Source organism: Anolis carolinensis, unplaced genomic scaffold (assembly GCF_035594765.1).
Source record: "Anolis carolinensis isolate JA03-04 unplaced genomic scaffold, rAnoCar3.1.pri scaffold_10, whole genome shotgun sequence".
Taxonomy (NCBI): Eukaryota; Metazoa; Chordata; class Lepidosauria; order Squamata; family Dactyloidae; genus Anolis; species Anolis carolinensis.
This window is the reverse complement of record NW_026943821.1, coordinates 2,066,634-2,274,133: the sequence shown is the minus strand read 5'-3', so window position 1 is coordinate 2,274,133 and position 207,500 is coordinate 2,066,634. Positions and strand designations below refer to the sequence as shown.

Here is a 207,500-nt window from a genome sequence, read left to right as displayed (position 1 = left end):
CACACACACACACACACACACACTGTATATGCATTGAAAGACACTAGGAAACTACAACTCCCAGGACCCTATAGTGTTAAGTCAGGGCATTGAAAGACCTTGGGAAACTACAACGCCCAGGACCCTATAGTATTCAGCTAGGGCACTGAAAGACCTTGGGAAACTACAGCTCCCAGGACCCTATAGCGTTAAGTCACGGAATTGAAAGACAATAGGAAATTACAACTCTCAGGAAACCTATAGCATTGAGCTAGGACATTGAAAGACTTTGTGAAATTACAACTCCCAGGACCCTATAGTGTTAAGTCAGGGCGTTGAAAGACCTTGTGAAACTACAACGCCCAGGACTCTATAGTGTTAAGTCAGGGCATTGAAAGACACTAGGAAACTACAACACTCAGGAACCCTATAGCATTGAGCTAGGACATTGAAAGACCTTGTGAAACTACAACTCCCAGGACCCTATAGTGTTAAGTCAGGGCATTGAAAGACACTAGGAAACTACAACTCTCAGGAACCCTATAGTATTCAGCCAGGGCATTGAAAGACCTTCTGAAACTACAACTCCCAGGACCCTATAGTGTTAAGTCAGGGCATTGAAAGACACTAGGAAACTACAACTCTCAGGAACCCTATAGCATTGAGCTAGAGTATTGAAAGACCTTGTGAAACTACAGCTCCCAGGACCCTATAGTGTTAAGTCGCAGCATTGAAGGACACTAGGAAACTACAACTCCCAGGACCCTATAGTGTTAAGTCAGGGCATTGAAAGAACTTGTGAAACTACAACGCCCAGGACCCTATAATGTTAAGTCAGGGCATTGAAAGACACTAGGAAACTACAACTCTCAGGAACCCTATAGCACTGAGCCAGGGCGTTGAAAGACTTTGGGAAACTACAACTCCCACAGCTTCTTAGCATTGAGCCATGGCAAAATGCATCCATTCTGCATTGTAGATCCATTCCCCTTTCCTTGCATTCATGCGCAAGCCCAAGGCAGGAAGATTGTGGGGAGAAACCGGGATGCCTTTCCACCGAAATGTTCATGTTTGGGGCTTTCTTCTGCCCTTGATTCCCCAAAGGCCTGGGCTTGGCAGTCGGGGAAGAGGAAGCCCAGGTCAAGCCCTGAGCCTGGAGGGAAAAGGTGCTTCTTGGGGGAAATAGGTGAGATGTGCCACCCTTCGCCAGCCTCTCCCCATTGTTTGGTGCCCCTCCACAGGAAACATGCGCCGCTGAAGGGAACATGCGCCTCTCTCGGAGGCGGATACGGAGCTGCTCATTAGCTGAGCCTTTCTTGGAAGAGCGAGAGGCGCAGGCCTCCGGTGCTGGGAAAAAGCAGCGCAGAGGGGCCATTAGAGTGAGCCAGTCAGCGGCCATGCGCCTCCATGCGCTTCCTGAGGCACATGCAGACACACACATGCGCCTCTCTGGCCGCAGGTCCAGTGATTGCGTGGGAACCGTGCCAGCTTCCTGGAGTTAACAAGACATCCGAAGCAGCAGGGCTTTAAATAAACTCCCTGCGCCAAAGCCAGGCGCATAAAAGATGCAAGGGAATGGGGCATTTTCTCCCCGAAAGCAATGGGAAGAACGATGCCATAGGGGCAGAACGCCAGCCATAAGCTCTCTGCCTATTATATGGTGCATTGTGTGCATTGAGCCACTTGTAAGTTTGGCCCTTTAAGGCGTCTGTAATTCCAACATAAGGCCAAGATCGAAAAATCAGCTGATGAACCAAAATGCAGACTGTGCAAGGAAGCTGACGAAACCATTGATCCTATCCTCAGCTGCTGTAAGAAAATCGCACAGACAGACTACAAACAGAGGCACAACTATGTGGCCCAAATGATTCATTGGAACTTCTGCCTCAAGTACCACCTCCCAGCAGCAAAGAACTGGTGGGATCACAAACCTGCAAAAGTCTTGGAAAATGAGCACGCAAAGATACTGTGGGACTTCCGAATCAAGACTGACAAAGTTCTGGAACACAACACACCAGACATCACAGTTGTGGAAAGGAAAAACGTTTGGATCATTGATGTCGCCATCCCAGGGGACAGTCGCATTGACGAAAAACAACAGGAAAAACTCAAAACCTCAAGATTGAACTTGAAAGACTTTGGCAGAAACTAGTACAGGTGGTCCCGGTGGTGATCGGCACACTGGGTGCCATGCCAAAAGATCTCAGCCGGCATTTGGATACAATCCATGATCTGCCAACTGCAAAAGGCCACCCTTCTGGGATCTGCGCGCATCATCCGAAAATACATCACACAGTCCTAGACACTTGGGAAGTGTTCGACTTGTGATTTTGTGATACGAAATCCATCATATCTATCTTGTTTGCTGTGTCATAATAAAATAATAACAAAAACAACAACAACTTTATTTTTGTCTCCCGCTCCCATCTCCCCGAGGGGACTCACATGGGGACCAAGCCCAACAAAATAAAATAAGATAAAAACAATATAAAACACATTGTAATCACAACAGATTAATACATCAGAAAATATAAAATACCACATCACAAGATAAAAACGTAGTCATCATTGGCACGTTGCCTTTTCTTCCATCCCTCCTTAGGTAACGTAACCTGTCTTTCTCGTTTGATAGGAAGACGCACGTGTCGGCCATCCTGGACGTGCGGGGCTTGCAGAACCAGGCGCAGCGGCAGGACATCCTGGCGGTGATGGATGGGCTGGACGCCCCGGACGGAGAGGAAGCCCCTTCGCAGGACCAGTCCTTCTTCTCGGAGATCCCCACCAGCGAGGTCTTCTGCGTCCGCGTCCAGCTGCACCGCATCTCCCACCTGGGCCTCTCCTGCCTCTCGCGGTTGCGCCCCAGGGCCAGGATGCGCCAGTTGCGCCGACAGCAGCAGCAGCTGCAGCAGCGGCAAAGGCGGAGGCCCAAGGAGGACGAGTCGCAAGTGTGAGGATCGGGAGATACGAGGATTCCCAGTCCCCAAAGACGCCTCTACTGGGAGGGTTGGCGCTGCAACTGGGAGGACAAAGACTCTCCAGTCATACACGCTCCAACTCTATTATTCCTTCCAAAAATGGGACACATCTTCACTGCTCTTTTTGGAGACACACCATTGTTTTGCAATATTTTTCTCACCATATGGAAAACTAGCCTATGCATTGGCCTTTGCTCCCCTATAAAGAAAATATGGTGCGTTATTTTGCAATATTTTTCTCACCATATGGAAAACTAGCATATTTTTCTGGCCATATGGAAAACTAGCCTATGCATTGGCCTTTGCTCCCCTATAAGGAAAATATGGTGCATCGTTTTGCAATATTTTTCTGGCCATATAGAAAACTAGCCTATGCATTGGCCTTTGCTCCCCTATAAAGAAAATATGGTGCGTCATTTTGCAATATTTTTCTCACCATATGGAAAACTAGCATATTTTTCTGGCCATATGGAAAACTAGCCTATGCATTGGCCTTTGCTCCCCTATAAAGAAGTAAGGTGCATCATTTTGCAATATTTTTCTCACCATATGGAAAACTAGCCTATGCATTGGCCATTGTTCCACTATAAAGAAAATATGGTGCATCATTTTGCAATATTTTTCTCACCATATAGAAAACTAGCCTATGCATTGGCCTTTGCTCCCCTATAAAGAAAATATGGTGCATCGTTTTGCAATATTTTTCTGGCCATATAGAAAACTAGCCTATGCATTGGCCATTGTTCCCCTATAAAGAAAATATGGTGCGTCATTTTGCAATATTTTTCTCACCATATGGAAAACTAGCATATTTTTCTGGCCATATGGAAAACTAGCCTATGCATTGGCCTTTGCTCCCCTATAAAGAAAATATGGTGCGTCATTTTGCAATATTTTTCTCACCATATAGAAAACTAGCCTATGCATTGGCCTTTGCTCCCCTATAAAGAAATAAGGTGCATCGTTTTGCAATATTTTTCATGGCTCAATGCAATGGAGCCCTGGGAGTTATAGTTTCACTAAGCGTCCCATCAACAGTTATGCAGAATGAAATGCCCATTTGACACCCCTTAATAACTGCATTGGAACCCTGAGAGCTGTAGTTTCACGAAGCATCCCATCAACAATAATGCAGAATGATTGTCGTTTAACGCCACTTAATAACTGCTGTGGATCAATGCATTGGAACCCTGGGAGTTATAGTTTCACTAAGTATCCATTAACAATAATGCTGGTTTGGCACCACTTAATAACTGCTGTGGCTCAATGCATTGGAACCCTGGGAGTTGTAGTTTCACTAAGCATCCATTAACAATAATGCAGACTGAAATTCTGGTTTGGCACCACTTAATAACTGGTGTGGATCAATGTATTGGAGTCCTGGGAATTGTAGTTTCACTAAGCATCCCAACAACAATAATGCAGAATTAAATGCCTGTTTGACGCCACTTAATAACTGCTTTGGAACCCTGGGAGTTGTAGTTTCACTAAGCATCCCATTAACAATAATGCAGAATGAAATGCCGATTTGATGCCACTTAATAACGGCTGTGGATCAATGCATTGGAACCCTGGGAGTTATAGTTTCACTACACACACATTAACAATAATGCAGAATGAAATGCCGGTTTGACACTACTTAATAAGTAGTGTCAAACCGGCATTTTTGACACGAAATAAATAAATAAAACTACTTAATAAGTGCCGTGGAGCCCTGGGAGTTGTAGTTTCACAATACTTTTTTTGGCCTTCTTCTTCTTCTTCTTCTTCTTCTTCTTCTTCTTCTTATTATTATTATTATTATTATTACGTTTATTTCTACCCCACTTTTTCTCTCCATAAGGAGACACAGAGCAGCTTACCTTAAAACCTTTCCATTATTATTTTAAAATCTACACATATATAATTAAAACCAGAATTGAATATCATTGGTAATTTTTTTAAAAATCCAGTTATAAACCGAATACGTATTCAAGCTAAAAACCACAGCAACCCTGACAATCTACAACTCCCAAACTACAGCTCCCAGGGTTCTCAGAGCATTGAGCCGTGGTGGTTGCAAGTGGTGTCAAACTGCATTCATTCCACAGTGTAAATGCAACCTTGGTGTCGTTCCAGATGTATTTTATTTTTATTTTCGCCCAGTGCCGGACACTGATGGACAGTCCTTTCTTTATAGCAAGCTTTCTTGGACTTTATATAATAATAAGCTTGTTATATTAGCCAGTCGTATTATATCAATACATGCAAGTGAATCCCCTCCAAACAAACCATACCGTGAAAGAGGGATTTATTTTCAATTTATTCTGCACCATTTCTTACTCCTTTTTTCTTGTGGAACAGGAAAGACAAAAAAAAAAAAATACTCAGAAAGCCAAGAAAATGCCTCTGTTTCTTTAAGAAATATATTTTGCATATCTTTTTTTTGGGGGGGGGGGGGGGAAGAAACCTATATCTGTAAATAAATAAGTAAATAAATAAATGTGTATTTAATCATGCTCTTTCCGGTGTTGATTGGGAGGAAGATGTGGATTCTAGTGAATGGTTGGGATTCATAGTTCCATGAAAGGATCTATAGTTCTATGTCGGGAGTTATAGTTCCATGTCGGGAGTTATAGTTCCATGTAGGGATATATAGTTCCATGTCGGGATTTATAGTTCCATGTAGGGATTCATAGTTCCATGTTGGGAGTTATAGTTCCATGTAGGGATATATAGTTCCATGAAGGGATCTATAGTTCCATGTCGGGATGTATAGTTCCACGTAAGGATTCATAGTTCTATGTAGGGCTATATAGTTCCATGTAGAGATATATAGTTCCATGTAGGGATTCATAGTTCCATGTAGGGATATATAGTTCCATGTCAGGATTTATAGTTCCATGTCGGGATGTATAGTTCCACGTAAGGATTCATAGTTCTATGTAGGGCTATATAGTTCCATGTAGAGATATATAGTTCCATGTAGGGATTCATAGTTCCATGTAGGGATATATAGTTCCATGTCAGGATTTATAGTTCCATGTCGGGATGTATAGTTCCACGTAAGGATTCATAGTTCTATGTAGGGCTATATAGTTCCATGTAGAGATATATAGTTCCATGTAGGGATTCATAGTTCCATGTAGGGATATATAGTTCCATGTCAGGATTTATAGTTCCATGTCGGGATGTATAGTTCCACGTAAGGATTCATAGTTCTATGTAGGGCTATATAGTTCCATGTAGAGATATATAGTTCCATGTAGGGATTCATAGTTCCATGTAGGGATATATAGTTCCATGTCAGGATTTATAGTTCCATGTCGGGATGTATAGTTCCACGTAAGGATTCATAGTTCTATGTAGGGCTATATAGTTCCATGTAGAGATATATAGTTCCATGTAGGGATTCATAGTTCCATGTAGGGATATATAGTTCCATGTCAGGATTTATAGTTCCATGTCGGGATGTATAGTTCCACGTAAGGATTCATAGTTCTATGTAGGGCTATATAGTTCCATGTAGAGATATATAGTTCCATGTAGGGATTCATAGTTCCATGTAGGGATATATAGTTCCATGTCAGGATTTATAGTTCCATGTCGGGATGTATAGTTCCACGTAAGGATTCATAGTTCTATGTAGGGCTATATAGTTCCATGTAGAGATATATAGTTCCATGTAGGGATTCATAGTTCCATGTAGGGATATATAGTTCCATGTCAGGATTTATAGTTCCATGTCGGGATGTATAGTTCCACGTAAGGATTCATAGTTCTATGTAGGGCTATATAGTTCCATGTAGAGATATATAGTTCCATGTAGGGATTCATAGTTCCATGAAGGGATCTATAGTTCCATGTAAGGATTCATAGTTCCATGTCGGGATTCATAGATCCATGTAGGGATGTCTAGTTCCATATCGGGATTCATAGATCCATGTAGAGATGTCTAGTTCCATATTGGGATTTTTAGTTCCATATTGGGATTTTAGTTCCATGTAGAGATGTATAGTTCCATGCAAGGGTTTAATAGTTCCATTGATAGTTCTCTCTCTGCCGGGGAGCTCTAGTGCCATAGCTCAGGGAATGACACCTCAACAAACTACAAATCCCAGGACTCTTTCCATTCCCTATAGGTTGCACCCCTTCAAGAGGACATATAGGGCATCCAGCCCATACCCTCTATGTCCTCTATCCAACTATAAGTAATCTGTTTCCTATATGTCCTCCTCTATACATCTTCCATCTCCCTATAAGTTTGTTAAGGAACTTTCCATGCAGTGTTTTGTTGTGCCAGCTGTCAGCTCTAGTTTGTAGTGCGGTTTTCTTGTACTGATTTTTTATCTGCTGTGTTTTGAGGAGTTTTTGATTTTTGACTTCAATCAAAGCAGGTTCTTCCCTTTGCTTTACATATTCTGCCAGGGCATGTTCTTCTTCTTTGACTGCTTGTTTTACTTGTAAGAGTCCTCTGCCCCCTGATCTTCTAGGCAGATATAGCTGGTCAACATCACTGCGAGGGTGCAGTGTGTGATGAATGGTCATGAGTTTTCTTGTTTTTCTGTCCAAATTGTCCAGTTCCACCTGTGCCCAGTTTATGATGCCAGCAGTATATCTTATGACAGGTATGGCCCTATAAGTTGATTCCCTACGTCCTACAAATCTCCTCCAAGGCATCATCGTACAGGGTTGGGAACAGTGTGTCTTAATGAGTTTCCCATTCCCGGCCCTTGTTTAATGGCTCTTCCTTCCTTTTTGGGTTCTGCTTGGAGATTGTGGCTTCCTCGCAGAAGGCTCGGCTGCAAGCCAAGCAGGGACGAGGGGCAAATAGGGCCGGGGTGGGGTCTCCTTCCCATTAAAGAAGCCCCAAATCTCTCCCCCTCCAACTGTCCCCGTTTGGCAGAACAAAACCCGTTACTCCTCTGCCTTCCCTTTGTCTTGGCCGTTACCAAAATGTCCCAGTTTCCCTGCCCTCTTCCTCTTTTCCTCCCTTCGTCCTGAGCTTGCTGTTACTATAGTGTAAAGGGGTGATTATTATTATTATTATTATTATTATTATTATTATTATTATTATGTCTAAGGCTCTTAATTATGAAGAGCTGCCACCAATTGTAATGGAGCTAATTATGACTGACACCAATTTGGAAAGATAGAACCACCAATTGAAATGATCTAGCCACCAAAATCTCAGGGAGATCTTTTACTTTTTATTCCTTTCTTCTTTTACTTATTCACTTAAGATGGTAGTGTATTTGGTTCAGATTATATATATGACAGAGGCTTCGATGCTGGAAAAACAAGAACAAGTTTATTCAGGCACAAAGCTTAGTAGTTACAATGATGTTTCTCACGAAGAGGTATTCTTATTAACAGTTACCATTCCAGAATAAGATGAATGAATTCTCTATAATATTACGTCTTTTACTTAAGGAAACTCTATTCCTCAGCCACTTTTATACCACAGTCACCCCTGTGATATGCTTTCACAGACTCTCTGTTCCTTACTAGGACACAGATTATATCAAATAAGTCACCAGACTTATTTTAAACTGATTCAAAATGACCAATTGTGTCTCCCTGATCCCCTTAACCTTGGATCAGTCTTCCCTGTGCCTCATCAGAGCACAGACTGCTCTCTTTTTTAAACACTGCTCTTCTTCAGCAAAAGGACAGTTGGCTCCGCCCACTTCTCCATGGCAACCAGCCTCTGGGTGCTGAGAGCAGCAACTGTAATACTTACCGTTCTAAAACACAAACACATAATTAAACATAATATTGGTAAACCAAATATTTGTACTCCATTACATATAGATAGACAGACAGATAGATAAAATATAATAGAAAGATAGAATTAATATAGATGAAACGTAGATAGCTATAGATGAAATAGATAAATAGGTAAGAGATTCATAGCAACCGATAGATAAAGAGATGAGAGGTAGATAGCTGTAGGTGAAATACAGAAATAGATGAGATTGATAGCTATAGGTGAAATAGAGAAATAGATGAGAGATCGATAGCTATAGGTGAAATAGAGAAATAGATGAGAAATCGATAGCTGTAGGTGAAATAGAGAAATTGATGAGAGATCGGTAGCTATAGGTGAAATACAGAAATACATGAGAGATCGATAGCTATAGGTGAAATAGATAGATGAGAGATCGATAACTATAGGTGAAATAAATAGATGAGAAATCGATAGCTATAGGTGAAATAGATTAATAGATGAGAGAGCAATAGCTATAGGTGAAATAGATAAATAGATGAGAGATTGGTAGCTATAGGTGAAATAGAGAAAAAGATGAGAGATCAATAGCTATAGGTGAAATAGATAAATAGATGAGAGATCGATAGCTATAGGTGAAATAGAGAAATAGATGAGAGCGATAGCTATAGTTGAAATAGATAAATAGATGAGAGAGTGATAGCTATAGGTGAAATAAATAAATAAGAGCTATAGGTGAAATAGAGAATTAGATAAGAGATCGATAGTTGTAGGTGAAATAGATAAATAAATGAGAGATCGATAGCTGTAGGTGAAATAAATAAATAGATGAGAGATCGATAGCTATAGGTGAAATAGAGAAGTAGATGAGAGATCGATAGCTATAGGTGAAATAGATAAATAGATGAGAGATAAATAGCTATAGGTGAAATAAATAGATAAAAGAGGAGGCATTACTTTTCATTCAACCCTCGTAGATAGCGATAGATCATGATAGATTGTTAGTTATAGATGATGATAGACAGACAGTGATAGATAATAGACAGACAGACAAAACACAGAGACAGATAGATATTTCCCTTCCCAAATATTCCAGTTCTGCCCATGCCTGGCACTGACCATATAATGCCGTCACATGTTGTAAAAAGGGGAAAAGGTGAGCGTTTGGAAGAGAGAGTGACCTCTCCGGCCTCTGTGTTGGCCTAGCCTTGCACTCTGCACATGCTCGCACGCAACAACCCCTTTGGGATCCGACTTTGTCACATCCCCTATCAATCTCCCATCCGTGCCGTGACCCTCCAGAAGTAAACACCGGCTTCCTCGGCCATTTGTCCTGTGAAATGTAAACGGGGCTGATGGCCGGAGAATTATGACCGAGGCTCGGACACCTCCCGGGACCTTTGGCTGGCCTTTGAGGAAAGGAAAGGAGCCCTTGTCCTCGCCATTGTGAGTGGCCTTTTCCAAGAAGAGCCTTCCCAGAGGAGAAAAAGTCTCTTCCCAAGGTGAAATGCTGGATGCTTGTGGTCAAGCAAGGCCAGTCTGGCCACAAAGATCTACGCAAATAAGGAAAAGCTCGGAGAGGTTGTAGTGGTTTGCTTTCGCCTGGGGAAACACCCGGAGGGCCAAAGTTTGCCCATGCCTGATCTACGTGCTGGAATTGATGCATTTTAGCTGCCGTGGCTTCATAATAATAACAGGGACTTTTAAAAGCACATAACTTATATAGTCGAGTATAAACCGACCCGAATACAAGCCGAGGCACCTAATTCTACCACAAAAAAACTGGGAAAACATTGACTCCAGTATAAGCCGAGGGTGGTAAATTTCAGAAATAAAAATAGATACCAATAAAATTACATTAATTGAAGCATCAGTAGGATAATAATAATAATAATAATAATAATAATAATAATAATAATAATAATAATAATAATAGGAGACAGAAGGCCTGATCCTTGCAGCCCAGGATCAAACCATCAGAACAAATGCAATTCAGGCCAAGATCGAAAAATCAGCTGATGACCCAAAATGCAGACTGTGCAAGGAAACCGACGAAACCATTGATCATATCCTCAGCTGCTGTAAGAAAATTGCACAGACAGACTACAAACAGAGGCACGACTATGTGGCCCAAATGATCCACTGGAACTTATGCCTCAAGTACCACCTGCCAGCAGCAAAGAACTGGTGGGATCACAAACTGCAAAAGTATTGGAAAATGAGCACGCAAAGAAACTGTGGGATTTCCAAATCCAGACTGACAAAGTTCTGGAACACAACACACCAGACATCACAGTTGTGGAAAAGAAAAAGGTTTGGATCACTGATGTTGCCATTCCAGGTGACAGTCGCATTGACGAAAAACAACAGGAAAAACTCAGCCGCTATCAGGACCTCAAGATTGAACTGCAAAGACTCTGGCAGAAACCAGTGCAGGTGGTCCCGGTGGTGATGGGCACACTGGGTGCCGTGCCAAAAGATCTCAGCTGGCATTTGGAAACAATAGACATTGACAAAATCACGATCTGCCAACTGCAAAAGGCCACCCGACTGGGATCTGCAGCAGCATCCGAAAATACATCACACAGTCCTAGACACTTGGGAAGTGTTCGACTTGTGATTTTGTGATATGAAATCCAGCATATCTATCTTGTTTGCTGTGTCATACAATATAATAATAATAATAATAATAATAATAATAATAATAATAATAATAATAATAACAACAACAACAATAATAATAAATTATAATAAACTGAACTGTTTGTTGGAAATGAAAGCTATGGACTTGTCAACATCAGAAGAGGAATTTTCCAGGGAGATTCATTGTCCCCTCTGCTTTTCATTATTGCCATGATCCCTCTGTCAACAATCTTACAACAAATTTTGGCTAGCAAACATCTAAGAAATCTCACAAAATTTCACATCTGATGTACATGGTTGACCTGAAGCTGTATAGGAAAATGGAAACTGAAATCCAGTCTCTGACTAACACTGTCCGAATTTTTAGCACTGATATCAGCATGGTGTTTGGTTTGGACAAATGTTCGACAGTGGCATTGAAGAAGGGAAAAATCATTGAAAGCGAGGGCATAAATATTCCTAATGGCCAAACAATAAAGTGTCACCAGCCAGAGGCCTATAAATATCTGGGCATATTACAGCTGGACAACATCAAGCATGAACATGAGAAAACTGTGGTCAGCAAAGAATACAAAGAAAGGGTCAGAAAAATTCTCAAAAACAAGCTTAATGGAGGCAACACCATCAAGGCCATAAACACCTGGGCCATACCTGTCATAAGATATACTGCTGGCATCATAAACTGGACACAGGTGGAACTGGACAATTTGGACAGAAAAACAAGGAAACTCATGACCATTCATCATTCCCTGCACCCTCGCAGTGATGTTGACCGGCTATATCTGCCTAGAAGATCAGGGGGCAGAGGACTCTTACAAGTCAAACAAGCAGTCAAAGAAGAAGAACATGCCCTGGCAGAATATGTCAAGCAAAGTGAAGAACCTGCTTTGATTGAAGTCAAAAATCAGAAACTTCTCAAAGCACAGCAGACAAAAATCAGTACAAGAAAACCGCACTACAAACTAGAGCTGACAGCTGGCACAACAAAACATTGCACCACTGGTACAAGCTAGTGCATAAATAAAAACATAAGACCCTTAAAAGACATATAGTTCATCCACATTAATGTGGTTGGACACCACTTGAGCTGCCGAGCTTTATGGGAGGTGCACTTTCAAGAGCTGGTGCCTCACCAAACTACAACTCCCAGCACTTTTTTGCATTGAGCCACGGCTATTAGAAGTGGTGCCAAACTGCATTAATTCGGCCGTGTAGAAGCTCATCGGGGCGGGTTGGGTTGGGCTTCCCTTCTCAGCACGGAGCCGTCATATTTCATCCCTTCTGAGCTGTTTTTGAAGGAAATGCACTTCTAACTTGGAGCAAAGTTTTTTTGTGTGTTTTCCGGCAACATTTCCTAGATAATAAACAACATCCCTCTGACCCTGCAGCCCTTGGCCTTTGGGGATGGGAAGGGAAAGGGGCCAAAACGGGGGGCTTTCCTCCCCATTGAACTTTGCCCTATGGAAAACATAGGGTCCCTTCCAGCCCAGGTATTGGGTGCAAATCTCTGGCTCCGTTCCTATGCTACGATCCGCAAATTCCTTCATAGATGTGTTGTCAAAGGCTTTCATGGCCGGGATCACAGGGTTGTTGTGTGTTTTCCGGGCTGTCTGGCCATGTTCCAGAAGCATTCTCTCCTGACGTTTTGCCCACATCTATGGCAGGCATCCTCAAAGGTTTTGAGGTATATACCGTATATACTCAAGTATAAGCTGACCCGAATATAAGCCGAGGCACCTAATTTTACCACAAAAAACCTGGGAAAACATTGACTCCAGTATAAGCCGAGAGAGGTAAATTTCAGCAATAAAAATAGATGCCAATAAAATTACATTAATTGATGTTTTTGAATATTTACATAAAGCTCAAATTTAAGATAAGACTGTCCAACTCTGATTATTCTCCTCTTCTTCAATGTAAATGTGCTTATGTATCCTTTTAATAATAATAGAGTAAAATAATACATGTAATAATAAATAGAGTAAAATAATAAATGCAATAATAATAATAATATCAGAGTGAAATAATAAATGAAATAATAATAATAATAATAATAATAATAATAATAATAATAATAATAGAGTAAAATACAGTAGAGTCTCACTTATCCAACATAAACAGGCCGGCAGAATGTCGGATAAGCGAATATGTTAGATAATAAGGATTAAGGAAAAGTCTATTAAACATCAAATTAGGTTATGATTTTACAAATTAAGAACCGAGACATCATGTTATACAACAAATTTGACAGAAAAAGTAGTTCAATACACAGTAATGCTATGTAGTAATTACTGTATTTACAAATTTAGCACCAAAATATCATGATATATTGAAAACATTGACTACAAAAGTTGCTTGGATAATCCAGAGGCTTGGATAAGCGAGGCTTGGATAAGTGAGACTCTACTGTAAATGTAATAGTAGCAACAATAGAGGAAAATAATAAATGTAATAATACCAACAATAATAGAGAAAAAATACATGTACCATATATTCTCAAGTATAAGCTGACCCAAATATAAGCCAACCAGGATAAGTAAGGGAGGGAGGGAGGGAGGAAGGAAAGAAGGAAGGAAAAAGGAAGGAAGAAAAAAGGAAGGAAGGAAGGAAGGAAGGAAGGAAGGAAGGAAGGAAGGAAGGAAGGAAGGAAGGAAGGAAGGAAGGAAGGAGAAAAGGTATAGAAGGAAGGAAGGAAGGAAGAAAGGAAGAAAGAAAGAAAGAAAGAAAGAAAGAAAGAAAGAAAGAAAGAAAGAAAGAAAGAAAGAAAGAAAGAAAGAAAGAAAGGGCAAAAAAGGAAGTGAAAGGATGGGAAGAGAAAGGTACTAAGGAAAGAAAGAAAAAGAAGGAGAGAGAAAAGGAAGGAAGGAAGGAAGGAAGGAAGGAAGGAAGGAAGGAAGGAAGGAAGGAAGGAAGGAAAAAAGGAAGGAAGGAAGGAAGGAAGGAAGGAAGGAAGGAAGGAAGGAAGGAAGGAAGGAAGGAAGGAAAAAAGGAAGGAAGGAAGGAAGGAAGGAAGGAAGGAAGGAAGGAAGGAAGGAAGGAAGGAGCGAGCAAGAAGGGAAGAAAAATGAAGGGGAAATGGATCAAAGAAAAGAGGGAAGAGAGAAACAAAGGAGAGAGAACAAGAAGGAAGAAAAGAAGGAAGGAAGGAAGGAAGGAAGGAAGGAAGGAAGGAAGGAAGGAAGGAAGGAAGGAAGGAAGGAAAAAAGGAAGGAAGGAAGGAAGGAAGGAAGGAAGGAAGGAAGGAAGGAAGGAAGGAAGGAAGGAAGGAAAAAAGGAAGGAAGGAAGGAAGGAAGGAAGGAAGGAAGGAAGGAAGGAAGGAAGGAAGGAAGGAAGGAAAAAAGGAAGGAAGGAAGGAAGGAAGGAAGGAAGGAAGGAAGGAAGGAAGGAAGGAAGGAAGGAAGGAAGGAAGGAAAAAAGGAAGGAAGGAAGGAAGGAAGGAAGGAAGGAAGGAAGGAAGGAAGGAAGGAAGGAAGGAAGGAGCGAGCAAGAAGGGAAGAAAAATGAAGGGGAAATGGATCAAAGAAAAGAGGGAAGAGAGAAACAAAGGAGAGAGAACAAGAAGGAAGAAAAGAAGGAAGGAAGGAAGGAAGGAAGGAAGGAAGGAAGGAAGGAAGGAGCGAGCAAGAAGGGAAGAAAAATGAAGGGGAAATGGATCAAAGAAAAGAGGGAAGAGAGAAACAAAGGAGAGAGAACAAGAAGGAAGAAAAGAAGGAAGGAAGGAAGGAAGGAAGGAAGGAAGGAAGGAAGGAAGGAAGGAAGGAAGGAAGGAGAAGGTTTATGGGGTAAACAAAGGAAGAAAGAGCCACAAAGAAAATGCCAAGCCAGGCAAAGTCAGGTTTATATGCGAGTTCTTCTTTTGCTTATGATCCCTCCAGGCCAGATCTGTCCACACCAGCCCTGCGAGGCGGTCCATCCTGCCAAAGGGTTATTCTGAGCCCTGTCCTTCCTCGTCCAGAAGTCACCAGGATGTGACATTTCCAAACAGGAGAGAGCAAGCGGCCGGCCGGCCTTGAGGACTGAAATAAAACCCTTCTTGGCCAAAGAGGGGAAAAGATGGACAGACAGGCGGATGGACAGCTAGGAAATGCCGCCCGCCTCACAGGGACGTCGTTTGGACCCCGTCATGGCAGCGGATGGGACAGAAGGGTGGGGTGGCCTTTGGGGTCACCCTCCTGTCTCCTGAGAGATTCCCACCAGTCAATTCAATGATATGGAAGCCACCCCATCATCTCAAAAGATGCTTCTGCCTCGAAGGAAGGGAGTTAATTCCTTCCCTTGATTGCAAAGCAGACTCTTAAGCATTGGATGCAAAGCTCCAAGAAGATTTTGAGGGGAGAAAGGAGTACCGTACATACTTGAATATAAGCCGACCCAAATATAAGCCAAGGCACCTCATTTTGCCACAAAAAAACTGGGGAAACATTGACTCCAGTATAAGCCGAGGTGAATTTCAGAAATAAAAATAGATACCAATAAAATGACATTAATTGAGGCATCAGTAGGTTAAATGTTTTTGAATATTTACTGTGCTGGTACGGCTGTACCAGAAGCTCCGACTTTATTTTCTTGCTGCTAATGTTTGCAGTCATAGCACAGGCTGCCTGTCAATCATTATTAAGTTTGGTTCCGACCCTTGTTCAGGGCTCTGGGAGGGAAGGAGCCATTTTTAAGTCAGTCTCACTTAAGGAAGCTAAGCTATAGGACGTAGACCAGCTCGTCCCGTAGAAAAGCTTCATATCTCATTAACATCCGGGGATATAGAACATCCGAGAAAACAGAAATGGAAATTCCAGGGGAAAAGGTCCCAAAAGCTCTGGCTGAGAGCTTACAGCCTCTCAGCCTCACAGCTCCGGAGGGAAACAGCCCTAAAGTTTCCAAAGAAATCTCGGAGAGAGAACAGCACCACAGATCCACGGAACCCCAGATGAAACATCTGCAAGCCTTGGTTGGTAGGTCCACTCGATACCCGGATGCATTTGGAATCAGTAGTGGGTCCCACATCAGCTAGGCCTATTTGATAGACAGCCTGGGAGAGGTTATAAGGGGTTTTTCCTCTTACAGAGAAAGTACAGTTATCCAAAGCCGATTGCCCGTCCCCTGGGGACAAGATTGAAAAGCCAACAGTTTATTAAGGAAACTTTGAAGTGTTATTTGACTCCTTGAAGATTTATTATTTGTTCATCAATAAAGACTTTGTTATTTCATTAAAAACTCAAAGGACTATCCTTTTCAGGGAAATCCTCAAGAACCTCTCTTTCAAGGCTCATTGGCTTCCCGCTGGGTATAAAGTATACGTCCTATACAAAGACAATAGTTACAAGCCCAGCACGTGACAGAACATTTACACAAAGCTCAAATTTAAGATCAAATCATTATTCTCATCTTCTTCAATGTAAATGTGCTTATGTATCCTTTTAATAATAATAATAGAGTAAAATAATACATGTAAGAATAATAATAATAAATACAGGAAAATAATGCAAGTAATAATAAATAGAGCAGTGACGGCCAACCTATGACACGTGTGTCAGCACTGACACGCCTGGCCATTTTTGCTGACACTCTGCCGCATGCAGATTGATTGGATGACTATGTCTTTTGTGGCCAAATTTGGTGTGATTTGGTCCAGTGGTTTTGTTGTTTACTCCATGGGAATTATGCACATTACACACACACACACACACACACACACACACACATATAAATATATAAAATAAATCTATTATTCTATTATTATTGTAGTATATTATCATATTATTACTATTATATTATTATTATATTATTCATTATTCATGACTACATTTAAACTACAATAGAGATAAATCAGTGTGGAAATTGCAAGAGGTACCATAGATTGTTGTACATGGAAATAATGGTACAGTAGAGTCTCACTTATCCAAGCCTCGCTTATCCAAGTTTCTGGATTATCCAAGCCATTTTTGTAGTCAGTGTTTTCAATATATCGTGATATTTTGGTGCTAAATTCGTAAATACAGTAATTACAACATAACATTACTGCGTATTGAACTGCTTTTTCTGTCAAATTTGTTGGAAAACATGATGTTTTGGTGCTTAATTTGTAAAATCATAACCTAATTTGATGTTTAATAGGCGTTTCCTTAATCCCTCCTTATTATCCAAGATATTCGCTTATCCAAGCGACTGCCGGCCTGTTTAGCTTGGATAAGTGACACTCTACTGTACACACATACATATCATTCTGTTATTCTATTATTATTGTAGTATATTATCATATTATTACTATTATATTATTATTATATTATTCATTATTCATGACTACATTGAAACTAGAATAGAGAGAAATCAGCGTGGAAATTGCAAGAGGTACCATCGATTGTTGTCCATGGAAATAATGGTAGTAAATAGTTTTTGATTTATTAAATACAGTTATATATTACAATTATATATTTTTGTTATTTAAACTATATATATTGTGAAATTATGTTTTTTCTCTCGAAGTGACACACCACCCAAGTCATGCTAGGTTTTTTTGGTGAATTTTGACACACCAAGCGCAAAAGGTTGCCCATCATTGAAATAGAGTAAAATAATGAATGCAATAATAATAATAATAAGATCGCCAATCAGAAATCTGCCACATACATAGGTGCATACCCACAAACATGCCCACATACAAACACTGACTTTTATTATATAGATAGATAGATAGAGAGATGGGGATGGTGGGTGTGTGTCCTCGGCTGAACCCGGAGCCCAAGGGATGCTGGGTTCTTCCTCCGGGCCGGCCTCTCACGCCATTGAAGGCTCCTGTCTCGAAATAGAGCCCAAGCCGGGTTCCTGTTTCCTTTTGTTTTGCTCCCGGTTCCCAGGCCAAGTGAAGAGGTTTGGGGCAGAGAAGAAGGAGGCTGGGGATAAAGCACGGAATAAAGCACCCTTGAGCCGGAGCAAGAGGGCGGAAAAGCTGGAATATTCCATGCAAAACCGGCCAGGATCCCAATGCCTTGGCTTCCAACAACGTCGCTCCATTTGTTGCAGCAACACATTCATTTTAAACTGTGGAACAAATTATTATTATTATTATTATTATTATTATTATTGACGCAACAACATCGTATGACACAGCAAACAAGATAGATATGCTGGATTTCGTATCACAAAATCACAAGTCGAACACTTCCCAAGTGTCTAGGACTGTGTGAAACTCCTCAAAGCACATCAGACAAAGAATCAGTACAAGAAAACTGCACTACAAACTAGAGCTGACAGCTGGCACAACAATTATTACTATTATATTATTATTGTATGACACAGCAAACAAGATAGATATGCTGGATTTCGTATCACAAAATCACAAGTCGAACACTTCCCAAGTGTTTAGGACTGTGTGAAACTCCTCAAAGCACATCAGACAAAGAATCAGTACAAGAAAACTGCACTACAAACTAGAGCTGACAGCTGGCACAACAATTATTACTATTATATTATTATTATTGTATGACACAGCAAACAAGATAGATATGCTGGATTTCGTATCACAAAATCACAAGTCAAACACTTCCCAAGTGTCTAGGACTGTTGTTGTTGTTGTTGTTATTATTATTATTATTATTATTATTATTATTGACACAACAACATTGTATGACACAGCAAACAAGATAGATATGCTGGATTTCGTATCACAAAATCACAAGTCGAACGCTTCCCAAGTGTCTAGGACTGTTGTTGTTGTTGTTATTATTATTATTATTATTGACACAACAACATTGTATGACACAGCAAACAAGATAGATATGCTGGATTTCGTATCACAAAATCACAAGTCGAACACTTCCCAAGTGTCTAGGACTGTGTGATGTATTTTTGGATGATGCGTGCAGATCCCAGTCGGGTGGCCTTTTGCAGTTGGCAGATCATGATTTTGTCAATGTCTATTGTTTCCAAATGCTGGCTGAGATCTTTTGGCACGGCACCCAGTGTGCCGATCACCACCGGGACCACCTGCACTGGTTTCTGCCAGAGTCTATTATTATTATTATTATTATTATTTGGAAGAAGGAGGCTCAACTGGATGGCCTTTGAGGTCTCTTCCAACCTCAGGATTACAGTAGAGTCCCACTTATCCAACACTCGCTTATCCAAGCCTCTGGATAATCCAAGCCATTTTTGTAGTCAGTGTTTTCAATATATCGTGATATCGTAAATACAATAATTACAACATAGCATTACTGCGTATTGAACTACTTTTTCTGTCAAATTTGTTGTATAACATGAAGTTTTGGTGCTTAATTTGAAAAATCATAACCTAATTTGATGTTTAATGTTTGATGCGTGCAGATCCCAGTAGGGTGGCCTTTTGCAGTTGGCAGATCGTGATTTTGTCAATGTCTATTGTTTCCAAATGCCGGCTGAGATCTTTTGGCACGGCACCCAATGTGCCCATCACCACCGGGACCACCTGCACTGGTTTCTGCCAGAGTCTTTGAAGTTCAATCTTGAGGTCCTGAGAGCGGCTGAGTTTTTCCTGTTGTTTTTCGTCAATGCGACTGTCACCTGGGATGGCGACATCAATTATTATTATTTATTCATTTCTATCCCGCTTTTCTCCCGTGGGTGGGATTTAAAGTGGCGTTCTGCATATAAAATTCATATAAATACACTGAACAGCAATACATAATCAATTAAAACATCATATCCCGATGCTGTTTGATGCCCCTTGGAAGTGCCATGGCTCAATGCAATGGAAATCCGGGAGTTGTGGTTTTTACTAAGGATGCATCTATGTTGTAAAATGAAAGAGATTTGGGGAAAGCACGGAATAAAGCACCATTGCTCTTAAGATGCCCTTAAGAGGGCCGAAAAGTCGGAATTTTCCATGCAAAATCAACTGGGATCCAGTGTCTTGGTTTCCAGCAACACATTTGTTCTCCACTGTGGAACGCATGCCCTTTGAATGGCCATGGCTCAAAACAATGCGATTCTGGGAGTTGTAGTTTTGCAAGGCTTTACATCTCTCGTTTGCATTCTTGAGTGCATCTACACTGTGGAATGGATTAAGTGTGACGCCCCTTTGAATGACTATTGCCCCAGAGTATGGGATTCTGGGAGCTGTATTTTTACGAGGCCTCAAGCTCTACATCTCTATCCCATTTGCATTCTTGAGTGCATCTGTACTGTCAAACGAATGCAGTTTGACAGTTCTTTGAATGGCTATGACCCTAGAGCAGGGGTCCCTAAACTAAGGCCCGGGGGCCGGATGCGGCCCTCCGAGGTCATTTACCTGGCCCCCGCCCTCAATTTTATAATATAACATATTGTATATACATATAATAATAATAATAATAATAATAATAATAATAATAATAATAATAATAATAATAAAACTTTATTTATACCCCGCCACCATCTCCCCAACGGGGACTCGGGGCGGCTTACATGGGGCCATGCCCAGAACAGTACAATATAGCAAAATATAAAACAACATATCATAATACAATTAAACAATACAATAAATAATCATGTACAATGCAACAACATATATATATATATATATATATATATATATATATATATATATATATAACAGGGCGGGCCGCATGAGACACTTAGTTAAAACTTGGGGTGAGAAAAGGATAAGAATACAATCACAAGAATACAATAATATCATTGATAATAATATTATAATGTAACACAATATACACTAATAATAATACCATATAATAATAATATTAATTATATATTCTATATTACATATAATATTACTAATAATATTACAGTATAGTGGTATAGTTCAATATAGTAATATATAATGCTAATATTGTGCTATGCTAATAATATAATATATTTTATGTACATATAATTTGTAAGCCACCCTGAGTCCCCTTTGGGGTGAGAAGGGTGTGATACAAATGTAGTAAATAAATGCAGTAAATAAATAAATAATAAATAAATACATTTTAGACTTAGGCTCGGCCAAAGTCTGAAATGACTTGAAGGCACACAGCAACAACAACAACAACCCTAATTAACTTGACTATCTCATTGGCCAGAAGCAGGGCCACACTTCCCATTGAAATCCTGATAAATGTATGTTGGTTAAAATTGTTTTTATTTTTAAATATTGTATTGTTCTTTCATTGTTCTTCTTGTTGTTGTTTTTGCACTACAAATAAGACATGTGCAGTATGCATCGGAATTTGTATGTTTTTTTTCCAAATGATAATCCGGCCCCTCAACAGTCTAAAGGATTGTGGACCGGCCCTCGGCTTAAAAAGTTTGAGGACCCCTGACGTAGAGTATGGGATTCCAAGGCTCCAGAGTATGTGATCTCGGGAGATGCAGTTTTGCAAGGTTTCATTCTCTACATCTCTCTCCGGTTTGCATTCTTGAGTGCACCTGCACTGTGGAACGAATGCCGTTTGACACCCCTTTGAACATCCATGGCTCGATGCAATCCTGGGAGTTGTAGTTTTGCAAGGCCTCCAGCTCGACATCTCTCCCCGTTTTGCATTCTTGAGTGCATCTGCAATGTGGAATGAATGCGGTTTGATGCCAACCGTAGACAGCTATGGCTCAATGCAATGGAATGCTGGGAGTTGTGGTTTTGCAAAGCCTTGAGTCGACATCTCTCCCCGTTTTGTATTCTCGAGTGCATCTGCAATGTGGAATGAATGCGGTTTGATGCCAACCTTAGACAGCTATGGCTCAATGCAATGGAATGCTGGGAGTTGTAGTTTTGCAAGGCCTTGAGCTCAACATCTCTCCCCGTTTTGCATTCTTGAGTGCATCTGCAATGTGGAATGAATGCGGTTTGATGCCAACCTTAGACAGCTATGGCTCAATGCAATGGAATGCTGGGAGTTGTAGTTTTGCAAAGCCTTGAACTCGACATCTCTTCCCGTTTCAAGTGCATCTGCAATGTTGAATGAATGCAGTTTGATTCCCATTTCCTGCCTGGCCGAAGGGGGTTGGACTAGATGCCCTTTGGGGATAATTTCCAACTCTAGTGAAGTATAGACTGCCTGCAAATCTTGCAAAAACCGGACTGAATGCATCCGACCAGGAACTCTTCCTTTGCCCTTGGGAATCTATGTATTTCCCGGCCAAAGCAAACAGCGTGGTTTCTTGACGCTGCAGCAAAGAGATGCAACGCAAACATTGCACAAGCCAAAGCCAATTCGAGACGCCAGAGATAATATTTTTCTTATGAGAGAACGATTAGATCCGGCCAAAGCGGAGCATTGTCTGCAGTAAATGGAGCTGGAATTGTCCGTAGAATATAAATAGTCCATCGAAGGGTGAATCAGGCCAAAGGGCCGGTCTGGATCCTGTGTCCAACCACACCGAGAGGTCAGAAGCAGGACAATATTTTTAAGAACATATAATCTATATATATAAAAGAGTGATGGCATCACGGCGACCAACAAAACAACAAAACTACAGGCCTCCCAACCTCGAAATTTGACGACACAACCCATCATCCACGGCTCTAGGTTGATACAACAAAAAGAAAAGAAAAATAAAGTCCTAATTAGAGAGAGAGGAATAATTGCTTTTATCCAATTGCTGCCAGTTAGAAGGCTAAGCTCCTCCAACTTGGTCTCCTAGCAACCCAATAAAAAATAATAAAAAATACTAAAAAATAATTAAAATTGCTAAAAAAATTAATACAATAAAATACTATAATAACAGAAAATAACTAAAAATAATACAAATATAATAAATAAAAAGATAACTTACAATAAAATTAATTAAAAAATACAAATAACGTCAAATAAAAATTACACAACAATTTTTAACCAATACCACCACCACTTTGCAACAGCAACGCGTGGCCGGGCACAGCTAGCTACATAAAAGGGAAAACAAAAGGCAAATTGGTGCGTTAGGCATCGCCGCTTGCTTGACTTCCCTCAAATTAGACAATTACCGTATATACTCGAGTCTAAGCCGACCCAAATATAAGCTGAGGCACCTAATTTTATCATAAAAACTGAGAAAACTTATTGACTCGAGTATAAGACGAGGGTGGGAAATGCAGCAGCTACGGGTCAAATTCAAAAATAAAAATAGATATTAATAAAATTGCATTATTTGAGGCACCAGTAGGTTAAATGTTTTTGAACCTATATACAGTAGAGTCTCACTTATCCAACGTAAACGGGCTGGCAGATGTTGGATAAGCGAATATGTTGGATAATAAGGAGAGATTAAGAAAAAGCCTATTAAACATCAAATTAGGTTATGATTTTACAAATTAAGCACCAAAACATCATGTTATACAACAAATTTGACAGAACAAGTAGTTCAATACACAGTAATGCTATGTAGTAATTACTGTATTTACGAATTTAGCACCAAAATATCACGATATATTGAAAACATTGACTACAAAAAAGCGTTGGATAATCCAGAACATTGGATAAGCGAGTGTTGGATAAGTGAGACTCTACTGTATTAAAAAAAATTGCATTATTTGAGGCCTCAGTAGGTTAAATGTTTTTGAATATTTATATAAAACTGTACAGTAGAGTCTCACTTATCCAACATAAACGGGCCAGCAGAATGTTGGATAAGCGAATATGTTGGATAATAAGGAGGGATCAAGGAAAAGTCTATTAAACCTAAAATTAGGTTATGATTTTACAAATTATGCTATTTCTTAGGGGAAAAAAACCTCTGTCTTTGCTTTCGTTTTTTATGAATGCTCCCATTAAAAAATGCACGAGGATGTGGGTGAACTACAATTCTCAAAAATCTTGGGTCAACCCTCCCAAAATTCCCCCAGTATTCACAGTTGGCCATGTTGGGTCTGTGTACCAAATGTGGTCCAGATCCATCATCTGCTGGGTTCAGAGTTCGCTGGATAAAGGTCCAGATTTGACGTTGGCTGAGTTCAGTGTTTTCTGAATACGGGTGAACTATAACTCCAAGAGAAAAAGGTTAATCGCCCCCAAAGTCCACCAGTATTTCCAGTTGGCCATGTTGAATTTATGTGCCAAGTTTGGTCCAGATCCGTCATTGGTGGGATTCAGAGGGCTCATGGAATACAGGTGAACTATATATCCCAATCCCTACAACTCCTATAAATCATGGTGAATTCTCTGCAAACCTCTCCAGTATGTTCAGTTGCTGATCAATTCCTCTGATTGCTGTGTGCCATTGGAAAGAATAGGAAAGGGTTAAGGGAGAGGTAGTGGGCGAGGTTATGCAAATGGCGAGAGAAAGGAACACTGGGATGTGCTCGCTGTAACCTGCAATGTCCTGGGAGAGCACTGGGACCAATAGCCTGTTTGTGGAAGCTAGAGGCTGTCTGTGTTAACAGACACCTGTGCCACATACACACATACAGATTTTAGCTTTTATTATGTCGATGTGCATGTTGTTGATATATTGATAGTTGCAGTGATTGGCAGGAAAGATATTCCAATCCAAGATATCATTTTGCAGTGCAATCAATCCTGTCGTAACAGCAACCTCTAGTGGCCAGATGCAGAATTGCAAGCCTTTTCTGAATGCAAGTTTGGGCAAAGACACAGAGAGATTTGCATAGAGAGACTGCATTTCCCAGAATCCCCCAGGCTCACCCTTTAGCAGAGAAGACCATGTCGAACTACAACTCCCATCGTTCCATAGAGATAGGTAGTCAAACTGCAGAGTTGGCATTCTAAGCATTTATCTCACTATTTTCTCCTTTTCCTAATTATTAAGACAAATATAATAATATTTAAACCAGTCTGGAGTCTAATTGAGAAGGAAAACAATTTATCCAAGCTAGGCTGACAAAGAGAAGAAAAAAGAGTTTTGGGTCCGCTTCCCCTTTAAGAGCAGAGACTCTACCAACACGATCCATGGAGGGGTGGAGAAAAAGCTTAAGCCGCTAGAGCGCATGCGCACAAGACTTTTTCAGGAGGCTCCTCCCCTTTTCAAGAATGGAACCGCCCACCCAACCCGGAAGTGGCTTCAGTTCATGGGCTCCACGTGGGAGAGAAGGCAGGATGGGAAGCCCGGAAGGTAAGCTTAAAGGGCAAGGACGACCAATCCCATCATCCCCAGACACTTGAGAGGATGATGGGACTTACAGTCGGCAAATCTTTTCTGGGTTTTTTTCTTACGCAAGGAAAATTCAGAAGTTTTTATTATTATTATTGTATCAGTTTCTTCCACAGGACTATCATGCCCATCATCCCCAGACACTTGAAAGGATGATGGGACTTACAGTCCGCAAATCTTTTCTGGTTTTTTTTTCTTAAGCAAGGAAAATTCAGAAGTTTTTATTATTATTATTATTATTGTATCAGTTTCTTCCTCAGGACTATCATCCCCATCATCCCCAGACACTTGAAAGGATGATGGGACTTATAGTCTGCAAATCTTTTCTGGGTTTTTTTCTTAAGCAAGGAAAATTCAGAAGTTTTTTATTATTATTATTGTATCAGTTTCTTCCTCTGAAATTGAGCTTGGTATTATTATTATTATTATTATTATTATTATTATTATTGGTATTCATTACAGTCTCCCATCCAAGGACTAGCCAAAGCTAGCCCTGCTTAGTTTTCAAAATTAGATGAGGTTTTATTATCCCTTTCTTATTTCTTTCCTTAGGATCTTCATAAAAGTAGAAATAATAATAATTAGAAATACAGTAGAGTCTCACTTATTCAAGACTCGCGTATCCAAGGTTCTGGATTATCCAAGGCATTTTTGTAGTCAATGTTTTCAATATATCATGATATTTTGGTGCTAAATTTGTAAATACAGTAATTACTACATAGCATTACTGCGTATTGAACTACTTTTTCTGTCAACATCATAATAAAAACAATTTAAACAGGCCATAATTAAAAAAAACATCATTAAAAACCCCAAATAATTAACATTCATCACATGCTAGTAAACAGTCCAATAGGACATGAATGGGCAACAAAAATAAAAGTGTCTATATCAGATTGGACGTACATGAAACAGAATTGAACCCAAACAGCACTAAAAATTCAGTTCAAATCCATCAAGACATATTCAGAGTTAAAAACCAGAACATTCCCTGACTAGGTTTTTAAGTGGCTTAAATGGACTTTTATTTTTAATACTGTTCTATTTCATTTTGTTTTAATGTTTGCATGTTTGTATATTTAAAATCGGAGGCCCTCGGTGGCGCAGCGGGTTAAACCGCTGAGCTGCTGAACTTGCTGATCGTAAGGTTGGCGGTTTGAATCCGGGGAACATCAGGAAGAACTTCCTCACTGTGAGGGCTGTTCAGCAGTGGAACTCTCTGCCACGGATGTGGTTGAGGATCCTTTTTTGGATGGCCATCTGTCGGGGGTGCTTTGAATATCATTTTCCTGCTTCTTGGCAGGGGTTTGGATTGGATGGCCCATGAGGTCTCTTCCAACTCTATGATTCTAAGTTTATTAAACTGCAAAAGCTTTGTTGTTGCAGGAGGGACATCTTACTACAGCACATTTTGCTCTAGTTTTTCAGTGAATCATCATCAAATCTCAACCTCTGCAACCTAGTTTGTGGCAGCCACAAAAATGAGTAGAACGACGACTTCCAAAGTTTATTTCTACAGTTTATTTCTCACCCCTTTCTCTTTTCGCTGCAGCGCTACCCCGTTTCAAGTGTCCGCCAGACTTTGTTGCCAGCTGCTTTGCTCCCGGACCCCCGTTCTCCCTTGAGATACTGGAAGACCCGTCCAAGGAACTCCTTCTGATCCGAGCCCCGGCCAACTTCAGCCCAGAAAGGTATGGGAAATGCGCATGAGTGTGCAAAAGGGCACATGCTTGTGAGGCTGCCTTGTGTAAGAGACAAAGCCAAGGCCATCCTAAGCAGCAAAACAAGCACTATTTGGGAAGCTCACACTTCCCTATGCTATCCAAAGTCATATACATGGCTAGAGCAGGCATGGGTAGACTTCGGCCCTCCAGGTGTTTTGGACTTCAACTCCCACAATTCCTAACATCTGACTTAACATCCCTCCCCAGCCAGTTTTAAGCATAAATGTTGAACTCATCTCTGCCCTGTGTATTTTATAGAAATACGTTTTAAATATGTATCTTTTCTAGAATTACATTTTAATAGGTGTGTTTATAGAATGTTTACAACATTTGTGTGTTTTGACTGTATTGTGACCTGCCTCGAGCCATGAAGAGAGGCGGATAAGAAATAAAACTATTATTATATTATTATTTTATTATGACACAGCAAACAAGATAGATATGCTGGATTTCATATCACAAAATCACAAGTCGAACACTTCCCAAGTGTCTAGGACTGTGTGATGCATTATTATTATTATTATTATTATTATTATTATTATTATTATTATTATTATTATGACACAGCAAACAAGATAGATATGCTGGATTTCGTATCACAAAATCCCAAGTCGAACACTTCCCAAGTGTCTAGGACTGTGTGATGTATTTTCGGATGATGCGCGCAGATCCCAGCAGGGTGGCCTTTTGCAGTTGGCAGATCGTAATTTTGTCAATATCTATTGTTTCCAAATGCCGGCTGAGATCTTTTGGCACGGCACCCATCACCACTGGGACCACCTGCACTGGTTTCTGCCAGAGTCTTTGAAGTTCAATCTTGAGGTCCTGATAGCGGCTGAGTTTTTCCTGTTGTTTTTCGTCAATGCGACTGTCACCTGGGATGGCAACATCAATGATCCAAACCTTTTTCCTTTCCACAACTGTGATGTCTGGTGTGTTGTGTTCCAGAACTTTGTCAGTCTGGATTCGGAAGTCCCACAGTATCTTTGCGTGCTCATTTTCCAATACTTTTGCAGGTTTGTGATCCCACCAGTTCTTTGCTGCTAGGAGGTGGTAATTGAGGCATATTATTATTATTATTATTATTATTATTACTATTACTATTTTAGTCAGCTACGTATTCACCACCAAGACACTGTACTTGGAAGGCCATCATACTCAGACGAGGAATAGCCTAAATGTTATATATTATTATTTATTATTTATTTCCATCATTTCTATCCCATATATATCCTGTCCTGTTGACACTGCTTCTTCTTCTTCCTTCTTCCCAGCTTTGAAGGGCAGGCGCTGCCTCTCTCGGGCAGCCACACGGTCAAGCTGCCCCAGTCCAATGGGGCCCAGAAGATCTTTGGCATTCAGGCCGCTCTGGGGCCACCGTCCAGCTCTGCCCGCTTGCTGGTCCCCTCGGGCCGCGGCCAGGACCGCCTCTCTTGCGCGCCGCCCTTCGGGGGGTCCTTGACCGTCGTGGAGCGGCATGGCGACCCCGGCACAAACACGATCTTCTTCCCGGCGGCCGGACAAGCAGCCCCGCAGGTCCCGGAAGGCCTCAAGCAGCGCTTCATGCCATTCGGGGGGCAGAGGAAGAGACCCGCCTTGGGGGATGCCGCAGGGGGGCCTCCGCGGAAGAAGCCGCAGAAGAAGGGCAAGCGCCGGTTGCATCTCACGGAGTACATGTGGGGACCCCAGGAAGAGGTAAACACAGACCCCAAAACACCTTGGGAGGAATAGAGCAAGCACTATTATCGACCTTCCCTTAGGCAAAGGAAGCGAGGAATAACGTTATTAGTCTTATTCTTACCATCGACCCATTCTTTGGCAAGAAGCAAGAACTATTATTATTATTATTATTATTATTATTTTATGACACAGCAAACAAGATAGACATGCTGGACTTCATATCACAAAATCACAAGTCGAACACTTCCCAAGTGTCTAGGACTGTGTGATGTATTTTCGGATGATGCATGCAGATCCCAGTAGGGTGGCCTTTTGCAGTTGGCAGATTGTGATTTTGTCAATGTCTATTGTTTCCAAATGCCGGCTGAGATCTTTTGGCACGGCACCCAGTGTGCCCATCACCACCAGGACCACCCGCACTGGTTTCTGCCAGAGTCTTTGAAGTCCAATCTTGAGGTCCTGATAGCGGCTGAGTTTTTCCTGTTGTTTTTCTTCAATGCGACTGTCACCTGAGATGGCGACATCTGCATTTTGGGTCATCAGCTGATTTTTCGATCTTGACCTTGATTGCCTTTGTTCTGATGTCTTGCTCCTGGGCTGCAAGGATCAGGCCTTCTGTCTCCTTCTTCAGGGTCCCATTCGTGAGCCAGAGCCAGGTCTTCTCCTTATTAGCTTTTCCTTCAATTTTGTCAAGGAACTTTCCATGCAATGTTTTGTTGTGCCAGCTGTCATAATAATAATAATAATAATAATAATAATAATAATTACTCTGTTAGGCAAGGAGCAATGAGTAATAAAATGATTATCATCATTGTTATTATCATCATAATTGACCCCCTCTTAAGCAAGAAGAGGCTAGTATTATTATTATCATCATTATTATTATTGACTTGCAGTTTCCCAAGTCGCTCTTGACACGAAAAAATCCTGTTTTAATTTTTGCATATTTTGCATATTTTAAAATGGTATGCTAATATTTTTATTTGTTAAGCCACTTTCGAGTCTCCTGCAAACAACAGTGGTGAGGGGAAACAAAAAGGCTTTAAACTGACAAAGAAAACCGGTGACATTATAGCCTCCAGTTTCCCAAAGAATATAGATTTCCTATTACAGTTGCAGTTTTTTTTTCATTTACCAAAGATAAACTAAACAGAACTTTTTCTGTCTCAAAACAAAAGGTGTCTGCAGTGGAAGCGAACGGAAAGGAGTCTCCGCAAGAGCTGAATAGCAGCGCCCTGGCTCCCTCGCAAGAAACTTCGCTCTCGGCAGACTATCCAAACCACAGAAGAAAGAAGAAGAAGAAGAAAGTGAAGGAGGAGGCGACGGAGACTTTCCTAACAGAGGCTGACTCCATAACCCATCACTCTCAATCTGAGACGCATTCGGACTCCCTAACCCAGCAGCCTGCGTTGGAATTGAGCCTTGAGACCTCTTTGGGAGGAAACGGCGACGTCGAGGAAGAGAAGAAGAAGAAAAAGAAGAAGAAGAAGGAAAAGGAAGCCGCTGTCGAGGAGGAACCAATGGACATAAAGGAAGAACCTGGGCTGGAAAGTTCATGGGAAGGCTTAGTAAAAGCCTCTGGACATAAGAAAAAGAAGAAAAAGAAGGAAAAGGTGGAGGAAGAGGTGCTGCCAAAGCAAGGAAACGGAAGCATTTTGGAGACGGGGTCTATCAAGGAGGAGCCGATAGAGTTGGCCACCGGTTCTGCAAACGAGGAGCCGTTGGAACCAAACGTTCCCATCCACAAGAAGAAGAAAAAGAAGAAGGCGAAAGAAGAAGAAGAAGAAGGGACAAAACAGTCGGAAAGAACCGTGTTAAAGGAAGAGACGCAAAGCTTGGAAGAGCCGGAGCACAACGTGGAAACGCCGAGCCAAAAGCACAAGAAGAAGAAGAAGAAGGAGCACAAGATGGAAGAGGCCTAAAGGGACTGCGTTTCCCAGAAATTATCTGGAGCATAACACGAGGGTTGAATGAAAAGTAATGCCTCCACCTTCGTGATGGCAGTCCTGGTCTGCGGCAGGGACTGGCTTGTTCAGGAGACTCTCTACATTTAGTTCCATTTGGCGGGAAGCCTTAGCATTGAACGGTTGTGTTGTTAAAGTGCAAAGTATGGAACCTTGCACAGACGGTCGGTCAATGAGACTTAGGAAATATCTGACTTGCGTGACGAACAAAGAGTTGGACATCCTGTTGCAACAACTGCCGAGTTTCACAAGCGAAAGGTTGGCCGATTGATTCAGGACGATTGTCGTATCACTCAGGGAAATTTCAAGCATCATCGGCATTTCGCAAGAATGTGTGGTCACATTAATGCTTTGCCTGGCAATCGGAAGATCCAACTCTTTGTCACGCAAGTCAGATGTTCCCACCACAACATCTTGAAACTTACTCACCCAACGACACACAAGACTCACACGAACACAATCACCATAAACAGCTTGCATTCTCTGAGGAATCTCCTTTTGGGTGACAACTTCTGCTGTCAAGAATTCAGTGACAACTTCTGCTGTCAAGAAATATTAATCCAACCATTATCTTCAATCCATTTGTGTTTTAGAATGCAGAACACACTCTGTATTATTTTTAGTCCACATAAAAGGTTTCCATTGTTTTTTGCTGTTTCTGCCACTTGGATTTCTGTAAAATTAAAGCTAATTGTGTAAAAGATGGAACTTGGGATTCGCAAAGACGGGACCCATCATAATCCCATAGCAATCCTCATCCATCCTTTTCCTATCCGCAACCTCTTTAGCAGAATCGGGAACTTGGAAAAGTTGGAAAAGGAGGAGGCCTTGCACCTCGTTGCTTATAAAAACACAATAATCAAACTCCCGCTGCTGTTTGGTGTTTTATTTTTGGGGGGACAAGTGCTGTATTGGTTGCCGGTGAACAAATAAGGTTTCTCGTTTTCATAAATGTCCCAGGGTTTGGATGCAAAATGTTTACTCTTTGCTTCCCTGTTCGCGGGAGGCTTCTGTTCTTTTGGGATGCTTGTAGAAAGGTTCGTGGAGAGCATCGAAGAGCCTCTTGGCCTGCGAGGAAGGGGGGCAAATAGGGACACAAGGTTTAATGACTGCGCAAACATACCTTACCTCTTACAACTCCAAGGTTCTACTTTTTGGAGAAAGGACTTGAGAGAGAGATCCTTAAGGGTGCGTCTACACTGTGGTTTTTAATCCAGTTTTGACACCACTTTATAACTTCCCTGGTTTAATGCTATAGCACAGTGATTCCCAAAGTGGGTGCTACCACCCCCTGGTGGGTGCTGCAGTGATCCAGGGGGGCGGTGATGACACCTATTAGGACACGGGGGTGGGGCCAGGGGAGGGGCGGGGCCTCTTCCCAAGTGCCGGAGACAGAGCTGAGCTCCTGAGGCGCCTGTTAGGACACAGGGGGCGGAGCTAGAAGAGTGGGCGGGGCTTCTTCCCAAGAGCCCGAGACAGGGCTGAGCCTCTATACCTCTCCTGAGGTGCTTGTTGGGACACAGAGGGCGGAGCTAGGGAAGGGGGCGGGGCCTCCTTCCAAGAGCCCGAGACAGGGCTGAGCCTCTATACTTTCCTGAGAGGCCTTTTAAGACTAAAGGCGGTGCTGGGGTGGGGGCGGGGCCTCTTCCCAAGAGCCCGAGACAGGGCTGAGCCTCTATATTTCTCCTGAGAGGCCTTTTAAGACTAAAGGGCGGGGCTAGGGGCGGGGCCTCTTCTCAAGAGCACGAGACAGGGCTGAGCCTCTATATTTCTCCTGAGAGGCCTTTTAGGACTAAAGGGTGCGCTGGGGTGGGGGCGGGGCCTCTTCCCAAGAGCCTGAGATAGGGCTGAGCCTCTATACTTCTCCTGAGAGGCCTTTTAGGACTAAAGGTTGGGGCTATGGGTGGGGGCGGAGCCTCTTCCCAAGAGCGTGAGACAGGGCTGAGCCTCTATACCTCTCCTGAGAGGCCTTTTAGGACTAAAGGGCGGGGCTAGGGGCGGGGCCTCTTCCCAAGAGTGTGAGACAGGGCTGAGCCTCTATATTTCTCCTGAGAGGCCTTTTAGGACTAAAGGGAGGGGCTGGCGTGGGGGCGGGGCCTCTTCCCAAGAGCATGAGACAGGGCTGAGCCTCTATATTTCTCCTGAGAGGCCTTTTAAGACTAAAGGGCGGGGCTAGGGGTGGGGGCGGGGCTGAGCCTCTATATACCTCCCCTGAGGCGCTTGCTAGAACACGGGGGCGGGATATAGAGGTTCAGCCCCGCCCCCTCCTCTAGCCCCGCCCCCTGTGTCCAGGACAGGGATAGAAGCTCAGCCCTGCCTCAGAGCTTGTAACTCCGCCCACCCCAGTCCCGGCCGCCCATTTGTGGCCCCACCCACCTCCCTTCGCAGCCCTGCATCTTGGACTAGGGGAGAGGCTCAGCCCCGCCCTCTTGAGCAGGAGCCACACCCACCCCTCTAAGCCACACCCCCTTTCCAGGGGGTGCTGAGTATTATTTTTTCTGGAAAGGGGGCGGCAGGCCAAATAAGTTTGGGAACCACTGCTCTAAATCTAAATTTTGGCTTACCTTTTGTGGCCCGATCCCTGGGCAGAGAGACAGGTCCTCCTTCGAGGCTTGCACAAGGTTGGCCAGAGACTGCAAAGCAAAAGGGCAAAGTCTTATATTAAACAGGTAGGGCAAAGTGTCTTTGGGATTGTCGCAAGGTTAGGGTCCTTCGAAGGGGCTTTCAACCCCGAACAAAGAGAAGCAAAGACTCACTTTGAAGTTGGAGAGCAGGCTCAGCGTGTCCGTCTTGTTCACGGACTTCACGCTGGTCAAGCAGTCGGTCATCTGGAACGAAAGACACAAAAGTCATTGCAGGACGCCTGACCTTTAACAATGTGAATGTTAAGACATCAAATTCCTTACAAAATAATAATGAAACAGTCTTTACTCTCGACAGGTAGTCCTTGTCCACTTTCTCCTTCAAGAGGTCGGCCGGCTTTTGCTCGTAGGCCTTGTACGTCTCCAAGTAGCGGCCCGCTTCCTCGGGGCTAAAGAAGCCAAGTAGTAGTAGTTGTTGTTACCTGTTATTTGTGTTATTCTTACGTGTTTTCACATTGGTTATGGCTTACAGAGAGGCGAGTAATAAAACTATTATTATTATTATCCCCCCTCTTAGGCAAGGAGGGGCGAGTCATAAAACTACTACTACTACTACTACTACTACTACTACTACTACTACTATTATCATCATCATCATCACTCTTAGGCAAGGAGGGCAATATTCTGTATTATTATTGACACAAAGACATAGTATGACACAGCAAACGAGAGATATATATATATACAGTAGAGTCTCACTTATCCAACACTCGCTTATGCAACGTTCTGGATTATCCAACGCATTTTGTAGTCAATGTTTTCAATTCATCGTGATATTTTGGTGCTAAATTCGTAAATACAGTAATTACAACATAACATTACTGCCTATTGAACTACTTTTTCTGTCAAATTTGTTGTATAACATAATGTTTTGGTGCTTAATTTGCAAAATCATAACCTAATTTGATGTTTAATAGGCTTTTCCTTAATCCCTCCTTATTATCCAAGATATTCGCTTATCCAAGGTTTAGCTTGGATAAGTGAGACTCTACTGTACTTTCAAAGTAAGGACTGCACAACTGAATGGGAAATAATAATAATAATAATCGTAATAATAACATCTTTATTTTTATAAGGTAAAGGTAAAGGTTTCCCCCTGACGTTAAGTCCAGTTGTGACCGACTCTGGGGGTTGGTGCTCATCTCCATTTCTAAGCCAAAGAGCCGGCGTTGTCCGTAGACACCTCCAAGGTCATGTGGCCAATGGCATGACTGCATGGAGCGCCGTTAACTTCCCGCCGGAGTGGTACCTATTGATCTACTCTCATTTGCATTTTTTCGAACTGCTAGGTTGGCAGGAGCTGGGGCTAACAGCGGCCGCTCATTCCACTCCCGGGATTTGAACCTGGGACCTTTCGGTCTGCAATTTCAGCAGCTCAGCGCTTTAACACACTGCGACACCACCAGGGGCTAATAAAAAATATAAAAACTTTATTTTTATACCCCGCCTCTATCTCCCCAAAGGGGACTCAGGGTGGCTTACATGGGGCCAAGGCAGAATAAAAACAATAGCAATATAAAACACAAGAATAGACAAAAGACAAATAACACTTCCAAGCCAAGAACAGAACATTTTTCAAAGTCGGCGACCTGCCCTGTCCGTGGGAGTGTTTGGCGCTCACCTCCAGGCCAGGACCAAGGTGCAGCTGGAAAGGATGCAGATCTTGGCCAGATCTTTGAGAGCCCGGTGTGGATCTTTCTTTAAAAAGGAAACAAAGAAGAACTCGTTCTGCAGATCGTTGGGGAAGCAAAGGGTGGGGAGAAGCACCCAGGGAAGGAAGGAACGGAACGGAACGGAAAAAGGAAGACAAAAGAACCCCCAAATATTCTGCAAAACTTGTTGTTTTTTTTCATCTCACCACGTCGACCTGAAGCAGAAGCACCTGCAGCGCATAGGTCTTTCCCAGGTTGCGGAGCCGATCGTGGATGTAATTGGGGTTCAGGTTGTGGTATCGGAGGCTGCAGCAGGAAAGAGGAAAAGGAACATACACAGGGATGATGTTGTGACTCAGCCACAGCATAGCCAGAGTGAGGATGAAGAAGGGGATTCTGGGTTTCAGATACAAGAGCTAGATGATGGGATGCAGGATGAATTTCAGGAGGATGGCATGGGAATAATACAGGCTGATTCAGAGGCTCGAGAAATGCAGCTTGAGCAGAATGAACTGCTGACCCCACAGGCCATATATAACAGCCAAAATGATATTCCCATGGGAATTAATGTGCAAGAGATGTCTCAAGCCCCGGTGTCTTCAGTCCCGGTTCAGGTGCAAGATAACGAGGACCTTGAATTATCTAGGGCGGACTGGTTGTTATGGAAGGGAGTTCAGCCTCGTAGGAGTGTGAGATTGGCGGGGAAGAGAGAGGCCTCCTCAGGAAAGAGGAATGCATTTCTGGGTTGCTTTTAAAAGTGTGTGTTTGGAAATAGATTTTTGTCAAAGTAAATTCTCACTTCATCTGTGTGGATGTTTCTGCTTCATGTTTAAGAGAAGATTTCTCTTCCTGGATCTTTGAAACCTTTGGGCCTTTGTTCTTTGGGATCTATCGTTTACTGTTTTGGCTAATGGACTTGTGGATTATTATGGCTTATGGACTATTGGATTTCTATTGACTTTTTTACTGCCTGCTTTGATTTATATCTGCTTTTGCTCAATAAAACTACAAAAGACAATCTCCCGTGTGTGAGTGGGTGTCTATAGCAAGGTGAACTACTCTGAGGTGCCACAGATGATGCGTTCCCCTTCCTTCTCAAAGAAAAACACGGTTGGCATTTCAACCACTGCAAAGTACAAATACTGTAGTTGAAGGCTTTCATGACCAGAATCACTGGGTTGCTGTGAATTTTCTGGGCTATATGGCTATGTTCCTGCATCTGTGGCTAATGGCATCTTCAGAGTTTCTGTTGGAAGTGAGGCATGTGGAGTGTACAATGTTCCCTCACTACTTCGTGTTTCACTTTTTGCAGATGAGCTGTTTCATGGTTTTTTAATAAACACTAAAATAATAGTACAAGTCATAAAATCTATATATAAAAAATGTTCTGACCATTTCTAACTTAAAGTAAACAGCGAAACTACACAGCCAAAAACCATGAAATTTGGCCACAAAAGACATGGTCATCCCTGCTGTGTTTAGACATAAAAAACAAGAAAAATAAAGTCCTAATTAGAGGGAGAGGAATAATTTTTCCCATTGCTTCCAGTTGGAAGGCTAAGCTCCGCCCACTTTGTCTCCTAGCAACCCACTCAGCCATTTAATGGCGCCCAGGGCCGCTTCAATCAGGCCTCTTCCACACTGCCTATAAAATACAGATTATCCGATTTGAACTGGATTATATGGCAGTGTAGACTCAAGGCCCTTCCACACAGCTATATTACCCATTTATAATCTTATATTATCTGCTTTGAACTGCATTATCTTTGAACTGGAGCATCTCCCTAACCCTCACCTTAGGAAAAGGGCGCAGGTGCTTTGGCCCAGCAAATAATCAGGGACGATGTCTCCAAACTCCCAAGGCACGTTGCGGATGAATTTCAGGACCGGGTTCCCTCGCTGGAAGAGGAAGAAGGAATTAGTTTGCATTAAATTACTTAATGATAATAATAATAATATGGATGACATACCAGAGAAATGTCCAATTGCAATATATTCATGCTTTTTTGCAACATGTTACAGATTAGGTTTAATGACAAATACGGATGTCTAAGTTTCTTGTGCTTTTCCTCCCTGAATATTGTCAGTCTTATTGAATTAGTTTGCATAGAATATTTGATAAGGATAGTAACCCTAACTGGAGCCCCCCCAGTGGCGCAGTGGGTTAAAGTCTTGTGACTTGAAGGTTGGGTTGCTGACCTGAAGGTTGGGTTGCTGGCCAGGTTTGAATCCAACCCAGGGAGAGTGCGGATGAGCTCCCTCTCCCAGCTCCAGCTCCATGCGGGGAAATGAGAGAAGCCTCCCACAAGGATGGTAAAAACAAGACCGGAATATGGACAAACTGTTTACTTTTTTTACAACAGCGGCGAGGATAGTCTTCGCCAAGTTGGATATGAAAGTTGGATATGATTCCTGACACAAAAGACTGGATTATTAAAATAAGTAGTTGGTGGCTGCATCTTCCCAAAGTGGAGTCAAATGTTAATAATCCCCTTTACATCTGGTGGCCGCATTATAAACATCTTTACATTTGGTGGCAGCATTATAAAGATTTTACTAATTGGTGGCAGCGTAAATAAACATCTTTACATTGGTGGCAGCGGTTATAAATATATTTAAATAGAAATCCTCCTCCACAGTCATGGATAAATAAGATGTATGTTTTGATAATATTATAATGTAATACAATATTATACTCATAATAATAATCTATATATATAAAAGAGTGATGGATTCCTGGCGACCGCCAAAACAACAAAACTAAACACCCCACAACCTCGAAAATTGACAACACAACCCATCATCCATGCCTCTAGGTTGATACAACAAAATGAAAAGAAAAATAAAGTCCTAATTAGAGGGAGAGGAATAATTGTTTTTATCCAATTGCTGCCAGTTAGAAGGCTAAGCTCCGCCCACTTGGTCTCCTAGCAACCCACTCACCCAGGGGACAGGCAGAGTTAGGCCTCACTTAGGCCTCTTCCACACTGCCTATAAAATACAGATTATCAGATTTTAACTGGATTAGATGGCAGTGTAGACTCAAGGCTCTTCCACGCAGCTGTATAACCCATTTATAATGGACTTAATGTAATAATAATAATAATAATAATAATAATAATAATAATAAAACTTTATTTATACCCCGCCACCATCTCCCCGTGGGGACTCGGGGCGGCTCACAATGTTACAAAAGTAACAGCGCAAATACATAAAGTTAAAACACACCCTACCCATTACCTTAACTACCACCAATTCCTCAATACTTTATTTCCCATACCACCATACTTCACAGCAACGCGTGGCCGGGCACAGCTAGTACAATATAATAATATTAATTATATATTACATGTAATATTACTAATAATATTACATTATAATGATATAGTACAATATAGTAATGTAATGCTTATATTGTGCTATGCTAATAATATATTGTATGTACATTTGATTTGTAAGCCGCTCTGAGTCCTCTTTGGGGTGAGAAGGGCGGGATATAAATGTAGTGAAAAAAAAACCCTTGGATGTGCTCAAAGGCCAACAGAATTGTAAAAAGCCTCTCACCTGACGCGGACTGACAATGATGCTGCTCTGCTTTGTCCCCGGTTTCAGCACTGGGTTCGAGGAACTGGTCTCTCCTATACCTTTGGCAATAATATTTCTTTTCTCGCAAGGAGGAGGCTTTGCAGAAGTGGTGGATTTTGCAGCTGGGATGCCGGCGGTCCCTTGCTTTGCTTGTGGGGCTGAAGAGGATCCCGTTTGTTGCCCCACAATGTAGTCCGCATAGGATTTCCCACCAGGCACGTTAGTGGCTTCAGGAACCACTGAGTCTTTGGATACGGAAGACGGTTTGAAGAGCGGCTTCACCTGGAAACAGAAGAAAGAAAGACGCATCACGTCAGGCTCCGTCAGAAAGACTTTTCATCCCAGGCATGGGCCGACTTTGGCCCTCCAGGTGTTTTGGACTTCAACTCCCACAATATATACCGTATATACTCAAGTATAAGCTGAGTTTTTCAGTCCTTTTTTAGGACTGAATAAGCCCGTCTCGGCTTATACTCAGGTGACAATCCTGGTTGGCATATATTTTGGTCGGCTTATACTCAAGTACATATGATACATTTTTCATTTTTTTCCCTATTATTATTGGTATTATTACATTTGTTATTTTACTCTATAAATTATTATTATTACATTTATTATTATTTTATTATTATTGTTACTATTACATTTATTTTACTCTATTATTATTAATAATAATACATTTATTATTTCACTCTGATCTTGTCATTACATTCATTATTTTACTCTATTATTATTAAAAGGATACGTAAGCACACTGACATTGAAAAAGACGAGAATAACGATTTAATCATAGTTGGACAGTCTTAAATTACAGTGTAATGTAAACATTCAAAAACATTTAACCTACGTACGGATGCCCCAATTAATGTACAGTAGAGTCTCACTTATCCAAGCCTCGCTTATCCAAGCTTCTGGGTTATCCAAGCCATTTTTGTAGTCAATGTTTTCAATGCATTGTGATATTTTGGTGCTAAATTCGTAAATACAGTAATTACTACGTAGCATTACTGCCTATTGAACTACTTTTTCTGTCAAATTTGTTGTATAACATGATGCTTTGGTGCTTAATTTGTAAAATCATAACCTAATTTGATGTTTTATAGGCTTTTCCTTAATCCCTCCTTATTATCCAACATATTCACTTATCCAACGTTCTGCCGGCCCGTTTACGTTGGATAAGTGAGACTCTACTGTATTGGTATCATTACATTTGTTATTTTACTCTATAAATTATTATTATTATTACATGTATTATTTTACTCTATTATTATTGTTACTATTACATTTATTTTACTCTATTTTTATTACAGTAGAGTCTCACTTATGCAACATTCGCTTATCCAACGTTCTGGATTATCCAACGCAGTCTGCCTTTTAGTAGTCAATGTTTTGTAGTCAGTCTTTACAATACATTGTGATTTTGGTGCTAAATTAATAATTACAGTAATTACTACATAACATTACTGTGTATTGAACTGCTTTTTCTGTCAAATTTGTTGTAAGACACAATGTTTTGGTGTTTAATTTGTAAAATCATAACGTAATTTGATGTTTAATAGGCTTTTCCTTAATCCCTTCTTATTATCCAACGTATTTGCTTATCCAACGTTCTGCCAACCCATTTATGTTGGATAAGTGAGACTCTACTGTATTATTAATAATACATTTATTAATTCACTCTGATCTTGTTATTACATTCATTATTTTACTCTATTATTATTAAAAGGATATGTAAGCACACTGACATTGAAAAAGACGAGAATAATGATTTAATCAGAGTTGGACAGTCTTAAATTACAGCGTAATGTAAACATTCAAAAACATTTAACCTACGTACGGATGCCCCAATTAATGTAATTTTATTGGTATGTATTTTTATTTCTGAAATTTACCACTCTCGGCTTATACTGGAGTCAATGTTTTCCCAGTTTTTTTGTGGTAAAATTAGGTGCCTCGGCTTATATTTGGGTCAGCTTATACTTGAGTATATACAGTATATGCTTTGTATCTATACATGGTTTTACTGTATGTATGGGTGTGTACGTTTTGTATGTTTCACATGTTCTGATATGGTCAAAATTGACTAATCAATAAAGAGTTGTTGTTGTTGTACAGTATATGTATATATGTATAGTGTGTGTGTGTGTATATATATATATATATATAGTGTATATAGTATATAGTGTGTACATATATTGTGTGCACATACATATAATGTGTATATAGTGTGTTTATATATAGCGTGTGTATATATATAGTAAGTGTACATAAGGGGCCTACGGTGGCACAGTGTATTAAAGCGCTGAGCTGCTGAACTTGTGAACCAAAAGGTCGCAGGTTCGAATCCGGGGAACGGGGTGAGCTCCCGCTGTTAGCCCCAGCTTCTGCCAACCTAGCAGTTCAAAAACATGCAAATGTGAGTAGATCAATAGGTACTGCTCTGGCGGGACGGTAAGGGTGCTCCATGCAGTCATGCCAGTGGCCGCATGACCTTGGAGGTGTCTACGGACAACGCCGGCTCTTCGGCTTAGAAATGGAGATGAGCACCAACCCCCAGAGTTGGTCACGACTGGTCTTAACATCAGGGGAAACCTTTACCTTACTAAGTGTACTTAGTGTGTATATATAGTATGTGTGTGTGTGTGTGTGTGTGTGTGTGTGTATATATATATATATATATTGTGTGTCTGTATAGTACATGTATATATGGTGTGTGTGTATATATAGTGTGTGTGTGTGTATGCACACACACTAATATGTACATATATATTTACTGGTGTTTACATATTTTAATAGATTTTTACTGAATTCAATACCTTAACTGAACACCCGGAGGGAGGGCCACAGTTGGCCCATGCCTGTTTCATCCCAGCCTCTTACCGGTGCCGCTTCCTCGTCCTGTGTCTTCACCGTGAACTTCTTCCTCCCTTCTTTCGGGGCTTTCTCTCCTGCTTGAGGTTCCATTACTTTGATTCCTAGAAAGAAAGGGATCCGGGCAGCAGAATTAATGCAGTTTGACATCACTTTAACTGCCATGGTCCAATGCCACAGGATCCTGGGGGCTATAGCTTGTGTTGTAGTGCTATAGTTCTATATATTTTATTATTCTTTCCTCTCTACGCTTAAACGGATGCAAATATATGTATGTATGTGTAGTGTATGTATCATTACATATCTATTAAAATACATAAATCATATATAGGTGTATGTGTATATATATTGGTACGTGTATGTGTATATATTTGTATAGTGTGTCAAAAGTGTGTATATATATTTGTATAGTGTGTGTGTATATATAATGTGAGTATATATATGTGTATATAGTGTGTATATAGTGTAGTATAAAGATATAGTATGTGCATATAGTGTGTGTGTGTATATGTGTGTGTATAGTGTATGAAGTGTGTATATAGTGTGTATATATAAATATATAGTGTGTGCATATAGTGTATGTATATAATGTGTATGTATATATAGTGTGTATAGTGTGTGCATACACATAATGTATGTGTAGTGTGTATATATAATGTATGCATATATAGTGTGTGTACAGTGTGCATTTATAGCATATATATTTATGTATTTTAATTGATTTTTGATTATTTTGATGGTGTTAACTGTGTATTTTCAACGACTCCTTTGACTCACTCTATTTTAATGTTTTAAATTGTACATTATTATTTTGGCACTATGAGTAGCTTTTGAGTCCCTTTTGAGAGAGGATATAAATGTACGATAAATATAAATACGTGGATACACATACATACATAGGTCTATATATGTTATATGTGTGTGTGTGTATATATATATATAATAACAAATATATATCTTATATATGATTATATATGTATTATGTATTTATTGTGTGTTTGTATATATACATATACTGTATATATATATTATGTACACTATAATATACACATATATATTGCTGTATTTTAGATTTCCCCTGGCAAGAGGCGGGAGGCTGAATCACCATAGCAACAGAGCTCTTCCACCCATCCATCAACTCATTTCTATGTCCGATCAGCCAATAGCGAGGACTCACCTGGTTCTGGCGCATGCGCATTAGTTTCTCCGTCAGGAAATCAAGTTTTTGCCCCTTAGTAGGCCTTTTTGATGTCCAGGAAGCATTGTTTTTGCGCCGTTTGGAAAGCAGCCTCTCGGGATCCCTTTAAGAGGCCCAAAAACAGGGGGAAGAAGGCTTCGGGCTGCCCTTCATGGCACCTGCGACGCTTCGAAGTGAAAGCACCCCGATGTCGCCTTCGGAGGGCGGAGTGGACGCTCTGGGCATTCGCACTCTATCATCCTCGCGGAGTCTATGATTACAACCCGGCTAGAGTAGGCCTGTTCCTCCTCCTCTCTATGGTAGAAGCAGCCGGATCCTTCGTCCCAGAGATACGCAAACCGGCTTGTGAGGGAATAAAACCATCGGGAGGCATTTTCCTCTTTGAATTTTCAAGTAGATGGAAATTTCTAATTACAGAAAAGGCCACCGAGATCTACTTCTTGTTTGTGCTAGAGTGTCGCCGCTGGGGAAAAACCGAAAAGTGAAAACCAAGTAATAAAATTATTATTATTATTATTATTATTATTATTATTATTATTATTATTACTATATTAACATCAACTCTCTCTTGGGCAAGGAGAAAACCAAGTAATAAAATTATTATTATTAATATTATTACTATTATAATAATTATTATTATTACTGTATTAACATCAACACTCTCTTGGGCAAGGAGAAAACCAAGTAATAAAATTATTATTATTATTACTGTATTAACATCAACTCTCTTGGGCAAGGAGAAAACCAAGTAATAAAATTATTATTGTTATTATTATTACTATATTAACATCAACTCTCTTGGGCAAGGAGAAAACCAAGTAATAAAATTATTAATATTATTACTATTATAATTATTATTATTATTACTGTATTAACATCAACACTCTCTTGGGCAAGGAGAAAACCAAGTAATAAAATTATTATTGTTATTATTATTACTATATTAACATCAACTCTCTTGGGCAAGGAGAAAACCAAGTAATAAAATTATTATTATTATTACTATTATTATTATTATTATTATTATTATTATTATTATTATTAGTATTACTGTATTAACATCAACTCTCTCTTGGGCAAGGAGAAAACCAAGTAATAAAATTAGAGTTGAAAAAAAACCTCCTTGGCTTATACTTGTGTGAGGGTCCTGGTGGGCTTATATTCAGGTTAGCTTATACTCAAGTATATATGGTATATTTATTATTTTTCTCTATTATTATTGGTATTGTTACATTTATTATTTTACTCTATTAATTATTATTATTACATTTATTATTTTACTCTATTTTTATTATTATTAATACATTTATTATTTTACTCTATGTATTACATTTATCATTATTATTATTACATTTATTATTTTGCTCTATTATTATTAAAAGGTTACATAAGCATATTTACATTGAAGATTGAAGATGAAAATAATGATTTAATCAGAGCTGAACAGTCATATCTTAAATTATAGTTTGATGTAAAGATTAATTTAAACTACTGAGGCTGCAATTAATGTAATTTTATTGGTATCTCGGCTTATACTGGAGTCAATGTTTTCCCAGTTTTTTTGTGGTAAAATTAGGTGCCTTGGCTTATATTCGGGTCGGCTTATACTCAAGTATATACGGTACTTTGTATGCTGCCTTTCTCCCTGAATGTGACTTACAGTAGAGTCTGACTTATCCAACGTTCTGGATTATCCAACACATTTTTGTAGTCAATGTTTTCAATACATCCTGATATTTTGGTGCTAAATTCGTAAATACAGTAATTACTACATAGCATTACTGCGTATTGAACTACTTTTTCTGTCAAATTTGTTGTATAACATGATGTTTTGGTGCTTAATTTGTAAAATCATAACCTAATTTGATGTTTAATAGGCTTTTCCTTAATCTCTCCTTATTATCCAACATATTTGCTTATCCAACATTCTGCCGGCCCGTTTATGTTGGATAAGTGAGACTCTACTGTATTTATTTTTTGCATCCTAAAGTGTGAGGCCAGTCGCTTGTGAGGCTCATTCCCATGAAGTTATAGTCCATGAAAAGACTTTATTGAATGCAAAACACGGAGGAAAAAGACAACAAAATTGCCCAGCCCTTGATCCCACCGACAATGAAGACAACAAAAAATGCACAATAAAACAAACATGGAAGAAGACCGGCACCTTTTGATGCCAGGCATCTGGAGCCATTGAGCCCTTTGCGTTCCTCCCAACCGAGGGAGCATCTACACTATCGACTTAATGCGGTTTGACACTGGAGTTGTAGCTCAGCACTCTTTGGCAAAGGAGGCTCAAGACCTTGGGGAAACTACAAGTCACAAGATCCCGTATCGGCCCAAGTGGCATCGAACCGCATTAACTAGAAGGCGAACCCCCCAAAGTCCAGCATGCTATCGAAGTCATGATCCAGCCCCTCGCAGTCCAGGGATTCGTAGTGCGCCTCGGCCACAGCGTCACAAGCAGAAGGGTGGTAGCCAAGCTCCTTGAAGTCTGGCAGGTGGGACTCAGCCGGGTGGCCGGCGCCGGCCGAAGTGACCATGTAGCCCATGGAAGGGCCGGCCGCTGCGCCCCCCACCAGGATGCAGGCCGCCTTGACCCCTGGCCGGGAGCAGGGCCCGTGGCGCAAGCAGTGCGGGGAGCAGGGAACGGAGCCCGACCCTGCGCAAGGAAGGAATGAAAGAAGAGCATGGCCATGAGAGACCCACACGCGGGGAGACACCTTCCTTGGGGAGGAAGAGTAGGATGAGAAGATAAAGAAGAGGAAGTGAAGGAAGAGAGATCAGGCAGGCCCCTATCCTCCTCTCCTTCCGAGGAGCTTAAAAACCTGGCTCTTCCAAAAGGCCTTTGACACTTAATTTGTTGTTGAACTGATCTATCTGCCCATTTTATAATGGCCCCATTCTTGAGGTGTTGCCAATGTTATATTGCACTTTATTGTCCATTTCAACTGTGAAATTACCTTCCCCATTTCGGCACATTCTGCACTGGGTTCTATGAATTAGTCTCCTGTTTTAATATTGTATGTTTCATGTCGATTTTAATGATGGTTTTTACTGATATTGATGTTTTTATTGATATAATTGTTTTATTGCTGTGTTATTGATATTTGATTGTTTTATCGGGCTAGGCCCCATGTTTTTTTACCTATGTCAACTTGATAAAGACACAGGGTCTATTCCCATCCCAATTTGCACTTCCAAGAATTTGAAGCACTTTATCAGTCACCTCGTGTTTACAATATTTATATGGTGCACCTTACCCAGTCTACTTTTACAACCTCTCCATTTTAATCCATGTTTTTATTAGCTCTTGTCATTTGTTTTTACTGGCTAATGTTTAAATTTTTATAATTGTGCATGTTTTTTTGTCTATTGTTGTGTTTTATATTGCTATTGTTTTTATTCGAGCTTGGCCCCATGTAAGCCATCCTGAGTCCCCTTTGGAGAGATAGAGGCGGGGTATAAAAATAAAGTTATTATTATTATTATTATTATTATTATTATTATTATTATTATTATTATTATTATTATTATGTAAGCCACCCTGAGTCCCTTTGGGGAGATGGGGCGGGGTATAAAAATAAAGTTATTATTATTATTATTATTATTATTATTATTATTATTATTATTATTAAGGAAGAGGTGGGATTTTAAATGGCCTTTGCTTCCTCTGTTTATTTCAATAGTTTTTCAAGAAACAACCCTAATGCATTTTAAAATCTTTTTTTAAATTACTGTTTTTAATTTCAAAGGTTGTGTTTGATTGCATTCCCTATAATGGGAAAAGGTGGAACAGGACAACCTCCTCTATCTCCATTCTCCTTCTCTTTCTCCCCTTCCTTCCTTCTTTCCTTCCTTCCTCACTTTATCTTCTTTCTCTTTCTCCTCCTCCTACATTCTCCCTCTTGCTCACTTTCTCCTCTTTCATTTCCTTTCTCCTTCTTCTTTTCCCCTTTCCTTCTTCTTCTCTTTCTCCTCCCCCTTCTCTTGATTCTTTCTCATCCACATCTTTCTCCTCCTCCTACATTCTCCCTCTTGTTCTTTCTACTCTTTCATTTCCTTTCTCCTTCCTCTTTTCCCCTTCTCCTCTTTCTCCTCCTCTTGATTCTTTCTCATTCACATCTTTCTCCTCCTCTCAGTCTTTCCCCCTTTCTTCTCCTTCTCTTCCTCCTCCTCCATCTCTTCCTCTTCATTCTTGTTCTTCACATCTTTCTTCTCTTTTAATCCTTTCCCCTTCTCTTTCTTGTTCTCTTCTTCCTCCTCTTCTGTTCTTTCTTTCTCCTTTATTCTCCCACTCTCTCCTTCTCTTACTTCTTCTTCCCGCAATGGCTTGGATCTCAGTATCCACTGCCGCTTTAAATTGCCTGTATTTTTCAATTTTATTCTTATTCATCATATTTAACCTTCTTGGTGTTAAATACCACTTCCAAATTAGTTTATAATAATTTTCTTTTATTCTAATTGACATGTTTTTTAATTGTCTTGTTTTCCATATCTCCTCCCACTCTTTTTCCGTTATCTTTGTTCCTACTTCCCCCTCCCATGATTCTCTTAATGTTAATCTTTACTTTTTTTCTATCCTCTGTTCTTTCTTTCTCCTTTATCCTCCCACTCGCTCTCCTTCTCTTACTTCTTCTCCCCGCAATGGATTGGATCTCACTATCCACTGCCGTTTAAATTGCTCGACAACCTCCTCCCTCTTCTCCCATTCCCCAGCCATAGAGTCCATCATGATGCTCATGGCCCCATCCATGCGCTCCTCACCTTCTCTGCTGGGAGACCCCCCATTGCTGCATCCGCTCTCCCCGAGGCTCCCTTCTTTCCGGCAGCTTTTCCTTCCTGGGGAGTCGATGTGGAGTTTGCAACGAGAAGGAGAGCCGAAAGAGAAACCCTGGGGAAAAAAGAAGCCAAAGAAGGGGAGCATCAGCATTTCCCTCCCGCCTTGCACCCGAGCATGTGCAGAGTGCGCCTCCACCGCATTGGGGATGTCTGCGTGCTTGGGCTCTTTACCCCATTGATCCCAGATTTGGCCTTTTTTTCTCCTGTTTTCTCAGCTTCAGATCCTTACCTCTTTGACTTTCCTCAGTATGTTGAGCCACTGTCTGCAGAAAAAGAGAGAGAATGTCTATTAAGAACGTGATTGATGGATATTATTCAGGACTCCTCCCTACCTAATGTGACCTTAAATGATTCTAATGCACTTTATCTATTTACGAATTGGTTACCCATAATGTGCACCTTGCTTATCCACTATTGCAACCTCATTGTTTTTAATTTGATGTTTTAATCTGTGTTGTGTTTTTAACCTATTGTGTATATTTTTTATTGGTTTTTGTTTTTGTCCTTTGATGTTTTATATTTTATCATTGCTTGTATTTTGATTTTGCTGTAAGCTGGCCCGAGTCCCCTTTGGGGGAGATGGAGGTGGGATATAAATAAACTTATTATTATTATTATTATTTATTAAGAACTATCTTGGGTCCCCGGCGTTGCCCGGGTTATTTGAAAAAATTTTAAATGTACAAAATGCATAAGGTTGTGGGTGAACTACAACTCACATCATGCCAGGTTAACCCCAAAACCCCCACCAGTGTTTAAAGTTTGTGATGTTGGGCAAGTTTGCTCTGGATGCATCATCGGTGGGGTTGACTGTGCTCTCTGTATTGAAAAGATTGACTACAAAAAATGTTGACTACTAAAAGGCAAACTGTGTTGGATAATGCAGAATGTTGGATAAGCGAAGGTTGGATAAGGGAGACTCTACTGTGTGTGTGTATAAACCATATATACTCGAGTATAAACCGACCTGAATATAAGCCGAGGCACCTAATTTTACCACAAAAGAACTGGGAAAACATTGACTCCAGTATAAGCCGAGGGTGGTAAATTTCAGAAATAAAAACAGATACCAATAAAATTACATTAATTGAGGCATCAGTAGGTTAAATGTTTTTGGATATTTATCAAAAATATTTATCAAGCTCAAATTTAAGATAAGACTGTCCAGCTCTGATCAAATGATTATTCTCATGTTTTTCAATGTAAATGTGCTTATGTATCCTTTTAATAAAAATAGAGTAAAATAATACATGTAATAATAATAATAATAATAATAATAATAATAGAGTAAAATAATAAATGCAATAATAATAATAAGATCAGAGTGAAATAATAAATGTAATAGTAGCAACAATAATAGAGAAAAATTATAAATGTAGTAATACCAATAATTTATATATATATATATATCTTATAATAATAAATATTATTATTATAATTAATGGAGCCCCCAGATGGCGTAGTGGACTACGTGACTTGAAGGTTGGGTTGCTGACCTGAAGGCTGCCAGGTTTGAATCCCATCCGGGGAGAGCGTGGATGAGCTCCCTCTATCAGCTCCAGCTCCATGCGGGGACATGAGAGAAGCCTCCCACAAGAATGGTAAAATATCAAAAAAAAATCTGGGTGTCCCCTGGGCAACATCCTTGCAGACGGCCAATTCTCTCACTCCAGAAGCAACTCAAGTTGCTCCTGACACAAAAAAACCCCCAATAATAATAGAGAAAAATAATAAATGTACCATATATTCTTGAGTATAAGCTGACCCAAATATAAGCCAACCATAAACTCACCTGAGTATAAGCCGAGGGGGGCTTTTCAGTCTTTCAAAAAGGGCTGAAAAACTAGGCTTATACTCGAGTGTGTATATATATATATATATATATATATATATATATATATATACACCGTGTTTTCCCGAAACTAAGACAGTGTCTTATATTATTTTTTGCTCCCAAAGATGTGCTAGGTCTTATTTTCAGGGGATGTCTTATTTTTCCATGAAGAAGAATTCACATTTAGTGTTGAACAACAAAATGAACATTTATTAAATACTGTACAGTAGTTGTCATCACAAACCAACATAACCAAACCAGACAAACTGTGACTTCTGTCAAGAATTTCTTGTTACTAACATTATTTCCATGTACAACTGGTATGTACATTTACCAATCCTGCATGCTCTGGTGTTTTGTTTGGCGAGCGCTGGGCATGATTCCAAACAAAAACTTTGCTAGGTCTTACTTTCGGGGGAGGCCTTATATTTAGCAATCCAGCAAAACCTCTGCTAGGTCTTATTTTTTGGGGATGTCTTATTTTCGGGGAAACAGGGTAGGTCTTATTTTTTGGGGATGTCTTATTTTCGGGGAAACAGGGTAGTATCCTAGATTGGGAAGGGACCCCTAAAGGCCATCCAATCGAGCCCTGTTGATAGAATCCTAGAGTTGGAAGAGACCTTTGGGGCCATCCAGTCCAACCCCATTCTGCCAAGAAGCAGGAAAATTGCTGTTCTTTACTGTGAGTCATTTGCAAGTCAGACATTTGTAGCTTGGAGATTGTTTTTGTGTGTGTATGATATAGGATGACAGGTCTGGCAGGGCCCCCCGAAGGCCATCCAGCCCACCCCTCTGCTCACGTGCACTGCTGCCGGTCGGGGGCCAGGAGGAGCAGGACCTTCCCCCGGCGGAGGCGCAGGCCCAGGCAGCTGTCCCTCTGGGCGCCCAGCGGGAGGGGCGGCAGGTCCCGGATCTGGCCGCCCTCCAGGATGTCCTGGCAGCCGCTGCCCAAGGCGATGCCCATCTCGGCCGGGGAGTGCGCGTCCGGACACACCAGCAGGCTCCCGTCCACCGAGAGCAGCAGGAACTTCTCCTTCCACTGCTTAAAGAGGAAGCCGCCTGCAAGGGACACAACGGCAGCAAGTGACCGGCACAGACTGGCACCCACTGTAGTTATTTACCGTATATACTCGAAGATAAGCCGAGTTTTTCAACCCTTATTTTTGAGCTGAAAAAGCCTCCCTCGGCTTATAATCGGGTCAAGGTCAAGGCCAGCAATGGAGCCTGCAGGCTATTGCTTGCAATATGTGATCTATTTCTCTGTTCTCCTCCCTTATCCGTGTGTTTTCTTTTGCAAAGTCTGCAGGTATTGCTTGCAATATGTGATTTATTTCTCTCTTCTCCTCCCTTATCCGTGTGTTTTCTTTTGCAAAGCCTGCAGGTATTGCTTGCAATATGTGATTTATTTCTCTCTTCTCCTCCCTTATCCGTGTGTTTACTTTTGCAAAGCCTGCAGGCTATTGCTTGCAATATGTGAGCTATTTCTCTCTTCTCCTCCCTTATCCGTGTGTTTTCTTTTGCAAAGCCTGCAGGCTGTTGCTTGCAATATGTGATTTATTTCTCTCTTCTCCTCCCTTATCAGTGTGTTTACTTTTGCAAAGCCTGCAGGCTATTGCTTGCAATATGTGATCTATTTCTCTCTTCTCCTCCCTTATCCGTGTGTTTTCTTTTGCAAAGCCTGCAGGCTATTGCTTGCAATATGTGATTTATTTCTCTCTTCTCCTCCCTTATCAGTGTGTTTTCTTTTGCAAAGCCTGCAGGCTATTGCTTGCAATATGTGATCTATTTCTCTGTTCTCCTCCCTTATCAGTGTGTTTTCTTTTGCAAAGCCTCCCTCGCTCTTAATCAAGGGAATGTTTTGAAAAGAGAAACACTCTTGCAAGTCAGGAAGAAGAAAAATATATATTCATTAATCTTATGAAAGCATTTTCCCCTGAAATATTTGATAACCTCTCCTATAGATATATAGGCATTAACCCCTTGCAAGCTTTTGCCATCTCTATATTTCCCCTCATATGTTTGCAAGTCTTTGCAAATCCTTTATACCTATAGATCCATGTACCTGTGTATCTGTAGCCATACATATACATTATTTTTATATATGAATTTACCCTCATATGTTTGCAGGTCTCTGCGAATATCTATATAAAGAGAGATGTCTGGATAGATATGAATATATTCTTACCTACCTATATAAAAGGCTTGCAAATATTACAGGGGGGAAATGCACACACACACACACACACAGGGGATTTGCAAATGTTTCCGGGGGAAATGCATATGTGAAATTAGTATCTATAATTATAGATCTATATCTAGCTCTGTATTGTTTATATAAGCATTGAATGTTTGCCTGTTACTATGTTGGATGCCGGCCTAAGTCCCCATGGGGAGATAGAGTGGGATCCAAATGAAGTTTTATTATTATTATTATTATTAGGTTATTGTTGATACCATATTGTTTTTGTTGCCCCTACTTTTCCACTTATAAAGCGAGTTCATTGAAATACGGTAAATATTCAAAAACATTTAACCTACTGATGCCTCAATTAGTGAAATTTTATTGGCATCTATTTTTAACCCAATTTGATGTGTAATAGTCTTTTCCTTAATCCCTCCTTATTATCCAACATATTTGCTTATCCAACGTTCTGCCGGCCCGTTTATGTTGGATAAGTGAGACTCTACTGTAATAATAATACTCTCCTTTCGGAAGAGCCTTAAGACCTGGCTCTTCCAAAAAGCCTTTGAGGGTTAATTATTATAGGGTCGATTTTCCTGCCCATCTAATAATAGTTTGCCTGGCCGCGATTATTTCGCACTTTATTGATTTTTAAATCACAAAACTACCTCTACCACGCTGAAGTTTTTCCCCTTGGCCCAGCTCCGTGTTTTTAGCCCTGTTTTTTAACCATTTTATGCCGTGCGCTGACTTTTATAACTGCTTATTGATGTTATGTTTTTATTGTTGTGACATTTTTTTATTGCCGATTTTGTTTTATTGTTTTATTGCTGTTATTGTATTGTTGTCGGGCATTGGCCCATGTAAGCCGCTCTGAGTCCCTTCGGGGAGATGGGGCGGGATATAAAAATAAAGTTGTTGTTGTTGTTATTATTATTATTATTATTATCAACACAACGACGTTGTATGGCACAGCAAACAAGATAGACATGCTGGATTTCGTTTCGCAAAACCACAAGTCGAACACTTCCCAAGTGTCTAGGACTGTGTGATGTATTTTCTGATGATGTGTGCAGATCCCAGTAGGGTGGCCTTTTGCAGTTGGCAGATGGTGATTTTGTCAATGTCTATTGTTTCCAAATGCCGGCTGAGATCTTTTGGCACAGCACCCAGTGTGCCGATCACCACCGGGACCACCTGTACTGGTTTCTGCCAGAGTCTTTGAAGTTCAATCTTGAGGTCCTGAGAGCGGCTGAGTTTTTCCTGTTGTTTTTCATCTATGTGACTGTCACCTGGGATGGCAACATCAATGATCCAAACCTTGTTCTTTTCCACAACTGTGATGTCTGGTGTGTTGTGTTCCAGAACTTTGTCAGTCTGGATTCGGAAGTCCCACAGTATCTTTGCATGTTCATTTTCCAATACTTTTGCAGGTTTGTGATCCCACCAGTTCTTTGCTGCTGGGAGGTGGGACTTGAGGCATAAGTTCCAATGGATCATTTGGGCCACGTAGTTGTGCCTCTGTTTGTAGTTATTATTATTATTATAACATTGAGGCTGGGTGGCCATCTGTCAGGGGTGCTTTGCTTGTGCTTTTGGTGCACAAAGGCAGAAGGGGGTTGGACTAAATGGCCCAAGGGGTCTCTTCCAACTCTCTTTGTTATTATTATTATTATTATATTGAGGCTGTATTTGTTCCTGTTCTTTTTTTTACTTCAAAATAAGAGATGTGCAATGTGCTTAGGAATTTGTTTATACATTTTTTTCAACTATAGTCCGGCCCTCCAACGGTCTGAGGGCCCATGAACTGGCCCCCGGTTTAAAAAGTTTGGGGACCCCCGGTCTACGTTATCAAAAGCCATTGAGAGGTCCAGGAGAACCAACATGATCTCTTATCCGCCATGGATGGGATGCTACTACTTGGAAATACCCTTAGTAATAGTCTTCCTGCCCATCTGTTCCCGGAACGGGCCCAGCGTCACGTCACGCGGAGCAACAAAGAGATTACATTCCTGATTAAATTCTCTCTTTGCGGCCCCGGGATTAGGATGCAATCAAATGCGGGGCCGTTGTAATCCTGCCTTGGCATCAGGACCAGAATATATGCATAATTATATTTTTAAAAACCCGGACATTTTTCTATTTTGCAAGAGGCCAGAAGAGAAGATTAGAGAAAGCAAAACCACGATGGGATGAAATTACAAATTGGACTTGTGTTCCATAGGGATGCTTCTGTGCCTCTAATACACTCCATGCATTGAAAATGAGAATGGAAACAGGGCCACTGAGCATGCACAGAGCGCCTTTGGCTTCGTACAGTATTGAGAAATGGCAAACTAATGCTACACTCTGCATTGCAAACAATTTAAAACAGGTGTGTCTGTGCCCGGCCACGCGTTGCTGTGGGAAAGTCTGGTGGTCTGGGAAATAAAGTATTGAGGAATTGGTGGTAGTTAAGGTAAAGAGTAAAGGTTTTCCCCTGACATTAAGTCCATTATAAATGGGTTATATAGCTGTGTGGAAGGGTCTTGAGTCTACATTGCCATATAATCCAGTTAAAATCTGATAATCTGTATTTTATAGGCAGTGTGGAAGAGGCCTAAGTGAGGCCTAACTGCCTGTCCCCTGGGCTGAGTGGGTTGCTAGGAGACCAAGTGGGCAGAGCTTAGCCTTCTAACTGGCAGCAACTGGATAAAAACAATTCTTCCTCCCCCTCTAATTAGGACTTTATTTTTCTTTTCTTTTTGTTGTATGAACGTAGAGGCATGGATGAGGGGTTGGGCTGCCAAGTTTAGTGTTTCTGGGATGTGTAGTTTTGTTGTTTTGTCCTAGGCCGAAATTTCATTACCCTTTTATATATACAGTAGAGTCTCACTTATCCAACATAAACGGGCCGGCAGAACGTTGGATAAGTGAATATGTTGGATAATAAGGAGAGATTAAGAAAAAGCATATTAAACATCAAAATAGGTTATGATTTTACAAATTAAGCACCAAAACATCATGTTATACAACAAATTTATCAGAAAAAGTAGTTCATTACACATTAATGTTATGTAGTAATTGCTGTATTTATGAATTTAGCACCAAAATATCACAATGCATTGAAAACATTGACTACAAAAATGTGTTGGATAATCCAGAACGTTGGATAAGTGAGACTCTACTGTGTATATATATATATATATATCTACCGTATATACTCTAGTAGGACATTGCGCAACACATTTTGCTCTAGTATTTCAATAAATACTGTATATACTCGTGTATAAGCTGACCCGAAGATAAGACGAGGCACCTAATTTTACCACAAAAAAACCTGGGAAAACATTGACTCCAGTATAAGCCGAGGGAGGTAAATTTCAGAAATAAAAATAGATACCAATAAAATTACATTAATTGAGGCATCAGTAGGTTAAATGTTTTTGAATATTTACATCAAGCTCAAATTTAAGATAAGACTGTCCAACTCTGATCAAATCATGATTCTCATCTTCTTCAATGTAAATGTGCTTGTGTATCCTTTTAATAATAATAGAGTAAAATAATACATGTAATAATAATAATAATAATTATTATTATTATTATAAATACAGGAAAATAATACAAGTAATAATAAATAGAGTAAAATAATAAATGCAATAATAATAAGATCAGAGTGAAATAATAAATGTATTAATAATAAAAAACAAAAAACAGTAAAATAAATTTAATAGTAGCAACAATAATAGAGAAAAATAATAAATGTAATAATACCAATAATAATAGAGAAAAATAATAAATGTACCATATATTCTCGAGTATAAGCTGACCCAAATATAAGCCAACCAGGACCCTCACCCGAGTATAAGCCGAGGGGGGCTTTTTCAGTCTTAAAAAAGGGCTGAAAAACTAGGCTTATACTCGAATATATACAATATATATGTATGTATGTATGTATGATGGAATTACAACACCCATTGGCATGTACAGTGGTTGGAAATGATGGGCACCATAGTCTCGTAATATTTTTCAGTGTTATGGAACTACAATATTATGCAATGTTTTGCAACATTATGGGGATAACAATATTTGTTGTCCCTTTATTTTGCAATAAAAGCAAGGAATACATAGTTTTTAAAATTTTATTCAGTGTCAAAAGCATTGCATAATAAATAAGTTTAAAAGTGATTTAAAAAAAGAATCACAAACAGCTAAATAGTTTTGGACCAAAAGCGGGCAACAGCAATCGCATTGTCCGTAGGAATAGATAGTAAACAACAACAACAACTGCTCTGAGTCTGCTTGTGGACAGAAAAAGCGGGGTATAATAGAGAACAAGGCAAGCTTTTTGGGATTGTATTGCAAATGTTCTAAAAGTTGGACTACATATCCCAAAACTCACAGGAACTTTTCCCGACTACATATCCCAAAATCCCAATAATTTTCCCGACTGCAAATAGCAACTTTCCTTTTTCCTAGAGTGTTGTATTTTCACCGTCGAATGAATGAATGCAGCTTTACACTATAATATAATATACTAATATTATTATATTATTATATTATTATTATATTATTATTATTAATAATAATAATAATAATAATAATTGTATCCCACCACAATCTCCCCCGGAGATGGACTCGAGGCGGCTCACAGAAATATCAAATACAAAAAAATAACAGTATACAATACATCAATAAACAATAACATGCACCAATTGTAATATTTGCACATTAACCAAAAAGAATAAAAACACATTTATTAACAGTGACGTTGAAATAGTAGATTAGCAAAGTGCACATTATAATATACTAATATAATATATAATATATAACACAATATAATATACTAATATACAGTAGAGTCTCACTTATCCAACATTCGCTTATCCAACGTTCTGGATTATCCAATGCATTTTTGTAGTCAATGTTTTCAATACATCATGATATTTTGGTACTAAATTCGTAAATACAGTAATAATGCCATGTAGTAATTACAATTACATGTAGTAATTGCATATTGAACTACTTTTACTGTCAAATTTGTTGTATAACATGTTGTTTTGGTGCTTAATTTGTAAAATCATAACCTAAGGCTTCTCCTTAATCTCTCCTTATTATCCAACATATTCGCTTATCCAACGTTCTGCCGGTCCGTTTATGTTGGATAAGTGAGACTCTACTGTATTACAATTGGTGCATGTTATTGTTTATTGATGTATTGTATATTGTTATTGTTTTTACGAATTTACAAATTTAGCACCAAAATATCACGATGTATAGAAAACATTGACTACAAAAATGCGTTGAATAATCCAGAACGTTGGATAAGTGAGACTCTACTGTATTTGCACATTTACCAAAAAGAATTAAAAAAACACTTATTAAAAACATAGAATTTAAAAACAGTGAGGTTGTAATAGTAGATTAGCAAAGTGCACATTATAATATAATATACTAATATATTTTTTAATACAATATACTAATATATAACATAACTAGCTGTGCCCGGCCACGCGTTGCTGTGGCAAAGTGGTGGTGGTATTGGTTAAAAATTGTTGTGTAATTTTTATTTGACGTTATTTGTATTTTTTAAATTAATTTTATTGTAAGTTATCTTTTTATTTATTATATTTTATTATTTTCTTGTATTATTTTTAGTTATTTTCTGTTATTATAGTATTTTATTGTATTAATTTTTTTAGTGTTTTTAATTATTTTTTCAGTGTTTTTTATTATTTTTTATTGGGTTGCTAGGAGACCAAGTTGGAGGAGCTTAGCCTTCTAACTGGCAGCAATTGGATAAAAGCCATTATTCATCTCTCTCTCTTAATTAGGACTTTATTTTTCTTTTCTTTTTGTTGTATCAACCTGGAGCCGTGGATGATGGGTTGTGTCGTCAAATTTCGAGGTTCGGAGGCTTGTAGTTTTGTTGTTTTGTGGGTCGCCGTGATGCCATCACTCTTTTATATATATAGATTAGAATATAAGCTTCCAAGCTCAAGGCTCTGGGATTTGTAGTTTCCCCAAGGCCCTTAGCTTCCTCTTAGCCAAACTACAACTCCCGGGGCCGAATAGCATGAAGGCATTATATGCAGAAGAACATCCAGATTTTGCAAACACATAAATAAACAACCCCAAAATGGGATTTTTTTTAAAAAATAAGGCCGACTCACCATACTTCCGGAGGTAGCCTTGATGGATTCCGGCGGAACTCATGCTGCCGGGAGCCTTCCATGAGACGGAGATGCAAAAAAGCAGGAAGGCAATGAGAGCGAAGGGCCGGCAATGCAATGCAAGGCAATGGCTTGGACCGCTAATCCCTGAGCATCCCTGCTTTGGCAGCTGCATCCCTCTGGGCCAATCAGGGCCCTCGCTCTGGCCCAAGCCACGCCCCCTTTCCCTCTTTTGAAACTCTCCCTACATTTCCATCTATCTTGGTCCTGTGCACGTTGGCCGTAATAATAATAAAAATGATCAAAATGCACACACACACACACTTATCTCACTTATCCAAGCCTCGCTTATCCAAGGTTCTGGATTATCCAATACAGTCTGCCTTTTAGTAGTCAATGTTTTCAATACATTGTAATGTTTTGGTGCTAAATTTGTAAATACAGTAATTACTACGTAGCATTACTGCATATTGAACTACAGTAGAGTCTCGCTTATCCAAGGTTCTGGATTATCCAACGCAGTTTGCCTTTTAGTAGTCAATGTTTTCAATACATTGTAATGTTTTGGTGCTAAATGTGTAAATACAGTAATTACTACGTAGCATTACTGCATATTGAACTACAGTAGAGTCTTGCTTATCCAAGGTTCTGGATTATCCAACGCAGTTTGCCTTTTAGTAGTCAATGTTTTCAATACATTGTGATGTTTTGGTGCTAAATGTGTAAATACAGTAATTACTATGTAGCATTATTGCATATTGAACTACAGTAGAGTCTCACTTATCCAAGGTTCTGGATTATCCAACGCAATTTGCCTTTTAGTAGTCAATGTTTTTGTATTCAATGTTTTCAATACATTGTGATGTTTTGGTGCTAAATTTGTAAATACAGTAATTACTACGTAGCATTATTGCATATTGAACTACAGTAGAGTCTCGCTTATCCAAGGTTCTGGATTATCCAATGCAGTTTGCCTTTTAGTAGTCAATGTTTTTGTAGTCAATGTTTTCAATACATTGTGATGTTTTGGTGCTAAATGTGTAAATTCAGTAATTACTACGTAGCATTACTGCGTATTGAACTACAGTAGAGTCTCGCTTATCCAAGGTTCTGGATTATCCAATGCAGTTTGCCTTTTAGTAGTCAATGTTTTTGTAGTCAATGTTTTCAATACATTGTGATGTTTTGGTGCTAAATTTGTAAATTCAGTAATTACTACGTAGCATTACTGCATATTGAACTACAGTAGAGTCTCACTTATCCAAGGTTCTGGATTATCCAATGCAGTTTGCCTTTTAGTAGTCAATGTTTTTGTATTCAATGTTTTCAATACATTGTGATGTTTTGGTGCTAAATGTGTAAATACAGTAATTACTATGTAGCATTATTGCATATTGAACTACAGTAGAGTCTCGCTTATCTAAGGTTCTGGATTATCCAACGCAATTTGCCTTTTAGTAGTCAATGTTTTTGTAGTCAATGTTTTCAATACATTGTAATGTTTTGGTGCTAAATTTGTAAATAGCATTACTGTGTATTGAACTACAGTAGAGTCTCACTTATCCAAGCCTCGCTTATCCAGCGTTCTGGATTATCCAGCACTGTTTGCCTTTTAGTAGTCAATGTTTTTGTAGTCAATGTTTTCAATACATTGTAATGTTTTGGTGCTAAATTTGTAAATTTGTAAATAGCATTACTGTGTATTGAACTACAGTAGAGTCTTACTTATCCAAGCCTCGCTTATCCAAAGTTTTGGATTATCCAACGCAGTTTGCCTTTTTTAGTAGTCAATGTTTTTGTAGTCAATGTTTTCAATACATTGTAATGTTTTGGTGCTAAATTTGTAAATAGCATTACTGTGTATTGAACTACAGTAGAGTCTCACTTATCCAAGCCTCGCTTATCCAGCGTTCTGGATTATCCAGCACTGTTTGCCTTTTAGTAGTCAATGTTTTTGTAGTCAATGTTTTCAATACATTGTAATGTTTTGGTGCTAAATTTGTAAATTTGTAAATAGCATTACTGTGTATTGAACTACAGTAGAGTCTTACTTATCCAAGCCTCGCTTATCCAAAGTTTTGGATTATCCAACGCAGTTTGCCTTTTTTAGTAGTCAATGTTTTTGTAGTCAATGTTTTCAATACATTGTAATGTTTTGGTGCTAAATTTGTAAATAGCATTACTGTGTATTGAACTACAGTAGAGTCTCACTTATCCAAGCCTCGCTTATCCAAGGTTCTGGATTATCCAATGCAGTTTGCATCTTAGTAGTCAATATTTGTGTAGTCAATGTTTTCAATACATTGTAATGTTTTGGTGCTAAATTTGTAAATAGCATTACTGTGTATTGAACTACAGTAGAGTCTCACTTATCCAAGCCTCGCTTATCCAGCGTTCTGGATTATCCAGCGCTGTTTGCCTTTTAGTAGTCAATGTTTTTGTAGTCAATGTTTTCAATACATTGTAATGTTTTGGTGCTAAATTTGTAAATTTGTAAATAGCATTACTGTGTATTGAACTACAGTAGAGTCTCACTTATCCAAGCCTCGCTTATCCAAGGTTCTGGATTATCCAATGCAGTTTCCATCTTAGTAGTCAATATTTGTGTAGTCAATGTTTTCAATACATTGTGATGTTTTGGTACTAAATTCGTAAATACAGTAATTACTGCATAGCATTACTGCGTATTGAACTACAGTAGAGTCTCACTTATCCAAGTTAAACGGGCCGGCAGAACGTTGGATAAGCGAATATGTTGGATAATAAGTAGAGATTAAGGAAAAGCTTATTAAACATCAAATTAGGTTATGATTTTACAAATTAAGCACCAAAACATCATGTTATACAACAAATTTCACAGAAAAAGTAGTTCAATACGCAGTCATGCTATGCAGTAATTACTGTATTTACAAATTTATCACCAAAATGTCACGATATATTGAAAACATTGACTACAAAAATGCGTTGGATAATCCAGAACGTTGGATAAGTGAGACTCTACTGTATATATTTTAATAATTTTTTCCTTCCTGGAATAATAATATTAATACAGTAGAGTCTCACTTATCCAAAACTCGCTTATCCAACATTCTGGATTATCCAACGCATTTTTGTAGTCAGTGTTTTCAATACATCATGATATTTTAGTTCTAAATTCGTAAATATAGCAATTGCAACATTACTGCATATTGAACTACTTTTCTGCCAAATTTGTTGTATACCATGTTTTGGTGCTTAATTTGTAAAATCATAACCTGATTTGATGTTTAATAGGCTTCTCCTTATTATCCAACATATGCGCTTATCCAGTATTCTGTCGGCCTGTTTATGTTGGATAAGTGAGACTCTACTGTACATTTATTATTATTATTATTATTATTATTTGACATCTTCTTTAGATCATTTACTTTGCAATTGTTTTGTACATTACCTAGTATATGTTTTTATTATTATTTTCCTTCCCAGAATAATAATATTATCTTTTATTATTATTTTTCTTTATATTAGAGTAATTTTTTATATATTTTTTACATTTATGATTATTTTACATTTTATTCTGATTTTTAAAAAATATATTTTTCCTTCCTGGAAATAAATTAAGAATTAAAATAATAATACAAGATTATAGAATTAAAACCAAATGTTTTTCCTCATCATATTGTCTTTTATTATTCTTTTGCTTTATATTAGAGTAATTGTTTTATATTTTTTATATTTATTATTATTTTACATTTTATTTAGATTTTTAAAAAATATATTTTTCCTTCCTGGAAATAAATTAAGAATTAAAATAATAATACAAGATTATAGAATTAAAACCAAATGTTTTTCCTCACCATATTATCTTTTATTATTCTTTTGCTTTATATTAGAGTAGTATATATATATATATATATATAACATTTATTATTATTTTACATTTTATTTAGGTTTTAAAAAAATTCCATCCTGGAAATAAATTAATAATCAAAATAATAATACGAGATTATAGAATCAAATCAAAACCAAATGTTTTTCCTCACCATATTATCTTTTATTATTCTTTTGCTTTATATTGGAGTAGTTTTTATATATATATATTTTACATTTATTATTATTTTACATTTTATTTAGGTTTAAAAAAAATCCATCCTGGAAATAAATTAATAATCAAAATAATAATACAAGATTATAGAATCAAATCAAAACCAAATGTTTTTCCTCACCATATTCCTCACCATGTAAAATATTATCTTTTATTATTCTTTTGCTTTATATTGGAGTAGTTTTTATATACAGTAGAGTCTCACTTATCCAACATAAACGGGCCGGCAGAACGTTGGATAAGCGAATATGTTGGATAATAAGGAGAGATTAAGGAGAAGCCTATTAAACATCAAATTAGGTTATGATTTTACAAATTAACCACCAAAACATCATGTTATGCAACAAATCTTGCCAAAAAAGTAGTTCAATATGCAGTAATGCTACATAGTAATTACTGTATTTATGAATTTCGCACCAAAATATCATGATATATTGAAAACATTGACTACAAAAATGCGTTGGATAATCCAGAACGTTGGATAAGCGAGTGTTGGATAAGTGAGACTCTACTGTATATATATTTTACATTTATTATTATTTTACATTTTATTTAGGTTTAAAAAAAATCCATCCTGGAAATAAATTAATAATCAAAATAATAATACAAGATTATAGAATCAAATGAAAACCAAATGTTTTTCCTCACCATATTATCTTTTATTATTCTTTTGCTTTATATTGGAGTAGTTTTTATATATATATATTTTACATTTATTATTATTTTACATTTTATTTAGGTTAAAAAAAAATCCATCCTGGAAATAAATTAATAATCAAAATAATAATACAAGATTATAGAATCAAATGAAAACCAAATGTTTTTCCTCACCATATTATCTTTTATTATTCTTTTGCTTTATATTGGAGTAGTTTTTATATATATATATTTTACATTTATTATTATTTTACATTTTATTTAGGTTTTAAAAAAAATCCATCCTGGAAATAAATTAATAATCAAAATAATAATACGAGATTATAGAATCAAATCAAAACCAAATGTTTTTTCTCACCATTTTTCCCATTAGTTCCCCATTTCACATTTATGTAACAGAAAAGCATTAATAAAAATTATTTTTAAAAAAATGTTTTAAAAAGCAATGATTGAGAGCTCTTCTCCTTTTCCCTTGTGCTTGTTCCACGTGAGGCCACGCCCTTCTCGAGGCCCCGCCCCCTCGCCGCCGCCGGCCCCGCCCACGCACATGGCCGGCGTTGTAGCCACGCCCCCTCACGCGGCGAGGGAGCCGCTCGCCCCGCCCCGGCGCCCGGATTCCGGATTCCTATTGGCTGCGGCGGGCGTCGCACTCTTTCTTGGGCAGAGGGGGCGGGGCTTGCACTTGCTGCTGCTTTTCTTTGTGTCCGGCAGAAGCCAAGGACTCAGTAAGTCAATCAGGGGGGATTTTCCTCTATCTTGGGGGGCTTATGCATTAACATAATGGGATTTGAGGTCTCTCCGCCCACCCACCTCCCCAGGCTTTGTTGTGGTTCCTCATTGAGGACTAGAAGCATCGCCTGGGTTTTTAAAACTTAACACAATGCATAAACGAAGGGAAAAATACATATTTTCTAGATTTGCAAATCAAGGGATGACATCCTCACCTTCCATTATTAGCACTGCTCTTGATTCTGTTTGTAATAATTTTATTTTAATGTTTTTAACATTTATATATATTTGTGTGTGTGTGTGTGTGTATATATATTACAGTTAATTTATATATATATTAATATTTTTAATATTGAAATGTTTTATATTTTAAAATTTTATATATTTGTGTATATACAATAGAGTCTCACTTATCCAACACTCGCTTATCCAACGTTCTGGATTATCCAACGCATTTTTATAGTCAATGTTTTCAATATATCGTGATATTTTGGTGCTAAATTCATAAATACAGTAATTACTACATAGCATTACTGCGCATTGAACTACTTTTTCTGCCAAATTTGATGTCTAACATGATGTTTTGGTGCTTCATTTGTAAAATCATAACCTAATTTGATGTTTAATAGGCTTTTCCTTAATGCCTCCTTATTATCCAACATATTCGCTTATCCAACATTCTGCCGGCCCGTTTATGTTGGATAAGTGAGACTCTACTGTATATATATATATATTACAGTTAATATATAATATTTATGATTTATATTTTTTAAATTTATATATTTGTATAAATATTTATATATTACAGTTCATAATAATAATAATTGATTTGTTTGACCAGTCATATGACCATTTCAAAATATATTACAGAAAATGTTATGTATTTTATACTTATATTTTTATATTTTAATATTTATGTATATTATATTTTATATTTTCATATATTTTATATTTTGTAGGTTTCTGTCAAATTTGTTGTATAACATGACATTCTGCTGGCCCGTTTATGTTGGATAAGTGAGACTCTACTGTATATATATATATATTACAGTTAATTTATATATATAATATTTATATATTAATATTTTTAATATTTATATATTTTATATTTTTAATATTTATATTATATATATATATATATAACAGTTAATTTATATACATAATATTTATATATTAATATTTTTAATATTTATATTTTTAAAAAATTATATATTTATATATTACAGTTAATTTTATATATTTATATTTACACACATATATATACAGTAAAGTCTTGTTTATCCAACATAAATGGGCTGGCAGAATGTTGGATAAGCGAATATGTTGGATAATAAGGAGGCATTAAGGAAAAGCCTATTAAACATCAAATTAGGTTATGATTTTACAAATGAAGCACCAAAACATCATGTTATACAACAAATTTGACAGAAAAAGTAGTTCAATACGCAGTAATGTTATGTTGTAATTACGGTATTTACTAATTTAGCACCAAAATATCATGATGTATTGAAAACATTGACTACAAAAATGTGTTGGATAATCCAGAACGTTGGATAAGTGAGACTCTACTGTATATATAATTACAGTATATATATGTATGAGCAAAATCTGGTATTATATGAGTATATAAAATAACATGTGATGTATAAAACATATATAAGATTTAATAATACATATACATGCAAATGGGGTATTATTCTTTTTTGTGTGACAGGAGTGACTTGAGAAACTGCAAGTCGCTTCTGTTGTGAGAGAATTGGCTGTCTTCAAGGATGTTACCCTAATATATAATATTTTATATTATATTTAATATAAAATATTTTATATTTTATATATTATACTAGCTGTGCCCGGCCACGCGTTGCTGTGGCTTATGGGAATGCTATGTTGGCCAGGTGGAATAGCAGTGAATAGCCTTACAGCATCTAAGCCTGGCTGTTTTCTTCTTAAGGGAATCCTTGTTTGGTGAGCTGAATACAATGGAATGAGCTTGGAAGGCTAGCGGAATGCTTTTTTGGGCTGCTAGAATTGCAATGAATAGCTTCGCTGCTTCAAAGCCTGGCCGCCTTCTACCAAGGTTAATCCTTTGTTGGTCTGGTTGAATTGAACTGAATAGACTTGCAGCTTCAATGCCTGGCTGCCCTATACCTAGGGGAATCCTTATTTGGCCAGCTTGAATTGCACTGAATAGTCTTGCAGTTTAAAAGCCTGGCTGCCTCCTCCCTGGAGGAATCCTTTGTTGGGAGGTGTTAGCTGGCCCTGATTGTTTCCTGTTTTCCCTGTTTTCAGAGTGTTGCTCTTTATTTACTGTCCTGGTTTTAGAGATTATATTGTTCTGTATTATTATACAACCCGGGGGGTATATATGGTAATAACAATGCAGTAGAGTCTCACTTATCCAACACTCGCTTATCCAACGTTCTGGATTATCCAACGCATTTTTTCTAGTCAATGTTTTCAATACATCGTGATATTTTGGTGCTAAATTGGTAAATACAGTAATTACAAAATAACATTACAGTAGAGTCTCGCTTATCCAACGTTCTGGATTATCCAACGCATATTTGTAGTCAATGTTTTCAATATAACGTGATATTTTGGTGCTAAATTCATAAATACAGTAATTACAAAATAACATTACTTCGTATTGAACTACTTTTTCTGTCAAATGTGTTGTTAAACATGATGTTTTGGTGCTTAATTTGTAAAATAATAACCCAATTGGTGTTTAATAGGCTTTTTCTTAATCTTTCCTTATTATGGAACGTATTCGCTTATCCAACGTTCTGCCGGCCCGTTTATGTTGGATAAGTGAGACTCTACTGTACTTCGTATTGAACTTCTTTTTCTGTCAAATGTGTTGTTAAACATGATGTTTTGGTGCTTAATTTGTAAAATAATAACCTAATTTGATTTGTAATAGGCTTTTCCTTAATCCCTCCTTATTATCCAACATATTTGCTTATCCAACATTCTGCTGGCCTGTTTATGTTGGATAAGTGAGACTACTGTATATCGTTTTCTGTGTCATACTATGTCTTTGTGTCAATAATAATAATAATAATAATTGCCTAGAGTAGAGAACCTATTTTGCAACCAGAGTTAGTGATTCTATTTGTATTATGGTCACAATGCACAGTTAAATGCATGCTTAATATTAAACCTGCGCATAGGATATTATAGACACATGCACTTGACTGTGGCTTAAGGGAAATGAAGTCGGGCGATCATGGAGGTCTAAGTCACTCTTTTACTGATTATTTCATTGATGGTCCTCAGTTACCGTATATACTCGAGTATAAGCCGACCCGAATATAAGCCGAGGACCTAATTTTACCACAAAAAACTGGGAAAACATTAACTCCAGTATAAGCCGAGGGCGGTAAATTTCAGAAATAAAAATAGATACCAATAAAATTACATCAATTGAGGCATCAGTAGGTTAAATGTTTTTTAATATGTAAATAAAGCTGAAATTTAAGATAAGATTGTCCAACTCTGATTAAATCATTATTCTCATCTTCTTCAATGTCAATGTGCTTATGTATCCTTTTAATAATAATAGAGTAAAAGAATACATGTAATAATAATAATAATAATAATAATAATAATAAATACAGGAACATGATACAAGTAATACTAAATAGAGTAAAATAATAAATGCAAAATAATAATAAGATCAGAGTGAAATAATAAATGTATTAATAATAATAAAAGAGAAAATGTAATAAATACACTGGCAAGGGAGTAAAAAAGACCGATTGGTCAGCATTTGAAGAACATATGAAGATGACGGACAATCCTTAAGAGAAAAAATCAAATCAAAAATTTTATAAACAAAAGGGAGAGAACTGAAAATAAACAGACTTGAAGAACAATGGACAGAAATAAGAGATGAACGGAAGCTCAATACCTTTTTTCCTTCTCTCTCCTTTTTCTTTTTCCCTTTTTTCCTCTTTTTCAAACTTTTCTATAAATAATGTTCCCACTCTTTCGTTGTACAAATATTTAGAAAAAAAATTAAAAAGTATTTTTAAAAGAAAATGTAATAAATAAATGTAATAGTAGCAACAATAATATAGAAAAAATAATAAATGTAATAATACTAATAATAATAGAGAAAAATAATAAATACCATATATTCTCGAGTATAAGCTGACCCAAATATAAGCCAACCAGGACCATCAGCGAAGTATAAGCCGAGGGGGCTTTTTCAGTCTTAAAAAAAGGCTTGAAAAACTAGGCTTATACTCGAGTATATACAGTAATTTGGCTGAAATCCATGCACCGCATCTCTCCGAATAGGAGCCTTCCTGAGATCCTTCATCAGATCTGCACTGCTGAGTTCACACAGTTTGGCACCACTTTAGTGATGGGATCCTGGCAGATGTAGTTTTGCAAGGTCTTTTGCAGGGCTCTGTTGCCATTAAAGTGGGGCCCAAAGTGCATTAATTCTGCAGTGCAGATGCAACCCCCGCTCGGTCTTGTTTTTTGAGCCATAGGAAAACCAGTTGCATCAGAATATGTGCAACTGGGACATAATAACAAGAAAGTTTGTTAAACCGGACAAGCCGCTTTTGCTCCAGACGGGGATGGAAAGCGGCCGCAGGTCTCATCGCCACCCACAAATAGTCAGGATTTAATTTTTTTTAATGCATATTCATGTACGCAGATGACACCCAACTCACTCCTTCCCACCGGTCACTAAGAGATTACTGCATGAGGTTGTGTTTGAAGTTGGCCCGGAAGCTTCAGGTAGTCCAACGGGCAGCAGCCAGACTTACGAGGGTTGAATGAAAAGTAATGCCTCCACCTTCGTTACTTGGGTTTGGATGGGAATATTTTAATAAGTCAAATGCAGAAATAATCCTTAGAATGTGTTCTCTAGCGACCACTATTCAATTTTCCAAATAATCACCAGACAATTGGATACATTTCTGCCAACGATGAACAAGTTTTCTGAAGCCGTCACGGAAGAAGTCGACACTCTGTTTCACATGCTTTAAAATTTTGTATATTGTTTTGTGTGTATTATCACTTAACGTTAATCTTATGTTTCTTAACTGTTTTTATGTTTTGCTGTTATTGTTGGTTTTTGTCGGCATTGAATTTTGCCAGATTTGTAGGCCGCTTTGAGTCCCTTCGGGTAAGAAAGGCGGGATAGTAATGAAGCAAATAAACCAAATAAATATTAATATTTCTATTATTTTCATTATCATTATTTCTATTATTATTTTTGTTATATTTCTATTATTTCTATTATCATTATTTCTATTATTATTTTTGTTATATTTCTATTATTATTTCTATTATCATTATCATTATTTAAATGATTATTTCTATTATTATTTCTATTTCTATTATTATTACAATTTCTATTATTAGTGTTTCTGTTCTTATTTCTATTATTATCATTATTTCTATTATTATTTTTGTTACATTTCTATTATTTCTATTATCATTATTTCTATTTCTATTATTATTTCTATTATTATTACAATTTCTATTATTAGTGTTTCTGTTCTTATTTCTATTATCATTATCATTATCATTATTTCTGTTATTATTTTTGTTATATTTCCATTATCATTTCTATTATCATTATCATTATTTCTATTATTATTTCTATTATTACAATTTCTATTGTTAGTGTTTCTATTATTATTACTATTTCTATTATTGTTTCTATTATTATTTCTATTGTTATTGTTATTTATATTATTATTATTATTATTATTATTATTATTATTATTTCTTTTATTATTCTTCAGAATTCTCCATTGGAAGTCTGAGGACCATTTTGCCCAGTTCTTCTTCCTAAACTTGGAATATATTCAGTCTGGGAATGGTTGACTCCATTGTGTTAACACTGGACCAGAGGCCCTATTATTCTTCATTGTCAATACATTTAATTATTTAAAATCTGGCTTAAATTACTGCTGCTCGTAATAGGATAACTCATGTGTTTTACATTTCAGTGTTATTTTCTTCTGTTGTGGGTTTTGTCCCAGTCTACGCTGCAAACTAGTTTCCCAAAAATGGAAGTATTGCATAAAACATTAAGTAATATTTCAACATTGCACTGTGGTTTGAGCATTGAGACTATGGCTCCATCTATACTGAGTTTGAAATGAAGCATGGACTCATATAATGCGGTTATACTTTTTTTATATGGTAGTATATGGGGCATTTGAATCCCTGCTTGGAAACCCATTGATCAATTCAGAAATGACCTCAAGGCATATAACAACAATAACAAGGTTTTTGATCATGGAGTTTTTGAAGCTGGATGGCCATCTGTTGGGAGGGTTTTGTTTGTGTCTCCCTTTATGGGGGAAATGGGGCTGGACTGGATGGCCTTTGGGGATCCCTTTCAAGCTCTAGGATACTATGATTCTATCATATCTTCCAATATTAAAATTATAATGTGTAATACAATATTATACTAATAGTAATACAATGTAATATTAATTATATATTATATATATTACATGTAATATTATTAGTAATATTACAGTATAGTGGTTTAGCACAATATACTGTATATACTCAAGTATAAGCCGACCCAAATACAAGTCGAGGCACCTAATTTTACCACAAATAAACTGGGAAAACATTGACTCCAGTATAAGCCGAGGGTGGTAAATTTCAGAAATAAAAATACAGTAGAGTCTCACTTATCCAAGCCTCGCTTATCCAAGCTTCTGGATTATCCAACGCACTTTTGTAGTCAATGTTTTCAATATATCGTGATATTTTGGTGCTAAATTCGTAAATACAGTAATTACAGCATAACATTACTGCGTATTGAACTACGTTTTCTGTCAAATGTGTTGTATAACATGATGTTTTGGTGCTTCATTTGTAAAATCATAACCAAATTTGATGTTTAATAGGCTTTTCCTTAATCCCTCCTTATTATCCAAGATATTCGCTTATCCAAGGTTCTGCTGGCCCGTTTAGCTTGGATAAGTGAGACTCTACTGTACTTGAGTATATACAATAGTAATTTAATGCTAATATTGTGCTATGCTAATAATATATTGTATGTACATATTTATTTCCAGCTCTTGGAGGTCCCTTCCACTTCTAGGGTCTTACGATATATGTCATCTGCCTTTCTATCTAATCTGTGGCTGAATGGCCATCTGTTTGGAGGGATTGTATGATGTCTTCCTGAACGGCATAACGGGGTTGGACTGGATGGCCTTTGGGGATCCCTTCCAGCTCTAGGATACTAGGATTCTATCATATCTTCCAATATTGATAATAATAATATAATGTAATATCCAATATTATACTAATAATAATACAATATAATAATATTAATTACATATTATATATTGCATGTAATATTACTAATATCACCATATAGTAATTTAATGCTAATATTGTGCTATGCTAATAATATATTGTATGTACATATTTATTTCCAGCCCTTGGAGGTCCCTTCCACTTCTAGGGTCTTAAGTTATATATATCATCTGCCTTTCTATCTAATCTGCGGCTGCATGACCATCTGTTGGGAGGGATCGGATGGTGTCTTCCTGCCCAGCAGAATGGGGTTGGACTGGATGGCCTTTGGGGTCTCCCCCAGTTCTAGGATTAGTAATTTTGGGTTTCTGATTTTGGTGATGGATAGACCCACCACCATACCTTCTAGCTAAAGGTTTTGTGGGATCCCTGTGACCCCATCAAGGGCGCATGGGCTTCCATAGGCTTAACCAGAGGTCATGCGCTCCGGCGCAAATCCCCTTCTGTGGCTGGGAATAGCCTGGCATTCGAGCGCACCGTTGTTCCCTACGTGAGACTTCCCTTTTGGCCTCTGTCATTGAATGCCGGCCAGGAAAGGCGGTGCCATGCGCACCATGCTCACGGATATGCAACATCAACCTCCGCTGCCATGCGCTTCCCAATCCGGTTCTTCTTCCAAATCTAGTTTCCCCAGAGGCGCATCCACACTGCAAAATGAGTGCAGTTTGGCCTCAATTGAACCGCCCTTGGCTCAAGGCTATGGGAGTTGTAGGTTTATGTGTGTGCCTCCCTCATCAAACTACAGCTCCTGCGATTCACCTGTATTGTAAATAATATGCTTCACATTCTCAATGTGCTTTAAACATGCTGCTACAGAATCTTGGGAGTTGTAGTTTTGCTAAGGGAGCATGTACACTGCTGAATTACATGCAGTTTCTGTTGCGGAAGGCATCTTGAGAGTTGTAGTTTTACTAAGCACACATCTACTCTGCCGAATTCTGTGCTGTTTGTGCTACGGAAGGAATCCTGAGAATTGTGGTTTTCCTAAGCACACATCTACACTGATGAATAATGTGCAGTTTGTGTTGCAGAAGGAATTCTGACAGTTGTAGTTTACTAAGTGCACACCTTGCACTGCTAAATTATATGTAGTTTGCATTATGGAAGGAATCCTGGGAGTTGTTGGTTTTACTAAGTACACATCTACAATGCTGAATTATATGCAGTTTGTGTTGCTGAAGGAGTTGCAGTTTACTAAGTGCACGTCTACACTGCGAATTATATACAGTTTGTGTTATGGAAGGAATCTTGAGAGTTGTAGTTTACTAAGTGCACGTCTACACTGCGAATTATATACAGTTTGTGTTATGGAAGGAATCCTGAGAGTTGTAGTTTACTAAGTGCACGTCTACACTGCGAATTATATACAGTTTGTGTTATGGAAGGAATCCTGGGAGTTGTAGTTTACTAAGCGCACGTCTACACTGCGAATTATATACAGTTTGTGTTATGGAAGGAATCCTGGGAGTTTTAGTTTTACTAAGCATACGCCTGCACTGCTTAATTATATGCTGTTTGTGCTAAAGAAGGAATCCTGGGAGTTGTAGTTTACTAAGCGCACGTCTACATTGCCGAATTATATGCAGATTGTATTATGGAAGGAATACTGGGAGTTGTAGTTGTTTACTAGGGTCACATCTATGTGGTCAAATTATATGCAGTTTATGTTACGGAAGGAAACCTGGGAGTTATAGTTTTACCAAAGGTTCATCTGCACTGTCATAATATTTGCAGCTTGGCCCCACTTTGATTGCTCAGAGCGATGGGATCCTGGGAGTTGTAGTTTTATGAGACATTAGCCCTCCTTATCAAAGCAATCAAAGTGTTTTGATGTTTTTAAAACATGTTTTTAAGATGTTTTAAAGATGTTTTTAAGGTGTTTTAAAGATGTTTTTAAATTGTTAGATTTTAGCCTGTTCTTGTAAGTTGCCCCGAGCCCTAGGGGAGTGGCGGCATATAAGTCTGAAATATAATAATAATAATAATAATAATAATAATAATAATAATAATAATATATTATTATTATTATTATTATTATTATTATTATTATTATTATTATTATTATTATGATTATTATTATTATTATTATTATTATTATTATAGGGTCTCAGTCCTAGACACTTGGCAAGTGTTCGACTTGTGATTTTGTGATACGGAATCCAGCATATCTATCTTGTTTGCTGTGCCATAATAAAATATTATTATTATTATATTATTATTATTATTATAGTGTCTCAGTCCTAGACACTTGGCAAGTGTTTTACTTGTGATACGAAATGTAGCATATCTATCTTGTTTGCTGTGCCATAATAAAATAATAATTATAATAATTATTATATTATTATTATATTATTATTATTATAGTGTCTCAGTCCTAGACACTTGGCAAGTGTTCGACTTGTGATTTTATGATATGAAGTCCAGCATATCTATCTTATTTGCTGTGCCATAATAAAATAATAATAATAATAATAATAATAATAATATAATTATATTATTATTATAATAGTGTCTCAGTCCTAGACACTTGGCCAGTCTTTGACTTGTGATTTTGTGATACAAAATCCAGCATATCTTATTTGCTGTGCCATAATAAAATATTATTATTATTATTATTATTATTATTATTATTATTATTATTATTATAGTGTCTCAGTCCTAGACACTTGGCAAGTGTTCGACTTGTGATTTTGTGATACGAAATCCAGCATATCTATCTTGTTTGCTGTGTAATAATAATAATAATAATAATAATAATAATAATAAAGACCTTGGCAAACTACGACTCCTAGGATCCCATAGCAGTGAACCATGTAATTTGCTAGTGTGGATGCAACCTTAGAGAAACTATAAGTCCCAGGATTCTGTAGCAAAGTGGAGCCGAAGGTATATGAGTCTTACAGTGTACATGCGAACGTAGTGTTTGGCTCATGTGTCTGGGTGCATGATCCCGATATAGCCCTTTGCCGCCTCATTGTTCTGAAGCCAGGGAGGTGTGTTCATGCGCAGGCGCATGGGCGGTCTTGAGCCGTGGATAAAGATGAATGGGTCCCCCCTTGTGTCTGTGCGTGGATGGCGCTCCACGTGACTTTGATGCTCCTTAACACCCTCCATATTTAGATGCGGCTGCCTTTGTGAGTGAACGGCCCATGTGCCGGCGCACGCATTGCATTGAGAAGTGGGTGTGCACCATCTCTGGCTCTCTGGCTCTCCTCCTCCTCCCTTTTCCCCACATGCAAACATTCCTGCTTGCCCTTCCCAAACCTCTTATGCTTCCCTTTGCAGTGGGAGGGTCGTTTCTTCTTCCCCGCTGAGCGCATGGAGGCGCATTGGTGAGCCAGAAGGGTTTTCAGAAGGAAACAGAGTTCCTTTCCTTCCCAAAAAGAAGGTATGTGTGGTCGTTGAGATCTCTTTAGTGATTTCTTGCCATTGCATTTAAGTGGCACATGAATCCGGTGCGCATACCTTATACTGTGTTAGTGGCTTTTCATTATTTTTGAGCTGCTTTTAATATTTTTATGTTGTGGCTTTTTAAAATGGCTTTGTTTTGAATTGATGTCGCAACGCTGTCCGCTTTGTGTCTCGATCAAGATGCCAAAGTGGGCTCTGCATAAACAGGATAAAATTTGATTATTTTAACAGATTTTTAAACGAGTTTATGTCTCGACCAAGAGATAAAACTGGGCTATAAGTACAGTAGAGTCTCACTTATCCAACATAAATTTTATCAATTTTATCTTGTAAATCGCCTAGAGCATCTTGGTTGGAGGGCGATTAATAAGTAATTAAATGATGATGATGATGATGATAAACGGGCCGGCAGAATGTTGGATAAGTGAATATGTTGGATAATAAGGAGATATTAAGGAGAAGCCTATTAAACACCAAATTAGGTTATGATTTTACAAATTAAGCACCAAAACATCATGTTTAACAACAAATTTGACAGAAAAAGTAGTTCAATATGAAGTAATGTTATGTTGTAATTACTGTATTTACGAATTTAGCACCAAAATATCATGATGTATTGAAAACATTGACTACAAAAATGCGTTGGATAATCGCGAATGTTGGATAAGTGAGACTATTGTAAATGTCATGATATTGATGTGATTATTTTAACAGTTTTTGGTTGAATCCTTGTTGACTTGTTTGATTTTATTTTCATTCTTGCATGTCGTGGGCTTAAAACTGCACTTTTCTTTTAGCGTTATGAGTCAAGAGATAAAAGCAAGATCTTAATCATATCAATAATGATAATACAGCAGAGTCTCACTTATCCAACATAAACGAGCCGGCAGAACGTTGGATAAGCGAATATGTTGGATAATAAGGAGGCATTAAGGAAACGCCTATTAAACACCAAATTAGGTTATGATTTTACAAATGTAGCACCAAAACATCATGTTTTGCAACAAATTTGACAGAAAAAGTAGTTCAATGAGCAGTAATGCTACTTAGTAATTACTATATTTACACATTTAGTATCAAAACATCACAATGTATTGAAAACATTGATTACAAAAACATTGACTACTAAAAGGCAGACTGCGTTGGATAATACAGAACGCTGGATAAGCAAGACTACTGTATTCCTGTCTGCAGGAGATCAGGCTAGATGACCTTTGGAGTCATTCCTAACTCTGTAACTTTCTGGGAATTGCCCTATAAGGTGGGCCAGGGTAAACTACAACTGCCAGATCCCTATGGCCAAACTACAACTCCAAGGGTCCTAGAGTCAAACTACAACTCCCGGACCCATATGGCCAAACTACAGATCCCAGGGTCCTGGAGCCAGACTACGATTCCTAGAATCTTATAACCAAACTAGGACTCCCAGGGTCCTATAGCCAAACTACAACTCCCAGCATTTATAGCCAAATTACAGCTCCCAGGGTCCTATAGCCAAACTACAACTCCCAGCATTTATAGCCAAATTACAGCTCCCAGGGTCCTATAGCCAAACTACAACTCCCAGCATTTATAGCCAAATTACAGCTCCCAGGGTCCTATAGCCAAACTACAACTCCCAGCATTTATAGCCAAATTATGGCTCCCAGGGTCCTATAGCCAAACTACAACTCCCAACATTTATGGCCAAATTGCTGCTCCCAGGGTCCTGTAGTCCTAGGGTCCTATAGCCAAATTATGGATCCCAGGTCCCTATAGCCAAACTACGGATTCCAAGGTCCTGTAGCCAGACTATGACTCCTAGGATCGTATAGACCAACTACAACTCCCAGGCATTTATAGCCAAACTACAGTTCCCAGGGTCCTATAGTCTCAGGGTCCTATAGCCAAACTACAGATCCCAAGGTCCTGTAGCCAAACTACAACTCTTAGGCATTTATAGCCAAATTACTGCTGCTAGGGTCCTATAGCCAAACTACAACTCTCAGGATTCTATAGTCAAACTGAAACTCCCGGACCCCTATGGCCAAACTACAGATCCCAGGATCCTGGAGCCAGACTATGACTCCTAGTCTCTTATAGCCAAACTACGACTCCCAGGGTCCTATAGCCAAACTACAACTCCTAGCATTTATAGCCACATTACGGCTCCCAGGGTCCTGTAGCCCTAGGGTCCTATAGCCAAAGTATGGATCCCAGGTCCCTATAGCCAAACTACGGATCCCAGGGTCCGGTAGCCAAACTATAACTCCCAGGCATTTATAGCCAAACTACATGTTTTTGTCTATTGCTGTTTTATACTGCTACTGTTTTTATTCGGACTTGGCCCCATGTAAGCCGCCCTGAGTCCCCTTTGGGGAGATAGAGGCGGGGTATAAAAATAAAGTTATTATTATTATTATTATTACAGCTCCCAGGGTCCTGTAGTCTCAGGGTCCTATAGCCAAACAACGACTCCCAGGGTGCTATAGCCAAACTACGGATCCCAAGGTCCTGTAGCCAAACTACGACTCTTAGGCATTTATAGGCAAATTACTACTCCCAGGTCCCTATAGCCAGACTACAACTCCCAGGGTACTATAGTCAAACTACAACTCCCATACTATGGTATTCCCCATATACCATATATATGTGTATATATGTATATATATGCATATATATGTGTGTGCATATATATGTATACACATACACACACACACATATATATATATACACAGTAGAGTCTCACTTATCCAACATAAAGGGGCTGGCAGAACAATGGATAAGCGAACATGTTGGATAATAAGGAGGGATTAAGGAAAAGCCTATTAAACATCAAATTAGGTAATGATTTTACAAATTAAGCACCAAAACATCATGTTAGACAACACATTTGAAAGAAAAAGTAGTTCAATACGCAGTAATGCTATGTAGTAATTAGTGTATTTACTAATTTAGCACCAAAATACCATGATGTATTAAAAACATTGACTACAAAAAGGCGTTGGATAATCCAGAACGTTGGATAAGTGAGACTCTACTGTATATATATATATATATACACATATATAATGTGAGAGCTGGATCATAAGGATGGCTGAGCGAAGGAACTCTGGTGTTGGAGGAAAATGGGGCGAGTGAACGAATAAACAACAACACAACTCCCAGATCCGTATGGCCAAACTACAAGTCCCAGGGTTCTGTAGCCAAACTACAACTTCCAGGTCCATATAGCCAAACTACGACTCCAAGGATTCTGTAGCCAAAGTGTGACTCTCAGGGTTCAATAGCTAAGCTACAACTCCCAGATCCCCATAGACAAACTACCATTCTCAGGGTCCTTATAGCTAAACTACAACTCCCAGGTCTCATAAGCAAAGAACAGCTCCTCTGGCCTTGAGCGGTGAAAGTGGAGCCAAGTGCGCATAATCCACGCTTGTGCCAGGCCTGTGTGCCTCTGTGCGCTCGGTACGTGTGCCGCCGGCGCCGGGAAGCATGCCGGCCCATGTGCCGGGAACAGGCCGTACCATTACGTAAGAGAGGGATCGGACGGAGGAGCCAAACACGCGCACACACGGTTTTGCACACTTCTCCCTCCTGGCGCCGCTTCAGACGGAGGAGGCGTGGTGTCAACAAAAGCACATGGCCCCCGCAGATGACTCTTTCCTCGCTTCCTTGCTTAATACCAGGGGTCCCCAAACTAAGGCCCGGGGGCCGGATGCGGCCCTCCAAGGTCATTTACCTGGCCCTCATTTATAATATAATAATAATAATAATAATAATAATAATAATAATAATAATAATAAGTTTTATTAGTTTTAATAAGTTTTATTATTATTATTATTTAAAAATAATAGAATAATAAGTTTTATTATTATTATTATTATTTAAAAATAATAGAAGATCAGGGGGCAGAGGACTCTTGCAAGTAAAACAAGCAGTCAAAGAAGAAGCACATGCCCTGGCAGAATATGTAAAACAAAGTGAAGAACCTGCTTTGATTGAAGTCAAAAATCAGAAACTCCTCAAAGCACAGCAGACAAAAAACCAGTACAAGAAAACCGCACTACAAACTAGAGCTGACAGCTGGCACCACAAAACATTGCATGGAAAGTTCCTTGACAAAATTGAAGGAAAAGCTGACGAGGAGAAGACCTGGCTCTGGCTCACAAATGGGACCCTGAAGAAGGAGACAGAAGGCCTGATCCTTGCAGCCCAGGAACAAGCCATCAGGACAAAGGCAATTAAGGCCAAGATTGAAAAATCAGCTGATGACCCAAAATGCAGACTGTGCAAGGAAGCTGATGAAACCATTGATCATCTCCTCAGCTGCTGTAAGAAAATTGCACAGACAGACTACAAACAGAGGCACAACTGTGTGGCCCAAATGATCCATTGGAACTTATGCCTCAAGTACCACCTCCCAGCAGCAAAGAACTGGTGGGATCACAAACCAGCAAAGGTCGTGGAAAATGAACACGCAAAGATACTGTGGGACTTCCGAATCCAGACTGACAAAGTTCTGGAACACAACACACCAGACATCACAGTTGTGGAAAAGAACAAGGTTTGGATCATTGATGTCGCCATCCCAGGTGACAGTCGCATTGACGAAAAACAACAGGAAAAACTCAGCCGCTCTCAGGACCTCAAGATTGAACTTCAAAGACTCTGGCAGAAACCAGTGCAGGTGGTCCCGGTGGTGATGGGCACATTGGGTGCCGTGCCAAAAGATCTCAGCCGGCATTTGGAAACAATAGACATTGACAAAATCACGATCTGCCAACTGCAAAAGGCCACCCGACTGGGATCTGCACGCATCATCCGAAAATACATCACACACTCCTAGACACTTGGGAAGTGTTCGACTTGTGGTTTTGTGAAACGAAATCCAGCATGTCTATCTTGTTTGCTGTGTCATACAACATCGTTGTGTCAATAATAATAATAATAAAACTTTATTTATACCCCGCCACCATCTCCCCAACGGGGACTCGGGGCGGCTAACATGGGGCCATGCCCAGAGCAATACAATATAACAAAATATAAAACAACATAACATAGCACCATTAAAAATACAATAAATGCATCAACATCCAGAAATAAAAAAAAACAGTAAAACAAGGGCAGGCCACGTGAACACAAAGATAAAACCTGGGGTGAGAGGGACATAGGGGTACTCCACTGCGGGCAGGGACATATGGAAGTGGGGTAATCTAGAGCAGGGGTCCCCAAACTAAGGCCCGGGGGCCGGATGCGGCCCTCCAGGGTCATTTACCTGGCCCCCGCCTTCATTTATAATATAATATTTTTATATCAGTTTTAATAGTATAATATATTGTATATACATATGATATTGATAATAATATCATTTTAAACAATATAATACTAATAATATTACCATATAATAATATTAATTATGTTATATGTTACACATAATATTACAGTATACTGGTATAATTCAATATAGTAATATATAATGCTAATATAATAATAATAATAATAATAATAATAATAATAATAATTTTATTCTTATACCTCACCCCATCTCCCCGAAGAGACTCGGGGCGGCTTATATATTGTGCTATGCGAATAATATAATATATCATATGTACATACAGCTGCTCTGAGTTCCCTTCGTGGTGAGAAGGGCGGGATATAAATGTAGTAAATAAATGTAGTAAATGAATAAATTAATTTAGGACTTAGGCTCGCCCAAAGTCTGAAATGACTTGAAGACACACAACAACAACAACAACAACGACAATCCTAATTAACTTGACTATCTCATTGGCCAGAAGCAGGCCCACACTTCCTATTGAAATCCTGATAGGTTTATGTTGGTTAAAATTATTTTCACTTTTAAATATTGTATTGGTCTTTCATTGTTATTGTTGTTGTTTTGCAATACAAATAAGACATGTGCAGTGTGCATAGGAATTTGTTCATAGTTTTTTAAAAATATAGTCCGGCCCTCCAACGGACCGAGGGACCATGAACTGGCCCCCTGTTTAAAAAGTTTGGGGACCCCTGATCTAGAGGATGGATGTTCGGGGTGGGAGTAACACAGAAATAACAGAAGTTACTCACCAAAGGCACAGCGGAAGAGCCATGTTTTCAAGTCTTTCCTAAAAGCTAACAGCGTGGGAGCTTGCCTAATTTCAGTAGGCAGTGAGTTCCACAATCGGGGGGCCACAGCAGAAAAGGCCCTCTCCCTTGTATAAGATTTTTATAATATAATATATTGTATATACATATGATATTGATAATAATATTATCATTTTATACAATATAATATTAATAATAATACCATATAATAATATTAATTATTATATTAATAATAATAAAGCACTGAGCTGGAGACCGAAAGGTCCCAGGTTCAAACCCCGGGAGCGGCGGGAACGGCCGCTATTAGCTCCAGCTCCTGCCAACCTAGCAGTTCGAAAACATGCCAATGTGAGTAGATCAATAGGTACCGCTCCGGCAGGAAGGTAAGGGCGCTCCATGCAGTCATGCCAGTGGCCACATGACCTTGGAGGTGTCTACGGACAACGCCGGCTCTTCGGCTTAGAAATGGAGATGAGCACCAACCCACAGAGTGTGAGTAGATCAATAGGTACTGCTCCGGCAGGAAGGTAAGGGCGCTCCATACAGTCATGCCAATGGCCACATGACCTTGGAGGTGTCTACGGACAACGCCGGCTCTTCGGCTTAGAAATGGAGATGAGCACCAACCCACAGAGTGTGAGTAGATCAATAGGTACTGCTCCGGCAGGAAGGTAACGGCGCTCCATACAGTCATGCCAATGGCCACATGACCTTGGAGGTGTCTACGGACAACGCCGGCTCTTCGGCTTAGAAACGGAGATGAGCACCAACCGCCAGAGTCAGACATGACTGGACTTAATGTCAGGGGAAACCTTTACCTGTTTAATATTAATTGTATGTTATATATTACATATAATATTACAGTATAGTGGTATAGTTCAATATAGTAATACATAATGCTAATATTGTGCTTTGCTAATAATATAATATATTGTATGTACATACAGCTGCTCTGAGTTCCCTTGAGGGTGAGAAGGGTGAGATATAAATGTAGTAAATAAATGTAATAAATGAATAAATAAATAATTTTGGACTTAGGCTCGCCCAAAGTCTGAAATGACTTGAAGGCACACAACAACAACAACAACAATCCTAATTAACCTGACTATCTCATTAGCCAGAAGCAGGCCCACACTTCCTATTGAAATCCTGATAGGTTTATGTTGGTTAAAATTATTTTCATTTTTAAATATTGTATTGGTCTTTCATTGTTATTGTTGTTGTTTTGCACTACAAATAAGATAAATATTTTCAAATGATAATTTGGCCCCTCAACAGTCTGAAGGATGGTGAACCGGCCCTCTACTTTAAAAGTTTGAGGACCCCTGCTTAATACAGTAAATACAGTAAATATAATGCATCCCTTCCCAAAATCCCAACATGGGAAGGGACCTGCAAAGGCCATCCATTCCAACCCACATCTCCTTCCAATGTGTTTTTTCTTAAAACTGAGGTTTGCTTTTTTTTTTGTACCCATTTTAATTATTGTTTTTAGCTGTGTTGCATTTTTAAATGACCGTAAGCAGCCTCAAATCCCATGCTGGGGGAAAGGCAAATATAAAGGAAATAAATATGCCCAGGGCTTGTTTTGCACCCGTAAGGGGTTAGTCTAGATGAGCTCTGAGAGCCCCTGACAGCGCTAATCTGCTGGTGATTGACAACCGAGTGCCAGTTTTTCTTGGTTTGTGCGGAGTGCAAGGTTGCTTTGGAAAAGGGGTACCCTTTTGGCCAAACACAGGGTTGGTCTAGGTGACCTTTGGGGGTCCCCCTTAACTGGGTAGTTCTTCCCGTCCTTGGGAGTGGAAGGATAGATTTAAACTGATTTGTGAGTGTTGTTGTGTTACTTTCAAAAACAAAACACTTGATGGTCAATAGCAGGACACACGGAGTGGTCTAGATAACTTTGGGGTTCCCCTCCATTGGGAAATTTTTCCCATCCTTGGGAGTGGAAGGATAGATTTAAACTTATTTGTGAGTGTTGTTGTGCTACATACGAAAACAAAACACTTAATGGTCAATAGCAGGACACATGGGGTGGTCTAGATGACCTTTGGGGTTCCTTCTCAATTGGGAAATTTTTCCCAGCGTTAGGAGTGGAAGGATAGATTTAAACTGATTTGTGAGTGTTGTTGTGCTACATACGAAAACAAAACACTTAATGGTCAATAGCAGAACACATGGGGTGGTCTAGATGACCTTTGGGGCTCCCCTCAATTGGGAAATTTTTCCCATTCTTGGGAGTGGAAGGATAGTTTTTGTGAGCATTGTAGTGAGCAATGTCGTGCTGCTCTGGAAAACCAAAGCAGCCCTTGGCCAAACCCAGGGCACACGGGGTGGTCTAGATGACCTTTGGGGTTCCCTTTAATCGGGAAATTTTCCCCATTCTTGGGAGTGGAAAGGATGGTTGTTGTGAGCATTGTCGAGAGTATTGTTGTGCTGCTTTGGAAAGCAAAAACAGCCCTTGGCCAAACCCAGGGCACACGGGGTGGTCTAGATGACCTTTGGGGTTCCCCTTAATTGGGAGTTTTTTGCCATTCTTGGGAGTGGAAGGATAGTTTTTTTGAGCATTGTCGTGAGCATTGTCGTGTTGCTTTGGAAAACAAAAGCAGCCCTTGGCCAAACCCAGGGCACACGGGGTGGTCTAGATGACCTTTGGGGTTCCCCTTAATTGGGAGTTTTTTGCCATTCTTGGGAGTGGAAGGATAGTTTTTTTGAGCATTGTCGTGAGCATTGTCGTGTTGCTTTGGAAAACAAAAGCAGCCCTTGGCCAAACCCAGGGCACACGGGGTGGTCTAGATGACCTTTGGGGTTCCCCTTAATTGGGGATTTTTTTTCCCATCCTTGGGAGTGGAAGGAGAGTTTTTGTGAGCATTGTCGTGAGCATTGTCATGCTGCTCTGGAAAACCAAAGCAGCCCTTGACCAAACCCAGGGCACACGGGGTGGTCTAGATGACCTTTGGGATTCCCCGTCAATTGGGAAATCTTTCCCATTCTTGGGAGTGGAAGGAGAGTTTTTATGAGCCTTGTCGTGAGCATTGTCGTGCTGCTCTGGAAAACCAAAGCAGCCCTTGACCGAACCCAGGACACACGGGGTGGTCTAGATGACCTTTGGGGTTCCCCTCAACTGGCCAATTCTGCCCATCTTTGCGTATTGTGAGCCTTTTTTTCCCTATCCCTCCCCATGTTGTGCATTATGTAACAGTCCTTGTTGCCAAGCCAGCCAGGGAGGCGCATGCCTCTTAATCTCCCCGATCTGCCTTTCCCCGTCCCTTCCGCAAGTCCCAAAGAAGCACATGGAGGCGGCACATGGGGAGCCATGTGTCACAGGCAAGGAGGCTGCTCCCACTCGCCCGGCGCATGCACGCTGCAAAGGAGGGGAAAGGCTTCCATGCGCCATGCGCCGAGGAGGAGAAAGGGGATTGTGGCATGTGCTGCAGCTCCCCAAAGCCTTCAAAGGCCCATCCATTCACAAAAATGCGGCCGCTCTGCACATGTGAGCAATGCGTGCATGCAAAGCCTCCTCGCCCTTTGCTTTCATCTAATGCACCAATGCACTGCTTTAATCAAAGCCTTTTGCATCAATCCTGGGGCATAGCCGCACTGTAAAACTAATGCTAATGCAGCTTCACCGTGCTTTCGTTGTAATGGCTCGATGCTGGGAGTTGTAGTTCCATGAGGACTTTCAAAGATCCCATGGCATTGAAACTGCATTCATTCATTGTAGATGCACCCTTAGTAAAAACTACAACTCTCAGGATCCCATCGCATTGAAAACTGCATTCATTCTACAGTGTAAATGTGCCCTTGGGAAAACTACAAGTCTTTGGGTCCCATCACATTGAAACTACTTTAATTCCACATTGTAGATGCACCCTTAGTAAAAACTACAACTCTCAGGATCCCATCGCATTGAAAACTGCATTCATTCTACAGTGTAAATGTGCCCTTGGGAAAACTACAAGTCTTTGGGTCCCATCACATTGAAACTACTTTAATTCCACATTGTAGATGCGCCCTTAGTAAAAACTACAACTCTCAGGATCCCATCGCATTGAAAACTGCATTCATTCTACAGTGTAAATGTGCCCTTGGGAAAACTACAAGTCTTTGGGTCCCATCACATTGAAACTACTTTAATTCCACATTGTATATGTGCCCTTAGTAAAAACTACAACTCCCAGGATCCCATCGCATTGAAAACTGCATTCATTCTACAGTGTAAATGTGCCCTTAGGAAAACTACAAGTCTTTGGGTCCCATCACATTGAAACTACTTTAATTCCACATTGCAGATGCGCCCTTAGTAAAAACTACAACTCTCAGGATCCCATCGCATTGAAAACTGCATTCATTCTACAGTGTAAATGTGCCCTTAGGAAAACTACAAGTCTTTGGGTCCCATCACATTGAAACTACTTTAATTCCACATTGTATATGTGCCCTTAGTAAAAACTACAACTCCCAGGATCCCACACAGTGAAACTGCATTTGTTCTACAGTGTAGATGTGTCCTTAGTAAAAACTACACCTCCCAGGATCCCATCGCATTGGAATTGCATTCGTTCTAGAGTGTAGATGCATTCTTAGGAAAACTACAACTCTCAGGATCCCATTGCATTGAAACTAAATTCATTCTACAGTGTAAATGTGCCCTTAGGAAAACTACAAGTCTTCAATACGCAGTAATGTTATGTTGTAATTACCGTATTTCCGAATTTAGCACCAAAATATCACGATATACAGTAGAGTCTCACTTATCCAAGCCTCGCTTATCCAACGTTCTGGATTATCCAATGCATTTTTGTAGTCAGTTTTTTTAATACATTGTGATATTTTGGTGCTAAATTCATAAATACAGTAATTACTACATAGCATTACTGCGTATTGAACTACTTTTTCTGCCAAATTTGTTGTATAATCTGATGTTTTGGTGCTTACTTTGTAAAATCATAACCTAATTTGATGTTTAATAGGCTTTTCCTTAATCCCTCCTTATTATCCAACATATTCGCTTATCGAACGTTCTGCTGGCCCGTTTATGTTGGATAAGTGAGATTCTACTGTATTACAATTGGTGCATGTTATTGTTTATTGATGTATTGTATATTGTTATTGTTTTGTATTTGATATTTCTGTGAGTCGCCCCGAGTCCCCTCCGGGAGAGATGGTGGCGGGATACAAATAAACATTATTATTATTATTATTATTACAGTAGAGTCTCATCCAACATAAACGAGCCGGCAGAACGTTGGATAAGCGAATATATTGGATAATGAGAGATTAAGGAGAAGCCTATTAAACACCAAATTAGGTTATCACGATGTATTGAAAACATTGACTGCAAAAATGGCTTGGATAATCCAGAGGCTTGGTTAAGCGAGGCTTGGATAAGTGAGATTCTACTGTACTAAAATTAGTGCTCATCTCATAGAAGAAATTATTATATAGAAGAAATATTATTATATAATATACTAGCTGTGCCCGGCCACACGTTGCTGTGGCAAAGTGGTGGTGGTATTGGTTAAAAATTGTTGTGTAATTTTTATTTGACGTTATTTGTATTTTTAAATTAATTTTATTGTAAGTTATCTTTTTATTTATTATATTTTATTGTTTTCTTGTATTATTTTTAGTTATTTTCTGTTATTACAGTATTTTATTGTATTAATTTTTTTAGCATTTTAATTATTTTTTAGTGTTTTTATTTATTTTGATTGGGTTGCTAGGAAACCAAGTTGGAGGAGCTTAGCCTTCTAACTGGCAGCAATTGGATAAAAGCCATTATTCCTCTCTCTCTAATTAGGACTTTATTTTTCTTTTCTTTTTGTTGTATCAACCTAGAGCCGTGGATGATGGGTTGTGTCGTCAAATTTCGAGGTTGGGGGGCCTCTAGTTTTGTTTTGGGGGGCCTCTAGTTTGTCTACACTGCCATATAATCCAGTGCAAATTAGATAATCTGTGGAAGAGGTCTAAGTGAGGCCTAAGTCTGCCTGTCCCCTGGGCTGAGTGGGTTGCTAGGAGACCAAGTGGGCAGAGATTAGCCCTCTAAACTGGCAGCAATTGGATAAAAACAATTATTCCTTTCCCTTTAATTAGGACTTTAGTTTTCTTTTCTTTTTGTTGTATCAACCTAGAGCCGTGGATGATGGGTTGTGTCGTCAAATTTCGAGGTTGGGGGGCCTCTAGTTTTGTTGTTTTGTAGGTCGCCGGGATTCCATCACTCTTTTATACATATATATAAATTATAAATTATAAATTAGAAGATATATAAGATACATATATAAATGGTAAATTATTATATTATTACTAAAATGATATTTGATGACATCTTAGTATAGAAGAAATATGATAGACTCTACTGTACTTAAAAAGGATTGGAACACAAACAAAAACAATAACAAGGTGTTGATGTTTCTTGTTTTCTAGAGGAGGCGGGAAGCGTTGTGCAGCCATGCCTGCAGAGCTGGGCCCTCCGTCCCCGGGGCCTCCATCCAAACCAGCCAAGGAGAGAAGCAACCATGCGGCCGCCGCCGTGGGGCCCGCAAAGGCATCCGGACGGGGCCCCGAAGGACCCGGGGCCCCGTTCATTGCAAAGACGGCGGCAAGAGCGGGTGGACGCCCCGCGAGTGAAGCAGAGAAGGACTCCGGCTTCTCAGGTAGAAGAGAATGATTTACTATTGCCATTGCATGCTGTCCCCAAGACACATTATTATCCTACCGTGTTTCCCCGAAAATAAGACAGTGTCTTATATTAATTTTTGCTCCCAGAGATGCATTAGGTCTTATTTTCAGGGGATGTCTTATTTTTCCATGAAGAAGAATTCACATTTATTGTTGAACAAAACAAAATGAACATTTATTCTATACTGTACAGTAGTTGTCATCACAAACCAACATAACCAGACAAACTGAATCCTGTCAAGAATTTCTTGTTACTACCATTATTTCCATATACTACTAGTATGTACATATACTAATCCTGCTAGCTATGGTGTTTTGTTTGGTGGGCGCTGGGCATGCTTCCAAACAAAAACTTTGCTTGGTGTTGCTTTCAGGGGAGGCCTTATATTTAGCAATTCAGCAAAACCTCTACTAGGTCGGGCCGGGCTGTGGCGCAGCTGTTGAGCAGCTGCCTTAAATCACTCTGACCATGAGGTCATGAGTTCGAGGCCAGCCTGTGGCGGGGTGAGCACCCGTCAATTAAAAATAAAAAATAGCCCCTGCTCGTTGCTGACCTAGCAACCCGAAAGATAGTTGCATCTATCAAGTAGGAGATAAGGTACCACTTATAAAGTGGGGAGGCAAGATTAACTAATTTACGACCTGGAATGAGGAAGTGCCGTCAGTGTGGATGATGAAGCAGCTGCTCCCCCCTGTGGCCAGAATCGAACATCCCCTCAGGAGAAGGTTAATTTGCCTCTGCGTCTGTCTCTCAGTCTCTGTTTGATGTGTTTATGGGCATTGAATGTTTGCCCTATGTGTGTTATAATGTGATCCGCCCTGAGTCCCCTTCGGGGTGAGAAAGAAGGGCGGAATATAAATACTGTAAATAAAATAAATAAATAGGTCTTATTTTTTGGGGATGTCTTATTTTAGGGGAAACAGGGTATATACTCGAAGATAAGCCAAGTTTTTCAGTCCTTATTTATGAGCTGAAAAAGCCTTTCCTGGCTTGGAGGCCGTTGCTTGCAATATATGATATATTTATCTCTCATCTTACCCTCCCTTATCAGTGTTTTCTTTTCCAAAGCCTCCCTTGCTCTTAACCAAGAGAATGTTTTGAAAAGGGAAAGAAGCCCTTGCAAGTCAGGAAGAAGAATATATACTGTATATACTCGAAGATAAGCCGAGTTTTTCAGCCCTTATTTATGAGCTGAAAAAGCCTCCCCCGGCTTATAATCGGGTCAAGGTCAAGCCGGCAGCGGAGCTGGGAGACCGTTGCTTGCAATATATGATATATTTATCTCTCATCTTACCCTCCCTTATCAGTGTGTTTGTTTTTCCAAAGCCTCCTTCACTCTTAACCAAGGGAACGTTTTGAAAAGGGAAAGAAGCCCTTGCAAGTCAGGAAGAAGAATATATATATATATACCCATTAATCTTATAAAAGCATTTTCACCTGAAATATTTGTTAATCTCTGCTACAGATATATAGGCATTTTCCCCTGCAAGCCTTTGCAATCCCTGTGTACCTTTATATTTATATCTATCTATCTATATAAAGGTAAAGGTTTCGCCTGACGTTAAGTCCTGTCATGTCCAACTCTGGGGGTTGGTGCTCATCTCCATTTCTAAGCCGAAGAGCCGACGTTGTCCATAGACACCTCCAAGGTCATGTGGCCACTGGCATGACTGCACGGAGCGCCATTACCTTCCCGCCGGAGCGGTACCTATTGATCTACTCACATTGGCATGTTTTCCAACTGCTAGGTTAGCAGAAGCTGGAGCTAACAGCGGGCGCTCACTCTGCTTCCGGGATTTGAACCTGGGACCTTTTGGTCTGCAAGTTCAGCAGCTCAGTGCTTTAACACACTTCGTCACCGGGGCTCTTCATCTATCTATATACATTAATTTTATATATGAATCTCTCCCTCATATGTTTGCAAGTCTTTGCAAATCCTATAAACATATAGATATCTAGAGATTTCAATGTACCTGTATATCTGTATCTATGTGTATACATTATTTTATATATGAATGTTTGCCTCATATGTTTGCAAATCCTATACAGATATAATTATCTATATAGGAAGAGATGTCTAGGTAGATATATATGAATATAGATATGTAGGGCTTGCAAATATTGCAGGGGAAATGCACACACACACACACATAGAGATTTCTAGATAGATATAAACATAAATATATAGGGCTTGCAAATACTGCTGGAGGGAAATGCACATATTTAGAGACAGGATTAGCAAACATTTCAGGGGAAATGCATATGTGAAATTAGTATATATAATTATAGATCTATATCTTGCTCTGCATTGTTTATGTAGGCATTGAATGTTTGAAGCTATGTTGGAAGCTGGCCTGAGTCCCCATGGGGAGATAGGCACAGGGTACAAATGAAGTTGTTGTTATTATTGTTGTTGTTATTATTATTAAGTTATTGTTAATACCATATTATTTTTTGACCCTACTTTTCCACTTACAGAGCTAGTTTACTGTTTTTCTTTGAAATACGGTAAATGTTGAAATACAGTAAATACAGTATATATTGGCCCCGAAACTATAACTCCCCTTCTCTCCATTGCCTCCCATGCGCAGACGTGAGCTCCGAGTACCTGAGTGCTGTGGACCCGACCGATACGGAGGATCCGTCGCTGTCATCTTCAGAGTCTCCGAAGGCACTGGCGAAGGGACCCCTCCCCGGAATGGCCCCCGTTTACATTGTCAAAAACGTGATCCTCAAACAGGTAGCCTTTGTCTTGTCCTTTGCCCGTCCACCCGACCCCACAAGGCCTGGGGCATGACCCTTCCTCGCCAAGGCCTGATTAAGTCTTCTAAACCAGGCTAAGCAGGTAGGGAGTAAACCCCACGGGAGCCAATGGCTCTACTCGAGTGTTGCCAGTTTCCCTCTTAAGTCAAACTTTGGCAGGTAGGCTGTTAGGCATTGTCACATCCCTAGGCAGGGCGAACACTGGGAACCAACACAGAGGCCAATATACAATGTAATATCTTTATTAAAGCAATAAAAGTTTCAAACAAATATAAGCAGAGTAGATAGTCAATCAGTTGACCTTTTAAATTAGATCAGTAATAGTCCAAAGAAAGAAAGTTATATGTTCAATACTAGAGTTCAAAGTCCTAAATCCAACAACCGAAACACATTCAAACCTAATGGAAGTTTGAGTGGGGAAAAGAGCAAAGTTCCTTAGGAAAGTACTTGAAATAATAGTCCAGAAACAGTATTCAAGGCAAGGCAAGGCAATTCGTAGTGGATCTGTAACGCAGTCCAAACTTGGCAAGGGACGAGACGCTATGCCCGGTCTACTCGAAGCACAGGATCAAGAGACAATGTGTTCTTCCGTTAGAAGTCCAGTTGACACCGCAACAAAGATTCTCTGCACAGAACTTTTATTGAAGTCCAAAAGCTTCCCCCAAGCAGGTGCGTGTCTCCCCAAAAGTTCCCAAGAGAACGAGCTTCTAACAACGAGACGCCAGATGCCTGCTTCCTTAAATCTTCCCAGGAGAACTGACTTAGCCACAATCTCCTCGCTCCGCTAATCTCACACTTCTCCTTAAACTTTGTCTTTGAGAGCGATCTGTTTGGAAAGTAGCCCTTCTATCAAATTCTAAACTCTCTGGCGATCCGGGAAGAGCCGGCAACATTTCAAGGGCATTCTTAATTGGCTCTGCAATGTCAACAGGAGACATCTGGAAAGGGATAGAATCTTGCTGCGGTGGGAAAAAATCCTAAATCCTCTTCATTGTGATCCGCAATGGCCAAAGGTACCTGAGACATCACAGGCATGGTGGGAGCAGAGCCGGCCCTAGGTAATTTTCAAGAGTAGGCGAACAGAATTTTGCAACCCCCCTCCCGAATTTTTTGTGCCCCCAAACCAATCACTCAAAATAATAATAATAATAATAATAATAATAATAATAATAATAATAATAATAAGTGCACAGACAAATATTAGTAATATATTATGATCACAACAACAATATACTATTATTATTAATACATTCATAATATATTACAGTAGAGTCTCACTTATCCAACATAAACGGGCCGGCAGAACGTTGGATAAGCGAATATGTTGGATAATAAGGAGGGATTAAGGAAAAGCCTATCAAATTAGGTTATGATTTTACAAATTAAGAATCAAAACATCATGTTATACAACAAATTTGACAGAAAAAGTAGTTCAATACACAGTAATGCTATGTAATAATTACTGTATTTACGAATTTAGCATCAAAATATTACGAAATATTGAAAACATTGATTACAAAAATGCCTTGGATAATCCAAAACGTTGGATAAGCGAAGCTTGGATAAGCAAGACTACTGTACATTTGACATTCACATAAGTGTATACAACAATAATAAAGTACAGTTAACTGTTGAAATACACAGCAGTATCTTACAAAATATAATGTTTCAAGAAACTGCAATCTTAGAGACTTAAATGCGGCCTGGAGTCAACATAGAGTAGTCTACGATATTTGAACAATTTCTCAGGACTCCAACTGATTTTTGTAAACAACACAGTATGTGTATAAGTGCATCATGCACATTCAACCTTTACAAAATAATACATGCTGATATAATATGAAACTAAAGGAATCAATTATAAATTCAATTGGTTTAAACCTGGTGTGGAGTCAAACCAACTCAGAGCCTCTATAGTATTAGAGCAATTCTTCAGGACTCCACAGGTTTTGAAACACTTGATATAGAAGATAAACCTTGAGATAAAGATCTTATAGATATTTGAGATCCTGTGTTGAAGACGCCAAGGATATAAGATATCTCTTGGGATTGCAGTCTATAGGAAGTAGATTCAGTTTGTCAGGAGTAAGCTCCCAAGCCAGGGGAACAGATTTTGTGTGGATGCCGTTTCTGAGTAGCTGGCTGTAGGTCGAAACGAGCCGTTTATAGCTCCTCAGTCCCCTCAAAGCAGAAGATTACAGATATAGGCGAGCTTCATGTATTGCTCACCCAAAGAGCAAAAAACAATGTGGGTTGCTGTGACTCTTCCGTGGTGTCTGGCCATGTTCGAGAAGCATTCTCTCCTGATTTTTCACCCACATCTATGGCAGGCATCCTCAGAGGTTGAGAGGTCTGTTGTAAACTAGGCAAGTGGGGTATATATACCTGTGGAATACTATCCAGGGTGGGAGAGAGAACTCTTATCTGTTGGAGGCAAGTGTGAATGCTGCAGTTGGCCACCTTGATTAGCATTGAATGGCCTTGCAGCTTCAAGGCCTGGGGGAATCCTTTGTTGGGATGTGTTAGGTGGCCCTGATTGTTTCCTGTCTGGATTACTCTTTTTTCTGAGTGTTTTTCTTTATTTACTGTCCTGATTTTAGAGTTTTTTTTTTAATACTGGTAGCCAGATTGTGTTCATTTTCATGGTTTCCTCCTTTCTATAGAAATTGTCCACATGTTTGTGGATTTCAGTGGCTCCTAACTCAAGACTCCTAACTCGGAGTCAAGACTCCTAACTCGGAGCTTCCAAGACAGGCAACTTGACACATGAAATCCAGCGTTGATCTCCCCTCTGATCATTGACTCCATTTCCTTAAGAATACTCACTCTTGCCCCATAACATCACCCTTTCTCACACCTGGATTCCCCGTGATTATCTTTCAGTCTCTGGGAACACCGGATTTGTCTCTGTTTTGCACGATCCCTTCTGTGCTGCAAATGCTGGGTCATCTGTCACCCTCCTGTCTCCTCCAAATTCCTTTCAGAGTCAATCCCTGGCCGATTCTCATGAGAATCACTACCTGTTTCCCCGACAACAGATCTACCCAAAACATTCCCATTGTCTCGAAAAACACTCTTGCTTTCCCCACAGAAACACTAGGCTCAAACACAAACTCCCCGTCCTCATCCTCAGAGGCTTCACAGGCCTCAACAGTCATTTGGGTTGGAGGGGATTTTAGTCGAAGTATCTTTGCCCACCTAAATGAGAAAGCACCGAGTTCTGCTTTGCCATAATCTGGCAGCTTTGTTTCCATTTCGGGGTTTATTCTCTGCCAGGTTCATTTGGGTTGGAAGGAGTATCCACGCTTGTTCCAAATGGGAAGGCGCTGAGTTCAAGTGTTCTGCCGTTGTTGCCTCGCTGATTGTAAACTCTTCCTCTTTTCTCGCTGCAGCAACTGGGCTCCTCCTCTCCCGGCACCCCGTTTCTGGCTTGGAGCGGCCAGCACTCGATGGACGCTTCCGTGGGCTCGGCCGCCCACATCCTGCTCATCCAGCCCCCGGTGTCGTCCTCCTTGAAGCCCCTTTTGTCCGGCCCGAAGCCCCCGTCGTCCAAGGAGGCCTACCTGCCCATCCTCAGCGCCTTCCCCAAGATCGCCCCACACCCGGGGCCGGACGGGGCCCGGAAGAGCAAGCGCTTCTGCCTGGAGGAGGCCCACAACGCCGTCAGCTCCTCCACCGGCTCGGACAGCAAAGCCGAAGGGCGGATGATCTCCCGGGCGTCCAAGAAGTTGGGCTCGAGCAGCGCCGGGAAGCAGCGCCGCTTCCACAACACGGTGGAGATCTTGCGCAAGTCGGGGCTGCTGGGCATCACGCTCCGAACCAAGGAGCTGATCCGGCAGAACAACGCCACGCAGCGGGAGCTGGCCGAGCTGCGGGAGCAAGCACAGCTCCTCTGCGAGGCCGTCCGGAGCAACGAGGCCCGGGCCTGGACGCGGCTGCAGGAGGCCATGGACCAGTCGGCCACGTATTGGGCCAGAAGAGGCAACCACAGCAACGCCGCCGACGCAAAACAAAGCAAAACGGCCGAAGCGCAGAGCTGCAATCCTGATCTGAACACAGCCTCGGCGGCACCGCCGGAGTCACCCATGAACCTGACCCTCGTGCCGGACACTTCGGTGCCCCTGCCTTGACCTCTGCCCTTGCTTCCTCTCTGAACGAGGGGAACGTCATGTCACCGACTCCTCGGGATTAAGAGAATGGTCTCAAAGATCACCCTTTGCCTCTCTCTCTTTATGGGTCAGACTTTGACCGCTGGGTGCTGTCTTAGCCGCTGTTAAAGGATCGCCTCCAAACGAGAGGAGTCGCCGATTCTTCGATGATTAAGACGAGAGCGTCAAGGCGTCGCGTCTTGGGTTTCTGTGATTATTGCGTCAGGAAAGACCACCCCTTGCTCCCCTTGACTGCTGGGGGCCAGATGACCGCCATTGAAGAACAGACTCCAAACGAGAGGAGTCATTGATTCCTTGATGATTACGATAAGAGAGAATAATTTCCATGGTCATTGCAGCGGCCCTTTATGGGGAAGACTTTGACCGCTGGGTGGCAGATGACCGCGATTAAAGGAGAATCTCCAAACGAAAGGACTCACCGATTCCTCAGTGATTAAGACAAGAGCGTCAAGGCATCGATTCTCAGCTTCTGAGGTCATTGCAGCAGGAAAGTTCACCCCTTGCCCCTCTTTGTGAGTGAGACTTTGACCGCTGGGTGCCGTCTCAAGCCGAAAATGACCGTTATTAAAAGATAGCCTCCAAACAAAAGGACTCACCGATTCCTAAGAGTGTCCAGGCACCGATTCTCGGTTCCTGTGGCCATTGCGTCAGGAAAAACCACTCCTTGGATCTCTTTATGGGCAAGACTTTGACCGCTGGGAGCCATCTGAAGCTGCGAGTGACCACCATTCGCTGGTCACTGATGTCCTTCCTCTCTTGGGTCACCAAGATGGTCAAACCGCCTTTTTCTTTGGTGGCCCTGGGTTTCTGTGGTCATTTGGGCAGCAAAAACCATCTCCTTGTCCTCCTTTATACTTGGATGACCACCGTTCAGTGGTCAGCGAACCCCAGCATTTGGGAAATTGAGTTTTATTATGTGACTGAGAATTTGGATAAGATTATCAAGCCATTCTTGGCGTCTGTAGCCGTTGCGGTGGAGATGACCACCCTTGTGTCCCTTTCTATGGGCAGAACTTTGACCAGTAGGTGTAATACCAGCTGCGGATGACCGCAATTGAAAGATACCGTATATACTCGAACATAAGCCGAGTTTTTCAGCCCTCTTTATGAGCTGAAAAAGCCTCCCCTGGCTTATAATCGGGTCAAGGTCAAGCCAGCAGAGCCTGGAGTCCGTTGCTTGCAATATATGATATATTTATCTCTCGTCTTACCCTCCCTTATCAGTGTTTTCTTTTCCAAAGCCTCCCTCGCTCTTAACCAAGGAAATTTTTTGAAAAGGGAAAGAAGCCCTTGCAAGTCAGGAAGAATATATATATATATATATATATATATATATATATATATATATCCATATCCATTAATCTTATAGAAGCATTTCCCCCTGAAATATTTGTTAATCTCTGCTAAGGATATATAGGCATTTCCCCCTGCAAGCCTTTGCAATCCCTATGTACATTTATATTTATATCTATCTATCTATATACATTTAATTTTATATATGAACTTCCCCCTCATATGTTTGCAAGTTTTTGCAAATACTATGTACATATAGATAGCTAGAGATTTCCATGTACCTGTATATCTGTATCTATGTGTATACATTATTTTATATATGAATTTTCACCTCACGTTTGCTAGTCTTTTCAAATCCTATACAGATTAAATATAGAGAGGTCTAGGTAGATATCTATGAATATAGATATGTAGGGCTTGTAAATATTGCAGGGGAAATGCACACACACACACGTACACACACATAGAGATTTCTAGATAGGTATAAACATAAATATATAGGGCTTGCAAATATTGCAGGAGGGAAATGCACACACATATATATATATAGAGAGAGAGGGGGGGATTTGCAAACATTTCAGGGGGAAATTCATATGTGAAATTAGTATATATAATTATAGATCTATATCTAGCTCTGCATTGTTTATGTAGGCATTGAATGTTTGCCTGTTACTATTTTGGAAGCCGGCCTGAGTCCCCATAGGGAGATAGGGCAGGGTACAAATGAAGTTATTATTATTATTATTATTATTATTATTATTATTATTATTATTATTATTATTATTATTATTGTATGACACAGCAAACAAGATAGATATGCTGGATTTCGTTTCACAAAATCACAAGTCGAACACTTCCCAAATGTCTAGGACTGTGTGATGGATTATTAAGTTATTATTAATACCATATTGTTTTTGTTGACCCTACTTTTCCACTTACAGAGCAAGATTACTGTTTTTCTTTGAAATACGGTAAATATTGAAAAACCTTTAACTTACTGATGCCTCAATATAATTTCATTGGGATCTATTTTCATTTTGAAATTGACCTGTAGCTGCTGCATTTCCCACCCTTGGCTTATACTCAAGTCAATAAGTTTCCCCAATTTTTTGTGGTAAAATTAGGTGCCTCGGCTTATATTAGGGTCGGCTTATACTCGGGTATATACGGTATTTCCTAAAGAAGAAGAGCAGCAGGTGTAACGATTCCTTGGTGGAAACATCTTGGACCTTAGAAGTTTGACCTGGGTAGGATTTTTCGGTTGCAGAAAGGAGATCGTTGGCGTGCGGGAAATGCCTGAAAATGGATGAATTAAACTCTTGTTTGTATCCATTTCTATTTCTTTATATAAAAAATAAATACTTTTTTTTTTCAAAATCCACATTTAAAGTTTTGCATTTGAATCAAATGCTGGAAGTACAGCAAGAGATTATTGGTATCATTGGGACTTGAAAATATGGAGGGCATCTTGGGGGGCATCTGCACCTGTAGAATTGATGTGGTTTGATACCACTTTAGCAACGGAGACCTGGGAGTTGTAGTTTGGTGTTGTAGTTTTATATATATATAAAAGATCCATCCAGCTGTATCGTGATAGGATTTTTAACCTTCTTGGCTGGTGCCACACCAAACTACAACTCCCAGGTCTCCGTTGCTAAAGTGGTATCAAACCACATCAATTCTACAGGTGCAGATGCCCCCCAAGATGCCCTCCATATTTTCAAGTCCCAATGATATATATACATACATACATACACACACACACACACACACACATACATACATGCTGTATATAATAGATCAGGGGTCCCCAAACTTTTTAAACAGGGGGCCAGTTCACAATCCTTCGGACCGTTGGAGGGCCAGACTATAGTTGGCCACTGAGCAATTAATAATAATAATAATAATAATAATAATAATAATAATAATAATAATAATAAATAACAACAGCAATAATAATAAAAAGAGGGTTGGAAGAGACCCTTTGGGCCATTGAGTCCAATCCCCTTCCGCCTTTGTGTACCGAAAGCACAAGCAAAGCACCCCTGACAGATGGCCACCCAGCCTCAATGTTAATAATAATAATAATAATAATAATAATAATAATAGTAATAATAGTAATTAATAAAGAGGGTTGGAAGAGACACCTTGGGTCATTAAGTCCAACCCTCGTCTACCTCTGCACCAAAAGCACAAGCAAAGCACCCCTGATGGATGGCCACCCAGCCTCAATGTTAATAATAATAATAATAATAATAATAATAATAATAATAATAATAGTAATTAATAAAGAGGGTTGGAAGAGACACCTTGGGTCATTAAGTCCAACCCTCGTCTACCTCTGCACCAAAAGCACAAGCAAAGCACCCCTGACAGATGGCCACCCAGCCTCAATGTTAATAATAATAATAACAATAGTAATAGCAATAATAATTTAAAAAGGGTTGGAAGAGACCCTTTGGGCCATTGAGTCCAATCCCCTTCTGCCTTTGTGTACCGAAAACACAAGCAAAGCACCCCTGACAGATGGCCACCCAGCCTCAATGTTAATAATAATAATTAATAAAGAGGGTTGGAAGAGACACCTTGGGCCATTAAGTCCAACCCTCGTCTGCCTCTGTGCACCAAAGGCACAAGCAAAGCACCCCTGACAGATGGTCACCCAGCCTTAATGTTAATAATAATAATAAAGGTTGGAAGAGAAGAAGAGACCTCTTGGGTCATTTAGCCCAACCCCCTTCTGCCCTTGTGCTGTGGGGGCCGGATGAATGGCTTCGATGGGCCGCATCCGGCCCCCGGGCCTTAGTTTGGGGACCCCTGTAATAGATTTTTATTGAGAGAAAAAAATATTTTGTATACATAAAAGTAGGGGAACAATATAGGTACAGAAAAGTAGGAAAGAAAGAGAAGAGAGAGAAAAGGAGAAAAATTGGGGAAACCTTCCCAATGAAACCGGAATATTATCTTCTCGGCATGTTTGATTCGGAGTTATTTGCAGATCAAAATACAGTAGAGTCTCACTTATCCAACATAAACGGGCTGGCAGAACGTTGGATAAGCGAATATGTTGGATAATAAGGAGAGATTAAGGAAAAGCCTATCGAAGATCAAATTAGGTTATGATTTTACAAATTAAGCAGCAAAACATCATGTTATACAACAAATTTGACAGAAAAAGTAGTTCAATATGCAGTGATGCTACGTAGTAATTACTGTATTTACGATTTTAGCACCAAAATATCACAATGTATTGAAAACATTGACTACAAACATTGAGCAACAGCAAATATATAAATCAAACCAAGCAGTTGATAGGTTTTTCAAAGTTGCAATAAAAGAGTCAATAGGAATCCAAAGAGTTCATAAGTCATGAAAATCCATTAGTCCATAAATCATAGCAATCTAATAATCCATAAGGCAAGGCAGTAGTCAGTAGATCCCAAAAACAAGGCCCAAAGGTACAAAGATCCAGAAAAACTCCTCCTAAGCATGAAACAAGAACATCCACACAGATGAAGCGAGGATTTGCTTTGACAACGAGCTGTCTGCAAACACACACTTTTAAAAGCACCCAAGAAAGGCATTTCTTTTCCCAGAACTGGCCTCTTTCCCGCTAGCCTCTCACTCCTACGGACCTGAGAACCTCTCCATAACAGACGGTCCACCCTAGATAAATCAAGGTCTTCGTTACGTTGCACCTGAACCGGTACTTGAGAGCTCTCTTAGTCATGAAGGACTTGAGACCTCTTTTGATCATTAATTCCCATGGGAATGTCATCCTGGCTGTTATCTATGGCTTCTGGGGTCAACAGTTCATTCTGCTCAAACTGCAATTCTCCAGCCTCTGATTCAGCCTGCATTCCCATGCCATCATCTTCTGGCTCTTGTATCTGAAACCCAGAATCCCCTTCTTCATCCTGACTCTGGCTATACTGTGGCTGAGTCCCAACAGTAGGTCTTTCATATATAAGAACAATGCAAACCAACTCTGCGTAGGTTTGGAAATCAAAGGATCTGTATTCGGGGCGTGTTCCAGAGATAATCTCTCCACGCCTGTCTTACACATCCGTGGTGCAGTGCATTGGCACACGGAGTTTCATTCTTGGCAAGGAGAGCACAGGAAAGGTGGAAATGTCTCCCCAAAGTGGGACTTCTTCTCTGGACCTCGCCTTCTGCCTCTTTGGAGGTGCCATCACCCTTTGGATGCTCCTGAACATCTCCTGGGGCCTCTGGTTCAAGGTCCGGACCCACGTTCTCTCCGAGTTTCAGAAAGGAGTGGATTTCTCCCATTACGGCACCTGGGCAGGTGAGTGCAAGCACGCTCCATAGACTCCCCAAGGACGCCTCTATTCTGCACTCTATCGTGTATCTGGCACTGATGAGGAACTGGAAAATATAGATTTTTAGACATATATTGTATGCACATTAGAAGCAGTGAAATGTAGAAAAATCAGACTTTCTCTGTGTTAGATTCTGTGTAAATGTACAAGCTGGCAGGACAGAGAGAAGTGGGGCCTGTTATCCATTAGAGGGAGAGCAGACTTCTTGACAAGGCAAAAGTAGGCCCCTGATGATGATAATGATGATGATGATGATGATGATGATGATGATGATAATAATAATAATAATAATAATAATAATAATAATAATAATTTTATTTTTATACCCCGCCACCATCTCCCAAGAGGGACTCAGGGCGGCTTACAGATATAAAACAAGCATACAATGGTATCAAATACAAAAAACACACAAATAAAATTAAAAAGACATAAAATAAAATCACAATCGTTGTAAGACACATGTTAAAACACAGCAATGAAATCATAAAATGAACTGGGCAAAGTGCACTGAGTGAAACTTGTAAACATGAAGGAAGTTAAGGTGCTATAAGATCATGGGGAGAACCATGCAATAATAATGATGATGATGATGATGATGCAATACGATGGCTACCAAAAACTTGAATTTAATCTACCAGTGTACAGGAGAAAGTAGGATGGGAAAGTCTTCTCAAAAGGATGATGGCAGTAATAAAATAAATCACTGCAAGGTGAAAAAGAAACCTCATGTGTCCCCAAAGAGCTTATAATCTAACTATGTGGACATGAGCATAAATGACACAACAGCAATAATAATTTACGTATTTATTGCTTACTGGATAATCCTAGTATTTTATAGTTTTTGTTTTTACATAAAAATGTGTGTGTGTATGTGTGAGTGTGATGAATTAAAAAGATGTATAAAGCTATTCACTGCACAATTATACAGAAGTATGTAATTTTAGAATTTCAGGTTGATGCTACACTCTTGATGAATGTACTGCCGAGCCATAGTTATCTGTAACTTGCTACAGGCTTTTAGAGGGCTTAGATAGAAAAATGCTGCATATACGTGCATATTTATGCCCATGTATGTAAGCATGTGAAGTGACGTACTAATGACAAGATGTATGTAGAAGCATGTTCTTTGTCTGAAAATGTATAAAAGGCAATGTCAACACCTTGATCGGGGCTCTGGTTTGCCTTTGGAAAAGACTCCACTTCCAGAGTCTTCAGCTGAATATAATAAACCGGACATTTTGGCCTCTCAAAGGATTGCTCTTGGTGTTATTTCTCATGTCATCTATATCAGCACCACTTTGCCTGCCGAGACTCAAAGCTAGAGGGTCCGAATCATAGAATCATAGAATCATAGAATAGTAGAGTTGGAAGAGACCACATGGGCCATCTAGTCCAACCCCCTGCTAAGAAGCAGGAAATCGCCTTCAAAGCACCCCCGACAGATGGCCATCCAGCCTCTGCTTCAAAGCCTCCAAGGAAGGAGCCTCCACCACGGCCCCGGGGAGAGAGTTCCACTGGTGAACAGCCCTTCTCACAGTGAGGAAGTTCTTCCTGATGTTCAGGTGGAATCTCCTTTCCTGTTGTTTGAAGCCATTGTTCCGTGGCTTCTACCTGTTCTCTTTTGTCCTGAGCTGATTTCAGTGGCTGCAAGCTGAATTCAAAATGCAAAAGTAGTTTGCATTCAGTAAGTTCAGCAAGAAGGAAATGAAATGAGAGAGCAAACTTCTGCCTTTCCCAGTAGCTTCAGGCAAAAACAAACTGCCCAGTAGGTTCAGACGAAAGCAACCTCTCTTAGCTTATCTGTTCTTCCTCATTAATATTTTTGGCAATCTTGACTACACTCTGATGTTTCTTGGCTACATGTTTCAATCTGTGAAATGTTGGATTTCATTTATGAAATGACATGGGTCCCATTTACACTGCAATTTAATACAGTTTATTTGGCAGTGTAGATGGGCCCATAGTTTCAGATAGTGATACTTCAATCATTCTGATTCTAGTCCGTACTGTCATAACCTTTTCTCATCCAACTTCCACACTGCTCTGTGAATTTTAAAGCAGACAAACAAATGGATTCTAAGCTTTATATTAATTTTTTACAACATACATACTCTGTATACTATTTCCACTTGAATGTATGTTTTACAAAACTTCACATAACATGCACATTTTATTTTCTTTAATACGTATGGCCATGATCCTATCTCATAGAATCATAGAATCATAGAATAGTAGAGTTGGAAGAGACCACATGGGCCATCCAGTCCAACCCCCTGCTAAGAAGCAGGAAATCGCATTCAAAGCACCCCCGACAGATGTAGTTTGGTGAGGCACCTACACTCTTGTGCAGAAGGAGCTAAAGTCCTTGCCAAACTACAACTCCCAGGATTTCCCTACCATGCATTTTAACTGCCATGGCTCAGTGTTCTAGAATCCTGGAAGATGTAGTTTGGTGATGCACTCGCACTCTTGTGCAGAAGGAGCTAAAGTCCTTGCCAAACTACAACTCCCAGGATTTCCCTACCATGCATTTTAACTGCCATGGCTCAGTGTTCTAGAATCCTGGAAGATGTAGTTTGGTGAGGCACTCGCACTCTTGTGCAGAAGGAGCTAAAGTCCTTGCCAAACTACAACTCCCAGGATTTCCCTACCATGCATTTTAACTGCCATGGCTCAGTGTTCTAGAATCCTGGAAGATGTAGTTTGGTGAGGCACTCGCACTCTTGTGCAGAAGGAGCTAAAGTCCTTGCCAAACTACAACTCCCAGGATTTCCCTACCATGCATTTTAACTGCCATGGCTCAATGTTCTAGAATCCTGGAAGATGTAGTTTGGTGAGGCACTCGCACTCTTGTGCAGAAGGAGCTAAAGTCCTTGCCAAACTACAACTCCCAGGATTTCCCTACCATGCATTTTAACTGCCATGGCTCAGTGTTCTAGAATCCTGGAAGATGTAGTTTGGTGAGGCACTCGCACTCTTGTGCAGAAGGAGCTAAAGTCCTTGCCAAACTACAACTCCCAGGATTTCCCTACCATGCATTTTAACTGCCATGGCTCAATGTTCTAGAATCCTGGAAGATGTAGTTTGGTGAGGCACCTGCACTCTTGTGCAGAAGGAGCTAAAGTCCTTGCCAAACTACAACTCCCAGGATTTCCCTACCATGCATTTCAACTGCCATGGCTCAGTGTTCTAGAATCCTGGAAGATGTAGTTTGGTGAGGCATTCGCACTCTTGTGCAGAAGGAGCTAAAGTCCTTGCCAAACTACAACTCCCAGGATTTCCCTACCATGCATTTCAACTGCCATGGCTCAATGTTCTAGAATCCTGGAAGATGTAGTTTGGTGAGGCATTCGCACTCTTGTGCAGAAGGAGCTAAAGTCCTTGCCAAACTACAACTCCCAGGATTTCCCTACCATGCATTTCAACTGCCATGGCTCAGTGTTCTAGAATCCTGGAAGATGTAGTTTGGTGAGGCACTCGCACTCTTGTGCAGAAGGAGCTAAAGTCCTTGCCAAACTACAACTCCCAGGATTTCCCTACCATGCATTTTAACTGCCATGGCTCAATGTTCTAGAATCCTGGAAGATGTAGTTTGGTGAGGCACCTGCACTCTTGTGCAGAAGGAGCTAAAGTCCTTGCCAAACTACAACTCCCAGGATTTCCCTACCATGCATTTCAACTGCCATGGCTCAGTGTTCTAGAATCCTGGAAGATGTAGTTTGGTGAGGCACTCGCACTCTTGTGCAGAAGGAGCTAAAGTCCTTGCCAAACTACAACTCCCAGGATTTCCCTACCATGCATTTTAACTGCCATGGCTCAATGTTCTAGAATCCTGGAAGATGTAGTTTGGTGAGGCACCTGCACTCTTGTGCAGAAGGAGCTAAAGTCCTTGCCAAACTACAACTCCCAGGATTTCCCTACCATGCATTTCAACTGCCATGGCTCAGTGTTCTAGAATCCTGGAAGATGTAGTTTGGTGAGGCACTCGCACTCTTGTGCAGAAGGAGCTAAAGTCCTTGCCAAACTACAACTCCCAGGATTTCCCTACCATGCATTTTAACTGCCATGGCTCAATGTTCTAGAATCCTGGAAGATGTAGTTTGGTGAGGCACTCGCACTCTTGTGCAGAAGGAGCTAAAGTCCTTGCCAAACTACAACTCCCAGGATTTCCCTACCATGCATTTTAACTGCCATGGCTCAGTGTTCTAGAATCCTGGAAGATGTAGTTTGGTGAGGCACTCGCACTCTTGTGCAGAAGGAGCTAAAGTCCTTGCCAAACTACAACTCCCAGGATTTCCCTACCATGCATTTTAACTGCCATGGCTCAGTGTTCTAGAATCCTGGAAGATGTAGTTTGGTGAGGCACTCGCACTCTTGTGCAGAAGGAGCTAAAGTCCTTGCCAAACTACAACTCCCAGGATTTCCCTACCATGCATTTCAACTGCCATGGCTCAGTGTTCTAGAATCCTGGAAGATGTAGTTTGGTGAGGCACTCGCACTCTTGTGCAGAAGGAGCTAAAGTCCTTGCCAAACTACAACTCCCAGGATTTCCCTACCATGCATTTCAACTGCCATGGCTCAGTGTTCTAGAATCCTGGAAGATGTAGTTTGGTGAGGCACTCGCACTCTTGTGCAGAAGGAGCTAAAGTCCTTGCCAAACTACAACTCCCAGGATTTCCCTACCATGCATTTCAACTGCCATGGCTCAGTGTTCTAGAATCCTGGAAGATGTAGTTTGGTGAGGCACTCGCACTCTTGTGCAGAAGGAGCTAAAGTCCTTGCCAAACTACAACTCCCAGGATTTCCCTACCATGCATTTTAACTGCCATGGCTCAGTGTTCTAGAATCCTGGAAGATGTAGTTTGGTGAGGCACTCGCACTCTTGTGCAGAAGGAGCTAAAGTCCTTGCCAAACTACAACTCCCAGGATTTCCCTACCATGCATTTCAACTGCCATGGCTCAATGTTCTAGAATCCTGGAAGATGTAGTTTGGTGAGGCATTCGCACTCTTGTGCAGAAGGAGCTAAAGTCCTTGCCAAACTACAACTCCCAGGATTTCCCTACCATGCATTTCAACTGCCATGGCTCAATGTTCTAGAATCCTGGAAGATGTAGTTTGGTGAGGCATTCGCACTCTTGTGCAGAAGGAGCTAAAGTCCTTGCCAAACTACAACTCCCAGGATTTCCCTACCATGCATTTTAACTGCCATGGCTCAGTGTTCTAGAATCCTGGAAGATGTAGTTTGGTGAGGCACCTGCACTCTTGTGCAGAAGGAGCTAAAGTCCTTGCCAAACTACAACTCCCAGGATTTCCCTACCATGCATTTTAACTGCCATGGCTCAGTGTTCTAGAATCCTGGAAGATGTAGTTTGGTGAGGCACTCGCACTCTTGTGCAGAAGGAGCTAAAGTCCTTGCCAAACTACAACTCCCAGGATTTCCCTACCATGCATTTTAACTGCCATGGCTCAGTGTTCTAGAATCCTGGAAGATGTAGTTTGGTGAGGCATTCGCACTCTTGTGCAGAAGGAGCTAAAGTCCTTGCCAAACTACAACTCCCAGGATTTCCCTACCATGCATTTTAACTGCCATGGCTCAGTGTTCTAGAATCCTGGAAGATGTAGTTCGGTGAGGCACTCGCACTCTTGTGCAGAAGGAGCTAAAGTCCTTGCCAAACTACAACTCCCAGGATTTCCCTACCATGCATTTCAACTGCCATGGCTCAGTGTTCTAGAATCCTGGAAGATGTAGTTTGGTGAGGCATTCGCACTCTTGTGCAGAAGGAGCTAAAGTCCTTGCCAAACTACAACTCCCAGGATTTCCCTACCATGCATTTTAACTGCCATGGCTCAGTGTTCTAGAATCCTGGAAGATGTAGTTTGGTGAGGCATTCGCACTCTTGTGCAGAAGGAGCTAAAGTCCTTGCCAAACTACAACTCCCAGGATTTCCCTACCATGCATTTTAACTGCCATGGCTCAGTGTTCTAGAATCCTGGAAGATGTAGTTTGGTGAGGCATTCGCACTCTTGTGCAGAAGGAGCTAAAGTCCTTGCCAAACTACAACTCCCAGGATTTCCCTACCATGCATTTTAACTGCCATGGCTCAGTGTTCTAGAATCCTGGAAGATGTAGTTCGGTGAGGCACTCGCACTCTTGTGCAGAAGGAGCTAAAGTCCTTGCCAAACTACAACTCCCAGGATTTCCCTACCATGCATTTTAACTGCCATGGCTCAGTGTTCTAGAATCCTGGAAGATGTAGTTCGGTGAGGCATTCGCACTCTTGTGCAGAAGGAGCTAAAGTCCTTGCCAAACTACAACTCCCAGGATTTCCCTACCATGCATTTTAACTGCCATGGCTCAGTGTTCTAGAATCCTGGAAGATGTAGTTTGGTGAGGCATTCGCACTCTTGTGCAGAAGGAGCTAAAGTCCTTGCCAAACTACAACTCCCAGGATTTCCCTACCATGCATTTTAACTGCCATGGCTCAGTGTTCTAGAATCCTGGAAGATGTAGTTTGGTGAGGCACTTGCACTCTTGTGCAGGAGGAGCTAAAGTCCTTGCCAAACTACAACTCCCAGGATTTCCCTACCATGCATTTCAACTGCCATGGCTCAGTGTTCTAGAATCCTGGAAGATGTAGTTTGGTGAGGCACTTGCACTCTTGTGCAGGAGGAGCTAAAGTCCTTGCCAAACTACAACTCCCAGGATTTCCCTACCATGCATTTTAACTGCCATGGCTCAGTGTTCTAGAATCCTGGAAGATGTAGTTTGGTGAGGCACTTGCACTCTTGTGCAGGAGGAGCTAAAGTCCTTGCCAAACTACAACTCCCAGGATTTCCCTACCATGCATTTCAACTGCCATGGCTCAGTGTTCTAGAATCCTGGAAGATGTAGTTTGGTGAGGCACTTGCACTCTTGTGCAGGAGGAGCTAAAGTCCTTGCCAAACTACAACTCCCAGGATTTCCCTACCATGCATTTTAACTGCCATGGCTCAGTGTTCTAGAATCCTGGAAGATGTAGTTTGGTGAGGCACTTGCACTCTTGTGCAGGAGGAGCTAAAGTCCTTGCCAAACTACAACTCCCAGGATTTCCCTACCATGCATTTTAACTGCCATGGCTCAGTGTTCTAGAATCCTGGAAGATGTAGTTTGGTGAGGCATTCGCACTCTTGTGCAGAAGGAGCTAAAGTCCTTGCCAAACTACAACTCCCGGGATTTCCCTACCATGCATTTTAACTGCCATGGCTCAGTGTTCTAGAATCCTGGAAGATGTAGTTTGGTGATGCACTTGCACTCTTGTGCAGAAGGAGCTAAAGTCCTTGCCAAACTACAACTCCCGGGATTTCCCTACCATGCATTTTAACTGCCATGGCTCAGTGTTCTAGAATCCTGGAAGATGTAGTTTGGTGAGGCATTCGCACTCTTGTGCAGAAGGAGCTAAAGTCCTTGCCAAACTACAACTCCCAGGATTTCCCTACCATGCATTTCAACTGCCATGGCTCAGTGTTCTAGAATCCTGGAAGATGTAGTTTGGTGAGGCACTCGCACTCTTGTGCAGAAGGAGCTAAAGTCCTTGCCAAACTACAACTCCCAGGATTTCCCTACCATGCATTTCAACTGCCATGGCTCAGTGTTCTAGAATCCTGGAAGATGTAGTTTGGTGAGGCACTTGCACTCTTGTGCAGAAGGAGCTAAAGTCCTTGCCAAACTACAACTCCCAGGATTTCCCTACCATGCATTTTAACTGCCATGGCTCAGTGTTCTAGAATCCTGGAAGATGTAGTTTGGTGATGCACTTGCACTCTTGTGCAGAAGGAGCTAAAGTCCTTGCCAAACTACAACTCCCAGGATTTCCCTACCATGCATTTCAACTGCCATGGCTCAGTGTTCTAGAATCCTGGAAGATGTAGTTTGGTGAGGCATTCGCACTCTTGTGCAGAAGGAGCTAAAGTCCTTGCCAAACTACAACTCCCAGGATTTCCCTACCATGCATTTCAACTGCCATGGCTCAGTGTTCTAGAATCCTGGAAGATGTAGTTTGGTGAGGCATTCGCACTCTTGTGCAGAAGGAGCTAAAGTCCTTGCCAAACTACAACTCCCAGGATTTCCCTACCATGCATTTCAACTGCCATGGCTCAGTGTTCTAGAATCCTGGAAGATGTAGTTTGGTGAGGCATTCGCACTCTTGTGCAGAAGGAGCTAAAGTCCTTGCCAAACTACAACTCCCAGGATTTCCCTACCATGCATTTCAACTGCCATGGCTCAGTGTTCTAGAATCCTGGAAGATGTAGTTTGGTGAGGCATTCGCACTCTTGTGCAGAAGGAGCTAAAGTCCTTGCCAAACTACAACTCCCAGGATTTCCCTACCATGCATTTCAACTGCCATGGCTCAGTGTTCTAGAATCCTGGAAGATGTAGTTTGGTGAGGCACTTGCACTCTTGTGCAGAAGGAGCTAAAGTCCTTGCCAAACTACAACTCCCAGGATTTCCCTACCATGCATTTCAACTGCCATGGCTCAGTGTTCTAGAATCCTGGAAGATGTAGTTTGGTGAGGCATTCGCACTCTTGTGCAGAAGGAGCTAAAGTCCTTGCCAAACTACAACTCCCAGGATTTCCCTACCATGCATTTCAACTGCCATGGCTCAGTGTTCTAGAATCCTGGAAGATGTAGTTTGGTGATGCACTCGCACTCTTGTGCAGAAGGAGCTAAAGTCCTTGCCAAACTACAACTCCCAGGATTTCCCTACCATGCATTTCAACTGCCATGGCTCAGTGTTCTAGAATCCTGGAAGATGTAGTTTGGTGAGGCACTTGCACTCTTGTGCAGAAGGAGCTAAAGTCCTTGCCAAACTACAACTCCCAGGATTTCCCTACCATGCATTTTAACTGCCATGGCTCAGTGTTCTAGAATCCTGGAAGATGTAGTTTGGTGAGGCACTCGCACTCTTGTGCAGAAGGAGCTAAAGTCCTTGCCAAACTACAACTCCCAGGATTTCCCTACCATGCATTTCAACTGCCATGGCTCAGTGTTCTAGAATCCTGGAAGATGTAGTTTGGTGAGGCACTCGCACTCTTGTGCAGGAGGAGCTAAAGTCCTTGCCAAACTACAACTCCCAGGATTTCCCTACCATGCATTTCAACTGCCATGGCTCAGTGTTCTAGAATCCTGGAAGATGTAGTTTGGTGAGGCATTCGCACTCTTGTGCAGAAGGAGCTAAAGTCCTTGCCAAACTACAACTCCCAGGATTTCCCTACCATGCATTTTAACTGCCATGGCTCAGTGTTCTAGAATCCTGGAAGATGTAGTTTGGTGAGGCACTCGCACTCTTGTGCAGGAGGAGCTAAAGTCCTTGCCAAACTACAACTCCCAGGATTTCCCTACCATGCATTTTAACTGCCATGGCTCAGTGTTCTAGAATCCTGGAAGATGTAGTTTGGTGAGGCATTCGCACTCTTGTGCAGAAGGAGCTAAAGTCCTTGCCAAACTACAACTCCCAGGATTTCCCTACCATGCATTTCAACTGCCATGGCTCAGTGTTCTAGAATCCTGGAAGATGTAGTTTGGTGAGGCACTCGCACTCTTGTGCAGGAGGAGCTAAAGTCCTTGCCAAACTACAACTCCCAGGATTTCCCTACCATGCATTTTAACTGCCATGGCTCAGTGTTCTAGAATCCTGGAAGATGTAGTTTGGTGAGGCATTCGCACTCTTGTGCAGAAGGAGCTAAAGTCCTTGCCAAACTACAACTCCCAGGATTTCCCTACCATGCATTTCAACTGCCATGGCTCAGTGTTCTAGAATCCTGGAAGATGTAGTTTGGTGAGGCACTTGCACTCTTGTGCAGAAGGAGCTAAAGTCCTTGCCAAACTACAACTCCCAGGATTTCCCTACCATGCATTTCAACTGCCATGGCTCAGTGTTCTAGAATCCTGGAAGATGTAGTTTGGTGAGGCATTCGCACTCTTGTGCAGAAGGAGCTAAAGTCCTTGCCAAACTACAACTCCCAGGATTTCCCTACCATGCATTTCAACTGCCATGGCTCAGTGTTCTAGAATCCTGGAAGATGTAGTTTGGTGATGCACTCGCACTCTTGTGCAGAAGGAGCTAAAGTCCTTGCCAAACTACAACTCCCAGGATTTCCCTACCATGCATTTCAACTGCCATGGCTCAGTGTTCTAGAATCCTGGAAGATGTAGTTTGGTGAGGCACTTGCACTCTTGTGCAGAAGGAGCTAAAGTCCTTGCCAAACTACAACTCCCAGGATTTCCCTACCATGCATTTTAACTGCCATGGCTCAGTGTTCTAGAATCCTGGAAGATGTAGTTTGGTGAGGCACTCGCACTCTTGTGCAGAAGGAGCTAAAGTCCTTGCCAAACTACAACTCCCAGGATTTCCCTACCATGCATTTTAACTGCCATGGCTCAGTGTTCTAGAATCCTGGAAGATGTAGTTTGGTGATGCACTTGCACTCTTGTGCAGAAGGAGCTAAAGTCCTTGCCAAACTACAACTCCCAGGATTTCCCTACCATGCATTTCAACTGCCATGGCTCAGTGTTCTAGAATCCTGGAAGATGTAGTTTGGTGAGGCACTCGCACTCTTGTGCAGGAGGAGCTAAAGTCCTTGCCAAACTACAACTCCCAGGATTTCCCTACCATGCATTTCAACTGCCATGGCTCAGTGTTCTAGAATCCTGGAAGATGTAGTTTGGTGAGGCATTCGCACTCTTGTGCAGAAGGAGCTAAAGTCCTTGCCAAACTACAACTCCCAGGATTTCCCTACCATGCATTTTAACTGCCATGGCTCAGTGTTCTAGAATCCTGGAAGATGTAGTTTGGTGATGCACTTGCACTCTTGTGCAGAAGGAGCTAAAGTCCTTGCCAAACTACAACTCCCAGGATTTCCCTACCATGCATTTCAACTGCCATGGCTCAGTGTTCTAGAATCCTGGAAGATGTAGTTTGGTGAGGCACTCGCACTCTTGTGCAGAAGGAGCTAAAGTCCTTGCCAAACTACAACTCCCAGGATTTCCCTACCATGCATTTCAACTGCCATGGCTCAGTGTTCTAGAATCCTGGAAGATGTAGTTTGGTGAGGCATTCGCACTCTTGTGCAGAAGGAGCTAAAGTCCTTGCCAAACTACAACTCCCAGGATTTCCCTACCATGCATTTCAACTGCCATGGCTCAGTGTTCTAGAATCCTGGAAGATGTAGTTTGGTGAGGCATTCGCACTCTTGTGCAGAAGGAGCTAAAGTCCTTGCCAAACTACAACTCCCGGGATTTCCCTACCATGCATTTCAACTGCCATGGCTCAGTGTTCTAGAATCCTGGAAGATGTAGTTTGGTGAGGCACTCGCACTCTTGTGCAGGAGGAGCTAAAGTCCTTGCCAAACTACAACTCCCAGGATTTCCCTACCATGCATTTTAACTGCCATGGCTCAGTGTTCTAGAATCCTGGAAGATGTAGTTTGGTGAGGCACTCGCACTCTTGTGCAGAAGGAGCTAAAGTCCTTGCCAAACTACAACTCCCAGGATTTCCCTACCATGCATTTTAACTGCCATGGCTCAGTGTTCTAGAATCCTGGAAGATGTAGTTTGGTGAGGCACTCGCACTCTTGTGCAGAAGGAGCTAAAGTCCTTGCCAAACTACAACTCCCAGGATTTCCCTACCATGCATTTCAACTGCCATGGCTCAGTGTTCTAGAATCCTGGAAGATGTAGTTTGGTGAGGCATTCGCACTCTTGTGCAGAAGGAGCTAAAGTCCTTGCCAAACTACAACTCCCAGGATTTCCCTACCATGCATTTCAACTGCCATGGCTCAGTGTTCTAGAATCCTGGAAGATGTAGTTTGGTGAGGCACTCGCACTCTTGTGCAGGAGGAGCTAAAGTCCTTGCCAAACTACAACTCCCAGGATTTCCCTACCATGCATTTTAACTGCCATGGCTCAGTGTTCTAGAATCCTGGAAGATGTAGTTTGGTGAGGCACTCGCACTCTTGTGCAGAAGGAGCTAAAGTCCTTGCCAAACTACAACTCCCAGGATTTCCCTACCATGCATTTTAACTGCCATGGCTCAGTGTTCTAGAATCCTGGAAGATGTAGTTTGGTGAGGCACTCGCACTCTTGTGCAGAAGGAGCTAAAGTCCTTGCCAAACTACAACTCCCAGGATTTCCCTACCATGCATTTCAACTGCCATGGCTCAGTGTTCTAGAATCCTGGAAGATGTAGTTTGGTGAGGCATTCGCACTCTTGTGCAGAAGGAGCTAAAGTCCTTGCCAAACTACAACTCCCAGGATTTCCCTACCATGCATTTCAACTGCCATGGCTCAGTGTTCTAGAATCCTGGAAGATGTAGTTTGGTGAGGCACTCGCACTCTTGTGCAGAAGGAGCTAAAGTCCTTGCCAAACTACAACTCCCAGGATTTCCCTACCATGCATTTCAACTGCCATGGCTCAGTGTTCTAGAATCCTGGAAGATGTAGTTTGGTGATGCACTTGCACTCTTGTGCAGAAGGAGCTAAAGTCCTTGCCAAACTACAACTCCCAGGATTCCATTGCATGTAATGAGGTGTCTGATTCTGCATTTTAACTCAATGCTATGCAATCTGGTGAGTTGTAGTTTGGTGACATGCCAGTACTGATTGGCTGAGGCAGCTAAGGTCCTTGCCAAACTACAACTCCCATGACAGTTTATTTGTTCTACAATGCGAACGCACCAAGATAAGGCAAACTGCAACTCCCAGGATTCCATGGTTCTTCAATAGTATTGAACCATGGCAGTGAAACTGCATTCATTCTTTGTTCCATGCATTTAATATGTGCATTTTATTGAACACCGTTTTAATATGTGCTTTTTAATGCAATATATTTCATTACGACAATGATATATTTTAACGATTTTATGCCCCATCTCGAGACATAAGGAGGTGGAATGTGTGTGTGTGTGTGTATGTATGTATATATATATATATATATATATACACACACACACACACACATACACACACATTCCACAATTATTTCTATATTACTGTATATACTCGAGTATAAGCCTAGTTTTTCAGCCCTTTTTTAAAGACTGAAAAAGCCTTTAATACTTTATTGGTATTATTACACTTATCATTTTTCTCTATTATTGTTGCTACTATTACATTTATTTTACTCTATTTTATTATAATTATTACCTTTATTATTTCACTCTGATCTTATTATTATTATTACATTTATTATTTTACTCTATTTATTATTACATGTATTATTTTCCTGTATTGATTATTATTATTATTATTATTATTATTATTATTATTATTATTATTATTATTATTATTACATGTATTATTTTACTCTAAAAGGATACATAAGCACATTGACATTGAAGAAGATGAGACTAATGATTTGGTCAGAGTTGGACAATCTTACCTTAAATTTGAGCTTGATGTAAATATTCAAAAACATTTAACCTACTGATGCCTCAATTAATGTAATTTTATTGGTATCTGTTTTTATTTCTGAAATTTACCACCCTCGGTTTATACTGGAGTCAATGTTTTCCCAGCTTTTTTGGTGGTAAAATTAGGTGCCTCGGCTTATATTGCGGTCGGCTTATACTTGAGTATATACAGTAATGTAATTTTATTGGTATCTATTTTTATTTCTGAAATTTACCACCCTCGGCTTATACTGGAGTCAATGTTTTCCCAGAATTTTTGGTGGTAAAATTAGGTGCCTCGGCTTATATTCGGGTCGGCTTATACTCGAGTATATACAGTAATGTAATTTTATTGGTATCTATTTTTATTTCTGAAATATACCACCCTCCGCTTATACTGGAGTCAATGTTTTCCCAGAATTTTTGGTGGTAAAATTAGGTGCCTCGGCTTATATTCGGGTCGGCTTATACTCAAGTATATACAGTAATGTAATTTTATTGGTATCTATTTTTATTTCTGAAATTTACCACCCTCGGTTTATACTGGAGTCAATGTTTTCCCAGCTTTTTTGGTGGTAAAATTAGGTGCCTCGGCTTATATTGCGGTCGGCTTATACTTGAGTATATACAGTAATGTAATTTTATTGGTATCTATTTTTATTTCTGAAATTTACCACCCTCGGCTTATACTGGAGTCAATGTTTTCCCAGAATTTTTGGTGGTAAAATTAGGTGCCTCGGCTTATATTCGGGTCGGCTTATACTCGAGTATATACAGTAATGTAATTTTATTGGTATCTATTTTTATTTCTGAAATTTACCACCCTCCGCTTATACTGGAGTCAATGTTTTCCCAGAATTTTTGGTGGTAAAATTAGGTGCCTCGGCTTATATTTGGGTCGGCTTATACTCCAGTATATACGGTACCTTGGCACAACTACTGCACTTTATCCATGTTCCTCACCCTTGTTGATTTTAATCTTTAAATGAGACCTACCTGCCTTCCCTTATATTTAATTATTATTTCTATATTATATATTATTATTAGTAGTAGTATGAAACAATGTAAATGCACCCCAAATAAGAAATATCGTAGCTCCTGAAATGTCAGGAATAGAACCCGAGGTTGCAAGTTTCGGCTGCATCTGCTCTGTGGAATGAATGCAGTTTGATCCCACTTCGGGTGCCATGGTTCCATGCCATTGAATCCTGGGAGTTGCAGTTTTACAAAGTCTCCCCTCACTAAACCTCTCATTGTTCCAGAGCACAAAGACATTGCCATCCAAATGGTGTCAAGGGTTTTGCACAATCTCCTGAAATCTTTGTGCAACCCGTTGAGTGGGTGTGCATGGCGCATCATGCAAAACCTGAAATTTCAGCCACTTTCCGTTCTCTTGTCAAGTTTGGCATCTTCCCCCAAAGCCTAATTTCTTCATGCGGAAACAACAAGTCCTAACAGTTCCAGTCTGGTGAAGAACTAATTAAAACTTTTCAAGTACAGTAGAGTCTTACTTGTCCAAGACTCACTTATCCAAGGTTCTGGATTATCCAACGCATTTTTGTAGTCAATGTTTTCAATATATCTGTGATATTTTGGTGCTAAATTCGTAAATACAATAATTACAACATAACATTACTGCGCATTGAACTACTTTTTCTGTCAAATTTGTTGTATAACATGAGGTTTTGGTGCTTAATTTGTAAAACCATAACCTAATTTGATGTTTAATAGGCTTTTCCTTAATCCCTCCTTATTGTCCAAGATATTCGCTTATCCAACATTCTGCCAGCCCGTTTATGTTGGATATGTGATACTCTAGGTAAAGGTAAAGGTTTCTCCTTGACGTTAAGTCCTGTCATGTCTGACTCTGTGGGTTGGTGCTCATCTCCATTTCTAAGCCGAAGAGCCGGCGTTGTCCATAGACACCTCCAAGGTCATGTGACCACTGGCATGACTGCATCAGCTTTTCCTTCAATTTTGTCAAGGAACTTTCCATGCAAGGTTTTGTTGTGCCAGCTGTCAGCTCTAGTTTGTAGTGCGGTTTTCTTGTACTGGTTTTTTGTCTGATGTGCTTTGAGGAGTTTCTGATTTTTGACTTCAATCAAAGCAGGTTCTTCACTTTGCTTTCCATATTCTGCCAGGGCATGTTCTTCTTCTTTGACTGCTTGTTTTACTTGTAAGAGTCCTCTGCCCCCTGATCTTCTAGGCAGATATAGCCGGTCAACATCACTGTCAGGGTGCAGTGAATGATGAATGGTCATGAGTTTTCTTGTTTTTCTGTCCAAATTGTCCAGTTCCGCCTGTGTCCAATTTATAATACCAGCAGTATATCTTATGACAGGTATGGCCCAGGTGTTTATGGCCTTGATGGTGTTGCCTCCATTGAGCTTGCTTTTGAGAATTTTTCTGACCCTTTGTGTGTATTCTTTGCTGACCACAGTTTTCACATGTTCATGCTTGATGTTGTCCAGCTGTAATATGCCCAGGTGTTTATAGGCCTCTGGCTGGTGACACTTTATTGTTTGGCCATTGGGCATATTTATGCCCTCACTTTCAATGATTTTTCCCTTCTTCAATGCCACTGTCGAACATTTGTCCAAACCAAACTCCATGCTGATATCAGTGCTAAAAATTCGGACAGTGTTGGTCAGAGACTGGATTTCAGTTTCCGTTTTCCCATACAGCTTCAGGTCATCCATGTACATCAGATGTGCAATTTTGTGAGAATTCTTAGATGTTTGATATCCGAGATTTGTTTTTTGTAAGATTGTTGACAGAGGGATCATGGCAATAATGAAAAGCAGAGGGGACAATGAGTCTCCTTGGAAAATTCCTCTCCTGATGTTGACAAGTCCATAGCTTTCATTTCCAACAAACAGTTCAGTTTTCCAGTGCTCCATCATGTTTTCAATGAAGGTGCCAACGTTTTTACAAATCCCGATGGCGTCCAGGCACTTGATGATCCAGCTGTGTGGGAGTGAGTCAAAGGCCTTTTTATAGTCAATCCATGTCATGTGAAGATTAGCTTTATTATTATTATTATTATTATTATTATTATTATTATTATTATTATTGCAATTCTTTCTAAGTCTTTGCAGACGATGTCCTTAATGATCTTCCTTAACGATACACCCGTTGTTTCCTATTTTTACAAGGGACAAAACTTAGTGGAATATCTGAATATTAAAATAAAGATTTATAAGCATAACCCTTTTCTTGTTTTTTAAAGTGGTCACCGGTGCAACATCCGGCATTGGAAAAGCTTATGCCCATGAGGTGAGTAGCTGCTTCAGAAAGGGAAAAAGTGGGATACAAATAACACAATAGCAACAACACTATGCACCATATTTTTTGTTCCTGGGCTATAAATGTCATTTCCTAATTGATTCTAATGTAAAAACATGGGAAAAGAGGAGGAGGCCCTTGAAAAACTGTAACTCCCAGGACTCCATTTCATTGAGCACTTACAATCATGGGGTTTGATTTACACTGCTGCTACATGTTAAATTTGTACTCTGTGTTTGGTTTATGTTCTTTTTTTTATAATGGTGTGTTTTTATCTAGGTATTTTTGGTATGTAATTTATGTTTTGTACCCTACCTCTTGCTGTCAGAAGAGGTGGGTAATAAAACATTTATTATTATTATTATTGTTGTTGTTGTTGACACAACGACATAGTCTGACACAACAAACAAGATAGATATGCTGGATTTCGTATCACAAAATCACAAGTCGAACACTTCCCAAGTGTCTAGGACTGTGTGATGTATTATTATTATTATTATTATTATTATTATTATTATTATTATTATTATTACTATTATTATTATATGACACAGCAAACAAGATAGATATGCTGGATTTCATATCACAAAATCACAAGTCGAACACTTCCCAAGTGTCTAGGACTGTGGAATGTATTATTATTATTATTATTATTATTATTATTATTATTATTATTACACAGCAAACAAGATAGACATGCTGGATTTCATATCACAAAATCACAAGTCGAACACTTCCCAAGTGTCTAGGACTGTGTGATGTATTATTATTATTATTATTATTATTATTATTATTATTATTATTATTTGACACAGCAAACAAGATAGACATGCTGGATTTCATATCACAAAATCACAAGTCGAACACTTCCCAAGTGTCTAGGACTGTGTGATGTATTATTATTATTATTATTATTATTATTATTATTATTATTATTATTATTATTATTATTATGACACAGAAAACAAGATAGACATGCTGGATTTCATATCACAAAATCACAAGTCGAACACTTCCCAAGTGTCTAGGACTGTGTGATGTATTATTATTATTATTATTATTATTATTATTATTATTATTTGACACAGCAAACAAGATAGACATGCTGGATTTCATATCACAAAATCACAAGTCGAACACTTCCCAAGTGTCTAGGACTGTGTGATGTATTATTATTATTATTATTATTATTATTATTATTATTATTATTATTATTATTATTTGACACAGCAAACAAGATAGACATGCTGGATTTCATATCACAAAATCACAAGTCGAACACTTCCCAAGTGTCTAGGACTGTGTGATTTATTATTATTATTATTATTATTATTATTATTATTATTATTATTATTATTATTATTATTATGACACAGCAAACAAGATAGACATGCTGGATTTCATATCACAAAATCACAAGTCGAACACTTCCCAAGTGTCTAGGACTGTGTGATGTATTATTATTATTATTATTATTATTATTATTATTATTATTATTATTATTATTATTGTTATTGTTATTATTATTCTGTTGTCGAAGCTTTCATGGCCGAGATCACAAGTGCATTCGAATAAATAGTTCCGGTTAGTTATTAGTTGCCACAACTACTGCATTTGATCACACTCCACTCTTATTGATTGAACTCTGTAATGAGATCCTTAATTCCCTCTTGTAGAGTCTGCTGTATTTTATCTTACACTTTGTATATTATGTTCAGACTCTAATGTTCTAATGTTTTAATGTTTTAATGCTGGATTTCGTATCACAAAATCACAAGTCGAACACTTCCCAAGTGTCTAGGACTGTGTGATGTATTTTCGGATGATGTGCACAGATCCCATTATTATTATTATTATTATTATTATTATTATTATTATTATTATTATTATTATTATTATTATTATTATTGAGTGATTATCTGTCAGGGGTGCTTTGATTATGTTTTGGTGCACAAAAGCAAAAGGAGTTTGGACTAGATGGCCCAAGGGGTCTCTTCCAACCCTCTTTATTATTTTTTATGATGATGATGATGATTATTATTATTATTAACATTGAGGCTGTATTTGTTCCCTTTTTGGTTTTTTGGGTTTTTTTTACTTCATAATAAGATATGTGCAGTGTGCATAGGAAACCAATGCGTTGTCTTCATCATGGAAAGAAGTGACAAGTGGAGTGCCACAAGCAGGGCTCCGTCCTGGGCCCGGTTCTGTTCAGGATCTTTATTAACGACTTAGACGAAGGGTCAGAAGGCACGATCATCGAGTTTGCAGACGACACCAAACTGGGAGGGAGAGCTAACACTCCAGAAGACAGGAGCAGAATTCAAAACGATCTTGACAGACTAGAGAGATGATTGGCCAAAACTCACAAAATGAAGTTCAACAGGGACAAATGCAAGATACTCCACTTTGGCAGAAAAAATGGAAATCAAAGATACAGAATGGGGGACGATGCCTGGCTTGACAGCAGTGTGTGCGAAAAAGACCTTGGAGTCCTCGTGGGGAGGAAGGGGAACATGAGCCAGGAATGTGATGCGGCGGCAAAAAAAGCCAACGGGATTCTGTCCTGCATCAAGAGGGGAATAGCGTCTAGATCCAGGGAAGTCCTGCTCCCCCTTATTCTATTCTGCCTTGGTCAGACCACTTTACCTGGAATCACACTGTGTCCAATTTTGGGCACCGCAGATGAAGGGAGATGTTGACAAGCTGGAAAGCGTCCAGAGGAGGGCGACTAACATGATCAAGGGTCTGGAGAACAAGCCCTATGAGGAGCGGCTTAAAGAGCTGGGCATGTTTAGCCTGCAGAAGAGAAGGCTGAGAGGAGACATGAGAGCCATGGACAAATACGTGAAGGGAAGTCATAGGGAGGAGGGAGCAAGATTGTTTTTTAGACTAGGACACGGAACAATGGCTTCAAACTACAGGAAAGGAAGGAGATTCCACCTGAACATCAGGAAGAACTTCCTCACTGTGAGAAGGGCTGTTCGGCAGTGGAACTCTCTCCCCGGGGCCGTGGTGGAGGCTCCTTCCTTGGAGGCTTTGAAGCAGAGGCTGGATGGCCATCTGTCGGGGGTGCTTTGAATGCGATTTCCTGCTTCTTAGCAGGGGGTTGGACTGGATGGCCCATGTGGTCTCTTCCAACTCTACTATTCTATGATTCTATGAATTTGTTCATAGTTAAAAAAAACAACACTATAGTTCGGCCCTCCAACGGTCTGAGGGACCGTGAATTGGCCCCCTGTTTAAAAAGTTTGGGGACCCCTGGTATAGATACACCGGTGACTTTTCCAACTCTGTTTTTCCCTTTCCAGCTTGCCAAGAAAGGTCTCGATATAGTCCTGGTCAGTCGCTCCATGGAAAAGCTGAAGCAAGCGGCTGCTGAAATTGGTGAGACAAGGACCGATGTATTGACTTACCGTATTTACTCGATTGTAATGCACCTCTTTTGGCTTAATTGGCCAAAAAGGAGATGCGCATTACATTCAATTGCACGCCAAAAGGTGTCTGTATCCCCCATCAATGCTTTAGTATTTTATAGATATTAATTACCGTATATACTTGAGTATAAGCTGACCCGAATATAAGCCGAGGCACCTAATTTTATCACAAAAACTGGGAAAACATTGACTCCAGTATAAGCCAAGATACCAATAAAATTGCATTAATTGAGGCCTCAGTAGTTTAAATGTTTTTGAATTTTTACATCAAACTAATTTAAGATATGACTGTTCAACTCATTATTTTCATCTTTTTCAAAGTAAATGTGCTTATGTATCCTTTTCATAATAATAGAGTGAAATAATGAATGTAATAATAATAATAAGAATAAATGCAGTAAAATAATACATGTACTAATAGAGTGAAATAATAAATGTAATAATAATAATAAATGCAGTAAAATAATAAATGTAATAATAAGAGTAAAATAATAGATGTATTAATAATAATAAAAAATAGAGTAAAATAAATGTAAAAGTAACAACAATAATAGAGTAAAATAATAAATGTAGTAATAATAATTGAGTTAAATAATAAATGTAACAATACCAATAATAATAGAGAAAAATAATAAATGTACCATATATACTTGAGTATAAGCCAACCCGAATATAAGCCCACCAGGACCCTCACCCGAGTATAAGCCGAGGAGGTTTTTTTTCAGTCCTACAAAAGGGCTATGAAACTCCTTATGGAGAGAAAAGTGGGATATAAATAAACATAATACCATATATACTCGTGTATAAGCTGAGTTTTTTTAGCCCTTTTTTAAGATTGAAAAAGCCCCCCTTCAGCTTATACTCGGGTGAGGGTCTTGGTTGGCTTATATTTGGGTCAGCTTATACTCGAGTATATACGGTACATTTATTATTTTTCTCTACTATTATTGGTATTATTACATTTATTATTCTACTCTATGATTATCATTACATTTATTATTTTACTTGATTATTACTGTTACTATTACATTAATTTTACTCTATTTTATTATTGTTGATACATTTATTGTTTCACTGATATTATTGTTATTATTGCATGTAATATTTTGTTCTATTTATTATTACATTTATTATTTTACCTTATTTATAGTTATTCTTACATGTATTATTTTACTCTATTATTATTAAAAGGCTACATAAGCACATTGACATTGAAGAAGATGAGAGTCATGATTTAATCAGAGTTGGACAGTCTTGTCTTAAATTACAGGTTTATGTAAATATTCAAAGACATTCAATCCACTGATGCCTCAATTAATTTAATTTGATTGGTATCTGTTTTATGAATGGTAATGTAAATATCTGATATACAGGATGCATTTTCATTCACCGGACCAAATTTGGCGCAAATACTTGGTATTCCCAAATCCGAATACTGGTGAAGTTGGTGGGGAGAGTTTGATTTTGTCATTTGAGAGTTGTAGTTGCTGGGATTTATAGTTCACTTGTCATCAAAGGGCATTCTGAACTCCATCAACAATGGAATTGAACCAATTTGACACACAGAATTCCCCAGATTAACAGGAAATACGGGAATGGTTTGGTTGACCTTATGTTTGGGAGTTGCAGTTCACCTACATCCAGAAAGCACAGTGGATTTCAAACAATGATGAATCGGGACCAAACTTGGCATGAATACTCCATATGCCCAAATGTAAACACTGGTGGAATTTGGGGAAAATAGATCTTGACATTTGAGTTGTAGTTGCTGGGATATATAGTTCACCTACAATCAAAGAACCTCTTGAACCCCACCAACAATCAAATTGGGCAAAACTTCCCACACAGAAAAGGAATCAACTATAAAAATCAATTGGCTTAATTCCTTTAGTTCCACATTATATCATCCTATATTGTTTTGTAAAGGTTGAATGTGCATGATGCACTAATATACACGCTGTGTTGTTAACAAACAAACAAACAAATTTTGGAGTCCTGAAAAATTGTTCCAATACTGTAGACTACTTTAAGTCTGTTTGACTCCAGTCCACATTTAAGCCTCGAAGATTGCAGTTTCTTTAAACATTATCTATATATATAAACTAGCTGTGCCCGGCCACGCGTTGCTGTGGCGAAATATGGTGGTATGGGAAATAAAGTACTGAAGAATTGGTGGTAGTTAAGGTAAAGGGTCCCCTGGGCTGAGTGGGTTGCTAGGAGACCAAGTGAGTGGAGCTTAGCCTTCTAACTGGCAGCAATTGGATAAAAACAATTATTCCTCTCCCTCTAATTAGGACTTTATTTTTCTTTGCTTTTTGTTGTATCAACCTAGAGGCATGGATAAGGGGTTGTGCTGTCAATTTTCAAGGTTGTGGGGTGTTTACTTTTGTTGTTTTGTCCGCTGCCATGATGCCATCACTCTTTTATATATATAGAAGAGTGATGGCATCACGGCGACCCACAAAACAACAAAACTACAGGCCCCCCAACCTCGAAATTTGACAACACAACCCAACATCCACTCTTCTAGGTTGATACAACAAAAAGAAAAGAAAAATAAAGTCCTAATTAGAGAGAGAGGAATAATGGCTTTTATCCAATTGCTGCCAGTTAGAAGGCTAAGCTCCTCCAACTTGGTCTCCTAGCAACCCAATAAAAAAAAAAACACTAAAAAATTGATACAATAAAAATACTATAATCACAGAAAATAACTAAAAATAATACAAGAAAATAATAAAATATAGTAAATAAAAATATAACTTACAATAAAATTAATAAAAAAAAATGCAAATAACGTCAAATAAAAATTACACAACAATTTTTAACCAATACCACCACCACTTTGCCACAGCAACGCGTGGCCGGGCACAGCTAGTGATTTTATAAGATACTTCTGCGTATTACAACAGTTGACTGTACTTTATCGTAGTAAACACTTTCGTGAATGTTAAATGTATATGATGCTCTAATATACATTTATTTATTTATTTACAGTATTTATATTGTGTTTATAACATATGTTTTGAACCTTTATTGTGTTTGGATATTTCTTGACATGGTTTAGAATAGACATCTGTGTTTATTTATTAGTACAGTAGAGTCTCACTTATCCAACACTCGCTTATGCAACGTTCTGGATTATCCAGCGCATTTTTGTAGTCAATGTTTTCAATACATCGTGATATTTTGGTGCTAAATTCGTAAATACAGTAATTACTACATAGCATTACTGCGTATTGAACTACTTTTTCTGTCAAATTTGTTGTCTAATATGATGTTTTGGTGCTTAATTTGTAAAATCATAACCTAATTTGATGTTTAATAGGCTTTTCCTTAATGCCTCCTTATTATGCAACATATTCGCTTATCCAACATTCTGCTGGCTCGTTTATGTTGGATAAGTGAGACTCTGCTTTTGATACCTGGGGTACTTTTCACTGCTCCTTTCAACACTTTTGGCTGCTTGTTTAATGGGGAAACTGAGGCACGTCCATCTCTTTTTACTTTTCTCCAGAGGAACTCTACGGCCGGAACACCAAAGTCATCCAGGCGGATTTCACCGGAGGCTCCGAAATCTACAAATCCATCCAGGAAGCTTTGCATGGCTTGGAAATAGGCGTTTTGGGTAAATTATACCTCCATCTTTTTCCGTTTGAGAGCCTGGATTCCCATTTATTGACTTCCAACTAGAAGGGATCCAATGAACACTTCTTGAATGGCGAGTCAAGGACAAAGTTGGCATCAGTAGCAGAATACCGTATATACTCGAGTATAAGTCGACCAGAATATAAGCTGAGGGACCTAATTTTACCAAAAAAAAACCCCTGGGAAAACATTGACTCCAGTATAAGTCGAGAGTGGTAAATTTTAGAAATAAAAACAGATACCAATAAAATTACATTAATTGAGGCATCGGTAGGTTAAATGTTTTTGAATATTTACATCAAGCTCATATTTAAGATAAGACTGTCCAACTCTGATGAAATCATTATTCTCATCTTCTTCAATGTCAATGTGCTTATGTATCCTTTTGATAATAATAGAGTAAAATAATACATGTAATAATAATAATAAATAATACAGGAAAATAATACATGTAATAATAAATAGAGTAAAATAATAAATGTAATAATAAGAAGAAGATCAGAGTGAAATAATAAATGTACTGATAATAATAAAGATAATGTAACAGTAGCAACGATTACAGAGAAAAATAAAACATGTAATACAGTAGAGTCTCACTAATCCAAGCTAAACGGGCCGGCAGAAGCTTGGATAAGCGAATATCTTGGATTATAAGGACTGATCAAGGAAAAGCCTATTAAACATTAAATTAGGTTATGATTTTACAAATTAAGCACCAAAACATAATGTTATACAACAAATTTGACAGAAAAAGTAGTTCAATACGCAGTAATGTTATGTTGTAATTACTGTATTTATGAATTTAGCACCAAAATATCACGATATATTGGAAACATTGACTACAAAAATGGCTTCGATTATCCAGAGGCTTGGATAAGCGAGGCTTGGATTAGTGAGACTCTACTGTAATACCAATAATAATAGAGAAAAATGATAAATGTACTACAGTAGAGTCTCACTTATCCAACGTTCTGGATTATCCAACACATTTTTGTAGTCAATGTTTTCAATACATCGTGATATTTTGGTGCTAAATTCGTAAAACAGTACTTACTACGTAGCATTATTTCGTATTGAACTACTTTTTCTGCCAAATTTGTTGTAGAACATGATGTTTTGGTGCTTAATTTGTAAAATCATAACCTAATTTGATGTTTAACAGGCTTCTTCTTAATCTCTCCTTATTATCCAACATATTTGCTTATCCAGTGTTCTACCGGCCCGTTTAGTTTGGATAAGTGAGACTCTACTGTACTATATATTCTTGAGTATAAGCTGACCCAAATATAAGCCATCCAGGACCCTCACCCGAGTATAAGCCGAGGGGGGCTTTTTCAGTCTTAAAAAAGGGCTGAAAAACTAGGCTTATACTCGAGTATATTATACAGTATATCGGCCAAATGTGCATCTACATCAGTGGTTCTCAACCTGAAGTGCCCAGATGTTTTTGGTCTTCAACTCTCAGAACTCCTAACAGCTGGTAAATCGGCTGAGATTTCTGGGAGATGTAGGCCAAAAACATCTGGGGACTCCAGGTTGAGAACCACTGATCTATATTGTAGAGTGAGTGCAGTTCGGCACTGCTTGAACTGCCATGGCTGATTTTATTGATTTTATTGATTTTGCTTTTAGGCATTGAATTTTGCCAATTATTGTAAGCCGCCTTGAGTCCCCTCGGGTGAGAAAGACGGGATAAAAATGTTGTAAATAAATACATCAATGGATCCATGCTATGCGATCCTGGGATTTAAACGTACAGTAGAGTCTCACTTATCCAACATAAACGGGAGGGCTGAACATTGGATAAGCGAATATGTTGGAGAACAAGGAGAGATAAAAGAGAAGCCTATTAAACATCACATTAGGTTATGATTTTACAAATTAAACACCAAAACATCATGTTACACAACAAATTTGACAGAAAAAGTAGTTCAATGTGCGGTGATGCTATGTTGTAATGACTGTATTTACGAATTTAGCACCAAAATATCATAGAAAACATTGACTACAGAAATGCCTTGGATAATCCAGAACGTTGGATAAGCAAATGTTGGATAAGTGAGACTCTACTGTAGTTCAGTGAGGCACTTGCCGTTTTGGCCAGAGAAGGATAAGGACCTTGTGGAACTACAACTCCCAGGATCCCATAGCATGGAGCCAAGGTGTTGTGGAATTTTGTTTGGACACGGGTGAAGAAAGCAGACTGACAGCAGAAGTTGTCTTCAAGATAGTTTACTTTTGGCCAAGAGCAGGTGACAATGTTAGCTAATGCCCAGAAAACGCAATGCCACACCTTGCCTGTAGTGGCTTTCCAATTTATACCATTTTACAGAGCATGCGCAGAAAGCTAACTGACAATGGAATTTGCTGACTATTACAATCCTTTTGGACATGCGTAGTTGCCTTGTAACTTATATAACTCATTACTCATCACATCAGGTGAAGTGTCCATAGTTTGCTCCACGTATGCACTATCCTCAGGTGACATGTTCATAGTTCATCCCATGTAACTCATCCGGGCAGCCAAATCATTACTGCAGTTTGCATGACCTTATATTGTGAGCAAAGAGCAAATGTCAGGCAGAACATGTCCTGTCAACACTTTCATGGAAAAACAAGATTTTTGAGTAAGGGTCATCTAGGTAAGGGATTATTAGGGTCTTTAAATAAAATATTCAAGAGCTGCTACATGCACCAAAATATCACGATGTATAGAAAACATTGACTACAGAAATGCCTTGGATAATCCAGAACGTTGGATAAGCAAATGTTGGATAAGTGAGACTCTACTGTAGTTCAGTGAGGCACTTGCCGTCTTGGCCAGAGAAGGATAAGGACCTTGTGGAACTACAACTCCCAGGATCCCATAGCATGGAGCCAAGGTAGTTAAAGCAGCATCAAACCACATTAGTTCTACAGTGTATTTCCATCGAAAAACTCTCCGGGTTCTTTGCCAATGTGAGTGCATGTCTTTTGTTCCTTCCACAGTGAACAACGTTGGCATAAGCCAGACGGTGCCATTAGAGTTCCTGCGGACCCCCGATATCGAGAAGGTAACTCCCATCTTTTCCGTAAAGTGTTATTACGATGCCCGGCAGCTGGGATGAACTGGATGGGGCCTAAACCAGACAAGACAGAGGTCCTCCTGGTCAGTCGCGAGGCCAATCGGGGTCTAATGTGGCAACCACTGCTCAACGGGGTCCCACTCCCCCGTGTTAAAGTTCCTGTATCAATCGTAATAGCCTGCAATTAATATCAGAATTACTGTATATACTCGAGTATAAAGCCTAGTTTTTCATCCCTTTTTTTAAGACTGAAAAAGCCCCCCTCAGCTTATAGTCGGGTGAGGGTCCTGTTTGGCTTATATTTGGGTCAGCTTATACACGAGAATATATGGTACATTTATTATTTTTCTTTATTATTATTGGTATTATTACATTTATTATTTTACTCTATTTATAATAATTATTAGATTTATTATTTTACTCTATTATCATTATTACACTTATTATTTTACTCTATTAATATTGTTACTATTACATTTATTTTACACTATTTTTATTATTATTATTAATACATTTATTATTTCACTCCGATACAATTATTGTTACATTTATTATTCTAAACTATTTATTTTTACATTTATTATTTTACTGTATTTATTAGTATTATTACATGTATTATTTTACTCTATTAATATTGTTACTATTACATTTATTTTACACTATTTTTATTATTATTATTAATACATTTATTATTTCACTCCGATACAATTATTGTTACATTTATTATACTAAACTATTTATTTTTACATTTATTATTTTACTGTATTTATTAGTATTATTACATTTATTATTTTACTCTATTATTATTAAAAGGATCCATAAGCACATTTACATTGAAGAAGATGAGAATAATGATTTGATCAGAGTTGGACAGTCTTATCTTAAATTTGAGCTTTATGTAAATATTCAAAAACATTTAACCTACCGATGCCTCAATTAATGTAATTTTATTGGTATCTATTTTTATTTCTGAAATTTACCACCTCGGCTTATACTGGAGTCAATGTTTTCCCAGTTTTTTTGTGGTAAAATTAGGTGCCTCGGCTTATATTCGGGTTGGCTTATACTCGAGTATATCTATATATATAAAAGAGTGATGGCATCATGGCGACCCACAAAACAACAAAACTACAGGCCCCCCAACCTCGAAATTTGACAACACAACCCATCATCCACGGCTCTAGGTTGATACAACAAAAAGAAAAGAAAAATAAAGTCCTAATTAAGAGAGAGAGGAATAATTGCTTTTATCCAATTGCTGCCAGTTAGAAGGCTAAGCTCCTCCAACTTGGTCTCCTAGCAACCCAATAAAAAATAATAAAAAACACTAAAAAATTAATACAATAAAATACTATAATAACAGAAAATAACTAAAAATAATACAATAAAATAATAAAATATAATAAATAAAAATATAACTTACAATAAAATTAATAAAAAAATGCAAATAACGTCTAATAAAAATTACACAACAATTTTTAACCAATACCACCGCCACTTTGCCACAGCAACGCGTGGCCGGGCACAGCTAGTATGGTATATAGCTTTCCCTATAATCTCTTTCTGTTTATGGAATCAAAGGCAGCAGAGAGATCAACAAAATACACTTTTCCATAGTAAATATCTTTATGATATGGTTTAGCCTTTCTGTAAAGATGCCGGCAATGCGTTGTGTCCCTCCAATACCATCCTGTCTTCCATGCTCTTTAACATCTACATGAAACCGCTGGGAGAGGTCATCCGGAGTTTTGGAGTTGGGTGTCCCCTCTATGCAGATGACGCACAACTCTACGACTCCTTTCCACCGAACTCCAAGGAGGCCTCTCGGGTGCTGGACGAGTGCCTGGCCGCTGTGTCCATCTGGATGAGGAGGAACAAGCTGAAGATCAATCCCGACAAGACAGAGGTCCTCCTGGTCGATCGTTCGTAATCCTGACCGGGGTGTAGGGTGGCAACCTGTGCTGGGCGGGGTCCCACTCCCCCTGAAGCCACAGGTCCGCAGTCTGGGAGTCTCTTGGATTCATCGCTTACGCTCGAGGCTCAGGCGTCATCGGCGGTGTCTGGGAGGGCCTTCGCACACCTGAGACTCGTGCGCCAACTGCGACCGTACCTCACGAAGGCTGATCTGGCCGGGGTGGTCCATGCCTTGGTCACCTCCAGACGGGACTACTGTAATGCGCTCTACGTGGGGCTGCCCTTGAAAACGGCTCGGAAGTTCCAACTGGTCCAACGAGCGGCAGCCAGGATGTTAACTGGGGCCCCTTCCAGAGAGAGGTCAACCCTCCTGCTCAAGGAGCTCCACTTGAGTCTACACTGCCATATAATCCAGTTCAAATCAGATAATCTGTATCTTATAGGTAGTGTGGAAGAGGCCTGAGGCCTAACTGTGTCTGTTCCCTGGGCTGAGTAGGTTGCTAGGAGACCAAGTGGGCAGAGCTTAGCCTTCTAAATGGCAGCAATTGGATAAAAACAATTATTCCTTTCCCTCTAATTAGGATTTTATTTTTCTTTTCTTTTTGTTGTATGAACCTTGAGGCGTGGATGATGGGTTGTGTTGTCAAATTTTGAGGTTGGGGGGCCTGTAGTTTTCTTGTTTTGTCGGTCGCCAGGATTCCATCACTCTTTTATATATATAAAAAAGTGGGGCTGCCCTTGAAAACGGCTCGGAAGTTCCAACTGGTCCAACGAGCAGCAGCCAGGATGTTAACTGGGGCCCCTTCCAGAGAGAGGTCAACCCTCCTGTTCAAGGAGTTTACACTGCCATATAATCCAGTTCAAATCAGATAATCTGTATCTTATAGGTAGTGTGGAAGAGGCCTGAGGCCTAACTGTGTCTGTTCCCTGGGCTGAGTAGGTTGCTAGGAGACCAAGTGGGCAGAGCTTAGCCTTCTAAATGGCAGCAATTGGATAAAAACAATTATTCCTTTCCCTCTAATTAGGATTTTATTTTTCTTTTCTTTTTGTTGTATGAACCTTGAGGCGTGGATGATGGGTTGTGTTGTCAAATTTTGAGGTTGGGGGGCCTGTAGTTTTCTTGTTTTGTCGGTCGCCAGGATTCCATCACTCTTTTATATATATAAAAAAGTGGGGCTGCCCTTGAAAACGGCTCGGAAGTTCCAACTGGTCCAACGAGCAGCAGCCAGGATGTTAACTGGGGCCCCTTCCAGAGAGAGGTCAACCCTCCTGTTCAAGGAGTTTACACTGCCATATAATCCAGTTCAAATCAGATAATCTGTATCTTATAGGTAGTGTGGAAGAGGCCTGAGGCCTAACTGTGTCTGTTCCCTGGGCTGAGTAGGTTGCTAGGAGACCAAGTGGGCAGAGCTTAGCCTTCTAAATGGCAGCAATTGGATAAAAACAATTATTCCTTTCCCTCTAATTAGGATTTTATTTTTCTTTTCTTTTTGTTGTATGAACCTTGAGGCGTGGATGATGGGTTGTGTTGTCAAATCTTGAGGTTGGGGGGCCTGTAGTTTTCTTGTTTTGTCGGTCGCCAGGATTCCATCACTCTTTTATATATATAAAAAAGTGGGGCTGCCCTTGACAACGGCTCGGAAGTTCCAACTGGTCCATCGAGCGGCAGCCAGGATGTTAACTGGGGCCCCTTCCAGAGAGAGGTCAACCCTCCTGCTCAAGGAGCTCCACGGGCTGCCATTTACTTTCCGAGCCCAATTCAAGGTGCAGGTGCTCACCTACAAAGCCCTGAGCGGTTTGGGACCATCCTCCCTCCGTGACCGCATCTCCGTCTACGAACCCACGCGTTCACTTCGGTCATCTGGAGAGGCCCTGCTCGTGATCCCGCCTGCGTCGCAAGCGCGGTTGGTGGGGACACGAGACGGGGCCTTCTCCGTGGTGGCCCCCCGACTCTGGAACACCCTCCCCAAGGATCTCAGACAGGCCCCGACATTGGCAGTCTTCAGAAAGAACTTGAAGACCTGGCTGTTCCAATGTGCCTTCCCAGATTAATAGGAAATCTCCAACACCAAGTCCCATAAGCACTTTATTAGAACTAGATCGTATATCGCACTCTGCACTTGCCCTAGAAGCCTTAGATATCACCTGTCACATCAGCACTTTTCATCTTGTACCCATTACTCTGGCCCGGCCCAGTTTTATTGTGTTTTAGCGTATTGTTTATTGCTTGTTGTTTATACTGTTTTAATTGTTTTTCATTTGCCTTTTGTTTTGTATTGTTATATTGTGTGTTGAGGCCTTGGCCTTTGTAAGCCGCATCGAGTCCTTCGGGAGATGCTAGCGGGGTACAAATAAAGTTTAATAATAATAATAATAATAATAATAATAATAATAAAAAAACTTTATTTATACCCCGCCACCATCTCCCCAACGGGGACTCGGGGCGGCTTACATGGGGCCATGCCCAAGACAATACAATAAACCATAACATAATACAATTAAATAATACATTACATAAAATAAACAGTACAACATAAGATCAAAACAGCAATATAACACGAGCGGGCCGCATGAATACTACATTTAAAAACTAGATTAAAAATTAAAACTCTGGGTGAGAAAGGGATCAGAATAAAACCTCGATAATAATAATAATAATAATAATAATAATAATAATAATAATAATAATAATAATAATAATAATAATAATACTGGGATCTGCACGCATCATCCGAAAATACATCACACAGTCCTAGACACTTGGGAAGTGTTCGACTTGTGATTTTGTGAAACGAAATCCAGCATATCTATCTTGTTTGCTGTGTCATACAACGTCGTTGTGTCAATAATAATAATAATAATAGTGTTGGGCTGGAAGACCTAAAAGGCTGGAGAGGACATACTTGGTCATCCCTGCTGTGTTTAGACATCAAAAAAAAAAAAAACAAGAAAAATAAAGTCCTAATTAGAGGGAGAGGAATAATGATCATAATGACACAGGAGACATGGTGGACTTATGTCTTCCTGCATGGCAGAATGGAGCCAGACTGGATTGCCTGCTGGGGTCCCTTCCAACTCTATCATTCCTAATTTGAAATGCTTGTAATCGGAAGTGTAGCTGGGATTAAGCTTTGGATTGTCACAATAGGGTTGGGCTCGATGTTCTTTGGGGGACCCTCACTGTTCTAAGATGCTATGGCCTTGTTGGATGGGCATAGGGAAGGACTAAGTTGTTCACTTCTAGCTATTTATCCCAGTTCACCTAGTTCAATGATGGGCAACCTTTTGCGCTTGGTGTGTCAAAATTCGCCAAAAAACCTAGCATGACTTGGGTAGTGTGACACTTCGAGAAAAAAACCCCCATAATTTCACAATATATATAGTTTAAATAACAAAAATATATAATTGTAATATATAACTGTATTCAATAAATCAAAAACTATTTACTGCCATTATTTTCATGAACAACAATCTATGGCACCTCGTGCAGTTTCCACGCTGATTTCTCTCTATTGTAGTTTCAACGTAGTCATGAATAATATAATAATAATATAATAGTAATAATAGTAGCAAACCCTATTTTCCCTCCTTTTCCTTTTAGTACATTAACGACTTGGTGAATTGCAACATCCTTTCAACCTTGAAGGTAGGTTGAATGCAACCAGGTTTCCATCTGGCATATAGAACCTATAAAATGCTTTGTGGGACATACTTTGTTGGATGTGGATTAACCAAAACCACAGACGATAGAGAACTTTATTTATTTATTTATTTATTATTTACAGTATTTATATTCCGCCCTTCTTTCTCAGGGCGGATCACATTATATACATATAGGGCAAACATTTGATGCCCATATACACATAGAACCGAGACAGAGACAGACACAGAGGCAATTTAACCTTCTCCTGAGGGGATGTTCGATTCTGGCCACAAGGGGGAGCAGCTGCTTCATCATCCACTCTGACGGCACTTCCTCATTCCAACATTGTAAATTAGTTAAACTTGCCTCCCCACTTTTATAAATGGTACCTTGTTTCCTACTTGATAGATGCAACTATCTTTCGGGTTGCTAGTTCAGCAACGAGCAGGGGCTATATTTTATTTTTAATTGACAGGTGCTCACCCCAACACAGGCTGGCCTCGAACTCATGACCTCATGCTCAGAGTGATTTATTGCAGCAGCTGTTTACCAGCCTGCGCCACAGCCCGGCCCCAAAGAGTAATTGAAATGACTCTTTCTTTGCAGATGACGGAAGCCATCCTTCCTCAAATGGTCACCAGGTAGGAGACAAAGAGGGCCCTCTGTCTCAAGGGGGCAGTTTGTAGTAGATGGTGTAGGACTGCTCTTCGGTGATCCTTTGTTATCTGAGTATGATGGTCCTCCAAGTGTAGTATTTTGGCAGTAGGTGCAAAGGTGACTGTAGAGTCCTATTTTTGGCCCACATGTTCTTCTACAGTGAGGGTATCTGTTTCCAGACAAAAGGTGGTCCCAGTCAGGGTTGGCATAGGGAGGACTTGAGAGAGGGAACTATGAATCATGTTACCTACCACCTGATAGAGGTGAGGAATGCTGGGTGTCGCGGTCCAACCAAGTCAACATGGAAACGTGATTATGAAGCGGCACCATGGGACAGTGGGTGTGTTGACTTCTGGGTTCGAAAGGATGTCACATGAAGAAGGCAGGGTTGTTTTCTGCCTTTTGGAGAGTCCAGAGGTGGACTTGGGTGGCTTTAGGGGAAACAAGGCGTCTGTCTCCCCACCATGTTTCACGTTGTAGGAAGAAGGGAATCGTCATCAACGTCTCCTCCGGATCCGCCTGGAGACCCGTACCCTTTGCCGCGATGTACAGCTCCAGCAAGGTGAGACCAACACCAAGCTGGGCGGTTCAGCTTCTGCCCTGCAAATCGATTACTTTGCTTGAGAGGTCCCATTGATATCGAGCTCTTTTAGATAGGGATTTCCTTCTAAAAGGGAATCCCCTGCTCCTCTCTCTGCCGTCAGTCTGAGGATCCTGGCAAGAGGGGGGAGCCACTATAGATCAATCAAAGTTTAGCCAAAGAATTTCTCATCAGGACGTTGAAGAAAGAAGACCGAGTTGTTTTATTCAGTTCAGCTGAAAGGGATGACAGTCTGCGATCGCTCGTTAAGAAGTCATCACATGCATTACAGATCAATAACTTTTAGAAATCCCTATCTAAAAGAGCTCGATATTGTAACACTCCTAAGCGGCTCGAACACTGGGAACCAACACAGCAGCCAATAACAATATAATATCTTTATTAAAGCAATGAAAGTTCCAAATGGAAATAAGCAGTTATATAGAAGTAGCAATTGACCTTCCAGAAAAGATCAATTTTAGTCCAATAATATAAAGTCTTATGTCCGATATTAGAGTTCAAAATCCAATAACCAAAACACACTCAAACTCCGCCTGAGTTTTGAGTGGGGAAATAAGCAGAGCAAGAAGAGTCCTTTAGAAGTACTGATCCAACAGGGTTTCAAGGCAAGGCAAGTTGTAAGTTCAGGAGCTGAAACGCAGTCCCATCAAGGCAAGAAGGTAAACCAACACCCAGTCTACTCCAGAGTAAGCGCACCGTCAGGCCGCTTGGAAATCAGGAACGAGAGACGACGCTACTTCTTAGTCCAAAGTTAAGTTGCCATCGCACAGAAGATTCTCTGCGCACAACTTTTATTGAAGTTCATAGCTCCCCCGAACCAGGTGTTAAACTCCCCAAAACTTCCCAAGAGAACTGGACCTCCAAAACATCATGCCAGGTGCCCGCCTCCCTAATTCTTCCCAAGAGAACTGGGTTCAGCCACAATCGCCTCGCTCTGCTAATCTGACACTTCTCCTTACAGATTGCCTTAGAGAGCAGTCTGTTTTCAAAAAAGCCCTTCTATCGAACGGTAACTCCTCCGGAGAGCCGGAAAAAGCCGGCTCCTTCTCAAGGCCGTCTTTAATTGGCTCTGGCACGAAAATGTCAACAGAAGGCATCTGGAAAGGAACAGAATCCTGCTCACTTGGGAAAAAACCCAAATCCTCTTCATTTTGGACAGCAATGGCTGTGGGGTCAGGGGCCAAAGGTGCCTGAGACATCACAGATATCACCATTCCCATGTTTCCCAGCACGGCTGTGAAATTGAATGCAGGTTTGCTGCCCCAACAGCACAGTTATGCAAGCTATTTTGGGGAGGGAGATGCCATTTCAAAGATCCAAGGGGATTGTTCAACATTAGACAACATTTCCTTGCTTCCCCTTTCAGGCCTTCATAGATTTCTTCTCCCGAGCGTTAAACGTGGAATACAGGTCCAAAGGCATCATTGTACAGGTACGTTGCAACTGAAATGCCCTTTCAACTGCTTTTCCCCCTCTAAACTCTCTCCTCCTTTTTCTTCTCCGTCCTTCACTTTCTTCTTGTTATTTTCTCCCTCCTCCTTCTCGTGATACGCTTTCTTCCTCCTTCTCTGTCTTCTTTTCCTCTTCTCTTTTTTCTAGCACTATTACTATTACTATTCTTCCTCTGCCTCCTCCTTCTCTTCCCCTTTCTTCTTCTTCTTGTTCCTCATCTTCTACCTTTTTCTCTCCTCTTCCTTCATCTCCCTTTTCTTCTTCCCTTTTCACTTACTCTTTCTTATATGCTCTTTCTTCTCCTCTCCACTCTTCCCTTCCTTCCGCTTCTTCCTACTCTTCTTTATCTTCTACTTCCTTTCCCTTCTCCTCTTCATCATTTTCTTCTCGTCATTCTCTTCTTCCTTCTTCTCTCCTCTTCTTTCATCTTTTTCTTCTTCCTTCTCCTCCTCCCTTCTTCTTCTTCTTCTCTTCTCCTCTTCCTTTGTCTTCTTTTTCTTCTCTTCATTCTCTTCTTTTTCTTCTCTTCATTCTCTTCTTCCTTCTTCTCTCCTCTTCTTTCATCTTTTTCTTCTTCCGTCTCCTCCTCCCTCCTCCTCCTCCTCCTCCTCCTCCTCCTCCTCCTCCTCCTCCTCCTCCTTCTTCTCTGCATTCTCTTCTTCATTCTTCTCTCCTCTTTCATCTTTTTCTTCTTTCGTCTCCTCCTCCCTTCTTCTTCTTCTTCTTCTCTTCTCCTCTTCCTTTGTCTTCTTTTTCTTCTCTTCATTTTCTTCTTTTTCTTCCCTTCATTCTCTTCTTCCTTCTTCTCTCATCTTCTTTCATCTTTTTCTTCTTCCTCCTCCTTCTCTTTCCTTCTTCTTGTCTCCTCTTCCTTCATCTTCTTTTTCTTTTCATTGTTCTCCCTTCTTCTGTCCTCATCCTTCCTCTCTACTCTTTCTTTATCTTCTTTCTCTTCCTCCTCCTTCCTTCTCCTCTATTCTTATAACTTCACATTTTTTTTCATCATCATTCTCCTCCAGTTATATCTTCTTCTCTCTCCTCCTTTTCCTTCTCTCAAGCTGCAAGCTCTGTCTCTGCCGAGCCTTTGCCTTCTTCCTCCCTTCATCCTTGGGATCTATCTTTGGAAACTTGACCTCTTTTTCTTCCCATTTTGAGAGAGCGAACTGTTAATGTGGGATTTGTGTATAGATAGTGTTTAAATGCAATTTGTGTCTTGGTTTGTATTGCATACTAATTGCATCATCCAGAGTGTACTATAGTCTGGAAAGAGTTAATTGCTAAGAAGCTGTGTTGACCTTGATGTGTGGCTGGAACTGGGGAGTGTCCAGACACAAGTGTGTATGCTTTACTGATTGCATCAGTTCTGTTCTGTTCTGCTGTCTGCTGAGAAGTCAAGTCCTGTGTCCATAGTCTGCAAGTCTGTTTGTCTTGTACAGTAAAACTATATATACGAGGGCTATCCAGAAAATCTGTTACGTTTTGGAATTAAAAATTAACTAAGTATAGGATAAAATATTTATTATATGCAGTTAAAAGCCATACTTCAGTAGTACCTTTAAACACAGTCCTCATTCAAAATTAGGCCCTTTTCAGAATTATTAATGAGTTTACAAACTTCCTACCCTCTGCATTTTCCCGCCGTGTAATGAAAGTCAGCCAGCTGAAGAATGACTGCAGGAGGGAGGAGCAAGCAAAACACCCGCTCTCTCTTCTTTCGCAAGATCTCAAGAATCAAAACATTGAGCCTTTCCTGTCAGCTCACACAAAAGGCGTGAGTTTACCTCTCCTTCCTATGAGAAGCAGCCAGAGTCAGCCAGGGCTTCGGGGCTGCTTTTCAACGGAGGCTACGCCGCTCTCCTCCAGGCTGCTTTCCGAAGCCCTGGCTGACTCTGGCTGCTTCTCATTGGAAGGAGAGGTAAACTCACGCCTTTTCTTTGAGCTGACAGGAAAGGAAAGGCTCAATGTTTTGATTCTTGAGATCTTGCGAAAGAAGAGAGAGCGGGTGTTTTGCTTGCTCCTCCCTCCTGCAGTCATTCTTCAGCTGGCTGACTTTCATTACGCGGCGGGAAAATGCAGAGGGTAGGAAGTTTGTAAACTCATTAATAATTCTGAAAAGGGCCTAATTTTGAATGAGGACTGTGTTTAAAGGTACAGTAGAGTCTCACTTATCCAACGTAAACGGGCCGGCAGAATGTTGGATAAGCGAATATGTTGGATAATAAGGAGAGATTAAGGAAAAGCCTATTAAACATTAAATTAGGTTCTGATTTTACAAATTAAACACCAAAACATCATGTTATACAACAAATTTGGCAGAAAAAATAGTTCAATACACAGTAATGCTATGTAGTAATTACTGTATTTACGAATTTAGCACCAAAATATCATGGTATATTGAAAACGTTGACTACAAAAATGCGTTGGATAATCCAGAACGTTGGATAAGCGAGTGTTGGATAAGTGAGACTCTACTGTACTACTGAAGTATGGCTTTTAACTGCATATAATAAATATTTTATCCTATACTTAGTTAATTTTTAATTCCAAAACGTAACAGATTTTCTGGATAGCCCTCGTATATAGTTTTACCATCGTCTCTGATGTCTCTTTGTTCTAAATTACTCTGACACGAATGTCCCTTTGTCCTTCCCTTGGGCCTTCCTTTCTCTCTGCAGTGTGTCCTCCCAATGTTTGTCGACACCAACATGACCAGACTCTTAAGCTCCCAGCTCGTAAAGATGTCTCCTGAGGTCTTTGTCCACAAAGCCTTGAACACGGTGGGATTCACCAACAGAACCTCCGGGTGCCTCAACCACAGCTTGCAGGTGAGTTGGGGGCAAGAGGCGTCCCTCCCCTCAAAAAAGAGATTTCATTCCTGGCCTTGAAAGTGTCCCAAAGAGTTGAGATTTCAGGTCGGTTTTCGGCAAGGTTGCTCCCGAACACCAATAATTTCTCCCCAAAAACTCTGCTTAGGGTCCTATTATAGGAAAAGAGCTCCCCCATCTCCAATGATAGGAAAAGTGGGCACAAAGTAGGTTTGAGGTATGTTTTTGGCTGGGTGGGATTTCGGTTCTTGCAAAGTCGAACTAAAATCAATATACGAGAAAAGGACCGTATCATCTACGTACAGAAATAGAGTAGAGTATCACTTATTCAACCTTCACTTTCTGTATTATCCAACGCAGTCTACCTTTTAGTAGTCAGTGTTTTTGTCGTCAATTTTTTCAATATATTGAGATGTTTTGGTGCTAAATTCGTAAATACAGTAATTACTACCTAATGTTACCTTGTATTGAACTGCTTTTTTTGCTGTAAAACACAATGTTTTGGTGCTTAATTTGTAAAATCATAACGTAATTTGACATTTAATAGGCTTTTCCTTAATCCCTCCAACATTTCCACTTATCCAACGTTCTGCCGGCCCGTTTATGTTGGATAAGCGAGACTCTACTGTAGTGTCAATCAGTGTCTGCCAGTGACATTGTCCTGTTTCCAGAAGCGATATTGCTTAACTTTCTTCTCTCTTTGGTTTTTGATTTAGCATTCCGTGTGGGATTTGTTCTTCCCAGAATCACTGCTGGACACATCATATGGATACTCGATATATCGGTCTGCACTAAAGTACCTTTTTAAATAATGTAAATTCACCTTCTTCGTGATTCTTGCGGAAAGAAGCTGGACCAGGACCAGGACCGTACAGAGCAATTGGGTTGCCATGTTTCAAGCCTATGTAATTAAAATGATGGTTGCATCATGATTTAATAAAATCCCCATTATGAATTATCGGTGGAAATGTATCATTTGCTGTTATGTGGTTGTTTTCCCTCCTTTTAAATGTCCAAATTCTGCTTCTGTTCTTCCTGGTTCGTTTTTGGAAATTCTTGACACCGGCCGCAACATTTTAGTCCCACCTTTGAACAGATTTCTTTTTTCTTTTCTTTTTAAAAATATTTTATTTATGATTTTAAGTATACATAAAAGGTAGAGGAACAATTAAGGGGGGATAGAAAGGAGGAAGAAATAGAGAAAAGAGAAAAACAAAAACAAAAATCCCCCGAAAAATTTGATTAAATAAGCATATATCATATAAGTTCGATTTTTTTTTCTTTATCAAATATTTTCTCAGTTTATTCCAATCTGTCTTTTGTCTTGGTGATGTATTCTGTAGGTATGTCCAAAAAATCATTTTGAATCTTATATCGGATTGATATCGGATTGTTCTCGCTTTTTGAGACGCATTCTGATACGTTGTCTCATGGCACAACCGGCAATGTATTTTGAACCATTGTTGGCCCATTCTCTAATTGTCTCTTAATGTTTCGTTAATTTTTTTCCCAATTTTTTTTATATATATTTGTAAAAATATTTTTTAAAATTTTTTTTTGTTTCTGCAACCTACCTTGAATGGGAGCTTAGCACAGCCTAACATGGCTGCCACTCCCCAGCCAATCAGAAGCTTCCACAATGGAATTTCTAGTTTTCAAAGTATCTTTGCGCAACTTGCAAGGGCATTGCAAATTTGATCAGGATAGCTCAAGAAATGAGGGCAGGAGAGCCCTGCAAAAGTCCCCCCTCACCCCCCACCCCGAGTTCCTTTTTTTTGTGATTGCGCATGCGCATCCGCCATTTTAGAAACATTTAGAATCATTACAAATTTTCAGAAATATCTGAAATTTTTGGGTGAAAAAATCGGAAGTACTTTCTATATCAAAGCACCAGCGTCCCCTACTTTAGAAACGAGAAATGAAACATTTTTTTCATCGATCGGACATGCCTAGTATTCTGTGATATTGTTTGTGTTAATAAGTCCATGTTTTTGATACCTATTAGTTTCAGCATCCATTTTTCTATTGTGGGGATGTCTTGTGTTTTCCATAGTTTTGCTATACATATCCTAGCTGCCGTAACCATGTATATGAAGAGCTTTTCCATATTTAAATCGATCTGGAAGTCTGTAATTCCTAAGAGGTAGTACTCCGGTTTTAAATCAAATTTTATTTGAAGTATATTTTCTATTTCTTTGTGGATTTCCTGCTAGATTTTTAAAATCTTTTTACACCCTACCACATATGTATGAAGTCTCCTATGTGTTTACTACACTTCCAACATTTCCTATCTCCGTTACTTTTGTTAAATTTCGCTAGTCTTTCTGGTGTAATGTACCATCTGTAAAAGATCTTATACCAGTTTTCTTTCAGTTCAGTTGAGTATGTAAATTTTAGTTTCCTCTTCCATATCTTTTCCCAGTCTGTTAGGTTTATTGCAAAATACAATTGCAAAATGGATCAGAACCAAGAGGTGCCTTTCCCCTTTCTCTTTACAAACCTGCTTCTTCCTTTCCTTCTTTCTTTATTTGTGAGTTATAGATGGACCGATGCATCAAGGGATCAATGAAAAGAGCACTTCAGTTGAGTCCCTGAAATTAAAAAAATCACAGTAGTTGTGGTCTCCAATGGGCAAGGCAGCGCTTTATCACACTATCCAATTTATACGACAATAATGTAATTCGTAAAATAGGATCAGAAGGTGAGGAAAGAGGCCTGAATATGGAGGGAGCAACACCAGCAATTTAAGCTATGTAGACGACATCGTACTATTTGTAGAAGATAGCAAAGACTTGGAACAATGTCCTTTCTAGGCATTTTCAAGGTCCTCTAGTAGATTTACACTGACCATAGAGTTGTGTTGGAATAGCCTATGGTCAATGATGGTACAGTAGAGTCTCACTTATCCAACACTCGCTTATCCAATGTTCTGGATTATCCAACACATTTTTGTAGTCAATGGTTTCAATATATCTTGATATTTTGGTGCTAAATTAATAAATACAGTAATTACTAGGCATGTCCGATCGATGAAAAAATGTTTCAATTCTCGTTTCTAAAGTAGGGGGCGCTGGCGCTTCGATATAGAAAGTATTTCCGATTTTTTTCACCCAAAAATTTCGGATATTTCCGAAAATTCGTAATGATTCTAAATGTTTCTACAATGGCGGACGCGCATGCGCAATCGCTACACACTGGGCTTGTATGGCTTGTATGACGTTAGCCCCCACCTTTGCGTCCATCGTGGAAGTTTCTGATTGGCCGGGGAGAGGCAGCCATGTTAGGCTGCGCTAAGCTCCCATTCAAGGTAGGTTGCAGAAACAATTTTTTAAAAATATTTTTAAAAATCTATTTTAAAAAAAAATTATGGAAAAAAAAATAACGAAACATTAAGAGACAATTAGAGAATGATCCAACAATGGTTGCGAATTACATTGCTGGTTGCGCTGTGATACAATGTCTTGGAATGCGTATCAATGCGAGAACAATCCGAAATAATTCCGATATACAATTCAAAACGATTTTTTGGACATGTTTAGTAATTACTACATAGCATTACTGCGTATTGAACTACTATCTAACATGATGTTTTGGTGCTTAATCTGTAAAATCATAACCTAATTTGATGTTTAATAGGCTTTTCCTTAATCTCTCCTTATTATCCAACATATTCACTTATCCAACATTCTGCCGGCCTGTTTATGTTGGATAAGTGAGACTCTACTGTATTAGTATTATTAGATACACAACAAGATTAGTACACAGCAAACAAAATCCCTTTGCTGGCTGTTGTAGTGTATTACACGTTGGACACTTCCCAAATGTCTAGGACTGTGTAATGTATTGCCGAATAATGTGTGCAGATCCGTGCAGGGTGACCTTTTGCAGCTGGCAGGTGGTAATTGTTGGGGGTTAATTAACTCCGAAACACCCTGATTTATTGGTGAGTCTGGACTCTCACCAACTCCTCTCCAGTCAGACCGCTTAAGCATCCAGCGAAAGCACGACAAATGACACCACAGTCGTAATTCTGCTGATCCCAGCGGTTCAAAGGCTGTATTATATACATCTACTAGCTGTGCCCAGCCACGCGTTGCTGTGGCAAAGTGGTGGTGGTATTGGTTAAAAGTTGTGGAATTTTTATTTGATGTTATTTGTATTTTTTTAATTAATTTTATTGTAACTTATCTTTTTTATTTATTATATTTTATTATTTTGTTGTATTATTTTTAGTTATTTTGTTATAGTATTTTATTGTATTAATTTTTAGTGTTTTTAATTATTTTTATTGTATTATTTGTATTTATTTTATTTTTTATTCTTTTATTAACACTGGGCTGAGTGGGTTGCTAGGAGACCAAGTGGGCGGAGCTTAGCCTTCTAAGTGGCAGCAATTGGATAAAAACAATTATTGCTCTTCCTCAAAGTAGGACTTTATTTTTCTTTTCTTTTTGTTGTATCAACCTAGAGGCATGGATGATGGGTTGTGTTGTCAAATTTCGAGGTTGGGGGGCCTGTAGTTTTGTTGTTTTGTGGGTCGCCGTGATGCCATCACTCATTTATATATATAGATATACAATTATAAAGTCCATTGCTCTTAGGGCTCATGCTTTTCCAGCAAGGATAAAGCATGTCCGCTCTCTTTGCCGAGCGTCTGCGAACAACTCAAGCCGGCGAAACCGGAAGGCTTGACCTATTGGCTCTGCAGGCTATCAATCAAGCTGACTTGTGATTAACCCCTGTGCTGCTGGAAAGTTTGCCGGAATACACAGTTGCAAAAAACCAACAGCAAACACTTGATCTAACATTTCCCTCTAACAATAAAATACACAAACAGTAATTTTGTCAGCGCCAATTGTGTTTAAGTGCTGGCCAAGGTCTTTAGGCACTGCACCCAGTGTGCAATCCCCGCTGGGACCACCTTGCCTGGCTTGTGTCAGAGTCTTTGCAGTTCGATCTTTAAATCCTCATACCGTGTCAGCTTTTCCAGTTGCTTCTCGTCAGTCCTGCTGTCGCCTGGGATTGCAACATCGACGATCCATACTTTGTTTTTTTCCCACAATTGTGAGGTCAGGAGTATTGTGCTCCAAAACTCTTATTTCTACCCATGGTATTTCTCCCACTTTTTGCCATTTCCCACTCCCCTAAAAGAAGCCCACTTTTGGTGTCGATTCCATCTTTGCATGGGGAGAATTAAGGCCCTAAATCTTCCATCCGTGAAGGCGGTGAGTCACCTATGGGGTGAGAAGGGCGGGATATAAATATTGTAATAAATAAATAAAAATAATTTTATTTATTAATTTATTATAATAAATAATAACGATATATTACTACAGTAGAGTCTCACTTATCCAACACTCGCTTATCCAACGTTCCGGATTATCCAACGCATTTTTGCAGTCAATGTTTTCAATACATCCTGATATTTTGGTGCTAAATTCATAAATACAGTAATTACTACATAGCATTACTGCGTATTGAACTACTTTTTCTGTCAAATGTGTTCTTCAACATAATGTTTTGGTGCTTCATTTGTAAAATCATAACCTAATTTGATTTGTAATAGGCTTTTCCTTAATCCCTCCTTATTATCCAACATATTCGCTTATCCAACGTTCTGCAGGCCCGTTTATGTTGGATAAGTGAGACTCTAATGTATATTAAAATTAAATGTTAAGATGTTATATTACAGTAATAATACTATAACATAGTATAATAATATTAATAATATTATTTATTTATTATTTATTTTCAATATTTATACTTACTTAGGCGATCCCTCGTAGTTCGAGGACGATTGTCTTCCATCTTGGGTGTGTGTTCCTAGGTGACTGAAGATACTTATTTTTGATCTGCATATTCTCCCGCAGTGAGGACATCTGTTTCCAGATGGAAGGCGTTCCCGGTCAGGGTTGGCTTAACGGGCCGTCCTCTTGGCACGTTTCTCCCTTAAGCCCTCCGTTCGTGCCTCTTCGAACTCCGCAGCACTGCTGGTCACAGCTGACCTCCAGTTAGAGCGCTCAAGGGCCAGGGCTTCCCAGTTCTCAGTGTCTATGCCACATTTTTTAAGGCTGGCTTTAAGCCCATCTTAAATCTCTTTTCCTGCCCACCAACATTACGTTTCCCGTTCTTGAGTTCGGAGTAGAGCAACTGCTTTGGGAGACGGTGATCGGGCATTCGGACAACGTGGCCTTCAGTCCAGCGGAGTTGATGGCGTAGGAGCATCGCTTCAATGCTGGTGGTCTTTGCTTCTTCCAACACGCTGGCATTTGTCCGCCTGTCTTCCCAAGAGATTGGCAGGATTTTCCTGAGGCAACACTGATGGAAAGTCTCCAGGAGTTTGGTGTGACGTCTGTATGTTGGGTTATCTAAGCAATCATGCATGCATTTTCAATGCGGGATGGTTTATGTAGTTAGTTATGTCTGTTGCTTAGTAACCTGAGCCAAGCTGCATTCCAGAGTTGATGATACCATTTAAGGGTTTTGCATATGAAATGGGAAATGGGTGTATCCTTTCTGGGGACACACAGGAAGTGATGTACAGATGCCTCTTCCTGTCTCTTCCTTTTTGCTCCTGACCATGCCATGCTGATGTTCCTGTCTGTTAAGAGATATGTAGTTTCCTGAACTGTTTTTCTTTGGAACTAAGATGTTTTTTGCCTGTATGACCATCATCATACAAGATTGTGAGTAAACATATTTTTGCTATTTTATTTGATGTCTCTGATGCTTATTTTATGCGCATGACTTTTTAAAGGGAAAGGGAGGCTGGATATTTTGTCTTATTGTTTAATTTCTTTTTACCTCTGCTCACATAAACCCCTAGTCTTTTGCGTTTTTACTGCTCTGCATGAATGTTTAACCATATTGGAATCATAATCTTAACAGGTTATGAAAAATATATTCCTATTACTGTAGACCGTCCATGTTTCGCAGGCGTAGAGCAGCGTTGGGAGGACAATGGCTTTGTAAACAAGCACCTTGGTCTCTCTACGGATGTCCCGGTCATCAAACACTCTCTGCTTCATTCGGAAAAATGCTGCACTTGCAGAGCTCAGGCGGTGTTATATTTCAGTGTCAAACACTCTCTGCTTCATTCTGAAAAATGCTGCACTCGGCAGAGCTCAGGCAGTGTTGTATTTCAGTGTCAAACACTCTCTGCTTAATTTGGAAAAATGCTGCACTCGCAGAGCTCAGGCGGTGTTGTATTTCAGTGTCAAACACTCTGCTTCATTTGGAAAAATGCTGCACTCGCAGAGCTCAGGCGGTGTTGTATTTCAGTGTCAAACACTCTGCTTCATTCTAAAAAATGCTGCACTCGCAGAGCTCAGGCAGTGTTGTATTTCAGTGTCAAACACTCTCTGCTTCATTTGGAAAAATGCTGCACTCGCAGAGCTCAGGCGGTGTTGTATTTCAGTGTCAAACACTCTCTGCTTCATTCGGAAGAATGCTGCACTCGCAGAGCTCAGGCGGTGTTATATTTCAGTGTCAAACACTCTCTGCTTCATTCTGAAAAATGCTGCACTCGCAGAGCTCAGGCGGTGTTGTATTTCAGTGTTGATGTTGACTTTTGTGGAGAGGTGGCTGCCAAGGTAGCGGAAATGGTCAACGTTTTCTAATGTGACACCATTAATCTGCATTTCTGGCCTTGCAGAGGGATTGCCAGGTGACTTTTGCTGAACGAGCACTTTGGTTTTCTCAATGTTCAATGAGAGGCCGAGCTTCTCGTCTGCTTCTGCGAAAGTGTTTCAAGTGGCTTGTAGTTCTTCTTCTGAGTGCGCACAGACTATGTTGTCATCGGCATATTGGAGTTCTATAACAGATGTTGTGGTGACCTTGGTTTTGGCTTTCAGTCTGCTGAGGTTAAATAGCTTGCCATCTGTCCAATAGATGATTTCCACTCCAGTGGGAAGCTTCCCATCAACAAGGTGAAGTATCATAGCGATGAAGATGGAGAATAAGGTCGGGGCAATAATAACACATCCCTGCTTGACTCCTGATTCCACCTTAAATGGGTCACTTTGGGAGCCATTGCTGTCCAAGACCATTGCCATCATGTCATTGTGGAGGAGCTCCTTAGTTTATATAGTTAACATATAGATATAGAGATAGAATATATATATATATACACACACACACACACACACATATATATATGGTATATTCAATTACCACTACCCCATACTTAGATTGGACACCCCCCCCCCCACGGTGCAATGAGTTAAACCCTTGTGCCGGCAGGACTGCTGACCAAGAGATTGGCAGTTCGAATCTGGGGAAAGTGCGAAAGAGCTCCCCTGGGCAACATCCCTGCAGATGGCCAATTCTCTCTCATCAAAAGCGACTTGCAGTTTCTCAAGTTGCTCCTGACATGATATGCACATACAATTACTACTACTCCATACTTACAATTTACCTTAATTTCTATAGTAACCATATACATAAATATACATACAATTATCCCCATTATTGCAGTAGGAGCATGCCTTTGATCCCTTTCTTTACAGAATGTATCTCTATTTGACCACAATTTTCTCCGATAGTAATACAGTAGAGTCTCACTTATCCAAGCCTCGCTTATCCAAGCCTCTGGATAATCCACGTAGTCAATGTTTTCAATATATCGTGATATTTTGGTGCTAAATTCGTAAATACAGTAATTAAAACATAACATTACTGCGTATTGAACTGCTTTTTCTGTCAAATTTGTTGTATAACATGAGGTTTTGGTGCTTAATTTGTAAAATCATAACCTAATTTGATGTTTAATAGGCTTTTCCTTAATCCCTCCTTATTATCCAAGATATTCGCTTATCCAAGCTTCTACCAGCCCGTTTAGCTTGGATAAGTGAGACTCTACTGTATTTCAAATTTACATTTATACTCCAAAATAAGAGCATATTCTGTAGATCTCCAAGACAATTAATACAATTTTCTTTTAAGTCATCTGCGTAGGTGAATTTTAGTCTATAGTTCGTTCCATGCCTTTTCCCCTTCCTCAATTCTTATTGGCTTCCCTATATTCTCTGCCCATTTGACCATGCAATCTTTTATTAATTCTGTCTCTGTCAAATACTCTAATAATGTTTTGTATAATTTTGTTATAAGTTTAATTTCCGATTGCATTACTTTCTCCCAGAATGAGTCTTTATCTTCAAAGCCAACCTTCTTACCTATGTTAAAATATTCCTTCAATTGGATATATTGGAACCACCCAATATTCTTGATATTATGTCTTCTTGATATTTTTAATTTGTAAACTCCATTTTTCTTTATTAAGATGTCTTTATATTTTGGACACTTTTCACCTCCTTTGACAAGCCTCCATGGGGGAAATCCATAGCAGAGTTTTTACAATTAATTTTCCTTGTATTTTTCCCAATGCCAGTTCTTGAGCATTGACTCAACCCGCATGGAGCAAAAGTTTGGGTACACTGAAGGCAAAGGTGTCACCGGACAACTTGGGAGTGTTTTGGCACTTGGAAGCGTATGTGACATGGAGCCGCATAGCTTTAGCAATAGAAAGATATGTATTTGGGGCATGCTCCAGAATTAATTTCTCCACGCCTGTCTTGCACATCCGTGGTGCAGTGCATTGGCACACGGAGTTTCATTCCTGGCAAGCAGAGCACAGGAAAGGTGGAAATGTCTCCCCAAAATGGGATTTCTTCTCTGGACCTCGCCTTCTGCCTCCTTGGAGGCGCCATGGCCCTTTGGATGCTCCTGAACATCTCCTGGGGCCTCTGGTTCAAGGTCCGGACCCACGTTCTCTCCGAGTTTCGGAAAGGAGTGGATTTCTCCCATTACGGCACCTGGGCAGGTGAGTGCAAGCATGCGCCATAGACTCCCCAAAGTGCCTCTCTTCTGCACTCTATCATGTCCCTGGCACCACTTTGCCTGCCGAGACTCAATGCTAAGGGGGTCCAAAGAGTTGTAGTTTGGTGAGGTACCGGCACTTTTTTAAATATGGGAGGCTCAAGACCTTGCCAAGCTACAACTCCCAGGATTTCCATAGCATGTCATGAGACACCTCGTTCTGCGTTTTTAGCTCAATGCTATGCCATCCTGAGAGTTGTAGCTCGGTGATGCACTCACACTCTAATAATAATAATACAGTAGAGTCTCACTTATCCAAGCTAAACGGGCCAGCAGAAGCTTGGATAAGCGAATATCTTGGATAATAAGGAGGGATTAAGGAAAAGCCTATTACACATCAAATTAGGTTATGATTTTACAAATTACGCACCAAAACCTCATGTTATACAACAAATTTGACAGAAAAAGCAGTTCAATACGCAGTAATGTTATGTTTTAATAACTGTATTTACGAATTTAGCACCAAAATATCACTATATATTGAAAACATTGACTACAAAAATGGCTTGGATTATCCAGAAGCTTGGATAAGCGAGGCTTGGATAAGTGAGACTCTTCTGTATTATTATTATTATTATTATTATTATTATTATTATTATTGTGCGGTTTTCTGGCATTGTATATTTTTGCTGCTTCTGTGACTGTTCATGCCCTGGCAGAATATGACAAGCAAAGTGAAGAACCTGCTTTGATTGAAGTAAAAAATCAGAAGCTCCTCAAAGCACAGCAGACAAAAAATCAGTACAAGAAAACCGCCCCACAAACTAGAGCTGACAGCTGGCACAACAAAACACTGCATGGAAAGTTCCTTGACAAAATTGAAGGAAAAGCTGATGAGGAGAAGACCTGGCTCTGGCTCACGAATGGGACCCTGAAGAAGGAGACAGAAGGCCTGATCCTTGCAGCCCAGGAGCAAGACATCAGAACAAAGGCAATTCAGGCCAAGATCGAAAAATCAGCTGATGACCCAGAATGCAGACTGTGCAAGGAAACCGACGAAACCATGGATCATATCCTCAGCTGCTGTAAGAAAATGGCACAGACAGACTACAAACAGAGGCACAACTATGTGGCCCAAATGATTCATTGGAACTTATGCCTCAAGTACCACCTCCCAGCAGCAAAGAACTGGTGGGATCACAAACCTGCAAAAGTCTTGGAAAATGAGCACGCAAAGATACTGTGGGACTTCCGAATCCAGACTGACAAAGTTCTGGAAAACAACACACCAGACATCACAGTTGTGGAAAAGAACAAGGTTTGGATCATTGATGTCGCCATCCCAGGTGACAGTCGCATTGACGAAAAACAACAGGAAAAACTCAGCTGCTATCAGGACCTCAAGATTGAACTTCAAAGACTCTGGCAGAAACCAGTGCAGGTGGTCCCGGTGGTGATGGGCACATTGGGTGCCATGCCAAAATATCTCAGCTGGCATTTGGAAACAATAGACATTGACAAAATCACAATCTGCCAACTGCAAAAGGCCATCCTGCTGGGATCTGCGTGCATCATCCGAAAATACATCACACAGTCCTAGACACTTGGGAAGTGTTCGACTTGTGATTTTGTGATATGAAGTCCAGCATATCTATCTTGTTAGCTGTGTCATAATAAAATAATAATAATAATGGCAATAATGAATTTATTTCATTATTGCCATGATCCCTCTGTCAACAATCTTACAAAAAACAAATCTCGGCTATCAAACATCTAAGAAATCTCACAAAATTTCGCATCTGATGTACATGGATGACTTGAAGCTGTATGGGAAAACGGAAACTGAAATCCAGCCTCAATCAATCATAACCCTTTTCTTGTTTTTTGCAGTGGTCACGGGTGCTACAACCGGCATTGGAAAATCTTACGCCCATGAGGTGAGCAGCTGCTTTGAGTGCCTTTTTAAAGAGAGAAAAAAGTGGGATACAAACAACAACAACAACAACATATAATCATAATAATGCTAACACTATGCAACACAATTTTTATTCCTGGTTTATAAATGTCATTTTGAAATGTTTTTTTTTAATTATTATTGAAAGACATATTTTGGTTGACTATGTCTTTAGTGGCCAAATTTGGTGTGATTTGGTTCAGTGGTTTTGTTGTTTACTCCATAGTAAAATGAACATTACATTTTTATATACGTAGATTTATTTTAATTCATTCAAATATACATACATTTGCAAGTGTTTGTTGCTTACAGTGCAATACTTTTCATCTATTAGTCTTTCATAATCATCTCTCACATAATATATTTGTAATAAGTGTTCTATTTGAATAATACATATAAAGATATTATAGGCTCCAAATTAATATCCATTTCCTCCTTGCCTTCAGCCTATTAGCTTCCTCTATGTACATTTTTACTGTAGCCCCAGTGGCGAAGTGTATTATAGCACTGAGCTGCTAAACTTGCAGACCGAAAGGTCCCAGGTTCAAATCCAGTAGCAGAGTGAGCGCCCACTGTTAGCTCCAGCTTCTGCCAACCTAGCAGTCTGAAAACATGAAAATGTGAGTAGATCAATAGATACTCCGGTGGGAAGGTAACGGTGCTCCATGCAGTCATGCCGGCCACATGACCTTGGAGGTGTCTATGGACAACGACGGCTCTTTGGCTTAGAAATGGAGATGAGCACCAACCCCCAGAGTCAGATATGACTGGACTTAATGTCAGGGGAAACCTTTACCTTTACCTTATGTACATTTTACAGTTAATTTTACATTGAGATATTGACTCATTGGTTGCCATTCGTTAACAAAGTTCTCTAAAAGTTCTCCTCTTAAGTGTATAGTTATTTTATCGGGGCCTCTTCCTAATTGCAGGAGACAGGGCTGAGCACTTGAGGCGCTTGTTAGGACACAGGGGGCGGAGCTAGAGGAGTGGGCGTGGCTTCTTCCCAAGAGCCCGAGACAGGGCTGAGCATCTATACCTCTCCTGAGGCTCTTGTTGGGACACAGAGGGCGGAGCTAGGAAAGGGGGCGGGACTTCCTTCCAAGAGCCCGAGATAGGGCTGAGCCTCTATATCTCTCCTGAGAGGCCTTTTAGGACTAAAGGGCGGGGCTAGGGGTGGGGGCGGGGCCTCCTTCCAAGAGCCTGAGACAGGGCTGAGCCTCTATATTTCTCCTGAGAGTCCTTTTAGGACTAAAGGGCGGGGCTAGGGAAGGGGGCGGGGCCTCTTCCCAAGAGCCCAAGACAGGGCTGAGCCTCTATACCTCCCTAAGAGGCCTTTTAGGACTAAAGGGCGGGGCCAGGGGTGGGGGCGGGGCCTCTTCGCAAGAGCCCGAGACAGGACTGAGCCTCTATATTTCTCCTGAGAGGCCTTTTAGGACTAAAGGGCGGGACTAGGGGTGAGGTCGGGGCCTCTTCCCAAGAGCCCGAGACAGGGCTGAGCCTCTATATTTCTCCTGAGAGTCTTTTAGCTCTATTGAGCCAAATGTTTCCATCCATTTCATTGCCATTTTTAACAGCCATGGTTCAGTGCTATGAAATCCTGAGAGTTTGGTCAGGCACAAGCAGAGAAGGCCCTTGAAAAACTGCAACTCCCAGGACTCCATTGCATTGAGCACTGGCAGTTAAAGTGATGTCAAACTGTACTATTTCCGCCCATGACTTTTCCAACTCTGCCTCTGCCTTTCCAGCTTGCCAAGAAAGGTCTCGATATCGTCCTGATCAGCCGTTCCATGGAAAAATTGAAGCAAGTGGCTGCTGAAATTGGTGAGACAAGGACCAATGTATCAACTTAATTGTTGATATTGGCTCTGCGTATCATTTTAATGCCTTAATATTCTCCCAATATTACATTTGCAAAAGCAGGCAGACAGAGAAGACGTCTTACACAGTATATTCTGTACGTTTTTTAGTCAGCCGCATAAAGTCATTGCTCTAGTCGACAGTGTAGATGCATTTGAGAACTGGGATACTTTTTGTTGCACTTGGGTTTGCTCCTTTTGGTGCTTTTGGCTACTTGTTTAATGGGGAAACTGAGGCACGTCCATCTCTTTTTCGTTTTCTGCAGAGGAACTCTACGGCAGGAACACTAGAGTCATCCAGGCGGATTTCACCGGAGGCTCCGAAATCTACAAATCCATTGAGGAAGCTCTGCATGGCTTGGAGATAGGCGTTTTGGGTAAATTATACCTCTATCCTTTCCATTTGAGAGCCTGGATTCCCATTTATTGTGATGCCCCTGGCTGCGTGAGCACTGGAAACCAATACACTGAGGCCAATAAACAATCTAATATCTTTATTAAGGAATTAAGGAATTAAAATGAAACCAAGTAGAAAGTATAGTCCATCAATAGACCTTTCAGGAAAGGTCAAATATAGTCCAGTAATATATTGTCCAATATATAATATTAGAGTTTAAAGTTGTAATCCAAAAAACCGAAACGCACTCAAACTTCCAAGCAGTTTGAGTGGGGAAAACGTCCAAGTCTTTCACTAGAGTTCAGAACAAGTCCAAGGGCAAGAAACTGGAAACAAGGCTGGATACACGGCATGACAAAACAAGACTGGATTCACGGCAAGACAAGTCAAGGAACACGGCTTGGCAAGGCAGAAAAGGCTGGAAGGCAGTGGGCTTAAACGCAGTCCACACTTGGCTGGAAGCGAAGTTAATCCTCCAAATTCACACATTGACTCCGCGAGGACTAGCCAGTGCGGGGAACTTTTAAAGAACTTCAAATCTCTCTACAAAGCAGGTGTCCAGTGCTCCTTTTCCCAAGGGAAAGGAACTGAAACAACATCTTCGTCCAGATGCGATCTTCCCTGAGAACTCTCAGGGGAAACGAGCTAATTAGCACTCTCTCTGGCCGCTAATTGGGCGCTTTTTCGTGTTTGTGCTTTCTCTGAGCGGCTAGCTTCCCAAAACTCCCTTCTCACAAAGGGGGGAGAGGTGCTGGGAATAGGCGCCTGTTCAAGGTCCTTTTTAATGAGCTCCGAGTTAGAATTGTCAACAACAGGCATCTGGAAAGGAACAGCCTCTTGCTGAAATGGCAGAAATCCCATTTCCTCATCACTTTGGTCCATAATGGCGCCAGGGTCACGACCCAGAGGCCCATGGGACATCACATTTATTGACTCCCAACTAGAAGGGATCCTTTGAAACACTTCTTGAATGGCGAGTCAAGGTTGGCGTCAATAGCAGAATATTGGCCAAATGTGCATCTACATTGTAGAATGAATGCGGTTTGGAACTGCTTGAACTGCCATGGCTCCATGCTATGTGATCCTAGGATTCGTAGTTTGGTGAGGCAGCCACCTTCTTGGCCAGAGAAGGCTAAGGATCTTGTGGAACTACAATTCCCAGGATCCCATAGCACGGAGTCATGGTAGTTAAAGGAGTGTCAAACGGCATTTGTTTTACAGTGAATTTCCATCGAAAACCTCTCCGGGTTCTTTGCAACGTGAGTGCATATCTTTTGTTCTTTCCGCAGTGAACAATGTTGGCATGAGCTACCCAAAACCGTCAGAGTTCCTGCAGTTCCCCAACCTCAAGAAGGTGACTTACATCTTTTCCATAAAGTGTTATTATCTAGGCCCCAAATTTCTGCACCATATAGCATCTGTTCCAACTCTTTGATACCAAAGACTTTTAGAGGAGGTTTAATTAGCTGACCGTCTTGACGAACATGCTTGGCCTAAAGACCATTTATACCTGCCAAAAACAATAGCCTTGGTTTTGGAGTAATTTATTGACAGACTAGCTGTGCCCGGCCACGCGTTGCTGTGGCGAAGTATGGTGGTATGAGAAATAAAGTATTGAGGAATTGGTAGTAGTTAAGGTAAAGGATAAAGGGTAAAGGTGTGGAGTCCAGATAATCCATTTAAAGCAGATAATATAAGATTATATGGGTTATATAGCTGTGTGGAAGGGCCTTGAGTCTACACTGCCATCTAATCCAGTTAAAATCTGATAATCTGTATTTTATAGGCAGTGTGGAAGAGGCCTAAGTGAGGCCTAACTCTGCCTGTCCCCTGGGTGAGTGGGTTGCTAGGAAACCAAGTGGGCGGAGCTTAGCCTTCTACCTGGCAACAATTGGATAAAAACAATTATTCCTCTCCCTCTAATTAGGACTTTATTTTTCTTTTCTTTCTAGAGGCGTGGATGATGGGTTGTGTTGTCAATTTTCGAGGTTGTGGGGTGTTTAGTTTTGTTGTTTTGGCGGTCGCCAGGATTCCATCACTCTTTTATATATATAGATATTGCTCTTGGCAGTAGGTATTGAAAGCCTTCAGAAGGTTTTTAAGACCTAGCCGAGAGAGGGAGAAGAGCGCTATATCATCTGCGTACATCAAGATGAGAACCTTTCTGTTACTGTGGAAGGAGAGTCAATTTTAGCTAAATAAGGCACTAAATCATTCATATAGATGTTAAAAAGAGTGGGGGGCAGTAACCACCTCTGTTTTACTCCCAGTGTTGTTGGAAAAGCTTCCGTCAGATAACTATTTCCGCCAATTGACACTAATGTCTGTGTTATAGTTCCGGCATTAATCTTAATAGTCTGCAATCAATATCAGAATTACATAGCGTTCCCTATAATCTCTTTCTGCAATGAAATCAAAGGCAGCAGAAAGAGCAACAAAATATACTTTTCCATAGTAAATATCTTTATGATATGATTTAGCTTTTCCGTAAAGATGCTGGCAATACGTTGTGTCCCTCCAATACCATAGTGTTGGACTGGAAGACCTAGAAGGCACCTGAAGAGGACATACAGTAGAGTCTCACTTATCCAACATAAACGGGCCGGCCGAACGTTGGATAAGCGAATAAGTTGGATAATAAGGAGAGATTAAGAAAAAGCCTATTAAACATCAAAATAGGTTATGATTTTACAAATTAAGCACCAAAACATCATGTTATACAATAAATTTGACAGAAAAAGTACTTCATTACACATTAATGCTATGTAGTAATTACTGTCTTTACGAATTTAGCACCAAAATATCACAATGCATTGAAAACTTTGACTACAAAAATGCGTTGGGTAATCCAGAACGTTGGATAAGCAAGTGTTGGATAAGTGAGACTCTACTGTAATAACAAACCAGACTTAATGAAATTCACTAATGGGAGGATTAGAAATTATAACTGTTGGTGATGATAGTTTTTCAGCCCTTTTTTTTAGGACTAAAAAATAATAAAAATAATAATAATCCAGAACGTTGGATAATCCAGAACTTTGGATAAGTGAGACTCTACTGTACTTGGATAAACATAACCTGTAGCAAACTCTATTCCCCCCCCCTTTTCCTTTTAGTTCATGAACGACTTGGTGAATTGCAACATCCTTTCGACCTTGAAGGTAGGCTGAATGCTTATAGGGCCCATAAAATGCTTTGTGGGATGTGTACTTTTTTGGACGTGGATTAACCAAAACTGCAGACAATAGAGAACTTAATTGAAATGACTCTTTCTTCGCAGATGACGGAAATCATCCTTCCTCAAATGGTCGGCAGGTAGGAGACAAAGAGGGCCCTCCATCTCAAGGGGGGAAGCTGTAGGTGTTGCAGTTGGAGGACTACAACACCTATTAGTCCTCTCCACCGAAGCCAGAAGTTGTTGGGTAGATAATACACTGCTAGATAGGACTGCATTGATTGTAATTCCACTGCGCATTACTGTTTGGAAAATACAGTTCTAATAGACATGTGGTCACACACATCCACTGAAAGGTAAGCAAGTGGTGATGTGGAAATCGAGACAGGAAAAGAAGCTGAAATGACCATGTGATGGGCATGTCAAAAGCTACATCCTTCACTGTTGTTACTATTTGATAACGAGAAGCTGTGGGTATAAAAGGGAGCAGCCGGCATGTGCATCTTTCTTTTGTCATGATCTCTTGCCATGTCCTTGCCTTGCCGTGTGTCTCTTGCTATGATTATCTTGCTATGCTTCTTGCTGGATTGTTGCTGTATTGGTCGTAAGTATATCACTGTATATACTGGTAACAAATCAGGAGATCCCGATGTGTATGTGGTAGGCTGGTGCAGAAAAGTTGTATCCCGTCATAAGAAATTTGTTAGCTTTGTATTTACGACGAGATAATTGACACGCGGGCATGGCCTGCGCCAAAAACATTGGGATTAAAACTTGCCCAATACATTTTTTTTTAAATTTTTTTATTTATGCTTTTAAGAATACATAAAACATATGAGCACAATGAAATAAATTTAGACACAGATTAAATTGAAGAAACTGAGAAAAAAAGAGAGAAGAAAACAAAAACAAAAGAAAAAAGAAAAAAAAACCAATAGCATATCCCAAACAACATTAAATTATCCTTCCAGATCCTCTGCACCTCAAAGCGTTTTCTTCATTTCTGCACATTTTTCAGCCAAATTTTTGAACATATTTTGAGGCCTAGGATAATTTCCTACCATATTTTACAAGTGTACAATATTTTCTTTATGCATATATTCTTTCAATTTGGACCAATTTGTCTCTTGCCTTGAGGCACTGTCCTGTGATATTATTTGTGTTAGTAAGTCCATATTTTTAATATCTAATAATCTTAGAAGCCATTGTTCTTTAGAAGGGATTTCTTGTGTCTTCCATAGTTTTGCTAGACATATCCTGGCTGATGTCCCCAAGTATGTGAAAAGCTTACCCAATACATTTTCATTTGTATTTTGTAAATCTCAGAAGGCTCTCTACCTAAATTCTTTGTGGAAGGGACATTATGCTATAGCACAATAGTTTTTCAATGAATATCTCATCATTGAGTCTCGACCAACTCAACATCATTTGTGTCACACAAACAAAGTTTCCAGAGTAGGGCAACTACTTTCAAAGGATGGACTACACCATTGAACAGGAAATAACACTTTCAAACTAGGAACACATTTTCTTTAGTATTAAAAATATGTTGTTTATAAAAACTTTAGAAATTTCCCAAAAATCCATGGATATGTGAAATGTTCTGAAACTTGATGGGCAAAGAGTAGTAAATCTGTTCTACCATTGTAGCGGGTTTTGCCCCAATAGCTGTAAAAATGAGGGAGAAAAGAGCCCCAGAAGCCCCCTCCCTTACTGCTCAATTACTATAATGAAAAGGTAACGAAATTTTGTTGCTCTCATTATAGTAACGAAATCTTCACTAACGATACTTTAGAAACACTTTAGAAACACAATGCCAGTACACTCGAGTTTTGCAATGACTTTTGAAAGATCTTTTATATTGATCGCACATGCAATCCATCAAGCAACGAGTCAAGATTAAAGCCTCCGCTGAGAGTTTGGATGAAAATCAAAGTGTTTTCTTAAAAACAGTGAGCGGCAACAAAGTCGGAGGCTGTGCAGTAAATTTCTGCAGACTATTGATAAAAGACTCTGTTTGGTTTGACTGAATAGCTTGCCCTGAGACAATCAGTCCAGTGCAGAGCATAGGGAGGATGTGAGAGAGGAATTATAAATCACGTACCTACTAGGTATGTCCAAAAAATAGTTTTGAATCTTATATCGGATTGATATCAGATTGCTCTCGCTTTTTGAGACGCATTCCGATACGTTGTCTCACGGCGCAACCGGCAATGTATTTTGAACCATCGTTGGCCCATTCTCTAATTGTCTCTTACGAATTTTTGGAAATATCCGAAATTTTTGGGTGAAGAATTCAGCAATACTTTCTATATCGAAGCGCCAGCACCCCCTACTTTAGAAATGAGAATTGAAACATTTTTTTTCATCGATCAGACATGCCTAGTACCTACCCTGTTTTTTCCAATACAGGTGAGGAAATGCTCCAACCAGTTCAATAGGGAAACATAATTATGCAGCAGCACTATGGGGCAGTGTCTGTGCTGGGCTCTGGGTTCAAAAGGATGTCACATTAAGGAGAAGGCAGGCTTGTCTTCTGCCTTTTGGAGAGTCCAGAGGTGGACTTACGTGGCTTTAGGGGAAACAGGGCCTCTGACTCTCCGCCATGTTTCATATTGTAGGAAGAAGGGGATCATCATCAACATCTGCTCTGGATCTGCCTGGAGACCCATGCCCTTCGCCTCGATGTACAGCGCCAGCAAGGTGAGATGAATACTGGGTGGTTCAGCTGGGTGGTTCAGCTTCTGCCCTGCAAATCGATTACTCTGCTTGAGAGACCCCATTCCCATTTCTAATTTTCCCAGCACACAACAGGGCTGGCCCTAGGTAATTTTCAAGTGTAGGTGAACAGAATTTTGGCACCCCCCCCCCAACCAATAACTGAAAAATAAAAGTGTTGGATAAGCGAAAATGTTGGATAATAAGGAGGGATTAAGGAAAAGCCTATTAAACGTCAAATTACATTATGATTTTACAAATTAAGCACCAAAACATCATGTTTTACAACAAATTGACAGAAAAAGCAGTTCAATATAGTTATGTAGGAATTACTATATTTGCAAATTTAGCACCAAACATTGAACTGGGATATAGAGCAGTGTGGACTCAGATAACCCAGTTGAAAGCAGATATTGTGGGTTATTCTGCCTTGATATTCTGGATTATATGGCTGTGTGGAAGAGCCCTGAGGGTCCTTCCACACAGCCATATAACCCAGAATATCAAGGCAGATAATCCACAATAGCTGCTTTGAACTGGATTATATGGCAATGTTATTATTGTTATTATTATTATTATTATTATTATTATTATTATTATTATTATTATTCACTTCATTTCTATCCCGCTCTTCTCACCCCGCATAGGACTCAGAGCGGCGTACAACATACATTTAGGCAAAAATTCAATGCCACATTATACAAAGCAAATAAAACATAACAAAATCAATAGAACCAATCAACATATAAATACAATTTAAAACCATTAACATTAAGATATTAAAACATAAAAATATAAATACAGTATCTAGGTACACCCCCCCCCCCCCCCCATGATCTTAAGGTCTTCTTTGGCTCTTATGGCCCTAATATCATCACCTTTGTGCATCTCTAATTACAGTGAATGTCTCCCATCTCTATTGCTGGTCATTAAATGTCATTAAGTTGCATATAAGCCAGTGGTTCTCAATCTGTGGGTCACCAGATGCTTTGGCCCTCAACTCCCAGAAATCGCACCTCAGATTAGTTCACCTTGCTATTGACACCAAGTCACACACAGAAGCTAGTCTTTTGTAGTTTTATTGAGCAAAAGCAAATATATAAATCAAAGCAGGCAGATATAAAGTTCCCAAAGTTGCGGTAAAAGCGTCAGTGAAGTCCAATAGTTCATAAGCAAAACAAGAGGCAGTAAATCCAATAATCCATAGGCAGAAACAAGAGTCTAATAGTCCATAGGCAAAACAAGAGTCCAATAAATCCACAAGAACAAAGGCCCAAAAGTTACAAAGATCCAGGAACAGGAGAATCTCTAAGGCAGGGAAGCATGGACATCCACACAGATTAAGCGAGGATTTGCTTTGACAAAAATCTGTCTCAAAACACACAGTTTTAAAAGCAACCCAGGAATGCTTTTCTCTTTCCTTCAGAGGCCTCTCGCTTCCCAGCCAATCTCAAACTACGACGAGGCTGAGACATTCCTTTCCATTGCAAGCGATCTGCTCTAGATAGTGATGGCGCTCCTTCAAGGCCGCCTTCCTCATTATTTCACACCTGAACTTCGGCCAGAGACAACTCCGGCTCATTAATTCCCATTGGAATGTCATCCTGGTTGTTATCTATGACTGGCTGGGTCAAAAGTTCATCTTAATAATAATAATAATAATAATAATAATAATTATTATTATTATTATTATTATTATTATTATTATTATTATTTACGGCTACAGCATGAGGATTTTGGAGGAATGGATTTTAATCATATGTTTTATATCTTTATTGTTTTAATTGTTTTATTGGATTTTCATTGCTGTTTTAAATATGTGTAGGCATCGAATTGTTGCCAATTTTGTACGCCGCCCTGAGTCCCTTCGGGTGAGAAGGGCGGGATATAAATGTTGGAAATAAATAAGTAAATACAATTTTTATACCCCGCCACCATCTCCCCAGAGGGACTCGGGGCGGCTTACAGATATAAAACAAGCATACAATGGTATCAAATACAAAAAACACACAAATAAAATTAAAAGGCATAAAATAAAATCACAATCATTGTAAGACACATGTTAAAACACAGTGATGAAATCATAAAATGAACTGGGCAAAGTGCACTGAGTGAAACTTGTAAACATGAAGGAAGTGACCCTAATGAGAACCTATCACAGGGCTTTCCTGACAAGATTTGTTTGCCTTTGCCCTTGACAGACTAAGAGATTGTGACTAGCTTCCATGGCCAAGTGGGGACTTGAACCCTGGTCTCTAAAATCATAGGCCATTGCTCAAACTATTGCACAGTGCTGGCATAAGATGGAAAAGGCAAGGTGAGTGATAGGATCCCAATGGGTGGAACAGCAGGCCAACTTGGATAAGGGATCCACCACACCATAGTTATTCTCCTTCCCCAATAAGCTATGGCACTAAGTTTGATTGAGTGGGTTGTAAATCATGCTGCTCAAAGTAAATAAGGCAAATTAGCAGCTCCACCCAGGCTGCCATACTACATAATCGTATCACTTAGTGTGCTGCAGTAGGTGGAGCTGAACCATCATGAGATCAAAGAATGATAAACAGAGTAGGAGCGGTACACACAGAAAAGGAGATACTTAATACAGAAAACAAACCTTTCTAGAAGTGCCTTTTATTCACAATCCAAGAAACTCACAACACACTGTAAAGCTCTCACTGGCCATACAGTTTCTACTAAACATGGAGGATGTGCACTACCCACAGCAGGGTGAGCAACACAAATCCTGCTAGCTTTCTCGTGGATCCTAATCAACTGCCACTACATCAAATATGTGCAAATGCATATAAGCAAAAAAAAAAAAAAAAATACACTCTTGGGCATATGATTCCCCTATAAAGATATGTTTCCCTGGTTAACTAAAATTGTGCATTCGGCTTTAAAAATTTTAAGTGGCTGACTCGTAAAAAAACATTTTCACAATGCTGTCACCCATAACATAAGCCTCTATCCCCACTGAATCTACTCACCATGACTTACAGCAGAGGTCCCCAAACTTTTTAAGCCGAGGGCCGGTCCACAATCCTTCAGACTGTTGAGGGGCCAGATTATCATTTGAAAAAAAAAATACAAACAAATTCCGATGCACACTGCACATGTCTTATTTGTAGTGCAAAAACAACAACAACAACAAGAACAACAACAATGAAAGAACAATACAATATTTAAAAATAAAAACAATTTTAACCAACATACATTTATCAGGATTTCAATGGGAAGTGTGGTCCTGCTTCTGGCCAATGAGATAGTCATGTTAATTAGGGTTGTTGTTGTTGTTGTTGTTGTTGTTGTGTGCCTTCAAGTCATTTCAGACTTTGGGCGAGCCTAAGTCTAAAATTTATTTATTTATTTATTATTTACTGCATTTATTTACTACATTTGTATCACATCCTTGTCACCCCAAAGGGGACTCAGAGTGGCTTACAAATTATATATACATACAATATATTATATTATTAGCATAGCACAATATTAGCATTATATATTATTATATTGAACTATACCACTATGCCGTAATATTATTAGTAATATTATATGCAATGTAGAATATATAATTAATATTATTATATGGTATTATTATTAGTGTTATATTGTATTACATTATAATATTACTAGCTGTGCCCGGCCACGCGTTGCTGTGGCAAAGTGGTGGTGGTATCGGTTAAAACTTGTTGTGGAATTTTTATTTGACGTTATTTGTATTTTTTTAAATTAATTTTATTGTCACTTATCTTTTTTATTTATTATATTTTATTATTTTGTTGTATTATTTTTAGTCATTTTTATAGTATTTTATTGTATTAATTATTTTAGTGTTTTTTATAATTTTTTATGGTATTATTTGTATTTATTTTTTATCATTATTTTATTAACACTGGGCTGAGTGGGTTGCTAGGAGACCAAGTGGGTGGAGCTTAGCCTTGTAACTGGCAGCAATTGGATAAAAACTATTATTCCTCTCCCTCTAATTAAGATTTTATTTTTATTTTCTTTTTGTTGTATCAACCTAGAGGCATGGATGAGGGGTTGTGATGTCAATTTTCGAGGTTGGGGGGTGTCTACTTTTGTTGTTTTGTCCGCTGCCGTGATGCCATCACTCTTTTATATATATAGATTATCAATATTATATGTATATACAATATATTATATTATAAAACTGAGGGCGGGGGCCAGGTAAATGACCTCGGAGGGCCGCATCCGGCCCCCGGGCCTTAGTTTGGGGACCCCTGACTTACAGTATATAAGGCAATATTACTGTATTTACTTGGCTTGGCCACACTAACAGGAAAATCATATATAGCATATATATCTTCCTCAAGCTGCATTTCTCCAGCCTCTGAATCAGCCTGTATCATTTCCATCCCCATGCCACCATCCTGAAATTCATCCTGCATCCCATCATCTGGCTCTTGTTTCTGAAACCCAGAATCCCCTTCTTCATCTTCACTCTGGCTCTGCAGGCTATGCTGTTGCTGAGTCCCAACAAGTGTGGACTCAGATAACCAAGTTCAAAGCAGATATTCTGGGTTACATAGCTGTGTGGAAGAGTCCTTAAGGCCAGCGTCTGGCCTGACTTGCCTTGCGGTTGAACCGCCCCTGCCTGTGAAATTGAATGGGGTTTCACTGCCCCAATGACACCGTTGTGAAAGCCATTTCAAAGGGCCAAAGGGACCATTCAACGTCACACGACGTTTGCCTTTCTTCCCTTTCAGGCCTGCATGGATGTCTTCTCACAAGCATTAAACGTGGAATACAGGTCCAAAGGCATCATTGTACAAGTACGTTGCAACTGCAATGCCCTTTCAACTCCCGCTTTTCCCCCTCTACACACTCTCCTCCTCTTTCTCCTCCTCTTCCTTCTCCATCCTTTTCCATCCTTCTCTTTCTTCTTGTTATTTCCTCCCTCCTCCTTCTCGTGATATACAGTAGAGTCTCACTTATCCAACATAAACGGGCCGGCAAAACGTTGGACAAGCGAATATGTTGGATAATGAGGAGAGATTAAGAAGAAGCCTATTAAACATCAAATTAGGTTATGATTTTACAAATTAAGCACCAAAACATCATGTTATACAACAAATTTGACAGAAAAAGTAGTTCAATATGCAGTAATGCTATGTAGAAATTACTGTATTTACGAATTTAGCACCAAAATATCACGATATATTGGAAACATTGACTACAAAAATGCGTTGGATAATCCAGAACGTTGGATAAGCGAGTGTTGGATAAGTGAGACTCTACTGTACTTTCTTCCTCCTTCTTTGTCTTCTTTTTCCTCTTCTCATTTTTCTACCACTATTACTTCCTCCCCTCTTCTTCCTCTGCCTCTTCCTCCTCATTCTTCTTTTTCTTGTTCCTCATCTTCTTCCTTTGTCTCCCTTTTCTCTTCCTCTGTCTTCTCATTCTCCTCCTCTCTTCTCTTCCCTTCTTTCTTTCCTCTTCTTCTTCCTCCTCTTTATTTACTTCTACATCCTTTCCCTTCTCTTCCTTCTTCCCTTCTCCTCTTCCTTCTTAACTTTCTTCTTTTTCTTCCTTCAACTTCTTTATCTTCTTCTTCTTTCTTTCCCTTCTCCTCCTTCCTCCTTCTCTTCTTCATGTTCTTTACCTTCCTTCTCCTCCGTCTTCTCCTCATCATTCTCTTCTTCCTTCTTCTTTCCCCTTCCTTCTTCTTCTTTTTCTTCCTCCTCCTCCTCCCTTCTTCTCCACTGCCTTTGTCTTCTTTCTCTTGTCTTCATTCTCTACTTCTCTTCCTTCATCTTCTTCTTCTTCCTCCTCCTCCCTTATTTCCTCTTCTTCACTCATCTTTTTCTTTGTCTTCCTTCTCTTCCATTTTTTTCTTCTTCTCTCTCTTCCTCCTCTTCCTTCATCTTCTTTATCTTCTTCTTCCTTCTTCTCTCCTCTTCTTCCTCAATGTTCTTTACCTTCCTTCTCCGTCTTCTCCTACTCTTCATTCTCTTCTTCGTTCTTCTTTCCTCTTCCTCCTCCTTCTTTTTCTTCCTCCTCCTCCTCCCTTCTTCTCCACTGCCTTTGTCTTCTTTCTCTTGTCTTCATTCTCTACTTCTCTTCCTTCATCTTCTTCTTCTTCCTCCTCCCCCCTTATTTCCTCTTCTTCATTCATCTTTTTCTTTGTCTTCCTTCTCTTCCGTTTTTATCTTCTTCTCTCTCTTCCTCCTCTTCCTTCATCTTCTTTATCTTCTTCTTCCTTCTTCTCTCCTCTTCTTCCTCAATGTTCTTTACCTTCCTTCTCCGTCTTCTCCTACTCTTCATTCTCTTCTTCGTTCTTCTTTCCTCTTCCTCCTCCTTCTTTTGCTTCCTCCTCCTCCTCCCTTCTTCTCCACTGCCTTTGTCTTCTTTTTCTTGTCTTCATTCTCTTCTCCTCTTCCTTCTTCTTCTTCTTCCTCCTCCCTTCTTTCCTCTTCTTCATTCATCTTTTTCTTTGTCTTCCTTCTCTTCTGTTTTCTTCTTCTTCTCTCTCTTCCTCCTCTTCCTTCATCTTCTTTATCTTCTTCTTCCTTCTTCTCTCCTCTTCTTCCTCAATGTTCTTTACCTTCCTTCTCCGTCTTCTCCTACTCTTCATTCTCTTCTTCGTTCTTCTTTCCTCTTCCTCCTCCTTCTTTTTCTTCTTCCTCCTCCTTCCTTCTTTCCTCTTCTTCCTTCATCTTTTTCTTTGTCGTCCTTCTCTTCTGTTTTTATCTTCTTCTCTCTCTTCCTCCTCTTCCTTCATCTTCTTCTTCCTTCTTCTCTCCTCTTCTTCCTCAATGTTCTTTACCTTCCTTCTCCGTCTTCTCCTACTCTTCATTCTCTTCTTCGTTCTTCTTTCCTCTTCCTCCTCCTTCTTTTTCTTCTTCCTCCTCCTTCCTTCTTTCCTCTTCTTCCTTCATCTTTTTCTTTGTCTTCCTTCTCTTCAGTTTTTTATCTCCTCCTCCTCCTCCTCCTCTTCCTCTCAAGCTCCAAGCTTTGTCTCTACCAAGCCTTTGCCTTCTCCCTCCCTCTATCCTTGGGTCCATCTTTGGAAACTTGATCTCTTTTTCTTCCCATTTCGAAAGAGCGAACATACCTTTGTCATTCTCTTGACCTGCTTTTCACTCTGCAGGATGTCCTGCCAATGTTTATCGACACCAACATGGCCAGGCACTTGAACTCCTGGGTCGCAAAGATGTCTCCCGAGGTCTTTGCTCACAAAGCCTTGAACACCGTGGGCTTCACTAACAGAACCTCTGGGAGCCTCAGCCACAGCATCCAGGTGAGTTACGGACAAAAACCCACCCCACTTTCCCGGCCAATGAAACCCCTTGGAAGTGTCCCAAAGAGCTGAGATTGCAGGTTGGTTTTGTTGCACTTTGTCCTTGAGACACCTTTTCACCCAGCACCACGTCATAATAACTACTAGACATGTCCAAAAAATTGTTTTGAATCGTATATCGGATTTATTTCGGATTGTTCTCGCTTTTTGATACGCATTCCGAGACATTGTCTCACGGCGCAACCAGCAATGTAATTCGAACCATTGTTGGACCATTCTCTAATTGTCTCTTAATGTTTCGTTAATCCCCCCCCCCCCCAAAATTAATATATTTTAAAAAATATGTTTTTTAAAAATTTGTTTCTGCAACCTACCTTGAATGGAAGCTTAGCGCAGCCTAACATGGCTGCCGTTCCCCGGCCAATCAGAAGCTTCCACGATGGACGCAAAGGGTTTTGTTGCTGGTTCTTTCTCTTAGCAAGGGAATTTCTAGTTTTCAAGGTATCTTTGCACTCCTTGCCAGGGCATTGCTTGGTCCATTTCTAATTGAAGGCATTGGGTTGAGGCTTGTGGGATCACATAGCCAGAGACACCATTGATTTCCAGTGTCCTTCTTGCTTAAAAATATATCAAGAGCATTTCTAGTTTTCAAAGTCTGCAAATGTCCACGATTTTCACGGATTTCCGGCCACAAAAACAAAGATACACAAGTAGAAGAGGGACGTTCACAGTGATAAGAACCCAATTGAACAGGAAATAAGACTTTCAAACCAGGAACAGGTTTCTTCAAATATTAAAAAATAGTGTATTATAAAAAGTTATGAAAATTCGCCAAAAATCATAGGAGACAGGAAACGTTCTGCAATTTCTTGAGTTAAGAGTGTTGAATGTGTTCTCCCACTGTACCAAATTTGATGAGGATAGCTCAAGAAATGAGGGTGGGAGAGCCCTGTAAAAGTCCCCCCCGGTTCCTTTTTTTGGGCAATTGCGCATGCGCGTCTGCCAGTTTAGAAACATTTAGAATCATTATGAATTTTTGGGTGAAGAATTCGGAAACACTTTCTATATCGAAGCGCCAGCACCCCCTTCTTTAGAAACGAGAATTGAAACATTTTTTTCATTGATCGGACATGCCTAGTAAATATCTTGAGTTGATGTAGGAGCCCTGGTCTGGATCTGGACAGGATGGCTGTGTCATCTGCATAAAGCAGCATGGGGACTCTCCTCATGCCCAAACTGGGAAGGTGTCCTTGAGGATCCATCACGATTTCTTCTAGGTCATTTAAGAATATGTTAAACAGGGTCGGGGCTAAGATACAACCCTGTACAGGCATGTCCAGGAGCATGAAAACAGGAACTTTTTCCAAGGCACATCCTTCCAGGAACATAGGCAAATACGGAAAACTTGAATCATGAACTTGAGAGCTGAGACAGGAACCCAAGCCTTATGGCAACGTTGTCTCCTCTGAGAGACACCAAGTAAACACCACATAATTTAAGCCCAAGCCCAACCAAGATGCCATGAGGTCGTGACGAACACACCTGGGCTTCAAGGACTTCTCACAGAGTCGCTCAGAACACCTCATTCATCTATCTATCACTCCTTCCATCCGGAGACCTAATCTGACTTCTCGGGAAAACTCCTCATTGGCTGAAGGTAGTTTCCCAAGAGAAATTGACCTTTCACCGGTTTCCCTTTCCCCGTTGCTAAGGAATGAACGTTGGAATCCAAAACATCCTTGGCCTCATCTTCTGCTGCCTGCAATTCCTTCTGATCTAAGGCCTGCAATTCTCCCTGATCACACACAGGCTCCTCATATTGAAACCCATCATCCCCCTCATCCTCTGAGAAATCCTCAGCCACTTGCTGAGCCACAACAGGTTTTCTGTCAAATCGCTCCAGAACATTTCTCCCCAAAAACCCTGCTTTCAGTCCTACGGAAAGAGCTCCCCCATGTCCAAAAATGGGAAAATTGAGTACCATATATACTCGAATATAAGCCAAGTTTCAATAGAGTTACAAGCTGGGTCGATCCAGGGAACGCCGTGGATGTAGCCTACCTGGATTTCAGTAAGGCCTTCGACAAAGTCCCCCACGACCTTCTGGCAAACAAACTAGTAAAATGTGGGCTAGACAAAACTACAGTTAGGTGGATCTGTAATTTATTTATTTATTTACAGTATTTATATTCTGCCCTTCTCACCCCGAAGGGGACTCAGGGCAGATTATATATGGCAAACATTCAATGCCAACAGACAAACAACATACATTAGACAGCCTCAGAGGCATTTGTAACATTTTTCCAGCTTCACGATTCCGGCCACAGGGGGAGCTGTTGCTTCACCGTCCAGAAGTGGCTGTACTTCCTCATTCCTTTCCTCGTGTTTTGCTGGCAGTTTTATGGTGTTGTAAATTAGCCTCCCGCATAAAGCGTCCCTAAATTTCCCTAATTGACAGGTGCAACAGTCTTTCGGGGCTGCATAGGTCAACAGCAAGCCAGGGCTATTAATGGTCGGAGGCTTAACCCGACCCGGGCTTCGAACTCATGACCTCTCGGTCAGTAGTGATTTATAGCAGCTGGTTATTAGCCAGCTGCGCCACAGCCCGGCCCCAATTGGCTAAGCGAACGAACCCAAAGGGTGCTCACATCGATACCAGGCAAGATTCTGGAAAAGATCATTAAGGAAGTGGTCTGCAAACACTTAGAAACAAATGCGGTCATTGCTAATAGTCAACACGGATTTACCAAAAACAAGTCATGCCAGACTAATCTGATCTCTTTTTTCGATAGAGTTACGAGTTGGGTCGATACAGGGAATGCTGTGGATGTAGCGTACCTGGATTTCAGTAAGGCCTTCGACAAAGTCCCCCACGACCTTCTGGCAAACAAACTAGTAAAATGTGGGCTAGACAAAACTACGGTTAGGTGGATCTGTAATTGGCTAAGCGAACGAACCCAAAGGGTGATTCTCACCAATGCGTCGTCTTCATCATGGAAAGAAGTGACAAGTGGAGTGCCACAAGCAGGGCTCCGTCCTGGGCCCGGTTCTGTTCAACATCTTTATTAATGACTTAGACGAAGGGTTAGAAGGCACGATCATCAAGTTTGCAGACGACACCAAACTGGGAGGGAGAGCCAACACTCCAGAAGACAGGAGCAGAATTCAAAACGATCTTGACAGACTAGAGAGATGATTGGCCGAAACTAACAAAATGAAGTTCAACAGGGACAAATGCAAGAGACTTCACTTCGGCAGAAAAAATGGAAATCAAAGATACAGAATGGGGGACGATGCCTGGCTTGACAGCAGTGTGTGCGAAAAAGACCTTGGAGTCCTCGTGGGGAGGAAGGGGAACATGAGCCAGGAATGTGATGCGGCAGCAAAAAAAGCCAATGGGATTCTGTCCTGCATCAATAGGGGAATAGCGTCTAGATCCAGGGAAGTCCTGCTCCCCCTTATTCTATTCTGCCTTGGTCAGACCACACCTGGAATCAGACTGTGTCCAATTTTGGGCATCGCAGTTGAAGGGAGATGTTGACAAGCTGGAAAGCGTCCAGAGGAGGGCGACTAAAATGATTAAGGGTCTGGAGAACAAGCCCTATGAGGAGCGGCTTAAAGAGCTGGGCATGTTTAGCCTACAGAAGAGAAGGCTGAGAGGAGACATGATAGCCATGTACAAATACGTGAAGGGAAGTCATAGGGAGGAGGGAGGGAGCTTGTTTTTTAGACTAGGACACGGAACAATGGCTTCAAACTCCAGGAAAGGAGATTCCACCTGAACATCAGGAAGAACTTCCTCACTGTGAGAAGGGCTGTTCAGCAGTGGAACTCTCTGCCGCGGACTGTGGTGGAGGCTCCTTCTTTGGAGGCTTTGAAGCAGAGGCTGGATGGCCATCTGTCGGGGGTGCTTTGAATGCGATTTCCTGCTTCTTGGCAGAATGGGGTTGGACTGGATGGCCCATGAGGTCTCTTCCAACTCTACTATTCTATGATTCTAAGTTTTTCAGCTCCTTGGCTTATACTCGCGTGAAGGTCTTCTGCCCTGATGAGGCACCAGAGTCCTTGGCCTTGCCTTTGCCCCTACTGCCTCCTCTTCCGCTCCACTCACTGGAGGCCTCGCAGTGAGTTGAGGCCTCCAGTGAGTGGAGGAGGCAGAGGATGCAGCAGAGGTCAAATCTATTATTATTATAAACATTAATATTATTAAGGCTGGATGGCCATCTGTTGGGGTGCTTCGATTATGCTTTCTCTGCATGAAGCTAGAATGAAAGGGGTTGGACTAGATGGCCTTTGGAGGTCGTTTCCAACTCTATGATTCTATGAAAGGAGTCTTAGTCGACCACAATATGAACTTGAGCCAACAGTGTGATACTTCTGCTGAAAAGGGGTATAAAAATAAAGTTGTTATTATTATTATTATTATTGTTATTATTATAAAAGGTGAGTATATATCAGGGGTCCCCAAACTAAGGCCCGGGGCTGGATGCGGCCCTCCGAGGTCATTTACCTAGCCCCTGCCCTCAGTTTTATAATATAATATATTATATATACATATAATATTGATAATAATATTATAATGTAATGCAATATAACACTAATAATAATACCATATAATAATATTAATGATATATTCTATATTACATATAATATTACTAATAATATTACAGTATAGTGGTATCTCCTGCCAACCTAGTAGTTCGAAAACATGCAAATGTGAGTAGATCAATAGGTACTGCTCCGGCGGGAAGGTAACAGTGCTCCATGCAGTCATGCCGGCCACATGACCTTGGAGGTGTCTATGGACAACGCCGGCTCTTCGGCTTAGAAATGGAGATGAGCACCAACCCCCAGAGTCAGACATGACTGGACTTAACGTCAGGGGAAACCTTTACCTTTACTATAGTGGTATAGTTCAATATAGTAATATATAATGCTAATATTGTGCTATGCTAATAATATAATATATTGTATGTACATATAATTTGTAAGCCACTCTGAGTCCCCTTTGAGGTGAGAAGGGTGTGATACAAATGTAGTAAATAAATATAGTAAATAAATAAATAAATAAATAAATTTTAGACTTAGGCTCACCCAAAGTCTGAAATGACTTGAAGGCACATAACAACAACAACAACAACAACAACAACAACCCTAATTAACTTGACTATCTCATTGGCCAGAAGCAGGACCACACTTCCCATTGAAATCCTGAAAAATGTATGTTGGTTAAATTTTTTTATTTTTAAATATTGTATTGTTCTTTCATTGTTGTTGTTGTTGTTTTTGCACTACAAATAAGACATATGCAGTGTGCATCGGAATTTGTTTGTATTTTTTTCAAATGATAATCTGGCCCCTCAACAGTCTGAAGGATTGTGGACCAGCCCTCGGCTTAAAAAGTTTGAGGACCCCTGGTATATATGGTACAAAGTAGGTTTGGGGTGCATTTTTGGCCGGGTGGGATTTCAGTCATTGCAAAGTCAAACTAAAATTAATATACGATAGAAGGACCGTGTCGTCTACGTACAGAAATAGTCTAAAACAGTATAGATGTGCCTTAAGCCACTCTACTGGTGACATTGCCTCTGACAAACTTTTCCAAAAGTAATCTCACTTAACTTTCTTCTCTCTTTGGCTTTTGATTCAGCATTCCATGATGGATTGGATCTTCCCAACATCATTGCTGTACACATCCTATGGACAGTTGATACATCGGCTTCTAATGAAGTTCTTTTCTAAATAATGTAATTTCACCTTCCTGGTGATTCTTGTGGAAAGGAGCTGGACGTGACCAGGACCATACAGAACAATTAGGTCACCACGTTCCAAACCAAATCCTATGTTATTATAATGATGGTTGCGCCACGATTTAATAAAATCCTCATTATGCATTATCGGTGGAATTGTATTGTTTGCTATTATAGTGCTATGTGGTTGCTTCCCCTTTTTAAATATCCAAATTGTGCTTCTGTTCTTTCTGATTAGTTTTTGGAAATTCTTGACATTGTTCTGCAACATTTTAGTCCCAACATAAACAGGCCGGCAGAATGTTGGATAAGCGAATATGTTGGATAATAAGGAGGGATTAAGGAAAAGCCTATTACACATCAAATTAGGTTATGATTTTACAAATTAAGCACCAAAACATCATGTTATACAACAAATTTGACAGAAAAAGTAGTTCAATATGCAGTAATGTTATGTTGTAATTACAGTAGAGTCTCACTTATCCAACACTCGCTTATCCAACGTTCTGGATTATCCAACGCATTTTTGTAGTCAATGTTTTCAATACATCGTGAAATTTTGGTGCTAAATTCATAAATACAGTAATTACTATGTAACATTACTGCGTATTGAACTACTTATTCTGTCAAATTTGTTGTATAACATGATGTTTTGGTGCTTAATTTGTAAAATCATAACCTAATTTGATGTTTAATAGGCTTTTCATTAATGCCTCCTTATTATCCAACATATTCGCTTATCCAACATTCTGCCAGCCCGTTTATGTTGGATAAGTGAGACTCTACTGTAATGTATTTATGAATTTAGCATCAAAATATCACGATGTATTGAAAACATTGACTACAAAAATGCATTGGATAATCCAGAACATTGAATAAGCGAGTGTTGGATAAGTGAGACTCTACTGTGTGTATATATATATATATATATATATATATATATATATATATACACAGTAGAGTCTCGCTTATCCAACGTAAACGGACCGGCAGAACGTTGGATAAGCGAATATGTTGGATAATAAGGAAAAAGCCTATTAAACATTAAATTAGGTTATGATTTTACAAATTAAGCACCAAAACATCATGTTATACAACAAATTTGACAGAAAAAGTAGTTCGTTACACCGTAATGCTATGTAGTAATTACTGTATTTACGAATTTAGCACCAAAATATCACAATGCATTGAAAACATTGACTACAAAAATGTGTTGGATATTCCAGAACGTTGGATAAGCGAGTGTTGGATAAGCGAGACTCTACTGTATGTATACACACACACACACACAGTTTCCCCTAGTTTCGGGATTCCGTGGCTTACAAGTTTAAAACTACTATATATATGCCTTTCATATGATTGATTGATCAATCTCCAAAATTATAATCTGCCCTTCCTAGGCATTTCCTAGGTCCTCCAGTATGACTCTATGGTATCCTTGGTCCAGATTTTACAAATTAAGCGCCAAAACATCATGTTTTACAACAAATTTCACAGAAAAAGTAGTTCAGTACGCAGTAATGTTATGTCGTAATTACTGTATTTACAAATTTAGCACCAAAATATCACGATGTATTGAAAACATTGACTACAAAAATGTGTTGGATAATCCAGAATGTTGGATAAGTGAGACTCTACTGTGTGTATATATATATATATATATATATATATACACATATACACACACACACTGTCTTCCTAGTTTCGGGATTGCGTGGCTTACAAGTTTAAAACTACTACAGTATATGCCTTTCATATGACTGATTGATCAAATCTCCAAAATTATAATCTGCCCTTCCTAGGCATTTCCTAGGTCCTCCAGTATGACTCTATGGTATCCTTGGTCCAGAAGCCCTTCATTTCAATAGGGCGAGAGAGTGGGATTTGTAGTTCTCCCTCCTCTTCCCCACTGCTGCAAAGGGGAACCTTAGACCCAAGCCACAAAGTTCCTTCTTTGTCTGCTAAGGAATGGGAGGGTTCTGGGGCACCACCTTTTGTGTTCCGTGTCAGTGGGGAAGTTGGGACTTTCGGGTCTTCGTTCCTCTTCTGTGTTGGCATCGGTTTCGACATTAGGGTCCTGGGTCCTATTGGTTATTTTAAGGGTGGGTGGTCTTACGTTTTGGACTTTTTTGGCCCAAAGCTGGAACCAAAAAGGGGGCTCCAAACATCGTTTTGGGATGGTGCTCTTTCCCGTTCTGCAGCAGCGAAGTGGACTAACCTCAGCCTGGATTAACCTCATGGTAGGTCCAATTTTACTCACTTATTCGCCAGGAGATTAATGGACAGATAGAAATGAATGCAGTTTGGCCCCACTTGAACTACAGTAGAGTCTCACTTATCCAAGCCTCTGGATAATCCAAGCCATTTTTGTAGTCAATGTTTTCAATATATCGTGATATTTTGGTGCTAAATTCATAAATACAGTAATTACAGCATAACATTACTGCGTGCGTATTGAACTACTTTTTCTGTTAAATTTGTTGTATAGCATGAAGTTTTGGTGCTTAATTTGTAAAATCACAACCTAATTTGATGTTTAATAGGCTTCTCCTTAATCCCTCCTTATTATCCAAGATATTCGCTTATCCAAGCTTCTGCCGACCTGTTTAGCTTGGATAAGTGAGACTCTACTGTACATCCAATGCTATCAAATCCTGGGAGTAGTAGTTTCACTAAGGGCACATCGACACTGCAGAATTAAACTTAAATACCAATGGCTGAATACCACGGGATATTGGGAGTTGTAGTTTGGCACTCTCTGGGGGCAGATTAGAACAAAGGCCTTGTAAAACTACAACTCTCAGGATCGGTTACATAGCAATAGAGACATAGCAGTTCATGCGTGGTCAAACTGCATAGATGCGTCCTTAGTAAAACTACAACTCCCAGGATTCCATCGCATTAAGCCTTTCGCCTTCTCTGTTCAAGAGGGCAAACTACAATTCCCATGCATTAGTTCTACATCGATGTTGCAGAATTAAACTTTAAATATCAATGGCGGAATACCACGGGATATTGGGAGTTGTAGTTTGGCACTCTTTGGGGGCAGATTAGAACAAAGACTTTGTAAAACTACAACTCTCAGAATGGGTTCCATAGCAATTGAGGTATAGCAGTTAATGCGTGGATAAACTACAACTCCCAGGATTCCATCGCATTAAGTCTTTAGCCTTTCCCCCCAAAGAAGGCAAAACTACAACTCCCATGCATTCATTCTACAGCGTATAAATGCCCTTATTTGAAACTACAACTCCCAGGATTCCATCACATTAAGCCTTTAGCCTTTTCCACCAAAGAAGGCAAAACTACAACTCCCATGCATTAATTCTACAGCGTATAAGTGCCCTTATTTGAAACTACAACTCCCAGGATTCCGTCACATTAAGCCTTTAGCCTTTTCCGCCAAAGAAGGCAAAACTACAACTCCCATGCATTAATTCTACAGCATATAAGTGCCTTTATTTGAAACTACAACTCTCAGGATTCTGTCACATTAAGCCTTTTGCCTTCTCCACCGTAGAGGGAAAAACTACAACTCCCAGGAATCCATCGCATTCAGCCGCAGCAGTTCAAGTGGGGCCAAACCACATCCATTCTATCCAAAGCCAAAGCAAGTTCTTGCCGGAAAAAAATAACAATATTTAGATGCAAGTATTTAGATTTTTGCTTTATAAAAGTTGGAGGGAGCTTAATACTTCTAAATAAAGCATACAATGAAGAGAGTCGACTCAAAGACTTGGATATTGGACTAAGGTTTGGATTTCTGCTTGGCTCTAGCCGTCTGCAAGTCGCACTCTCTCAGCCTCAAATGGCAAACCTCCTTTGGGCAAAATCTTGTCCATGAAAGCACCAACATGGTTTGCATTTTTGGATGAAAATTCTAGGTTCGAATCCCCATGAAGACCTGTTGGATGGCGAGGGGCCAGTCACACTCTCTCAGCCTCAAGGGTAGACAACAAGGCTTGTCATGAAATGGGCACAATGGCTTCCTTTTAGGCTCACCGTAAGTTGGAAATGACTCAAAAGCCTCTATCTGTTAATCTGCCTTCCTATCTATAGCCAGACCTCCGTACCCACAGACTCGGTATCCACGGATTCAGTATCCACAGATACTTGAAAACCTCCAAAAACAAACCTTTATACAATGGTTGAATAAAAAGTAATGCCTCCACCATGTCCTGGCAGTCCTGGTATGTGGCTCTCCTCTATAGTTCCATTTGGCAGGAAGCCTTAGCATTGAACGGTTGTGTTGTTAAAGGGCGAAGTATGGAACCCTGCGCAGACAGGGAAGCCTTCGCATTGAACGGTTGTGTTGTTAAAGGACAAAGTATGGAACCCTGCACAAACGGGGAAGCCTTAGCATCGAACGGTTGTGTTGTTAAAGTGCCAAGTATGGAACCCTGTACAGATGGGGAAGCCTTAGCATTGAACAGTTGTGTTGTTAAAGGGCGAAGTATGGAACCCTGCGCAGACGGGGAAGCCTTAGCATTGAACAGTTGTGTTGTTAAAGTGCCAAGTATGGAACCCTGCGCAGACGGGGAAGCCTTAGCATTGAACGGTTGTGTTGTTAAAGTGCCAAGTATGGAACCCTGCGCAGACGGGGAAGCCTTAGCATTGAACAGTTGTGTTGTTAAAGGGCGAAGTATGGAACCCTGCGCAGACGGGGAAGCCTTAGCATTGAACAGTTGTGTTGTTAAAGGGCGAAGTATGGAACCCTGCGCAGACGGGGAAGCCTTAGCATTGAACGGTTGTGTTGTTAAAGTGCCAAGTATGGAACCCTGCGCAGACGGGGAAGCCTTAGCATTGAACAGTTGTGTTGTTAAAGGGCGAAGTATGGAACCCTGCGCAGACGGGGAAGCCTTAGCATTGAACAGTTGTGTTGTTAAAGGGCGAAGTATGGAACCCTGCGCAGACGGGGAAGCCTTAGCATTGAACAGTTGTGTTGTTAAAGGGCGAAGTATGGAACCCTGCGCAGACGGGGAAGCCTTAGCATTGAACAGTTGTGTTGTTAAAGGGCGAAGTATGGAACCCTGCGCAGACGGGGAAGCCTTAGCATTGAACAGTTGTGTTGTTAAAGGGCGAAGTATGGAACCCTGCGCAGACGGGGAAGCCTTAGCATTGAACAGTTGTGTTGTTAAAGTGCCAAGTATGGAACCCTGCGCAGACGGGGAAGCCTTAGCATTGAACGGTTGTGTTGTTAAAGTGCCAAGTATGGAACCCTGTACAGATGGGGAAGCCTTAGCATTGAACAGTTGTGTTGTTAAAGGGCGAAGTATGGAACCCTGCGCAGACGGGGAAGCCTTAGCATTGAACGGTTGTGTTGTTAAAGTGCCAAGTATGGAACCCTGCGCAGACGGGGAAGCCTTAGCATTGAACGGTTGTGTTGTTAAAGTGCCAAGTATGGAACCCTGCGCAGACGGGGAAGCCTTAGCATTGAACGGTTGTGTTGTTAAAGGGCGAAGTATGGAACCCTGCGCAGACGGGGAAGCCTTAGCATTGAACAGTTGTGTTGTTAAAGGGCGAAGTATGGAACCCTGCGCAGACGGGGAAGCCTTAGCATTGAACAGTTGTGTTGTTAAAGGGCGAAGTATGGAACCCTGCGCAGACGGGGAAGCCTTAGCATTGAACAGTTGTGTTGTTAAAGGGCGAAGTATGGAACCCTGCGCAGACGGGGAAGCCTTAGCATTGAACAGTTGTGTTGTTAAAGGGCGAAGTATGGAACCCTGCGCAGACGGGGAAGCCTTAGCATTGAACAGTTGTGTTGTTAAAGTGCCAAGTATGGAACCCTGCGCAGACGGGGAAGCCTTAGCATTGAACGGTTGTGTTGTTAAAGTGCCAAGTATGGAACCCTGCGCAGACGGGGAAGCCTTAGCATTGAACAGTTGTGTTGTTGAAGTGCGAAGTATGGAACCCTGTGTAGATGGTAGGTCAATGCAACTTAAGCAACGTGCAGTCACTGAATTCTTGACCGCAGAAGGTGTCACCCCAAAGGAGATCCATCAGAGAATGCAAGATGTTTATTGGGATTGTGTGGATGTGAGTCCTGTGCGTCGTTGGGCGAGTAAGTTTAAAGATGTTGAGGTGGGAACATCTGACTTGCGTGACAAACAAAGAGTTGGACGTCCTGTGACAGCAACCACCGAGTTGCACAAGCAAAAGGTTGACAGATTGATTCAGGACCATCGTCGTATCACTCAGAGAGAAATTTCAAGCCTAATCGGCATTTCACAAGTACGTGTGGGTCACATTATTGCTTTGCTTGGCTGTCGGAAGATCTGTGCATGATGGGTCCTGTGAGACGCCGGTTGCGGAAACAGAGTGTCGACTTCTTCCGTGACGGCTTCATCGTTGGCAGAAATGTATCCTATTGTCTGGTGTGTATGTGGAAAAGTGAATAGTGGTCGTTAAAGAGCACATTCTAAGGATTATTTCTGCATTTGATTTATTAAAATATTCCCATCCAAACCCAAGTAACAAAGGTGGAGGCATTACTTTTCATTCAACCCTTGTATTTTGCCCTTTAATAATAATAATAATAATAATAATAATAATAATAATAATAATAATAATAATTTATTCTTATATCCCACCTCATCTCCCCAAGGGGACTCGGGGCGGCTCACAAAGGGATCATGCCCAAACAATATAAAAATACAACAGTAAAAACAAATGCAAACACAGCAATAAGTACATCGAGAAAAAGCATACAACAACAACAATTTAATAACAATTAAAACATGTTCAGTGCCCTGGAGCGGTATAGTTGGTACTTCAATCTTCAATCTATAGTTGGTACTTCAGTCTATTAAAAGGAATGTTACTTCACTTCTGTTAAGTGGGTTCGAAGAAATAGACCGTCTTGAACTATGTCTGTAAAATCACTTTTTCATTTTGCTTGCTTTCACCCGTTTGCTAAGGAAGCAAAGTGCAAAGCGGCAAAATCGGGAGACCGCAAGGCGGAAGAAGCAGAAGAAAAAAAAAAACTTGCCCGTTTTCACGAGAAAGAGGTGTGAAAACGAAACCTCCATGTGTCGATCCTACATGAACGCAAAGCAGAATCGAGTTTGATCAGAGGCAGACAGGTGCGAAGATGGAGAGATAAGAAGATCATCCAGATAGACTGAGTCAACAACCGTCTCACAAACAAGAAGTTAATGAACAGTCTTTTAACAAAAACTCTTTGGTTGGGCTTCAGAATAGGGTTTATCCATGTCTGGCAGGATAGGGTCAGACTAGATGACCTTCCAATGCTATAGTTCAATGGGTTTACGTACCGTATATAGTCGAGTATAAGCCGACCCGAATATAAGCCGAGGCACCTAATTTTACCTGGGAAAACACTGACTCCATTATAAGCTGAGAGCGGTAAATTTCAGAAATAAAAACAGATACCAATAAAGTTACATTAATTGAGGCATCAGCGGCTCTTTGATTGAGGGTGCTACTCCAGCTACTCCTGAAAATGCCCAGGCTTTGAGGCTGCAAGGCTATTCACTGCTATTCCACCTGGCCAACAAATGATTCCCATAAGCCACTGCAACGCATGGCCGGGCAAAGCTAGTACAGTAGAGTCTCACTTATCCAAGCTAAACGGGCCGGTAGAACCTTGGATAAGCGAATATCTTGGATAATAGGGAGAGATTAAGGAAAAGCCTATTAAACATCAAATTAGGTTATGATTTTACAAATTAAGCCCCAAAAACATCATGTTATACAACAAATTTGACAGAAAACGTAGTTCAATACGTAACAATGTTATGTTGTAATTACTGTATTTACGAATTTAGCACCAAAATATCATGATATATTGAAAACATTGACTACAAAAATGGCTTGGATAATCCAGAAGCTTGGATAAGCGAGTCTTGGATAAGTGAGACTCTATGTATATAAAAATGTTCTGCTGGTTTCTGCTTTAAGGTAAACAACAAAACTAAACAACCAAAACACACGAAACTTGGCCACAAAAGACATGGTCATCCGGACTGTGTTTAGACATTAAAATCAAGAAAAATTAAGTCATAATTAGAAGGAGAGGAATAACTGTCTTTTTCCCATTGCTGCCAATTAGAAGCGTAAGCTCCGCCCACTTTGTCTCCTAGCAACCAACTTGACCATTTAATGGCACCCAGGGCCTCTTCAGTCAGGCCTCTATAAAATACAGATTGCCTGATTTGAAATGGATTATATTGCAGTGTAGACTAGCCAGGCTTCAAAGTGGCTCTTTGATTGAGGGTGCTACTCCAGCTACTCCAGAAAACGGCCAGGCTTTGAGGCTGCAAGGCTATTCACTGCTATTCCACCTGGTCAACAAATGATACCCATAAGCCACAGCAACACGTGGCCGGGCACAGCTAGTATTTTACAAGTTAAATACAGTGCTCCAAATGCAGCCCTTGTAGACTGGGATCTATTCCTACCAAATGTGGTAGGAATTCTTAGCAGCGGTGCTCTTTTCATGGATTCCTTGATGCGATGGTGCACGGCAAGAGGGGAAATGCACTCTGCGCATGGACAGAGGCACTCCTTTGGCTTCTGACATCGCAGGGCGCTTGTTCTCGAGGATCAGGGTAAGTAAGTAGTAAGTAAAAGTTTATTTGTATACCGCCCTCTCTCCTGAAAGGGACTCAGGGCGGTTTCCAATATAAAATCAGCATAAAACATTGTACAATAAAACACTGAAAACACTATAAAACGCTATAAGAATTAGAAACGAAAACAAAACATAACAATTGACTAAATCACAGAAGCAGAAGGAATATCATCACTCAAATAACATATGAATCTGCAAAGAAAAAAGACCACTGGGATGGAGGAGAGGATGGCCTGGAGGGACCACTAGAACTAATATACAATGTGATATTCTAAGATACTTTGGGGCAGAGGAATATAGTGCAATGTTTCAAGTCAAAGAGAAGGCCTGTGCAACTACTTTAGCTATGGGCTCGGTTATCCAAAGGCGCAGCGGAAGAGCCAGATTTTAAGCAGCTTTTTGAAGGAAGCCAGGGTGGGTGCTTGCCGGATCTCCTCCGGAAGGGAATTCCAGATCCGGGGAGCAACAATAGAAAAGGCCTGCTCCCTCGTCCCCGCCAACCGAGCCTGGGATGGTGGCGGGAGCGAAAGAAGTGCCCTACCGGATGAACGAAGAGGACGAGTGGGTTCATAGCGGGAGATGCGGTCACAAAGGTAGGCGGGTCCCAAACCGTTTAGGGTTTTATAGGTAAGAACCTGCACTTTGAATTGGAACCGGAAAATAATCGGTAGCCAGTGGAGCTCCTTAAACAGGGGAGTAGATCTCTCCCTGTAGTTTGCTCCAGTTAACAACCTGGCAGCCGCACGTTGGACTAACTGAAGTTTCCGGGCCGTCTTCAGGGGCAACCCCACGTAGAGCGCATTGCAATAATCCAGTCTAGAGGTGACTAAGGTGTGGACCACCGTGGCCAAGTCAGACTTCACGAGGTACGGTCGCAGCTGGTGCACAAGCTTTAATTGTGCAAAGGCCCTCCCGGCCACCGCCGACACCTGAGCCTCAAGTGTCAGTGATGAGTCCAGGAGGACCCCCAAACTGCAATGGACCTGCGCCTTCAGGGGGAGTGCGACCCCATCGAGCACAGGTTGCCACCCAATACCCCGATCAGACTTGCGACTGACCTCGAGGACCTCTGTCTTGTCAGGATTGAGCTTCAGCTTGTTCGCCCTCATCCAGGCCAATACAGCGGCCAGACACTGGTCCAGTATCTGAGGAGCTTCCTTGGAATTAAGTGGAATTGAGTAGTAGAGTTGGGTGTCATCTGCGTAGAGATGGCACCCAACTCCAAAACTCCGGATGACCTCGCCCAGCGGTTTCATGTAGATGTTAAAGAGCATGGGGGACAAAATGGAACCTTGCGGGACCCCACAGGTCAAAGGCCAGGGGTCCGAGCAGGTATCACCCAGCTTCACCAACTGGGAACGGCCCTCCAGGAAGGACTGGAGCCACTGGAGCGCAGTGCCTCCAAGGCTGTCAGGACCCAGGCTGCAGAGCACCAATAACCATATGCAGAAGCCAGAATCTATCTAATATCTTTATTAAAGAAATATATAAAGTCAATAAAAACAAGTGTAGAATATAGTTCAGAAGTAGACCTTTCAGGAAAGGTCAAATATAGTCCAGGAAAACAATGTCCAATATGAGATATTAAAGTCCAAAGTTGTAATCCAATAACCGAAACACACACTTTGCCAAGCAAAGTGAGGGGAAATGACAAGGTCCTTTAGTCCATGGAACTTGATGTAAGGCTGGAGAACAAACTAGATCCTTGGCAAACGAGGCTTGATTCAAGGCAACAAGAAACGAGGAACAAGAACAGGGTCCATGGCGAAATCCGTGGCGGGGTCCGGGAAACAAGGCAGGGCTGGAACGAGAGAAAGGTCCTGGAAACTGGAGTAGCGTAGTCCACACACAATCTACTCCCGAAGCTGACGAATTGACTCCGCATGGAATCCTAGTGGCCAAACACCTATATAGGATCTTGTTTTCCCGCCAAAGAACACTTTCTCTGGGGAACAAGAAACGAAACCTATTCTGTGTCCAGATGCAGGACTCCTTAAACTTTCCCAAGGGAAACAGACTTAATCATCTAATTGTCTGGCAGCTATCCTGGCGCTCCTGCGAGTCGCCTCCCGAGCGCTTCTATCTCGATTATAATAAAGGCGGCGAGAAAATGGGGGAGATTTCTGCTCAAGGCTTGTTTGCCTGACTTCTTGTGGGCAAACATCTTGCAGCTGCAAGGGCTCCAAATCTGGCAGAAACGGTGGGAAACCCAAGTTTTCCTCTTCATCTGTCACAACAGTACTAGGAACGGGACTACATGGCCCATGAGTCATCACAAAGGCCCATCCCAGAGAGCCGTCCCAGAAGGATACCATGGTCGATGGTATCGAAAGCCGCTGAGATGTCCAAGAGAACCAGAAGGGACACACTCCCCCTGTCCAGCTCTCTGCGGAGGTCGTCCACCAAGGCGACCAAAGCCGTCTCAGTGCTGTGCCCAGGCCTGAAGCCGGACTGTGAATGGTCCAGAAAATCAGTGTCGTCCAAGAATCCCTGGAGCTGAGAAGCAACCACCCTCTCCAGTACCTTGCCCAAGAAAGGGAGATTGGAAATTGGTCTATAGTTGTTAAGAGTAGATGGATCCAGGGATGCCTTTTTAAGAAAAGGCCTAATTGCTGCCTGCGATGGGCAGGGTGCGATGCCAAGGTGAGATCCTTCCCCCTTTGGTTCACCAGACCGAAGAAGAAAACCTCAGAAGACTTCCTGCCCACGGCTCAGAGATAAGAAGGCGGCCCAAGATCAAAAGCAACGTTTGAGGATTTCTCACGTCCTTGTGCCCATCGTCGCTTCGGAGAAACCCACCGGCTCCGACTATGGTGAGTGCACAAGAGCCCGCTTTGCACGGCGGAAGCGTGTGGTCTCTTCCACACATGTAATACTCTGCGGCAGGGGTCCCCAAACTTTTTAAGCAGAGGGCCGGTCCCCAATCCTTCAGACTGTTGAGGGGCCGAATTATCATTTGAAAAAAAAAATACAAATTCCTTTACATACTGCACATGTCTTATTTGTAGTGCAACAACAACAACAACGAAAGAACAATACAATATTTAAAAATGAAAACAATTTTAACCAACATAAACCTATTAGGATTTCAATGGAAAGTGTGGGACTACTTCTGGCCAATGAGATAGTCAAGTTGATTAGGATTGTTGTTGTTGTGTGCCTTCAAGTCATGTCAGACTTTGGCCGAGCCTAAGTCTAAAATTAATTATTATTTACTGCATTTATTTATTACATTTATATCCCGCCCTTCTCACCCCGAAGGGGACTCAGAGCAGCTGTATGTACATACAATATATTATATTATTAGCATAACACAATATTAGCATTATATATTACTATATTGAACTATACCACTATACTATTATATAATATGTAATATATAACATATAATTAATATTATTATATGGTATTACTATTAGTATTATATTGTATAACATAAGATTATTATCAATATTATATGTATCTACAATATATTATATTATTAAAACTGATATAAAAATATTATATTATAAAACTGAGGGTGGGGGCCAGGTAAGTGACCTTGGAGGGCCGCATCCGGCCCCCGGGCCTTAGTTTGGGGACACCTGCTCTACGGCTTGCCGGGATTTCAGTTTGGAAAAGGATTGACTGCAAGGGAAGAGACAAGACTTACACAAATCTTTTTAAGAAAAGGCCTAATTGCTGACTGCGATGGGCAGGGTGCGATGCCAAAGGGGAAGCTACTTCAAGAGCACAGGGAGCTCCTATTCAAGGGATAGCATATTTAATTTACCGTATATACTCGAGTATAAGCCAACCCGAATATAAGCCGAGGCACCTAATTTTACCACAAAAAAAACTGGGAAAACATTGACTCAAGTATAAGCCGAGAGTGGTAAATTACAAAAATAAAAATAGATACAGTAGAGTCTCACTTATCCAACACTCGCTTATCCAATGTTCTGGATTATCCAACGCATTTTTGTAGTCAATGTTTTCAATATGTCGTGATATTTTGGTGCCAAATTCGTAAATACAGTAATTACTACATAGCATTACTGCGTATTGAACTACTTTTTCTGTCAAATTTGTTGTATAACATGATGTTTTGGTGCTTAATTTGTAAAATCATAACCTATTTTGATGTTTAATAGGCTTTTTCTTAATCTCTCCTTATTATCCAACATATTCGCTTATCCAACGTTCTGCCGGCCCGTTTATGTTGGATAAGTGAGACTCTATGGAGGCATCAGTAGGTTAAATGTTTTTGAATATTTACATAAAGCTCAAATTTAGGGTAAGACTGTCCAACTCTGATCAAATCATTCCTCTCATCTTCTTCAATAGAAATGTGCTTATGTATCCTTTTAATAATAATAGAGTAAAATAATACATGTAATAATAATAATACAGTAGAGTCTCACTTATCCAAGCCTCAATGATGATGATGATGATGATGATGATGATGATAAAGAGGGTTGGAAGAGACCCCTTGGGCCATTTAATCCAACCCCCTTCTGCCTTTGTGCACCAAAGCACAAGCAAAGCACCCCTGACAGATGGCCACCCAGCCTCAAACAAGCAGTCAAAGAAGAAGAACATGCCCTGGCAGAATATGTAAAGCAAAGTGAAGAACCTGCTTTGATTGAAGTCAAAAATCAGAAACTCCTCAAAGCACAGCAGACAAAAAAACCAGTACAAGAAAACCGCACCACAAACTAGAGCTGACAGCTGGCACAACAAAACATTGCATGGAAAGTTCCTTGACAAAATTGAAGGAAAAGCTGATAAGGAGAAGACCTGGCTCTGGCTCACGAATGGGACCCTGAAGAAGGAGACAGAAGGCCTGATCCTTGCAGCCCAGGAGCAAGACATCAGGACAAAGGCAATTAAGGCCAAGATCGAAAAATCAGCTGATGACCCAAAATGCAGACTGTGCAAGGAAGCCGACGAAACCATGGATCATCTCCTCAGCTGCTGTAAGAAAATTGCACAGACAGACTACAAACAGAGACACAACTATGTGGCCCAAATGATCCATTGGAACTTATGCCTCAAGTACCACCTCCCAGCAGGAAAGAACTGGTGGGATCACAAACCTGCAAAAGTATTGGAAAATGAGCACGTAAAGATACTGTGGGACTTCCGAATCCAGACTGACAAAGTTCTGGAACACAACACACCAGACATCACAGTTGTGGAAAAGAAAAAGGTTTGGATCATTGATGTCGCCATCCCAGGTGACAGTCGCCCGGGCTCAATGCGATGGTTTATCCTGATAGTTTGCACTCTCTGGCAGAGAAGGCAAAAGAGACTGAAAAATTCTCTGGATCCCATCGAATAATTAAAACCTGTGTTAATTCCACAGTGTAGATGCACCCTAGGAGAAATCCCAAAGGCAGCATCTTTGTCGGTGCTGACTCATTGCCTCCAAAAGCCTGTCTTCACAGGATGTGGTGCCCAAACTTTAAAAAACCACCCTCACCAGAAACGGCGGTCGCAAGCAGGGCAGAATCAGATGGCATGACGATACCGCCCTTAGGAAACCACATCTCTCTTTCTCTGTCTTTATGTTCCTTCTTTCAACCTTCTTAGTGGCTTCTGAATCCTTGGGCTCAGAAATCCAAAACAAACCATAGTGTCCGCAAATACTAATTTGATTTTTGAATGCCGGAATTGTACGCGTCACTTGACATGTTTTCATTCTTTATAAGAGGTTGTTGATAACTTTGCACTTACTATTATCATCATGATGATTCTCTATTATTATCATATTTCGATTATTATTATATTTCTATATTATTGTTGTTTATCTTTTTAATACTGTTCATTTTTAATTCTGTTTTGATCTTTGTATATTTTTATGGTTTTAAATTGTAATTGTATTGGTGTTACCTTAAGCTGCTTGGAGTCTCTTTTTTAGTAAGTGTGTTTTTATTCTACTGGTCAATGTTGAAATATTATAACTGGTGCATGTTATTGTTTATTGATGTATTGTACTATGTTACTGTTTTGTATCTGATATTTCTGTGAGCTGCCCCGAGTCCCCTCCAGGAATGATGGAGATAGGATACAAATAAACAACAACAATGACTTCTTCTCCTTCTCCTTCTCCTTCTCCTTCTCCTTCTCCTTCTCCTTCTCCTTCTCCTTCTCCTTCTCCTTCTCCTTCTCCTTCTCCTTCTCCTTCTCCTTCTCCTTCTCCTTCTCCGTTGAAAGCCACATCCAAATACCACATCTCACGTAGTCGCCATTCAAATCTAGGCACTTACCCTAGCGATGAATGAGCTTTGCAACTCCTTCCCCACTAAATTCTGCCGCTTGCATCTTCAGCCAGCCGGTCACTCCTTCCTGCAGCTGCGCAGCGTCCCCAAAACGTTGCGTTGCCAGCCATGCCCCCATTGTTGGAAACCAGTGGTTGAGGACGCAAGTGGCAGAATTTAGTGGGGAAGGAGTTGCAAAGCCCATTCATCGCTATGGTAAGTGCCTAGATTTGAATGGCGACTATGTGAGATGTGGTATTTGGGTGTGGCTTTCAACTGGATATGGCAAATGTTTTCTTCTATACTTTATTTTTAATTCCAAAACGTAATGTACTTTGTGGATAGCCCTCGTAGCGGTGTTCAGAGCTGGTCCAACAATGAGGCGAATTAAGCGATCACTTGGGGGGCAGTCGAGACTGCTTTTTCTGTTGATTTGTTGTAAAACATGATGTTTTGGTGCTTAATTTCTAAAATATTAATGTAATTTGATGTTTAATAGGCTTTTCCTTAATCCCTCCTTATTATCCAACATTTTCGCTTATCCAACGATTTTATTTTTCAGTGATTGGTTTGGGGGGGGGGGTGCCAAAATTCTGTTTGCCTACACTTGAAAAATACCTAGGGCCAGCCCTGACGGTTTTGGTGCACCTTTAGTTGAAGCTCTATACTGTCTGCTAAATATTTCACCCTTTGCCCCTTAATAATAATAATAATAATAATAATAATAATAATAATAATAATACTTTATTTTTCTATCCCGCCACCATCTCCCCAAAGGGACTCGGGGCGGCTAACATGGGGCGATGCCCAAAACAAAACAGAATAAGCAATTACAACGAATATCAAAACAAAAACAGTAATAACATAAATCAAATAAAAGAAACAATTTAAACGTTTTAAAAATATAACAAAACACCTAAAATCAGAACAAATGAGTAGTAATACAGCATCAGCCACTGGAGATAAAAAGGTATGAAACCCAAATATTTAGTGGTAACAAATCAGCATTTCCAAGGGTTGCTAAGCAGGCTGATTTTCCTTCTTATGAAACATCTTTATCAGAGTCAAACTGGAAACACTGCACAACAGATTCATGTAATTGTCTAAAACAGTGCTGTCTTTTTGTTTCAGGATGGAGACGATGCCATGGTCTTAACCAGTGGGGACCTCTTTGACTTAGTCGGCAACTCCTCCGACGGCTATTACGATTACGACAACTGGACCGACGCCTGCTGCTCGTCCTCCTCCGTTTGCAACTCCAACGCGACCCAGGGCTTCTCTGGCAGCTTCCTGCCCGCTTTCTACAGCTTGATCTGCCTCTTAGGCTTGTGGGGCAACGGGATGGTCATCGCGGTCTTGCTGCGTGCCAAGGAGGCTCTGGCCGGGACGGACGTCTTCCTCTTCAACCTGGCCGTGGCCGACATCCTCCTGGTGCTGACCCTCCCTTTTTGGGCCGTCCAGGAGGCCCGCGGATGGGTCTTCGGCACCTTCCTGTGCCGCGTGGTGGGCGGTGCCTTCAAGATCAACTTCTTCGCCAGCATCTTCTTCTTGGTCTGCATCAGCCTGGACCGCTACCTCTCCATTGTCTGTGTCGTCCGCATGTACAGGCGCAGCAAGGCCTCCGCCGTCCACCTCACCGCCGTGGCCGTCTGGGTCGCGTGCCTCCTCCTCACCGTGCCGGACTTTGTCTACCTGTCTGCCGAGTATGACTCACGCCAAAAGTCCACCTCCTGCTCGCTGGTCTTCCCGCCGGATTCGGCCACGCAGTGGAAAGTGGGCCTGAGCCTCTTCAACCAAGTGGGCACCTTCTTCCTGCCCTTGCTGGCCATGGGCTACTGCTACGCCCACATCGTCTTCACCCTGTTGCTGTCCAAGGGTTTCCGAAAGCACAAGGCCATGCGGGTCATCTTGGCCGTGGTGGGCGCCTTCTTCCTCTGCTGGCTGCCGTACCATTCAATCCAGTTCGCCACCACTTTCCTCAAACTGGACTGCGCTTGGCAGGAGAGGCTGGAGGTGGCCGAAGTGGTGGCCACCGCCTTGGGCTTCTTCCACTGCTGCCTCAACCCGCTCCTCTACGCCTTCATGGGCGTCAAGTTCCAGCACCGGTACCTGGAGCTGCTCCAAAAGCTGGGCTGCGTCAATCACGGGTTCGTGGCCAGGTATAGCAGGCAGGGCTCGGCCCTCCGGAGGGAGTCCACCTGGTCCGAAAGCACCGAAACCACCTATTCCGGAGGCTTCTAGGGCATTTTGCAGAACAGCTGCCTCCTGCTAGGCGTTTCCATCCGTATCCGTATTGCCCAAAGTGAGCTTCTGCTCTGGTTTCACTCTGGACTTTAAAAGGACCAAATCCAAGGGATGCAGCTGAATTCAGCCTATGTGGCCTTCCAAATAACAACAACAACAATAATAACAGAGGCACAACTATGTGGCCCAAATGATTCATTGGAACTTATTCACTTCACTTTCTTATTTCACTTCACTTTATTTCTTAATTAGTCGCTCTCCACCAGAGTGCTCTGAGCGACTTACAATTTAAAATATCATTCCACAATAGAAAACATTCATCATAAAAACATTCAACCTAAAAAACATTCAACAGTGACTATTTGGCAAATTAGATCTGATTTACTTAAATGCACAACCAAACAGCCTCAAGTACCACCTGTCAGCAGCAAAGAACTGGTGGGATCACAAACCTGCAAAAGTATTGGAAAATGAGCACGCAAAGATACTGTGGGACTTTTGAATCCAGACTGACAAAGTTCTGGAACACAACACACCAGACATCACAGTTGTGGAAAATAAAGGTTTGGATCATTGATGTCGCCATCCCAGGTGACAGTCGCATTGACGAAAAACAACAGGAAAAACTCAGCCGCTTTCAGGACCTCAAGACTGAACTTCAAAGACTCTGGCAGAAACCAGTGCAGGTGGTCCCGGTGGTGATGGGCACACTAGGTGCTGTGCCAAAAGATCTTAGCCGGCATTTGGAAACAATAGGCATTGACAAAAGTATGATCTGCCAACTGCAAAAGGCCACCCGACTGGGATCGGCACGCATGATCCGAAAATACATCACACAGTCCTAGGCACTTGGGAAGTGTTCGACTTGTGATTTTGTGATACGAAATCCAGCATATCTATCTTGTTTGCTGTGTCATACAATAAAACAATAACAGCAATAGCAACAGCAACATCAGCAGCAACAATATGATGGACTACCAATGCTGGACTACAACTCTTGTATGATTAATATTACAGTAGAGTCTCGCTTATCCAACGTAAACAGGCCAGAAGAACGTTGGATAAGCGAATATGTTGGATAGTAAGGAGGGATTAAGGAAAAGCCTATTAAACATCTAATTAGGTTATGATTTTACAAATTAAGCACCAAAACATTATGTTGTACAACAAATTTGACAGAAAAGGTAGTTCAATACACAGTAATGCTATGCAGTAATTACTGTATTTACCAAAATATCACAATATATTGAAAACATTGACTACAAAGATGGTTTGGATAATCCAGAATGTTGGATAAGTGAGACTCTACTGTAACAATATTGATAATATTAACAATATTAACAATATTAATGCGAGGGTTATCCAGAAAGTAGATTACGTTTTGGAATTACATTAGTTTTATGTAAAGATTCAAAAACATTCAACCTACTGGTGCCTCAATTAATGTAATTTTATTAGTACAGTAGAGTTTCACTTATCCAACATTCTGGATTATCCAATGCATTTTTGTAGTCAATGTCTTCAATACATCGTGATATTTTGGTGCTAAATTCATAAATAAAGTAATTACTACATAGCATTACTGCATATCGAACTACTTTTTCTGTCCAATTTGTTGAATAACATGATGTTTTGGTGCTTAATGTGTAAAATCATAACCTAATTTGATGTTTAATAGGCTTTTCCTTAATCCTTCCTTACTATCCAACATATTCGCTTATCCAACGTTCTGCCGGCCCGTTTATGTTGGATAAGTGAGACTCTACTGTAAAAATGAACAAAGTATAGGAGAAAACATTTACCATATGCAGTTGAAAGCCAGACCCAAATACCACTTCTCAACATAGTTGTCATCCAAATCTAGGCACTTATCATAGCGATGAATGAGCTTGGCAACTCCTTCCCCACAAAACTCTGCCACTTGTGTCCTCAAAACGTATAGGAGAAAACATTTACCATATGCAGGTGAAAGCCAGACCCAAATACCACTTCTCAACATAGTCGCCATTCAAATCTAGGCACATCATAGCCATGAATGAGCTTGGAAACTCCTTCCCCACAAAACTCTGCCGCCGAGCGCCGGTTGCCACCCACTGCCCCGATCGGCCACCCGGCTGACCTGGAGGACCTCTGTCTTGCCAGGATTTAATTTCAGCTTTTTCACCCTCATCCAGTGCGACACCCTTGTTGTCCAGTGTAGAATTGATACGGCTCAATGTTAAGAATGTGTTGTATTATGCCTATTTTCTGCTGTAAATATGCTTTTTAAAAAATAAAAATAAAAATAAAAATCCAGATAAAATGGTCCTGGAATGAAATCAAAACCAACCCACGGGCTGCCTTCATGGGTTCAAGCGTTAAAAGGAAAGCCTGGGAACTTGCTGGGATTTCAATCTGTCACATCCAAAAGTTATCATATTAAGGGCGCATCTGCACTGCAGAATTAATGCAGTTCGAACCCACGGTTCATTGCTATGGAATGATGGGAGATGAAGTTTAGCAAGGGCCCTTTCTGCCAAAGGAGTGCCAACTGCAACTCCCATGACTGATAGATATCATATTAAGGGTGCATCTGCACTGCAGAATTAATGCAAATCGAGCCCATAGCTCATTGCTACGGAATGATGGGAGTTGTAGTTTAGCAAGGGCCCTCTCTACCAAAGGAGCGCCAACTGCAACTCCCATGACTGATAGATATCATATTAAGGGTGCATCTGCACTGCAGAATTAATGCAAATCGAGCCCATAGCTCATTGCTAAGGAATGATGGGAGTTATAGTTTAGCAAGGGCCCTCTTTGCCAAAGGAGTGCCAACTACAACTTCCATGATTGAAAGATATCATATTAAGGGTGCATCTACACTGCAGAATTAATGCAAATTGAGCCCACAGCTCATTGCTACGGAATGATGGGAGTTGTAGTTTAGCAAGGGTCCTCTCTACCAAAGGAGTGCCAACTACAACTCCCATGATTGAAAGATATCATATTAAGGGTGCATCTGCACTGCAGAATTAATGCAAATTGAGCCCACAGCTCATTGCTACGGAATGATGGGAGTTGTAGTTTAGCAAGGGCCCTCTCTACCAAAGGAGCGCCAACTGCAACTCCCATGACTCAAAGATATCATATTAAGGGCGCATCTGCACTGCAGAATTAATGCAAATCGAGCCCACAGCTCATTGCTAAGGAATGATGGGAGTTATAGTTTAGCAAGGGCCCTCTTTGCCAAAGGAGTGCCAACTACAACTTCCATGATTGAAAGATATCATATTAAGGGTGCATCTACACTGCAGAATGAATGCAAATTGAGCCCACAGCTCATTGCTACGGAATGATGGGAGTTGTAGTTTAGCAAGGGTCCTCTCTACCAAAGGAGTGCCAACTACAACTCCCATGATTGAAAGATATCATATTAAGGGTGCATCTGCACTGCAGAATTAATGCAAATCGAGCCCACAGCTCATTGCTAAGGAATGATGGGAGTTATAGTTTAGCAAGGGCCCTCTTTGCCAAAGGAGTGCCAACTACAACTTCCATGATTGAAAGATATCATATTAAGGGTGCATCTACACTGCAGAATGAATGCAAATTGAGCCCACAGCTCATTGCTACGGAATGATGGGAGTTGTAGTTTAGCAAGGGTCCTCTCTACCAAAGGAGTGCCAACTACAACTCCCATGATTGAAAGATATCATATTAAGGGTGCATCTGCACTGCAGAATTAATGCAAATTGAGCCCATAGCTCATTGCTACGGAATGATGGGAGTTGTAGTTTAGCAAGGGTCCTCTCTACCAAAGGAGTGCCAACTACAACTCCCATGATTGAAAGATATCATATTAAGGGTGCATCTGCACTGCAGAATTAATGCAAATTGAGCCCATAGCTCATTGCTACGGAATGATGGGAGTTGTAGTTTAGCAAGGGTCCTCTCTACCAAAGGAGTGCCAACTACAACTCCCATGATTGAAAGATATCTTATTAAGGGTGCATCTGCACTGCAGAATGAATGCAAATCGAGCCCACACCTTGTCTGATATTACGCTTCACTTCCCCATTTGGGCCTGTTTCACAAAGCACCAGTTTCCCCTTTTGCTTCCTTTCCTATTCCTTCCATCGTAGGCAAGGTTTTGGAGTCCGATTCGGAACAAGTGCCTTGCTCTGTGTCCTCATTTGCGGCCAAAAAGGAGAAAGTGGCCGAAAGCAGACTTTCCTCCTATAACCTGCAAGGAATGGTCCGGGGACAAAGATGACAACTACCTTTTCCTGGGGTCTCGATTATATCAATTTTGAGGTATGTCCTCCCTTTCTGGCAAAAATCATTTAAATGTGTTTTTATTTATTTATTATTATTTATTAGCGACATTTATATCCCGCCCTTCTCACCCTGAAGGAGACTCAGGGCGGTTTACAAGTATATATACATACAATATATTATATTATACTGTATTGTAATATTCTTAGTAATATTGCATGTAATATAAATATACAATTATAATAGTAAATTATAATTATTATTACATTTTATCTTAGGTCTCTATCTATACAGTCCTCTCCAGGCATCTTCTAGAGCAGTGATGGCCAACTTATGACACGCGTGTCAGCACTGACACGCCTAGCCATTTTTGCTGACACTCTGCCGCATGCAGATTGATTGGGTGACTATGTCTTTTGTGGCCAAATTTGGTGTGATTTGGTCCAGAGGTTTTGTTGTTTACTCCATGGGAGTTATGCACATTACATTTATATATATATAGGTTCTGCTCCGGCAGGAAGGTGACGGCGCTCCATGCAGTCATGCCAGTGGCCACATGACCTTGGAGGTGTCTACGGACAACGCCGGCTCTTCAGCTTAGAAATGGAGATGAGCACCAACCCCCAGAGTCAGACATGACTGGACTTAACGTCAGGGGAAAACCTTTACCTATACACATAGAACCGAGACAGAGACAGACGCAGAGGCAATTTAACCTTCTCCTGAGGGGATGTTCGATTCTGGCCACAGGGGGGAGCAGCTGTTTCATCATCCACTGTGACGGCACTTCCTCATTCCAATGTAGTAAATTAGTTAAATTTGCCTCCCCACTTTATAAGTGGTACCTTATTTCCTACTTGATAGAGGAAACTATCTTTCGGGTTGCTAGGTCAGCAATGAGCAGGGGCTATTTATTTTATTTTTTTAATTGACAGGTGCTCACCCCGCCACAGGCTGGCCTCGAACTCATGACTTCATGGTCTACCTGTATATATATTTGACTTGTTTTACTGCAGTCTCGGTTCCATTTCGCCTTGACCCGTTTGCGCTTTCTCCTTCCCAGTTCCCTTCGGATCTCCCGGACATCAACCCCGGGGCCTTCCCTTGCACCCAGAGCGAGGTGGGCTCCTTTGCCCGCTCCTTCGGCCCGGCCGTCTTCTCGGTGTCCTTCCTGCTGGGCCTGGTGGGCAACGGCTTGGTCCTGGCCGTCCTCTCCTCCCGCCGCTGCCCGTGGCTCCTGGCTGACCGCTTCCTCTTCCAGTTGGCCGTGGCCGACCTGCTCCTGGTGCTGGTCCTTCCTTTCCGGGCCACCCAGTTCTCCCAGTCGTGGGCCTTTGGGGAGCCCTTTTGCAAGCTGGTGGGGGCCCTCTCCGCCATGAGCAGCTACAGCACGGCCTTCCTCTTGGCCTGCGTGACCCTCGAGCGCTACCTGGCCATTGTCCACTCCCTCCAACCACGGTGGACACCTCATGGAGCCTTGCTGGCCTCCACCTTGCTGTGGGCCGCCTCCATCGCCCTCTCTGTCGTGGAGCTCCACTTCCGAACCGTGTCCTACGTCTCCCAAGCCGGGGCCGTCGTGTGCCACTTGGGGTTCGACGCCCGGGACGCCAACACGTGGCGGTTGTCCCTCCGCTTGGTCTCCTTCCTCCTTGGCTTCCTCTTCCCGGTCGCGGTCATGGTCTACTGCTACGTCCGCATGTTGGTCAAGCTCCGGCAGCTCTTCTTCCGCGTGACGGCCTTGCGGCTCCTTTCCGTGATTCTGCTTCTCTTCGTCCTCTGCTGGGGTCCCTTCCACGGATTCGTCTTGGTGGACAGCCTCCAGCGCCTGGGACACGTGGGCCGCGATTGCGCCAAGGAGAAGATCCTGGACTTCGGTCTCCTCTTCACCGAGAGCGTGGGCCTCGTCCACTCCTGTCTCAACCCCTTGGTTTACGCTTTCGTGGGAGCCAAGTTCCGGAAGGAGCTCTCCGGATTGTTCCGGGATTGGCGGCAGTGTCGGCGGCAACAACAAATAGCCCCAAGCCCGGTGGGCAGCGGGCGGGAGACCGAGTTCAGCGTGGCCCAAATGGCAGACTATTCCGTCATGATGTGAGAGTCTCACAATACACTCTGGGCAGGGCCGGTCCAACAATGAGGCAAATTAAGCAATCGCTTGGGGCGCAAAACTTACGGGGGCGCAGTTGAGACTGCTTTTTCCGTTGATTTCTTGTAAAACAATGTAGAATGAATATTGGGAGTTGTAATTTCACTAAGGTTATATGTGTACAGTGGAATGAATCTTGGAGTTGTAGTTTCACTAAGGGTGCAGGTACACTGTGGAATGAATATTGGGATTTGTAATTTCACTAGGCATGCATCTACACTGTGGAATGAATCTTTGGAAGTGTAATTTCACTAAGGATGAATCTATACTGTAGAATAACTGTTGGGAGTTGTAGTTCCACTAGGGCTGTGCCTACAATGTAGAATGAATATTGGGAGTTGTAATTTCACTAAGGTTATATGTGTACAGTGGAATGAATCTTGGAGTTGTAGTTTCACTAAGGGTGCAGGTACACTGTGGAATGAATCTTGGGATTTGTAGTTTCACCAGGCATACATCTGTGGAATGAATCTTGGGAGTAGTAATTTCACTAAGGATGAATCTATATTGTAGAATAAAGCTTGGGAGTTGTAGTTCCACTAGGAGTGCATCTATACTGTAGAATGAATCTTGGGAGTTGTAGTTCCACCAAGGATGCGTCTATACTGTAGAATGAATGCAATTTTCTACCACTTTAAACACGCTGGATCCATGCTATGGGAAAGAGACTCTTTGAGCAGAAAAAAAGGTCAACGCCTTGTGGAACTACAACTCCCATGTTTTCATTGTCAGAGCGCGCGGTTTGGATAAGCACACATGCAGCGGAAGATCAACGAAGAATCACTGGCACCAATAACGAGGCTGAAGCCTATTTGGCTATCTACAAAAGGTTTACTAACAAACGGAAAACTCTCAAGACGATATATACAGACAGAGTGCAGAGAGGCAGAGAGCAGAGAGAGAACAGATAACACAGGGAGCTATTTATAACCACCTCTGCTGTCTGATGCAATACACAGTTAACTCTTTACACACTGGCATAGTGGACAGCAGACAGTGCGTGATGCAATCTCCAGTTCACATTGCATCACTATAACTCAATTACATTTAAACAACTCTATATACAATCATTCCCACTTCAACATTCATAGCATGAAGCCGTGGCGCTCAGGTGGGCATCAAACTGCATTCATTCCACAGCGTAGATGCACCTTATGTCTTAAGTGATGCGGACTTGAAATCCCTGCACCTGCCGGCCTTCCTGGTTTGGGATCTGTAGTATTCTCACGTGAGTTTCCCATTAATGCCAAGGGATTTGATGTTGCCAAACTAGCACAGGGTTGTATGTTCCCCGAGTCCCTGCTGGGAGATGCTGGCGGGGTAGAATAATAATAATAATTATTATTATTATTATTATTATTATTATTATTATTATTATGTTGGAAACCTGGTTCTAGTGTCCTTTGTCAGAGAAGGCGAAAAGCCTTGTCAAACTACATCTCTCATATTCCATTGCATTGAGCCAGGTCGGTTAAAAGGCGATCAGACTGCATTGGTTCCAGAAAGACAGATGAGCCAAACACTTTGTTTTTTCTCCGTCCGGCCACCTCCCTCCCTTTGTGCCTTTGTTGCATTTTGCGACACACAGCTTCACAGGTAGTTGCAAAACAGCCAACGCTTGCACTACGTGTCACTCTTACTGGAATTACCTTGACGATGGTTTCCTGTCTTGGTGAGAGGCATTTCTTTGCAAGCTCGCACACTTTTTCTCGAAAAAAGGTTTGCCCATCTTGCAACCTTGCCTGGATGGGACGCTGTGGTTTTGAGGCACTGGATTCGAGCAGCACGGCTTTGGTTCCACCTGTGTTGATGTTTGATTCTTTCTTGTTTTGAGCAGCTTTACCCGAAGCTCTGGATTTTACAAGGGCCTTAGCATTGGACGGTTGTGTTGTTAAAGTGCCAAGTATGGAACCCTGCGCAGACGGGGAAGCCTTAGCATTGAACAGTTGTGTTGTTAAAGTGTCAAGTATGGAACCCTGCGCAGATGGGGAAGCCTTAGCATTGAACGGTTGTGTTGTTAAAGTGTCAAGTATGGAACCCTGCGCAGACGGGGAAGCCTTAGCATTGAACGGTTGTGTTGTTAAAGTGTCAAGTATGGAACCCTGCGCAGACGGGGAAGCCTTAGCATTGGACGGCTGTGTTGTTAAAGTGTCAAGTATGGAACCCTGCGCAGACGGGGAAGCCTTAGCATTGGACGGTTGTGTTGTTAAAGTGTCAAGTATGGAACCCTGCTCAGATGAGGAAGCCTTAGCATTGGACGGTTGTGTTGTTAAAGTGCGAAGTATGGAACCCTGCGCAGACGGGGAAGCCTTAGCATTGAACGGTTGTGTTGTTAAAGTGTCAAGTATGGAACCCTGCGCAGACGGGGAAGCCTTAGCATTGAACGGTTGTGTTGTTAAAGTGTCAAGTATGGAACCCTGCTCAGATGAGGAAGCCTTAGCATTGGACGGTTGTGTTGTTAAAGTGCAAAGTATGGAACCCTGCGCAGACGGGGAAGCCTTAGCATTGAACGGTTGTGTTGTTAAAGTGCGAAGTATGGAACCCTGCGCAGACGGGGAAGCCTTAGCATTGAACGGTTGTGTTGTTAAAGTGTCAAGTATGGAACCCTGCTCAGATGAGGAAGCCTTAGCATTGGACGGTTGTGTTGTTAAAGTGCAAAGTATGGAACCCTGCGCAGACGGGGAAGCCTTAGCATTGAACGGTTGTGTTGTTAAAGTGCGAAGTATGGAACCCTGCGCAGACGGGGAAGCCTTAGCATTGAACGGTTGTGTTGTTAAAGTGTCAAGTATGGAACCCTGCTCAGATGAGGAAGCCTTAGCATTGGACGGTTGTGTTGTTAAAGTGCGAAGTATGGAACCCTGCGCAGACGGGGAAGCCTTAGCATTGAACGGTTGTGTTGTTAAAGTGTCAAGTATGGAACCCTGCGCAGACGGGGAAGCCTTAGCATTGGACGGCTGTGTTGTTAAAGGGAATTAAGCTTTGAAAGTGGTATCAAATGGCATTCGTTTTGCAATGGAGATGTCACCCAGAAAATGGAAAGACCTTGCAAAACTTCAACTCCCAGGATTCCATAGTCGTCATTCATGGCAGTCCAAGCAGTGCCAAGCTGCATTCATGCTACAGTGGCGACGCACTCAATAAAACACATAAACACACACGTTTTCCCCTTATTTATTTTCAGCGCGAGCTTTGTTTCTTTCCAACGAGAGGGATATTTCTGGGAAAACAGGGGTGCATTTGAACCGCAATGTTAACCTCAGTTGTTGGCCAGCACTTCCTCTATCCAGGCTTTGTAGTTGCACACGGGAGCATACACGCCAGGGTAGCCTTTCTGGGCACAACCGATGCCCCAGGACACCACGCCGGTCAGTTTTCCATTGCACACCAATGGCCCCCCGGAGTCTCCCTACAATGAAAGCAAAACAACATGGATTTAGAAAAGTCTGACCTTTCCGAGATCATAACCTTTTAGAGAAGAGCCAAAGGTCCCTTTGAGTAGAATCTTCTCAAGTGGTATACGATAGAGATGTGCACAATTTTTTTTCCTTCATTCCTTCGTGCTGTCATTTTGTTTTGACTATTCTACATATATGTACACAAAATGAATGACAACGTTTTTGTAGGAAACGAGAGGTGAGACAAAAATGAAAGCTGCACAGTCATCGTGCTTGCTTTTGTTTTCCTTTAATTTCGGTCCCGTAACAATAAGCAGGAACTGACAGAAGGTTGCTTTCCCATTAGAGCTGATGTATACCAATCGGTGTTAATAATAATATTAATATAAATAACAATAGCTACTCTGGGACCCTAAGCTGAGTCTGAGAGAGGACTGCCTCCCCATTACATCTGATGTGAGCCAATGAGTCATAATAATAATAATAATAATAATAATAATAATAATTATTATTATTATTATTATTATTAAGACTCATTGGCTATCTATCTATCTTGTTTGCTGTGTCATATCTATCTTGTTTGCTGTGTCATAATAAAATTATTATTATTATTATTATTATTATTATTATTATTATTATTATTATTATTATTATTATTGTGCAACAATAGACATTGACAAAATCACGATCTGCCAACTGCAAAAGGCCACCCTACTGGGATCTGCAGCATCATCCGAAAATACATCACACAGTCCTAGACACTTGGGAAGTGTTCGACTTGTGATTCTGTGATACGAAATCCAGCATGTCTATCTTCTTTGCAGTGTCATACAATAATAATAATAATAATAATAATAATAATAATAATAATAATAATAATAATAATATGTGTGTGTGTGTACCTCTACTTCACTATCCCTGTATCAATATTTTCCTCGCTTTAATTATACATATCACTTATAACACAATAAAAATATTTTTTTAAAAGATTATAAATGGTTAATATAGCTGTGTGGAAGGGCCTTGAGTCTACACTGCCATATAATCCAGTTCAAATCAGATATTCTGTATTTTATAGGCAGTGTGAAAGAGACCTGATTGAAGCGGCCCTGGGCGCCATTAGATGGCTGAGTGAGTTGCTAGGAGACAAAGTGGGCGGAGCTTAGCCCTCTAACTGGCAGCAATGGGAAAAAATTATTCCTTTCCCTCTAATTAGGACTTTATTTTTCTTGGGTTTTTTGATGTCTAAACACAGCGGGGATGACCATGTCTTTTGTGGCCAAGTTTCGTGGTTTTTGGGTGTTTAGTTTCACTGTTTACTTTAAGGCAGAAATGGTCAGAACATTTTTGTATATATAGATTAGATAAAAATGTTTTGACCATTTCTAATTTAAAGTAAACAGTGAAACTACAGACTCAAAACTCACGAAACCTGGCCACAAAAGACATGGTCTCTATTTATCCCAGTTCACCTAGTTCCTTCTTACCTGGCAAGAGTCTTTGCCGCCCTCGGTGTATCCGGCGCAGAACATGTTTGAAGTGATGCGTCCTGGATAGGCAGCATGGCAGGTGGACTCTGATAGGATGGGCACATCTAGGCATTGCAAAGCATCCGGATACTCAACTGGAAGGAAGAAAGACTCAGCTCAAGCTACGATTTCAAAGACAAAGTCAAGCTTAGATTTGATAAATCCTTGCAATTTACTCCTAGTTCATAATGCTTCAAACATAGGTTTAATAGGCTTTTTCTTAATCCTTCCTTATTATCCAAGATTTTTGCTTCTCCAATGTTCTGCCGGCCCGTTTATCTTGGATACGTGAGACTCTACTGTACGTGTAATTTATGAATGTTTTAATCTAACTTAATTTTAAATTGAATTGAAATGTTATTGTAATTGTTTATGTGTGTATTTTATATTTGTAAGCTGCCCGGAGTCCCCTTATTGGGTGAGAAGGGCGGGGTAGAAATACTGTAATAATAATAATAAATAACAACGTGACGTGGATTGACTACAAAAAGGCCTTTGACTCACTCCCACACAGCTGGATCATCAAGTGCCTGGACGCCATTGTGATTTGTAAAAACATTGGCACCTTCATTGAAAACATGATGGAGCACTGGAAAACTGAACTGTTTGTTGGAAATGAAAGCTATGGACTTGTCAACATCAGAAGAGGAATTTTCCAGGGAGATTCATTGTCCCCTCTGCTTTTCATTATTGCCATGATCCCTCTGTCAACAATCTTACAAAAAACAAATCTCGGATATCAAACATCTAAGAAATCTCACAAAATTTCACATCTGATGTACATGGATGACCTGAAGCTGTATGGGAAAACGGAAACGGAAATCCAGTCTCTGACTAACACTGTCCGAATTTTTAGCACGGATATCAGCATGGAGTTTGGTTTGGACAAATGTTCGACAGTGGCATTGAAGAAGGGAAAAATCATTGAAAGTGAGGGCATAAATATGACTAATGGCCAAATGGTAAAGAAAAGGGTTTGGATTATTGATGTCACCATCCCAGGTGACAGTCGAATTGGTGAAAAACAGGAAAAACTCAGCCACTATCAGGAACTTCACTTCACTTCACTTTATTTCTTGATTAGTCGCTCTCCACCAGAGTGCTCCGAGCGACTAACAATTTAAAATATCATTCCACAATATAAAAACATTCAACATAAAAACATTCAACAGTGACTATTTGGCAAGATCAGATTTACTTAAATGCACAACCAAACAGCCAAGGAACTCAAGATTGAACTTCAAAGACTCTGGCAGAAACCAGTGCAGGTGGTCCCAGTGGTGATGGGCACATTGGGTGCCGTGCCAAAAGATCTCAGCCGGCATTTGGAAACAATAGACATTGACAAAATTACGATCTGCCAACTGCAAAAGGCCACCCTACTGGGATCTGCATGCATCATCCGAAAATACATCACACAGTCCTAGACACTTGGGAAGTGTTCGACTTGTGGTTTTGTGATACAAAATCCAGCATGTCTATCTTGTTTGCTGTGTCATAATAATAATAATAATAATAATAATAATAATAATAATAATAATAATACATCACACAGCCCTAGACACTTGGGAAGTGTTCGACTTGTGATTTTGTGATACGAAATCCAGCATATCTATCTTGTTTGCTGTGTCAGACTATGTCGTTGTGTCAATAATAATAATAATAATTTGATTGCAAAAGCAAGGGAAGAAATGCATTGTTTGTCCTGAAAGGCACTACATCATACCCGTATGTGCCTCTAATCACAGAAGATTCTCAGGCTGGAGCTGGGTCTACACTGATCACATAACACAGTTTCGAACTGCAATATATGTTGGTGTAGATGGGTCTTGGAACTAGCCTTACCGCCCGCTGTCTGCAGGTTGCCCCATCCGGAGACGACGCACTGGGTGCCAACAATTGGGCAGGTGGGCGAAATTTCAATGGGTTGGACAAAGGCATTGAATGTGACCGGTTGGGCCAGCTTGATGAGCATGAAGTCGTTGTCGATGTTGCGGGAGTTGTACTGGGGGTGCGGGATGGCCTTCTCCACCTGGATGTGCTGCTCGGTGCCCTCCTCGCTCAGGGTGTTGTGCTCGCCCAAGTGTGCAACGAGTGTGCGAGGGCTGGAAAGGAAGCGGAACAAGAAGATGAATCACGGCTGGCATCTTGTGCATATTGTGACCCATTTGCGCACCATTATTTATTTATTTACAGCATTTATATTCTGCCCTTCTTTCTCACCCCGAAGGGGACTCAGGGAGGATCACATTACACATATAGGCAAACATCCAATGTCTTTTTAACATAGAACAAAGACAAACAAACATAGGCTCCGAGCGGGGCTCGAACTCATGACCTCCTGGTCAGAGTGATTCATTGCAGTTAATTGCACTGGCTTGCTCTCCCGCCTGCGCCACAGCCCGGGCCCGGGCACTATGCCTTGGTGTGCATCATGTGACAATATAGAACACACACTTAGATGTGCGATAACACATTTGTGCAATGAAGCGAAGTTGTGCAAATGTGATATATTAAAAAAAGAATATTAAAAGAAAGAAAGAAAAGGATACTAGGAAATCAAAAACAAAATAATTTTCTCTCTTTTATTTCTAGCATTACTATCCTTTTTTACTTTACTTTTCTTTTCAACTTAACACTAAACGTTGATAAGTAAATCATTTGATTGGACTAAACAATCTACTATCTAGAGTCTTCTGCTCCTTTTTAGTACAATGGAAACTGTAAATGCTGTTTAATCTATATATAAAAAAAATTGTTCTGTCCATTTCTACCTTAATAAAAACAGCGAAACTACAAAACCCAGAACCTCGAAACTTGGCAACTAAACACATGGTCCTCCCCGCTGTGTTTAGACAACAAAACCAAAACACAATTCGAAGTCCATGTCCCTCAAAATCCCAAAATCCAAAAATAGCTATGTGCGCATGCGCGACATGGCCCCTGCCCCCACCCTTGGAAGACATACGGGTATTTCAGCAGCGCGCAAGCAGCCCAACCACCGTGACAGACAGCTTGCCTCATGCTTTCCCCATCTCAGGCATCCAAAAACTAATTGATGAGGGACAATCGGACATTTGCGAATGCGCCCGGGGGGGACAACACTCTGAAAACAGGTGAATTGCACACAGGAAACAAATAAAGCCAGCTAACACATCCCAACAAAAGAGTCACCCAGGCAGGATCAGCCAAGCTTTAAAGCTGCAAGGCCATTACATGCTAATCATTCTGGCTAATTGCAGCATTCATACTTGCCCCCAACAGACAAAAAAACAAACAAACAGAAATATTATATATTAACAAGCTTTAGGAAACAATATCCCCTAAAGCGCAGCATGTTAAAGCGCTGAGCTGCTGAACTTGTGGACCCAAAGGTCGCAGGTTCGCATTGGGGAAGCGCAGTGAGCCCCCACTGTTAGCCCAAGCTTCTACCAACACAGAAGTTAGAAAACATGCCAATGTGAGTAGATCAATAGGTACCGCTCCAGCAGGTGGGTAACGGCGTTCCATGCAGTCATGCCAGTGGCCACATGACCTTGAAGGTGTCTATGGACAACGCCGGCTCTTTGGCTTAGAAATGCAGATGAGCACCAACTCCCAGAGTCAGACACAACTGGACTTAATGTCAGGGGAAAACATTTACCTTTAACCTTAACTACTACCAATTCCTCAATACTTTATTTCCCAGACCACCAGACTTCGCCACAGCAACGCGTGGCCGGGCACAGCTAGAATATACATAATATTTTGGATACTTTGGACTTCCTTTCTACTCTATCATTTCTTTTTCTTATTTATTTCTCTAAAGCTATCTATATTTTATTATTGTAGTGAAAAATCTGAATAAAGAATATTAAAAAAAGAACACACTCTTAGATGGGCGATGTCACATTTGTGCAACGAAGCGAAGTTGTGCAAATGTGATATAACACAGGAATGACTTTTCTTGGGTGCATCTACACCGTCAAATGGATGCAGTTCGACACTTCTTTAACTGCCGTGGCTCACTGCTATGGAAACTATAACTCCCAGGATTCCATCAAATTGAGCCATAGCAGTTCAAGTGGCATCAAACTGCATTCATTCCACAGTGTAGATCAGGGGTCCCCAAACTAAGGCCCGGGGGCCGGATGTGGCCCTCCGAAGTCATTTACCTGGCCCCTGCCCTCAGTTTTATAATATAATATATTGTATATACAAATAATATTGATAATAATATTATAATGTAATACAATATAACATTAATAATAGTACCATATAATAATATTAATTATATATTCTATATTACATATAATATTACTAATAATATTACAGTATTGTGGTATAGTTCAATATAGTAATATATAATGCTAATATTGTGCTATGCTAATAATATAATATATTGTATGTATGTATAATTTGTAACCCACTCTGGGTCCCCTTTGGGGTGAGAAGGGTGTGATACAAATGTAGTAAATAAATGCAGTAAATAAATAATAAATAAATTTTAGACTTAGGCTCACTCAAAGTCTGAAATGACTTGAAGGCACACAACAACAACAACAACAACAACAACAACAACAACAACAACCCTAACTTGACTATCTCATTGGCCAGAAGCAGGACCACACTTCCCATTGAAATCCTGATAAATGTATGTTGGTTAAAATTGTTTTTATTTTTAAATATTGTATTGTTTTTTCATTGTTCTTCTTCTTGTTGTTGTTGTTTTTGCACACATATGCAGTGTGCATCGAAATTTGTTTGTATTTTTTTCAAATGATAATCTGGCCCCTCAACAGTCTGAAGGATTGTGGACCGGCCCTCGGCTTAAAAAGTTTGGGGACCCCTGGTCTAGATGATGCACTCTTGTTGTCTTTGCAAAAACTTGTGAGCATGCTTTGGAGACTTCAAAAAAAAAAAAGAAAAAAAAAAGGGAGTTGGCCAAGAACGATGCCCGTGTGTTGTACTCACTTTTTGTAGCAATGAGCGGCCGAAATGATCCAACGTTCATTGATCAAGGATGCGCCGCACCACCGGTAGCCGGGCCCATATGTGAGGAAGACTTGCCAAGGCTGGGAGTGAGGTGGGCACTCGTAGCCCCCAATGATCTTATCATCATCTTCATATCCTCTTTGGGGTGCAGCCGCTGCAGGAATGGAAACAGGGGTCAAGGAATTCTAGAGTTGGAAGGGACCCCCAAAGGCCATCCAGTCCAACCCCTTTCTGCCATACAAAGAGACACAATCCAAGCCATCCCAACAGATAGCCATCTAGTCTCTGCTTAAAGAGCACCATAGCATCATAGCATTAGAAGGGACCTCCAAAGGCCACCTAGTCCAACCCTTTTCTGCCAGACGGCAGAGAAGGATACCCAATTTGACTACCAGGTAGTCTATATTCCACTAGAGTTGGGTCTCCCAAAGGCCATCTAAACCAACCCAATGGATATAATCAAGCTTGTGGATACTTAGGTTCCAATATATATATAGCATTAGCATAGCATTAGAAGGGACCTCCAAAGGCCACCTAGTCCAATCCTATATATATATATAATATAATCAAGCTTGTGGATACTTAGGTTCCAATATATATATATATATATATATATATATATATATATATATAGGAACCTAAGTATCCACAAGCTTCATTATATCCATTGGGTTGGTTTAGATGGCCTTTGGGAGACCCAACTCTAGTGGAATATAGACTACCTGGTAGTCAAATAGGGTATCCTTCTCTGCCGTCTGGCAGAAAAGGGTTGGACTAGGTGGCCTTTGGAGGTCCCTTCTAATGCTATGCTAATGCTGTGTGTGTGTGTGTGTGTGTGTGTGTGTATATATATACATACACACACACACACACACACACACACACAGTAGTTCTCACTTATCCAAGCTAAACGGGCCGGCAGAAGCTTGGATAAGCGAATATCTTGGATAATAAGGAGAGATTAAGGAAAAGCCTATTAAACATCAAATTAGGTTATGATTTTACAAATTAAGCACCAAAACATCATGTTACACAACAAATTTGATAGAAAAAGTAGTTCAATATGCAGTAATGCTATGTTGTAATTACTGTATTTACGAATTTAGCACCAAAATATCACGATATATTGAAAACATTGACTACAAAAATGGCTTGGATAATCCAGAAACTTGGATAAGCAAGGCTTGGATAAGTGAGACTCTACTGTATATGTAAATTTATATACAGTAGAGTCTCACTTATCCAACACTCACTTATCCAATGTTCTGGATTATCCAACGCATTTTTGTAGTCAATGTTTTCATGATATTTTGGTGCTAAATTCGTAAATACAGTAATTACTACATAGCAGTAATGTGTAATGAACTACTCTTTCTGTCAAATTTGTTGTATAACATGATGTTTTGGCACTTAATTTGTAAAATCATAACCTATTTTGATGTTTAATAGGCTTTTTTTTATTCCCTCCTTATTATCCAACATATTCGCTTATCCAACGTTCTGCCGGCCCGTTTATGTTGGATAAGTGAGGCTCTACTGTATATGCGATATCAAAGTAAAAATTGCAACAATCGCCTTTTAGAATTTATTTTTGAATCCAAGCGGACTCTTAACAGATCTGGAATTCCGGAATCCAAAATCCTCTACATGGCTGAGAGAGTGGCCCCTTGGCTTCTTGATAGTCCAATGGACACAAGTTTTACTGCTAAGATTGTGTAAAAGGTATCTATCGAAGATGCATGAATGTCATGCTTAGACTTGGGTTTTGTATTGCAAGGTTTAAAGGAAATTATTCCAAAATCAGAACCAAACCCATCGTCTTACAACACCCAGAATTCACCTGCTCCTCAACTTGGTTAAGGGTGCGTCTACACTGTGCAGTTTGACACCACTTTAACTGTGCTGGATCCATGCAATATAAAGCAGGGTATAAATAATACGGAGCCCCCGGTGGCGCAGTGTGTTAAAGCGCTGAGCTGCTGAACTTGCAGACCGAAAAGTCAGAGGTTTTAATCCGGGGAGCGGAGTGAGCTCCCGCTGTCAGCTCCAGCTTCTGCCAACCTAGCAGTTCGAAAACATGTAAAGATGAGTAGATCAATAGGTACTGCTCTGGCGGGAAGATAATGGCGCTCCATGCAGTCATGCCAGTGGCCACATGACCTTGGAGGTGTCTATGGACAACGCCGGCTATTTGGCTTAGAAATAGAGATGCACACCAACCCCCAGAGTCTGACAAATTATTTACCTTAATAAATAATAATAATAATAATAACAATAACAATAATAGTACAGTAGAGTCTCACTTATCCAACGTTCTGGATTATCCAACGTATTTTTGTAGTCAATGTTTTCAATATATCATGATATTTTGGTGCTAAATTCGTAAATACAGTAATTGCTACATAGCATTACTGCGGATTGAACTACTTTTTCTGCCAAATTTGTTGTAGAACAGGATGTTTTGGGGCTTCATTTGTAAAATCATAATCTAACTTGATGTTTAATAGGCTTTTCCTTAATCCCTCCTTATTATCCAACATATTCGCTTATCCAACATTCTGCCGGCCCTTTTATGTTGGATAAGTGAGACTCTACTGTAATAATGTAATGTCTTTTCTCAAGCTCTTGAGCCTTCTATTTGTTTATTTATGTATTTGTTTATTTGTTTATTACATCACTTCTATCCTGCCCTTTTCACCCCCGAAGGGGGACTCAGAACGGCTTACAATATAAAACATAAAAAACACATATATAATATACTTCCAATGCATTTCATTGCAGTTTTAAATTAATTAGATTAAAATATTCATAAAAATATGCATTCAGGCGCATTCCGAGTCCGAGCCGGGACTGTCACTATATCATATCTTTATAATCATAAAACTGGTTCTGAGTTGTAGTGCGAGCTTCAACTCTTAGGATCCAATAGCATGGAGCCATTGGCGCTAAACTGATTTCAAACTGCATTAAATCTACAATGTAGATGCACCCCGAGGCTGAAGGAACCTCCGATGGACGGCGAGGTCAAGGAGAGGAGGAAGGCATTACCTGCGGCGCCGAAAAGAATTGTGAAGAGGATGAGCTCCATGGCGTTGCTGATGTAGACCAACCGTTGCTGGCCACCCTTGGCCTTTTTATAGCCACATTAGCCAACCATCACCGAGCCTTGTCTTTTGCAGCTGCTGAGAAACCAGGCCCGAAATAGAAAGAACAACCCCCTTATCTGGATTTTGAAGGATCTGTTGGTCAATCCCAGCTGCCTTGTTCCCTGGTGGCATTTGGAATTTGGAAATAACCCAACACCAAAAGTAGACAATAGCACTATTGAATTCCAGACAGGAATCAATCAGGGGCAGCTAACGACTCTGAACAAAGCCCAGGCCAGGATGTGAGGCTTGGAAGGCCATTTAATGCTAACAAAGGTGATTAATTACAACATTCACACTGGCCTCCAATAATAATAATAATAATAATAATAATAATAATAATAATAATAATAATAATAATAAATCAATACAAGAAAACCGCACTACAAACTAGAGCTGACAGCTGGCGCAACAAAACATGGCATGGAAAGTTTCTTGACAAAATTGAAGGAAAAGCCGTGCCAAAAGATCTCAGCCAGCATTTGGAAACAATAAACATTGACAAAATCACGATCTGCCAACTGCAAAAGGCCACCCTACTGGGATCTGCACGTATCATCCGAAAATACATCACACAGTCCTAGACACTTGGGAAGTGTTCGACTTGTGATTTTGTGATATGAAATCTAGCATATCTATCTTGTTTGCTGTGTCATACAATATAGTAGTAGTAGTAGTAATAATAATAATAATAATAATAATAATAATAATAATAATAATTTAAAAAAATCCGAAAATACATCACACAGTCTTAGACACTTGGGAAGTGTTCGACTTGTGATTTTGTGATACGAAATCCAGCATGTCTATCTTGTTTGCTGTGTCATACAATAAAATAATAATAATAATAATAATAATAATAATAATAATAATAATAATAATAACTTTATTTATACCCTGC

At 40.5% G+C, this 207,500-nt stretch overlaps 9 protein-coding genes and 1 long non-coding RNA gene across 15 annotated transcripts in view; 7 read left to right on the top strand and 3 right to left on the bottom strand.

Moving 5' to 3' along the window:
• Positions 1-3,928, top strand: part of exoc3l2 (exocyst complex component 3 like 2) — a 57,458-nt gene extending 53,530 nt beyond the window's left edge. For both annotated transcript variants that reach the window (XM_062962344.1, XM_062962343.1), the window contains exon 12: positions 2,612-3,928. In XM_062962344.1, coding sequence (XP_062818414.1) covers positions 2,612-2,930 — 319 coding nt within the window. In that variant the 3' untranslated portion in view covers positions 2,931-3,928. The remainder of the gene's footprint in view (positions 1-2,611) is intronic.
• A 21,255-nt stretch (positions 3,929-25,183) lies between these two features.
• polr1g (RNA polymerase I subunit G) lies at positions 25,184-31,568 on the top strand. Its single transcript, XM_008123306.3, has 4 exons — positions 25,184-25,297; positions 26,889-27,027; positions 28,335-28,755; positions 29,919-31,568. Exons 1-4 carry the CDS (start codon positions 25,216-25,218, stop codon positions 30,660-30,662), a joined length of 1,386 nt encoding a protein of 461 aa, XP_008121513.2. The 5' UTR covers positions 25,184-25,215; the 3' UTR covers positions 30,663-31,568.
• Positions 31,569-31,575: 7 nt separating this feature from the next.
• ercc1 (ERCC excision repair 1, endonuclease non-catalytic subunit) lies at positions 31,576-42,770 on the bottom strand. The gene is made up of 10 exons (XM_003229295.4): positions 42,632-42,770; positions 41,464-41,558; positions 38,563-38,865; positions 36,794-36,897; positions 35,205-35,304; positions 34,968-35,044; positions 33,636-33,735; positions 33,461-33,532; positions 33,269-33,337; positions 31,576-31,772 (listed from the first exon to the last, which is right to left on the bottom strand). Exons 2-10 carry the CDS (start codon positions 41,545-41,547, stop codon positions 31,683-31,685), a joined length of 999 nt encoding a protein of 332 aa, XP_003229343.1. The 5' UTR covers positions 41,548-41,558; positions 42,632-42,770; the 3' UTR covers positions 31,576-31,682.
• Positions 42,771-42,989: 219 nt separating this feature from the next.
• cipc (CLOCK interacting pacemaker) lies at positions 42,990-96,232 on the top strand. 5 transcript variants are annotated; one of them, XM_062962635.1, is made up of 5 exons: positions 42,990-43,144; positions 73,732-73,834; positions 86,371-86,600; positions 89,218-89,366; positions 92,782-96,232. In XM_062962635.1, the coding sequence occupies exons 3-5, from the start codon at positions 86,396-86,398 to the stop codon at positions 93,517-93,519; spliced, it is 1,092 nt and encodes a 363-aa protein (XP_062818705.1). In that variant the 5' UTR covers positions 42,990-43,144; positions 73,732-73,834; positions 86,371-86,395; the 3' UTR covers positions 93,520-96,232. The 5 variants fall into 5 exon arrangements, with proteins under 5 accessions (XP_062818705.1, XP_062818704.1, XP_062818708.1 ...); XM_062962637.1 differs by lacking the exon at positions 42,990-43,144 and adding an exon at positions 63,071-63,128; XM_062962634.1 differs by lacking the exon at positions 73,732-73,834.
• Positions 44,681-57,958, bottom strand: LOC103281534 (uncharacterized). Its single transcript, XM_008123305.3, has 5 exons — positions 57,663-57,958; positions 50,126-50,384; positions 47,721-47,754; positions 47,417-47,543; positions 44,681-45,311 (listed from the first exon to the last, which is right to left on the bottom strand). The coding sequence occupies exons 1-5, from the start codon at positions 57,835-57,837 to the stop codon at positions 45,013-45,015; spliced, it is 894 nt and encodes a 297-aa protein (XP_008121512.2). The 5' UTR covers positions 57,838-57,958; the 3' UTR covers positions 44,681-45,012.
• Positions 96,233-96,377: 145 nt separating the features above from the next.
• LOC100565668 (very-long-chain 3-oxoacyl-CoA reductase-B) lies at positions 96,378-138,101 on the top strand. Its single transcript, XR_010000782.1, has 11 exons — positions 96,378-99,157; positions 115,849-115,895; positions 119,216-119,291; positions 122,856-122,966; positions 125,975-126,039; positions 131,567-131,611; positions 132,215-132,249; positions 132,746-132,827; positions 134,233-134,298; positions 136,994-137,143; positions 137,860-138,101. It is a non-coding gene; the product is annotated as a very-long-chain 3-oxoacyl-CoA reductase-B (long non-coding RNA).
• A 4,946-nt stretch (positions 138,102-143,047) lies between these two features.
• Positions 143,048-170,226, top strand: LOC100566456 (very-long-chain 3-oxoacyl-CoA reductase). Its single transcript, XM_062962562.1, has 11 exons — positions 143,048-143,829; positions 148,850-148,896; positions 150,662-150,737; positions 151,039-151,149; positions 152,459-152,523; positions 154,286-154,330; positions 154,450-154,484; positions 156,966-157,047; positions 161,796-161,861; positions 164,180-164,329; positions 169,980-170,226. The coding sequence occupies exons 1-11, from the start codon at positions 143,793-143,795 to the stop codon at positions 170,073-170,075; spliced, it is 810 nt and encodes a 269-aa protein (XP_062818632.1). The 5' UTR covers positions 143,048-143,792; the 3' UTR covers positions 170,076-170,226.
• Positions 170,227-186,048: 15,822 nt separating this feature from the next.
• cxcr3 (C-X-C motif chemokine receptor 3) lies at positions 186,049-188,347 on the top strand. Its single transcript, XM_008123303.3, has one exon. The coding sequence runs from the start codon at positions 186,061-186,063 to the stop codon at positions 187,153-187,155; it is 1,095 nt and encodes a 364-aa protein (XP_008121510.2). The 5' UTR covers positions 186,049-186,060; the 3' UTR covers positions 187,156-188,347.
• Positions 188,348-192,388: 4,041 nt separating this feature from the next.
• On the top strand, positions 192,389-194,869 carry LOC100566266 (C-X-C chemokine receptor type 3-2). Its single transcript, XM_062962497.1, has one exon. It carries the CDS (start codon positions 192,389-192,391, stop codon positions 193,502-193,504), a length of 1,116 nt encoding a protein of 371 aa, XP_062818567.1. The 3' UTR covers positions 193,505-194,869.
• A 1,841-nt stretch (positions 194,870-196,710) lies between these two features.
• LOC100566067 (trypsin-3) lies at positions 196,711-206,657 on the bottom strand. The gene is made up of 5 exons (XM_062962495.1): positions 206,502-206,657; positions 203,433-203,607; positions 200,325-200,584; positions 198,438-198,574; positions 196,711-196,961 (listed from the first exon to the last, which is right to left on the bottom strand). Exons 1-5 carry the CDS (start codon positions 206,539-206,541, stop codon positions 196,812-196,814), a joined length of 762 nt encoding a protein of 253 aa, XP_062818565.1. The 5' UTR covers positions 206,542-206,657; the 3' UTR covers positions 196,711-196,811.
• Positions 206,658-207,500: the final 843 nt, after the last annotated feature.

Bases quoted from the DNA above. Each gene is read 5' to 3' on its own strand.
- LOC100566456 (XM_062962562.1), top strand. From the start codon at position 143,793: ATGTTTTTTGCCTGTATGACCATCATCATACAAGATT. The intron at 150,738-151,038 runs GTGAGACAAGGA...CGTTTTCTGCAG, and splicing joins GCAAGTGGCTGCTGAAATTG to AGGAACTCTACGGCAGGAAC. The intron at 152,524-154,285 runs GTGACTTACATC...TTTTCCTTTTAG, and splicing joins AGTTCCCCAACCTCAAGAAG to TTCATGAACGACTTGGTGAA.
- ercc1 (XM_003229295.4), bottom strand. From the start codon at position 41,547: ATGGAACCTCAAGCAGGAGAGAAAGCCCCGAAAGAAGGGAGGAAGAAG. The intron at 33,736-34,967 runs GTGAGCGCCAAA...TGGCTTCTTTAG, and splicing joins ACCTTGGTCCTGGCCTGGAG to CCCCGAGGAAGCGGGCCGCT. The intron at 31,773-33,268 runs GTAAGCCAAAAT...CCTTCCTCGCAG, and splicing joins CAGGGATCGGGCCACAAAAG to GCCAAGAGGCTCTTCGATGC.
- LOC103281534 (XM_008123305.3), bottom strand. From the start codon at position 57,837: ATGCAGCTGCCAAAGCAGGGATGCTCAGGGATTAGCGGTCCAAGCCAT. The intron at 47,544-47,720 runs GTAAGGATCTGA...TTTTTTCCCCAG, and splicing joins TACTGAGGAAAGTCAAAGAG to GGTTTCTCTTTCGGCTCTCC. The intron at 45,312-47,416 runs GTGAGGAGCGCA...TTCCTTGCGCAG, and splicing joins GGGGTCTCCCAGCAGAGAAG to GGTCGGGCTCCGTTCCCTGC.
- LOC100566266 (XM_062962497.1), top strand. From the start codon at position 192,389: ATGGTCTACCTGTATATATATTTGACTTGTTTTACTGCAGTCTCGGTT.
- cipc (XM_062962633.1), top strand. From the start codon at position 83,340: ATGCGCCGAGGAGGAGAAAGGGGATTGTGGCATGTGCTGCAGCTCCCC. The intron at 83,438-86,370 runs GTGAGCAATGCG...CTTGTTTTCTAG, and splicing joins AATGCGGCCGCTCTGCACAT to AGGAGGCGGGAAGCGTTGTG. The intron at 89,367-92,781 runs GTAGCCTTTGTC...TTCTCGCTGCAG, and splicing joins AAAACGTGATCCTCAAACAG to CAACTGGGCTCCTCCTCTCC.
- polr1g (XM_008123306.3), top strand. From the start codon at position 25,216: ATGGAACCGCCCACCCAACCCGGAAGTGGCTTCAGTTCATGGGCTCCA. The intron at 25,298-26,888 runs GTAAGCTTAAAG...TTTTCGCTGCAG, and splicing joins CAGGATGGGAAGCCCGGAAG to CGCTACCCCGTTTCAAGTGT. The intron at 28,756-29,918 runs GTAAACACAGAC...TCAAAACAAAAG, and splicing joins TGTGGGGACCCCAGGAAGAG to GTGTCTGCAGTGGAAGCGAA.
- LOC100566067 (XM_062962495.1), bottom strand. From the start codon at position 206,541: ATGGAGCTCATCCTCTTCACAATTCTTTTCGGCGCCGCAG. The intron at 200,585-203,432 runs GTGAGTACAACA...CTTCCTTTCCAG, and splicing joins GCCGCTCATTGCTACAAAAA to CCCTCGCACACTCGTTGCAC. The intron at 196,962-198,437 runs GTAAGAAGGAAC...CTTTCATTGTAG, and splicing joins GCGGCAAAGACTCTTGCCAG to GGAGACTCCGGGGGGCCATT.
- cxcr3 (XM_008123303.3), top strand. From the start codon at position 186,061: ATGGTCTTAACCAGTGGGGACCTCTTTGACTTAGTCGGCAACTCCTCC.